The sequence below is a fragment of the Hylobates moloch genome, unplaced genomic scaffold (genome assembly GCF_009828535.3).
Source record: "Hylobates moloch isolate HMO894 unplaced genomic scaffold, HMol_V3 SCAFFOLD_10, whole genome shotgun sequence".
In the NCBI taxonomy this organism is placed as follows: domain Eukaryota; kingdom Metazoa; phylum Chordata; class Mammalia; order Primates; family Hylobatidae; genus Hylobates; species Hylobates moloch.
The window spans coordinates 62,076,738-62,304,920 of NW_026652285.1; the positions used below are offsets into that span (position 1 = coordinate 62,076,738).

Sequence of the window (228,183 nt, forward strand, 5' to 3'; positions counted from 1 at the left end):
ATGTGTGGTGTGTTTATGTGGTGTATGTGAGCATGAGTGTGTGATATGTGTGGTGTGTGTGATGTGTGTGGTACGTGTAGCGCATATGATGTGTGTACTGTGTATGTGGTGTGTGTCAGTGTACGATATGTGTGGCGTGTTCGAGTGTGGTGTGTGAGTGTGTGCTGTGTGTGATGTGTGTATGTGGTGAGTGTGGTGTGAGTGTGCGCTGTGTGTGATGTATGTATGTGGTGAGTGTGGCGTGTGTGTGTGTGGTGTCTGTTGTGTGTGATGTATGTATGTGGTGAGTGTGGCGTGTGTGCTGTGTGATGTGTGTATGTGGTGAGTGTGGCGTGTGTGTGACGTGTGAGTGTGATGTGTGTATGTGTGGTGTATGTGGTGAGTGTGATGTGACGTGTGTGTGGTGTATGTGGTGAGTGTGGCATGTGTGTGAGTGTGTGGTGTGTGTGCTGTGTATGGTGTATGTATGTGGTTGAGTGTGGCGTGTGTGGTGTGAGTGTGTGCTGTGTGTGATGTGTGTATGTAGTGAGTGTGGTGTGTGTGTGCTGTGTATGTGGTGAGTGTGTGGTGTGAGTGTGGCGTGTGTGTGATGTGAGTGTGGCGTGTGAGTGTGAGTGTGGCATGTGAGTGTGTGGGGTGAGTGTGGCGTGTGTGAGTGTGTGGTGTGAGTGCAGGAAAGTGGTTCTGGGCTTTCTTCCCTGGCTGCACCATGTTTTTAGTGCCCTCATGTATTTCAAAACATGCCCCCATCTATTTTAATTTTCCATCCTCCCCAAGATCATCACGCTGGCTGCCAACTCCCAGCCACAGCCCAGCGCCCCAAGCAGTGCTGCACCTGTCCCTCTCAGCCTGCTTGCAGATTCCTCTGGGACACGCAGCCCACAGTGTGCCTCAGAGACAAAGCCGACCACACTCTTCACTTCAGTCCCTCGCCCAGGTCAGTGTCTTAGCAGAAGGTGGAAAAGTCCTCTTCCACTAGGGTAAGTGAAGGAGAGTTTAATAAGGAGATCATGCAAAAAATATGACCTGGAAACCACAAGGGCTGGTGCAAAACCCTGGGGCTGGTCACACCTTGAGCCCTACAGTGAGAGGGGAGGGTCCTGCAGGGAAGCCACTCTGGCAAAAGCAGTGGCCACCAACAGAGTCCCTGCCTGCCTAAGGCAGCTTGACCCCTCACCTGCCTCCCACCCCCAGTTCCCCCAGGTGAGCCCACCACAGGGCAGCCATGGTGACAGAGAGAGACCATGCAGGCAAAGCCAGCTGTATTCCAAGTTGTAGTAAGTTTTGTCATTATGAACTCCATTCACCAAAAATGGCGGTGCACACACAGTCAGGTGGGCTCCTGGGAGGCCACCACCACTGAAAACAAACAAAAGTTGTGGGTTCTGGAGCTGGTAGAAGCCTTCCCTGTCAATCGATTCTGAAAAGCATCTGTGAGCAACGTGAAATGTTGTTGTCGTTCTGTGTATAATGGAGTAACTACCACAACTTTGTGTCCACGGTTTTGAGGATTGTGTGTGTGTGAGTGTTCAGTTTTTTGTTTTGTTTTGTTTGTGAGATGAAGTCTCTCTCTGTCGCCCAAGCTGGAGTGCAGTGGCTCAATCTCGGCTCCCTGCAACATCCGTCTCCCGGGTTCAAGCAATTCTCCTGCCTCAGCCTCCCGAGTAGCTGGGACCACAGGCACATGCCACCACTCCTGGCTAATTTTTGTATTTTTAGTACAGACAGGGTTTCACTGTGTTGGCCAGGCTGGTCTCGAACTCCTGACCTCGTGATTTGCCCGCCTCAGCCTCCCAAAGTGCTGGGATTACAGGCGTGAGCCACTGTGCCCGTCCCAGTTTTTAAAAATAATAATGCTCAGGACCCACTCAAACTAATTAGATCAGAATCTCTGGGGCTGAGACCTGGTATTGCCACAGTGTGAGCATGTGCGTGTGCATATGTGTATATGAGTGTGCATGTGTGAGCATATGGGTGAGTGATCGGGTGCATGTACACACTTGTGAGTATGCATGTGCAGGTGCATATGTGTGTACATGTGTATGTGTGTATGGAGGTGTATGTGCATATGTGTGTGTCTGCAAGTGTGTCTGTGTGCATAAGTGTTCCTTTTTAAATCTCAAAAGAAAAAATATGTAATTTCTAGACCTGGTCAGTGGCACCAAATTGCCATAACAGGCCATCTGGAGAAGAATGGGGGAAGGAGGAAGGGAGACCATGGCAGCCATGCACCAGGTGCTGAACACCTCTTTTCTGTTCCATCCTCATCTTGTACTGAGCAACAAAGACAAGAGCAGCTGGCTCCAGAGGAAGAGGCAACCGCCTGGCCACGTGGCCCATGCATGGCCGAAATTTTGCTGGCAAGTGCCTCCACCATCAAAGCTATCGCTATCCCCTGTGGAGGAGCCTCGGGAGGCACCCAGCAGGGCGTGAAGACATTTTTCAATTACCATTCAACAAGGTGTCCAATTAAGAATGTGGCGCAGCTCCAAGCCTCCACGTGGCTTCTGCCTCCAGAAACAATGCCACCTGCAGAGGTAACAGACTGGCTTTAAAAACTGAAATCCATTACTTTAACATAGTTTTAATTAGTTTTCTAAAGTAACATTATTCTTCATCTTTTTTAACTTACTGCATTTGAAAAGTGAAATCAAATTGCTTTTAAAACAAATATTCTTTTGTAAATCCTAAATCAGGATTCTTGTCTACAAATTAAGCTAGTCCAAGTTCACTCTAATAACTTGGGTTTGCCTGGTGTTTGCAGTTTTCAGAGCTCTCCCACGTGTTAATCCTGCAGGTACCAGAAGCCTTCACAGAGTGTATTGGCTGACCCATGCCTGCCAGATACCTTCTTAGTCCTTTTAATTCTCCCAACCATGCGGAGCCCTTTTAACTCTCCCACCCATGCTTAATTGTACTATCCTCTTACAATTAAGTAAAGGGAACGAGTGAATTTAGTGTCTTGGACTGAGTTCCCTCCTTGTACTAGGCTGGACTGGATTCCAGAACATCCGGGGATTCTGAGTGCTTCCCCTGCACCTCTCCCACCCATTTACTCTCCACAGTCAGCTGAATAACATCCCCCTAAAGATAAGCTGTCCGGCCGGGCGCGGTGGCTCATGCCTGTAATCCCAGCACTTTGGGAGGTGGAGGCTGGCAGATCACGAGGTCAGGAGATTGAGACCATCCTGGCTAACACGGTGAAACCCCATCTCTACTAAAAATACAAAAAATTGGCCGGGTGTGGTGGCGGGTGCCTATAGTCCCAGCTACTCGGGAGGCTGAGGCAGGAGAATGGCTTGAACCCAGGAGGCGGAGCTTGCAGTGAACCGAGATCGCGCCACTGCACTCCAGCCTGGGTAACAGAGCATGACTCCGTCTCAAAAAAAAAAAAAGGCAAGCTCTCCACACCTAATCCCCAGAAGCTGTAAATATGTTACCTTACATGGCAAATGTGATGAAGGGTGTAGACTCTGAGACACGGAGAGTTTCCTGGACTATCCAGGTAAGTTTAATCCAGCCTCATGAGTCCTAACAGAAGAGAAGGTTTCTGGCTGAGAGAGAGGAATTTGAGGATGGAAGAAGGAGCAGGGGATGTGAGATAAAAGATCTGCTGTTGCTGGCTTTGAGGATGGAGGAAGGGGCCATGAACCAAGGAATGAAGGTGGCCCTAGAAGCTGGAAAAGTCAAGAATTGAAGACACAAAAATCAAATCAAGAAAACCATTCCATTTACAATAACATCAAAAGAATAAAATACTTAAGAATGCATTTAACCAAAGAAGTGCAAGACTTATACACTGAAAGCTACAAAGCACCATGGACACAAATTAAAGACCTAAATGTAGGAAGACACCCTGTGTTCATGGATTGAAACACTTAATATTGTGAAGATGGCAAAACTTACAAATAGGTCTTCAGATTCAACATAATCCCTACTTAAATTCCAACTCCAAAAAAAGAGTTTATTCCAGAAATTGATAAGCTGATTCTAAAATTCATATGGAAATGCAAAGGACTCAGAATGCCAAAACAATCTTGAAAAAGAAGAACAAGTTGGAGGACTGACTCCTGATTTCAAAACTTACCACAAAGTTACAGTAATTAAGGCTCTATGATAATAGAATAAGAATAGAATAAGGTAATAAGACATATAGATCAATGAGATAATGAAATAGTATTGAGAATCCAGAAACAAACTCAAGTTGTTTTGGTCAATTGATTTTCACCCAGGGGTACCAAGACAATTCAATGACAGAAAGAGCAGTCTTCTCAAAAAATGGTGCTGAGACAACTGGATATCCACATGTAAAAGAATGAAGTTAGACTCCTCACACCATATACAAAAAATTAACTCAAAATGAAGTAAAGTGCTGAAGGCAGGACCTAAGACTATAAAACTTGAGGAAGAAAAAATAGGCATAAATCTTTGTGACATTGGATTGGGTAACAACAGTGTCTTAGATATGATCTCCAAAGTATGAGGAACCAGGGGGGGAAAAAAAGACAAATTGGCTGTCAACAAAATTAAAAACATTTGTGCTTCAAAGAACACTATCAAGAAAGTAAAAAAAAAACTCATAGAATGGAAGAAAATATTTCCAAATCATATAACCAGTAAAGATCTAGGATCCAGAATATATAAAGAAGTCTTAGCCAGGTGCAGTGGTTCACATCTGTAATCCCAGTGCTTTGTGAGGCCAAGATGGGAGGATTGCTTGCAGCCAGGAGCTTGAGACCAGCCTGGGTAACATAGTGAGACTTTGTCTCTAACAAAATTATTTTATTTTTATTTATTTATATATATATATTTATTTATTTATTTTTATCTTTATTTTTATTTTGAGACAGAGTCTTGCTCTGTCACCCAAGCTGGAGTGAGTGGCTTGACCATGGCTCACTGCAGCCTCAACCTCCCAGGCTCAGCTGATCCTCCCACCTCAGCCTTCTGAATAGCTGTGACTACAGGCACACACCATCATGCCTGGCTATTTTTTTCTATTTTTTGTAGAGACAGAGACTCACTACATTGCCAGGGCTGGTCTCGAACTCCTGGGCTCATGCGATTCTCTCACCTTGACCTCCCAAAGTGCTGAGATTATAGGCATGAGCCACCACACCCAGCCAAAATATAATTTTAAAAAATTAGCTGGTGGCATGCACCTGTAGTCCCAGCTATTTGGGAGGCTGAGGCGGGAGGATCACTTGAGCCCAGCAGCTCAAGGCTGTAGTCAGCTATGATCACGCCACTCTGCTCCAGCCTGGGTGACAGAGACATTGTCTCAAAAAAAAAAAAAAAAAAGACAAATAATTGGAAAGGGATTAGAATAGACATTTCTCCAAAGAAGATGTAATAATTAGTAAAACGCAAATCAAAACAAAAATGAGATACTATTTCATACCCACTAGGATAGCTATAACCAAAAAGTCAAATAATAAGAAGTGGTGACCAAGATATGGAGGAGCTGGAATCCTCATGTATTGCTGGTAAAAATGTAAAATGGTGCTGCTTCTTTGGGAAACTGTGTGAAAATTCCTCAAAACTTAAACATGGAGTCACCATATGACCTGGCAATTCCACTCCTTGTTATATATCCAAAAAAACTGAAAACACAGGTTCATCACAGAAACTTATCCACAATGTTTGCAATAGAATCATTTATAATAGCCAAAAAGGAGAATCAAACCAAATCTATTCATCAATTGATGAATACATAAAATATAGTATGTCCCCACAATGGAATAGTGTTCAGCCATAAAAAGAAAAGTACCGATGGATGAAACTTGAAAACATTATGCTAAGTGAAACAAGTCAGATACAAAAGACCCCCACATAGTTTATATTATTACATTTGTGTGAAATGTCCACAATAGGCAAATCCTTAGAGACAGAAAGTTGATTAGTCTCAAAATAAATACGTAAATAAATAAAGCTGTTACTTTTCAGTAAGTAGTTTTGGTGCAGTGTCAGTATAAATTGAAAATACAGAACTTACAAAATTGTGGGCTTGATACAATCTCATTTTGATTTAAAGTGTTTGTGTGTGTGCACATGTGTGGTGTGTGTTTGTGTGGTGTGGTGTATGTGTGCAGTGTGTGGTGTGTTGTGTATGTGGTGTGGGGGGTATGTGGTGTGTGTATGCAGTGTGTGTGTGGTGCGATGCAGGCTGTTGTGATGTGTGTGGTGTGTGTATGTGGTGTGTGTGTGCTGTGTGTTGTGTTGTGTGTGTGCTGCACGATACGTGTGTGGTGTGTGGCATGTATGGTGTGTGTGTGTGTCTTGTGGTGTGTGTGTATGTGCTGCATTGTATGTGCACGGTGTTTGTGTAGTGTGTGGTATGTGTATGCAGTGTGTGTGCAGATGGAGGATATGAAGGTATAAAGCAACATTCAAATACAGGTATTATTTATTTTATATTTTTGCTTACCTTTATTTTCTGTGTCGTATCATGAGATGTATTAAAAATTATTTTAAGGTTTTAAAATAAGGATGTAACTGACCCTGAGGACCATCCCTGTCTCCATTTCTCTTGATCTTACAAACCATTTCCTCCCTCAGCCCTTCCATCAAGGTCATCAGACTGGAAGACTTAAAACTTCCTACGCACTCAGAATCTCTCTTACAATCTGTACTAACACATTTTCTGTCCCGGATAATCTAAAGGAAGAACCAACCATGCACTCCTATCCTAGTAAGCAACATGGAGAATCATGAGGACTGGGCCTCCAGGGGTCCTGGCTATGCAAGAAAAAACCTGGTTCCTCATCAGCCACTATCCAGGGGCTCAGCCCCATGTCCTGCTTTTCAGGAGCCCAGCCTCAGAGCCATCATGGCCTCATCCACTCCTGGATCTTCAGCATCTACCTTGGCTGGAAGCCTACATGATCATCAGACCCAAAGCCACACCCTACCTGCTCTGCTAGGGTGGCGCTTCTGCATCCCTGCTCTTAGCCCTGACTAAGCCTTTCCAACCCCACCACCTTTGTCCCAACCCAGCAGCTTAATGCTGAGTATTGAAGAGTCTAACCCTCAGCATTAAGCTGAGCACTAAGACCCAGCAGGTTGTGCTTGGGTCTTCCAAGTGCCAGAAGGAAAGAGCAAGGAGGAGGAAACTCACACGCACTGACCTGTCACTATGCTCCTTGCATAAATTATCTCACTTTTTCTTCACAATTGCACAGCAAATATGTTATTGGTATCATCTCCATTTTAAAATAAGGAAAAGGAGATTCAGAGAGGGTAAATGGCTTGTCCAACACATTGATGAGTAAACCCCAGAACTGGGATTCCAAACCCTTGCTTCTTCTGCTACTGTTACCTCTAAGTGCCCCACTGGTTTTTGTTGTTGTTATGAAGTCCTATACCTATACAAGAGATGTAAGATTGAAGCAGAGATCTAACAGAAACTGTGCCAGCTGGAAGGAAGACCACATTGAATCAGTTCCATGGGTGAATCATGAGTGAGGGAATCAAACACCTGATGTGTGAGGGCTGACACTAGGGACAAGGCAAAGATAAATAGCAAGAATTGGGTTGAGGGAATCAGGAAAGACATCGACCAGAGCAGAAAGCTAAGAACATGATAATGCCAGTTTAGGCCTCAGAAAGGGGATGTATGTGTTCCTGAAAGCCAAAAAAATGACTAGGAGCTCAAACAATTGTATTGATTGTGTGCTGAGGATTAGAGGACAACAGAGAAAGGATGACCTAGAATGAGAGGAATCAGAGAGAAAAAGACAAAATTCCCTTTGCTTGGGCCACTTGCTCTTAGAAGCCAGCCATCATGACATATAGAAGCCCAAGCAGGAACGTGGAGGCCCACATGGAGAGGAACCAAAGCCCCAGACAAGCTACCAGCCAACAGCCAGCACCACAGAGCCCTCCAAATGCATGCATGCCAGTCATTCCTCCCAGGTGACATTGCATGAAATAGAGATGGCCAAGCTCTGCCCAATTCTATATTTTGGAGCAAAATAAATTGCATTGTTAAAGGCAAAAAACACCTCCCTGGAAATTTAAGAGACTGATTCTAACATTCATTTCACAGATGAGAAAACTAAGACTCCAAAAAAATTAAATACCTTTCCTAATGTTATATACAGTGGTGGAAGCAAATTTCCACACAGGTCTTAATATGGAGCTCATCATTTCAGCCCTCATGCTGGATCTATGATACTACATCATCTAATATGTTACCATTCCTACAAAATACTTCATGCTCATGAGAGCACCACCACTTCTGCAAAAAAAAGCAGAGCTCTCTGGGATTACCTATTAAGTTATCCTGAAGCTCCTTCAAGAACATCTCAGAAGAATGTGTACACACTACACACAAGCACCCCAAACACATGACCTGTTTTCAAGTCTCCAGACCCCTTTCTGCTCAAGTATTCTCAGGCAGGCATGCACTCCTACTCTTTCCTGCCCTCTGCAGCCCCACTAATCACGCGAAGACAACTGAAACGCATTCAGCGTCATGACTTTAGTCCAGCTAAAATTAATTTTTCTCAAAGTTGACTGTTTTGTAGCACCCATTTATTTTGCCTTACCTTTCTTAAAATTTCTTTTATCCTGCCTTATAAAAGTTGTTCTTCTCATTTGGAAATGGTGTTTATGTAACTTATAATTAAAAATAATCTGGATTAATTTATTTGTCAAATAAATGCTCTTTTTAAAAGAAATTCACAAGCCAGGCACAGTGTGGTGCACGTCTGTAGTCCCGGTGACTTGGGAGGCTGAAGTGGGAGGATCAATTAAGTCTAAGAATATGAGGCCAGCCTGGAAAACATAAGGAGACCCCCATCTCTATTTTTAAAAATAAAAAATAAAAGAAATACAAAATTATAATATGACAGTTTCTTGGCATATATAGAAGTGGCATATTTTATTAAACAATATATTAATTATTAATTATTTTTATTATTTATATTTATATATTCATATTATTAATATTTGCTATATTAAATAGTCATTTACTTATTGTAGTGGACATCTCTTGGATTGCCTTTCCAACCCTCTCTCTGAAGCTACCCTTTCTTTTTCTTCTCTATTCCCATAACTATTAGAACGAAAGCTCCCTGGGGGCAAGGACATTGCTTTGTTTACTGCTGTATCTCTATACTTCAAACACTGCAATTACCTGGAAGTGCTTCATAAATATTTGCTGAATCAATGATTTTAGCAAGGAGTCTTCAGCAGTCAAGTGGCCTCAACCCTCTGGATACTAAGTCAATAAGTGATGTATTAGGATAGCAACATTTGGAACTGGAATAAGAAAGAATGGTAGTCTCTATCCAATAGACTAAATAGATAATATATACCTTTAGGAGCTCTCTAGTATATCATGTGAACCTGAGATTCAGAGGAAGCTTATCTTCATGAAAGGCAAGAATTACAGGAAAAGAATAGTCTTTTCAACAAATGGGGTTGGAAATACTGGATATCCAAGTGCAAAAGAATGAAGTTGGACCTTTCCCCTACCTTCTACTCACTCAAAATCTATTGGAAACCTACATGTAAGAGTTAAAACTAAGAAACTCTTTGAAGAAGACATAGGAGGGAAGCTTTATGACATTGGATTTGGAAAGGCTTTCTTGGATAGGATACCATAAGCACAGACAACAAAAGAAAAAAAATGGAACTTCATAAAAATTAAAAACTTGTATGCATCAAAGGACAGGATCAACAAGAGTGAAAAGCCAACTACGACATGCAGAATGGGAAAAAGTATTTCAAAATCATATATCTGGTAATGGATTAATATCCAGACTACATAAAGAACTCCTACAACTCAACAACAACAACAAAAAGAACAAACAACACAATTAAACCATGGGCAAAGCAGGACTTTGAGACCAGCCTGGGTAACATAGGGAGACACTGTCTCTATACAAAATAAAAAGTAGCTGGGGCTTGTGATGCACACTTGTGATGCACACTTGTGGTCCCAGCTACTTGGGAGGCCAAGCGGGAAGACTACTTGAGCTTGGGAGGTCGAGGCTGCAGTGAGCCGTGATCGCCCCACTGCACTCTAGCCTGGGCGACAGACTGAGACCCTGTCTCTAAAAAACAAAAAATTAAACTAAACCAATAAAATAGGGAAATTATGACACACACTACCACATGAATGAATCTTGAAGACATTATGCCAAGTGAAATGAGCCAGCAAAAAATGACAAACGATTCCACATATATGAGATACCCTGGGTAGTCAAATTCACACCGACAGAAAGTAAAATGGTGGTTACCATGAGCTGGGGGAAGGGAGGAATGAGGAGTTGTTTAATGGATGAAGAGACTTAGTTTTGGAAGATGACAAAGTACTGGAGATGGATAGTGACAATGGTTGCAGGACAATGTGAATGCACCTAATGCCACTAAACTGTACACCGACAATGGTTAAAATGGTAAATTTCATGCTATGTAAATTGAAAAAAAAATCACAGGAAACAACCAAGAGAAGACAAAGTTCTGAAGCATTCAAGTCCTTAGTTCCAGCTGCATCCTTGTCCCAGGTTCCACAAAGCACTTGTTTCTCTAGTTCTGTTGCTTGCAACCAAAGTACTTCAGAGATCCCCAATGAGATCAGGACTTGAAGAATGTAGTTCTATCTCACCTTTGAAATGAGATGATTATTGATAGAATATAAATAAATATATAAACAGGAAAAAAGGATTGTCATTCTTGTAAATTCTTCTCTGGGTTAGTTAACGTGGTCTACCCCACTGCATATATAATAGTCCCTTTGTGCAAGTGAGTTGGCTGAATTAAGGGTGTGCAATAAGAGATTACAAGGTCCCCAAATTAACCTAGGACAGAAAAAAACGCTTGCCCTAGAAACTAGCTACCATAATTTTGTAGCAACTGAGAGATTGAGCCAGGAAAACATATTAGCACATCTGCAAGTTTGCACTACCTGAACCCTTCTCAGTAACCATGGTAACTACCGATATGTGGGTAAAAATGAAACAAAGGCATTAACTTTTAATGCCTGTATAGCTAGTTTAATCAGTCTTTGCCTGAACACTAGACATTTTTACCAAAAAGAAAAAGTAAAGACTAAACAATAGAATTTTAACAAGGACATTATGAATTACAACAAAAATCAGAACCTGTGAATAATTAAAACTAAAATGTTTCAACCTTGAAACTAACCAATAATGGGGACTCTGAAGTTTACAGAAACAAACCATTTTTTAAGAAGGACTGACTTATATAGAACATTAATGAGGATGAGTACACTATAAATGAAAACAAAACTGGAAGTTATGCATTAAATTAAAGCCATGTTTCAACCTTGAGATGGTTTAAATCTAACTAATACTGTGGACTCTGAAGTAATAAAAAAAAAAAAGAGAGATTTTATAAAAATAATCTCACTGCCCAATGCCCTCTACCTCAAAAAACAGTTGCTTCAAAATGCAACAGAATGTTCTAAGGTACTGGTAACATTTTAGCTCCTAAACTGAGTGTTAGGAGCATAAGTGTTGATTTTATTCTCCTTTTGATTTTACATGTACATTAAATACCATCTTTTGCATCTAAAATTTATTTCATAATAAAAAATTTATAAAAGATAGAATAGATAGAAGAAGCTCCCTTTCAAAACATAAGGTCTGGGCCTTAGGCCAACATAGAGTAGGGCAGAATAAAAGTTGCAGCTCATAGGAAAAGAAATTCCAGGAGACTGATTCTCAGAACCACCAGGAGGGCTTGTTAAAGACACATGCTGCCAGGCCCCACCCCAGAGTTTCTGATCAGCAGATCTGGGTGGTCCTGAGAATCTGCACGCCTAACAATTTCCCAGGCAATGCTGCTGCTCTGGGGACCACACCTCCCGCCTTGGAAATCTGTGCTCCGGGTCATTCATTCCGTGTTAAACCCACTCCACCACCTTCATTTGTTCTAGCCTTCTATTTTACTGGGTCAAACTAATTAGATGCCACAATGGACTGACTTTTACTATCAAAGACTATTTTTTTCCAGCTTTACTGAGGTATAATTGATTAGAAGTGTATATATTTCAGGTGTACAGTGTCATGCTTTTTGTTTGTTTGCTCGTTTTGAGACATGGTTGCCCAGGCTAGAGTTCAGTGGCACAATTACAGCTCACTGCAGCCTGGACCTCCCTAGCTCAAGCGATTCTCTAGCCTCAACTCCCCAAATAGTTGTGACTACAGGTGCGCACCACCATGTCTGGCTAATTTTTTTATTTTTTGTAGAGACAGGGTTTTGCCATGTTGCCCAGGCTGGTCTCAAACTCCTGAGCTCAAGTGATCCGCCTGCCTTAGCCTCCCAAAATGCTGGGATTACAGGCGTGAACCACGGTGCCCAGCTACAGTGTCCTGTTTTGATGTACGAATACCTTGTGAAGTGATTACCACAATCAAGCTAATTAACACATCCATCACCTCATAGGTTACCATTGTTTGAATGTGGTGAGAACACATAAGATCTACTTTTTAAAAAAATTATCATTATTGTGTTTAATAGTTTTGGGAGTAGAGGTGGTTTTTGGTTACACGAATGAGTTCTTTAGTGGCGAATTCTGAGATTTCAGTGTGCCCATCACCCAAGCAAGGTACACTGTACCAAATATGTAGCCCTTTATCCCTCCCTACCCTCCCAAACTCCCTCCCCCATGTCCCCAAAGTCCATTATATCACTCTGTATGTCTTTGCATCCTCATAGCTTAGCTCCCACTTATAAGTGAGAACATATGGTATTTGGTTTTCCATTCCTGAGTTACTTCCCATAGAATAGTGGCCTCTAGCTCCATCCAAGTCACTGCAAAAGACACAATTTCATTTCTTTTTATGTCTGAGTCGTATTATATGATGTATATATACCACATTTTCTTTATCCACTGGTTGGTTGATGGGCCCTAAGGTTGGTTCCATATCTTTGCAAATGCAAATTCTGCTGCTATAACCATGCATGCACATGTCTCTTTTTCATGTAATGACTTCTTTTCCTTTGGGTAGATACCCAGCAATGAGACTGCTGGATCGAATGGTAGATCTAGTTTTAGTTCTTTAAGGAATCTCCATACTGTTTTCCATAGTGGTTGTACTAATCTACATTACCACCAGCAGTGTAAGTGTTCCCTTTTTCCCACATCCATGCCAACGTTTATTTTTTTTTAATTTATTTATGGTTTTGTGTGTGTGTGTGGGGGGGGGGGGTTGGTTGTAGGTTTTTTTTTGTTGCTGTTGTTTTGTTTTGTTTTGTTTTTGACAGTCTTGCTCTGTTACCCAGGCTGCAGTACAGTGGTGCAATCTGAGCTCACTGCAGCTTCCACCTGGGTTCAGGCAATTCTCTTGCTTCAGCTTCCCAAGTGACTGGGATTACAGCAGTGTGCCACCATGCCCAGCTAATTTTTGTATTTTTAGTAGAGACAGAGTTTTGCCATGTTGGCTAGGCTGGTCTCGAACTCCTGACCTCAAGTGATCCACCAGCCTTGGCTTCTCAAAGTGCTAGGATTACAGACATGAGCCACCACACCCAGCCTGACTTTAATTATGGCATTCTCACAGGAGTAAGGTGGTATCTCACTGAGGTTTTAATATGCATTTCCCTGATGATTAGTGATGTTAAGCACCTTTTCATATGTTTGTTGGCTGTATGTATAGTAAGATCTACTTTCTAAGCAAATTTCAAATACTCAATTCAATATTATTAACTACAGTCACAATGCTGTACATTAGATTTCTAGAGCTTATTCATCCTACATAACCAAAACTTTTTATTTTATTTTATTTTATTATTATTATACTTTAAGTTCTAGGGTACATGTGCACAACGTGCAGGTTTGTTACATATGTATACATGTGCCATGTTGGTGTGCTGCACCCATTAACTCGTCATTTAGCATTAGGTATATCTCCTAATGCTATCCCTCCCCCCTCCCCCACCCAACAGTCCCTGGTGTGTGATGTTCCCCTTCCTGTGTCCATGTGTTCTCACTCATAGGTGGGAATTGAATAATGAGAACACATAACCAAAACTTTGTATCTTTTGACCAGTATCTCCCCATGCCCACCTCCAGCTTCTGGCGACCATCATTCTACTCTTTGCTTTTGTGAATTCAGCTTTTTAGAATTCCACATATAACAGATCATGTAGTCTTTGTCCTTCTGTGCCTGGCTTATTCCACTTAGCATCTTGTCCTCCAGGTTCATCTGTGTTGTCACAAATGGTAAGATTTCCTTCTTTTTTAAGGCTGAATTTACAATAGAATATTATACAATAGAATACTATTGTACAATAGAATACTGCTGCAATGAACATAGATAGGACAGATAGTTCAGATATCACTTTGAGATACTGATCTCATTTCCTTTTAATATATACCCAGAAGTGGTATGGCTGGGTCATATGGTAGTTCCATTTTTAATTATTTAAGGAACTGCCGTACTGTTTTCCATAATGGCTGTACTAATCTACATTCCCAACAATAGTGTACAAGGGTTTCCTTTTCTCTATATCCCCACCAACACTGGGTATCTTTTGTCTTTTTGATCATAACCATTTGACAAGTATGAGACAATATCTCTGTGGTTTTGCTTTGCATTTCTTTGGTGACTGGTGATGTTGAGTACCTTTGCAAATACCTGTTGGCCATTTGTATGTCTTCTTTGGAAAAATGTCTATTCTGGTCTTTTGCCATTTTTAAATTTATTGTTTTAAGGATAAGGTCTCAGTCTGTTGCCCAGGCTGGAGAGCAGTGGTGCAATCATAGCTCATTGCAGTCACAAACTCCTGAGCTCAAGTGATTCTCCTACCTTAGCCTGCAGAGTAACTAGGACTATCAGCACACACCACCATACCTGGTTATTTTATTTATTTATTTTTTGTAGAGACGAGGTCACATCATGTTGTCCAGGCTGGTCTTGAACTCCTGGCCTCAAGCAATCCTCCTGCCTCAGCCTCCAAAAGCCCTGGGATTATAGGTGTGAGCCACCCTACCCATCCTATTTTGTTTTTCTTTTTTTTTGCTATTGAATTGTTTGACTTCTTATATATTTGGATACTACCACTTATGAGATGTATGATTTGCAAATATTTTCTCCCACTCCGTAGGTGGTCTCTTCATTCTGTTTTGTTTGTTTGTTTGTATGTTTATTTTGCTGTGCAGAACCATTTAATGCAGCAATCCCTCTTGTCTATCATTCTATCTTTGCTTTTGTTGCCTATGTTTTTGGGGTCCTATCCCAGACCAATGTCAAGCTTTTTCCCTAAGTTTCCTTCTAGTACTTTTACATTATTAGGTTTTACATTTAAGTCTTTAATCGCATCTTGAGTTGATTTTTTTATATGATGTAGATAAGGGTCCAATTTCATTCTTCCGCTCATGGATATCTACTTTTCCCAACACCATTTATTGAAGAGACTACTTTTTTCCCATTACATGTGCTTAGCATTCTTATTGAAAATCAGTTGATCATAAATGTGTAGATTTATTTTGTGGCTCTCTATTTTGTTCCACTGGCCTATATTCTATTTTTACTCTAGCATCATACTGCTTTGATTACTGTAGATTTATAATATATTTTGAAATCAAGAAATGTGATGTCCCCAGCTTTGTTCTTTTTGTTCAAGATTGCTATGGCTATTCAAGGTCTTTTGTGGTTTCATATGAATTTTAGAATTGTTTTTTCTTTTTCTGTGAAAATTGCCATTAAAATACTGATAGCGATTACATCGAATCTGTATATCACTTTGGATATATACATTTTAACTATATTAATTCTTCCAATCCATGAACACAGAATATTTTTCCTTTTACTTGTGTCTTGTTCAGTTTCTTTTATTAAAGCTTTATGGTTTTCGGAGTACAGATCTTCAATCTCTTTGGTTAGATTTATTCCTAAGTATTTTATTCTTTCTGAAGTTCTGGTAAATGGAATTGTTTTTAAACTTCTTGTTTGGATAGTTCATTGTTACTGTATAAAAAGCAACTGATTTTTTATATGTTGATTTTGTATCCTGCAACTTTACTGTATTCTTTAGTCCTAACACTTTTTGGTGGTGTCTTTAAGATTTTCTACATATAAGGTCATGTCATCTGCAAACAGAAAATATTTTACTTTATTCTGATTTTGATGACTTTTTTTTTTTTTTTGCCTAATTGCTCTGGCTAGCACTTCTAGTACTATCTTGGATAAAAGTGGTGACAGTGGGCATCCTTATTTTGTTTCTGATCTTAGGGAAATAGCTGTTTTCAGTCTTTCACAATTGAATATGATGTTAGCCTACAGCTTGTCATATGAGGTCCTTATTTTGTTGAAGTACATTATTCTGTTCCTACTTTGTATCACAAAAATGTTGAATTTTGTCGAATGTACTTTCTACATCTATTGAGTTGATCATATAATTTTTATCCCTCATTTTGTTAATGTGGTGTACCATATTTCTTGATTTGAGTATGTTGAACCATGATTGCATGCAGAGATAAATTTCACTTGATCACGGTATATGATCCTTTTAATGTACTCTTGAATTCAGTTTTCTAGTACTTTACTGTGGATTTTTCCACCTATGTTCATCAGGGATGTTGGCCTGTAATTTTCTTTTCTTGTAATGCTCTTGTCTGGCTTTGGTAACCAGGATAATGCTGGCCTCATAAAAGGGGTTTGGAATGTTTCCTCCTCTTAAATTTTTTTGTAAGTTTGAGGACGATTGGCATTAATTATTTAAATGTTTGGTATAAATCACCAGTGAAGCCATATATTCTTGGGCTGTTCTTTGTGGAGAGTTTTTTCACTAATTCAATCTCCATACTCATTTTTGGCCTGTTCAGATCTTCTGTTTTTTCACGGCTCTTGGTAGGTTGTATGTTCCCAGGAATTTATCCACATCATCTAGACTATTCAAATTGTTGGCATATAATTGTTCATAGTAGTCTCTTATGATCTTTTACACTTCTGTGGCATTGGTTATAACGTCTCCTCTTTCATTTATAATTTTATTTACGTGTGTCTACTTTTTTTCTTGGATAGTCTAGCTACAGGTTTGTCCATTTTATTTATCTTTTCAAAAATTCAACTCAGTTTTGATTTTTTATTGTCTTTCTAGTTTTTATTTTACTTATTCATACACTAATCTTTATTATTTCCTTCCTCTGCTAACTTAAGGCTTAATTTATTCATATTTTTCTAGTTCCTTGAGGTGCAAAGTTAGGTTGTTTATTTGAGATTTTCTTTTTTCTTAATGTAGACATTTGTCATTATTAACTTCTCTCTTAAAACTGCTTTTGGTGCATCTCATAAGTTTTGGTATATTGTGGCACTATTTTCATTTGTCTCAAGAGATTTTTTATTTGCCTTTTGATTTTCATTTTGATCTGTTGGTTGTTCAGGAGTGTGTTGTTTAATTTCTTCATATTTGTGAATTTTCTGATTTTCTTTCTGTTATTTATTTCTAGTTTCATACCAGTGTGATTGAAAAAGATATACTTGATAAGGTTTCAATGTTCTTAAATCTGTTAACAAAAAGAATCTGTTGTTTTGTGGCTCAACATATTATCTATCTTAGAGAATGATCTGTGTGCACTTGAGAAGAATGTATATTTTGCTGCTGTTGGATGGAATATTTTGTATGTATCTGTTAGGCCCATTTGGTCTACAGTGTTATTCAAGATTCAAGTCCACTGTTTCTTTATTGATTTATTTTCCTTCCTCCCTCCCTCCCTCCCTCCCTCCCTTTCTTCCTTCCTTCTTTCTTCTTCTTTTTTTTTTTTTTTTTTTGATGGAGTTTCGCTCTGTCACCCAGGCTGGAGTGCAGTGGTGCAATCTTTCCTCACTGCAACCTCCACCCACCCCGGCTAAAGCAATTCTCCTGCCTCAGTCTCCCAAGTAGCTGGTATTAGAGGCACCCACCACCACATCTGGCTAATTTTTGTATTTTTAGTAGAGACAGGGTTTCATCATGTTGGCCAGGCTGGTCTCAAACTCCTGTCTTCAGGTGCCTCAGCCTCCCAAAGTGCTGGGATTACAGGTGTGAGCCACCACGCCTGGCTTTTTTTAAATTTTTTAAATACAGAGTCTCACTCTGTTGCCCAGGCTGGAGTGCTATGGTACAATCTCAGCTCACTGAAACTTCTGCCTCCTGGGTTCAAGTGATTCTCGTACCTCAGCCTCCTGAGTAGCTGGATTACAGGCATGCATCACCATGTCCAGCTAATTTTTTTTGTATTTTTAGTGGAGATGGGGTTTTGCTATGTTTTGGCCAGGTTGGTTTCGAATTCCTGGCCTCAAGTCATCTGCCCACCTCAGCCTCCCAAAGTGCTGGGATTGCAGGAATGAGCTACTGCACCTGGCCTGGTTTTCTTTTTGGATGATCTATCCATTGTTGAAAAGGTGAAAATAAAGTCCCCTACTATGACCATATTGCTGTATATTTCTCCCTTCCGTTCTGTTAATATTTGCTTTATATATTTAGGTACTCTGATGTTGGTTGCATATATATTTACAATTGTTGTACCTTCTGATGAATTGATCCCTTTATCATTGTATAATGACATTTTTTTGTGTCTTGCAGCAGTTTTTGACTTAAAGTTTAGATTTTCTGCTATAACTATAGCCACTCCTGCTCTCTTTTGGTTGCTATTTGCATGAAATATCTTTTTCCATCCTTTCAGTATGAGCTAATGTGTGTCCTTAAAGCCAGAGTGAGTTCCTTGGAGGCAGCATATTGTTGAATCTTGTTTTTATATCCACTCAATCACTGTATTTCAAACATTCTATTTTTTTATTACAAACTTTAATTCATTTACATTTAAAGTAAGTATTGATAGATAAGGACTTAATATCACCATTTTGTTAACTATTTTGTGGTATCTTTGTTCCTTCCTTTCTTGATGTCTCTTTTGTGATTTCATAATTTTTTTTGTTGTGGTATGCTGTAATTCCTTCCCTTTTATCTTTTGTGTATCTACCAGAGATGTTTTCTATGTGGTTACCATGAGGCTTACATAAGACATCTTATAGTTATAAGCTGATAACAATTTAACTTCAATACAAAAAAATCTATATTTTACTTCCTTTCATCCTCACATTTTATGTTATTGACATCCCAATTTATACCTCTTCATATTGCATATCTATAACGTTATTGTAGCTTAATTTTTTTTACTACTTTTGTCTTTTAACTTTTATGCTATAGTCAAAAGTGATTTATGCACCATCATTATAGTATTAAAGTATTCTGAATTTGACTATATACTTACCTTTACCAGTGATGTTTATACTTTCATATGTTTTCATGTTACTAATTAGCATCCTTTCATTTCAATTTAAAATTTTTCCTTTAGTATTTCCTGTAAGGAAGATATAATGCTGATGAACTCCCACAACTTTTGTTTAGGAAAGTCTTTATCTCTCCTTCATTTATGAAAGACAACTTTTCTAGATATAATATTCGTAGTTGGCAGTTTTTTCTTTCAACACTTGGAATATACCATCCCATTCTTTCCTAGCCTGCAAAATTTTTGCTGAGAAGTCTGCTAATAGGCTCATGAAGTTTCCCTTGTATGTGATGAGTCACTTTTCTCCTGCTGTTTTCAAAATTCTCTCTTTGTCTTTATCTTTTGATAATTTGATTATAATGTGACTCAGTATAATCTTCTTTGGGTTGATCTTACTTGAAGAGCTTTTAGCTTCATGAATCTGGATGTCCATTTAACTCCCCAAATTTGGGAAGTTTTCAGCCATTATTTTTTAAAATACATTTTATTCTCCTTTCTCTTTCTCTTTTACTTGTGGGAATCCCATAATGTATATATTAATTCACTTGATGGTGTCCAGTAAATTCTGTAGGCTTTCTTCACTATTTTTTGTCTTTTTTCTTCTTTGACTGAGTAATTTCAAATAGCCTGTCTTCAAGTTCGCAGATTCTTTCTTCTGTTTGATCGAGTCTGCTGTTGAAGCTCTCTATTGCATTCTTCATTTCATTCATTGCATTATTTAGCTCCAAATTTTCTATTTGGTTATTTTTAAAGATTTATGTCTCTTTGTTGAACTTCTAGGCTGGGCACGGTGGCTCAGGCATGTAATTCCAGCACTTGTGGAGGCCAAGGCAAGCAGATCGCTTGAGCCAGAAGTTTGAGACCAGCCTGGGCAACATGGCAAAACCCCATCCCTACAAAAAATACAAAAATTAGCCAGACATGGTGGTGCATACGTGTTGTCCCCGCTACTAGGGAGGCTGACGTGGGAGGATCACTTGAGCTTAGGAGGTCGAGGCTGCAGTGAGCCATGATTGTGCCACTCACTCCAGCCTGGGCAACAGAGGAAGACCCTATCTCAAAAAAAAAAAGAACTTTCGGCTTTGTTAATGTATTGTTTTCTTCATTTTGTAGTGTTCTCTTGTAGCCTGCTGAGCTTTTAAAAAACAATTACTTTGAAATTTTGTCAAGCAACTTGTAGATCTCTATTTCTTTGGGAATGGTTACTGGAAAATTATTGTGTTTCTTTTTTAGTGTTGTGTTTCCTTAACTTTTTGTGTTTCTTGAAGTCTTGTATTGTTACATTCATATTTGAAGAGGCAGGCATTTCCCCCAGTTTCCACTGAATGGCTTTGGGAAAGAAAAATCTTCACCAGTCAGCTCAGCTAGGGATTCAGGGAGTCTTTCAGACCTTTTCCATGGATCTGCCAACTCCAGTCCTCTTGCTTTCTCTTGGGGAAGGGAGAATAAGGGGAGTGTGAGGATTGTGTGTCTTCTCTCAATCTCACAAAGCCAGGCCATGTGCTGAGGGCTCTCGGTTTATTTTCCCAAGTACAGTGGTTTATTAGTCTGTTCTCATACTGCTATGAAGAAATCCCCAAGATTGAGTAATTTATAAATGAAAGAGGTTTAATTGACTCACAGTTCTGCATTGCTGGGGAGGCCTCAGGAAACCCACAACCATGGCAGAAGACACCTCTTAACAGGGCAGCGGGAGAGAGAATGAGTAACAGTAGGGGAAATGCCAAGTGCTTATAAAACCATTGCATCTCTTGGGCCTTACTCACTGTCATGAGAACAGCATGGGGGAAACTGCCCCCATGATCCAATTGCCTCTACCTAGTCCCTCCCATGGCAAGTGGGGATATGGGAACTACAAATAAAGATGAAATTTGGGTGGGGACACAGCCAAACCATATCATTCTGCCCCTGGCGCCTCTCAAATCTCATATCCTCACATTTCAAAACACAATCATGCCCTTCCAACTGTCCCCCAAAGTCTGAACTCATTCCAGTATTAACCCAAAAGTCCAAGTCCAAAGTCTCAACTGAGATGAAACAAGTCCCTTCTGCTTATGAGCCTGTAAAGTCAAAAGCAAGTTAGTTACTTCCTAGATACAACAGGGTACAGGCATTGAGTAAATACATTTATTCTAAATGAGAGAAACTGGCCAAAACAAAGGGCTAAAGGCCCCATGCAAGTCCAAAATCCAATAGGGCAGTCATTAAATCTTTAAGTTACAAAATGATCACCTTTGACTCCATATCTCACATCCAGGTCATGCTGAGGCAAGAGGTGAGCTCCCATGGCTTTGGGAAGCTCCACCCTTGTGGCTTTGCAGAGTACAGCCCCCCCTCCTGGCTGCTTTCACAGGCTGGTGTTGAGTGCCTGCAGCTTTTCTAGGTACATGGTGCAAGCTGTCAGTGGATCTACCATTCTGGGGTCTGGAGGATGGTGACCCTCTTCTCACACCTCCACTAGGCAGTGGGGACTCTGTGTGGGGCTCCAACCCCCACATTTCCCTTTTGCACTACCCTAGCAGAGGTTTTCCATGAGGGTTCCACCCCTACAGCACACTTCTGCTTGGACATCCAGGCATTTCCATATATCCTCTGAAATCTAGGTGGAGGTACCCAAACCTCAGTTCTTGACTTCTGTGCACCCACAGGCTCAACACCAAGTGGAAGCTGCCAAGGCTTGGTGCTTGCACCCTCTGAAGCAATGGCTCAAGCTGTACCTTGGCCCCTTTTAGCCATGGCTGGAGCTGAAGCAGCTGGGATGCAAAGCACCACGTCCTGAGGCTGCACAGAGCAGTGTGTACCTGGACCTGGCCCAGGAAAGCATTTTTCCCTCCTAGGCCTCAGAGCCTGTGATGGGAGGGGCTGCCATGAAGGTCTCAGACATGCCCTGGAGACATTTTCCCCATTGTCTTGGTGATATAACATTTGACTTCTTGTTACTTATGCAAATTTCTGCAGCTAGCTTGAATTTCTCCCCAGAAAATGGGTTTTTCTTTCCTATCACATTGTCAGGCTACAAACTTTCCAAACTTTTATGCTCTGCTTCCTCTTGAATGCTTTGCTGCTTAGAAATTTCTTCTGCCAGATACCCTAAATCATCTCTCTCAAGTTCAAATTTCCACAGATCTCCGGGGCAAGGGAAAAATGCTGCCACATTCTTTGCTAAAGCATAGCAAGAATCTCCCTTGCTCCAGTTCTCAAGAAGTTCTTCATCTCCATCTGAGACCACCTCACCTAAACTTCATTGTCCATATCACTACCAGCATTTTGGTCAAAACCATTCAACAAGTCTTTAGAAAGTTCTACACTTTCCCACATCTTCCTGTCTTCTTCTGAGTCCTCCAAACTGTTCCACCCTCTGCCTGTTACCCAGTTCCAAAGTTGCTTCCATATTTTCAGGTATCTTTATAGCAGCAACCCACTCTTGGTACCAATTTACTGTATTAATCTGTTCTCACACTGCTATGAAGAAATACTTACCTGAGACTGGGTAATTTATAAAGGAAAGAAGTTTGATTGACTTACAGTTCTGCATTGCTGGGGAGGCCTTAGGAAACCCACAATCATGAGAAAGGCACCTCTTCACAGGGTAGCAGGAGAGGAATGAGTGTCAGCAGGGGAAATGCCAGACACTTATAGAAACATCAGATCTCATGAGACTCACTCACTATCACAAGAAAAGCATGGTGGAAACTGCCCCCATGATCTGATTACCTCCACCTGGTCCCTCCCATGATACATGGAGATATGGGAACTAACTTGAAAATGAGATTTCGGTGGGGAAACAGTCAAACCACATCAAGTGGCCTGTGGTGTTCAAGGTTAAGTGCCTTCTCCTAATTCTGCAGAGTTGAGCTGGCTATCTATAGGTGTTCTTGAAGAGACTTGTACACTGGCTGTAGGAGTGCATGGGGAGCACCGGCTATGGAAGGTGTGCAGAGTTCTGGGGGCACATGTGAGCTAGTTGGGGGGATAGTCCACATTCTATAAGGTTTGTGTATGAGCTTCTTGATGAAATTTGCAAGGTGGTTGGTGGAAACTGTGGCCCTTTGCTAAGTCCCATGTTCCAGTTGCTATGAGCTCCCACCACTTTTCCCCGCTCCTAGCTACTCAAAGACTATTTAGCTGTGCCAATCCCTTCAATGTTTCGGGTGGAGTGAAAAGAAAGTGGACCTCCCACATGGCTGGGGAAGCCAGGTACTAGTACACTACACTTTCACTTTCATCTTTCCCCGCAGGAGAAATCACAGGCTAAGAGGGCCTCTCTTGTCACTGGGCTGTGCCTTTGGGGGAAGGTTGATGCAAATAAAGTGAAACTGTTTTTCTTACCCATTTTTCTATTGCTAGTCTCAGATTTTTTGCTCCTATGGGGTGCTGGAGCCTTTTTGCTGACTTCCAGGCTTCCAGAAAGCTATTGTTGTCAATGGGCAGTTGCCAAAATTGGTGTGTCTGTGGAAGGCTAAGAACTGAAAACTCCTATTCTCACTGATGTCACTCCTCAGTATGTTGGTTTGTGAGTAATAAAATTGATATCTGCTTTTCATTTTTGACCCAATATTTGTTTCTTAATTTTTAATTTTAATTTTTCTTTTAAGTTTCACATATACCCGGTTTACGGGGTCAAATCATTAGAAAATCAAATAATTAATAGATTTTCCTTCTTATCCAGCATACTGAAGACTTCATATTTATACCGAAAAACAAATTTTTTAATATACCAAAATAAACAGACATTCCATTCTCTGAAGTTCTTGTGTAGATTCAACTGCTTACTAAGCAAGTAACATAAAATATGAAATAAGTCTAGTCATAACAAGTTAAAACAATATTCTACCTTTAGAAATTTATTTAGAAATGTATATTAAGTGCACACGATTCAAGGATTTTAGTAGTATTAATACTTATTCCTAGGAAGGATATATAATATTCTTCTGAATATCTTTAAAAATGGGTGTCTTCTTACTTTTCTGTTTTTCCTGCCTCCTGTTAGCTATTTTTAAAAATATTTTATTTGTTAGTTTGAAAGTTACTAATGAGAAAAGCCAACACTCAGGATAATGCTTTTCTAGTTGTCTGTTCCTTCTCATGACTGTTCCCTGAGAAAATCCAATTATCTTCTTCTATCACCACCATTTCACTCCCCACATCCTACAACCAGTGGCATGATGGAGTTGGCCCAGGGAGACCTGTTTTCCCCCATGGTTAAATTATTATAAATCCTGTGAGCCTGTTACTAAACAGTTGGTAGCTTGAAATCTGACACTGGAAGAGTATTTACACCAAGGAAATTGGCCAGTGCTACTAGGGCTTCCTCCACTCCTCCCAGAGCCCATTGTTAAATATTCACTTAGAACACCACTGCGGACTGGGCGTGGTGGCTCAGCCTGCAATTCCAGCACTCTGGGAGGCCAAGGTGGGTGGACTGCTTGAATCCTGGGCAACACCGTGAAACCCTGTCTCTACAAAAAAAAAAAAAAAAAAAAAGGAAAAATTAGCCAGCAGTAGTGGCTGTGGTTCTAGCTACTCGGGAGGCTGAGGTGGGAGGATCGCTTGAGCCTGAGAGGCGGAGGTTGCAGTGAGCCCAGATCGCACCACTGCACTCCAGTGTGGGTGACAGTGAGATCCCATCTCAAAATAAAGTAAAATAAAATAAAATAAGGACACCACTGCCTACAAACGCTCAGCAAAAAAGCAAAGTCCATCTTGAGCTACTGTTTATAAATAATAGGAGTAGCAAGCCCTCTCGTGGCTATTATCAGAATTGCAGAGGATAAGGAGATAAAGTAAAAAGATCAAGATTTCATCCCAAATATGCTTTATATAAGACTTTAGAATGATAGTGTTGATTGTTGTAGTTTATTATCTCCTGCCTCTGTGCAAACTTTTCTCAAACCACCCAAAAAACACCACTTAGGTTTCCCTTTCTCATGAGTTGTAAATATCTCCTTAGTAAGAGTAGGCTTTTCTTTGTGTCCCTATACCAAAGACTGTATTATTCACTTTTAAGGACATGCATTTTCTGTAGGTTACTGTGGGCGTGTCACAGGAAAGGTTGTGTGACTTGAAACTGTCTGTGTATCTTAGCTATACAATTAAGCCATATGAGGAATGCAAACAAGTCACCACTGCATATTAAAACACAAACCACATCAGATCACCCTCCTGCTTAGCAGGCCTCAATGGTTTCCTGTTGTATCTAAAATAAAATCCAGATACTTCACCAAACCCCATGGATCCTCAGTGGCCTAGCTCCTGCCGTGTCTCCTGCTCTGCTTTTCCTTACTGTCCCCTTCCCGTTATACAAATGTTAGGGCAAAGGCCACTCCTCAGTTGGGTCTTTTCTGGACACCTGCTCTGAACCAACGCCCACCCACCCATCTGTTAATTGGTCACATCATCAGGCTTGGTTTTCTTCCCACCACTTATCTCCACCCAAAATCATCCTATTTGCTTACATGTTGAATCTGACCCACCCAGTGGAAGGGAAGCTGGAAGCTCAGTGTGGACAAGCCCTTGTCTGTCTTACACACAATGTTTTCCCCATAACAGGCTCCTGGTGTGAGTCACTGGGAAAGCTACAGATGCCCATAGGCAAAAGAATTGGGAGCCCTACACCCACCTACCCTCCAACCCCACCTCTTATTTGAGTGTAGAGTGAAAAACTGGCTCATTTTGCCTGGGACTGTCCCTGTTTTACCATTAAAAGCCCCCATCCTGGGAAACCTTTACCCTCAGACAAATCTAGAATGGCTGGTCACCTTATAGAGTTATAGATCTTATCTAGAATTGCTTTTTGGGATGATTTTGAAAAATAAATGACTTTTTTTTAAATATAAAAGCTTCCTCTGAATAACAAAATTGAATTTGCAGATTATCCTTTAGCATTCTATGAAAAATATTATTTATTTTAGCAGAGTTGACTTTTCTTGGCATATACATTTGTATTTGTCTTAGCACTTAAAATATATATGAAGTATATTGTAAAAAAAGAAAAAGGATCATATTGTATTTACAGGTAATGTTTTTAATTTTAAATGTCATTGAAGAAATAATATGGTACAAACATGGCACACATGACTCATTGCTTTTAGGGTTAGAGACTTCCCACTTGAAGTCACTTTGATTCCTAAAATAAGTTTATTCATGTGTTTCTTTTACATTACATCTTCCTGATTTTAAAAAAATTTGTTATGTTTTCTTTTCTTTTTCTTTTTTTTTTTATTTTAAGACAGAGTTTCACTCTGTTGCTCAGGCTGGAGTGCAGTGGCATGATCATAGCTCACTGCAGCCTCAACCTCCTGAGCTCAAGTGATTCTCCCGCCTCAGCCTCCCAAGTTGCTGGGACTACAGGTGCATGCTACCATGCCTGGCTAATTTTTTTTTTAATTAGAGACAAGATTTCACCATGTTGCTCAGGCTGGTTTTGACCTTCTGAGTTCAAACTATCCTCTCACCTCAACCTCCTGAAGTGCTGGGATTATAGGCATAAGCCACTGCGCCCCAGACCTTATTTTCAAAAGATATATTTTTCTTCATTTCTCCTTGAACTTGGAGGGAACACTGCCTCAAAAGAAGTAATTACATTAACAACATTGGCTAAACCTTCTAGGTCATCTAAATTAGGAAAAGATCAGTTGGCCTTCAAGTTACAGTTATTAGAATGACTCACTGAAGGGAACAAATATGTCAAAAGATAAAATTTAATTTTCAACCTAGTGAATTAAAATGCAACCACGTGTAATCTGAACTCACCCACATGATCAGTGTACAGAAGAGCTTTTGATCTGTATCATGTTGTTGAAAATTCGTTAGAGGCCACGCAAGCATTTCTACCTGTTGGGTGTATCATCCTGTTGGCAGGAAGACAGCTAGCACTGAGGCCAAGGGCTGTGGAGGACAACAAGTAGTGACCAAGAATGCATATCATCCTATCTGCTGTTTCCAGTCCTCATTCTTACTTTTGTCAGGATTTCCACCTGTCCTCAGAAATCAGGACGAACCAGCATCAGGGCAAAGAGTGCAGGGGCAGTATGCAAAGCTTTACTAGTTGACATGGACATTAATGTTGGAGAGGGAACCTGTGGATCTCCTCATTTCCCTTCTCGATCGCTGTTGACTATATTCCAAGACTAACAAAAAGTTTGCAGGACAAAATCTTGAGGACAAACCTTAAGTCTGTTAAAGTCACAGTCATGACATTTCTCAAAGTGTGATCCAGTGAACATCCACAACCCGAAATCACACGGGGTGCTTATTAAGAATGCGGGTTTTTGGGTTCTGTTAAATCAGAATCCCTCGGGGGTGGGCCCCAGGAACCTGCATTTGTAACAAATCCCTTGGGTGGTTCTGGCACATACTAGGGTTGAGCCTTCATGATCGTTTGCTATGGTGTGAATATGTCTGCCAAAATTCAGGAGTTGGAAAATTAATCCGAATGCAGCAGTGTTGACGGGTGAAGCCTAAATGGGAGGTGCTTAGGTCATGAGTGCTCTGCCCTCATGAACAGATTAATGTGGTTCTAAAAAGGACTTGTAGAAATGGGTTCTCTCTATTCTGCTCTTCTGCAATGTGAGGACAGTTTTTCCCCTTTTGCCCTTCTATCTTCTGCCATGTGAGAACGCAGCAAGGCTCTCATCAGATGCTGGTGCCTTGATCTTGGATGCCCCAGCCTCCAGAACTGTGATAAATTTCTGTTCTTTATAGATTTCCCAGTGTCAGGTATTTTGTTATAGCAGTATGAAACAGGTCAAGACTTTCTCAATCTTTAAAGCATAACTGATCAGGCACAGTGGCTCACGCCTGTAATCCCAGCAGTTTGGGAGGCCAAGGCAGGCGGATCACTTGACATCAGGAGTTTGAGACCAGACTGGCCAATATGGCAAAACCCTGTCTCTACTAAAAGTACAAAAATTAGCTGGGTGTTGTGGCAGGCATCTGTAATCTCAGCTACTTGGGAAGCTGAGGTGGGAGAATCACTTGAACCCAGGAGGCAGAGGTTGCAGTGAGCTGAGATTGCGCCGCTGCACTCCAGCCTGGACAAGAGTGAGACTCCATCACACACACACACACACACACACACACACACACACACACACACACAGCATAACTAACTCTCAGACTCCCTCTCCCCATCTAAAGACATCTTTCTAGGCAAATTTTCATCCTGGTAGCACCCATGGGGAACCCCCTTCTCAACCTCTTTTTCCATGGAAAAATATCCTTGAGCCCTGAGGATTTGAAATTCAGTGCACACAAAAGCGCCTTCCTCACCTCATCTCGTGAAGAAAAAACAACCTGTCTCCCAAGTAAGCATTTCGTATAAAATAGTACTCAAGTCAGTCCTCTCCAAAAACTTCACCTGGCCTCTTGCTTTCACATGGACATTAAGAGGCTAGGCCTCAAGTCTGCCTTTTCCTTGAGCCTGCTTTTCTCTGACACAGAAGGGGCCACTTGGCAGGTCTGGCAATCCCACGTTCCGAGCCTGGAGCTCTATAAGTGGGACTTGGAGCTGCCTGTGGCTCTGTTATTCCTTACTCCTTGGTGATACTCTTCACTTTGGTAATATTCTAGTAGGTAACGTTATAAAGTAAAACTTCATTGAATTCTCAGAAAGAGTAAACTATTAAAGCATAATGAAGTAAACCGACAGTAACTAATTTATCATGTGTAACTACTGCACAGAATAATGCTACATAAGTTGGAATATAACAGTGGAGTTTAAAACAAAAACGTATTTTGATTAAAAAGCACTAAGTACAAATAAAATTTAAAAGAGCAAATAAATTTACACATTTGAAATACATAATTTAAGTATTGTTTTTATAAATAGTTTCTACTTTACCATTTTACTGGTTGCCAGAATCATGTTTTAGACCAGCTAATTTTCAACTATCTCTGAAGACTACAGCTGGGACCTGAAAAGCATGAACAAGTTTAACTGGAAAACAGCCAACATTTCCTGGAATAGAAGATGACCCTAGGCTGAAATCAAAGGCTTCCCACCTGTGTCCACGACTCTCAGAAAAGTGATTTCCCATCGCCACTACCTGGGAAAAGGGCATTGCCTTCAAGAGCCACTCCAAGGAGGTTGCCGGTTCTAGAGAAGCTTGAGATACAAGCTCTAGCAATACTCTGCTCTGCTAGAAAATTCTAGTCTTGCAAATCTCAACAAATCAGCATGCTGGCAGAAATTTACAGTAAAAGGTATCTGGATAGTGAGAATAAATAACATAAAATTCTTTCACTATAATCCTCATAAGAGTCCCTCAAAACCATCCTCAGAGCACACTCACTCTTCTCATTTGGTTTTCTGTGACTATTTCAGATCCCAAGTAGCACCAGAAGGAAAAGTAAAGGTGGGGACAGAGATATCCACTTAAGTAATAGACAAATGAATTTGCCAAAGATCAGGCAAAGAAAAATCGTATCCATTAATACAATTAGGAGCTATTCAGTACCTTCTACAAACCAAGTATTGTGCAGGCCCTGGAGAGACAAAATGAACAGGACCTGATCTTGCCCTCATGATATACACAACCTTATATGTTAAGACTAACATATAAATGATTAACTTCAATACAATAGAAAAAAGTATCAATTATGGTTATTTGGTGCAGGTATTAACCTCGGCCTAACTGCAGAAAAGAAATTCATTGGAGCAGTAGTAGGTAACTCATGAAATTGTTGGTCAGTCCGAACAATCAGGCCAAGGGGAGAGAGCCACAGAAACCCAAAATTCTCAGGAATGAGAATTCTTATATTGTTGCCTAAGGTTGCTGTGATTCTATCTGCCTTCCATCTCTGGGTGTCTCTACTCAAGATTCACTTTCCTGCAAAAAAAAAAAAAAACCAAAGAGCTGTTTTTATTCTAATTTGCATTATCACCTCCTGTGGTCCAGGAACAAAGACCCCTGGACTGGCAGCCCAAGAATCTCATAGGGTGAAGACTGAAGTTGGGAAACCCCTTGCCTTGCCCACACACATCTAGAACCTTCTTTCCATACAAATATTCCCAAGGGATTTCTAACAAAATATGGTTGTGCATTGCTTGTGAGCCTTCAGATTGAGCACCCCCCTGCTCCCCAGTGGAGCACACACAACCCAACACAACATCTCACAAGTGCATCCCGAGGTGAGATGTGATGCCAAGTTGGGGGCTACAGATTGAATTACCTTGTTGGCAAACTGGGGACTCGGTGACGGCCAGGTGTGATTTATAAATAAATGTCCATGTTTTTGAGTCCAAGATAGCAGAAGAATCTTCTTATAGTTGGTCATTGCAATGGTTTGAATGTGTTCCCCGCAAGCCTATGTGTTGGAAACTTACTGCCATTGTAATAGTATTAAAAGGTGGCCCTTTTGTTGTAGTTGTTGTTTTGTTTTTGTTTTTTGTTTGAGACAGGGTCTTGGTCTGTTGCCCAGGCTGGAGTGCAGTGGCGCAATCTCAGCTCACTGCAAGCTCTGCCTCCCAGGTTCATGCCATTCTCCTGCCTCAGCCTCCCAAGTAGCTGGGACTACAGGCGCCTGCCATCACGCCCGGCTTTTTTTTTTTTTTTTTTTTGTATTTTTATTAGAGACGGGGTTTCATCATGTTAGCCAGGATGGTCTCAATCTCCTGACCTCGTGATCTGCCCACCTTGGCCTCCCAAAGTGCTGGGACTACAGGCGTGAGCCACTGCGCCCAGCCAAGAGGTGGCCCCGTTATGTGGTGATTGGGCCAAGAGGACTCTGCCCTTGTGAATGAGTTAATACCATTATTGTGGGAGTGGGTTCATTATACAAGGGCGAGTTTGGTCCCCACCCCTAACAATTCTTTGGCCAGGTGAAGAAAAGTGTTCCTCCCTCTGCAGGATGCAGTGTTCAAGGTGCCATCTTGTAACTGGAGACCAGGCCCCCATCAGACAGCCTCCAAAACTGTGAGAAATAAATGTCTATTTTTTATGGATTACCCAGTCTCAGGTATTGTATTCCAGCAGCACAAATGGACTAACCAGGCATCCAGCTTACCTGGAATCTTTCTGTGATACACACAAACCTATTTGATTTTTGTACTCTATTCTGGCACAGGGCTCCTAAAACCCTGGGAATTTCCCGAGTGAGGGGGAGTTTGTTGTCATAACAAGCCATCTTCCACTACACCTGAGTTTGTGTTACTGCAGTGACTTAGGGTGGTTCTAACTAGCCTCTGGTCACTAGAAAGATTAAAGAGGGTGGGAACTCTTAGCCTCACCCACTGGCCTCATACGGATGGAAGGGGCCTGGAAATGGGTTATAAAGCCTCCTGAATGGTAGGCAATGAGTTTCTGGGTCGGTGAACACACGGAGGTGCCGGGAGGGTGGTATGCCTAGAGAGGGCCTGGAAGTTCTGTGCCACCAACTACCCGACATACCTACTGTATGCATTGCTTTCATTTGGCTATCTCTGAGCTGTAGCCTTTATAATAAACCGGAAAATGTTAAGTAAAATGTCTACCTGAGTTTTCTGAGCAGTTTTAGCAAATTACCAAAACTGAGAAAAGGGTCATGGGAACCCCTAAATCTGTAGTCAGCCAGGCAGAAGTGTGGATGGTCTGAGCACCCCATTGTAGCTGGTAACTGAAGTGGGCAGGGGGGGGCAATCTTGTGAGACTGAGTCCTTTACCTGTGGGGCCTGCTGACAGCTGCAGGAATTAGTGACAGAATATAACTGAATTGTTGAACATCGAGTTGGTGTCAGAGAATTGCAGAATTGGTGTTGGAAAATACATCAATATTTTGGTGTCGGGGCAAAAAAACAACAACCTTACAATCTTCTACAGTAAGGGACTTCTGGTTAGCATTCAAGTTGGGCATAAATATTCTTGGGTTCTGGGCATATTCCAAATGATTTAGTCACATATCTCTGCCCAGGTCTTCTTGCCACAAACTTTGGTTCAATTTTGGCCCAATTACCAAGTTTGGCCTAATTTTGATCCTTCCAATTACCTGATCATTGACAGGACCAGGATAAAGATCTAAAACCAATAGTTTTCCCCTTGCCTTCTACCTTTCCCCCCTTTTCTTTCTATTTTGCTATTCACCTTCTCTATCCCATGACTTTAGGCTAGCCAATAATAAAAAGTGATTGTAGACCGAGGGCGGTGGCTCATGCCTGTAATCCTAGCACTATGGGAGGCTGAGGCAGGCGGATCACGAGGCCGGGTGTTCGAGACCAGCCTGGCCAACATAGTGAAATCCTGTGTCTACTAAAAATACAAAAGTTAGCCGTGTGTGGTGGCAGGTGCCTGTAATCCTAGCTACTCGGGAGGCTGAGGCAGGAGAATCGCTTAAACCTGGGAGGTGGAGGTTGCAGTGAGCTGAGATTCCACCATTGCACTCCAGCCCAGGCAACAGTTCGAGACTCCATCTCAAAAAAAAAAACAAAAAAAAACCAATTGTAATCTGAGTGATTCTTCACTAGGTATTTGATATCAAAATGGAATCTTGCCAGGCGCAGTGGCTCACGCCTATAATCCCAGCACTTTGGAAGGCCAAGGAGGGCAGCATCACCTGAGGTTGGGAGTTCAACATCAGCCTTACCAACATGGAAAAATCCCATCTCTACTAAAAATACAAAATTAGCTGGGCGTGGTGGCACATACCTGTAATCCCAGCTACTCGGGAGGCTGAGGCAGAATTGCTTGAACCTGAGAGGCAGAGGTTGCGGTGAGCCGAGATTGTGCCATTGCACTCCAGCCTGGGCAACAAGAGTGAAACTCCATCTCAAAAACTAAACAAAACAAAACAGGACAAAAAAACAGAATGGTAATCAGCATTTATCGTATGCCTGTTGTGTACTGCACTCTGTGAAGCGCTTGATACTCATCACTTCACTTAATTGCTACAACAACTCTGTAAAGACAGTTATCCCACATGAAGATGCTGAAGGTCCGCAAACTTCCAGAATATGTCAAGGGCCACCGAGCCAGTAAGTGCTCATAAGTCTGCACTTGGGTCCAGATCTGTGGACTTCAAAACCCATGCTCTTAACTCTGCCACAGCTGTCCTTGATTGATGAATGGGATTGCTTTCTGGAAGTTCATTTCTAAATTGTTAGTTTGGAACTCAAACTGAATGTTTCCCAGGTATTTTGTCATGAATCAGTTTTTCTACAACTCAGTAAACAGGGACCCTACTATTAGGATGAAAATAATTTCTCAAGGATGCCTATAAATGCATGCCCACATCCCTACAATAGATACAACTTGAAAAACACAGACTTAAAGTCTTAGTCTATAAAAATGTCTCATAAGTGCAAATATCACCTATTAAGACTAAGAGGCTAGCCAGGCGTGGTGGCTCACGCCTGTAATCCCAGCATTTTGGGAGGCCAAGGCCCTTTTGTTTTGGTAGGGTAGATCACTTTTGTTTGGGTAGAACACTTGAGATCAGGAGTTTGAGACCAGCCTGGCCAACATGGTGAAAACCCATTTCTACCAAAAATACAAAAAAATTAATTGGGCATGGTGGCATGCACCTGTAATCCCAGCTATTCAGGAGGCTGAGGCATGAGAATCACTTGAACCCAGGAGGTGGAGGCTGCACTGAGCCGAGATCCTGCCATTGCACTCCAGCCTGGGTGACACAGCAAGACTCTGTCTCAAAAAATAAATAAATAAATAAAATAAGACTAAGAGACTTTAGGGTTTGTAACAGACAAATCTATGTGTACATATGTATATATTATTTTTATTTCTTATTTCTATGTATATATTTTGGATTATCATCAACATGAGCACACAACACTGAAAGAATTCTTTGAGAGCTCTCAAATTCTCAAGAACATATTCATGGACTCCGGGTATCCAGGGATCCTAGCTTGAGAAACACTGCTAGACATGAGTCTTAATTTGCTAGCATTATCAGTTAGCATTACTCTCAGCTTCAAATAACAGACACAGAATTACAGAGACTTGGCCAAATGTGTTGAGTTTCCTCATGTGACAGAACACCCAGAAGTGGTCAGTCAAGACCAATGCATCAGCTCCAGCATGCTGTCAAGGCTGCTGTGTTTGACATGCAACTCTCAAAATTGCAAAATTGTTGTTCCACATCTAGACACTGCATCATGATCCAGGCAGAAAGACAGGCAAAGAAAGGCAAAAATGTCTATGCTCAAAAGACTTTTTCATTCTATTCCAGAAGGAAATTCCTCCTATGGAACATCTCATCAGGTCCCTCTTATCCCTCACTGACCAGAGCTCAGACACGTCTGTTTTTAACTGCAAAGCTGGGGAGTTGAGTGGTTTAGTTTCCAGCCTCCAAAGTAGATGAAAGCAAGGAAAACAGCAGCCTCACCCAGAGAACCCAGTGAGCCCAGGGGTTCTTGTCCACTTCTATGCCATGCACTCCTCTGGCAGTCTGGTGAAGCCTACGAACCCCTTCTCAGACCAGTATTTTAAATATGTAAAATAAAATGCATATTCAAAACAAAACCAATTGTATGAAAATGCACTTGTATGGCAGCTTGGGCTGCCATAACAAAATACTTTAGACTGGGTGGCTTAAACAACAGAAATTTATTTTCTCATGCTGCTGGAAGCCAGAAATCTAAGATCAAGATGCTGACAGAGTTCGTTCCTGGTGAGGCCTCTGGCTTGCAGAAGGCCACCTTCATGCTGTGTGTTCACATGGCCTTTCTTTAGTGCTTCCCAGTGCAGAGAAGGAAAAGGGGTGGGAAATGAGGAGATCCTTTTCTTAGAAAACCACTAATCCTATTGGATGAAGGTGTCTTATGACCTCATTTAACCCTAATAACCTTTAAAAGCCCTATCTCCAAACACAGTCACAATGGGGTTTAGAACACCAACATATGGATTTGGGAGGATATGATTCAGTCTATGGCAAAAATTATCAAAATATTTAAAAACCAAGGCTGGACACAGTGGCTCACGCCTATAATCCTAGCACTTTGGGAGGCTGAGGTGGGTGGACTGCCTGAGCTCAGGAGTTCGAGACCAGCCTGGGCAACATGGCAAAACCACATCTCTACTAAAAATACAAAAAAATTAGCCAGGCGTGGTGGTGCGCACCTGTAATCCCAGCTACTCGGGAGGATGAAGCAGGAAAATCGCTTGAACCCAGGAGGCAGAGGTTGCAGTGAGCCAAGATTGCACCACTGCTCTCCAGCCTGGGTGACAAACGAGACTCCATCTCAAAAGAAAAGAAAAAGGTTTTTTAAACCATATGTGTGACATAGTATTATATATTCTTCTTGAACAGATTAAATAACAAGAGCTATCAAAAAGTCTAGTAACTACTATAATTCTGAAGTAGCGATGAGTGAAAATTATATCACAGGATTTTTGCAAAAGCTGTAATAATATAACTAATACTACTGCATTTTGTCCCCAACATTCACAATTGAAGAAAATGCTAAACTTCAGTTACAGGAAATGTTTTTCCATCCAAAGTTATGGACTCCTTGGATTCTATCCATAAACTCCTTAAGGGATCCTTGGATCACAGGTTAAGGACCCTTGATTTTAGTCCATAAGAATAATGAATTAGAAAACAAATAGTACTCTCCAAGTTCTGTGGAGACAAGGCTATTGAATAAAGGGAAAGTGAAGACAGTTAAAGGCAATTTTTTTCTTAAACGAAGTTTGTTTTCAGCACTGTCCTTCGTCATTTTCTCAGCTGTCCAAAAGTTTAATACTTCTTCCAGGCATAACTTAGGGACCTCTTCCTGCCCACAACCTACTCTGCCTGTCCGATGCCTCCAAGTGTCCCACCATCAAAAATTACCACCTCCTCATTTCCACCGGCAAATCAGAACCTCTTCCCACAGGGCAATATATTTCAGCTGTGGACTATTAGGAAAATAATCTAATTAAATGAAATCATCCCAAGGGGTCAGCTCCTCAACCTAGAATGTTTGCATTCATCTAAAACTTCACTTTGTCACCCAAATAAATGCGATTATTAGGACTTTAAATGAAATGTTTCCCTTTTGAAGTTGGTTGCCTGAGGTTCCATCGCAGGCTGTCAGCGCCTCTGCATACAGCCCAGCAGGCTGTGTGCGGTCTACACTATCCACAGAGACTAGAATTTGAATGCTGTCCCAGGCACTGTGTCACACACCGGAGTCAAAGAGGTGTACTGAACATTCTTGTGGAGATTTTCAAACTTGAGAAGTGTGTACTTTTAAGTGAATATAAATCTCTCAGATCCCCAGGGTTAACTTCACATTTTTATGCTGGATATTTTTATTATGTTACTTACATACAGAAATAGAATTAATCAGGCATATGTCCCTTAATTAAAAACAATAAAATTTAATTAAAAAAACTAAACAAATTAAGTTAAATTACATAGGATGGATGATGTTTTACTGAAATCAATCATGACTGCATGAATATGATAAAGACCCTCAAAGAGAGAGGCTTGTTTTGAGGTCAAGATCACTTAAAAACCATGGGCGCTTTGATATGTTAAATCCTTTACTACTTCATTCTAACAATTCAAAACCTTCATATAGTGTATTAGTTTAACCTTTGGTTTTCATTTGACGTTTTTTGTTTTGTTTTATTTTTGTTTTTTGAGGCAGGGTCTCACTCTGTTGCCCAGGATAGGGGGCAGTGGCATGATCTCGGCTCACTGCAGCCCTGACTTCCCGGGTTCAAGTGATCCTCCCACCTCAGCCTCCTGAGTAGCTGGGACTGTAGGCATGAGCCACCACACTGGCTAATTTTTTTGTATTTTTAGGAGAGACAGGGTTTCACCATGTTGCTCAAGCTAGTCTCAAACTCCTGGGCTTGAGCCATCCGCCCACCTCAGCCTCTCACAGTATTGGGATTACAGGTTTGAGCCACCACACCAGGCTTATTTGACATGTTAAGTGTGACTCGTTCATTTCTTTGGCCCACAGCTAAAAGAGTACTAATGGGAACCAAAAAAAAAAAAATGCTTGTCTCTACAATTAAGATGTCATACAGATGATGCAGAATTAATTTGTTAATGGGCCTTATGTGAAAAAAAATTCTGGTTGCTTTTATTTATGTAAATGGTATTAAATTATAAATTTCAATCTATTTTTCACTTTTTTGCTTAAGACTTTCTAGGTCAAATCATTTTGCTATATAGAGAGACACATAGCTATAGGGTTACATAGCTATAGATCCACAAACCTTACAAATTTATGTGAATTACTTTCTGGAATATGGAACCACAAATAGTGGCGTTATGTACTAGGGAATATGCATATTTAATTTCACTAAGCATAGTCAGATTGCTTCCAGAAAGCATGTATCAGCTTGTCCTCTACCATGAGGGTTCCTGTACTCTGCCGTTCTCACCAACACTTGATAATATCTGACTTTCTAATTTTTGCCACTCTGATAGATATAAAGAAGTTCATAGTTGTCTTAATTTGTCTTTCTCTGATTACAAATTAGTTTTTTTTTTTTTTTTTTTGATGGAGTCTCACTCTGTCGCCCAGGCTGGAGTGCAGTGGCACAGTGTCAGCTCACTGCAACTTCCACCTCCCCTGTTCAAGTGATTCTCCTGCCTCAGCCTCCAGAGTAGCTGGGATTACAGGCACATGCCACCATGTCTGGCTAATTTTTGCACTTTTAGTAGAGATGGGGTTTCACCATGTTGGCCAGGCTGGTCTCAAACTCCTGACCTCAGGTGATCCACCCACCTTGGCCTCCCAAAGTACTGGAATTACAAGTGTGAGCCACCGTGCCTGGCCATAAATGACTTTTATATACTGTTAGCCTTTCAGATGTTTCCCTTCTATGAATTGCCTATTAAAGTTTTTGCCAAAATGCTGTTGAATTAGCTTTTGCCACAATTCTGCTGTATTTCTATTTTTTCTCTTGTTTGTAAAAGTTCTTGGTCAAATTTTGATATTAATTCTGTATTGACTTACGTTCCTTGTAAATATCTTTTAGCAGGCACCTGACCTCAGGTGTCCCTAATTAAACAAAAATGCTTACTTTTCTTGTAGTCAAATTTGATCAATTTTTTTGCCAAATGGTTACTGACATTCTGCCTTTTGTGACCCAAAGGTCACAAAGATATTCTCCAACTTTCATCTATTAGCCCTATAATTTTGTTCACATTTTCTACATGTATTGGAATAATTTTCTCAATTATATACTTTCTCCACTGGTATTTGGGACCATTCTTATCAAATATCCACTCCCCATATACACATGCATCTATTTCTACATTTCTTATTCTGTTGCATTGTTTTATATGTTTTTCCTAGATTTCAGAATCATTTCAAAATTGATTTAGCTATTTGTGGATTTGTGATTTAGCTGTTTCTTTATTCCTCTATATAAATTTTAGAATATGTTTTTCAATGTTCTCAAACAACTCTCTGGAATTTTCACTGGGATTGCAATGAATCTGTAAATGTAGGGAGTACTAACATCTTACAATATTACATTGGCAGTACCATAAATGAGTTATATTCCTACATTTATATAGAGCCTCTTTTGCTGTCTTCATAAAGATCTTGTGCATTCATTGCTAAGTTAAGTCTTAGATACTTTACGCTGGTGCTTGCAATTTTTTTCACATCATGGTATACAAAGAAAATGATCATATTTGTACATAGTAACAATGGGCATCTTTGTAATATTTCCAGTCTTAAAGGGGATGTGCCTAAAGTTTCTCCATTAATATGTTTGCTGTAGGGTTTTGTATGTAACTTCTATCAAATAAGAACATTTCCCTCTATTCTCAAAATTTTTGTTATAAATCAGGGTTCAGCTTCATCAGTTGCTTTTTCTGCATATATTAACATTATATTTCTTTTTTTTCTTCTATTAATGTGTGAATTACATTGATAGTTTGGCTCACTGTCATAAATTCATTGCCATTGAGTTTTTGAGAAAAACCCTACTTAATGATGATGCCATTTTTAATAAAATGTTGGGTTTAGTTAGTGAAATTCACATATGTGTTTTAAAATCATAATGACTCTGCTTTTTTTGTACTGTTTCCTCTCTCTGATTCTGGAGTAAAGGTTATGCTAGCCTCATTTTGTGAGTTGGACTTTTCCCCCTCTTCTTCTAGTATGTAGACCAGCTTGCTTAAAGATCTTTCTTACCTAGGTTTTCAAATTAGTATATAGTTCATGTATTTCCTTCGTGGTCTATTCTAATGCCCCTCCAATGCTTCAGAGGTTGGAAAACTCAAAGCATTTCATGGATTTCATTGTAACTGTGATTTTGGATGTAATTAGATATTCCTCAATCAGATATACTTCTATGAGACTTGAATTATGAACAAAGGTAAAAGGGGAATGTATCAGTTGTCTATTGTGCATAATAAACTGTCCCCAAAAATTAGCGACTTAAAACAATGATTTATTCTTCCTCAGGATTCCAAGGGGTGTTTGGGCAGTTCCTATCCTCATTTTTCTTGGTCTCATTAGGTGCTGCATTTAGTGCTATAGGTGATAGAGCAGGAGCACTGTCATCTGGGACAAACACCGCCACTTTAAGTGCCAGCTCCCTTTCTAGCCTCACGCATTTCAAGGAAATCACTTCTCTTCTAACTAAAGCAGACAGAAAGAGCAGAAAGTAAAACACAGATAAGACAGCTCGGGCACAGAGGGAGGTGAGGGGAAGTCTCTTGGGTAACTGCCAAACTTCACCATCATACAATGGGGACCAGTAAAACAGTGGGCCTTAATAAGCACATTCCTTTCCCTTCAGGTGCACTAAGATAGAAAAGCTGAAAGCAGACTCAAAGGATATGCCTGCAGCTGCAGAAAGATGTATGGGAACAGACACACAACTCTCCCTCCCAGATAAGCACAACAAAGAAACACAGAAGCAGTCCAAGCCTCTGATAAACTCTCCTACCCTGAATTCTTAAAAACTCTTAGTCTGTAAGAGAGTACGGCTTCTGACCTAACTTGGTCAGAAGTCTCTCCCAGGTTTGAAATAAACCTGTTGACTGTCAAGCCACCCTTCGTGTTTCTCTCCTCTTTCTTTAATTCTTACATTTGGTACTGAAACCCAGGACAGGTGTTGGAGGCAGAGGCTCTCTTGCAACCCAGGAAGCAGTGAGCAATGGCAGCTCATCCTGAGTTAACTCCTGGATCCTGAGGGTATCTGGCCACCTGCCCCTGTCTTTTCTCTCATTTTACTGTTCAAGCGATTTGCGTGAGGACAACTAACCTGAAGGGGACTGCTAGGCTAAGGCCAGGGCTCTCAAAACCCTTAGGTCTCAGGAATCCACCTCCAACCACCCACAACAGGTATTTCGCTCCCTAACCCTTGCTCCCTCTTCCTCTCTCTCTTTCTCTGTCTCTCTCTTCCTCATGTGGCTCCAGTCTGGGAAGCCCTTTGCCAATTCCAACTGGAACATCCAACATCAGACACGAATTCAGCCAACTGGGAAGATCTGCCTTCTCCTGGCTTCCTCCTGGTACCAGAGAAAGTCTGGCCTGCCATCCAGGTCCTTGGAGGGCCAACGGGACTAAGCTAGAGAAAATCTTGAGGACGCCCAGTTCCTTCTCAGCTTAACTGGCCTCTTTCAGAAAGAGGGTTCTGGGTCTCTGTCTTTTGTCTGGGGACACCTAGAAAAAAGACCACCCTTGGCTTCCTTTTACCAGCCCGTATGGGTGCCAAACAATCCCACATTCCTACATCCTCCCCACTGAACTGTCATCTTCGCAACCTCTCCAGACTTGGCTTACGTGGAACCCTAAAGCCAAAGTGTTTAATTTTCTACTGCAACACGGCTTGGCCCCAATACAGACTAGATAATAACAGCCGATGGCCCAAATACGGCACCTTTAACTTTCAAATTCTCAGGGACCTTAACAACTTTATCACCAGAAATGGCAAATGGCAAGAGGTTCTCCATATTCAGGCTTTCTTCTACTTTAAACCCCACCCCTCCTCCTTCTCCACCTTTTCAAAATCTACTCCAAGCAGTCAAACCTCCTCTGCCATTCTCCCTCTCCAGGAAGTGGCCAGGGTTAAAGGCATTGCTCACGTTCATGTTCCCCCTCCATGTCTGATTTGCGGCAGATCGAACAGCTTCTGGGATCTTTCTCTAAAAATCCCTCTTATTATCACAGGGAATTCCTGCACATAACCCAATCCTTTAATTTAACTTGGCATAATATTTGTATAATTCTAACCTCCACCCTCACCCTTAATAAAAAAGTGTTCAGCTTAATTAAAATGGATATCCAAGCTAAGAATATTCAAAAGACCTTTATGTTTTTCTCTTCATAAATCTTGTTTTCCTAAAAAAGGTTTTTAGTTTTTTTTTTTTCTCAGTCAAAATTACTTTTCTTCGCTCTGTCTTGCCACTCTTGGTGCATGCATAAAAGACCCTAGAATAACTTCTGGTGACCTGGGACTCCCTTGGAAAACAGAAAAGTCTCCACAAATTCCATTTTGGGAAAAATCTCTGTTGTCCTTATGGAGCCACTGGAATTAAAGGTGAATAAGTACCTCTCAAAATCTGTCTTTGTCTTCCAGCTATGCTTGTTTATTAGGCCCTGAAAATTGTTTTCCTACCCTTTTTCTTAAAGAGCCTCGTCCGGAGGCCAATAATCCAATTAGGAAATTAGCAAATGTAAATCTTATAACTACTGGATCTTCTGCTGGCTGTGTGGCTATATATGTGTTATGTATGCAATGTCTATTAAAAAGAGCTCTAATTAATTAACTGGCCTAAGAAAAATAAGCACTTAAATCAAATATTTTTAAGGAAAATGTTAAGCAAAGTAATACTGTGTATATTGCCATTTTACTTTATTCTTCTACTGAAGCAAAATTGTGGGCTTTTATTATGTGTGTGTGCTTTTACTAGATGTCCCAGTTAGCTTAGATATACCACTACTATTTATGGTTTAAGTTTTAATTCTTAGGTATGTTCTCCAGCTCTAACATTGTTTTCCAAAGACACACTAAACTGTATTGCACAGTTCAAAATTTAATTACTTAAGGGATCAATCTAGGCATTGTTCTTGGTCTTAAATTTAATAGCAAACACAGGACATGTATATTATCACTATATTAATGTTTATTTATGTGTTTATTTATTTAGAGACGGAGTCTCGCTCTGTCGCCAGGCTGGAGTGCAGTGGCACAATCTCGGCTCATTGCAACCTCTGCCTCCCAGGTTCAAGCGATTCTCCGGCTTCAGCCTCCCAGGTAGCCGAGACTACAGGCATGCGCCACCACACCCAGCTAATTTTTGTATTTTTAGTAGAGACAGGGTTTCACCATGTTGGCCAGGATGGTCTCGATCTCTTGACCTTGTGATCTGCCCACCTCAGCCTCCCAAAGTGCTGGGATTATAGGCGTGAGTCACTGCGCCCAGCCATTATATTAATTTTTAAAAGTTTTTCTTTGACATTTAAAATCATGACAACAGATATTCACATTTAATGTTTATGGAAACTTAACAATGTCTTTATTGATAATTTTATTATAAAATTTCATAAACTGTATTTTTCAAAATAAGTTTATATCAAATCCAGCTTCCCAGAAACACTAATAGTTAAGTATGTCAATGTATTAACTAAATCATTCACTTGTACCCATGGGGAAGATTTTAGTGTTACTGCCCTCCACAGTGAAAAAAAAGAAAAAAGAAAATGTTTCATTTTAAAAATTAGATTAGGAAATGTCACATAACTTGGCACTTTAGTAGTGTATACACTAGCATTAGTTTATACACTGCTTTTGCCACTGCGGAGTTCAAGTTGAAATGTCCCTCAGTCATACGGCTCTGGAATACACCTTCCATTCATAATTTCTGCTCAGATAATTGAATAGTTTGCCATCTAGGTTATTTTCATTTATACTACAAAACAAAAGCAAACTACTCCCGTTTAATTTTTTTTATACTTAGAATATTGCACATTTTCTATAAATGAGTCATTCAGATAAGTATCTATGTAGGTTCAGTGAGATCCAACCATGGATTCGAGTTATTATACTATATAACCCTATAAAATACATAGAAGTATTATTACTTTGCCTTTAAAACAAAATCCAAGAGTCTGTTTCGATTTATGAATTCAGCATTTAAGCAAAGAGATTTTAGTTCCCAAAGTCGGGGGGAAAAATGACAAAACAATGAGGGAAGAAGGAACCAGGCCTTGGTGCCACACATTTTTCTCTCTGGGTTGTAAGGTAGAGTCTCCTTCTTTACAGAATGCTTTATTATATTTTTTTGACCTGATTTTCTGTGTCAAAGCATAATTCTCATGCTGAAGCCCTAGCCTAAAAAAGCAAAAGGAAGTCGTCTTCATTGTACAAAACATATTCATCACTTTAACAAGATCATAAGGGAACAAAAGTTAGGATTTAAACTGAGCGATAATACTGTTTCAATGAGCATGTCCCTAAGATAAACCAGAACTGGCAGTTAATTTAGACATCTAGAAAATCTCATTTCCTACCAGTAAAAATATTCTGAGTGTCTAGTGCTCCTTAAGAAAATCTGGCAGCCGGGTGCGGTGGCTCATGCCTGTAATCCCAGCACTTTGGGAGGCAGAGGCGGGCGGATCATGGGTCAGCAGTTAGAGACCAGCCTGGCCAACCTGGTGAAACCCCACCTCTATTAAAGATACAAAAAATTAGCCGGGTGTGGTGGCAGGCACCTGTAATCCCAGCTACTTGGGAGGCTGAGGCAGCAGAATCGCTTGAACTCAGAAGGCGAAGGTTGCAGTGAGCTGAGATTGTGCCACTGCACTCCAGCCTGGGCGACAGGGCAAGACTCCATCTCAAAAAAAAAAAAAAAAAAGAAAATATGGCATACTGAATAAATGATGTTCATGTGGGAGCCAGAGGCTGGGTAAGCCTTGCCTTTAAACTACTTTAAAGGCAAGTAGTTTGTGACTACAAAAATAAAGTCAGCACTTTTGGAACTAAGAAGACTTCACTTGTCAGTGTCATAAAGAGTATTGCCCAATGGCCGGGCACAGTGGCTCACGCCTGTAATCCCAGCCTTTTGGGAGGCCTAGGCAGGTGGATCCCGAGGTCAGGAGTTCAAGACCAGCCTGGCCAAGATGGTGAAACCCTCGTCTCTACTAAAAATACCAAAATTAGCCAGGCATGGTGGTGGGCGCCTGTAATCCCAGCTACTCAGGAGGCTGAGGCAGGGAATTGCTTGAACCCAGGAGGCGGAGGTTGCAGTGAGCTGAGATCACCCACTGCACTCCAGCCTAGGTGACAGAGCAGGACTCCGTCTCAAAAGAAAAAAAAAAGTATTGCCCAGCTGAACTTTGCTCCCACCAGTTCAGGAGTTACTTATTTCTACCTAAGCACTCCCCTTCCGTTTTTACCCACGTATTTAGGATTGAAAAAAAATGCATTATATTTGATAGCTACTTCCCCCAAATTACAAAATGTGTCAGTGTTTTTAGTTTCAAGTGACAAAAAAAAAACAAAACAGGTTTTACATTAAAGTTAAAAATTGCTAAAAATTACCATTATAACATGTAATTAAAACTGCTAAACAGGGATTTGCATGCAAGGTGTATAAAAACAGTAAGAAGTATTTTTAGTTAAAAATTATAAGAAGGCATAAAAATGTACATTTTGCTTATGAATAAAAATACTCATAAAATTAAAAAAAATAAAGTGAACGGTTTAATTTTAAAAACATGGTAAAAATTAATCCTGCAAAGAAAACTCTGTGTGTAAACATATTAACTAAACTCAAAAGATAGGTACTATATGGTTTTTTCTGTAAAGTGAACACTAAAATAAAGGCACCACAAGATTTTCTTAAAATGCGAATCTACTATTTAGCAAAACTTGTCAAGGGTTATAACAGGTATGTAAAAATCTCACTTCATAATCAAATTGGTTAAAATAAAATAAAATTATCTATAAGGTTTCATTACAATTAGGGTTAACATTAATAGCAAACTAATGCAAGGGTAAAATTTAACTTTCTGTTTTAAACAGAAATTTCATGTAATACAAAAGGCTAAAAAATGGGTTTTGCTTTTCCAGATTGTTAACTCATCATTTTGGCAAAACAAAACAAAACAAACAAACAAAAAACAACTTACAGTAATCTAAAATTCTATTTCATAATATCAAGGTTTTAAATTTTAAACATATTTAACAGCCTTCCCCAAATCAAACTTTAATCTCAAGGTTGTCTTTCCCAACCCCTAGCTTTTGGGTGCTGCGCAGGACCCCTGAACCATCTGAAAAAGAGGTAAACAGGATTATTTGGCAACATGAGATTGCCAAAATAACATCTAATCGGTTATATTTTAGGGAATAATATTAACATAAGTTCCAAAACTGTATGGGGTGTCTAAGGTTCTCCTGTCCAAAAATGTACTATTAATCACAATTAAAATTGTTATGTTGGGTTACTGTAAACCACATAAATGACCAAATTTCATTGTCAATTGCATTTCTAACTGTATCCAAACTGGACATCTTGTTATTTATAGATAATTGGTATTTTGTTTTAATTCTCTTCAAAACGTGATTTATATTCAAGCTGTGGAACTTTAACAAGTGCTCTCAAATGCAGGTTATTCACAACAACAACAACAGCAAAACGTACAGGACTCATGAAAAGCAAAAATGTTTATAAATACCAAGCAAAACAAAGGTTAATAAAATGAACTAAACTAACAGGAAACAAAAACAAATTTTTATCTTTTGCTTAGAACACTGCTAATCTTTATCTTATTTTTCAGAGTCAAGAAAACTTGTTTTAAGCTACCTACAGCCTTTAACAACTAAGTATACTCCTGTAAATAGAATTTAAAGTGTGTTTGTTTCTCTCTGCCTAGTTCCTCTAGAATTTGAAAACTAGTTATAAGTATTCTTAAATTACAACAATATAGTTGTTTGCATCAGTGCATTTTCTTTTGTAACAGAACACAATTGGAAAACCTGGTTATTTTACCAAGGCTTTGACTGGAATGGTGCACTTTCCTTTAAGGAATCAAACTTGACTTATGAAGCCAAGAAAGCCCTTGGAAACTGGCCTCATATTTTGTGTACACAGTCCCTGTACAGGGTTTCTGATCTGTGGTTAAGTAAAGAATGTCACTTTCTGACAGGCCAGGAACGCCAAGTTATCTTAAAACCTCAAGAGGAGAGGAATTCACTCAACTCATAGGTATTTAATGGTACAAATCCATGACTGGGCTTGGCTTTAACAAGTCTTATCTCAAATCCCTTTTATAAAACAAAGTTCCATAAAAACCGATTTAAAAGGCCTATGTAGCAATTAATTATTCTTGATGCACTGTATACAAATAATAAAGCCAAGTATAATAAAGCAAACCAGTCCTACCATGATTTGCCTTTTAATAAAAATGGGAAACTGAAGAGTGAAAATTATGTTTAGAAAACTGTAGCACACTTGTTCTTAAATTCTAGTCTTGCCTAATGTTTTTCAATTTTTATTATTCTCTACAGTTTAAATTATATCCATTACAGAAATCAACTCTTGGATACATCACACTTAAGTCAAAGCCTAAAGAGCTGAGAAAGCAACCTCTAACAGCCCAGAAAAACGTCCTATCAATGTAAAAAAATGAAATCTTAAGCCGAAAATCATAAAAGGTAAGTAACTAAGTGAAAATTACTCATGTTACTCAGTCTCATCCTTACCTCACCAAATATTTCTTGTCGTTTCTACCGCTCCTTTTAAGCCAAATATTAAAATCTTTTTTAATGGAAATTATACTACTATGCCACCCTTGTGGGAATTGCTTTACTCACTCTACTATTTGCAGTAGGACTATATACTGTAGCACCCTCAGGGTGGAATATCCGACAAAGAATCTCAATTACTGTAGCATTTTGCTTAACTATTATCCTCATAGCAGGAATAACAGTTACTAATGAAAAATAACACATCTGCCTGTGATTAGGAAAGAAATGTTGCTTCTGTCTCAAACAATTGGGCCTAGTAAAAAACTCTGCTGAAAAGCCTAGGACTAATGTTTTTACCCTGCCTAATTAACCTTTTTCAAAACATTTTAACCGACAGAATCATGGCCATTTCACAGACAACCAACCAAAAACATCTACAGACCGTGTTGCTCCTGCAGTCAGTCCAAGACCAAAAAGCTTTCTGCCCACACCATCAGCAGGAAGTAGCCAAAAAGAACACGTCGCCCCTTGTCCTTTTATAACTATAGGGTCTGGAATGATAGAGCAGAAGCACCGTCATCGTGGATAAACACTGCCAACTCCCTTTCTAGCCTCATGCATTTCAAGGAAATCACTTCTCTTCTAACTACAAGCAGCCAGAAAGAGCAAGCAGTAAAACACAGATAAGACAGCTCAGGCACAGAGGGAGGTGGGGGGAAAGTCTCTTGGGTAACTGCCAAATTTCGCCCTCATACGATGGGCACCAGTAAAACAGTGGGACTTAATAAGCATATTCCTTTCCCTTCAGGTGCACTAAGATAGGGAAGGTAAAAGTAGACACCGGAGGGATATGCCTGCAGCTGCAGAAAGATGTATGGGAACAGAAACACAACTCTCCCTCCCAGATAAGCATAACAAAGAGACACAGCAGTCTAAGCCTCTGATAAATTCTTCCACCCTGAATCCTTACAAACTCTTAGTCTGTAAGAGAGTGCGGCTTCTGACTTGTTCAGAAAATCTCTCCCAGGTTTGAAATAAACCTGTTGACTGTCAAGCCACCCTTTGTGTTCAGAAATCTCTCCCAGGTTTGAACTAAACTTGTTCAGAAATCTCTCCCAGGTTTGAAATAAACCTGTTGACTGTAAAGCCACCCTTTGTGTTTCTCTCCTCTTTCTCTTAATTCTTACAGTAGGCACATGTTTAGCAGCTGGTGCTATTGATGACCAAGCAACTTAGTTCTCTTCTATGTGTCTTGCTGATGATCACATTCACAGGCAGCCTTTCAAGACAGGGAAGGTAGAAACTGACATGTCTTTTAAGGACTAACCTCAGAAGTGGTGTAACATCACTTCAGCCACACTCCACTGGCCAAAGCAAGTCATAAGACCAGACCAAGGGTGAAGAAATAGACTTCACCTATCTATGGAAAGAGTAGTCAAGTTGCTTTGCAAAGAAGCATGCATACTAGGATAGGAAGCATTTGTGACAATAATTTCAGTTGTACCCCAAGGAGGCATGCAGTACTTGAAGCATCTAATTTTGCTATTGCAGATGGTAACAGAAACAAAGCAACTATAGCCAATAGTTCTGGTAATGGATTCCTAATGTCTTTCAACTTTCTAAATTTATCAGCAGCTGCAAAGATAAGTGCCTTAGCATGCACTAACTTCCCTCTTAGCCTCTCTCTATTAGCCACATTAGTTTCTCAATTGGTAACAATAAACATTATTTACATCTATGCTTTTTTAGACAACAGTAAAACTTTGCTTTATTTCCAATATATTTTGCATTGTTGTAGTGAATTTACTTTTATTCTTTTATCCAATAGATTCTAAACAGTAACCCATTTTCTTCTTGGATACAGTAAGGCTTTTGAGATTGCCATTGTCATTCTATTCTTGCTGCTTTGTAAGTGATCTACAGTTTCTCCCTGGAAGCTTTTAGAATTTTCCTTTGTCTTTGATCTTCTTAAATTGCACTATAATCTTTCTGTGGTTATATATTTTTTATCTCTACTGTTCAGCACTCTATAAGCCCTTTCAATCTAAAGTATTTTATCTTTCTTTAAAACTAGGGAATTCACAGCCATTATTTGTACAAGTATTTCCTCCCTTCTGTTTATTTTTTCTCTCCCTTTGGGACTCTTCTTTAATGACAGTTGTCACCTCTACTTCTAGCCTCTATGTCTTTTTACTTCATAGTTACCATCTCTTTATTCCTTCCTAATGCTTTCTGGAGCTGGTACTCAACATAATCTTCTAGTTCAATAATTAGCTCTTCATTTGTATCCACTGTGCATTCAGTTTACTTATTAAATGTTTTATTTCAGCTATTTAGTTTTCAATAATATTTCCATGTGACTTTTCCTTAAGACTGCAGTTACTAAAATCTTTTCAGTTCTTTTATATTTACAACTTATATTCATAGTTGTAAAATAATTTTGAATTAACTATAAAACTAAAAGGCTTTAAAGCATTTGATGGAATACAGTATCTATTTATGATAAAAATTCAGCAAGCTAGGAATAAAAGAACTTCTAAAATGAGAAAGGGCATCTACAATTACAAAGCTGCAGCAAACATCACACTGGGATATTGTTTCTATTCTATTAGTCACATGTAGTTTATACGTACAGAGTCAGACGTCCAAAATAGGTCTGACTAGGCTAAAATTATGTCAGCAAGACTGAGTTCCTTCTGGAGACTCTAGGGAAGAAATCTATTTCTTTCTTTTTCCCAGCTTCAAAAAGCCACCTGCAGCACTTGCCTCGTGGTCACATTACTCTGACTTCTGTTTTCATCCCAGCTCCTTCACAGACCCTCCTGTCTCCCTCCTCTAAGGCCCCTTGTGATAACATTTGACCACTCTGATAATCCAGGATAATCTCCCTATCTTAAAATCCTTAATTTAATCACATTTGTAAAGTCTCTTTTGCTGTGAGAGGTAACATTCACAGATACCAAAGATTAGGACATGAATATTGCTGTGGTTTGAATGTGTCCCCCAAATTTCACGTGTTGGAAACTTAATCCCCAAATTTATATGTTTACGGTATTTGGAGGTGGGGCCTTTGGGAGGTAATTAAGATTAAAGTCATCAGGGTGGGGCTCCCATGACGGGACTGTGGCTTTATAAGAAGAGGAAGAGACACCTGAGCCGGCTGGCCCTTGCCCTCCCTCCATGGGATGCCCTCCACCATGTTATGATGCAGTAGAAGGCCTTCACCAGATGTGGCCCCTCTACCTTTGACTTCCTAGCCTCCAAAACGGTAAGAAATAAACTTCTTTTGTTTATAAATTACCCAGGCTGTGGTAGTCCTTTATACCAACATAAAATTGACTAAGACAGACATCTTTGGGGGCCATTTTTCTGTCTACCACATTCATCCTCCTACATTCACTTCCCACAACTTTCCTTTCCATGACTTTTACAATCTAAGCCAAACCTATTCAGCATTTTCTGTGTGTACCACACTTCCTCACACCTTTACAACTGCCAATCCTTCCTTTGGAAAGGTGCTTGGCCCTCCTGGTTTTCTACCTGTGGAACTCTAAGAGACAGAACAGAATAGTGGGTAAGAGGCCTAACTCTGGAGTCAGACTGCTTGGGCTCAAATATGAGTCTGCCATTTACTAGGGATTTTTGGTAAATTGTTTTGTTTTGTTTTAACCTAGATCTAAATGCCAGATTGTAACAAATACAAGAAATAGAAAAACCAGGGAAACTGCACCACAAGGAAACAATTACACAGATCCAGAATGTGGAACGTTCCACAGGCAAAAATGACCTGGTTTGATGAATAGATGTTAAAAAAGGTGGCAGGGGAGGGTGTCTATGTAGGTAGAGGTTGGGGGGTTGTTTAAAGAAGACTAAAAGAGACAATAACAAAATGTGGCTGGGTGTGGTGGCTCACGCCTATAATCCCAGCACTTTGGGAGGCTGAGGCAGCCGGATCATCTGAGGAAGTTCGAGACCAGCCTGACCAATATGGAGAAACCCCATCTCTACTAAAAATACAAAATTAGCCGGGTGTGGTGGAGGGCACCTGTAATCCCAGCTACTCGGGAGGCTGAGGCAGAATTGCTTGAACACAGGAGGCGGAGGTTGCAGTGAGCAGAGATCACGCCATTGCACTCCAGCCTGGGCAACAAGAGTGAAACTCCATCTCAAAAAAAAAAAAGAGACAATAGTAAAATGCAAGATATAGGCCCAAGTTTGAAAGCAGAGTTAAACTAACTATAAAAAGCTTTGGTGGGGCAGTGTGGGAAATGGGAGTCTAAAACAGCTATCAGAGAGTATTAAGGACCTCTAAGTGTAATAATGACGTGGTTATGTATTTTTAAAAAAATTTTTCTGAGATGAACACCATAAACACAGAGATACACTGAAAAGTTTTATTTAGGAGTGAACTGACATATCTGAGATCTCTTCAATAATATTCTAGAAAAAAAAATTAGAGGGGAACAGATGAAACATGATTGGCAAACGGTAACTGCTGAAGCTAAATGACTGGAACAAGCTGAGTATCCCTTACCCAAAACACTTGGGACCAGAAGTGTTTCAGGGTTTTTTGGAATTTGGAATATTGGCATTTTATTTACCCGTTCAGTATCTCTAATAGGAAAATCTGAAATCTGAAGTGCTCCAATGAGCATATCCTTTGAGCTTGTGTCAGTGTTGTTCAACGTTTTGGACTTTTGGAGCATTTCGGATTTTCAGATTAAGTATGCACAACCTGTAGTACGCGGGAGTTGATTCTATTATTCCATGTGTTTGAACTTTTCACAATGCGGATGGTCCTTGACTTACAATGGTTCAACTTACAATTTTTTTTGACTTGTCAGGATGTAATCCCATTATTGTAAATTAAGGAGCATCTGTACATTTATTTAAAAATATATCTCCTAGGAAGTTTTTTTTTCCCCCAGGTTCTGCCAGAAAGTAATTTCCTTGTCCATTTTCCTTAACAGTTTATTCACATTTTTGCCATCATAGTAATTATTATATCTAATTATTTACTCTTACGTTATTATACTGTGCCTAAAATTTACTTCTTATTGTGTGCTTATGTGCAAGGAACTCTGCTATGTGCTAGGCACTGCGTGGTGAACAAAACAGACATGGCCTCTACACTAGCTTCACAGAGTTTTTTTTGTTGTTGTTTTTTTTTTTTTTGAGACGGAGTCTTGCTCTGTCGCCCAGGCTGGAGTGCAGTGGCGCGGTCTTGGCTCACTAACAGAGAGTATTTAATAGTGCTGCTAGGGAGACAAACACCACCTAAGCAAACATGCAATTGCGACAGTGGGAGGGAAGCCCACTGGAGTTGGTGGCAAGGGCATAATGGGGAAATTGAAGAACTTTCTCTAGAGAAGTTGATTAAGGAAGGCCTTTCAGAAGATGAAATCCTTAATCTGAGACCTGAAGGATTCTATCATGTATGAACAAATGTTTGTGTCTGCTCCTAGCCACCAAATCTTGCGTGGAAATTCCAGGCCGGGTGCTGTGGCTCACGCCTGTAATTCTGTTACAGGAAAGGGGTCTGATCCACATCCCAAGAGAGAATTCTTGGATCTCGTGCAACAAAGAATTCAGGGTGAGTCCACTGTGCAAAATGAAAGTAAGTTTATTAAGAAAGTAAAGGAATAAAAGGATGGCTACTCCATAGACAGAACAGCCGACGGCTACTGGTTGCCCATTTTTATAGTTATTTTTTGCTTATATGCTAAACAAGGGGTGGATCATTCATGCCTCCCCTTTTTAGACTATGTAGGGTAACTTCCTGATGTTGCCATGGCATTTGTAAACTGTCATGGCACTGGTGGGAGTGTTAACAGCGAGGACCAAAAGGTCATTCTCTTCGCCATTTTGGTTTTGGTGGGTTTTGGCTGGCTCCTTTACTGCAACCTGTTTTATCAGCAAGGTCTTCATGACCTATATTCCGTGCTGACCTCCCATTTCATCCTGTGACTTAGAATGCCTTAACTGTCTGTGAATGCAGCCCAGTAGGTTTTAGCCTCATCTTACCCAGCTCCTGTTTAAGATGGAGTTGCTCTGGTTCACTTGCCTCTTACAATCCCAGCACTTTGGGAGGCCAAGGCGGGCAGATCACTTGAGGTCAGGAGCTGGAAACCAGCCTGGCCAAAATGATGAAAACCCCTTTCTACTAAAAATACAAAAACTAGCTGGGCCTATAATCCCAGCTGCTCTGGAGCCTGAGGCAGAATGGCTTGAACCTGGGAGGGGGAGGTCGCAGTGAGCCGAGATCACACCACTGCACTCCAGCCTGAGCAAGAGTGAGAATGTCTCCAAAAAAAAAAGGGGGGGAAATTCCAAACACCCTCTTCCCCCAAGTGATTGTATTAGGAAGTCAGGAGGTGGGGCCTTTGGGAGGTAATCAAGATTAGATGGTCATGAGGGTGGGGCCCTCAACATGTAAATTATACATGTCCTTAGCCGGCCTGTCTCACTTGTTCAGAAACCAGGAGAAGTCCGTGGTCTGCAGCATGGAAAAGGGCGCCTCTCACTTCCAGCCTCTAGTCTGGAGACTTTGTCTAAGGCACCCCATCTATATCACTTAGTCACAGCCACCCTGAACCCACTAGCCTGTACTGCGCTGGAGCATTTCGCATAAAATGAAATTAACATAAAAATGACACGTGCTCATTGTGGAAAATGTGAAAAAATACCAAAAAGATCACTTTTAATTCTGTCATCTAAAAATAACCACCACTTACATCTATATATTTCTTCCAGTAACTTTTTTTATATGAACATGTGTTTTTAAACCTGGGTCAATATTAAAAGACCAGAAGTTGTTAAACATCATTTTAAATCCCCTTATCCACGAATTAGCATTGTTATTCTTGGCCGCTGCAGAATATTATTTTATTCCCTCAAGCTTTCCATGGCTTGGGTCTGCCCTGGTTCTGAACATTAGGTTAGGCTACAGAAAGCATCCTGGGTCTCTGGCCCATTTATTTATTTCTTTGTGGAGACGGTCTGGCTCTGTTGCTCAGGCCTGTCTAGAACTCTTGGGCTCAAGCGACACTCCACCTCGGCCTCCCGAGTGGCTGGGACCACTGGCGCGCGCCGCCACCGCGCCGGCTCGGGGCCTCTCCATACGCGTGGCTCCGCAGGCTCCATTCTCCACACAGTCGCCTAAAGCGGCGCCAGTAACCCCCCGACGGGCCAGGCCGGAACCTCAGCAATTGCACGAGGCGGCGAAACGGCCAGCTGCGCAGGGCAGTCCGGGACACAGCCACGCCGCAGCCGCCCGGCGCCCCCCTCACCCAGCCGACCGCGCAGCCGCCCTCCCCCTCACACTGCAGAACATTTCTGCCTTTTACTGCTTTTCAAAGTGGACCCAGGCTCCTGGCTCGAGCCTGAGGGAATACAAGGCGTCACGAGGACTGCCATCACCGCGCAAGGTCGACAGCTTCCGCTCAAAGCCCTGTGGCCCACGCTTCCGGCCTCGACCGACTACGTCATCACCAAACCCCGTGCTACCTCACTCCGCCTTGAGGTCCTCCGCCCCAACGGTTCCGTGTCCTGGAGCTTTCCACGTTCCTGCGCACGCGGTCTGCGGCCATTAACGTCCCGACTTCGCCCTCCTCTTGCCACGCCCTTGCCCGTTAAGGGCTCTCCCGCCCACGTGCCGTACCTATCTTCCCTCGGGCAACCTCGCAACAGATCTCTGATTGGCTGACCCGGGAAGCGAACTTCGCGAGGCGGCAGCGACGATAGGCTGGCAGCCGGCCGACTTCCGCAGAAGGTGATTGGTCGGCGCTGCTGTCCAATCGGCGGCGGGCTGTCGGATTCAAATCGGGATCGTTGGGACTGTGGTCGTTAGTCTCTGGCGAGTCGTTGCCTTGTCCGGACGTGGGCTTTTTCTGCTGTGCCCGTTCTTCGCGCTCTCTCGTTTCGTATTCTGCAGCGCGCCAGCAGGATGGCCCACAAGCAGATCTACTACTCGGACAAGTACTTCGACGAATACTACGAGTACCGGTGGGCGCCTTTCTCAGACCCGGAGCCGGCTCCCTCAGCCAGGGCCCCCGCGGGCGGGGCGACGCAGACATAGCAGGGTTGGGGGGGTCGGGGCCTGGGGGGCGGAGCCCAGGGCCAGAGGGCGAGGGCCGGGGTTTGGGGTCGCGGCCACGTGGCGCCCCGCGCAGTCGGCCATGGTTGGGTGCCTGGCCGCGCCCGGCCGGTTGGGCCTTTGTTCGGTGTGCGCCGAAGGGTGAGGGAAGAGGGCCCACCGGGCCGCGTTTAGCGCGCTGGTATGAACCGGCGCAACTTGGCGGTCACGGGGTCCTCGGCGACGCGGAGTGACCATCCAGTCACTTTTCTCTCGGCCGTGGCGGAAGTAATTAGGCCGTTCAGTAACTGATTTCAGTTCCAAGTATTTGAACCAGTCCAGGAAAACCCACCTGGTGCCGTCCTTTTCCTTTAGCAACCGTGACACACCTTCTCTGTCGCTGACGGGGTGATGCAGCTTTTACTAGTTTGTGGTTTAGAATGGTCAAATGGTCATTTTCATCTGTTAACATGGAGGAACACTTTTTCTTGTTTTTGAAGTGAGTGGTATAAGAATAAGCTTTGCGGGCGACCCCCCGAAAAATCAGCTTGATGGGGATTCGGAAATGTTTACTGGGTATGGTGATTTGGGCCGTTATAGGTTGGCCGCAGTCATACAATTGAGGGCATTATTAAAGGAGTTTCATTTTAAGGCCGATTAAGAACTTGAGTGGACTTTGGGCATTGTTTTCTGCTAGTATACACTGGCCAAATTTTGGGCTTTGAGAAACTTTTGCGTTTGAGTCCTGAAGCAATGTACTAGAACATAGTGGCTGTAATCGATCAGTAAAATTAGACAAATTTTAAGTGACCGTCACCCCTTCCCCCAATTAAACTAGATTGGGGGAAAGCGGGTAGGTACATTTAAAATTTGTTGTCCTTGTTGTATGCAGGACACTTCATTTAGGGCGTGGCTTCACAGAACAGTCAACCCCTTTTTCTTACTAGGTAGTGACTACAACGCTGCGTTCTGGGATACTACCAAGATTTAGGAGAGATAAAGCCCATGCCATCGTTGGCCAAATTGTGACCTTGTTTTCTGTCTGTTGCCTTTGTAGGTTAGATTTCTCCGAATGCTATTTAAGGAAGAAAGAACAAAACAGTGGGTGGTTTCTCTTTTTCTCCCCCTCCCTAGTAGCATGGAAGTCTGTTTTCACCTGAGGACTACTGAAGATTTCTATGGGTAGTAATAATTGCATCCTTTTGTATTCCTAGCTAGAAAAATAACGTTTTTCTGGCTGTAGGTAAATTTCAAGTAGATTGTGTTAACCTTACAGTAATAACAAACTATACAGTTCTAATCGTGTAATAATGCTGGCAGTGTTCAATTATGCGTTGTTAATCAAGAGCCCTATTGAGGATATCCGATAATGAACACAGTGTAAACCGTAATAACCTTACTAAAACCTAGAAAATTATTCTGAAACACATCTGGTGCCAAGTGTTTAGGATAAGGATTTAAGGGTTGGTACAAGTTTCTTTTAGGGTATAATATTGAAAATAAATGAAGCTATTTCTCAGACTTCTTTCTGATGGCAGTAGGTCGATTTTTTAGTTTTAATATACTCAAATGATTTGTGTGTGGTAATGTATAGAAGAAAGTTTACATATCTGAAGTGATCTATTTTAATCCAATAAAAATTAGAGCTGGTATTAATTGGCCAAGCCACTAACGTTTATGAAACAGGATAGTAATTTCCACAGATAATTTTAAAGGGGAAACTAGTGATAATATACCGCTAAAGCATGAGTCTAGGGTGGTTTGTATTAATATGTAACGATGCAGCATGCAGTGTAAATTTCAAAGGCTAGTATTTAATTTTTCCCAGTGTGCAGTTATCTCTATCTTTCTTTGATTTTTTTTAATTACAAACTTAATTTCCTAGTCCTTTTACGTAAGGGTCTTAATGTTTCTAAGGGAATAACAGTGAGTGCCCCCACCCCCACATCATGGAAGTCTGTTTTCCCAAGAGAAAAACTGTTAATTTCTCTGGGCAGCTTTACAAGTTAGTAATACTTGCACTATTTTGCATTTCAAGTGAAATAAACGTTAGATTTTGGAAATAATTTTCCTTACATGTAGTTAGTTTGAAATCTCTGTGTGGCAAAATACAGGTAGAATCCTCATATGGTGTTGATGCTACTTAAAACATTTTTCCTTTATAAAGAAACCCTGATGGAGGAGAGCCTATATCCGTGTTTATGGAGAAGGGTGGTAACTTCTATCTAAATAACTCGTTGGTAGATTTATGTACTCTGTAAGTTTGATAGAAAAGGTACAAAAGCACTACATTTCTCTTTGAGAATAATCAACAACATAGAAGATAGAAATAAGATAACATTATTTGTAGAGCCTTAATAGTTAGATGTTAAAGCAGCATTTCAAGAATGTGGGTGATAACTGGTAAGAATTACAAAGAATCACCATATAGTTCACTGGAATTGATGAAAACTCTACAAATAATGGTAGTAAGCTATGACTTGGTGGCCTTAAGGCAATCTAGCAACATAATAGAATTTTTCTGAGGCTCACTTTGCCCTGCAGATAAATTGGTACTTAACCACAGATTAAAATTTAAGTTGATGACAGCTGGGTGCTTATAGTGGGTTAGGGGTTCAGTTCACTGTGTCTCAGAAAGTGACCAGATTGCACCTGATTCATCGCCAGCCAGCTGACTCACAGACAGGTATCTTATACTGGTTAAAAATTTGGGTTGGTGGTTATGGATGGTTCAGTATAAAACCGTTGGTACTACTGGAGATGGTAAACATCAAGCTGAGAATTGTGACTTTTATAAAGTCCTTTTTATGGTAATTGAGTAAAAATTCTTATTCAGTTTGGGGAAAGAGATTTGTTTGGCAAATCTTTGATAGAATGCTTTGGGATACTGTTAACAATGATACAGATTTGCTACAATTGTACATATTGATGGTTTAACTTTGAAGGTTATTCCATGCTTGCCTAAGAAACTGAACAATGTAAGTTTTGGATATAGGTCAGTAAATTAACTGGAAAACTGTGAGGTTGCACACAATGTGTATGTACAGTTAGTGGTTTTCTGTTTTTAATTTTGAACAAAGTACTTGAAGTATAAAGCAACTTCTGGAGCATACAAGGACTAGTAGCTACTACAAAGCTAGTGTTGAGTAAGAGGAAACCCAAATTAACTGTAACTTAGACTTTTTCGTTACATAAAAGTCTAATAATCTGGGGCAGGGATAACAGCTTTACAGTCAGGGACTAGGCTGGGTCTTTGCCTCTTGTTGCTTTACTGTTCTCAATTTACAGTTGCTTCTATGGTCCTAGATTCCTGCTCTGGCTCCCTGATTGTATTAATGTGCATTCAACAAGAAGGAGAAAAGAGTTCAGCATGTTCTTTCCTTTTGAGAACACTTTTCATAATAAGTTACACGTTTTCTTATATCTTGTTGGCTTATGATTTGGAGGCTGGTAACCATATGTTCAACTTACATTTTGGGTTTCTATTCCTGAAGATGATTAAGGCAACTGGTAAGCATTCTGTGGTAAGAGAAAAAGATTAATCCTTAGAAAAATGCCTTCTGCTTTTGGATTGTGTGCTCTTAGCACCCTAATTTGAACATAGGCCGTCATATCAGAATTAAAGGTAGTAGAGTGCAGTTCTCAATATTAAAGCAACAGAGTTCCTAAAGGTACATGTATAAAGCGACAGTTGTAGAAAAGGCACTGGACTAACACTTGGCTGTATCTTTTAACAGGCATGTTATGTTACCAAGAGAACTTTCCAAACAAGTACCTAAAACTCATCTGATGTCTGAAGAGGAGTGGAGGAGACTTGGCGTCCAACAGAGTCTAGGCTGGGTTCATTACATGATTCATGAGCCAGGTAAGCTATGCTGTATTATAGTAAAGCAGTAATTGTTGAAATATTGGTGGTTATGGTTGTCAAAATTTTAAAAATATCATTGACAGTAAATGATATCTCAGAGTAACTCTTCTTATAAGTTTTTTTTTTTTTAATGACTAATTTCTTGACTTTGGAGAGAGTTCCAATTTTATGGTAAATAAAATACTACAGGAGTGAAAGTAACACATTCTACTTGGAAAATAATGTAAAAAAAAAAAAAAGGTATTTTAAAATCTGTATCATTGTTAACAGTATCCCAAAGCATTTTATCATAAATATATCCCAAGACAAGTGTTCTTTTCTGTGTGTGGAAATTGATTTAATTTAAAGTGATTCTTCAGCCGTTTTAAAGGATATCTACCACATGAAGTTTAAATGAGGTAATAGCATATGAACTCAAATGTGCTTATGGGTACCTTATGCTATTTGGTATTAACCAAAAGTTTTTCAGGTATTAAATAGTAAACTCTACTAAAACTTTGTGGGTTTTCTAGACTAAAACAGTGTGGGTTAAATTCTATATTTGGACTATCAGTAAATCTAACAGCATTTATAATGCTTTGAACAAAATTTGAAGACATACTATAGAAGCTGAAGTAGGTGGAACTAAAACTATCTTCTACTCTGCTGTTAAAGAAAAACATTGCATCAAAAACTCTAAAAGGACTTATCACTTTCTTGGGATTGAGATATGTAATCCTATTAGAATTCAGTCCAGATAATACAAAAGCAACTGAAGAAGTTAAGTGTAGATTTCTGTGCCCCACCTATTGAAACAGAATCTATGGGGATGAGCGTTAGTATGAGATCCTGTAGGTGATTTGAAGGAGGTGTTTTTCCCTATAAAGAGGTAATCTTTTTACTTTTAGTCTATTCACTGTAGACAGTAACTTTGAAATAAAATTCATTTTAGATACCTCAAACCAGTTAATAGTGGCCTTAGTTTATTTTATTCTGGCTTAGTTGAGAATGCTTTTGAATTTCTGTTGAGTATATGAAAACCATAGTAAAATGATTCAAAACATTTTCTTTCCACAGAACCACATATTCTTCTCTTTAGACGACCTCTTCCAAAAGATCAACAAAAATGAAGTTTATCTGGGGATCGTCAAATCTTTTTCAAATTTAATGTATATGTGTATATAAGGTGGTATTCAGTGAATACTTGAGAAATGTACAAATCTTTCATCCATACCTGTGCATGAGCTCTATTCTTCACAGCAACAGAGCTCAGTTAAATGCAACTGCAAGTAGGTTACTGTAAGATGTTTAAGATAAAAGTTCTTCCAGTCAGTTTTTCTTTTAAGTGCCTGTTTGAGTTTACCTGTTACTTTTGTTCAATAAAGTTTGTATGTTGCATTTATCACTGTTTCAAGTTTTTGAGGTATATTTTCTTACAGTTAATTTGTGACTATTGAAATTGATTTCAGTGTTACAGTTTTAGCTCTGAGGAAGTTAACTTACCTTAAAGATCATGTTAAATGAGTTTAAAATAGCGTGGTATGATCTGGATACCATTTAATTCACTTAATGAAGAAATTAAGAACCAGGGATATGTTTAAACTAAAGCCAAAGTAGATTTTACCTCTTGGATTCCTGGAGAATTGTCTAGAACAGGAAAGCCCAAATTAATACTATCTGGGCTACTTCACTGGCCACTAGTGGTCTTGGGAGAAACCTCTTAACTTTTTTATCCTCTTCTACATTTCCAAAGTAGGGATAATGTTTCCTATAAAGTATCACCACATTTCTAAAAGTTCAAAAACACTGTAAAACACCTTTGCCTTTTTAGCTGCTAGGAAAGTGTTTTGGAGTTAATTATTCTAATTAATTGCTATGCTATAGAAACATCTTAAATGAGCAGCCAGCATACATCAGGTCCATTGGTTAAGAAAGGGTGTCTTTACACATGAGGGCAATAAATTTTGAAGGTTGTGATTAGCAGCATCCTAAAATCTACTGCCACTACCATAGGATGTGTCCAGGGTAACCAAGAGAAACATGACAAAATCAAGTAAACTTCATTACACTTCTGGGTAGACCCAATAGTGCTGAAAGGAAGACGACAGCTACCCCTAAACTTCCAGCATAAATTCTTGCCAGACCAGACCCTAAGGTTCACTTCTGCTAGAGGCTGTGTAGTCAACTGAGACACACCGGGACAGAAATCTGAAAAAACTGGAGCTGCACCTGCCTTACTTGCTTGAAATACTTCGTATCCAATGGTAGAGTTAACGTCTGCAAAGGACAGGAAACCTACAATTTGCCTCAACCTAACCCCCACTCCTCAAATGGCCTATTTTGCTGACATTTTCTGTTCCTTAAATCCACTTGCACTTTCCTCCAAGCCTTTGAGTGAGAGGAAAGTTCCTCCTCCATCTATTGAAATCCACTCTGCATTCTTCCCTGTACTTTTGGTCAACCTCCTATCCCTGCCGCACCTTACATGTTTCTCACAGTATTTAACGAATTTGCTCTGTGTAGAACTTTTTTTTTTTCTCGTGAAAATTATACTATTCCATCTCTTGAACATGTCTTGACACTTTTTTTAATTTTCGAAAGAAACCGAGCAATTTTTAAATTATTTTCTGTGGCTACTTCCAAACTTAAGGTTTCTGGAAATTTAGGATACCATTAAGAGTCTTGTAGGCTTTCCAGGTTTGTAGGACCTACAGGGTATGCAATTCCTGTAAGTCACCAATCTTGGAGACATTTTAGGGAAATGCAGTGGCGGGGGTGAGACTAATCTCGGCCTCTTCAGTTTCCTTATGAGTAAATCAATCTCCTCTCTCCTCTTCAGGTGACTGCTCAAAGGTCACCTCAGCGAGAGGCCTTTCCAGACTACCCGATCCTGTCCTAACGCTAGACTCGTGAGGCCCAGGGGACAAGAGTAAATCACGGCCTAACTCTTGTTTCTAGTCGCTACTGCCTTGGTGGAGACTATCTCGGATATCCCAGCACTAAAAGACAGATCTGAGACTCCCGTAAGCTACGGTGAGTCCCCAGCCCAGAGAACTCCTGGGGGTCCGCATTTCCCGCAAGCTCCCCACTGCCCTCCACGCGCTGCCCGCGCAGGTCCAGTGCCGCCGCCGCGTACTTCCGGCCGGAAGAAAGGGCGGGCTCTGTCGCTTTTCTTGACGCACTTCCTGGCGTCGCCTGCGAGGGCGGAACCGCTTTGTCTGTCCGGCCAGCCGACGGCCGGCTGCTGGCTTCCGTGACGCGGCCTCCTCCGCGCCTCGCGCCATGGCGTCGGAGGGGCCGCGGGAGCCCGAAAGCGAGGTAAGGGCCGCCCGGGCCGACGGGGGCGCTCTCGGCAGCCTCAGCCCGTCCGCCTGCCTCGTACTGGGGGCTTGGCCGGGCGGTGACGGGGTGGTCCAGCGGGCGTGGGTGGATGCTGGTGACGGCACGGGAGCGCCCTAACGGGTGGCCGCGATCTTCGCGCCCCGCCCCGGGTCCGCCTTGGGGTGGTGGTCAGCGGCCGCAGACCCCGCCCACAGTTAGCGCCGCGTCTGTGGTGCGATGTCACCCAGCGCAGTGACTGCGGCCCAGCCCCGCGCTCCGGGGCGGGGGGACTCTGGCTAGCTTCCCGCGCTCTTGGGAACGGATAGATTGTTTTAAAGGACCCTGCGTTTTTCTGAACGTCATTCTCCGCTCTACGTACTCAGCATTACCACTAGATGGAGCCCTGGCGATCGCGTGCATTATTTTTAGACCCATAAAATTCTCGGTGAAAGTAAATCTCATACTACGTAACTAAAAACTAAAAGAAATCTTACTGAATTCAGATTTCAAAGGCTCGTGGTGATAATACTTTCTAGCAAAGCAAGGTCTGATATTTCAATAAAGCAAGACGTAGTGGTTCATGAGTAAAATGCATATGCTTTTGTGCAACTTTTTCAAAAAAATGTAATGGAAATAAACGTCTGCAGTGTGTTTTGGGTGCAGTAGTTAAACATTCCACGTGTATATTTGACTGCAGTAGTTGTACTGTGTGCAGTTCTATTATTTCTAAGTGAATCTGTGGTAAAAACACCCTTATTCCAAGATCTTAACTATATAATCTGTGTTAAATTTTATTTCCACTTGAATTGGTTGTCCTTATTTTTCACTTTTAATGTTTGAACTACTGCCTTTTCTAACAAAAAAAGCATTGGAGAGAAATCGTTAGCAAGCAGGTTCTTGTCTTTACGAGGCAGAAGTTTTTAAACAACATCGGGAAAATTTCTGGGGCTATTAGGAACGCCTCTTGGGTCTTTTTGTTTGTTTATATTTGCTTGATCTCTGAATGTTTGTAGCCAAAACCTCGTATTTTTCCTCAGGGCGTCAAGTTATCAGCTGATGTCAAACCATTTGTCCCCAGATTTGCCGGGCTCAATGTGGCATGGTTAGAGTCCTCAGAAGCATGTGTCTTCCCCAGCTCTGCAGCCACATACTATCCGTTTGTTCAGGAGCCACCAGTGACCGAGTATGTATCTTTCTAAACGTCTTACCTAGGGGCTTACATTTTGGATTTAATGGTGATTAGACTTTCAAATACTCGGCGGTTGCTGCACTAAAGTTCTACAGATGAGAGAATGCTCTTCAACCAAGAAGAGTCTGAGCTAGTAGCACAACTTAACTGTATCCTGTGCCAAAAACAGAAGCTTTAACTCCCCTTTTTTTCCTTCATACTCATTGTTATTTTCGGTAAAGAAATGGTAGAGACTGCATTGCATTTGTTAGTAAGAAATGCAGTTTCAGGCCAGGCGCTGTGGCTCACGCCTGTAATCCCAGCACTTTGGGAGGCCGAGGCAGGTGGATCACCTGAGGTCAGGAGTTCAAGACCAACCTGACCAACATGGTGAAACCCCGTCTCCACAAAAATACAAAAATTAACCAGGTATGGTGGTGGACACCTTTAATCCCAGGTATTCGGGAGACTGGGGCAGGAGAATCCCTTGAACCCGGGAGGCAGAGGTTGCAGTGGGCCGAGATAGCACCACTACACTCAAGCCTGGTTGACAGAGTGAGACTCTGTCTCAAAAAAAAAAAAAAAAAAAATCCCGTTTCAAGGTTCATTTGTTCATATGGTTTAAAAATATATCATATATCTAATGGGAGATGAAATGTGGAGGGAAGGGCAGAGGAAGGACCAAATAAACATACTCCTGCTTTTTAAGGTTAACATTTTAAAATCTTGTTGAGGCAAGGGGAGGGGACTAGCAACCATAGCTGCCTCTGTGTGGATAATTTTTTTGGAAATTGTTGACTTTTGCTTTCCACCATTTTACTTTATATCTGTTATATGGAGATGAATTTTACACATTTCAGGTTTAAGTTCTTCTAAATTTGAGTTGAAAGAAGGTTTACATTTTTCCTTACATTTTCTTTTTCCTTCTTAAGATTCATTCTCTAGGTTTACAAAATGGCTTCCTCTTGTAGCTGAATTTAGATAAAAAAGTATTAATCTTTGACGTAATTGTGTAGATTTATTTGTAGATCTATTTTTAAGATTTGCATCAGGTGTAGTTCTAAGAATCCTTGTGGTTTTTTCTTCTTTGATATGATTCCAACTTGTTTCCTTTTATTTGTGCCTACATGGTGTAATTAAAAATAGTTTGTATTGTATATAAATTCTAGAATTATATTTGCAAGAATGAGAATTGTAATGAATAAGAAAATGATTGAGTTGTCTGTTGTATTTAGGAAATACTGAAAGTTGTATTTTTTTGACGAAAGTTGAAACACTACCTTTATGTGCTGGAATTTGGTCTTCAGTAGGAATACTCTATTTTTCCACTGTATTTCATCCATTATTTTGGCATGGGTCTCACTTGAGTGTTCCCTACCTTGAGTGTCTCACATAACAAAATACAAAAATATATCTCAGTGACAAGAACTCAAAGCCATCTGCTAGGTGGTATTTAGTTACTCAAAATAATTCACATGTCTAAAGCAACATTTTGGCAGTAACATGAGTGGAGACTAATCAGAGACTCAAGAATGGGCAGTGCTGAATTTAAAAATTAGTTTTCTTGGCCGGGCGTGGTGGCTCATGCCTGTAATCCCAGCACTTTGGGAGGCCAAGGCGGGTGGATCACGAGGTCAGGAGTTCAAGACCAGCCTGACCAACATGGTGAAACCCCATCTCTACTACAAAAATACAAAAATTAGCCGGGTGTGGTGGCAGGCGCCTGTAATCCCAGTTACTCGGGAGGCTGAGGTAGAGAATTGCTTGAACCCGGGAGGTGGAGGTTGCAGTGAGCCGAGGCTGCGCCAGTGCACTCCAGCCTGGGCAACAGAACAAGAATCTGTCTGGGAAAAAAAAAAACAACAACAAAAAAAACAAGTTTTCTTAGCTCTTCTTTCTTAGCTTTGGTTTATGACCAAGGAAAAGTATTCATGCCTGGCAAGAAAACAAGGATAAGGAAGGCATTAAGTTGAAGAGGAAGAGTTAGAAAGGAAAAGAGCCTTTAAAGTGGGGATGAAATAATGAGACTTCACATGGTTGAGAATTGATTGGGCGATTCTAATATAGATTAAAAATTGCATTGCTATAGTCAGATTACATGTAAATGGAGATCTGTTGCTGCTGTGACAAAAGGAATAGAAGTTTCTGAAACAACTATTTCCTCTTTCTTACTTGTTCAACTACATAGCATCTTAAGTCATCTTTGTCTGTCCCCTTCCCTCATCTGTCCTTAAAGAAGGTATAGTAACCTTTTACAGAATCTGTCCTCCTCCAGTACCTTTCACAGTGCACTCAAAGATGCTCATTTATTCATTTGGAATTAATTATGGAAAGTCTTCCATAGTTTTGAAGTGATGGAGATGAACATGAACATACCAGACTCTTCTATATTTATGTTATAGGACAAGACAAGGAAATCAGAAGTAGTCTGATAGATAACATTTGCCATGTTTGGAAAATACTGATTATTTACTGATGCAATGAACAAATTTGCCTATGCAAACAAAATAAGTTTCTTCCAAGTAATGTCCATTGTCATGTTACATCCTTTGTGAAAAGTCCTGTGCAACCTGTGTATGAGGGTGTGTGCCTTTTGTTTGGGTATTATTGTATACTTGCACTTCTTTCATGGTTTCTACAATCCATGAGGTGGCAGGCAAATGTAATGTTATTTTTGCACATGGGAAACTGAAGCTAGAAATGTCTGTTCATGCTAATTCAAATAGGTAGCACCAGAACCAGAATTAACGTGCTATTCTCCAAAATTGCTACTGCTGTTGACAAGAGGTGGTTGAGCATTTTCACCATCTGTCAATATACTGTGAAAATTTTAGTACCAATTGATGCTTTTGAGTTAAAGCAGATCAGCTATGAGAAGAACTAGTGGTATACAACATCGTACAGCTGAGCACGTGGCTTGGTGGGTGGAGGAGAAACTGCATCCCCTTTGGGTCGTTGCCTGACTGAAGGGACCATGTGCATGATATGTTTGCGAGATAGTAGAGAAATAAAGTGATAATTTTGGGGGGAAGCTGTCAGTAGATTGGAAGCCTGCATAGTACAGCTGAAAAGTTTTAGGTTTGCTGGGTAGGCAATAGGGAACTTTTGGTAGTGTCTTAAATGGGGTCATTGTAGTCACTCCTGAATTTTGGAAAGATTTTTAAAGAAGAGGGGCTTGAAGGCTTTGACCAGGTTCTAGGCACTGGAAATAGTAAGGAAACTACATGAGAGAATTGTTGAAATAAAAAAGAGCCCTATGATTGTCCGTACAGGTTTTGGTAGGAAAGATGTTACAAAAATATTCGGTTGAATACATGGAAATAATTGTAGGATCATCCATGAGAACAGAAGTTGTAAATGGGGCTGTTTTGGGGAATGGATGTTAAATTTGGGATTTATACGTGCGGAATCGGGAAAAAGTGAAATAGTAAGTGGAAATGACCTGAAAGTTGGAGATGGAGGCCTGGACTAGGGAAGGTGCTGGATTGTTTATATTTATGTCAAGTCCTAAGCAGAAAGATAAGAGGTTCTGACTCAGAATGTGTCAGATGGGTGAGATAAGGAGGGTGCAGAGGAGACTGCACCAGGGAAAGAGTCAGAGATAGAGCCTTGGAGGGCAGGTGAGAGCCAGGTGAGCAAAGTCATGTGATATGACTTGAAAAGGCCAGGGAGCTTTTCAAGTCATGTGATGGTCAAGCCAGACCCAACAGGTGCCTGGAGGAAGAGGCAAGAAGGAGGTCCTGGGAGACCTGGAAGCCGTTGGTGGGAAAGGGGCAAAGGGAAGTGGAGCCAGAAGTATCAGCTTTCATGGGAAAAAGGTTGAAACCTGTACCCTTGTATCAAATTGGCTAAAAAAGGAAAATTAGTGTTAAATTATGTTTTGGTTTAGTCTAGCAGCTTGGGATAAATTGAGGCAATAGCAACTTTCAAAGCTGTTGTCCATCTGTTAGTAAAGTGTGTAGTTTCCATCCACGGTGCTGTGCAGTGTCTGCTTTGTGCTCTGGCCCTGTTAGTCAGCAAAGCGCAGGATGTCATGGTGGGCTTGGAGCAGGGAAGGGCTGGAGAAAACCATTTGCAGGAGCCCTGATGGAGGCATTGCAGGCTGTTGGGTCTCCCCCGAGCAGAGAGAATGGTCTTTAGGGGCATTTTGGCCAGGGTTGCTGGGAGAGGCTTTCCTAAATACTTGGTAGCAGTTGAGTGAAAAGCTGCTGGAGCATCTTCAGGCTCTGTTGATGTTTCTTACGGACTTCCAGCTCATTAATAAAAAAAATAGAGTCAACATCTTTCTTTGCAGGGCGAGAAAGAAATACTCAGATTTTATTTGGCTTTTAATTAGGGATTATTTCAATGCTAGAGTGAATGGTCTCAAAAATACTAAATGTTCAGTTTGAATTAGTTACAGAAAAGCTTGAAAAAGTTTGAATTAATTACAGAAAAGCTTCTTGGTTTGCAGTATGAAATCTGCAACTAAAGTTTACACTTTTTACTTAGGCAGAAAATATATACTGAAGACATGGCCTTTGGAGCTTCAACTTTTCCACCTCAGTATTTATCTTCTGAGATAACTCTTCATCCATATGCCTATTCTCCTTATACCCTTGACTCCACACAGAATGTTTACTCAGTGCTTGGCTCCCAGTATCATTATAGCCAACCCAGTTGTTACCAAGGGTTTCAAACAGTGAAGCATCGAAATGAGAACATGTGCCCTCTCCCACAAGAAATGAAAGCTCTGTTTAAGGTGAGTAATGATGTTGTTTTGTTGTGTCCTTTAGTTGGTTGCTTTAATGTTTAAAATGTAAAGAAATGGTAAATTTGTACATTATATTTAAATATTGTGTATTTTTTTGTATTTAACCTTTTAAAAAATGATTGAATTGTGAATACTTAATATTTTGCTACTTTAAACCTTTTTTATAGTGGTGGTTTTATTTCATGTTGCTTTTTAATCTTTTCTGCAGAAAAAAACCTATGATGAGAAAAAAACGTATGATCAGCAAAAGTTTGACAGTGAAAGGGCTGATGGAACTATATCATCTGAGATAAAATCAGCTAGAGGTTCACATCATTTGTCCATTTATGCTGAGAATAGTTTGAAATCAGGTAAAAATAACCGACAATGTAGTATAATGCGAGCCTACTCCATGTGCCCCAGAAACATTCCTGCTGTGTATACAGCTGTTTCTATGGGCTTGTTCATTGTAACTACTCCAAGAAATGAGACCTGGGTCTGACACAGCTTAGGGCGTCAGACTTCCTGAGCAATTCTAGAGGTCTTTCTTCCCAGGAATGGGATTATTATTTGGTACCTGTTGCATTGTGGGATCTTAAGTGCCTATAATTTGTATTACTTGGTATATACATTTTTCTCTTTTCATTGACTTCACTCATAAACCGTCTGGTACAAGGGACGTTTATTAACTGTGGTAACTCTGGTCTTAAAATTAAATGAGGGGCTTCATGTAGCTACAGCCTACCTTATCCATTGCATTTCAGGAAAAAGATGGGAAAGAGGTTATGCGTTTTATGCTACCTGCTTCCCTCTAGTTTATTCCAGCAAACTGAAAGATGGAAAGTTTACTAGCACAGAAAATTCATTAGAGTCCCTTTAAATTTGCAATACTATAAAATGTCTAAAAAGAATAATTAAAATGCCCAGCTGCACAATCAGGTTAAGCTAGCTATTTCATCAGCCTTAGAATTACAGTCATGCCTCACTTACTGATGGGGACACATTCTGAGAAATGTGCCATTAGGTGATTTCGTCATTGCGGGAACACTTAGAGTGTACTTACACAGACCTAGATGGTATAGCCGACCACCTAGCTAGGCTATATGATATAGCCTATTGTTCCTGGGTTATAAACCTTTACACCATATTGTTGTACTGAATACTGTAGGCAGCTGTAACATAGTGGTAAGTATTTGTTCATCAAAGTATAGAAAAGGTACAGTAAAAATATAGTAAAAAGATACAAAATGTTTTACCCGTATAGGGCACTTACCATGAATGGAGCTGGCAGAACTGGAAGTTGCTCTGGGTGATTCGGTGAGTGAGTGGTGGGTGAATGTGAAGGCCTAGGGCGTTACTGTACACTGTTGTAGACTTTCTAAACATTGTACACTTAGGCTACATGAAATTTATTAAAGTATTTTTTTCAATAATTAACCTTAGCTTACTGTAACTTTTTTAGTTTATAAATTTTTAATTTTTTAACTTTCTGACTCTTGTAATAACACTTACTTTTTGTAATAAAACACAAACATGCAGAAAAACCAAAAATAACTTGGCTTGGACAAAAATATTTTCTTTCTTTACATCCTTATTCTATAAGCTTTTTTCTGTTAATTTTTTTTTTTAACTTTCTACACTTTTTAATTAAAAATGAAGACACAACCACACACATTAGCCTAGGCCTGTACAGGGTCAGAATCATCGGTATCACTGTCTTCCACCTCCACATATTGTCCCACTGGAAGGTCTTCAGGGACAGTAACACGCGTGGAGCTGTCATCTCCTGTGATAACAATGCCTTGTTCTGGAATCCCTCCTGAGGGACATGCCTGAAGCTGCTTTATACTTAAGTTTTTCTGTTGTTGTTTTGTGTTTTTTTTTTTTTTTTTTTGAGACAGAGTCTCACTGTGTTACACAGGCTGGAGTGCAATGGCACCATCGTGGCTCACTGCAACCTCTGCCTCCCAAGTTCAAGCAATTCTTGTGCCTCAGCCTCCCAAGGATTACAGCCTCCCAAGTAGCTAGGGGGCATGCGCCCCCACACCCAGCTAATTTTTGTATTTTCGATAGAGTTGGGGTTTTACCATATTGGCCAGGCTGGTCTGGAACTCATGGCTGCAAGTGATCTGCCTGCTTCAGCCTCCCGAAGTGCTGGGATTAAGGCGTGAGCCACCTTGCCCTGGCCAAATTTTTCTTTTGTAAGTAGAGGGAGTATGTACTCCAAAGATAAAAAGTATAATACATACATAAACTAGTGACATAGTTGTTTATTATTATCAAGTATTATGTACTGTACATCATCACATGTACTATACTTTTATATGCCTGTTAGCTCAGTAGGTTTGTTTACACCAGCATCACCACAAACGTGAGTAATTGCACCATGACATTACCAGTAGACAATAGGAATTTTTCAGCTTCATTACAATCTTATGGGGCTGTTGTATACATAATCCATTGTTGACCAGACCATCATTATGTGGCGCATGACTGTACATACTCCTAAAATGTACAGTGCATTTTGGTTTTTCTGCACGATGGCCCAACCAGAGTGATTGATACTTATGGTCATTTAAACTTTATACTTTTACAAAGGAAGGTGAACAACACCGGTAAGAGTTACGGTGTTTTGACAACAACCTGTTGCATCAATAGCAAATAGTCTTTGTACTCTGCAATTTTTACTTGAGTACTGGTCATCAAACAGTAACTAAATTTTTACTCTTTTAATTTTGTAATTACAGATGGTTACCATAAGCGAACAGACAGGAAATCCAGAATCATTGCAAAAAATGTATCTACCTCCAAACCTGAGTTTGAATTTACCACACTGGACTTTCCTGAACTGCAAGGTGCAGAGAACAGTATGTCAGAGATACAGAAGCAACCCAAGTGGGGACCTGTCCACTCTGCCTCTACCGACATTTCTCTTCTAAGAGAAGTAGTAAAACCAGCTGCAGTGTTATCAAAGGTGAGATGAGGGTTTCTCTCTACTTTTTCTTTTTCCTTGGTACACACTTTTTAAATTGTCTCACTTCAAACATTACACATTAAATCTTGCTGTGGGCTTTGATGTCCATGGAGCTGGGAAGGATGTATTGGGGGAAGCCTTTCGTTGTGCACTTAGATAACCTTCTTTGTTTGAACAGTTTATAATGAGGCTGTAACATCTAGTGCAGCTATTGTTTAATTTGTGTGTGTTTTTTTTTGAAATGGAGTCTCGCTCTGTCACCAGGCTGGAGTGCAGTGGCACGATCTCGGCTCACTGCAACCTCCGCCTCCTGGGTTCAAGCAATTCTCCTGCCTCAGCCTCTTGAGTAGCTGGGACTACAGGCGCACGCTGCCACGCAGGCTAATTTTTTTTTTGTATTTTAGTAGAGACGGGGTTTCACCATGTTGCCCAGGCTGGTCTTCAACTCCTGAGCTAAGGCAATCCGCCCACCTGGGCCTCCCAAAGTGCTAGGATTACAGGCGTGAGCCACCCACGCCACTGCGTCTGGCTGTAGCTATTGTTTTAAAAGAATCACCTAGTATACCTTTTTTTTTTGCGGGGAGGGAGTCTCACTCTGTTGCCCAGGCTGAAGTGCAGTGGCGTGATCTTGGCTTCTTGGCTCACTGCAATCCCTGCCTTCCGGGTTCAAGCAATTCTCCTGCCTCAGCCTCCTGAGTAGCTGGGACTACAGGTACATGCTACCACATCTGGCTAATTTTGTTGTATTTTTAGTAGTGATGGGGTTTCACCATATTGGTCTGGCTGGTCTCGAACTCCTGACCTCAGGTGATCCACCTGCCTCGGCCTCCGAAAGTGCTGGGATTACAGGCTTGAGCCACCGTGCCCAACCTAGTGTACTCCTTTTTATATGGCAGCTGAAAGGTATTGTGGTTGCTCAGAAGGAAAAGGTTCTAACAGAGTCTAGCTGCTTTGGCAGCCCATTTTCAACACACTAATTCTAACGTGCTGATAGCACTTTTTCCAATACAGAAAAAAAAAGACTTTTTTAAAAATTGAAATACATTAAGTCCTCACATAATGTTGTCAATAGGTTCTTGGAAACTGCAACTTTAAATGAAAGGCTGTATAGTAGGTCCTCCAGTAACGTTTTCTTCACCATCATTTCATTATGATGGTGATGAAAAAAAGGAATTGGTTTTGTTTTATGTTGTTTTGTTTAAAGTCACAGTTTCCAAGAACCTGTCCATGGTGCTAAGTGAGGACTTAACTGTAGTAATATTTAAAACTGCATAGTGTAACTTCTGAATTTTCCAGGCTTTTATCTACATCTTTGTCTTGTTAATGATGCAGCAAATTCAGGAAAACTTATTACAGCAGGTATTTCACTTTGTTCAACATTGATCTCAAATTTTTAGTCCACCAAGTTGAGGCATTTCTCTCAAATGGATTGATTTGAGACTTCGAGGAAGAAATAGTGTCTGGTTAGTAGTTCCTAAAATGGCTTCTGATGAATTTCCACTGAAGGAGCAGTGGAGTACATGCCAGTACGAAGGCAAGCAGAAAGAAGAAAGATAAAGAAAACAGGCCTCACCCATTCGCTTTACCTCTTGAATTGAGAAAGGATTTGTTTCCTGCCCTTGGACTTCTGTTAGGTGCCTGGACACTAAGGCCTGAAGGCTCAGTGACAGTTGTTGGTAATGTGCAGAAGATACGCCATTGTGTAGCAGTTTGCATGCAGGACCCTCCCACTGTTGTAGCATGGTGCTTTCCTGTCAAAGAGCTGGGAGAAGTCAGGCCAACTGATGGCTATCTAAAAAATCATAGTTCCATCTGGCCTGCTCCAGGGACTCCAGGCTGGGTTTGTGCGGTAGCTGAATAGCCATAGGGCTCCCGGTCTTCATCACGTACAGCTCTCATGAGTGCCCTACAGAAGTAGTCCAGGATGCTGTGTAAGCCTCAGGGTCGGCTCGTGGAGTGAGCAGGAGTGTGACTGGTGCTTTATATCAAGGTCACTTGTTACATGTGACTGTTAATGTGTTTGAACATATGAAGTAAGATAGAAGATATACCTACTGATTGCTCTATTAATAGAGTCACATACACTCTTGAAGTATGTGTGGGCTTTTTAAAAATTTATTTTCCTTCTAAAAGAAACTTTTTCCTGATGATATTAGTAATGTCTGTAAATGACAAAAAATATATATATTTGTCTGAAATTGTACAACCAAAAGAAAAGCATGCTTAACACATAATCTTTTAAAAATGGTCTATTGTGGGAATTTCCTTCACCTAGAGATTATAAATACGTACAGTCTTATGTTTGACTTGTTTAAAACTTTGTTGGTATTTTTTCCATGTCATTAAGTATTTTTTGAAAACAACTTGCATTGGGTCTCTCATACTGATAGGTATAATTTATTTAACCATTCTTGAACAGGTAAGCTATTTCTAATTTCTTATTGGCCTTGGTGAGCATAAAAGTTATGTTTACTAAAAGAGCAGGCTGTGTTTTAATATTATTTTTTATTCCTGGACTCGTTATGAATTGGCAAATGGGTAAATTTGTGAAGCATATGAATTTTAAAAATTATTTTAAGTCCATTATCTACTTAATGGATTCAACTTTGAATCTTTTAATTTACTTTTACCTCTGGTGTTAGTCACTTGGAGGAGCCTTTTAATATACTTGACCCCCCCATACACATAGCGTCATTATATGTCTTATGTTTAATAAGTGAGACAGCTTTCTGTCTTCGTAAAACAGGGCATACATTGCAGGCTTACATTTGTTGTCTTTGTAGACATTTTGATGGACTGTTGAACTTTGGTGTGTGGGCCTAGTGAATGATGGCTTTCACATTTACATGGGATCATTGCAGCTTTAAGAATTGTGTGGTGCATCTGTGCCAACTTGGAAAGTTTGTCAGTAGTATGTTAAAGTTTTTTTAAAAGTTGCCACAATATTATGTGTGGTGTGATTCCATTATGGGAATCCATATAAAAATATAATACACAAATGTTTATATCATAGGCAAAGAAGTAGAAGGATACTAATGAAGCTATAGATGTGGGTGGTGTTTTCCTCTAGGGAGTGAGATTTGGTTGAAGGAAGTAATTTAACTTTTCACTTTATGTACTTATATATTTTGGAATTTTAATTAGCATATATTTTGCAGATTTTAAGAATAGCAAAGGAAGCTATATTTTAAAATTAAGTGATTGCTTTGAATTTGAAATGGAAAGTAACTGCTTTGGCTTTTTTAAAAAAATAGATTTTATGTTCGAGAGCAGTTTTAGGTTCACAGCAAAGTTGAGAGGAAAGTACAGAGATTTCCCATATGCCCCTTGCCTGCACACACACACACACACACACACACACACACACACACACACAGCCTCCTTCATTATCAACATCTTGTGCCAGAGTAATGCATTTGTTACAATTGATGACCTGCATTGACATGTCATCATCACCCAAAGCCCATCGTTTGCATTAGGGTTCACTGTTGGTATTGTAATTTCTAAGAGTTTGGGGAAATGCATAATGATGTGTGTCTACCAGAGTAGTATGGTACAGAGTGGTTTCACTGCCCTAAAAATCTTCTGTGCTTCACCTGTTTATTCCTCCCTCCCCTCAACCCCTGCTAACTACTATCTTTTTATTGTCTCCACAGTTTTGTCTTTTCTAGAATGTCATATAGTTGGAATCATATAATATGTAGCCCTTTTAGATTGGCTTCTTTCCTTAGAAATGTGCATTTAAGTTTCTTCCATGTCTTTTCATGGCTTTGATAGTTCATTTCTTTCAAGGGTCCATAATAGTTCATCATCTGGATATACCACAGTTTACCTATTCACCTTCTTAAGGACATCTTGGCTGCTTCCAAGTTGTGGCAGTTATGAGTAAAGCTGCTATAAACATCCGTGTGCAGGTTTTTGTGTGTACACAAGTTTTCACCTCCTTTGGATAATTACCAAGGAGTGCAGTGGCTAGATCATATGGTAAGAGTATGGTTAGTTTTATAAGGAATTGCTAAACTATTAAATATCTCCCAAAGTGGCTGTATCATTTTTCATTCTCACCAGCAATGAATAAGGATTTCTGTTGTCAAAGTGTTCTGGATTTTGATATGTAGTGTTATCTCCTTGTTTTAGTTTGCATTTCTCTGATGACATCTAATGTGTTTGCTTTTTAGGGTGAAATAGTGGTGAAAAATAACCCAAATGAATCTGTAACTGCTAATGCCGCTACCAATTCTCCTTCATGTACAAGAGGTAAAAGTGGCTGCAAAAATATTAATTTTTAAAATGTCATATATATTCTAAGTTCATTTTTAACCCCAGTGCAGTTGAAATGATTTTTGTTGTAAAGCCTCAAGACAGCTAATGAGTTGTGGGTAACCTAACATCAATGTTAGTTTGGAAAGTTAAGTAAATGAGATCCCACATGCACATACAAAGAGTATAAAATAAGAGACAAGAATTCTAAGTGAAGTACACATCCCGTTCAGTGAGAAATTTTATGAACTCAGCAGTGACTACTTCCTTTAGTATTGCCTATTCTCAAAAGTTTTTGAGAACCTTAAAGATTGAGAACCTCAAAGAGCTCTTGTTTATTTGGGTGATACCTGTCAACATTTGCCCTATTCAAAGTTCAAACAAATTTGCTTAAAAATAACAATAATAAGCATATTGCATTTTAAGATAGCATATTTTTAGGAAAACCATTTTTCAAAATTAAAAAGCTGTGGTGTGGAGAGCAGCCTTGCTTTCCACTTGTGCAGCTCTGCCATCTGGCTCTGTAGATCTGCCATGGCATTCACCTGCCTCATGGTCCTGCCTCATACAGCATTTGGAAGACTCCCAGGTGTTCTCGTGAGAGAAGGAGAGTAAGGAAGGCAACTAATGCGTTTGTACTCCAGAACGGTTTTGACTCCATAGACACCTACAAGGGTCATGGGAGCCTCCTGCCACACTGTAAGGACTGCTCATCTGTCCTGTCCTGGCCAAGAAGTAATATATTCAGAGAGAGTTCCATGTACCCTGCTTTGAAATTTTTACAGTAGCTTGTCCTAACAGAGACATTTTTACAAAATGATTCCAAATTTATTCATAGGGTATTTTCTTTTGTGTTCTCATGTTTCATATGTATGTGGTTGAGTAATGATCTGTACTTCACAGGCTGCTCTGAGGATGTGTAGTTCTCTAGTGAGGGGAACAGTCTGTTTTACCCTTGGGGGTAGCCACAGGCTGCTGACAGGTGTTCACCTGCCTATGTCCTGATAGATGTCTTTTTGTTTTGTCTGTATATAGAGTTTCATGGGCACCTAAAGGAGTAGTGTTGCTGTACTTATGCCTCTGTTCTAAAAGAAATAAATTACCAGTTATTGTGATAGCTGAAGTCTAGTGATCTTTGACTTCTGATGTTAAAGGTACACTTCAAGGTTAGTAGGGCCAAAATTTGATCTTTAGTTCGTTAATTCTGTGTGCTTGCCACGTGGACATTTATTGTGGATTGTTGTTTTTTAACTAAAACTACTGTTTGTCTACCCACTTCCAACCCCCAGGTTAAAAAACCAGTTTCCAGGAAAATTAACCTTACAAGTTAAAAGGGAAAAAAATGCAGCATGCATGCCCCAAGAATAAAAACAAGTTTGGTGATTATTATAGTTTCCAAGAGGATGTTTTAAATGATAGCCTACATTTAATGATGCTCTGAGCAGTTACCTCATGTAATGCATGTTTGAGTAACTAAGGAATTTCTATTTTACCGTTGAGATTGTTCAACAATTTTGGTTATCTTTGAGCAGAGTTATCTTGGACACCAATGGGTTATGTTGTTCGACAGACGTTATCTACAGAACTGTCACCAGCCCCTAAAAATGTTACTTCTATGATAAACTTAAAGACCATTGCTTCATCAGCAGATTCTAAAAATGTTAGTATACCATCTTCTGAAGCTTTATCTTCGGATCCTTCCTACAACAAAGAAAAACACATTATTCATCCTACCCAAAAGGTACGTGTCACTAGAGACAGAAGGTAGGATGGTGGTTGCCAGGGGCTCAGTAGAGTGGGGAATGAGAAGTTATTTGTTAATGGGTAGAGAGTTTCAGTTTTGCAAGGGGAAATGAGTTTCTGAAGATGGATGGTGATGATTGTTGCACAACAGTGTGAGTGTACTTAATGCCACTGAAATATTCATTTAAAAATAGTTAAGATGGCCCGGGTGTGGTGGCTCATGCCTGTAATCCCAGCACTTTGGGAGGCTAAGGCAGGCAGATCAGGAGGTCAGGAGATGGAGACCATTCTGGCTAACACGGTGAAACCCCATCTCTACTTAAAAAATACAAAAAAAATTAGCTGGGCATGGTGGCAGGCGCCTGTAGTCCCAGCTACTCGGGAGGCTGAGACAGGAGAATGGCATGAACCCGGGAGGCGGAGCTTGCAGTGAGCCGAGATCGCACCAATGCACTGCAGCCTGGGCAACACAGTGAGACTCCGTCTGAAAAAAAAAAAAAAAGTTAAGATGGTGTGTTTTATGTTTTTTATATATATATATGGTACTATTGTAAAAAAAGATTAGGGAAAAGGAGATGTGCATCACATTTTGATTACGTTGATTTTCTGTGCCACTGGATAGTCTTTGTTTTTGAGATGGAGTGTCACTTTGTTGCCCAGGCTGGAGTGCAGTGGCATGATCTCAGCTCACTGCAAGCTCTGCCTCTCAGGCTCAAGCAATTCTCCTGCCGCTGCCTCCCGAATAGCTGGGATTACAGGTGCCTGCCACCATGCCTGGCTAATTTTTGTATTTTTAGTAGAGATGGGGCTTCACCATATTGGCTAGGCTAATCTCACTCCTGACCTCAGGTGATCCATCCACCTCGGCCTCCCAAAGTGCTGGGATTACTGGCGTGAGCCACCGTGCCTGGCCAGGATAGTCTTTTTTTAATCCTTCCAAATCCTAACTAATTGGGTTTCATTCTATACTGTAGTCACTAGTCTGAGTTTATTGTACTTGCACATTGAATAAAAAATAGGTTTTGAGTCATGAAATACAAGTGATAGCTTTTCTTTATGAGTGAGAATGTACATTTTAGACCTATCGACTTAAAATATCTGTGAGCCATTTTGAATTCTTTAAAGAAGAAATGTTGGCATAAGTTTATGCTCTGGTGTATAAAGTTTCTGCTTCTTTTTCCCCCAGTCTTTGTTGAATTTAAATGACTTTTACCAGTACAAGAGTACTAGTAGCAAAATAATTGAATTCCACATTTTGTGATCATGTGGTACATGTTACTGATTTTTGGTTAATGGAATTTATTTACTTGTTATAAGATAGCATTCAGAACAGATTTTTTTCCCTTAAGTAATTTTAAGTGCTTTTTTTTTTTTTTTTTTTCACTGCAGCTTTAATCTCCCTGGCTCAAGCAATCCTTCCACCTCAGCCTTTCTAGTAACTGAGACTACAGGCATGCACCACCACATCCAACTAGTATTTGTATTTTTTACAGAGACAGGGTTTTGCCATGTTTCCCAAGCTGGTCTTGAACTCCTGGGCTCAAGCAGTCCTCCTGCCTCAGCCTCCCTATGTGCTGAGATTACAGGCGTGAGCCACCACACCCAACTTTTAAATTACATTTTTATTGATTCCTAGAACTGTTTCTTCAAGAGCCTTTTTTTTATTGGTCTAGATATGGTTGTTGATTTTCATTGTGTATGGATATATTATGTTAGGTTGAAATGTGGCCTTGTTTAGCATAATGGTTTCCTGTGTTTCTGAGTATGAGGGTACTTTTTGACTTCCAAAAATGTAATTAGCCCATTCCACATAAATGGTAGCTATGTATTTACAGTGGTGACAATTACTGTGAAGGTAGATGTGTGCTTGTTCCTCATTGCTCTGTGCATGTATTTGAGAGAGAGCAGTATGTGTAAGGGAGAGACCCTTCCTTTTGTGCACACACTGAACTTGACTCTCAGTGAAGCCTCCTCCGTGTCTCTGGGGCTCCTCTGGGTGGCCAGGCGCAGGCTGGACAGCAGCCCACTGTCTAATTTATTTTATTTATTTATTTTTTTTTTTGAGATGGAGTCTTGCTCTGTCACCCAGGTTGGAGTGCAATGGCATGATCTCGGCTCACTGCAACCTCCGCCTCCTGGGTCCAAGCAATTCTCCTACCTTAGTCTCCCAAGTAGCTGGGATTACAGGTGCCCGCCACCATGCCTGGCTAATTTTTGTATTGTTTTAGTAGAGACGGGGTTTCACCATGTTGGTCAGGGTGGTCTCGAACTCCTGACCTCAGGTGATCCACCCGCCTCGGCCTCCCAAAGTGCTGGGATTACAGGCCTGTGCCACCGCACCTGGTGCCCCACTGTCTAATTCTTTGTTGTAGCTGCCAAGTCACTCTCAGAGCCGGTTTTCCTAATATGCAGTTAGCATTCTAAGAGTTAACAGATTGTGTTTTATTTTCCCAAGATCTTTTTAAAAAATTTTCTTAATTATAGGTCTAAGAAAAGCTTATTTTAGAAAACTTCTAAAAGATAAGAAGAAAATCAGCATCTCCTGTTATCTTCTAACCCAAGTAGCTTTGCATTTTACATAGCTGGAGTGATAGTGATCAGAATGGTTTTTTTTAGAAACTTTCTGTATTGTGAAATTTTATTACAGAAATGATAAGTGTAACACTTCAAGGATCTACTTATGGAAAAGGTCATCTCTCCCATACTTTTGAGGCCTACCTTCAGAGAAACCTTCATTAGCAATCTGGCATATGTCCTGCCTCAGGCTCATGAAAACATGAACAAAGAGAGAGGGGTTTCTCTGTTTTTTTGTTTTGTTTTGTTTTATCTTTTCTTAAAATGCGATCATTTTATAGACATTACCCTTAAACCTGTCTTTTACACTTAGAAAAATATCATGGACAGCTCCTGTGGGTCAGTAGATAAACATATGCCTTTTAATAGCTGCTGAGACTTTTACTTCTGAAGTGTAAATTCGCACTGGGTATAAAGCAGGGCCTAAAACAAAAAGTTCCCTGCCCTTTTAGAGCCTCCATTCTGATGGAGGGAGGCCAACAACACGCAGACAGACGTAGGACATGTCAGAGAGTGATCAGTGCTCTGAAGAGAAAACCATGGGAAGTCCAAGGGTAGAAAGCAACGGGTAGATGGAGATGAGGGGCAGCCCCAGCCTAGCCAAATTCTAGTGAAGGGGCTTCAGTGCAAAGGCCCTGTGGGCAAAGCACATCTGACCTGGATGAGGAGAGGCCCAGGGGGTTAGGGGCCTGTAGGAATGATGAGGTCACATTTAGCAGTCCTGGGATGGTCCCAGGTGTTTGTCTGAAGGTTCCATGGGTGATTCTGCTCTGCGGACAGGTTTGATGTTCAGATAAGGAACGACTGGGTCGTGCTGATGGAAATGGCCTGCCTGGAATTACAAGGAGAGCTTAGGCTGGGATCAGGAAGGTCATGAACACCATGATCTCCTCAAGCTGAAAACTAGGTTCTGTCCAAATCCACCAGTTTTCAAAAGGAATTGGGCATTACAACTATTTGAACAAAGTTTTTTTTCCTTCAGAACTATTCTAGTGAATGCTGGCTTTTTAAAAAACCGGGGATGAGGAACCTAACTCTGAATAAAATTGCCATGTGATTATAGGACTTGATATCTTAATTTTGTTGATACATAGTATTAAACATTCTATTGACCGCCCTAAAAACTGAGGATTTTTGCTTTGATTTTTTGTTCTAGTCTAAAGCATCACAAGGTAGTGACCTTGAACAAAATGAAGCCTCAAGAAAGAATAAGAAAAAGAAAGAAAAATCTACATCAAAATATGAAGTCCTGACAGTTCAAGAGCCTCCAAGGATTGAAGTACATTTATATTTATTATTCACATGGTGTGATATAATAAGTGGGTCTTTCTTAAAAGAAACGGGTTCATATTGGTTTTCTAAGTGAAAATCTCCAGGGCTTTTTAATGATCACTTTTGTAGTGCTAAAGAAAACAGCCACTCTTCTCACCTCTTCATTTTGGCTTCCCAGTTGTCTCAGAGCAGCCACTCAGTGAACATCTGAATGAATGAATTGTCTGGAGACAAAACTACTTGTATCAGGGTTGAATAGTTTGTGTGCCATGTTACTAATATTTCCCCTCAGTTATCTTCTTTACCTGTTTTTTTTTTTTTTTTCTTGCTTTAGAATGCTGGCTTTTGCAGGGCCTCCTTTTCTATCCAGAAGTCTTATTATAAAGTGCTTTATTATAGAGAGATGTAGAATACTATAGAACCATTGAGGGCCCAAGTCAGGAAGATTTCAGGAACTTCCAAAAGCATGCTTTAATTGTTCCATGATACTCCAAGTATGTCATGTACTCTAAGGAGCCAGCCTGGGTTCTAACTTAATTTCTTGTGTGCCTTGTTGTTTTCTTTACATTGCTGTACCAGACTCAGGTGGCCTGGCTGCTTGTGCAGGCCGAAGGCTCTCTCAGAGGTGCTAGGGTCAAGCCCAGGCATTCCCACAGACTTGGGGTGGGGGTTCCCAAGGCTCTTAGAACATCATTTGAGAATAGCTGGGTTACATGTTTGAAAACCTACCATGGCAGAGCATTATGGTTTAGGCAAGTGAATAATTTATATTTCTGCCCCATGTTTCCCATCTTTTTCCAAGGGACCTAAAATATTGACAAAATGACAGGCATTTTTAAGTGATTAAAAAATGGTTTTTTAGCAGGCCTGTTGCCTTTGGCTCCATTTATTAGCCTGGGTTCAGCAGAGATAACATGTAAATCTACTGAATCTAGATGGTTTCTCTAATGAAAAACATAATCCTTCGAGGAACAGTTACTTGAATACTCTCATGCCAAGGTGGTCCAGGGTCAGTTCTGTAGACCCCTCGGTGTACCAAGATTGTTGGTGGCACTCTCTTTTTTGGGTACAGGGGTATTAGAACTGTGGCCTTTAAATTTGCTCTAAGTTAAATAAAGCAGAAGCTCTTATGTGAGAGTTTCGTGGCTTTTTTTTTTAAATCACTTTTAAGAACTTTTGTGGGACTTTACTGAAGAATGAAAATATAAGCAAGGAAAAGGTTGCACTTGGCATGTTTGCATTAACAAAGAGCTAAAGGGGTGTGTGGTTTACTTAGGATGCCGAGGAATTTCCCAACCTGGCAGTTGCATCTGAAAGAAGAGACAGAATAGAGCCACCGAAATTTCAATCTAAGCAGCAGCCACAGGTAATTTTTAGATTGAAACCACAAATTGCTTTAGGCTTAACTTTTCTGGCTCAACTAAATGCTTGAGAAAAACTGCTTTCCAGACATTTCTGTATGGTGACAGGTGGTTTTGTTTTGATTCATTCCTTCATGAGAGAACTGCACCCAGCATGTTGAAACAGAATTGCTCTTAAATAATAAGATTTTATTATTTTATAATAAGACTTATTTTATGATTATTATTTTATAGTAAGATTATTGGTAACTGCAGTTGCTAAGTCGGAAAGGAGGGAGATCATACTGCCTTATGAAACTTTAAGGGGAAAAAGTTGACTCAGTTTATTTGGGAAACAGAAGAATTTTTTTGCAAGTCAGTAATGTCTGACAGAAGAAAAATAAGAGAGGCACCACAGTTTTACTCTATGCAGTCAAAACAGAAGCTAAAGTGGAGGTGATTCCCCTTCTCTACTCCACCACCTACCCCGTAGATTCAGGAGGGAGCTTGTGAGTCATAATTTAGACGGGGAACTTGCGTACTTGTAGACATTTATTTCCTAGGATATTCGTTGTCATTTTGCCTTTTAAAGGGACTATTGTTTTCGCATTCATGGAAAATAAAATTCTAAACCTTTGTGTGAGTTAACTTTCAATTCAGTGTTATAATTTACTCATCTTCCTTCCATGCAGCAGGCCTCCTTGCCTGTCCTTTGTTGCACTTGGTACTTTCCCCTGATGGGAGCCCTCAGCCAGTAGGGTTTTTGGTGTCCTGGAAGAGAACACTTGGCAGGAGAGTGGAGCAGAGGCACTAAAGCAAATGGGACACCACGCCTTAGGACATATCACTGGGCTTCCTTGTACAACTTTTTATATAGTCTCAAAACCCAGATCACAACAATTGCAAAAATAACACTTGTTTTGAGCATGTCAGACTTTGAGCCTGCATTTAATATTATTTGCTGAGTATGATTTGGGCTTATGTAGACTTTTGGTTGTATCACTATAATTTCATGGCATTTTGTTGGTTTATGGAGGCATTTGTAGAGAGAATGGGCTAATGAGGCGATAGTACTAACCAAGTAGCCTCACACACAGACTTTGTAGCCAAAGACTTTATACGAGTGCTAGTGTCTTGTCTGTAGATGTGTATTGTTGACTACTCACAATGGAGATATAGACAAAAGTGTAGGTGATTTAATATAAACCCAATGTTCTGAAAGAAGGAAGACATAAACAACCATGGTAATACTGGCAGATAATGTGGGATTGATTTTTTTTCCTTTCATTACTTGAATTTTTAAAAATTCTTTTTTATAGTCTCTAAATTTATTTCATTTTATCTTTACATCAGTTTTTTGTAAAATGAAAAGCACAGTTTGTATAGTTTTATAAGTAAACTTACGAATTTTGAACTTTCAGGATAATTTTAAAAATAATGTAAAGAAGAGCCAGCTTCCAGTGCAGTTGGATTTGGGGGGCATGCTGACAGCCCTGGAGAAGCAGCACTCTCAGCATGCAAAGCAGTCCTCCAAACCAGTGGTAGTCTCAGGTAAGAGAGTCTTTCCATCTCAGGCAAGTGGTTGGAAGTCTTTTTCAGCTAGATTATTGTGTTAACATTTTCTCTTGTTATCAAAAGTTATTTATAGATAAAACAGTGTGATGCTAGAATAAGCATAGATAAGGACCTGTGGAATAGAATTAAGAGTCCAGAAACAGATTCACGAATCTGTGACCAATTGATTTTTCAAAAGTATGCAAAGTCCATGAAAAGAACAAAGAACAGTCTCTTTAAAATGGTACAAGAACATCTGGATTTCCACATGCTAAAGAATAGTCATACCTCCTACCTCACACCATAGATCCAAATGAACTCAAAATGGATCAGTGAGCTAAATATAAGAGCTAAAACTATAAAACTCTTAAAACGGGTAAATCTTCATGATCTTTTATTAGACATTGGATTTTTAGATATGGCGCCAAAAAGATGAGCAACAAAAGAACAATAAGCTTTGGACTTCATTAAAATTAAAAATCTTTGCATACCGAAGGACATTATCAAGAAAGCGAAAACTTACAGAATGGGAGAAAATATTTGCAAATCATGTGTCTGATAGGGGATTAATATTCAAATATTTAGGAACTCCAGCTGAATAGCAAACAATCCAATTTAAAAATGGTCAAAGGACTGGAAAAGACATTTCTCCAAAAAAGGTACACAAGTGGTCAATAAGTGTGTGAAAAGATACTCAATATCGTTAGTCATCAGGGAAATAAATATTAATCAAAAGTACAGTGAAATACTACTTCTCACCTAGTGGGATGATTATAATCCAAAAACAGAAAATAACAGGTGTTGGTGAAGATGTGGAAAAATTGGAACCCCACATACTGCTGGTGGGAATGTAAAATGGTGCAGCCACTGTGGAAGACAACCTGGTGGCTTCTTATAATGCTCAATGCAGTTACTACATGACTCAGCAATTTCACTCCTCAGTATTTACCCAAAAGAAAACAGACCTAGACACTTTTACACTGGAGTTTCTTATGGCATCATTCACAATAACCAAAGGGTAGAAACAGCGCAAATGTTCATTACCACATGATGGTGTAAACAAATGTGGTATACCTACACAATGTAATATGCAACCTTAAAAAAGGAATGAATTCTTATACATGATACAACATGAAAGAAACCTGAAAACATTATACCATATAAAATTAGCTAGACACAGAAACACAACTACTGTGTGATTCCACTTAAAAGAAATATCTAGAATAGGCAAATTCATAAAAGCATAGATTAGAGGATACCTGGGGCTGAGGGGAAAAGGAATAGTGAGTTATTATTAATGGGGACAGAGTATTCATTGGAGCACTAAAAAGTCTTGAAAATGGATAGTAGTGATGGTTGCACAACATTGTGAATATAATTTATGCAACTGAATTGTGCACTTAAAAACAGTTAAAATGGTACATTTTATGTCATATATTACCACAATTAAAACATTTTTAAGTTATTAAAATTGGACGATTTTTAAAAATTGATCTTATTAAAAGATGAGCTTTCCACTTGATATGATGACATTGTGTAGCTGAAAATCTCCTTGTCTGTAGAAGTGTCCTGAGTTTCTGAATATCTTTACTGTCTGGGTGAGGAAGCTGCATTCCATGGAAATGGTTTACTGCCTGTGCATGGGGCACCACTGGGAACAGTGTCGAGTAGTGCTGATGTGGCTGCCTCTTTCCTCTGACACATCTTCTCTTAAGAGCCAAGACAGTTAAAACGCACAATATGTCATAAAAAGCAACATGAAAATTTTCCACCATAGGCTTTTAGATATGTTTCTTCCTTTTGAAGTAGTTTATTATTTCAAAAAACACTACTTTTTTTTTTTTAAATCTGTGGATCTTCCTTTTTTTTAAACTTTCATTTTAGGTTCAAGGGTACACATGCAGGTTTGTTATATAGGTAAACTTGTGTCATGGGGGTTTGTTGTACAGATTATTTTGTCACTCAGGTACTAAGCCTGGTAACCAATAGTTATTTTTTCTGATCTTCTCCCTCCCCCCACCCTCAAGTAGGCCCCAGTGTCTGTTGTTCCCTCCATGTGTCCATGTGTTCTCATCATTTAGCTCCCACTTATAAGTGAGAACACGTGGTATTTGGTTTTTTGTTCCTCCGTTAGTTTGCTAAGGATGGCCTCCAACTCCATCCATGTTCCTACAAAGGACATGATCTCATTCTCTTTTATGACTGCATAGTATTCCATGGTGTATACGTACCACATTTTCTTTATCCAGTGTACTGTTGCTGGGCATTTAGGTTGATTTCATGTCTCTGCTATTGTGAATAGTACTGCAGTGAACATTCACGTGCATGTTTCTTTATAGTAGAATGATTTATATTCCTTTGGGTATATACCCAGTAATGGGATTGCTGGGTCAAATGGTATTTCTGTTTTTAGGTCTGAGGAATCACCGCACTGCTTTCCACAGCAGTTGAACTAATTTACACTCCCAGCAACAGTGTATAAGCGTTTCTTTTTCTCCTTTTCTCCGCAACCTCGCCAGCTTCTGTTGTAGCCATTCTGACTGATGTGAGATGGTATCTCATTGTGGTTTTGATTTGCATTTCTCTAATGATTAAGTGATGTTGAGTTTTTTCTCGTATGCTTGTTGGCCACGTGTATGTCTCTTGAAAAGTGTCTGTTCATGTCCTTTGCCCACTTTTTAATGGGGTGGTTTTTTCTTGCAAATTTGGTTAAGATCCTTGTAGACGTTGGATATTAGACCTTTGTCAGATGGATAGATTGCAGAAATTTCTCCCATTCTGTAGGCTGTCTGTTCACTCTGATGATAGTTTGTTTTGCAATGCAGAAGCTCTTTAGTTTAATTAGATTCCATTTGTCAATTTTTGCTTTTGTTGCAGCTTTTGATGTCTTTGTCATGAAATCTTTGTCAGTTCCTGTGTCCAAAATGGTATTGCCTGGGTTGTCTTTCAGTGTTTTTATAGTTCTGGGTTTTACATTTAAGTCTTTAATCCATCTTGAGTTGATTTTTGTATGTGGTGTAAGGAAGGGGTCCAGTTTCAATTTTCTGCATATGGCTAGCCAGTTATCCCAGCACCATTTATTGAATAGGGAGTCCTTTCCCCATTGCTTGTTTTTGTCAACTTTGTCATTTGTTCCTCGCTTCCTCCTTTACTGCCTTTGGTGTTAAATGTTTTTAGAGTACACTTTTGATTTCTTTGTTGATTTTTTTTAACTTTAGTTTGAAAAACTACTTTCTTAGCAGTTGCTGTAGGGATTACAATATACATGTTAGTTTATATATTGAAGAAACTTTACTCCAATAGGTCTCCATTTTCTTCCTCCCCCTTTATGCTATTGTCATATGGTACATCTAAATAGATTATAAACCAGACACTACAGTGTTGGAACTACTACTTTATACAGCCATATCTTTTAAAGAAGAGAAGGAACAAGGAAAAAATATGTATTTACCAGTTTCATATTTATGATTTTAGGTGTTCTTTATTCCTCTGGATTCAGTTGCCATCTTGTATCACTTCTGGTAGTATTTCTTCTGGAGGACTTCCTTTAGTATTAGTGACACAAGCAATACTAGCAACAAATTCTCATGGTCTTTGTCTAGGAATGTCTTTATTTTGCATTCACTTTTTGGAGGTTAGTTTTGCTGGATGTAGAATTCTTGGTTGACCGCCCCATAGCTCATCCCTATAGCGAGTCTTCCTTTGGACACCATGTAAGTCCCCACTGGCCTGGCCCTGTCTGTTGCTTGACTATACAAAACGGCAGCCTCAGACTGGCCATGCTGCCTTGCCTTCCCCATTTGCTGAAATCACTACTTTAAATGACCACACTTTGAATTCAGCAAGCCCCTTATGGCAGTGACAGGGAAGCTGCTGTTTTCGTAGCCTTGGCACCTGTTGAATGAGCCAAAGCAGAGCGGGAAGAGACTCTGGGAAAAGCCTCAGACAGGAGTGTCCAGACCCATACTGTTCCCACCTGAAGGCTACTCATCTAAGGAGTAAGCACTCTTCGGTTTGTTGGAACCCTTTGGTCACTTTCCAGAGGGCTGATAGGACTGTGTTTGGCAGTTCTGTTGAACTTCGTGGTTGTTTTTGTGGGAGGGAATGGTTGATCTTCCTCTGTTGTAGGAAGGACCCTCCTCAGGCCCGGTGTCAGTGCTTTGTGAAGAGTTGCCTGGCATTGGGGTGTAGGAGGTGTAGAGCTAGAGGGCTTGTGGACGGTTTTGCAGGAGCCAGTTTTGCAGGAGGCCGGTTTTGCAGGTGAGATGCTGAACTTGGTGGTGTCATTGGGGGACCGGGTGAGTGAGCACCTATGAGCCATACAGGGTTTTCCAAGAAGAGCTGAGAAAATGGAGCCAGTCACATAGTCACATGTATGTTTCAAACCCCATGTGGAAACAAGGCTCCAAAGATGCAAGCAGCTGTGCTCACTAAGGCCAGAGCAGCCTGGGAGGCAGGTACAGTTGTCTTGGTTGACCTGTGCAGGTTACGTTCTGCGTTGAAGCAGTGAATCAGACAGTCAGACAGGCGAGACTTAGTGGGACTGCCTGATTGACAGAGCACCAGTTATTTTAAAAACGTCTTCCAAAATTAAAGGAGGGCAGGTAAAATACATTTGGAGAAATATTGATGATTGTTGAAGCTGGACAATGGACACAGGGTTTGTTTACCATTGTTTTTTCTTTGGCGTATGTTTGGAAATTTTCCAGATCAAAAAGGATAAAACTATATAGGAATTAACTGATTACTTGAAATAATTATTGAGATGGGAAATAGAACAGAAAAGGAGAATAAAATTGAACTGTTCAGTAGTAATCACAGTAATTTATTGACTATGTAGAGGGATTACCAACTGCCCATGATGGGATTTTGGAAAACATGTTTGGAAAACTCAAGAGAATTAACTAGAAATATTACTAGAATCTTATAGTGGCCTTATAAGGTAGCTAGATACAAGATACACATACGGAAACCAATAGGGCCAGCTTCCACAAAGTCAGTGTCAACTGGAAACGGTGGTGGAGAGGGACGTGTTCACAGTAGCAACAGTGAGTGCAGACCACCTAGAACTGTCCTGAGTCAGAAAATGAGATCCACGCTGTATTAGACTGCACTGAGAAACATGGGAGATCTGATTATATGGATAGGAAGGTAGGTGTTCCTAAATTACTTGATACTTTTTGGGAATCTCATCCAAAAGATACTAAGTTTCATTTGGAATTACTGCCAATGAAAAGAATGTGTAAGAGATTGTTTGACAAAGATGAGAAGGGTTGTGGGGACAAGCTGGGGGTGACTTGGCAAACTCCTTCAGATACCCTGAGGCAGCCCCTGGGCGAGCTGTGGTCCAAGAACTGGGTGGAGCATCTGGGAGGTGACTGTGAGGGCTTTGTCCCACTATGTTTCAGTTGGAGCAGTGCCAGTCCTTTCCAAAGAATGTACGTCAGGGGAGAGAGGCCGCCGTGTGAGTCAAATGAAGACCCCGCACAATCCCTTGGACTCCAGTGCCCCCCTGATGAAGAAAGGGAAGCAGAGGGAGATCCCCAAGGCCAAGAAGCCAACCTCACTGAAGAAGGTGTGTGGGGTGTTTCAGCCGAAGCGAGGCGCTAGAAAACTTAGTTTCACATTTCCATAGTTACTCTCCCAGCTCTTAGATTTTTAGATTTTACGACTTACATTACTTGAATATGTTGTAGTAAAACGTGTTATGATACTCTAACAAATGATCCCTCACCCTCCCAGCATGATACGTCAGGGACATGTGATGTGGGGAATGCTTTAGCCACCTGAAGAGAAAGGAACATCTTTTATTTTTTCAACTTTGCAGTGGATGGACAGAAAACCAGAAATGGGAGGAGTTGCATTTTTCTTCTTCTTATGATCCCCTTCATCCTACCGTAGCTGATCTGTCTGATGTTCAGAGTCATTGAATAATGCACACTTCCTTGCACACCTTCCAGGAGGACAGTCACAGGCTCCTCCAGTGAATTTTTTTTTTTTTTTTTTTTTTTTTTTTTGAGACGGAGTTTTGCTCTTGTTGCCCAGGCTGGAGTGCAGTAGAGTGATCTCGGCTCACTGCAACCTCCGCCTCCCGGGTTCAAGCAATTCTCCTGCCTCAGCCTCCCGAGTAGCTGGGATTACAGGTGTGCGCCATCATGCCTGGCTAATTTTTGTATTTTTAGTAGAGACGAGGTCTCACCATGTTGGCCAGGCTAGTCTCAGACTCCTGACCTCAGGTGATCCACCTGCCTCGGCCTCCCAAAGTGCTGGGATTACAGGCGTGAGCCATCACGCCCAGCCTCCCTCCAGTGAATTCTCACAGCAGCCTGTGGTGTAGGTGCTCAGGCAAGTGCTGAGCTGCAGAATTGTCTTTAGAGCTCAGGGCTCTCCTGTGTGGCTGCTCTGCATACCTCGGGAAGAACGTGCCACTCCAAAACCAGCGGGGAGGGTTGAGTGAGCTCCCTGGAGTCTGGGGAGCACTTGGCTGCTCTCAGGGCACTAATAAGCACATTGCCAAAAAGTTGAACTTGGGCAGTTTAATTTGCAGAAGAGCTTATCTTTTAAGTACAAGTATTTAGGCATTTTAATTGTTTATTTAATTTTTAAGATTATTTTGAAAGAACGGCAAGAGAGAAAGCAGCAGCGTCTTCAAGAAAATGCTGTGAGTCCAGCTTTTACCAGTGATGACACACAAGATGGAGAGAGTGGTGGTGACGACCAGGTTCCCGAGCAGGCAGAGCTGTCAGGTACCAACGTCTGTTTGTGCTTTAAGAATAATTTAAACGGGAGCAACTATGAAAAGGATGAGCTGTGCTGAGCAAACTTTCCAGGACTTGGCTGACTCCTCTTGCTTTTGTGGTGAAAGTGGGTCAGCATTGAGCTCCCAGCTTTACAGGGAAGGGAGGTCCCCACAGATGGGGGAGTGTTTCTAGTCCCTCTGGTTCTGGGGTCTGTGAGGGACAGAGGTGAGGATCCTCCCTTCCCACCAAGTTTGATCTGTGTGATGCTGGATGGTCCTCTAACTTGAAGTGGTCATGAGAATTAACACTGCTAGCTGCACAGCTGCTTACCAGCAAGTATTGGAGACATGGGGGCATGAACACAATTGTGTGTTTTTAAGGAAACTTCTTATTCAGTTATACATTCAGAAAAGTGCACAAATATCAGTGTACAGCTTGAAGACTTTTCACAGTGACCACCGCATTCAGATCAAGAAGCAAAACACAGCCCAGCAGTTGCCTGTGCCCTCTTGTCAGAGGCCTCCCCCAGGAGACCCTGCCCCATGGCAACCCCACCAAGGGCTGTGGCTGTGGCTCTAGTGCAGCTGTGTGTTATGTGCTGCTCTCTTTGTCCCCTTTCCTTCAGCCTTGTTGGCAACATGGAGATGCCATTTATTTTCATTACTGTGTAAAATTCAGTTGGACGAATGTACAGGGTTGCGGATGGGCATTCAGGCATTTTCCAGTTTGGGTAATTAGAAACAGGGTTGCTGCGGACAGTGTTGTATGTGTCTTAAAGGACACAAGCACTCGTTCCTGTGGGGCATTACCTGGGAGCAGAATTGCTTTAGTAGCTCCTGCCCAGTGGGTTTCTGACTGTTCTACCAGTTACAGCCCCAGGGAGGCTGAGAGTTGCAGGTGCTCTGCATCTCTACCAGCCCATGGGGCACTGTGTTTTTCAACCTTGCCATTCTTGTGGGTGCGGTATATGTTTTTTCATTCCTTCATTTGGTGATCTGTTACTGCAACTGCATTTTGATAGTCGGTAGAAGTAACTAGTTGGGGACAGTAAGCTATCACTGCATCAGATCTGGTGTGTTTAAACACACACCTCTTGAGTTTCTCATAGTTTAGATGTTGGAGTTCAGCTCTTTCTAAAGGATTATTTCAAAAAGAAATGGTCTCAAGCATTTGAGAAAAAACTTCGAACTAAAACCCTGTATTTTAAAACTCCCTGATAAGAGATTCTTCAGGTTAAATTTCAAAATCAAAAAATAAATTTGGCCACTGAACTGCACACTTAAAACTGGTTAAAATGGTAATATTATTGTATATTTTACCATAATAAAAATGAATGTATAAGTAAATTGAGGGGAGGCACACCTCCAGGCATGACTACCTCCACCAGTTTATCTGTTTTCCCCAGGCATCCTCGTCTGTTTTTTCTGCCTTCTGTAAACCTCTCTGCATATTGTCTGTGAATGTGGTGGTTGTGTGCAGGGTCTGGTTGCATCGGTGAGACTGCATTGGGCCAGCCCCTCAGTGTGTGCACTGGGCCCACAGATGTCTTATGATGACTTTTTCCTTCATGAAGGGCCAGAGGGGATGGACGAACCGATCTCCACTCCTTCGGTTGAGGGCAAGTCTGAAGAGCCACCAGGCACAGAACTCCAGAGGGACACCGAGGCCTCCCACCTTGCTCCCAGTCACGCCACCTTCCCTAAGATCCACAGCCGCAGATTCAGGGAGTGAGTGAGCCCCTGCCTGCCAGGGACTAGGGGAAGATGGAAGTGCTTCGGTTCAGTATGGCATTGATATCTCCCATAAATCCTTGTTGCTGGGCCACACTGTGCTTTAACAGGGTTACCTCATGGTTGAAAGAAGCTGGGTACCTGGTTACACGCATTCAGGGAGAGCCTAATCATTGTGTCTGATTCTGCTTCTACTGAGGTTCTTGTGGTATTAATGATGGAAGAGGGGCCCTCAGTCCAGGTTTGCAGTTGGGAATGGATAATGAAGTGACCGCGCATCATCTTTGGGCCCCTTTTCATGGTTTAATCTCTGTATAATTTCTTAGGTGGCAGGATTCCTTTAACCTTGTGTGCTCACTCTGCCTGCTCCCCTGCCCACTTTTCTTCCAGGATAGTCTCCTGGTATTTGTCTTTATGACAGGGAGATGCACGGGGTAGTGGCTGAGATGGGGACCTGTGGCAAACTATGGTCGGGCAGGGCCCAGAGAAATTTGTCCCTTGTAGTTGGGAATGGGGGAAGATGCCCCGGTATTTACCTTTCGTAAAATTAAATCATCAGGAATTCCACAGTTCTAGTTAGTAGTACTTGTTGAAACGTGACTTTTTGCCTGATGCAGTCTACCTCTCTTCTCCCTGGGGTGGGGTGGGAGCAGTGCTGCAGTGTCATAGCCAGTGGCACAATTCCTGATGTCTGATGTTTCTTTCAGTTACTGCAGCCAGATGCTTAGTAAAGAAGTGGATGCTTGTGTTACCGACCTACTCAAAGAACTGGTCCGTTTCCAAGACCGTATGTACCAGAAGGATCCAGTCAAGGCCAAGACTAAACGTCGACTTGTGTTGGGGTTGAGGGAAGTTCTCAAACACCTGAAGCTCAAAAAACTGAAATGTGTCATTATTTCTCCCAACTGTGAGAAGATACAGTCAAAAGGTAAAGGCACAGTGTGGTCCTGTGATATGTGGGCCCCTGCATGAGTGCCTAGTGTGCCCTCGTGGTTACCACACACCTGGGTGGCCCATGCCACAGGCCTTGACAACTCGTTTTCTTTGTGGTTTTTGTTTTTATTGAGTAACTGTTTCCCGACTGTTTCCCATTGACCATTACCAAGTGCCTTACCCTCTGTAGGGCAGGTGGGTCCTGTGATCCTGCACGCTGGGAGGCCAGCCAGCCCACACAGGCCTCTGGCATCAGGGAAAGACGTGCCTCTGTTGTGCAGGCCACCACCCTGGGGCTGGGATTGTCACTGGTCACTTGTACCACAGAGATGCTGTGCCTGGCAGCCAGGCAGTACCTACCTAGGGCTTTCATCTACTTGACATTTAGTTGTTCAGTCTGTGGTTGAATCATCTGTTTGCTTGTTACAGATGTGGCTTTGTCTAAATACTTTGCCATTTTACTTAAACTGGAATGTGTGTTTTTGTTTTGTTGGATGTGATATGCTGGGTCAGGTGACGGTGAACCCTCACCTGTGACATCTCATGTTTACCCTGTGCTTGTGCGCTCTTGGCTTCTGGACGACTTGCCTGTGTTGTGTCCTTGAATTGAGCAATAGGAGAACTGATAAGAGCAGAGTGGCACTTCTCATGGACACCTGTCCTTCATCTCCGTCTAGGCTAGGGAACACTCACAAGCCCCTCCCTGGCCTCATTCCTTTCTCCTGCAGTGTCAAATTCAACTTTACAGAGTCGCACTTTAAGATAATGCATCCACATCCTGGGGCTGAACCCTCAGAGATGATGTTTTCCAGTTACCATTTCATATCTAAAGCCTGGAAGTTTTGTGACATGTCCGAGGCCCCCAGCCAGCAGCTCGTCCCTGTCCTAACTCGGTACGGGTCCAGCATCACCGCTGACCAGAATATGACAGAAGGGATCTCAGTGACCCACTCATCTGATTGTGTGCCCAGAGGCCTTTCCAGGTCATTGGAGAGGACAGGCCACATGCTTCCCTGGCTTTTTTGTCAGTGTTGTACATGTCCACAGCTAAAGAGTCAAGTAGTCCTATAGGGTTTGTTAAGGAAAAGGCAGGCTTGGGCTCCCTCCCTTTCCTAGCAACTCCACCTGTCAGCTGTTAGCCACACTGTGGGATATTTCCTCCATATCTCCATATAAGAGGCTTGTGAGCTACTGCTTCACATGTTTTCAGTTTTAAGTATTTGTCATCTTCCCAATAGAGCAAAAGGGCTTTGCTATTACTTACCCTAATGTATAGTTTGGGTTATTGTTCTTGTTTTGTGGTGATTGCTTAATTGTCTATATACTTAGCATTAATGAAACCTCATGCCCTCAGCCAGCTGCCTCAGTCTCCTCTAAGATAGTTGGTTACACCAGGCATTCTGCAGTTTCATTTGCTGAAGAAACCTTCATTCCCAGCTCACTGCACCTCATGCATTTGCCACCCAGGGATACCCTTGGCTCCCACCCTACTCTCAATAAGGTGTTGTTTATGGACTCCTTGGGCTGCACTCTTGTTTTGTTGGAGTGCATCCTCCAGTGGTTTAGGAGAAAAGGATTCATGGGAGACATATTTTGAAGCTCTTGCTTGAAATCCAGAGTCTCTGATTCTTGATGCTTTGTGATCATTTTGCACCCCCTGCTCTCTGGGGGTTCACTGGAAGTGCCTTGATCCTGGGGTTACAGGATGTGGGACAGTTTGCATCCAGTGTCTTTGGCTCTGGGACGTGTTGAATTTTTGCCTTGAATCCTCTCCTCCAGTCCCTGCCAGCTCTTCTTGGAAGTATGTCAGGGTCGGGCCTCCTGGACTGGTGTCCTCACATTATTTGTTTCCTGCTTCTTTTTATCTCTTTCTTTTGGTTTCATTTTCTGTTAGAATTTCTCAACCATGTCTTGTAAACTTTCTGTATAATTTTTTACTTCCGGTATTATTTTTATTTTTTGGGGAGCTGTTTTTGTCCTCTGAAGATTCCTTTTTTTTTAAATCACATTGCTGCTGCCTCATGGTCACCTCTCGGAGAATCTTAATGATGCCGAGTTCCTCTCCCTGCAGTGCCTCTGTTTCCTCCAAGTAGTTTGCTCTGTTTGTTTTGGCCTCTAATGGTGGAGGTTTTCCACAGACGTCCTCTGTGTCCTGGTTGTCCGCGCCTAGTTAAGAGCCACTAAATAGCCGACTGGAAATCCGGGTGTGTGGCTGGTGTTCAAGGCTGTGAGCAGCATTGAGGGTGGTGATTCTCAAAACTGTAGCCAGCATCAGAATCACCCAGAGGGCTGGGGAAAACACAGATTCCAGAGTTTGTGCTTCAAGTAGGTCCAGTGGGCCCAAGAATTGGTACTTCCAGCAAGTTCCCAGGTGCTGTTGCTGCTTCTCCAAGGAGTGCACTGAGAACTTCTGCTGTAGGATGATGTGGTTGGGCTGCTTCCATGTTGGAAGTGCCCCTGGGTATCTCTGTCTCCCCCTAGGGCTAGTCACATCCCCAAGGAAGACTTCTCACTGCCTGCCTGGAGGGACAGGCGAACTTCACCCTGTGAGCTCATCCTCTCACCACCATTAGATGTGTGGTGCGTCATGTCCTGCAAACCTGTGCTGTGCCTCACCAGAGGGCTGCAGCTGAGGGGCTGGACACCAAGTTGCCTCTGCCAGTGTTCAACCAGCCGTCTTCACCTATGCCTCACCATGTGCTGCCTATTCCCGACCTTTGGGGGATTCTTGGGTCCAGGGCTGGCTGTTATAGGCTTTTCTCACTGTTGGCTTAGGTTGGCTAGCTCAGTTGTCCATTTGCATTTCAGCTTCTGAAACTTTTTGCTGTTGTCTCTTACATTCTTCTGTGGATTTGTGTCTTTAAAAAACAAAAAGGTGGAAATGTATGTCCTCAGCCTACAGTCACCCCACTTTCTTGGAAGACGTCATTCCCCTTCTCTGTCTCTGCCAGAGCATGGGGCTAGGTTTTTACTTGATCAGCATCGTAAGGATTTGTTGTGTACTTAAAATGCATTTGTGTAATCATTGGTTCCGACATGTTTATGCTTTGAGGCATAAGGGACTTGATTGTATATTTTATAAATATTTGCCAGATAAGATAGCCAATGGCTTGCAGTCATCTTAAAGATAAAAACTGATGTTATAGCCTTGAATTACGTTGAAGTACTGTATTTGCTCTGAGTGGCATTTTACCTAATAATTCTGAACTTAAACTTTGAAATGGAAATAATCTGAGCCTAGCATCTTGCTTATTTGACATAAGCTTTCTTGTGGAACTTCAGTAGTTGGCCCTTGCCACACGTGCTTTCATCTCACTAATAACAGGTTGGAGGTTGTTTGAGCAAAACAGTCTGGACTTTGCTGCTTGTATTGGGTGTTCCCAAGGCCACCACCAGGCTCAGTGATGTGCCAGGAGGACTCACACAACTCAGCATAGAGTGGTACTTTCAGCTGTGACTTACTACAGCGAAAAGGCACAAAGCAAAAGCAGCAAAGCAAAGAGGCACGTGGGGTTAAGTGTGGGGGAAACCAGGCTCCAGCTTCCAAAAGTCACTTTTAGTGACATCACATAGGAGACTCTTAATATCCCAGAGACGAGTTAAGAGCCTGTGGGAAGTGTTGTCTACCAGGGATGCTCATTAGAGACTCAGCACCTAGGGTTCTGTTGGGGGCCGGTCACACAGGCATCCTCTGCCTAGCACATACAACGTTCCAGACTCCAGAAGGAAAGCAGGTGTTCTGCAGAAACCACAGTGTTTGCACACAGTGAGTTACTCTTACCAGTTAAGATGGTGGGAACCCTCCCAAAATCCAAGTTCACAGACCCCAGCCAAGGGCCAACCTGGCAGGCAGCCTCGAGAGGACAGTAGCCAAGCCTCCTCTGTTAGGTTATTTCTGCACAGTGCTCAAATAACATTTCAGATTCACTCCTGGGAGCTGGGGTGGACACCAGGTAGAGACCCTCCAGTGAGAGACATGCATCTGATGTTAGGGAGGACTTCATATGTCTCCCCTGACAAACTGAATATAGATTTCACTGTAAGTATACCTAAGGAATATGGAACACTCCACCCCACCTCTGCATCATCTCCCCTTTTCCCAGCCCATCTGGAACTGGTCTTTTTCTTCAAAGTTTCTATCCCAGGAGGCTGCCTCCTCATCACTTTGCAAATGCTTTGGGTAGATCAGGGGCAGGGTGTGGGCAGAATAAGGGCTGTGGGCTTAGAAATTAATCTCCCATCCAACTAGATGCAGAATGAGTTCCCAGTTTCCACAGTATGGTAGGATGTGCATTGGAGAAGTTCTTCTCTTGAAATGAGAGGATCAATGTGTAAGTAGGTTCCAGGTGATACTATGCTAATTGTAAACAGTTGTTGTTTTTTACAGTTGCTCTGTAAGGACTGGGTGAGTATCCTGTAGGCCAGGTGCCTGGCCTACAATGCTGTGTGCATTGGTAACTCGAAAGCATATGTTGTGCCTTCCTCTAGAGACCACTGTGTTCCCTCCCAGGGTGGTGTGAGCATCCTCTCCAGGAGTTTTTATTAGCAGTTTTCTTATGAGGGAGGGTCAGCATCAGGAGCTTGGCATTTTCTGTGAATTGTTCATATTTGTTGCCCATTTGCTTTTGGGATGTTGACCTCTTTTAGATTGATTTGTAACTTTTTTATAAGTTAGCCCTTTGGGTAAGAGTTGCAAGTGTTTCTTCTGGTTTGTCAGTTTCTCTACCAAAAAAAAAATTGGCCATGCAGAGACTTTAGGTGTTGTATATATTGGTATTTCATTTTTTAATTGCATCTGGGTATTGTGTTATTTCTCAGCCTTCCCACTCCAGTGTTTTAAAAGGTTTGCTTTTAAAATTCTGTATATCTCCTGGTTCCTTCATTTGTATATGTTTAGGTAGGATTTATTGTGGTCTAAGATGGACAGGATGGGCCCACCCAGTCCTCTAGGATCTTTTCCCTAACTAAACTGAAATGCTGTTCCTCACATGCTGTTTCTATCAAACTCCGGTTTTTTCTGAAGTCCATTCTGTTAATCTGCATCACCTTGTTTACGCTATGGTACCTTTATAGTAAACTTTAATACCTGACCATGTTAGCCTGACATCTGTTTATATTTTTTCCATATTTTTTATTTCTCAATGAAATCCCATCTGTAGTAACTTACAGTATTTTTTTTTTTTTTTTTTTTTTTTTGAGACGGAGTCTTGCTCTGTCACCCAGGCTGGAGTGCAGTGGCGCAATCTCGGCTCACTGCAAGCTCTGCCTCCCGGGTTCACGCCATTCTCCTGCCTCAGCCTCTCCGAGTAGCTGGGACTACAGGCGCCCGCCACCACGCCCGGCTAATTTTTTTGTATTTTTAGTAGAGACGGGGTTTCACTGTGGTCTCGATCTCCTGACCTCGTGATCCGCCCGCCTCGGCCTCCCAAAGTGCTGGGATTACAAGCGTGAGCCACCGCGCCCGGCCTAACTTACAGTATTTTAAAGCAGGGCTCCGCAACCCCTGGGCTGCAGACCAGTATTATCTGGGGCCTCTTAGGAACTGGGCGGCGCAGCAGGAGGTGAGCATTACTGCCTGAGCTCTGCCTTCTGTCAGAACAGCAGCAGCATTGGATTCTCATAGGAGCGCAAACTCTATTGTAAACTGCGCATGCGAGGGATCTAGGTTGCGTGATCCTTATGAGAATCTAACTAATGCCTGATGATCTGAGGTGGAACAGTTTCATCCCAAAACCATCTTCCCCTGTCCATGGAAAATTGTCTTCCACGAAACCAGTCCCTGGTGCCAAAAAGGTTGGGGACTGCTGTTTTAAAGTGTTAGATTAATGTGGAGTTGACATTTCATCATTTTGGATCATTCTATACAGGAGCATAAGTGCCTTTTCATTTGTTCAGATTTTTTGTTGAGGGGATGGTTTAAAAGACAGGGTCTCACTCTGTTGCCCAGGCTGGACTGCAGTGGCATGATCATGGCTTATTGCAGCCTTGAACTCGTGGGCTCAAGTTACTGAGCTTGCCTCAGCTTCCTGAGTAGATTGACTACAGGCACATACCACGACACTGGGCAAATTTTCTTTTTTTTTTTCTTTTTTTTACAGATGGGATCTTACGATGTTGCCCAGGCTAATACTGTGTTCTTTAACAGCATGTTGAAGTTGCCTGTAAATCTTTTCATGTTTCTTGAAAAATTCATTCCTACCACCTATAGTCTTGTGCTGCTGTTGTAAATGGAGTCATCTCTTTGATATATGCCAACTGGCTGCTGTGTGCGTGTGTATAGAGACTTGTGCCACACCCCCTCATGTACTTCTCATGCTGTTAGGAGTACTTAGGTACTGTTGGGTTTTCCAGGTGCATCACCTGCACATGGTACTCATTTCACCTCCTTCCTCTCTCTGGTGCACCAGCCTTGGCTGGTCCCTGGCCCAGAAGCAGGGTCAGGGAGTAGAGGGTGGTGAGCCCTTGGGAGCCAGACCTGTGCCTTGACCAGGCGTACAATGTGGGATAAGGAACTTAACCTTTCTGTGCCTGTTGTTCTGCATCTGTCAGTGAGGACACAGCATCTGTCTGCCTTTTGGGATTTGGGGGAGGACACAGGAGCTAATAGGTGTGAAGCAGTTGATCAGTGGTCTGGCATGTGGTGAGTTTCAGTAATACTAATACTTAACTTTTCCTGTTAAGACAATACCAGCTGTGGGTTTTCTTTCCATTTTCCCCCATATTTTTGGAGAGTTGATTCTGCAACTTGCTTTCTCCTCGTATTTTCAGGGGCCTCTGCCTTGGGTATAAAATCATAGATGGGTGTGTTGCTAAGAAGAAGCTCTTTGCAACCAGTATTAACACCACACTCCATGTGACATGTCTTCCTGTCATTTTTCATTGCCCTTTGACCAGGTGGGCTGGATGACACTTTGCACACAATTATTGATTATGCCTGTGAGCAGAACATTCCCTTTGTGTTTGCTCTCAACCGCAAAGCTCTGGGGCGCAGTTTGAATAAGGCAGTTCCTGTCAGCGTGGTGGGGATCTTCAGCTACGATGGGGCCCAGGTGAGCGCACAGGGCACAGGCCTCTTCAGTCACTGCCCATGGGAGGAAGTGGGGGCAGGTGGTCAGTGTGGGCTCACCCACAGAGCAGCCCCAGAACCTCCAGTAGGCTGTCATTGAGGAGGAGCCACCACTTACGCAGAACCTTCTTACAAAAAGGTAGCCTTTGTCTCCTTGACAGCATGGGGGTGTCTGGTTCTGAACTGAGCTCTGTTCTGGGCTTGCTGCTGACATAGTGGCACCTCAGGCAGGCCCAAGAAATCGGCCTAGCCCACTCTTCCCTCTGGGGCAGCATCCCTGGTACCTACCCATAAGCATGAGGTCCACATTACCCCGTGTCACCCCTGCTTCTCTGTGGAGGTGGCCATTGCTGAGTTTGAGGGACCCGTGTCCTCTGTAGCTGGGGTATTACCTGTGTGCTCTCACTTGTGCCCAAGGATCAGTTCCACAAGATGGTTGAGCTGACAATGGCGGCCCGACAGGCGTACAAGACCATGCTGGAGAATGTGCAGCAGGAGCTGGTGGGAGAGCCCAGGCCTCAGGCACCTCCCAGCCCACCCACACAGGGCCCCAGCTGCCCTGCGGAAGATGGCCCCCCAGCCCTGACAGAAAAAGAAGAGCCACACTACAGTGAGTGCTTAAGGGAGAGTCGTGTCAGGTCGAGTGTCCTCTAAATTATTTATTGACTTTAATTAGAGTCCCTAGGAGAGCAGCTTGACAATGCTGCAAGACCAGCTGAGTAGCAGGGCCTGGTAAGTCCAGCCCATTGCCTAAGAGGTATTATCAGACTTTTGAAGTGGGTAGGGCTCGTCAGTGACTATCTCAGACTTCAAGTCAGATGTCTTTTGACAATGGGTGGCCTTAAGGATAGCTGTACCCAAGACAGGCTTGGAAGGCCAAGTAAAGGTTCAGTCCTCTCCTAGCCCACCTACACAAGGCCCCAGCTGCCCTATAGAAGATGGCCCCCCAGCTTCTGCTCAATAAGGGGCAGCCCGGCCTAGCAGGCTAAGAACAGTGAGTGAACGTCTGCCAGGGCACCTCTGAGCACCGTGAGCTGCTGGGCAGTGGCCACAGGCTCCCTCTCTCATGCTGCTGGTTTTCTTTCAGGAGTTTTCCTACTTGTTGATGCCTATTCCTCACTCGTGCTCTTTTCTCATTTTAGTTGAAATCTGGAAAAAACATCTGGAAGCATACAGTGGATGTACCCTGGAGCTAGAAGAATCCTTGGAGGCTTCAACCTCTCAAATGATGAATTTGAATTTATGAGAGTTCTTGCCTGTGTGTCTGTATTTTGGGTAAGGAGGGGAGGTCTGAAAAAGACTGGGGCTTTTTCCTCTCAGTTTTTCATGACAATGTAATTTGTGTAACTGTTGAATCTGGAAATTGGTCAGCATTAAAGGGCACATGAAGCAGTGTCTACAGGCGTTCAGTGCTGCGGAGCCTGTTAAAGGTCACTCAGATGTGCAGGTGTTAATCTTCTCTAAAAGCCAGGTGATACAGCTCTGGCTTTCTGAGCACACTGTGGATCTGGAAAATACTGGAAAATGTGATACTTAGAATACTTTGGCTGCTAAGGAAACTTCCTCTCCATTGCAGAATAGCTGAGCGAAGTGAGTGAGTTTGCAGAAAGCAGGTGAGCTCCTGCCTGCTGGAGGTGGCCATGGAGGGCCATTCCCACCTGGCAACAGCACCGTCCTGCAGGGAGCCACTTGGCAGAAGGGTGCAGGGCTGCTGGTGTCAGAGCAAGAGGGCTACAGGGGAAGGGCCCTTTCTCAGGGGATGTAGCTTTTTAAAGAGATTTGGGAACACTTGGAGGATCTGCTAAAGTGAGCCTCAGAAGGAAAATTGGTTTTCTAACCTGTGACTTTTTGAAATGAATTATTCCTTTCAGTCTTTATTTTTCAAAGAAACAATGTGTATTGAAGTACCTAGATTTGTTTGATAATCAACAAATCTTTCCTTTTTAAATGAACATATTCTGAATGTGGTTTCTGTCTTAGACCAGGAGGACAGTTTACTTTCGTATTTTCCCTGTAAGTGAGAGGGCTTATTTATTTTAAATAAAGAGTAATTATTAAATTTTGTTTCAGACTCTGGTGATTTTAGGCTTATCAGTGGTCTTTATCTTACTTGATGATTCCTATGTCTTAATTTATCTCCTTTGGACAGTCTGGGCCCTGAAATAAAAGGGGGCCGCGTAGTGGGGGTTCTGCTATTCCCAGGACTCTTAGGTCTGGAAGTAGTGATTGATTGTCAAAGCCTCCAACACTGCACAGACCTGCCGGAGCCAGATCCTGGCTCAGTCCCGACCTGCGCTTGCGTTTTCACCACAGCCAATGGCAGGAAAGAATTTTCACTGCTTTTTGCTTGTCAAGTAAGCAGGGTATTGTTTTGGCTTTGAAAGTGCTCTTGATTGAATTCAGTCATGCCAATATTGTACCTCTTGAGAAGCGGCCTGTGATGAGCAAATAAAATTGGAATAATGAGTCAGAAATGACATGCTATGGGCAGGGCTGGAAATGTGACCAGAGGTTGGTGTATGAAGGCACTGTCTGCCCTGTCATCTGTGGAGCTCACAGTGACCAGTGTGAGCCTTGCTGTTCTTTACACGTTCTGAGCTGTTTAGACATGGGAAGTAGATGTGGTCAGCCAGGCCATCAGTAGTCCCAAGCAGCAAGTCATCTCCACCCATTTATCTTTCAGGGCAGTCAGCAGGGCCAGCAGGAAAGGAGAGGTCTTTCCTGCTTCCTCCTCCCCTCATCAGTAAGTAGCAAGTCAGTTGTGGTAAGTTTGAAAATAGGAGATTATTTGAGAATAAAAGTTCCAAAATTAATTTGTGGGGAAAAAGACAAAATAGCCTATCAGCTGCACTCAGCAGCTAGAATTTTAAAATTTGATAAATCAAAAAATTAAAGATCTCTACTAGAGATGAATTCCTCTGCTCAAAGACCCTTTTTAGAGCTCTCCAGGTCTGTGATATTTGTTTTGCTAATCTTAAGATAAAAGCAGCTTAAACAGAGTAGGTAGGCTTTTCAACATTTCATGCAGCTGCTGAGAGCTTTCCTTTTCCTGAGATTTAACCAAACTCTCATCACGTGGTTGCCTGGTGATGCTATCATTTTCTTGGCAGTGAAGGACTCCAGCTGAGGCCACTGCTGCAGGTGACTTCGGCTCCCTCAATGTGCACATGGTGCCGCGTGAAGCACACAGCTCTGGGCCAGGGGCGCCAAGTACAGTCATTTAACTGAACAATGTACAACTCTATTTTTATTTTTTCCAGCAGAGCAAAGACTCAGAAATTCATCCTCATCCTCATAAATCCATTTCCCAGTAGAACACTCCACATTATTAAAACTTCAAGTATGTAATTATTTTGTTAAGCATGAAAGTGCTTGAAATCCAGACTTCAGGAGAAGAGACAGAAAACAGCACCAAGAATATAAGCCCAAAGCCCATAGCATTTCACTCAGCAGTTTGTAGTGGTTGAAGCCACATCCAAAGCAAGAACCATAGTGAGCTGATGGATATTTTACAGGAAAACTTCAGGTTATGAGTGTGTGATGGTTCTGTGAGCAAGACTGGCATCCTTGGCTGGATGGGCAAGCACACACCTCACAGGCAGCTGGGCCTCTCAACTCGGGGTGCGGAGGGGGAACGTGTGGAGACAACCAGGGTGTCTCCAGCATCATCTTCAGGACACCTCTGTCATGATGGATCCTGAAGGAATTAGCAGGCGATGTATGCTGATCCCACACAAAGGCCGGTAGAGAATTCGTCCAGCTCCAGAAAGGGGATGCAAAACAGGTCATTGTCACACTGCTGGGAAGACACTCAGTATTTGCTATGATCGCCAGAGGGGTGCAGCTTGACTTTTAACAGAGGCTTTGGTTTTATGATAGACATGAAAACTGTCATTCTACAGACAAGAAGAGACGTATGTATAAGATTAAAGGCTGAGCAGCTTTAGGACAAGTTCACACACACAGTGACACAGTCTTCAGAAATAGATACAGCTTTAATAATTAGAGACTTGAAAGCAAGTAGAACAAAACACTCATGAGACACATTCCATTGTCAAGAAATTTAATATGGCACCAGGAGATTTGCATAATTGACCTATTTATTTGGCTTTCTGCATCAAGCTTGGTGTCCTGTTGCAGAAGCTGAGCATTGACAGGGGACAGAGGCATAAACTGCAGCGCTTGATAAAATAGAGCCCAGTATTCTGAGGTTAATGAAGAAAACACAAAGACTTGACAGATGATGCATTCCCAGATCGCATCTCACAGTCATTCAAGGTTTAGGGCAAGGCATTTTCATGTGGAGTCTCACCTTTTCTTGTCCCAGTCATGCATCTTAGAGTTCCTTGGCTAAGTCTGTAGGTAGGAGAAGCAGCAGGCTTGATTTGCATCAATAAAAGCAGTGATCTGTGCTGGCCATGCTAACCCTGTTGGCTGTTAGGGGGTGGGGGCACTCTGTAAAGGGGAGTCACTGGGATGGTGTAGGATCAGCCTTCAGAGCCTGCTGCCTGACCCTAGAGGAGGAGCCTGCACACAGGCTGCTGTTTTAGTTCATGAGCAGCTGTCGAAGCCTGTTAGCCATCCTGGTTACCTGCTTGTGCCAGACAGAACTTACTGTCCCAGGTAAGCACCTAATCAATTTTTTAAGTCTTAGTTCCTGTCACAGGCCCACTTGGGTTCTGGGCTTCTCCACTGCCCCGCCTCTGCCCATCAGGTGGTGGCCCAATGGCTGTGTTCAGAGCAGGCTTGGGCAAGACAGCTCACAGTTGTGCGGGACCAGGCCTTCTCTGGGGGTGGCTGTGGTCAGTGGCAGCAGGGTCTGGTTGGGGTTGAGGTCGGTGTCAGGGACTCCTTCCTGGTGGCTACAGGGTGTCCTTGCTACAGCTTTCCTGAAAGAACAGTGTGGTCTTTGAATCCTTGGTGGAACGGATGGGCCTTTCCTGCTCCACAGCCCAGTCTGCCTCATAGCCCATCCCGGGCAGAGCACTCAAGGCCTCAGCCCCCTGTTATGGTTCCCCTCCTTGGGGTCTAAAGATCCAAATGCCAGGAGTGGTTCTCCCATACGTGACAGGAAGGCAGAGCAGCAGCACATTCACTCCACTCCCAGGTTGTGCTGAGAGGGAGGAGGGCTGGAGAGAGAGAGCCTATGTGTGCTGAAGTATAGAGGATCAGCTGTAAATGCCCAGCCTTTGGTGGCAACAGTTTGGGGGGTGCTGCTGGCAGCCACATAACCCACACACTTTAACACACATTTGAGTGCTGCAGACCCCACCCCAGGTGGTAGCACACCCAATGATGAATCCCTACCTTTGCCTTCTGTATTGGCTATTTGGGAGCGAGGGCTGGACAACTTTGTCTCCATGGGGAGACAGGGAGCCTCTAGGGAGCCTAGCCTGTCTAGGGAGCCTCTGCCCCGCTGCGTGCAACTTCCATGCCATAGCCCAGTTCCTGCCAGGGCTTAGCTCAGGAAGCCACTCCCCCTGACCCCTCCAGCAGGTGCTGCAGGTGAGGCATCCAGCCAGGAGCTACCTCGAGGATTCCCCACCTGTCCAGGTTTCCTGCCCTCCTCAAAGGAGTGACTGGCTGAGTGCTCTGTACAGAGCATGCGGTGGCCGTGGGGGCCCATCTAACCAGACATCCCCACCTATGAGTCCCTCCCAGTCTCGCCTCCTTCAGTCTCTTAAGGGCTGGGGCCAGATGCCCCTTGATCTCCTGCAGCCTCAGCAACAAGACGTGGGATTTCCCCCCCAGTGTTGCAGATTTCATAAAGGAAACTGCTCTGGGGCTAAGAGGGAACAAGTGGGGTCCATGCTGAATGGGGCCCTTGAAAGATCCACTGGATGTGGCAGGTGCCCTGCCCCTAGCTCCAGCCCTCCTTTCTTTGCCCGGCTGCTGCCACGTACCCACACCTTCCTCCAGCTCTGCATCATCCGGTCGTGCTCCCCAGCCACAGCCCTCCAGGCAGAGAGCTCTCTGGTCCACTTCTCCTGGTGGGTCACTTCTGGAAAACAAGCAGGGTCCCCAGGTCAAAGCTCTGTGGGCCTTTATGGCACCCTTGATGCCCACTGGCCACCTTTCTCAGTGGAAAGCCAATAAATCCCAAACCCAAAATGCCACCGTGCAAGCATACTTTCCAGCATGTTTTTTTCACTGCCATTGTAAATAGTGAAAAATCACCTCATAAAAGGGTTATAGTGGGCATGGGAATCACTCACCAGGTCTCATCACAGCAACCTGCACCTTCGAAGTCTTGTTCCCTGCTGAGGAGAGGACAGAGCAGCGATACTCAGCGCTTTCCCTGATGGCATCCTGCAGCCAGCTGAGTGCATGGGCCCTGCCATCAGGCAGTGCATGGGTCTGCACAGGGACACAGGTCTCCAGAGCTCGCCCATTCTTCTCCCAGACAAAACGAATGTCTGCAGGACCTGGGGGCACAGACCATTTCCACCTCTGAGTCCACATTTAGGACCCAAAGAAGCTGCCCCACGAGGGTGCAGGGGGGTTACCTCTGCTGTCCCAGCTGGACCTGAAGTGACTTGGGACAACTTCCAATTCAGTCCCTGGGACTCCCTGGAGGTGGCTTCCCCATGGCCAGCGGGATCCTTGGCTTGGCCCCTGTCCTGTGGACTTCCTGCTCTTTGACCTTAATTGCCATTTTTCAAAGCACACTTGTGTGGTCTGTGCCCCCTAGGACCCCCTTTCTTGCAGCGCTGTGCTGGTTTCCTGCAGAATGGTTCTGGGCCTTGGAACAGCATCCCACCCCACCATGGCCCTGCTGCCACACACATCCTGTGACCACATGGACAGAGACATCCCAAAGGCTCTGCCATCACCAGGGCCACAGCATGGAGAGGCCCAGAGCTCGGCCAGCTGTGTGCTGAGGGGGCTGGGCCAGAGTGGGGACCATGAGGGCCTGTCTCTCCAATTGAGACACTGGGACCTGGGGTGGGCTTGGAGGGGAGTAGATGCCACAGGCTGGAGAGCTCGGACCCTGGTGGGGGCCGGGCCCTACAGAATTACACTGGGACTGCCGAGTGCAGCACATCCAGGATGGTCTTCCAGCCTTGAACATGGACCCTGGGCCCGACATTGGCCACTTCTACCACAAACCTCTGTTGTTTTTCTCTGGGCTTTTGATCTTAATTACTTATTGAGAAAAATAGAGAGGCCAATTACTTCACACACTCTCAGACCATCTGTTGCAACCTGCCAGGGTGGAGCCTGGCTCGCCTCAGCTTGTCTGAGGGAGAGATCAGGAGGGTGGGTGAGGCAGGGACATTCCCTTGTGGCCCAGGCTGCCTTGCCTGGGGAGGCCAGCCTCATCCCAGGGCAAGAAGGCTGCGAGGCCAACCCTGAGAGCTACCCCTAGACTCTGTATTTGTTCCAGGTGGCTGGGGTGGGGCTGTGAAAACCAGAATGTTGGGGGTTGGGGGGCGCCCACAAGCAAGGTCTGGTCAGCAGGTCACCTCCCGGCCTTCCTTGCTCGTGAAGTCTGTTGGCCCTCCAGGGGCTGCTGGCCATGTTGGGACAGGCTCAACTCCCTGTCCCTTACTGAAGGAAAAACAAGCACATCCACTTTGATCTGCTTCACAGCTTCACACACTGTCTTCCACTCAAATGCAGAAAGGGCTGAGGGGGGCCACGCTCCCACTAAGCTCCAGCCCCAGAGTGTACAGACTGGGGCTGAGCTGGGATGGCGGGGAGGGCCAGGCCAGGCCCTGGAGGGCAGATGAGGTGGTGCAGGTGCTGCCTCTGTCTCTGAAGCTCCTGCTAGTGGTGGGGCTGGGGAGGCTGGCCAGCCTACGCTGCTGCTTCTGTCTCCCACAGGCACAGCCTGCATCAGGCCAGGCACCCCAGCAGCATGGACTGGGGTGACACCCTCCCACCTCCTGCCTAGCGACCTGTCTCCCTGACCAGCACCTGCCCTTCCTCGAGGCCCACCAAGGCCCCCAAGTGGGCCATGGGCCACCTAGACCAGTGCCAGCCATGGCCTCCGCTTGACCATGACACCTCATAAGAATTGGTCTTTAGAAGTTAGATTCGCCCTAGATGCCCATCAACCTCGGAATGACAAAGTGAAGTGTGGCTTCATGGAGAATGTTCAGTAGTGAAAAGGAAGGAGTTCAGAACACTGAGCAGGTAAAACAAATTCCAGAGCCAAAAGAGTCCAAAGTACCTGCATACACAAAAACTGGCCTTGTTCTCAGGTGTAGGGGCAGGGGTGCATCCAGATACAGGTATTAAATGGTGTAGGAGGACCCACACTCCCCTCCCTGGGCAGGACAGTGGCGGCCAGAGAGCTTTTCATTTCTGTGGCACATGTTGATTTTTGAAAAGAAGAGATTGCCAGTTTAATGAAGGTGACTTTAGTAATGCATTTTCCCTGCTTTACTGACTGTGGCATCTGCTCATCTTTGTCCAGTCTCTTGGTCAACAATTCCCCACTGTCCAGGATCATCAGAGAATGCTCCTCCCAAGGACTTGACCAAGCTCAGACCCTTTAGCTGGACAGTCCTAGGAATGAGTCCCGAGGCAATGATGGGCCCAGTAAAGCCCTGTTTCTATCAGTGAGGAGTTGGGAAATGTCCAAGAAGGGGGCCACAAGTCACTCATTCCAAGTGCCATTAAAGAATATTCAGCAACACAGAAAAATACTGTTAAGTGAAAGAATATCTAGGAGTGTGTGCATATATGTACACACCCATGTATACATGTGTGAACGTTGATACAGTCATGGCCTAAAAATGGCCGGGATGCTGGTGGTAACTACCTCTGGATGGTTAAATTTAGGATTGTCTAAATTTTTTCTTTATACTTCCCTGGAGTTTCCAAACTTAAACAAGCATTGCTTTTATAATAATAATTTTTTATAAAAGTGTTACTTTGATGGAAACATTCTGTAAACTCAAGGAAATTCAGAAGGTGCTCCAAAACTGTTTTGCCTGGCGGCCCATCTGGCCCTGGCCTGGTGGACAAGCCCTTGTGAACAGGTTTGGCTTTTGTGCAGAATTTCTTGTGCAGAATTAAAAAAAAAAAAAAAAAATCTTAACACTCTATAATTTGTTTCTTCCCACTCAAAATGTTTTGGACTCTAGCCACAGATAATTCCATATATCTATCTACAAATATAAGTACATATTACATAGATGTACAAACATATGTCTCTATGTACATCTAGGTGCCCATCAACTGGGGAATATATATACCCTTTCCCAGCTGATGGGCATCCAGGTAAAATCTCATTTTAAGAAACAGATCTTTTTTGAGCTGTTATGATCAAGTAACACTTTTCTTTGAACAGACAGTGAAGTGAGTTCTATAAAAGCCCAGTCTCCTCCCTCATGTGATCTGCACCAAGAACCATCCAGGGGACTGGAGTCACTGAGTCACAGGAGCCTCTGGAAGGTTCTCATGACCAAGCCCTTGAGACTAAGAATCTGGGTGGCCTAAGCTGGATTGGATTCATCACCCAACGCCCCATCATGGGACCACTGACTGCAAAACCCTCAAAGCTCTACACTCTTGGGGTGTGAGCAGAAACAGACACATGTGCTTACCACCGCTAACATGAGGCATCATTTAGCCTCATGTTAGCTATTTAAATATGTGCTTGATCATCATAAGACATTAAAGATGTTAGAAGTACTTACGTTCCATGTATTCCTTTTTAAACTATCCAACTCTTTCTGAATGCATGAGAGAGAGGGAAAGTGAGAGTTATCATCAGTGTGCAGGGCCACCCCCTCAGCACCACACCCTCAGCAGGACGGGGCAGCAGCTGCAAACCCAAGTCTGTCCCATGGAGGCCTGCTGGGGAGCTCCTGGAATCCTGGGCCCCCAGTGAGGAGCTGTCTTCCATCTCCCAGCAGGGCCTCCTGAAAACACCACTGGTTTCTTGCCTGGGCCAGTGTTCCAAGCCCCCTAACCATCCAACCCCGTTACCTCAAGAGAGTGGCCAGGCTGGAGTGCTACTCCCAGATCACCCCCTTGGCCTCTGTGGGGTGGGGACAAGAGGCTGGTCTGATGCTGTGGGGCTCAGCAGCCACCAACCTGGATGTGCCTTGGCTCTTCCCAGTGGCGAGCCAGGTGACACTGGTCGCACCCTCAAAGAAGGGAAGTTGTCGTGGCTTAGAAGGATCTAGGGTAGAGGTCCTGATGACAGATGCTTCCCCCTGGCCCTTCCTGTCACTGCAGCTAGCTTAAGTTGGAGGCAAATAAACTTTAACTGCTGTGGCAGATGCCGTAGGTAATGACCTTTCTCCTACAGCTAGGACTGTCGTGAGAAGACTGATCACCTTGGTATAAGCAAGGGCCAGGTTTATCCACCAGGGCTAGGTTTATTACATCTACTCAGGAGTCCGGGGAGGCTGCCGGCAGCCTGGGCTCCAGCACTCACCTCCCACCTGCTCACCCCCACCCCAAGCCTCTAACGGAGCCAGCTGGTGCCAGGACCACCATGGCTTCAGAGCTTTGTGGATGTGATCACAAAATGTGGAGCTGATTCTACTCTGCCACAAACCAGGTGCCCTCTGGGCAGTGGCCTCGCCCTGAGGAAGGCCTGGAGGGGTGGTGAGGCATCTACCCAGTGACTGAGTTGCTCTGGCTCATCCTGGAAAGTGCCCCCACTGCCATCTCCTGCAGCACTCCTCTGTGTCCTCCCCACATCCCCATGCATATGGCCCACTCTGACCTCAGGGCTGGCTGCCTCGGGGCCAGCCCATCTCCCAAACTCGCATCCAGGTGGCCTTCCTGCAACTAATGGGGCAGCCGGGCACATCTCCAGAGGGGCCATTCTCTGCACACAGTGCTGGCCGCTGGCCATCATGTCTTCCATGATGGGACTCCTGGCTTGTCCCTGCCCATACCTGCTGCCCGGGCCTCACCCGGACACCCGCTCCCAGCCTCTTTTCCCGAGGATCCTGCTGCTTCCCTGGCCCATCTCTGTGCTCTCTCCTTGGGGCAGGGTCTTTTCTAATCCTGGCCCTGGCCCCTCCTCCCTCCCAGACTCTGGGGACCCTTCTGGGGACAAGGACAGTGCAGCTGGGGGTATGCCCTGAGGCCCTGTTGGTCATCCTTTCTGTCCTCTGTTGAAGTCACAAAGTAGCCAGGGGCCCTGAGATGAGGAAGGAGAGAGTGAGACCCCTGCCACACAGGTAGCAATTCTGACAGCTCCCTTCTCTGAGTCCTCAATCTCCCTGACAGTCACCAGGCCGACGCAGCCTAACGTTTCACTCAGGTACACTCTGACCACTCAGGGCACTGGACCAGCCCCAGCGCTTCTGGAATGCACCTGTTCATGCCTGCCACTTACTGGCCAAGCTGCCTTATCAATGTGGGCAGGAATTTTGAACCTCTTCTCTGCAAAGGGACCGGAGCAAGTACCACTGAGGCATCTGTAGGCATTGCCTGGCTCCATGGGGGGCCTGTGGGAAGGCACCACTGAGGCACCAAGGGCATTTCCAGACCCCAGGTAACCAGACAGCTGTGTTGTAAAGGCACGTGGAATTATCACAGATAACAGAAGAGACATGGACAGCTTCTGGTGAAGCGGCCCCATCTAACATGCTAAGGACCTCAGAGCACAGGGAGTTGATAGCACCACCTTGTCCTCTCCAGCAAGGGTGGCCCAACACACAAGGTCAACTAATTCCCAAGATGGCTGTGGCCTTTCAAGAGAGTCTGAAACAAAGGGAAATGTCACAGAGCAGCTGGAACACACACGTGTGCCAACAGGCCACTGTGGCTGCTAGGAACGGGGGCCCTCTCCAGCCCCCGGGGCCCCTCAGAGAGGCCCAAGGGCACCTGCTGCTGCTGCCCTCTGATCCCAGTGGTTCCAAGGGCTCTGATTTCTAACACTGTAGTTAAAACATAAAAGGCCATCCCAAATCCAAATATCCAAATGCTGCCTAAAGTATGGGGGAACCATTATTAGCTTTGAAAATGACACAGGTCTAAACTTGACATGGAAGATAGTCCTGGCAGGGGTGAAGGCAGGGCCCTGACAAGGTGAAGACTGCACTTTGGTTAAAAAATTATATCAATCTATTTCTGTGTGTGCACACTAATGTACAAGTGCATGATTTGTATCTGCATGTAGACACAACCCATCCGCCATTCATCGCTATCAATCCTTACGTTTGTATGCCAGATGCGCTATGTGCTGGCACACAGGTGGTGGGGTTATTTTTTCACCCATCTGTATTCTGAGTGATCCATGAGGAACTTCGGTTCATCAGTTCAGATGGGCAGAGCTCGGCTGCATGCTAACTTTACTTCACCAGCTCCAGACCGCTCTCCTCTCCTTGCCAATACACATGCTCCTCCACTTGCCACGGGGTTGCATCCCAATAAACCCACTGAGTTGAAACGATCCTAAGTCAACAATGTGTGTGTGTGTATGGTTGTGTATGTGTGGACGTGATTGTGTGGTGTGGTGTGGGTAGCGTGCATGTGCCTGTGTGGTGTGTATGTGCTTTGGTGTGTGCAGTATGTGTGGTGGTGTGTGCGTGTCAACAGTGGTATGATTGGTGTTTGTGTGATGTGTGTTGTATGCTTTGCTGTGTGTGGTGCGTATGAGTGGTTGTGTTTGGTACAGTGTGTATGGGGGTGGTTGTGTTTTAGGTGTGTACAGTGTGTGTGTGTCGTGTGTGTTGGTATGTGTGCACATGTGCAGTGAGTGTTCATGTTCTGTGTGTATGGCGTTTGATGTGTGTGTGGTGTGCGTGATTTGGTGTATGTGATGTTTTGTGCTGTGCATTTATTGTGTGCATGCACATGGTATGTGTGTGTTTGGTGGACATGATTGTGTTTGTGATGTGGTGTGCGTGTTATGTCGTGTGGTGTGTGTGTTGTACATGTGTCATGTGTGGTGTATATTGTGGTGTATCTGATGTATGTGTGGCGTGTGGTGTGTGTGGTGTGTTTGTGGTGTGTGTGGGGTGGGGTGTATGTGTGGGGGTGGTATCTGGGGTGGGGTGTGGCATGTGTGTGGGTGTGGTGTCTGGGGTGTGTGGCGTGTGGTGTGTGTGGTGTGTTTGTGGTGTGTGTGGCTGGTGTGTGGTGTGTGTGGTATGTAGGTGTGTGTCTGGTTTGTGTGTGTGGTGTGTATGAAGGGGGTATGGTGTAGTGTGTGTGATGCTGGTGTGTGGTGTATGTGGCATGTGGTGTGAGGGAGTGTGGTGCTGGTGTGTGGTATGTCTGCTGTGTGGTCTGTGTAGTGTGTGTGGTATGTGTGTCTGGGATGTGTGTGGGGGGTACGGTGCATGGCATGTGTGCAGTATATGTCATGCTCGTGTGTGGTGTGTGGGGTGTGTGTTGGGGTTGTGTGTGTCTGGGGTGTGTCTGGGATATAGTGTCTGGGGTGTGGTGTGTCGGGGGTGTGTATGTCTGGGGTATGGTGTGTGTCATGTGTGGAGGGGGTGTGTGGGGTGTGGTGTGTGGAGGGGGTGTGGTGTGTGTTGGGGGTGTGTGTCTGGGGTGTGGTGTGTGTGTGGGGTGGGGTGTGTGTCTGAGGTGTGGTGTGTGTGGGGGGGTGGTGTGTATCTGGGGTGGGGTGTGGTGTGTGTCTGGGGTGTGGTGTGTGTTTGAGGTGTGTGTGTCCCTGCCCGTCCTTCACGGCTGGTACCAGGGTGACTGACTATAGTATATGTGCATTGCTAGTCACATGACAAAGCTTAGACAGCAGTCCATCCCAGGGCCAGCGCGGTGCAGGATGGCTGTGCAACAGCTGTGAACACTCTCAAGGCCACTGTCCCTCCCGTGCGGCCACAGTGCACACTGAGGCAGCTGCCAGCTCCCAACTGCTCCAGGCCCTGCCGATGCACTCAGTCCCCCAGGACTCAGGATCATAGGGCTAGCGGCTCCCAGGGCATGGCCCCAAGGAAGTGCAGTCCTGACCTGCCCACCCCTCTTGTCACTGAGCCCAGGGTACCATGCTTGGGGTGACACCCTGTGCTGTCTCACCTGGGCACTGCAAAGGCATGGTTCCCACCATGACACCCCAGGGGTGTCATAACCTCCCTTCTCAGGACCGTCCCATCCTGCCCCAGGGACAAGGCTGGCCTGTGCCAGGGCCATCAGTGGATCTTTCCATATCATCTTCCGCTGACAATTCCTAGTTATACTAGAGGAGGGAGCTTCCTAGAGGCGAGAACTGTGGTGGAGAAGGGACGAAACGTGTCTAGGTGGAGAGGGGCACTGGTGGCCAATCTCCCACCCCAGCTCCTGACATGGGCCCACAGGTGTGGCCCTGTCCCTCCCTTGGATGGGCAGCGAGGCCCCTGGGTGCAGGACAAGGGTGGGGCTCCACCCCACCACCGGGCCTCAAGCTCTCCCATCCCCAGGACACAGGCCTCTCCGCCCTACTCTGCCCACATGGCCACATCACCTCCACCACACCCCACATTGGGCCCTTGTGCCCTGGCAGCCTCTGCATACACCACGAGCTATGTTTTCCTTTGTGCGGACCCACCCCGATCCCCTTTCAGGGAGCGCTTTGGCCTCAGAGGGCCCTCACCTCTCCTGGATGGCCGGGTCCCTGGGGCCACTTTCTGAGCACTGGCCAAGTGTTGGGGCAGGTGGGGACATCTCCGGGGTGACACATGGGCCTCCAGCAGCTCTGGGGCAGACCCAGTCCCCAAGTGCGACCCTGACCAACTGACCTTCAGTCAGCCCTCTCTGGGGGGTGAGACGCTCCCCAAGACACAGGGTCACCCAGCAGAGCTACAGGCACCAGGACGCAGCATGGGGAACTGAAGATGCCACAAATGTCCTCTAAGTTTCATATTCTAAAGACACTTTGCTAGCCCTTTAATCAGACAGCCCCCAAACCACTGTGACAGCTACCACGAAAACAGCCATTATAGCAAAGAAAAACCTAGCCAAGTTCCAAAGTAGCCCTGCCCTGGGTGGCTGGGGGAGGACACAGGAGGAAGCGGTAGGCCTGTGCCCTGACTGCACTGTATTGCAATCTCCAGGCCCTGGGCCTCACCCAGAATGGCTCATTCCTGGCCCACAAGGCAGCAAATGGCACTCACTCTCCTCAGGAAAGTCTCTGGGACTTGCAAGCCACGCTGTGGCCTCTGCCGCAGGAAGCATCTACAGACCCCAACAGAACCCTGGAGCCTACTCAGGAAATTCACAACCATGAGTTCACGGCATGCCCATGATGCCCTGGCCTCGGCCCACCCTTGAAAAGGCTGAAGCCACTCCCTCCTAAGCTGGTCCTCCCTGGGGAGGTCTCACAGCCCTCGCAGGCTGTGGCCTCAGTGGAACAAGGGAACAGGAATGTCCCAGATGGGGCCAAATGCCTCTGGAGAGAAAGTAAAAGACCACATGAAAAGGTGGTGGCGGAGGGCTGGGGGCCTCAGTTCCCAATCTCTTCAGTCCATCCTGAGCACTGGCAAAGGACCGCGCTCCTCCCTCAGCTCCCCTACCCTCTACACACTGCTCCTGGCCACGCTGCTGCAAGCCCACGGCTACATTCCCCATATCCATCTATGACCGCCAGCTTTCTGTTAGGCCTGGCCATGGGAGTCATCGACAGGAGACAGGAAGTTGGAAGGAAGAAACATTTTTGTGGCTTCAAGTAGGACCTCCAGCAGTGAAGGCAGTGTGGCAGGCAGGGAGAGGCTACAGATCACACGGCCACAGCCTCGGTGGCACAGCAAGTGAGACTGAGTGTTTGACATTTCGCTCTTTCTGCCCATGGCTGGTAATGGAAACCTCACCTTCCCACTTTGTTCTCAGCCCTTTTATCACCTTTGTAACCAATTCCCTGTGTTAAATTCTCTGTGGTTGAAATACCTGGGGTGGTTTCTGTTGCTGTAACAGTGATGTCCCTTCTCCCTGGGCACCCATCTTTCATTACCTGCTGACCCCAGGGGCTTGTGTGTATGCCCGCCTAGCTACAGGAGGTACACCTGGAGCCTCACATTTAATAACAGCAGCCGGGCATGGTGGCTCATGCCTGTAATCCCAGCACTTTGGGAGGCCGAGGCGGGTGGATCCCCTGAGGTCAGTAGTTTGAGACCAGCCTGGCCAAGATGGTGAAACCCTGTCTCTACTAAAAATACAAAAATTAGCCGGGCATGGTGAGGCGTGCCTGTAATCCCAGCTACTAGGGGGGCTGAGGCAGGAGGATCGCTTGATCCTGGGAGGCGGAGCTTGCAGTGAGCCAAGATTGTGCCACTGCACTCCAGCCTGGGCAACAGAGCAAGACTCCGCCTCAAAAATAAATAAATAAACAAACAAACAAATAACATCTCCTGACCATACGGCCTACCTGCATCTGCCGGCAAAGGAGCCCTGGGTCCACGGCCAGTTCAGAGACCCACTGCCCGCTTCCCAGCCTCCCCACCAAGGAGGAGCTTCCTGGGTCTGCCTGAAGGACTTCAGTGCTGCGACAGGACACAGGCTCCATGGAGACATGAAGTCCTCCGGGATGCCTGCACTAAGGCAGGCAGCTGTGAGAGCGGCCACAGGTGGCTCAGCACAGGCTTGGTCCGTAGCACTCAGTGGAGGGCAGGAACCACACAAGCTGGCCCAGCAAAGCTCCATCTCCACAGTGCTCCACGCTCACCGGCAGCTTCTCCTGTCCAGTGCTGGCTGCCAAGGGACATTCTGGGCTCAGCAGACATGGGCTACCTGGGGCTCTCAGAGCTTGTTTAACAGGAGAGGGCAGCACCTTAAAACTCTCAGGTGCTACTGACAGTGTGTTTAACATGTTTAAAAAGAGAGCAATTGGGTTTGCTTTTCCTCTTCATTAACTTCATTCCTCCCCTCGGGCAGGCTCTAATAGCCTACTTCCTTTCTTTCTGTATCTACTGATCAGTCAGATGACAACACAGGGGCCACCAGGGCTACCACGCACTGCCTGAAGCACAGGGTACATCTTTGAAGTGTGGTTCTGGACATCTATTATCTTTCAAGAGCAGATATCCCATCCGAATATTTTCCATTCCAGGGCAAATTCCTCCAGGGTCCCAGAGGAGTACACTAGACTCTCAGTCTTTTCTGTTTTTATTTTATAATGATGATGATTATTTTTGAATCAGGGTCTTGCCCTGTGGCCCAGGCTGGAGTGCAGTGGCACCATCACACCTTACTGTAACCTCAAACTCCTGGGCTCAAACAATCCTCAAGGCACATGCCACCAAGCCTGGTTAGTTTTTTTCAAATTTTTTGGTAGAGATCAGGTCTCGCTATGTTGCTCAAGCTGGTGTGAAACTCCTGGCTTCAAGTGATCCTCCTGCCTTGGCCTCCCAAAGCAGGGGAATTATGCCCGCCAATCTTTTCTGCTTTTAAATACCACGAAGCAAGTCATTAAAACAACTCCCATTCTGGAAGCTCTTAATTTTTTAAAATTTCCAAATTTTAAACATATATCAACCTCCAAATTGTTAGCAAAAATAGAAGCACTCTGGCTCTGGAGGCTGAGGCAGGAGGATGGCTTAAGCCCAGGAGGCAGGGGCTGCAGTGAGCTATGATTGTGTCACTGCACTCCAGCCTTGGTGACAGAGGGAGACCCTGTCTCTTGAATTTTTTTTTTTTTCTTTTTTTTTTTTTTAAGGGAGAAGCAATCCTTACCATAGGTTGGGAAACTGGGGCCTTTGGGGTAAATCTGGCCCACCGTGGATTTTTACAAATAAAGTTTTATTGGCACACAGCCCTGCCCACTCATTGTGTATTGACTATGGCTTGTTTTACAATACAACAGCAGAGCTGAGTGGCTGTGACAGAGCCTGCGGTCCACAAGGCCTAAATATCTAGCCCTTTACAGAAAACACTGGTTGACCCCTGTATACTAGAAGTCGCTTCACACTGTCCACAATTTCCCTCGGGATGGACCCACAATGAAAGCGTGAAATGGCTCAACCCGAGGGATGCAGCCAGGACAGATAAAGAAGGTAAAGGAACACGTGGAAGGATGCGGAGGATGCCCCCGCCCGCCCCCCACCTGCGGGAGGAGACAGATGGACAGGGCACAGGGGACAGAGAGGGCCCAACTCACCTGTGGCCTGGCAGAAGAGATGGAAGGTCCCCAGGGCGTGCACGTGCTGTGCCTGGTCACTCAGGAAGGGCGGCAGCAAGGAGACCCTCGAGCTGCTGTCGGGCCCCGCACCCGAGGCCGGCCAGGGGGTCCAGGGAGAGGAAGGCCTCCTGTCCCCCGCATGGCCCAGACAGGACAGGGAAGAGGAGCCAGGAGGAGGGAGGGGCTTAGGAGACGAGGCTGTGAGACAGAGAGGACAGAAAAGAGAGGGCACTGAGGAAGAAGTCGCCAGGAGCACGTCACAGGCCAGAGAGAGCAAAACACAGCAGGAAACTGACAGAAAAGAGTGAGCCCAGCTGTCCCGCCTGGGCCATGCAGGGGCGGGGGGCTGCACAGCCTCCGCTAAGGAACGTCTTCCCCAAATCAAGGATAGAAGCTTCTCATTTATTTGGGTACTTTCCAAATGTATACAATTCAAAGTAGAAAAATAAAAACAAGGTAAATCTTATAAAACACAAATGTTTACACCAAAATGGTCAAATCCTATCATGCTGGAAGATGAGACTGTCCACACACGCACACAAACATCCAGAGTTTATTGCTCTTCACCATGGAAAAAGAGTCTCTTCCCGATGGGTATTTACAAAGCAGAGAGATGGAGTGTGAAATTAACCAGTGTTGAAATCGTACCACCCATTCGCATCTTCAGGACAGTGGCAGGAACAGCGCTGTGCGCTTGAGGGTGCTGTGGTCACAGCTCGCGGCCCTGGCCACCGAGGCCCAGTTCCCTTCCAGTGGTGGGCAGCTCAGTGAGGCTGGATGGAAAGTCTGGGCAGGCAATGCGTATGAAATTGAAGCAAGAAGAGAAGGGAGATGTTCAGAGAACCAAAGGCGCCCTTGTGAAGGTTCCATCTGTCTCACAGGAGGTTCTGACCGACAGCTGTGGGCTCCAGATTGTACCGCGCTCCCATCTCAGCTCTGGGCCAGCCTGGCTCCACTCAGCTCATCCAGGCCACCTTCCCTTGCTCAAAACCCACCTCACGGACATGGGAAGGTCCTCCTCTTCGAGAGAGTAAAAGTTAAAAAAAAGAAAAAGTAAAACGAAGTACAGAAAGAAAATCTCTCCAAAAACAATGCTTCCCTCAAGGAATAAAGTTAAAAAAAAAGAAAAAGAAAAAGGTGAGTGGGCTCCGGGCAGTGTTTATGTCTACATTTCTAAAAGCAGAAAGAATGCATTTAGCAAAAGGAAGTTTATCCCTGAGAATCTTAAGCAACGTAAGCCATATTTTATGCCAAATATATAACAAAATCTGGAAGATATACATCTTCTTCTAAATATTAAAACATCTGCTTCTGTAATTAAAAAAAAAAAAAGACCCATGACATAAACACAATCAAAGCAAAATCCTAAAAAAATAATTAAGTGGAAGAAAAGGTTCGTGCCAATCTGGACAACAGGCGATAAGTTACCAATCTGATAAACTAAAACGTCATTTCCAATCTGGAATTAAATAATTTTTTAGTGGCTGCTACGGGGAGGGGAAGCCGAAGGGATGCTCTTCTCAGCCAACAGAGGTCCAGCCACCTTTCCCCCACTACAGAAAGGGCTCAGGAACTCTGCGCCGCCCGTGGGCCTTCTTCAAGTACTCCGACTGAGTTCGGAACACAAGACCGGGATGCAATGCTTGTCATTTTTCCGAAAGGACAAAGAGAAACCAAGTCACAGGCTCAACCCAAGAGAAAATAGACAAGAGGACTGAGGTTGTCTGCACGATGCGGGCTAACCTACACAGCACTGCACGAGACTCGGATACTGAACAGGAGAAACACAAAACTCTCCACGCCTGGACACGTCGCAGCCGAGGCGCCGGCGGGGACACACAGCCAGCCTCAGTCTCCATCTGCGTCTGAGTCAGCGAACTTCAGCTCACACTTGACGTCGAAGGGCTTGTCCCTGGCGGAAAGGTCGTCGATCCTTTGTGAGTCCTCCCTATCCGTGGGGACTTTGCTGGTGATGGTGTCTTGCTCGGTCTCATAGCCGGTGTCCAGGGCTGGCTTGGGGTGCTCCCCATTCTGCTGGGAGAAGCTCCCTGGCTCCACTAACGTCTCCTTCAGGCTCTGCTCACGGTCACAAAAATCTGACTTGGGCTTCTTCTTCCCAATCAGCAGGGCTGAGCGGAATTTCAAGCACTGTCTGGGCAGGTATCCCTTATAGCAGTTGTAGAAAAAGAGGCAGAGGAAGAGAACAAAGAAGAAGAGGAAGAGGGACATGAGGAGGCGGTTGTCGCTGGACTTAAGATACATGGTTTTCTCCGAGTGGAGCTGGGGGACCGTGTTGATGACGATCTTTGGTTCGCAGGATGTGCCAGTGGGCGCAGGCTTGGGAGGAAGGGTGATGGCCCCGGAGGAGGTGGCCTGCACGGCTGGGGTCGGGGGAGAAGACCCTTGGGTGGATGCCACCAACACTTTGGTGGCAATCCTACTACCTTCTGTCTGAACAACTGACAAGGTGGGGGCCACCACGGGCTTTGGAACCACCTTCACTTCCAGGACGTGCTTGGCAACCACTTGGAAGACCGTCTTGTTCTTAACCCTCTCCTCTGACAGGCACTGGTACACCCCACTGTCTCCTTCTGACAAGTTGAAGATGAGCAAGTTTTTTCTGCCCATAAGACCGTACTTGGGGCTCTCGGCCTTCAACACGCCATTCTGGAACTTCCAAAAGACCCGGGCCAGGTTGGATTTTTGGGAGCATTTCAGTTCGGCTGTGCCACCGTGCTTGAAAAAATGCTGCCGGTAACTTCCTTTACTTTTATCTGGAACATCAAAATAAACGTGCACAGCGTCAACAATCCCCATTTGCTATTTAACAACTTCTTTAAAATACCCACAAGATGACGCAAGAGTTTCACCCACTGGAGCAACACGGAATCTTCCAGAACAACTAAGGAGATAAAGACATGCGTGACCAAAAAGCAAAGATGAGCCCTGGATGACAGCCCATGGGGACAAAGAAATTGGAGGCAGCTCTGAGCAGCAGAAATCCCATTTCTCACCCGTGTCCCAGAAGAAAACGCGTCAGGCTGGGGAAGCTGAGCAGAGGCCAGTTCTGTGCCTAGTGTCAGCTCTTTGAATCAGACACGAGACGCTTCTGCTAATGACTACAAGGAAGGCTGGCCTTGCAGTGCATCTCAGCACTCTCCTCCTGCCTAAACTTTTCTTTTTTTTCTTTTCTTTTTCTTTCTCTTTTTTTTTTGAAACAGGGTCTGGCTCTGGTGCCCAGGCTAGAGTGCAGTGGTGCAATCACAGCTCACTGCAGCTTCAACGCCCCCAGCTCAAGGGATCTTCCCACCTCAGTCTCCAGAGTAGCTGGGACTACAGGTGTCCACCTCCAGGCCTGGCTAATTTTTGTATTTTTTGTAGAGACAGGGTCTCACCACGTTGCCCAGGGTGGTCTTGAACTCCTGAGCTCAAGTGGTCCTCCTGCCTCAGGCTCCCAAAATGCTGGGATTACAGGCGTTGAGCCACTGTGCTCGGCCAGCTTTTGTTTTCTTTTTAGAGTCTGGGTCTCACTTTGTCACCCCAGGCTGGAGTGCAGTGGCATGATAAGCTCACTGCAGCCTTGAACCCCTGGGCGCAAGCAATCCTCCTGCCTCAGCCTCCCTAGTAGCTGGGACTACAAGCGTGTACCACCATGCCCAGCTGCCTAAACTTTTCTTAGTCTGATGACAGCTGTCTTGTCAGGGTCAGGAGGACACAGAACTGAGGGTCAAGTCTGCCTTTAGCACCCTGGAAGGTGGCTGCTGGGGAAGGGGCATCCTGGCCTGATGCCACCCCTCCCTCTGGGTGTGGCGCTATTTCAGACATCCACAGGCGGGTGAATCCCAAGTGGGAGCCCCAGGGGAAACACCACCCCAGCCCTTCCACTGCCTGAGGATTAATCACTCATGGGCTCCTTTCTCCCCATTTATAACAGGCTTAGGTTTTGTTTAATAAGCCCCAAGCTAAGCAGAAAGAAAACAGGATGGTTTTGGAAGGAGACTGCTTCCCAGTAAACAGATACACTCTAAGTGGCTTCAAATACTCTTTTGGCAAGAAAAAAAGACAGAGAAGACCACGAGTCTGCTGCAGGACACTTCACCTCTGTTCCAAGTGGAGAAAGAAAAACAAAACACACACAAATGCCACAGAACCGAAGCACCGTGAAATGGTTACAAGACCTCGCCACTCCCAAAGGAAATGGCATGTCGAGGAGTCACTCACCCGGGCACACAGAAGCATCACCGCTCATCTCCTGAATCAAACCCCTGCAAAACAACCGGCACGTGTTACTCACCCACACACACACGGGGAACATCCCCGGGCAGTGCATCCCGCCCCATACCTGCTGGGGCTCTCAGTCTGGTGCAGAGCCACGCAGGTCGCTGTGGGCGGGCTCCAGGCACAGTAGGGGTCCCGTGCCAGCACACAGTCCTCGCAGGTGCCGTGCTTCCCACAGAAGGCCAGCGGGGCCTGGACCACGCCCGAGTTAGAGCCAGCATAGACGAACCTCTTGCCCTGCATGTGTGAGACAAAGGAGAACTAGCATCAGGCAAGCAGGCATCCAGGAGCATGGCCTCTGCTTCTGCACCAGTGTGTGGGAAGCAGCCAGAGTGTACCTTCAGGGGACGTTGCAGTAAGGAGAAGAGGTACTCAGAACCAGAGGCAAACAAGGCAGGTCTGTGACCTTCCGGCAGAATCCACATGCTATGTCAGGGCTCACTGGGCCTTAGGTCCAAATCCCTCTCTCCCCTGTCTGGTCACCCACTGCCCGGGTCCTGCCCTCCAACAGAGCGCTTCTCTGCATGTGTTTCTCTCAGCCAGTGGGGAGGCTGTTCAGTCCCCACCTCCAGATCTCCTCCCTGCAGACGGGGATGCATAAGCCTGGCACTCCCAGTCATCTTCCCGGCCTCGCTACAAGTGAGAAGGGGCTGCAGCCAGAGGCTGAAGCACACCACCTCGAAGCCCAACCTTGTCCCCTGAGCCAGAATGTGGGCACCTGTGGGCAGGGAGCCTCTCGTGAGGGTATGGATCCAGCAGGGGCCTAACGTAACGGGGATGCCAAACGGACGACATGCAAAGGATGAGCAGATCGCGATACATAACATAAAAAAAGGAACAATGCCTTTTGCTTTTCACATGTCTATATATAAAAGGGAAGAGCTCACAGACGGGAAATCAACCTCCGAGCTCCAGAGCAGCCACACCCACAGCAGAAGGTAGGTGAGACTCTCCCACCTTCTGGGACACTTGGTTCCCAGTGACACCAGCTTCAGGTCCATCCTATCAGCCCACCTGGCATCAGCAGTGCCCAGCACACAGGCATCCAGGGCTGCTGACTGCTTTTGAACGGAACTCAGCTGGAAGGAGGGTGCCCCACACTGCACCCACCTGAAGCTCGGGGGCGTGCAGCAGACCTGGAGGTGGCCGGTGGAGCGCGCTCTGCCCAGGGCATCTGCCTCAACAGCCTGGGAACACCTTTTGGTTAACAATACAAGATTCCCAAATTTACACACGACTTAGTGGTTTACAATCAGATGAAACATGACCTTCATCCTCAGAGGATACACTCGGAATCAACTTCAGAGTGTGGCTGGAAGATCACAGGCCCTGATGCCAATACAGGAAGCCCCAGGCCACACACCCAGCTGTGCGGACACAGACCCACGAGAGAAAGGGAAAGCCCCCAAGGAAGGAAACTGTGACAATACACAGCAGAGGGAACATGGCCTGCCGCTGCCCTCACAGCAGCAGCAGCAGCAGCAGAGACCTGGGCAGATGAGGCCACGTGTGAGCCACGTTTGTGGGAAGGATTGAGGATGACATCCTGGATCACAGTTCGGGCATCGCGCGGCTTGTGGAGGTGGCGGAAACATTCTCTGGCAGCAAAGCCAAGCTAGGTAACTTCCAAGGGACAGCTGGTCCTGCTGGGTCCCGCGGGGGGCACCTGCGAGGTGGCGTGAACACCATGCAGTACAGAGCAGGGTGCCCTGGGTGGCCAAGTGGGGCCTGCCTGACTCCTCACCCCAAAGAGAGGCTTGAGGGTAGCTGTGGAGGGTGAGGTGGGCTGTGGGGGGCAAGGCCCGTCCCAACGGGATCCAGACCACCTCCTGCACCCTGCAGGAGACTCAGCCCCAGCTTCTGCTTCTCCCGGATGGGGCTGGGCTGGAGCCCAAATGAAACTGAGCTGTAAAAACTAAACGACGCCACACGGAGACCAAGGGATGACTGTGGAAGGGAAGAGGGGACAGGGAAGGAGGAACTGGCCATCAGGACAGCCAGCTGTAACTGCTGCAGGCAGGACCCACTGGTGGATGTGGATGTCAGTGGGCGGGAGAACAGGGCATTTCTGTAGCCTCCAAGTCTGTCCCTGCAAATAAGCATGAATGACTGTGGGGGTTTCCCACATGACTCCCCTGGGAGGTGGGGCTCACTCTCCCCCACCCTCAGTGTGGACTACATGCCCCGACACACTCGGCATGGAAAAAGACGGCGGTGACTTGGACAGAATGACTAAGGTCATCACGCTGGTGTGTCATACAGATGCCACATTCCCAGAAAGCTCCCTCTTTGGTGCTCCCCCTAAAACCACGACCCCAAGATAATCACAAGAATACACCAGACACACCACAAAACACCAGACCACTCCTCTCCAGGAGTGCTGAGGTCAGGGAGGCAGGAACAGAGCAGCAGCCAAGGAGATGCAGTGTCCAGTGCAACCCGAGGTGCTGAGCCAGGAATGTGGTGGGTGGGAGGTAAGAGGTCCACGGTCTGGGGTTCAGGTAACGCACTGCACCATGACAGCACCTTGGCTCAGATAAATGCACACTGGCTATGTGAGACATCGGACATGCACAGCTAGGTGGGGGCGCTCAAGATCCTTCTGTGCAATCATCAAAACTCTTCTATAAATTTAAAATTATTTCAAGACAAAATTTTTAAAGGAAAAGAAAAAAAACCTGACCAGGCACCTGGCAGCATGAGTGAGGCCCGCTGAGAGCAAGCCTGTCCTGTGCACTCCTGCCCCTCAACGCCCCCTGTCTCCCCCTTCCCTGGACCTGAGGATTGTCCCCTTGCAGGCAGCTCTCATGCTCCCATCTCTGTCTCTGCTGCTGTGTGTGCGCGTCGGACCCTGAGGGCAGGTTGGAGTGACAGTGGACGTGATCAGAGGCAATTGAGCTGTCCAAGTGCCTTCCTTGCCCTCTGCTACGCTAGCTGTAGCTCAGCATCCCAAGGAGTCCTGGTGAAAATACAGACAAAGCCTACTCGGTGGGCTCGGAGAGGGCCGAGCAAACTGCATCTGCTGTGTGCGCCCAAGGAATGGAAAGCAAGGACTTGAGGTATCTGTACACCCACGTTCACAGCACCACTGTTCACAGGAGCCAGAAGGTGGGAGCAACCATGTCCATCAAGGGATGAACGCATACACAAAATGCGGTATTCACATACGACAGAGGAGTATGTAGCCTTGGAAAACCCTGACCCCTGCTACAGCAGGGAGGAACCTTGAGGACATTACGTTAAATGAAATAAGCCAGTTACAAAAGGATAAATACCATGTGATTCCACTTATATGAGGTACCCAGACAGAAACAGAAAGCAGAATGGCGGCTGCCCAGGGCTGGAGGAGGGGAGAATGAAGAGTTTGGATTTCACAGGTAAAAAGCTTCTGTTTGGGAAGATGAAAAGCGCCCTGCAGACAGACAGTGGTAATGGCTGCAAAACAACGTGAATGTTCTTAATGCCACTGACATGCACAATGAAAAATGGTTAAGACGGCAAATTTCATCTGATGTGTATTTACCAAAATAAAAAGCAAAACGCCATGCTTGTCATCAGGGGAGAGGAGGTGAGGGTGGAGGAACAACGCACCTCCCCAGCTGTAGGACAGGGGGAGGGCGTGGTACTGGCCGTTTCTCCATTTGCTGATCACCCTGAGAGAGCCTGATGGGGTCAGGGGGCACAGTCTTTTTACCACTGAACAGCCACTTCCTGCTGCCATGGCCATGGAGCTGGGCCTTCCACCCCCATCTGGAGCCTACTGGGGCCCAAGGAGAAGGCACAGGACCCCATGGCAGGCAGGATGCATTTCCACCTGTCCAGGCAACTAAGCCACGTCCCCACGAATGGAGGCTCCTACAGAGACAGGTGGGTCGGGTGGTCCAGTAGGACCAGCAAGCGCTTCCCCAAACCCACTGGCTCCTCCTCCTGGGTGCGAGGCTCCCTGTGTGGCCAGCTGCCCTGGTGTGGCCATGTGACCGAGTTCTGGGAGATGGCAGGTGGGCACTGACCCATAACCCTCTCTATGCAGCCCTCCTCTTCCTACCCCCTTCTGCCTTTGAGGATCAGTGCCCATGTGCCCTGGAAGCCTCCGCCAGCCTGGATCCCTAAGTGACCCTTGGAACAGAGTGTCATTCTCACGAATGTCCACACCAGCAGCCCAATCTTTATTCTAATGAGAAGTCCACATTTTAGAGATGTTATAGGTGCCTGCCCAGTCTGGCTGAGGCCACTGAACAGCATGATGGCCCCAGAAGAGCTTCTAGGTCCCCTTCTTTCAACAGTGAGGCTGGGGTGAGGCCCCAGGGGGCCAGTGGCTAAAGCATCGACCCTTCAAATCTCCAGGGCTCCCTGTGTGTCCTGGAGACCGAGAGGCTGGTGAACAGATGCCAGTACCCGGTGGCTTATAACTTGCTCAGGCTATTTCATTCTCTTTTCCTTTCAGATCTGAGGGAGAACTCTCCATTAGCAGAGAGGAGGTGACCACGTAAAAGGACCCAGGCTCCCAAGCTTTGTGGATACAGGGGAGGGAAGAGGACAGAAGACCTGGAGGAGTGTTTGCAAATATGCACCTGCCAAGGGTAGGTATCTTACCCGGCCAGACAGGGGCCCCCTTCCTCTGCCTGTTGCTCCCAGCTGAGGGAGGAGAGGACTGACTGGGCCTGGACCCCACAAGGTGGATGGAGGTCCTGTTAGGAGCTAGGGCCAGGGAGGCAGCCCCCTAAAGGCCAGCGTGGATGCCCACCCACCCCTGCCAAGGGCTGCCTGGGAGTTTTGCAGGCCGAACCAGAGAGTCTCAGCCACAGGTGGAGATAGCTTTACAGATGAGACGAACCACTTCTCTTGTGGATTTTCCATGGTGACGAGTCAGCTGTATCACTATCATATCCCACAGATGCAGTCTGCACACCCCCCCGCCAAGCTCAGGGCATAAAAAGGTGTCTTCATGGAGCAGTGCCCACCTCTCCACAGCCTGTAAACCTGCACCAACAACTCAATGACATTCCAGCAACTTCGAAGGGGAAGTCCCGTCTCCCCAGGTCTGCCTTCCCCAATTCAGATCCTACAGCTCACGGAATGGCTCTGTGTCAAAGTCTGAAGGTTGGCTCACCCAGGGCAGACAGACAGAGGGGCCTGCCCAGGAGCCCGACTCCAGCTTGCCAACTCTCCTGTCACCTAGAATCAAAGCCACCGAGCGGGGAAGCCCCCGGTCCAGCTGCCTGCGTCACTTTACCTTCTTTGAAGACAACAGCAGGGTCTGGACTGGCTCAAAGTCCTGGAAGAGCTGGGTCTCCTCGATGATGTGAACAGCATGCTCGAGGCTGATGGCTTTGTGCAGAGCTCCCCGGTCTGCAGGGCCAAAGGTACAGGTCAGTGACACTAACCCAGACACAGAAACCAAGGACAGTGACCACAGCGGCAAACTTCACACTTTTCACTCTCAAGTCATTCCCTCCACAAGATACTTAGAAAACAATGATGATTTCTCATTAGAAACAAAAGAAGGAAAAGCCTTTGGCAAAATAAACAACTGGAAACCCAAGTGTTACGGGTTATTCCAGTTTTTTTCCAAGGAAAATAAACTGTTCCATTGTTGACCCCAAGAATCCTCATAACAGTCGACATTACATTTGAGGCTGAGTGCCACATGAGGGGGCTCCCACGCTCCACCAGCCCTCGGGGTGTCACTGGTAAGGGCTCTAGGCAGGCGGTGAGGACAGGGGGCATGTGAGGTCGGCTGGGAGGCTCCAAGGGCAGGCCACAATGCGCTGCCAGCCACTGTGGCTCCTGGCCCCTGTCCTTGTTCCAGAAGTGCTTATTACAGAGTCCACATGCCAGGGCACATCTAAAACCTGGCTCCTCGGCCAGGAAGCAGGGACGTGGTCTTCTGCCAGCAGTTAGGAAATGCCAGGCTGACGCCTCCTCCCAGGTGGCTCACACCTGCCCCCCGCATGGGCATCGCCCAAGCTCCTCAGCGGCTAGTACTCCTCTGCACCAGCCCAGCCCAGCCACAGGCCAGGACTTGCATTTTTATTTTTAACAAGTACCCCCAGTAACCTGGTGGTCCCAGATCTGAAAGCCACCTGGTGTGGTGACTTCTCAGAAATCTTTTTACGTTCCCCCAAACCTCCCGGGTCACCTCGAGGGAGGCAATGGAACTACTCACAAATGAGTAATTGGATTTCCCAGTTTTCCTACACAGATGTGCTGTCACTGTCAAGCCTGCCAAGCCCTTGGAACCCACCTGTGCTGACAAACATGACGTCATAGACAGTCCCATCCAGGGCCTGGGTCCGGTCCACCACGATCTGGGTGTAGTTCACATCTTTCTTGATTAACCTGGGCCTGTTGTCTATTGGGGTTACCGAGTCATCCATCAAAGGGTGGTCTTTAACGAACTGCAGCGTCTTGTCTGGCAAATTCAAGGAGCTGGTGTAGTTGGCGGCCCGTGCCTCGTTGTCGATGCACTGCAGGGAGAAAATCCCCGCTGTTAACGTGCTCGTGCTCCCACCACCCAACAGGTGCTTCCACACAAGCAGTCAACGCAGGGGGGCGCTGCAAAACCTGGAAACCACACAATGCATGCCTTGAAATGAGGGTAGCAGTGAATAACTTTACTATGCAGAAAGGTGGCCTCTCCCCAGCCACCAGAGGACACAGTTATAAAACACATCTGCAAGACAGAATTGCATTCACGATACATACTCAGGGAAGGAATTTGTATCTATTTGTAAGTGAAAAACACTTATTGAGCTTTCGAAATTGAAAAACAGAACATTGATTTGCAGCTTTCTCATGAAAAGAATACTAAACATGGCTAAAACCAGGACAATTTAAAACAGCATAAGAGCCTGAGGGATTTTTTCCCATTCTAGCTCCCTGATGTGTGTAAACCAAAATCTGTGACCACGAGTGAACACATTTTACTAAGCTATGCACAGAAGGAGCCATGATGGTGTCAGGGACAGCTGCCCTTGGGAGGGAACTGGTGCTGCAGTGAGCTCTGAGGGCCAGGACACCCCATGTAGGTCACGGCCCCACAGAGGGCTGTGCACATGCCTGTCACACCCATTTCACCATGTGAGGGAGGGAATCGGCCTGGAAATTCCCAATTTCTACATAAAGTTCACTATATTTAGGAGGAAAAAATGTGACTCCTGTTGACTAGTGGACAGTGCAGAGGCCTCTGCCAAGAAATGATGTGTTTCTCTGTAAGAAACTGAAAATGAAACAGACCTAATTGTTATGCAATGTTAATTGTGCAAAACAGCTGCCCCAGCCTTCTTGTTTGTGCAATAGTGTAGCAATGGCTGTTACGTAACATGCAAAAGGGAAGAAGGATGAGCTGTGCTCATCAGCCATCCCTGTCCCAATGCAGAGAGCCTTGGCGTGGCCAGGTACCCAGACCATGAACAGGCCCCAGTGCCTGTACTGGATTTCATGCCCTGGGCCTTGAAGGGAAAGCACGGCCCACCCCCAATGTCCCAGCTCACCGCTCCAGGCCGCGGCTTGGGTACCGGGCCATTATAGCGCACCCACTTGGTGTGGGACTGCTCCACTGTGGCGCTCTGCATGTACTTCCCATGGGAGAAGACCTCCTCGGCTGTGGACAGGTTGTAGGCGCACACTGCCGACAGCCCCACGTTGTTCCTGGGGAGGGGAAAGAGGTGACAGGACCACCTGGCGGCATCGAGGGAGCAAGGAGGGGGACTCCACCCAGGGCACTTACAGCTGTGGGGTGAAGACTGCGTAGAACACAGGCACCTTCAGGCCTGGGGACCTGAGCACGAAGACATCCCGCAGCACATTGAAGACCAAGCCGCTGTCTGGCCGGGAGCAGATGAGTCGGGCTTTCAGGAAGGAGGTCCATTTCTTCTGCAAGGTCCTCAGGCCGCCCTGGTCCCCCTAAAACCCCAACAACAAGACATGGTGGGCCGAGAGCGGATCCCCTGTGAGCAGGCACTAAGGTCAGAGGTGCACCCCTCCATGGCGCAGCACAGCGCAGCTGTGCCTGACTGAAACAAAGCTCGGGCAACAGGGGACAGAGGCCGCAATTATGTGTGTGGCCCGCAGCACCGCGTCCAGGTTCCAGCTTGGATCCCAGAACGCTCCCGGGTTAACACACAAAACAAAACAGACAAAAGCCCTCTCACTGAAAGCTCATTTAATCGTCCATGCCTGCCTGTGACCAGCATTCAGTCCTGCAACCGCAGAGGTGCTGCCGTGTTCACACACTCCCAACTGCCAAGGCCCCTGGCATTGTGTGACTTTCCTGACACAGGACCCATCAATGAACATGCTCTGAGTGGGGCAAGTGGCGACAGCCTCCTTCCAGGGGACAGCCACCAGTCCAGCAGCCTGTCTTGGGCAAATGTGTGAACCTTCCTCCCTTTGAGGGAATAGATCCTTCACTTCCTTTCTAGCCAAAGTATCTGCTAAAGTGCTTTGAACCTACTAAGTTCTTTATAAACGCTTTTCAGGGATCCGATGACCAAGACACAATTATAAACTACGCATGACTGTGTGTGGTCTGGAGAGAAATACTGAAACCACAAAACCTGAGTGCAGAGGAATATGAAATAGAAGCAGCCTTACTTATTTTGGACACAGGGAATATGTTCCCCCTTCATCTCTGCTGTGTGATTACAGGAGCCCAAATTCTCTTTTTGATAAAAGGACTTCATTTTCCTCCTTGATGTTTTAGCAAAGAATTTCTAGCACATTTTTCATCACGGGTCTCATTTGGCTTTCAGGTCACGGGCAGCAGGTGAAGGGTTCATGTGTGCCAGGGTGGTAGGCAGGAGCTGTGGGGGCTAAGCTCAAACCACCCCAGTCCAGGAGTTCAAACAAGTATGGGGAAAAAAAAGGGAACAGAGGGGACAACAGCAGTGTGCCTACGACTTGCAGAGACTTGTGGGGGATGGGGGTGGCTGTTCTGTGCATCACTGGATCCGCTCACTGATCCTGCTGCAAACCCTCCGTGCTGGGTAATAAGTCAAGGTCAAGGCAAGTCTGATCCTTGGCTTTCCGACGGCAGGGGAGGGCTCGAGTCCCCTGGCCAGTGCTGCTCTGACGGCATTCTGAGCACTGTGCACGCCTGCCAGGAGCCCTGGCCCTGCAGCACCCTCCCCATCTCAAGGGGCACTGGCTTGTCCCCCACACTCATACTGTTGATAGGATGGTTTCCTGGTCTGCAAGACAGGAGCACGGCAGCCACGGCTCGGGGGTAGCTGGAGGATCTGGTCAGTGAGCCCTGGCTACAGAAGGCCTGGGCAGGTAGCAAAGCACCAGGTGGATACTCAGGTGTGCGCATCACCCAACCTTCTTCCTTATGCAAGGGGCTGTTAAGGGAATGGTGTCAAAGGCACCCACTTTCGTGCGCCATAGGCATGAAAGGAACCCTGTTTCTCTGATGTCCTTGATGGTCATGACTACAGGAGAAAGGGCCATGCAGGAACTGTCTACCAATTTCCACTAGAGATGAATGGCTACCTGCTCCGAGATGAGCGCCTGGCCAGGGACATGGTGGCTGTGTCTCATGTGGTTTCCCCCAGCTCCCCTGAGGCCTGACAATCCACCTCCTGGAAACTGCCACTGAGCAACCTTGAGATTTCCTGTAATCAAGCCCATAGGCCGTTCTCTTGTGCTGAGCACTGTGCCTACAGTGTGTCATTTTAAAGGCACCACTCCCCCCACTTTTTATGTACTTAAAGATTTGTGTTTTGACAAACTTCTATATTGGTTCTCTCTTCTTAATCTTAAGCTGTCGGTTAATGTTTCACTCTTAGGTAGATTAAGACCCAAAGGTGAAATTCCAACAGACTCTGGTGAATACATTCCACAAAGCCTTGCTTTTTATAAGCTAAAGAGGTTTGAAGAGGGTGCATTAAAAGAAAGAACCTCCTGAGAACAGGAGGCTAATGGGTCACACATGGGGGCCAGCACTCCCTCAGTCCCCACAACCCCCAGAAATAAGATCCATTGAGAGCCACATCTGAGGCCCAGGGGAATAAAGTGCTAGGGAAAGTGACATTTGAGACGAAGGTCAGGAGCCACCCATCATCCAGGCACACTATTGCCATGGCAGGGGCCAAGTGAAGCCAGAGTGCCTGGCACTCACCTTGCACACTCTTGCTATCCGTGGGATCAGCACCCTAAACACAAACTCGTACTCCACAGACACCTCTGTGAAGAAGAAGTAGACCCTGTCATCCTCGCCGTCAGGGCTGTCTCGGCTTTTTCGGATCACGTCGGCAAACACGAAACTAGGCTCTGCAGAGAGAGGACAGTGATTATCCCAGAACATAGAGCTGGGGGACTGCCTGTACCCACGAGGTCACGAGGCCGGCTGGCACTGCCTTGGGGGCCTGAGGGCTTCCCTGCAAGGATGTCTGGAGTGTGCACATGCCACAATCCAAGCAGAAACTCCAGGGTCCGGGGATGATGACAGCCCTGAGCCCAGATGGTGCCCTACCCCCACCTCCTCGGCCTCAGAGAGGTGCGCCCGACGGTGGTTCTGCAGCGCATCCCACCCAGGTCCACCCCAAGAACTGACGCTGGGCCTCCCGACTTGAAGGTAGGGAGCCAGATCGTACCAGCATCAGAGACCTATGTAAGGCATGCATTTGCTGGTTTAAACAACACATGCTTCAAATAAACTCTAACCACCAGATCCTGCCCCACCCCGAGGAATGGCCGAGTGTCCCTGAATCTTGGGTCTGGGGATCTGCCCTAAGGTCAAGAGGTTCAAAACTCAGGGCTTTACTGGCTGGCACCCACAAGAAAAGCCCCCATGAACAGCCACCAGCTTCTTCCTGCACATTGAAGATGGACATCGGACATGTGCTGCTGGCAGCAACAAGGCACCCAGAGCCCATCCAACCGAGCGCTAGAGGCTGGGCCTGGAGGCAGGTCCCACACCAGTGTTGGTGCCACACTTTAATATCATTCTGGAAATTACACCATGTCCCCATCTGATTAATCTTAGTTTACCATTTACTATCAGATTCTCAATTTTATGAGAGTCTCCCAAATCCATTTTTGGGGGGTTAGTGGGGAGCTGTCTTAAGACAGTACTCTGTTACCAGTGAAAACACCCAACAAGGTGCCCTGGGACTCTGGCCATTGCTGGACAGTTTGGGAAGTGTCCCCCACAAACAGGGGCTAACACAAGCTTGGGGGCCCCCAGGGCTCAGAGACAGCAAAAGGAGAGATCAACGGGTGTGCGCTCACGAGGAGACGTGAACCTCCCACTAAGGTGCACTGCTCTTCCTTACCGTTCAGCCAAGGGATTGCGTATTCCGTCCTCAGAGGACTGTGGGAAGAATTTCGGGAGATGATGGGTTCACTTCCCAAAAAATTATACGACGTCCCCGAATAAAGTTCTCCATCTGCAGGGGCCCAGAAGAAAAGAGGAAAAGGGAACCAACCTCTCAGGCTACGGCACCAACACTGCGACAAACATTCAACACAGTGTTTTCCTTTATAACCAATTAAGTCCCTGCCTGGGGAAAGGAAAAGACAGTCTCCTCAGCTTTTGGGGTGTCCTGTGTCTTCTAGTTCTTTCTTTTTCGAGATGAGGTTTTTTTGTTTTGTTTTGTTTTGAGACAGAGTCTCACTCTGTCACCCAGGCTGGAGTACAGTGGTGTGATCTCGGCTCACTGCCACCTCCACCTCCCAGTTCAAGCGATTCTCCTGCCTCAGCCTCCCAAGCAGCTTGGACTACAGGTGCGTGCCACCACGTCTGGCTAATTTTTAGATTTTTTGGTAGAGATGGGGTTTCACCCTGTTGGCCAGCTGGTCTCGAACTCCTGACCTCAAGTGATGCAGGCATGAGCCACTGCGCCTGGCTTGAGATGAGTTCTTGCTGTTTCCCAGGCTGGTCTCAAATTCCTGTCCTCCCGCCTGAGCCTCCTGAGTAGCTAGGACCACAGGCGTGCTCTCGCTTTGCTGGGGATAATTTAATGCTCCATGTTCAGCTGCATTTTAAGAGTCATGGGGCAATAAGTAAACAAGAGCAAGGAATTCCCGTATCCAGGAAAATGCTGGCAGATGCAACAGTGGGTGCACACCAGGCTATGACCACTTGCTCAGGGGTGTGAGACCACTGCAGACAGTATGTGGCTCAGTCAAAACCTTACTCTCAAACAGGAGCATCTGCTCAGCACGCGGGGATTATCCAAATGACATGAGCCAGCAATGGAAGCAATGGATACAAAGTGACGTTTACCATGGCGGCTATTATCCTTGCAAACAATGAATTCAAAAGTTAAAGGGTCTATGCAGTCACATGTGCCTTTTGTAAGGATAGCTCCTATTTAAACAAAGCCAAGGAAGACAGCACTTCAGAGAAGATCCAAATATCCTGTTTGGTAATTAACATGCCACTGTAATCTTCAGGGTGAAGGAACTGGAGGGGCAGGACTCACCAACCATGACGGATGTGTAGCTGTGTGCTGGGTCAAAGGGACATCTTCCTTTGCCATCTTCATTTTTCCTCAGAAACTTAAAGGATGTTAAGTTCTACAATTGAATAAAAAGAGAGCACATCATCAGATGGCTGAATTTCTGTAGTAACAATGTGTCTTTGCACCACTTCATTTTACAAATTTGCTCTTCTCGGAAGACCAACAGGGCCGAGCAGATGGGTGTGGAGCTACGGGAGTCCCGCCCATCAGGGCCAGGGCTTATGTTGCTCAGCACAGGCCTAGACATCAGCACCTTGGTGCCCTTGCTCCGATGCCCTGGCCAAGCTTCTCAAGATCTCAGACCCTCAATTTACTCATCTGCAAAATGGAAATGGCAACGCTGATGGCTCTAGGGCTGGAAAGCCACCAGGACAAACCCAATACAGGACATGCTCAGTATGTGATCGGAAGCCCATAAGCAGAATTTTAACATCAATAAGACAGCATTCTAAGCAGCTAGGTGACCCAATAAATAGGAAACAGAAAAACATAAACAGGCAGAATCCCTACGTCACTCCACCCACCAAAACACATTCCAGATGGATCAACAATTTGAATACTAAAAACAGAACCGCACTGTACTAAAACAAAGCAGGGGCTGGCATTTCCATCTGGGGGTCATCTCATTACCTGGCCAGAGTGCCCACAGCCACATGAGGAAAAAAATACACAGATCCAACCACAGAGAGAACTGGAAAGTTCCACTCAGGGAAATAACACGGCAAGGTTAAATACGTGACAAACTGGGGGAAATGCCTACGGAATGGCAGATGAAGTGTCTCCATCCCTGAACATGTGAGAAGTGTGGACAAACGAGTGAGAAAGGGCATCCAGGAGAAAAACAGGCAAAACCCAGCAAGTGACAGAAGAAACCCATCTGGACAGCACAGACGAGAGAGGGGCTGAGCCTGCCAGGAACCAGAGAGCACACAGAATACGTGTGGGGATGCCGCTTGGCAGCCAACAGCCTGGGCATGCTGAAGAAGACGGGCAGGGCCCACGGCGGGGTGAGGGCACCCAGCACCTCTGCCGCAGGAGGCTGGCTGGAAACACGCTCTCAGAAGCAGAGTAGGAAGGCTCAGACCACGTGGAAGGCCACAGCTGACACCCCTGAAAGGCCGGTTAAAGCAGCACACGGCTCTTCACCTGTTAGGTTAGGGAATATGAACCCCACTGGATGTGACCATTTATCATACCTTGAAAGGAGGTTTGGGGGCTGTTGGGGAAATCTGAACGGTGACTGGAGACTGGATGATGCTGGGGAATGATCGAACGTTTTCTTAGATAATGATAAAACTGAAGTTACATAGGAAAATGTTACTATTCTTAGGAGATGCCTGTGAAGGCATTTGGGAGTCATGGGTCATAGTTCAGCAAGCACACATATGTACACAGACACATATGTGGACAGAGACATGCACAGGCACACAGACACGTGAACACACACTCTCAATTGTGCAATCTAGGTTGCCAGGATATACAAGTGATACATCTTTTCTGCAGCTGCGAAAACTTTTATTAAAAATATCAGGAAAAATTGACGGGGTATGGTGGCTCATGCCTGTAATCCCAGCACTTTGGGAGGCTGAGGCGGGTGGATCACCTCAGGTCAGGAGTTCAAGACCAGCCTGACCAACATGGAGAAACCCCATCTCTACTAAAAATACAAAATTAGCCAGGCGTGTTGGCGCATGCCTGTAATCCAGTTACTTGGGAGGCTGAGGCAGGAGAATCGCTTGAACCCAGGAGACGGAGGTTGCAGTGAGCTGAGATTGTGTCATTGTACTCCAGCCTGGGCAACAAGAGTGAAACTCCGTCTCAAAAAAAAAAAAAAAAAAAAGGAAAAATTATAGGTCTAAATTTAAACCAAATACAGTATCTAACCTCAACAGCTAACCTATCTACAGAATGTTAAGTTTAAATGACAGAACTTTAAGCTCCTGATTGAGTTTAGCCAGAAAAATCCTTTGTTGTGCAAAATGTTTCTGGTCCAACTGTACTTTCTGCACAAAAGTAAATACAAATGACTGTCTTTGAGGACTGAGGGTCTTACTATCCCCAAAGCACCCCCACCCCCTATCAGCTTTCGTTGCCAGCATCTATGGTACAGGCAGCTGGGTAGACCCCTACTATGAATCTCACCCCAGACGTCTGTGTGCAAATACCAGGCTTCCTCATCAAGTCTCTAATGAGGCCATACGTTGTCTTGTCATTTATCTCTGACTCAAGATTGGAAAATATTTTAATTCCAATTAATTTAGGGTTCTAGCACATGACGCTTTTCACTGTGGCATATTTTACATTTATCAGGACTCATTAAAATCCAGGGACACACTGTAGAAAATGTGCTTCATTTTCCATGTTCCCATGGACTTATTTAAAATGCTACTTCTCCCTCTCTTTCTGATGATCATCACATTGCTCACCAGATTATCGGGATAGAAAGGACCCTCACACAGGGGGAGGTGCCAGACACCAGGCTGGGCAATCAAGGATGTGACCCGGTGAGGGACAGAGGCCGGACTTGCTTCTCAAGGAGCTCAGCACACTTGACCTGCTGCCCCTGAGTGGACGGACCCAGGAGTGGTTCAGTGAGAAAGCTGCACACCACAGCCGACCCGAAGGGTGGGTCCCACAGCCAGAGCACAGATGCACCAACCAGGAACACACAAGTCAGGAGCAAGTCCTGACTTTCCCACCTGACCCAGATGCCCAGAGCTGCCAGGCTGTCTGTCCTTTCCAGCACGCGCCCCCACCCCATGGCATGTTCAGGCTATCTGTCCTTCCCAGCACGCCCCCAATGCCATGTTCAGGCTGTCTGTACTTTACAGCACGCCCCTCCATGGCATGCTCTGCACTAGCACCAAGGGCTCCCAGCACCTTGAGCTGCACCCCAGGCCTCACCCTTGGCCATGGACACCGAAACTTAGAGGAGCCAAGTGGGCTGTGTGCCCCTGACAGCAGCCGTGCAAGACTTTCAGAGGAGCCACAAGCTGCCCCCGTTTTCTGCAGCTGGATCTGAGAAAATCCTATTTTTTAGGGTGGAGACAGCTTTACATCTGCTTTGAGCCCCCTTCTACTTTAACTGCTGACCAGGCTGGCGTGAGCACAGGGAGGTGCCCATCAGCCTTACCAGGTGGTCACAGGCCGGCTGGAATGCGTTAGTCCCACACACGTAAAGGGAAGTGGCGCTGAGTGGCTGCAGCACCCGGATGTAGTTGAGGCACTCTGTCTGCAAGGAAGAGAAATGCACCATTAGCAACCGTCCAGCCCAGAGGCCCTCCACTATTCAAACTGCTCACGCCGTTCATCTCAGGGGCACAGTCCCACATTCACCAACACCAGCTCACACGTGGCCCCAGGCCAACGAGGCAGGTGTGCATTCTCAGCCTTGTCTTGTCATCTAGACCCTCTGCAACTCCTCTTCACACACTGGCCTGTTCTCGTACAGTGGGAGGTTCACTGAGACCCCAACCCCACCCTTAGGCAAACCTAAAGCTGAAACTGGCCTGAGTAACTGTGTCTCTGCAGTGTCCACATGCTATTCAGGTGCCAAACAGGATTTTGTTTCAGTCCCTAATTGATACTCAGCAAAGATGTGGTGACTAAAAAAAAACTCAATGAATGCTTACCTCAAATCTTACTGGGACACCCACTGTTGAAAGCAATATATTTTACTCTTGCTAAGTATGTGGACCACTTGTTCTGTTGCCAGGCCTGGAGAAGTGTCCACCCTACAGAATTTCCTCTTTGTTTCTGGAGACCCCACCCTGCCTCCCACTTGCACAGAACTAGGAACAGCTATACTAGGTCTACCCAACCCAGGGTCCCAGTCCAGCCCCCATGGGAGAGGCTGCACTAGGAGAGCCTAGAGCCCGGCTTGGCATCAGAAAGGTCCAAGCAGGAAAACAAAGATACCATTTCAGAACCCACTATTTCAGGCTAAAAGTACTTGCATTACATGTGCTATAGTCTGAAATCATCCCACATTAGGAGAGTTCTCTTTTTGCTTGACTGTTTTTAGACTGGTTGGAAGTAATTCACTATTCACCCCAACCCACCTGCACACCCCCGGAAACGGGAGCTACACTGCACCGCCTGCTTTTCCTCTCATTTCCTAATCTAACTTTGGATTTAGAGACAAAGACTTCAGTGCAAGAGTTTAGCATTTTGCTAAGAAAGTTTAGCATAGACTTCCTTAGGTTTTCTTTCTTTTTTTGCCGTTAACTCAGCTTGTCTTGACCACCATTGAGGAAGAATGCCCAGTGCCAGGTACGGACATGATGGCTCAGAGGGTGGTGAGGGTAACCTAGAGCTGCAGACGGGAATGAGTACTCGGCCCAGGGCTCCCTGAATGAGCACCACATTGAGGGGCCTGAGGGACCAAAGGGACGGACGTGTGCCAAGAATCCAAAAGTCCCAGTGATAGAGAAAGGAGCCAGAGAAAGTCTAGGCAGACAGGGGCAGGTCCCTGACAAAACCCCACATGTGAGCCAAAAAGCCTAAAACCCACGGCCCAGAGCGAGAACTTCTATCCGTTTGCCCGCTGTCTCCCGATTGGTTCTTTCTGAACAACATCTTTTTACAATCAGATGTTGCCTTTTCTGAAACTACCTACAGCCCACCCTGCCCCTCATCCTGTGCCTATAAAGAGCCCAGACTTAGCTGATAGAGAAGAGAAGGTGCTGGACTAGAGAGAGGTGACTTGACTTCAGAGGGATGGCTGGACTTTGGAGAAATGGCTTAAATGGCTTAACTTTGGAGAAGAGCCGGCCAGAGCTGGCCAGACTTCAGGGAAGATTATTTGCTCATCTCGTTCCCTCTCAAGCTCCCATCTCCGCTGAGAGCCACTTCCATCGCTAAACAAAATTCTCTGACTCCACCATCCTTTAAGTGTCCATGCAACCTCATTCTTCTTGCATGCCGGACAAGAGCTCAGGACCCCAAGTGTGTGTACCCAAAAAAGGCTGTCATACTGGCCCTTTGCCCTCACTGGCAGAAGACAGCTGTCCCATGCAATGAGAAAAGGGGCCCACTGAGCTTATAACACACCGCTGTCCATGGAGAGCAGAGATAAGAGAGCACTGTAACACACCCTCTGGGGCTGCAGGGGTCACAGGCACCCCAACCTGGGCACCACCACAGGGCCCACACAAAGCCTGCTCCTGCTGGCACCCAAAACAGCTGGCCAGATCCCACACTCGCTCACTCATGTGCTCCCTCCTGCAAGAGGTTGAGCACAGCAGGCCAAATAAATGGGGCATCTCTGTCGCAAGTCCAATGAATGGGTTGAGAAAAACTGCATGACTAGCAACTCTCCAAGCCTAAGGCCTCTGGGTGCAAGGAAGCAGAACAAACCCTGAATTTCTGCACCATTCACCAGTGGGCTTCAGAAGTCGTGTTCTGTAGTCAAAGTTTCAGGCCATCTGAACACATTCAATTCATATGAACTTTAGAAAAGTATTTCTCAAAGGCCAACTATGTTTGGCACCTGCTTTGAGAAACCCAATCCCGATATTCAGGAACAGAGGGATGAGCTCCAAGACGCATCACAACAAAACCAAGCCCAGCAGAATGAACAGAGCCTGGAGAAAAGGCTGGCCTGCACCACAGGAATGCTGGCATTCAGTAGATTAAAACAACCAAGAAATACCTGAATGGGATTCTTTGTAGCTTGCAAAAGAAATTTACCTGTTTTGATTTCCCCTTTTCTGCACATTTTGCTTTTTTGTCTTCTGAGACCTTCCAATACACCTGTTGGGATGGAGTCCGTATCAGTGCATATTCTTTCAAAGAGATACTAGTATAAAAATGCACAATTTTAAAAGCACATGATAGAGTTTAGAGCTTAGAGGTTTCTCCTGAGATGATCAATTCTCAGACTGCAAGGGAGGTTCAGAGAGCAGGGGAGCAGCCTGGGGCCTTCATGAACATCCTCACTGTGATCCTTACCCTGAAACCAGTGGAGTCTGGAAGACCAGCTCCAAAATTTCCATCACTCACCATAAAATAGCAGCAAAAATCAAACTAGTGAAAGTGGAGAAAATTAAATTATTTGTCAAAAACCTAAACCATAAGTATTTTCAAACATCAAAGTGGGCTTTTTTCTATCCATTCAAAGTGACTCTACAGGCCGGGCACAGTGGCTCACACCTGTGAGCCCAGCACTTTGGGAGGCTGAGGCAGGCGGATCACCTGAGGTCAGGAGTTCCAGACCAGCCTGGCCAACATGGTGAAACTCCGTCTTTACTAAAAATACAAAAATTATCTGGGAGTGGTGGCGGGCGCCTGTAATCCCAGCTACTCGGGAGGCTGAGGCAGGAGAATCTCTTGAACCCGGGAAGCGAAGGTTGCAGTGAGCTGAGATCGCACCACTGCACTCTAGCCTCGTGTGCCTGGGCAACAGAGTGAGACTCCATCTCAAAAAAAAAAAAAAGTGACTCTACAGTCCAGTTAAAAAAAAAAAAAAGCCTCAATATTCACTGTATCAGTAGAAAGGGAGATTTATGATTCCTTAAACTTGCATGTCGGCAGCAGGAGGAAGTGATGAACTAACACCACCAGCTCAGCTCAGGCACCATCTTAGTAAGATCCACGTTCCTACCACCTCTTCTTTCAAACCAGGGACAATTCGTGATCAGAAACTGCCAGGGGGTGGGGGCCTTAGCCCCTTGCCCTCCAAAGCCCCCACAGGATAGAAAGTAACATAAGACAAAAGGGAAAGAACAGAGGCTTCTATATCTATCCCTGCCTCACCTTCCCCAAAATGCCCCCTCTCTCTGTGATGTTCCATAACTGATGCAAAAGAAACCAGTAACAATACATTTTTCTCCACCAAAAGGCTTGTAGCGGGTGTCAGGACTCAGAGGTTAGGAAGCACACAGGGCTTCTAGGAGGGAGAGTGTGAGGAGAGGAACCCCACTTTAGGTTTCTAACTAACTCAGTGGATTCCTGCACAGCACCCAGGCTGCAGATACAGTACTAAGGGAGTGTCGTTTCATAGAAATGGAAGTCCTGATAGGGGCACACAAAAGCGGAACAGAGTCTCATTTAAAATAGCAACTTCCTTCAGCATTTAAAGTACAGCTGATTTAATCAACTCGCATGAAATGCATAAGGACAAGGGAACGTATACTTCAACAGACTCTTGATCACGTTTGCAGGGATTTTCACTGATGCTTGGCGGGGGTCTCTTTATTTTTTTCTTTTAAGTATAAGAGGTCCCCAAGCCTCTCCCCAACCCCGACGGACCACCATGTTGTCATTAACAGAGCAATATCTGGCTCTCACTGAACACCTGTGGGGCCAGCACAAACACACTGTCCACAATTCCCCCAAGACCGAGTGTGAGCCTGTGTGGTCAGGAAGGCGCTCAGAGGAAGAGAATTTAACAGACACGCGACGAGTAAGAGTTGAGCGAGGTGAGACCACCACATCCTTCTGCTCAGAGTGCCTCACAGTGCTGAATACTTTGTTTTTGTTTTTTTGAGACGGTCTCGCTCTGTTGCCCAGGCTGGACTGCAGTGGCATGATCTCAGCTCACTGCTGCCTCGACCTCCTGGGCTCAAGTGATCCTCCCACTTCAGACTCCCAAGCACCTCAGACTCCCAAGCACCGCAGACTCCCAAGACCTGAGCCGCCACACCTGGCTATTTTTTGCAGTTTTTGTAGAGACAGGGTTTCGCCATGTTGCCCAGGCTGGTCTCGAACTCTTGAGCTCAAGTAATCATCTGCCTACCTCGACCTCCCACAGTGTTAGGATTACATGTGTGAGCCACAGCACCCAGCCAAATACTTGTTTTCAGAGCATAATGCTCAGAGCTCATTTATGTGTCAAACAGAAATTGAGAAATAAGCTAGACCCTAGAGATGAAAACAAAAAGAGATCTGGGCAGAAAATGTCCAGCGTGAACCTAGAACAGATTCCAGAGAGCAAGAAAACTACCCCACACCGCGAGGTCTCAGGAGCCAACCCAAACAGGCTGCTGTTGACCGTGGATGCGACAATTTGAGCATGCGGTAGGGGTTTCACTGTGATGGGTCAAAGAAGAGCAAATATCTTTAAATCTATGACTTCACTGTGACACTAAAAATCAATCAAAAAACTCACTCTTGCCCTTCAGAGGGGAAACTGACTCATTAACTCATTATTCTGAAAACTGGTAAATAAAGGGCAAAGATTCCAAGCATCGATTCTGCATTTCCCCAAGGAACTAGGGCCAAAATAGCTGGTGATGGGCACTTCCCCTTTTATATGATTTCCAGCTAACAAGTGGAGAAGGAGAGGTAGAATCAGAACATTGCATTTTGCAATCTTTGATGAGAAGAAGATGGTGAAAGGCCACCGAGACTCAGGAGGAGGAACACCTGCCTCCATGGAGAAGCCCGCCTCTCACGGCCCCAAGTGGGGTGAGCCTGGACCTGACACCCAGCTGGGGATGTGAAGACAGAGCTGCATGCTAAAGACACCATGAGTGGAGCTGGGTGTGGTGGCACATACTTATAGTCCCAGCTACTCAGGAGGCTGAGGCAAGAGGATCACTTGAGCCCAGGAGTTTGAGGCTGCAGTGAGCTATGATCAAATTTTAAATTCGGTCTGATTTTTAAAAATGTTTAAAGACACTGAGGACTCAGGAGCAATGTGAAGGGTGGGACATGGGATGGGCTGTGCAGAGTAGCTTTCTCAGGAAGGAAACCGAGGCTGGCTCCTAGAAGCGGAGACTGAATGGACTGGGTGACCAGCTGCAATGGATTGGGACAGCGTGGTTGCAACCTGATTCAAACTAAATGTTCGAACCAACTAATCAAGCATCATCCACGAGAGAGTCGGTGAAATATCAACACTGGCTGAGTGTATGAAGACGTAAATTTTGGAGAAGCTATTTTTGGTTATTTGCACGACAAGGGGCGCTTTCCAATAAGAGATACCCAGATGAAGAATGTGGTGTCGGGATCTGCCTCAATGCCCCAGGAGGTGGAGGGCACTGTGGGCAGGACTGAACAGCTGGCCTTGCATAAGCTGCAGTGGGCACAGGGCTCATGGCATAGCTGTCTCTGCTCATAGGTATGTTCGAGACTTTTTTCCTAATAAAAAGTTCAAAAACAAAAAAAGCAAAGAGGGTGGTCCCTGGGTGAACTGCTGGTGGACACCCAAAGATGGGGCTGCATGGTCACAGCTACAGGATGGAGGCTCCAGATAAGTCAGCCCCCAGCCCCACAGTGGGGCCAGGAGAGGCTGCTCACTCAAGCTGGGCTGTGTGGACATGCAGGGGAGCCCAGGACGTACCTCATGCTGCTTCTCGGAGATGTTGAGTGCGTTCACAGCGAAGACCGCCTCCCGGGCACCTATGTACAAGGTGTCCTTGTCCTCGCTCAGCAGCAAGGCTGAGTAGTTGTAGATGTCCGGCTCATGAAACTGCACCAGGCGCACCTCTGTGGGATGCAAGGGCAGGGTCAGGGTGGGAGGAAGAAGAGAGCGATGGAAGCATTTTTAAACCTGGACACATCCTAGGTCTCTGTCTCAGTGACAATGAGCACGTCTGGGTGCAGTCATGTCTCGAGGGCCATGTATTGCTGCAACAGGCACTGTTGCAGTGGAGGCGGCCTCAGTCAACGCCAGACCCACAGTGTAGCCATCAGGTGTGTGCACGGGAACCACTTACGGCCCTAGAGCTCGAGCCTGGAGCTAGTGTGCTCACTTTGAGGCTGTAAGTCGGATGTCCCTTCCTGCTCCCTCAGATCCCAGAGTCCCAAACCCTGCTCTGCCAGTTGCTGCCTGTGATGGCTCCCACCCTCTGCCCACCCAACTCTGGTCTACATGCCTTGTCATCCACAGATTAGGTGTACAGGAATACAATGATTTAGGATTTTCTTATTCAGGAAAAGAATGTTTTACTTCAAAATCTTTACGAAATTTATTTTGGAGAATATATCCATCAACCCACGAAATTCTCAGTGATCACCACCACAAACTTAGAGAAACAAGTGACATCTCTTTGCTTATTAGGTTACTGTATCAATAGCTACTTAGGAAAATGAAGATTTGAGCAATAGCTGCTTAAGAATAATATAAATGTATCAGCATTATTTTTTTTAGGACCTGTTTCTTCAACTGTCCTGACAACGATTTGAGCATTTTGACCTTGGCTTTTTAATATTACCAAGAGTCTGCTTTATTTAAGAGTCAGGTGGGCCAGGTGTGGTGATGGGTGCCTGTAACCCCAGTACTTTGGGAGGCCAAGGTGGGACGACTGCTTGCGTCCAGGAGATCGAGGCTGCAGTAAGCTATGATTGTCCCACTGCACTCTAGCCTGGGCAACAGAGCCAGACCCTGACTTCGAGAAAAAACAAAGAGAGTCAGGTGTTCATGCTTTCTGTTCTAATTTTCCCATGTGGAAGAGAGATGCACACAGGCAGCAGGTCCTCTCTCAGCACAACAATGGCCTATATTGCTGACAGCTCTCAGCCACCTGCAAGCAACACCTTGCTCAGGACCCAGGGTGTAAGCTGTCAATCCACTGAGTCAGAAACCCAGGTCCCCAGACACATCCTCCAAGAGAAGAAATAACTGAAACAAAAACTAAACAGCAGGAAAGGAAAGTAGCTGGCATGAGGCTCAGCTGCACGTAGGACCAGCATCCTCATGATGCCTCACTGTTCTTCTCAGGCGCCTGGGGCAGATGCTCAGCGGGGCGGGTGCTTTGGCAGCACACCGCAAACATTACCAGGTACGAGGGAGGGAAGCTTCCTGTCAGGGGTCCCCAAATTCAGAAATCAAATCAGGAGGTCTGCCCGAGCCTTGCTGAGTATCTACAGTTGTCACAGCCTCTCCCTTAAATCAGCTGCGTAGGCCTGTCTGCTCAGACAAAAGTTCTCAGAGCAGAGAATCCAACAGATCACATGCCAGCATCCTCAGCCACCTGCCTGAGCATCCCAGGAAGTGGGGTCCCCGTCCCGTCCCCAGCCACCCGCCTCAGGATCCCAGGAAGTAGAGTCCCTGTCCTGTCCCCAGCCACCTGCCTCAGGATCCCAGGAAGTGGGGTCCCTGTCCCGTCCTCAGCCACCCACCTCAGCATCCCAGGAAGTGGGGTCCCTGTCCTGTCCTGAACCACCCACCTCAGCATCCCAGGAAGTGGAGTCCCCAACCCGTCCCCAGCCACCTGCCTCAGCATCCCAGGAAGTGGGGTCCCCATCCCATCCTCAGCCACCCGCCTCAGCATCCCAGGAAGTGGGGTCCCCATCCCGTCCTCAGCCACTTACCTCAGCATCTCAGGAAGTGGAGTCCCTGTCCCGTCCCCAGCCACCTGCCTCAGCATCCCAGGAAGTGGGGTCCCTGTCCCATCCCCAGCCACCCACCTCAGCATCCCAGGAAGTGGGGTCCCCATCCCGTCCTCAGCCACTTACCTCAGCATCTCAGGAAGTGGGGTCCCTGTCCCATCCCCAGCCACCCACCTCAGCATCCCAGGAAGTGGGGTCCCCATCCCGTCCTCAGCCACTTACCTCAGCATCTCAGGAAGTGGAGTCCCTGTCCCGTCCCCAGCCACCTGCCTCAGCATCCCAGGAAGTGGGGTCCCTGTCCCGTCCCCAGCCACCCACCTCAGCATCCCAGGCAGTGAGGTCCCCATCCCAGGCCATCAGCACCCCTGCAGGCTTCGTCACTCACCTCTGTGCTCCCAGGTGATCCGGGGTATGGGTGCAAACGCCATCGCTGTCCCAAACATCACTGCAAGGGCCATAAGCAGCCCCCTAATGGGGGTGCACATCCTCATCAGGTAAAGGTGACCCCAGGGGCTTCAGCAGCAAAGGCTCACGGCAGCAGGTGGCAGGGCAAGTGTGCTATTGCAGATGCGGCTCAGTGTCCCAGGACCAGGGCCAGCAGCACAGCCTGGAGCTGGTGAACAGCGCGGTCCCTGAGAATCCACATTTCCCAGTTCTCCAGGTGAGGAGGGGTCGCTCTCACCACCGCAGTGTCAAAGCCCACTTGATACTTCTTCGGGGCCTCAGAAGAAATGCTGGAAGGACATGAGAAAGAAGAGGCAGGACCCGTGGTGAGTGATGACCTGCTTCTCACCGCTCTGTAGCCCCTCTGCTTGCCCTGGGTCCTCACCCGGGTCCATCTGCTGAGGAACACGGAAGGCAGCGGGGGACAAAGAGAGTCTTAGAAGTGGACAGCCCACATGGACACAGGAAAGCGAAGCTAGGGTCTTCAGGAGTCAGTGCTTCCCGCTCCTCCAGCTCCCAGCCCAGAATGCAGGACAGACACATGGCGGGGACCTGGTGTGGGGCACCCGGCAGACACACATGGCCGGCTGGCTGCCCAGCTTCCTTCCTGTGTGGCTGCTGTGTCCAGCTGGTAATGAGATGAAAATGAAGGAAGAGAACTCGGGTTTCAGTTTCCCTTAGAGACTCTGCCTTTGTAACGCTCAGCGAGGAAACGGCCAGAAAAACCAGAGGCTGCAGAGAGAGCTAAGATGTACATGTGAGTGCACACGCATGCACACACACAACATATGCGCACTCACATACACAGATGTACACCTGAACAAACACACGCACGTGAGGCCTCACCACGCAGGAGTGTCTGACCTCCTGCCCCAAATGGGACCCTGCTAGCTCTTCCAGTCGCACTTAAAGAAGTCTGTGCACCACAGAAACGGTGGTAACTCACTCTGATTTGCCTAGTAAGAAGTAGCCCTTAGTAAAAGAACAGGCTTAATGCTGCTTAGTGAAATTGTGGGGCTGGTGGTGGGAGAGGTGTGCATAGGCCTCCTGGCCCCATCTCTCATGTCCCCAACATTCTCTGATGACTGCATGACTACTGTCCTGGTGTACCTTTGCTGGGCCCCACAGCCTAACCCACCACAGGACTGGCCCAAGGGGGTCTAGCCCCTTGATCTGGGGCCAGCTGCACCCCTGGGTTCACTCTATGAGAATGTCCTGAGCTGGGCACCCAGTGATTGGGCATTTTCACATTACACTTCTGTAAACAGTTCACTCAAAACAGCAACCTGGGATCCCTGAGTCCCTTGCTCCCCCTTCTATCCAGGAGTCCTGTGAGGGTCACGGAACAACCACACCCCTGAGCTCCAGACTCCAGAACCCCACTCTTCCCCACCACCTCCACATGCTGCCTTCCACACCCAGCCAGACACAGCCGAAAAGGAACCTCATTCTGCTTCCAGCCAATTCCTACAGTCCGTGTCCCCACCTAAAAAAAAGCACCAGCAGTCAGGGGCCGACCCCATCTACCTCTACCCCCACCCCTACCCCTAATCCATAGATGGTGCTGCTGCTCAGCCCCAAACACATCTGGGGCTTGTCTCCTCCTGTCCATCTCCACCACCATCACTCATCTGAGCAATGCTCACCTCTCATCCTGGCCTCTTACTCCCTTACCTCGCTTCCACTCTTGCTTCCGTGGTAGAGATCACTGGCTTCCTGCCCCGGCATCCATGTTCCTGCACTCTCGCTAACAGAATCCCGAGGTTACTTGGGTTGGCAGTGTGCCCAGCTCACTATCTCTCCCAGCTTCTCTGGTGATAGTTCTAGCCAAAAAAACTATATGTGGAATTTATTAGATGGCAATTCCAGGAAAGCTCTTTAAAGGAGGCTGATTCAGCTAGCAATTCCCTCGGTCCTTCTTCCTGCTGCTGCCTGGAACTAGAATGTGATGGCTGGAGCTCTGGCAGCCATGCTGTGAACATGAAGATAAAAGTCTCATTCTAAGAATGGCCAAGTGAAACCCACAAGAGCCTGTGAGACCCTGATAACATAATGGAGACTTTGCACTTGCTTTCTGCTGTCTATTTATTAGCAAGTCTATGCAGCCTTGCTAATAAAATTGTTAAAATCTTTACATTACTTGCTTGCAGATTCCAAACTGACACAACCTCCCTCCAATCCACTGCCACAAAGTAGCAGTGGCCAAAGTCATGCTCTTATCATAAATCAGATCATATCCTTTCCCCATGTGAAATGTTTCAACACCTTCTCATCACTCAGAATAAGGCCCCATATTTTCATCATGGCCAGCAAGGTCATGGACAATCCTACTCCACCTCCATCCAACTGCTCCTCATCCATACTCCCTCCACTGCACTGTCCTGGCTACACCTGAACACACAGGGCTCGGCCCCTCCGCAAGGCTGTGTAATGGCTGTCTCTCCTGCCTGTCAACACCATTTAGAACATTTCCAGATGTGTCTGTTCTGAAGCTGCCGGTCTAAATCCCACTGCACAGTCTCATTCATCTGAGAGGCTTTTCCTCTGTATAACTGATCGGTAATTAGGAGTGGCCTCCAAAAGCTGCTCCACTTTGAGCTCCCAAACCAGTAATGGTTTCTATATAGGCTCCCAATGAAGAAGACTCAATAAATGATAGGTTCAGATCTTCTGAATTCCAGGCATATTTGCAGTTCCTTGCCATAATGGTGTCACTTTCTGTTTGCAAAACAGAAGTAGACCTACTTGGCCTACAAAGTTGTGAGAATTATCTGCTAAATCACATTAATATATAACTAATCAATTAGCATCTGATAATAATAACGTTTATTGCTCTGACAAATACGAATGGAGCTCCTGCTAGGCCTGGAACAAACCAGTCCTGGCCCCACAGAACCCACACCCTGGAGTGGGGCTGCGTGGAAGCAACCAGCCCAGGGCCTGGCACACAGAGACATCCCATGCCCCTCCAGGGTCCTGCTGCCCTTGCTCTTCGCAGTCCTCATTGCATGCGATGACAGACATGGGAAAGGATGGTAACAGTGGTGACAAGCTGTCCACAGTCCCTCAAGAGAAAAGCTCTCATTAAAAACCATCTACCCCTCCTTTTGAAGCAATGATCCCCTGGCATTTTAAGGATGCGTCCTTTCTCCCGTTCCATGTGACAAACGTCACACAGCCAGTGAGAGCCAGAAGTGACAATGTGGCCAGGCTGCCCCATCCCTTAAAGCAGAAGAGGACTGCATACTTGCATCATGAGAGACTTCACGCTGGCTCCCGTGCCACCAGAGGAGGAGGAGGAAGTAGGCCTGTGGCAGGCAGGGCCTTGGAGAGGGTTCTTATCATGCATGCAGCAAGGACACCAGTGGCCTGGTCCATGTGCTGCAGTCCCAGCCCAGTGAAACCCAATGAACTGACAGTGGCTCCTCCAAGCCACACCCAGCCCCAGGTCCCAGCCAATGCAAAGCTGTTCACAGCAAGGATAAAGCAGAAACAATCCCCCTCGAGGCATGTTCCCCCAGCTGGGCAAAGGTCCATACACACAAAAGAAACAGCAATGAGCTGCCATGGGATGGGAGAAGGCGCTCTGAAGATGGATGCGGAGCCTGCAGAGGTAAGGCGTGACAACCACACAGGAAGCCAGCAGTGGGGACAGCCCAGGGGCAGGCGAGTGGGTATACAAACCGCTACATCCAGACGGGGGAACGTTACTCAGCATTAAAAATAAATGAGCCATTAGGCCATGAAAAGACACGGAGGAACTTTAAAAGCTTATCATTAAAGAGAAAGAAGCCAACCTGCAGAAGTATATACTGCGTGATCCCAACTATAGGACATTCTGGGAAAGGCAAAACCATGAAGACAGTAAAAAGATCAGTGGTTCCCAGGGGTTGGGGAGACAGAGGGTTTTTAGGGCAGGGAAACTACGCTGGCAGGGATACTACCATGGAGGACACAGGTCTGTATGCATTTGTCCAAGCCTACAGAACGTACAACACCAACTGGCAACCCTAATGTCCAGGTACAGATGTTGGGTGATAAGGTACCTATGTGGGTTCACTGACTGTAGCAAAGGCACCACTCTGGGGGGGATTCTGAAAGTGAGGGGGCTGTGCATGTGTGGGGAAGGAGTGTATGGGAAATCTCTCTACCACCTTCTCAATTTTTCTATGAACCTAAAACTGATCTAAAAAAAAAGTCTATTAAAATCAGTAACAACAAAGAACAGGCCTAGGAGTTCCTTGCCAGTCACAAAAGAAGCCTCTGTGAGGGTTCGTGGCCTGAACACGTTAAGGAGGTGAGTGTCCACACCAGAGGGCTAGGAGCAGAGACGCAAGGCCCACAGGGCCCAGTTCATTTCAGGTCAAATACCAAAGATGCTGCGTCACTGTTGGAGAGATATGGTTTGCATGGGATCTAATTCCTATCTAGGTCCCCCGACTGCAGTCAGTCCTCTGTGTATCCCAATAGCATGCTGGGGTCAGGCCAGGCTAAGAGTCCAGAGCCAGGAGATGGGAGAACACAGAGATTTATCTCAACTGTCTCTGGAAACCCAATGAAATGACTCTAAAAGGATATGAACTTTAAGGATAAAAATGGAGAAGGGAGGTGACTTTGGAATCTATTAGTAGGTGAGCAGTAACCAGTGGTGTGCTGGCAAGCTGTAACAACTGGCTCTCCACGGGGTGGGCAGTGGGGGTGGGTGGTGGGGGTAAGGTGGGGGGTGCCCAGCTTGCAGCACACGCTGATTTCTGTGGTGTAAATGCTGCTTTCGAGCTCCCAGAATGATGCCGCTGAACTGGGGAGAGGTGCACAGCAGCACCCAGCACACGGCACTGCCACCTCAGATACAAGAGGCGAGTAACTGCAACCACACAGATAACAGTAGAAGGCACATGATACTAGAAAGGAATAAGTTCTGAGTATTTTACCTTTTTAAATATAATTTGTTTCATTTTAAGTCCATATATTTAATTTTTAACAGTGGCTGTGTTTACCACCAACCCCGTCACACACCACCAGAGCTGACTGATTGGAATTTCAGACCAGAGTTGAGCCAGGGCCTGGAAGAAGTCACAAAGAAATACAACCTGGAAAATGGAAGCAACCTTAAAAGTAAAATGTAGTGAAAGAAATGAAAGGCTGGAAAGTAAACCAAAGAGGTTTCCTAGAAGTTACACATGCAGCAGAGATGAAAAAAGGGGGAATAGACGACTGGAAGATCCATTCAGTAGTCCCACACGGAACTGGCAGGAGCTCCGGAAAAAAAAATGAGGAATTATTAAAGCAGTAATAAAAAGAAAATAACTAGAACAGAAGGACTTGGGCTTTCGGAATAACAGTGCCCAGGAGCACAGTGAATGAAAGGAACCCGCCCACACCAGACACATCATCCTGAAATGAGGGTTACATGAGGCTTCCAGAAAGAAACTGGCCACAAAGAAATTACCTCTGAGTGCCCCACTGGAGGCAGCGAAGCAACACCTTTGAATCCCAGGGAAGATGACTTCATACCTAGAATTCCCCGTCTAGTCAAATTATCAATCAGTATGAGTGCAGTACAGAACATTGCTTCAAACCTACAAGTTCTCAAATGTTTTACCTCCCTCAGCTTCTTTCTCAGAAAGCTACTACAGGATTTGCGCCACCAAAACAAGGGAGCTGCTTCCCAGGTCTTCTTTCTTAGGAAGCGAGTGGAGGAGAGGCAGAGAGAGCGGGGAGCTGGGGAGCAGGCAGAGGCTCCAATGGGGAGGGGCAGGAGAAGGCACAGTGGATTACTGATTGCATCTGTGGCTTTGTTCTCAGAAATGCATTTTAAGGCTCTGGCAAAGAGTCTGAAGATGAATTAGAACAGATACACAGATTAGAAAATGAAGTTATTAACCCTAGGGGAAGCAAGAGTGACCCATGAATGGAAATGTAACCAGAGTGTAGTTATCACTGCCCATTTGCACAGCCCCTCGTGACAAAAATTACAACTAACTCCACTGGGGGTCTGGGGGAAGAAAGAGAGGGAAGGGGAGGGGACAAGAGTAGGAGAACACAATCCTGTCTTCCATCATAATACAACATCTAAGATGGAAAGGAAAAGTCAGGAAATGTAGGTGTATCTAGTTTGAAGGAAAATACCAAAATGGCTAAAATAGTTGAAACTCACTATCTCAGGGCAGCAGGGAAGGGACAAAGAGACAAGGCAAGCAAGTGCTGCTTCCTCTCTGAAGTTAAATAAGAACTATTTTACTTTAAAATTACCTGCATTAATTACTTTCATAAAATGAATTAACCTTAAAAAGACATCCATGTTCTGGTTCCTCACAGCCTGGGGAAAGAGCCCAGTGGATCCAGAAGCAGAAGACACAACCCCCTGAAGGGAGGCTCCCAAGGACAGCAAGAGTGAGCTGCCTCTGTGCAGAGCCTGGGTCCCTAGGGCAGCCACATTTGGGGGCTCAAACATGCTGTAAAAATAGGATTGTGCACCGCAACGCCGAAGCGCTGGGCAGTGGCACAGGATTTAATGCAGAATGCCGGCTCCTAATGTGGTCAGCCTCTTCCACTCCACTCCTGCCCCCTCCCTCCGATGCACCCCACCCCTCCCAGGCTGCCTCGCAGACTTGGCACTTGCTACTCCCTCTTCCAGACTGTTCTTCCCCCAGGAGCTGCTGGTGGCTGGCTCCAGCCCACAGTCACTCTTTGCCTCCCCTGACCTCCACACTCCATCCCCCTCTGCAGTATTGTTTTCATAGCACTTGGCCTAAGGACCTGAAAATGCCTCCATGACTTAGTTGAGGCAGAATAGGAGAAACACAAACATCCCAGTGAGAAGATTCGGGCCAGACCTGGAGAGGACAAAGGTAAGGCGCCAAGAGTGGAAAGTTCCACAAAACAAAATCTCCAGTGAAAAGAGATTGAAAACAAATCTTGTAATAGTATCCACAACCAAACCCAGGGATGGCAAAGCCATCCCCGAACGAATGTGGCTGAGAGAAGGTATTTCCAGGAGTGTCAGCAGGTGCCCAGGTGGAAGCCAGCAGGTTCTCCTGGGTGGCTTTAAATGGTTACGAAGGACCGTCAGGACTGGTGCTGTTTATGCGGTTACTCAAACTGGTTACGTTGAAAAGAAACCTTTTTCTTAATTGCTTTTACCTTGGACCAATCCAGATACTGCCATGTAGAGCTCAGCAGGGCACGGGCACACCCACCTGGCTTCCAGGCCCTGCCCTGAGAACAATGATTGACCACCAGGCTTCCTGGTACGGATTTATATCCAGGTCTGCAGTGTACTGACCTCATCAGCAGACACCAGATTCTCGATGGCATAAATCAGGCCCTGCTGCTCTTCTCAAATGGCCTTTAAAACAGTCCACATGAGTAGCCAAAGGTCAGGACAGAAGGCCCATGCCACACACTGCTCCTCCCAGGGAGGGGGAGGGGCTGCACATTTTCTTTGTGACATTGGAGGGTTTTTTTTTTCCTTTTTCAACAAGAATGCATTGTTTCATATAATTTTAAAGTTGCTTTAAACAAAGCACACACTACACTCACACAGCTCTGCCGGCCCCGCGAGTTCTTTCAGAATAGTGGCTCCATAATCATTGATGGGCGTTACATTAAGGACCTCACTCTAAATAGCTAAATTAAAACAAAAGGAGAAAAAGCCCATTTTGCTGGCTTTCTTCGCCATTTCTGAGAAGCAAAGGTATCCCGCTGGGAGCTGAGCTGTATGCACGTGCATTTTGCCCTGACAGTGTGAAATTGCTGCCCTTTGCATTCAGAAAGAATGACTTGACACAGGAGCCCATTAGAAAGACAGGGTTATGAAATGTCACTCCCATTACTTACACGTAATTGGGGCTGTTCATGAGGGTGCACGAGCCCACTTTAAATGTCAGCAGAATGGAACTCTGAGGGGGCTCTGAGCCCCACACTCTTCTGCCTGTCAGTACTTGTCAGAAGGCAGCTCTCCCACCCCCAGGGGTCTTCAAATCAAGGCAGGAGGTCACAGCAGAGAAAATGGGAGTACCCAGCAACCACTGTGCATATATGTCTGGGTGTATGTATATATATATATGGACACATGTACATCTGTGTGTATGCATCTGTGTATGTGCATGCATGTGCATCTGTATTTCTGTATCTGTGCACGTGAACCCGCATAGATATGTGCACCTATCCATGTTTGTACATTTGTATACCTCTGTACTGGTGTGTTGTGTACATGTGTATGTCTGCATGTCTGCACATGCATGTGTATGTCTGTGTGCATACATATGTACACCTGTGTATGTGTATGTGCATCTGCTTGGATCTCTGCATGTGTATACGTATGTGTATGCATGGGCATCTGTGTATGTGTGTGTATAATGTATGTGTGTACCTGTGCATGTTTGTCTGTGTATATATATCCATACATAGGTATCTGTGTATGCATATGCATGTGTGCACAGCTATATGCGCACATACGTGCATACATCTGTGTATGTGTATGCAGACATGTATGTGTGCATCTGTGTGTGCATGTGTGTATATGTGCATCTGTGCATGTGTCACTCTGTTGCAGAACATACATTCTGATCTAGTGTTGCATCTTAGATGTGAATAGTGACTGCTGGCAAGTGTCCTGTAAGGCAGGAACCACGGACCAAAATGCCACCTGGGGACTGTCCAGCCACCCGTGTCTCGGCTCCTTCCTGGGATCAGCTGTCTGGCAGCTAGGGGAGATTACAGAGGGGACACCAGTCACTACCACATGGAAGGTGTCAGTGCTTCTGCCAGCAACAGGATGCAACACTGGCATTAAAATGCCCTGGCTAGCATCCCAGGGAAACTGAAAGGGGATCTCTTGTGACAGCTGTGGACTGGCCAATCTAACATAGGCAGTTATTACCTGGACCCTTGACCTCATGCAAACCACTGCATGGGGGAGCGTGTTCTGGCTTATTTCTTATCTCAGGGGTTTGCCCAGATGGGGCAGGTGAAGCTTAGTGTCTCTCCAGGCCCTGCAACCAGGACAGTGGAGGTCACGCACTCACCACATCTTCCCTCCCAGCTGGAAGCAGGCAGCCAGGTGCTGGGAAACAGAAGACACCGCAGCCCTCACCAACCATGCCCTGCCAGTGCCTGGCCACCTAGTATCCCCACCCTGGGATGTCCTCTGCCCCCAGAAACCCCTCTCCCACCTCTGGTTAGGGTGCTGATGTCACTGCCTTGCAAAGTGAGGATAAAATGGCCTTATCCCATCAGGAATCAGGAATGGGTTTCAGGAGCTGTCTAGGTCACAAGCATAATAAACAGCTTATTGTTCCAACTTCAGTTTTCCTAGAATTTAAAATGGATCCCTGGAGACCAGCACTCCAGCTCTGCAGGGACATGCCTAGCCCTGGACCTGTGTTGGGCTGGACTCACCCAGCAGGGCAGCTGCCAGGACCAGTCTTCTTCACCCTCAAGCCACATCCCTGCAGGGGCAAGTGAGCCACAGCCAGGATATCTCAGACATGCTCTAACCCTCACCCACTTCCCAAACCCCTGGGTGCAGCAGGTACAGAATGGGAAGCCCAGGGAGAGAGACGGAGGGCGGTGGGAGTGAGGGACACATGCATCCATCTATCAGCATTGTCAGCAGGGCAAACACTATGAGGATGCATGCAGAGTGGTGGCAGGAGCAGGGCCCTTCAGAGGAAGAGTGGGGACCCCTCTAAGCAGCAGCCAGCATGGCAGAGATGCAGACTGTCATGCCATTTGTGTGACATCACTCTACTCTTCAGACTTGGATACAGACAATACTGTCTTTTCTGGAGGGTGTGTGGTGTGTGCATGCATCCTTGGGCCCAAGCAAGTTAGTGCTAGCAAAAATAATCATCTTCCACTGGCCTAATGTTGACCTGCTGCCACCTCCAGGGGGGCCAATGGTCTCCCTACTGGACACTGGCTCCCAGGAACAGTGTGCGGTTGTTCTGGGAAGTGGCTGGCCAGCCCCTCAGGGAGGACTGTGTTAACCCTGCGGCCCTAAAGGGATGCCTGGTGTCGTGTCTTTCAAAGGTGATACTATGGTCTGAATGTCTGGATTACCCCCAAATTCAGATGTTGAAACCCTAACCACCAATGTGATGGTTTCTGGAGAGGGAGCCTTTGGGAGGTGACTGGGTCAGGAGGGCAGAATCTTCATGACTGGAAGTAGTGCCCCTATAAAAGGAGTCCCAGAGAGCTCCCTCACCCCTCAACCACGTGAGAAGACGCTGTCTATGAACCAGGAGGAGGGCCTTCACCAGACACCAAATCTGCCAGCGCCTTGATCTTGGACTTCCCAGCCTCCAGAATGGATAACTAAATGTCTGTTTTTATATCACCCAGTCTGTGACATTTTGTTTGAGCAGCCTGAGCTGACTGAGACAGTGACAATTCAGGAGCTGCTGGCACCCAGCAGAGCTCAGCACCAGATAGAACCCAGCCGGCAGAGATGCTTCCAGAAAGCCAAAGGTCACCATTTACACTGGTAGAGCATTTGATATGACACTAAAACTGGTGCTTCGGTCCCCCAGAGCTTGACCTGCAGGGAGGGCAAAATTACATAAAAGACATTACATAGAAAAGTTTTGCTTTAAGTGGACTTTATTTGTACTCTTAATTTTCCACCTCATAAAACTGTCCTACCTTGAAAAATAATTCCAAGGGTGCTTAACTCCACAAACCAAATGTAAATTAAAATAAAATACCCATTATTGTCCACAAAGCAGGCTGAAATTTAAAAGTCTGCTGCTAGTCAGTGCTGGGAAGGTGTGGGGTAAAGGAATTCTGGGTGCAATTCTGAACTATCCAGATGTCTACACACTCTGATCCCCTGGCAACTTTTGGGCAGCAAACTATGTGTGCAGGCGTGCAAAGCGATGTGTGGGAAGACCACCCTGACGTGCCGTGACAGTAAAATGTGCAAGCAAAGGGGATGCTCCTCAATGAGGGGCTGCTTAACAGTCAGGCAAGGAAGACAACACCATTACAAAGGCCAAAGCTGGTCTACACGAACTGTCTGTGAGCACATCACACCAAAGACAGGTGCAGAGCAACAACACACGAGGCGCAACCCACCTCTGTCAACAGAGGATGCGTCAGTCTACACACAATACACACACACACAGCCACGGACACACATGGCCATGCACAAACACCAGGCACAGACTCACAAGAACATACACTCCCACACACAGAGACACACAGATACCAGACACACATGCACACACATGAACGTGGACAGCCAACTGTTAACAGTGGTCGCTTATAAGGAGGAGGAGGAGGAGAACAGCCAGGAACTCAAGTTTTCTAAAAAATGAATCACATTTTTATATTGCTTCTGTAAAAAAATTTAATTCATGAAGAGACTATGTTTCATCCATGCTACACTCAAGTCAGTAGGACCAAAAATTGAAACCCACCACATTAGTGTGTGTAGCTGTGTTTAATGCAATTTTTCACATGCTAATCCATTTCTTGGCTTAGGTGACTATTTCTTGCCATACCTTTGACCCTTTTTTTATTTACATAAAAAAATGAGAAGTGGCTTCCTTTCCCCATATATACTTCATGCTTTTTGTGACAGCAAAGTAAAAAATAACACAAGGAGCCAGTCCTCCTGGGCTCTCACAATGGAATTCTCTTGCTGCTTAATACAGCACAGAGTGGATAAAATTGTCCCTGCTTTCAATTACCTTATAGCTAAAGATTCCAAAATATTTTTTTATGAAGAGACCGACAAAAAGCAAAACTCAAAGACAAATGACTTAAGGGAGGAAAAAGAAACTAGCAAAAAACACTTGTAAGACAAGTGCCAATTCCTAATAAATAAAGTGATTTAACAAATGTAAGAAAACAGAGCTCCCACCCCAATGAACCAGATAATATATCTAGCCAATAAGCACAGAAAGTGCTGTTTCCCTGGCAGTGATGCCGTGCTAATTAAAGCCGCCCTATCTAATTGGCAAGATGTGCTCTCACCACGGTCCCATGCATAGGAACCATGAAAGTCTACACTGGCAGCAGGACTCTTTAAAAGCCAGTAGAATAAAAAACCTTGTGGGGGCCCATTCATGACACTTGAGTAATATGAAAATGATGAAGGAAAGATGGGGTTTTACTTTTGTTTTTACAAATTAAGCTAGTTATTTCTCTCTCCTCTGAAACTGAAAATGCATGGCTTGGAATGGACCAAAATTAAGATTAAACACAAAATGGCCCAAATCTGAGAAGGGTGACCTGGAGAGCCCTCTTATTACACCACACCTTACCAGCCAACTCCCTGCACCCTCCAAAAGAAGAAAGTAAGCTTTCTGGTGCAGGGATCAGGGGCCATCAGCCGCGGAGCTGCCACAAGCCCAAGACCCAGTGGGCGGAGAGGCCGAGAGAGCAGGGAAGAATAGGGGGAGCCGGGACAAGCAGTGGCAGAGCAAGAACAGAGACAGACCATCACTGTGGGTGCCCAGCACCCACCTCCCCATGCCGGGCCCAAGGGATGGCAGCCAAGTCTGAAGCTTTGCCCCATGGGATATCAGAGACCAAGGGACCAAGCAACCAACCACCTGCCAGATCCAACTGAGGCCTCTACACATTATCAACTCTGCTCAACTGAAATTACAGATCATGAATAAAGTGGTTTTACCTGTATCTTATGCCTCTTGAAACTTTCCAGTCATTTCTAGAAAGAAGTCTTCAGAAATCTTTGCTGTGAAAATAATGGGAAACAAGGCTATTTAAGCCCTTAAATTGTCCATCCACTTAAACTCAGCAACACTCCTAGAAAGGCACTGAAAACAAATTATTGTGAGCTTAAACGTTCTAGACTTCCTTAGATGCAGGATCAGCTTGGCTTGTATGTGCTGGGGAAGACAGCGCTGGAGCAGACAGGAGGGAGGGGCTGTGCAACCGCCCACCCACGAACAGAGGGGAAGGGCAGCCCAGCCCGTCACCCGGTGCTAGAGATGAGCCCCAGGACCTGACCAGGTGCACTTTCTTGCAAAATAAGCCATTCCAGTTAGCAGAGTCCGTGAACCAAATAAGTACTGTCTAATTGTCTATTAGCTCTAGATATGTACCTTTAAAATTCATCTTCATGAGGCAAAGAAGGAAAAGTCAGAAACACATATAGCATAATAGAACACATATAGCACAAATAACTAAAGAGCTGTTCATCTTCTTTTATTTTTGGATGGCTGGTTTTCAGCCCAACAGAACAATGTCCACCGTGGCGTGGCAAGGTTCCATAGCATGGCTGTCACTCCTTTGCAGTGTGGGAGATCAACCTCAAGACAGGGATCGTGGGGCACAGTAGCAGCACCAACAATTAGATCAAGAGAATCAGAGTCGCAAAACCAGAGCCACGTGCAGGACTGCAGACGCTCAGGAGCCGACGCTGATCCCTCCATGATTCTATTAATACAGGAGCCACATAATTGTTAAACCTCGGAATCAGACTCCAGCATATTCTGTGGTGAGGAGGGTTTCTTTTTTGTTTGCCTTTTGCTTTCAGAGCTTATATGATCACGGCTCTTTTTTTGAAGCCAGCTGGGAAGGAGGCGGCTCTCCCTGGAAACGCAGGTGTAAAGCCCCCGTCCCTCCCACCCAGGCCCCTCACTGGATGGCTCCCTCCTCTACAGATGCCCCGCACACCCCTCCCCAGGGAGCAGAACCTTAGACACAGCCATCCAGGCACACAACATCCGGTCCCCCTGCCCTTCGGGGCCGACACATCCTCTGAACCCTGAGCAGGCATCCGAGGTTAGCAAATGAACCATGAGGGCAGTGATCAGAAACGATCACGATTCATCAGGTCCCACCGTAGCGGAGCTTCCAGAGACTGATACTGGGGTCTTCCCTCCAGCAGTGGATGGCTCTTACGGCCAATTTTATAAGCAAAAGTAGGTTCACATGAGCAGCTACGAGAATCCTGGAAAAGGCCACCTCCACCCAGGACCTGACACTGACATTTCCTGTTGAAACTCCTGGGGCAGGGCTGGGCATTTGAGCACAACTGCTGGACAAGCAAAGAGGGAAAGTCCACGCTGCTGTGGGCACCTGCAAAGTGCCACATCACTTGTTTCCATGAGGCTTTCCTGTCACACGGGAGGGAAAGGGGACAGTAGCCGCCTGGAGACTGTGCCAAAAAACAGTTGAAGGCAACAAAGGCAGGGATTCATACATAAATAAGAGGTTTAGGTAAATAATGTGAATATCAAGGATTTTAAAACTGAAAAACTGGCCAGGCGCTGTGGCTTAGGCCTGTAATCCCAACACTCTGGGAGGCCGAGGCAGGTGGATCACTTGAGGTCAGGAGTTCAAGACCGGCTTGACCAACATGGCAAAACCCCATCTCTATTTAAAAAAAAAAATACAAAAGTTAGTCGGGTGTGGCGGTGCACACCTGTAAACCCAGCTACTTGGGAGGCTGAGGCAGGAGAATCGCTTGAACTCAGGAGGTGGAGGTTGGAGTGAGCCGAGATCATGCCATTGCACTCTGGACTGGGTGACAGAAAAGGACTGTCTCAAAAAAACAAAACAAAACAAAAAAAACCCTGAAAAACTTCTGTTTTCTAGAAATGAAATAAGCCTTTGTCACTTTAATAAAGACCCACAACTGCTCATCCTGTGGTTTAAGACATGTATCATATTCACGGTAATTTTGTGGCATCTAACAACAAATGTCAGCAGGTCTGGGGTCTCATCTCAATCGCCTCCAACAACTCCACCTGAACACCCGCATCCTCGTGTCTTGCCTCCCAGCTGGGGGTTCATATCTAGCCTCCAAAAACAGCTGCCAGCCCCAAGGTTCCTGAGTGGGAACACACTTCCTTTCTTAGTGAATTGCCCAGGCCCCAACCCCACGTTGCCTTCACCCTACACATACAGGGTTTGTTTCTTCTTCCTCAGCGTGCAACCCCACAGTTATGAGTTACCCAGCTTAAAAATACAAAGCCACACTTCTCATGTAATTACTCACCGTGCTGTTTTAACTCATACCTCCCAACTCCTGACAGCACAGGTAAAAAGAATCCAATGGCCTGTTCACCAAAAAGCAATGAAATTAATTAGAAGAGAGGGAAGCATTTCCCTCTCATGGCCTTCACATCCTCTCCTGGTGCACCCCCTATAGTGCAGGAGAGTGTGGGGCTCCAGCAAAGCCCAGGCCTTGTGAACAGGTATTTAGTGGTCACTGATGGCAGAAGGACAGAGCCATGGGCAATGCCTTTGTCTGGCCTCCATCCTGCAGACATGACCTCGCCTTCTGGGCGTCCTCCCTAAGCAGGGACCTGGTGTTCTTCAGCACACAGAGAAGACAAGTGGGATGAAGCAAGAGCAAGGGGCTCTGCAATCGGAAGAACCTGGGTTCCAGTCCTGGCTTCTCCAAGCTGTGTGTTCCTGGGGGAAGTTACTGAGCCTCTCTGGGCCTCTGTTTCCTCATCCAAAAAGTGGGCATACTAATAGTGCCTGTCTCATTTGGTTGTTATGAGGATCCATGACTAATCATACTTAATGCTTCCTAGTGCTTTCCTAGGTGCCCGATGCTGTTTAAGCACTGGGAGGCATTAACTATCATTCTTAGCACCTGTGAAATGAAGCCATCCCTGCCTAGCTAAGAAGACTCAGAGAGATATAGCAAGCAGGGTGCGGCTGTTAGCACATCTAACACCCCCTACTGCCAGGGACTGTGGGCTCCATCAGCCTCCTCCTGCACACACGGGGGATCGGGGCTTCCCCAGGGTCACATAGACTCCTGGGAGCAGGGCTTAGGAACACTGTGACAGGCAGCGCTGCTGTGGCTGTGGATGGGGAGGGGGCCATGAGCCCCTTCTGCTCAATCTTCTCATCCTGGCCCAGAAGCAAGTAAGGAAGTTCCAGGGACAGAGAGCAATGGGGGACCTTCCACTGAAATTGGCACTCCAGCACACAGCTCGATGGGGTAGGCATGCATATTACAACACAATACCATTACACTCTGCTGAGCAGGGCACCCATGAGAAAGGCTGTCTACAAAGTACACAGAGAGGGCCTGGAGGACAGGTTCCCGTGCCCTACTGGGCAACATCTGCCAAGAAGCTACATCCAGAACCTCTGACCCAGCAGTTCTCTACCAATAATTCAGTGTGGATATACCCCCATGTGTGCAAGATGACTGGAACGAGGCTATTCAATAGGTAAACTCCAAAGACACCAAGAAGTCCACCAGTGTGTGTGTGTCTATGTACATGGGTACACACAGATATAGCATAGAACGTTTTCTATACAAATTATAGCACATTCCAGAGGATGGAATACTATGCAACTGTTAAAAAGAATAAAGCTGCAATTGTATGAAAGGGCATTGTTCAGTAAAAAGTAAGGTTCCCAAAAATGTGTGTATTATGTTTCCACCTGTGCAGGCACATGGTGTGTGACCGTGTGCATGTGTGTGTGTGTGTGTGTGAATGGGTGTGCACACAGGCTCATCAGAAGGATGATTCAAGAGATCACAATTTAATCAAGAACTTGCTAGCAGCAATGCCTATAGAGAGAATTTGATCTGCAAAAGGAGTATGCTTCATTTTTCACGATTTGGATTGTTTAGAACTATTCAAATTCTTTCCTTAATCATCTGGTTTTCTAACTAAAATATTTCAAATCTGATATCAAAAGTAAAATACAGTAATTGTAGAAAATTTGAAAAATTCAAGAAAGGCAAGAGAACACATTCCTGACAATCTCTAAAAAGGTAATACAGGTTATAATGCTGGTTAAAGTAAGATCCCAGCTCAGGTGTCTTCTGTACTAACTTTACTAAGAGGAAGATTTCATCAAAATGGAAATTTTTAAGAACAGCAGACAGACATGACATACGTTTCTGGTCTTTCTGGCATTTGTTGAATTCCTCATTCTAAGAAACTCTGACTCATTCACTCAACAGTCACTACTGGAGGGCGTGGGGTGAAGGTGTAAGTCAGATAAAGACCGTAGACTCCCAGCCCCTGGTTTCTGGCTTGGTGAGGGCAGGCCACAGCAACTGCACAGGACGGCGGGGGGGCCCTGCTGGCTCTGTAACACGGGAAGTGGGACAGGCAGGCTGGCAGCCATGCAAGAGGAGACCTGAAGTCCAAGAGAGAGGCTGGAGCCTACCAGCTGGTGGAGAGAGAGGGCCCGTATGGGTCATGTCTCGGTCCTGTGTGTCCCTGCCCCGAGCACCATGTGTGCATATCCCCATGCCGTTTATTACATGGTGCCCTCAGCAGCCTGTCACGGCTGTGCAATATTCCATAATTAAATATCATAATGTGGGACATTCAGATCCTTTCCAACTTTCCACTTAACAGTTCATTTTTCTTTAACCACCAGCAGCACCTGGCCAAGAATCTTTTCTGTCTGGAACGTTCACAGTGATGTTACAGAGGTCTAGGCACCACACAGAGGGCACTGGGAGACGGGCTCAGGGGAGATTCCATGGTTCCATCATGTCTGTCTGCTGTTCTTGAAAATCTCCATTCTGATGAAATCTCTTAATAAAGTTAGTACAGAAGACACAGGTGCTGGGATCTTACTTTAATAGTTGTTAAACCATTTTAGAGACTGTCAGCAACGTGTCAGCAATGTGTTCTTCTCTTGCCTTTCTTAAACAGAGGCTCAGGGCTTCTACTGATCAGGCTGAGAGGTTGCTTCCTTTTACTGGGAAATAATCACACATAATTTCCATGATTTATTTTCATTTGACTCTCTTCTAAAACTTTCAGTTAGTTGAGCTGAAGTCATTTTTGCAAAGTAATGCGATCTTTGCTATAAAATACAAGTCACCTAGCTCAAGCTTTTTTTTTTTTTTTTTTTTTAATTGAGATGGAGTTTCACTCTTGTTGCCCAGGCTGGAGTGCAACGGTGTGATCTTGGCTCACTGCAACCTCCACCTTCCAGGTTCAAGTGATTCTCCTGCCTCAGCCTCCCAAGTAGTTGGGATTACAGGCATATGCCACCATGCCTGGCTAATTTTGTATTTTTAGAACACACAGGGTTTCTCCATGTTGGTCAGGCTGGTCTCAAACTCCCAACCTCAGGTGATCCATCCGCCTCGGCCTCTCAAAGTGCTGGGATTACAGGCATGAACCACTGTGCCCGGCCAGCTCAAACATTTTTTATGCTTCTTTCAAGTCTATTAGAAACCTTAATTGTTTCTTAATTTCTCCCTCAACTACGGAGGAAGCATATTGTGATAGTTGCAGTGCCGGCTGTGAGGCCAGCCTGCCTGGTTCAGATTCCCATGCGGCCACAACCCAGCTGTGTGACCTAGAACAGGCCTCTGCCCCTTCCTATCCCTCAGCTACTTCCTCAGCACCTCCCCTCCCTCTGCTACTCCCTCAGTACTTCACCTCCCCCAGCTACTCCCTCAGCACCTCCCCTCCCTCAGCTACTCCCTCAGCGCCTCCACTCCCTCAGCTACTCCCTCAGCACCTCCACTCCCTCAGCACCTCCCCTCCCTCAGCTACTCCCTCAGCACCTCCCTTCCCTCCACTACTCCCTCAGCACCTCCCTTCCCTCTGCTACTCCCTCAGCACCTCCACTCCCTCAGTACCTTCACCCCCTCAGCTACTTCCTCAGCACCTTCCCTCCCTCCCTACTCCCTCAGTACCTCTCCTCCCTCACTACTCCCTCAGCACCTCTCCTTTCTCAGCTACTCCCTCATTACTTCACCTTCTCCAGCTACTCCCTCAGCAACTCCCCTTCCTCCACTACTCCCTCAGCACCTCCTCCTCCCCCCAGCTACTTCCCTGGGAGAGGATAAGACACAGCCCTACCACCAGAGATGAGACTGCACAAATGAGGACTTTAAGGCATGGACGTTAAACACAATGTTACAAACAACAAACAAAATGGCACTATCCCCACAATGGTGGCCCATACCAAGGTGGGGAAAGGTCCAATCAGAATCCCACAGAAATGAGCAGTGCAGGGGCAAACAGGTTTTCCTAGACCAACATCAGTCTCCATTAAACCATGATGGTTTACTCTGTGATTTATTCCTAAATTGAAGTTTCTTTCTAAAGCCCACAACCACCACATTAGCTTTTACTACTAACCTCAGCTCAATGAGTCTGAAATGATTTAAATCCAAGATGCTTCCGTCCCCTGACTCCAAATTCCGTCAAGCTCTTTTTTTTTTTTTCAGAACCCTGCACCCTTAATTCCTTTCTCTGACCAGGACCCTTCTCGAACCCTACTAATTGCCTTCCTCACTGTGTCCTGCCCGGAAAGTGTTTCCTTTCTCTGACCAGGACCCTTCTCGAACCCTACTAATTGCCTTCCTCACTGTGTCCTGCCCAGCTTTGGCCCCCCAGGCACCTGTTCTTGTCCTCCCTCCACCTCTGCCCAATGTCCCCCACTTCCCTCACACCCATGGTTCATACCACCATCCCTCCTGTGAGGCCTCCACCTGGCTCCCGCTACCTGTAAGGGAATGACACCACATTCTAAGAGCTCCACCTTCTTAAGGCCCCTGTGCCCTCGGCCCTCGGTCCCCCTACACACCAGCTGTCATGCTTATTTCTTACAAGGCAGCTCGCATCATACTATTCTCTTGCTCCAAAGCCTCCTGTTTCTCTCCAGGGCTTGCAGAGGTAGGTCCCAGCCCCCAATCTAGTGTCCCCAAAGGAAGCCCTACAACTTGCAAGGTGTACATTTTCCCCCTTTTCTGTGGAACATTGAGAATACACCACCTATCTAGACCAAGCCCCCCAGATATTCTGATTTAGCAGCTCCCTAGTGAGGCCAGGGTCTGTCCGGTTTTACAGCAGCCCATGTAACCGGCAGCCAGGACTGAGAACTGGCCTGCATCTACCAGATTTCCTGCCTTTCCCAGTGTTACCCAGGCCTTGCCACCTTCCCCCAGGTATGTCCTCAGTCCATCCCTGACACCCGCCCACTGAAATCCTGGCTGTCCACTGTGGCTCAGCTCGAAGGCCAGGGCAACCTCGGACCTGCCCTCTGGGAACAGATGCCTCCCCTCAGCTGGTCTTCACTCACGGGGTCTCCCGGGCGAAAATGTAAGCAGGAAGAATAACTAACACCCGCCATAAGGCAAGGGTGAGGAAGTGACTGTTCTAATGGGTTCTGCAAGGGTCAGGCTGTCAGTCACCTGGAAGCAGCACATGGCCCTGACACCTGGGAAGGGGCTGCTCACATCTCCCATGTTCACAGCTCCCTGGCAGGCTCCTCACTAACCCTCATATCTGACATCTGACTGAATCCCAGTGTTCAAGAGGCCTGGGCAAGGACAGCCTACAAGCCTGCTGCTTTGACATCGGGGGCAGGAGTCCTGAAAGCCTGACCCTGTGGCCCCACTGGCTGCACATCCACCCCCTCCCCCAGTATGCCCCACTGGAGACAGGTTTTACAGCACTGCTGGGAAGAGGAAAAACAGGCTCAGAAAAATGCAACAACCATCTAGAGCCACTGGGAGAAGTGAGATGCCCTCCCGGGTCCTGCAGTGACCCCAGGACCATGACTGGCACAGTGCTCTCCAGCTGTGCTGAGGTTCCACCTGCCCTGAGCCAACAGCTTCCTCCTCCAGCGACACCAGGACAGAGACAGGCCCTTCAGAAACAATGGCTCCTTCTCTTTGCCATCTGCCAGCGGTGAAGGCATCACAGAATCTGCCGGAACCATCCAGAACCCTGAACTGGTTCAGGACTATAGGCAGCCTGGGGAGGTGCCCTGCACTCAGAGGCATCCCTAGTCCCCACCAAGTGTCCGCAGGGGGAGCGCATGCAGTTTCTCCAGGGGACTGGACCTCCTCCAGGCCAGGATCCTCCTCCCCTGCTGCCCCCAGACTCAGCCCAGCTGCAAAGGCGCCAGGGGCCTGCCCCCTCTGCCACGGTGCAGGCACGGCATGAGGGGATAGGCCCAGGAGCCTCCGGACAGGCCCCAGTCCAAGTGGGAACTTCTTTTTTAAGTCTCAAAACCACAAAATGCCACTTTCCTTGCTTTCATCTTTAGTGATTCTTTAAATATATACACTACAATTACAAAGTTAGACCAGCATGACGACAGCTCGTAACCAGAATAGAGTCAACAGGGAACCTAGTCAACAGGAGGCTCTCCCTCACTATCCGGGCCTCCTCCCCAGGACATGGCTTTTGCCAGCCTTAGCTCCAGCGTGGCAAACCCACCAGAGAACCACAAGCTCCAGCCAGAGCTCTGCGAAGGCCCCAGCTTTGCCTCACTCCAGGTGGGAAACAAAAGGACATTCGCCATTTCATCATCTGGGGCTCTCAGTTCCCGTCTCAGGACTGACATTAAATGCTATCTTACCATCGTGTGCAGACACCAGGTGCACGCAGCCTCGACCTGATCCACCAGGCCCCAAAGCCCTTCAGAGGCTACAAGAACCTCCCTCGACCTCAGTATCAGAGGAAGCAACTTCAACTAAGCTCGTAATTATTTTAAGACTCTGCTACTTCTTAACCATATTCAAACCAAACCAACTCACTTCCCATCAACAGTGGACCAAGTGGTCACTGTGGGCAGGTGACCAGCAACACAGAAGTGCTAAAAATAGACAATGTGACAACCACAACACCTGGCTATGATGGTAAGGAGCAAACACTGCAAACCACACCTGTGCCCTAAGTCTGTCCCCAACAAGTTCCCCCTTTGCCACTAAGACAATTACTGCCCATGTGGATGGCCAGAATTTCAATCAATTTCTATTTCCAAATCACCAAATGACCCTCTAGCTGAATGTCACAAGCCCAGTATTGCATCAGAGGTTGATACACTCTACTCTAATGAATTCTAGTCAATCCCCACATTCAACTCACTAAATCCGGCCTCCCTTGCAGTGCAAGGGAAATGATATTTCTTCTCCTCTCTTCCAGATGCTTCCAGCTCAAGTGAGGCAGTTCCTCAACTCCCTTCCTGGGGAGTCAGAAGAGGGGGGCAGCCTAAAATGATGCAGTCACTCAGGTCCATCCAACCCCAAATTGCCGTAGATGCTGGAAGAGGGTCAAGTGCATATGGACTAAGGAAGCAGTGTGACCCCGGTGAGATGCCTGTATCAGAAAACCACAGTCCCTGCCTCCCTGAGACAGCTGGGACCTGGGGAGTGACCTCTGCTGTCCTCTCAGCGTGAAAGGAGCCCAGGTAGGAATTCCTCCCTGAAGTAGTCAAGCAAACCCCCAATTTCAGGATTCACCCTGCAGCCCCCAAATGGGAACAGACCTCACTCACGTTTCACTGCACTGCTAACAGGAATCTGGTCCTATTACCCTGGAACCCCCTCTCCACCCTCGGTCAGCAGCACCTGCAAGTGGCATTTAGTGGGGCTGACTTCAAAGCGCCCAAGCCTAAGGGTCTACGGCCCCGCAAAGCCCCATCCCGGTGTCTGTCCTTCCAGCAAGCAGCCAGCTCCACAGCATGTGGGGGTTCTCATTTTCCGAGCAGTGTGTCACCTTCCAGATGATTCAGAATGTGTGAGACGTGGCAGGTCACACATGGGGAGGAGCTGGTGAGTCATCGTCACTCACTACCCCCCACACAGTCACCTTCCAGGTCTGAGAGCTCCAGGAGGCGGGGGCTACCTGGCCATTGCTCTGTCTCTTGTAGGGCCCAGGAAGGAGGTGTGTTTCCCCCAGGGATGCACTCACCACTAGGGTGACGACCTGTGGAGGGCCCGCCTGGCCCTGAGGGGTGGGCTCTGCCCTGTAGGCATGGGTGGCTTAGGGCTGACATGAGAGGCTGGCTCCAACACCCAGGCCCTTCTCACCTGCATGTGTCACTGAGGGCCTGCTGCTGTCCATCTGACCACAGCTGACCTGTCATGGAGGGATACGGCCCCCACACTGAACAATTTCCTAGGCAGGCTCTTCCCAACCATCTCAGTGGTCACAAGTTGAGGACCACCACTGGCCACCAGCTCCAGCCAGCCCCCGCCACGGCCCATGCAGCTTCCTTCTGGGCCTCACATTCGATGCTGCCAAGCACTGCCCAAACACAGTCCTTGGCCCTGCAGGGGAACCTGAACCGGAGGGACGAGGGCAAGACCCGTATGACCTGCCAAGAGCCCAGTGCCACGCCCCAGCCACCAGAGAGGGTGCCAGGCGGGCAGCAGAGGGGAGGCACACATCCTCCACTGCAGCCAGCGTGGATCTCAGGACTACAGATAGCCAGTCGCAGGAACTCAGAACCACGAGGAACCGGCCCCTTCATCACAGGTAGGAGAACGAGGCACAGGCACAGAGCCAGCTCAAGGTCACACAGCGCAGGCCAGCTCCCAGCCATTCTGCACACGGCCTGGCCCACCGTCTCCAAGACAGCGCTTTCTCCTGTACCAGGGCAATGGCCCCCGGCCCCACCTACAGGACCATGGTGCACACGGCCAACCCACCTCCAGGGGCAGGGTGACAGACTCCCCCCAGAAGAGCAAAAAACCAGATCCCAGTATGGGCTGGCCACAGGGAAATATGCAAGAAAGCAGCCACTAGGACCCCATCTCCACCTTGTCAGCAGCCAGCACAAGGCTTCTCTAGGGCTCTGCCCCCTGGGTCCCTCAGGGCCCCTGGACCCTGCCAACCACACCACTGCAGGCTCCGCATGACTGCTCCAGAGGTCCAGAAGACAGAGAGGATGGACACAGGTCCCTGGGGGGGGTCTCCCCTTCCATGTTCACTCCTGGCCTTGGGTCACAGGCCCACTAAGCGGTTCGTCCAAGAGTGCGAAGAGTCAAGCACAGCCCCGAGCTCCTTCCCCAAATGCAGGTTACCTATGGGGCAGCCTGAGCATGGGCACTGGACAGAAGTGGCATGTGGCCTGGCTCTCCTATCCTCCCTGCCCAGTCAGCCCTCCCAGACCCACCACCAGGAGTTGTACCAGGCCGGCAGCCACCTCGGCTGACTCTGGATGCCAAGAAGCCTCTAATCCTAGCTTCACCCAAAGTAGACGACGTCTAGGGGAGCATCGACATCCCCATCAGGGTGAGTGCCTTCTTGGGGCCAGGAGAGGGGGCTGTGAAGACAGTAACTCAGGTCACCCAGCGACACTGTCACCATCCCTCTTTTGCAGCTAAGAAAGCAAGGCTTGGAAACTTCCAGAAGTCATATCAGTGTTGAGGGGTAGGGGGGCAGTGTCTGACACTACAGGCATGGAAAGCAAAGTTCCCCGCCCTGCATCAGAGACAAACCAAGTTCCTGAGCACACCTGGGCTGAGCTGTGCTCATTCAAACTGGTTTCTCAACAGAATCTCAAGTGCACCTCAGGCTTGGAGCCTGGTGAGCACTTCATGAAGAGCAGGTTCCTGGGTCCCAGCCGGGTGACAGTGGCCGAGGGACGTACTCGACCTCCAGAAGCCTGGGAAGCATGCTGTTCCAGAGAAGTGCACACTGCTAACAGCCCATTCCAGAGCGCACGGTGCAACAATTTTTTGCTAGCTTTAAAAAGAAGCACAAGAAAGAAATTAAGCGGTTTGCAAACTGAAGTCTACATGGTGGATGAGGAGTGGCCAGTTACCTGCTCAGAAGAATGCAGCTGTGGGTTTCTGTTTGGGGTCAAGCTGTGCCAAACAGTAGCACTCTGAAAACGTACATAACAAGAAAACCTCATTAAAAACTCTGTAACCCTAAAACATGTATCAAAGCCTCCAAAGCTGCTGCTTAACCCTGACGGGCAGCTCTGTGGGTGGGAGCGGTCACCAGCCCGGCTGAGGAGGACAGGCCTTGGGCTGGGATGGTAAGTCATGCCCAAAGCATCTGCAAATGACAGAAAGTTCTGGAAATATTTCACACAGGGAAGGGAATTACTGGATGGTCAGAATATACACCACAAAATTTCGGAACTAGGAGGAAGTTTTCAGCAATACTCTCCCACTTGGGGCCAGAAACTCCAGGCATCCGTCCCTGCCCCCCAGCAGCCGAAGAGCAAACCCTCCAGACAGCCCCTCAACCACACACCCACTGTGTCGAGGGGCCTGGACCCCACTTACTGGGTGAGTTAGATGCCCTCCAAGCTTCAGTGGGAGACAACTGACTGTGACTGCCTCTCTAGGGGTGGCTACTGTCCAGCTGCAAAACCCACCCAGGGCAGGAGCCCGCACAGGGGCAGCAGGCAGGCTGGGAGGACGAACAGCCAACATCTTCCCAGGCAGGGAACAGGACCAGCCACAGTCACTGGGGAAGGGGAAACTGGCCTCTGATGTCTACAGAGTCTAACAGGTGTATTTCCAGGGCCTCAGCAACTCCGCAAGCTCAGAGAGATGCCCTGCCCAGGGATGTTTATCTCCATGGTACCTTATCAGTAAAAATCTGTCATCCAAATATGCACCATCAGATGGGTCGAGCGCAGTGGCCCAAGCCTGTAATCCCAGCACTTTGGGAGGCCGAGGCGGGCAGATCACCTGAGGTCAGGAGTTCAAGATCAGGATGGCCTACATGGCAAAACCCCATCTCTACTAAAAATACAAAAATTAGCTGGGTGTGGTGGCTCATGCCTGTAATCCCAGCTACTCAAAAGGCTGAGGCAGGAGAATCGCTTGAACCCGGGAGGCAGAGGCTGCAGTGAGCCAAGATCACGTCACTGCGCTCCAGCCTGGGCGACAGAGCGAGACTCCATCTCGGGGGAAAAAATACCAAAAAACAAATAGGCATCCATCAGAAACAGGTTAAATTAATATTATAGCATGCTATGCCGGCAGTACAATCCACGCAAGTCGATGTTTATTGACAAGTACAGATAAACATTCTATTAAATGCAAAGAGGAGAAGATAAAACAGCACTTAAGTGCAAGCTTACTCATGTAAAAAACCCAGTCATAAAAGGTCACACCCAGGGAATGGCCTGGCTGGCACGTTCCAAGCTCACTCCCAGGCTGACTCCTAACCCCGGCGGCTCCTGCTCCCGCTCCTGCGGGTAAGCCAACCAGGGCACACCCAGGGCTGGCTAGAACACCACCCGCAAATGCAGGTAGAGCAACCTCCAGGAGGAGGGACACCAAAATGCCAGAACTAATTCTGGGAGGTGGAATTTTAGGGGCATTTTAAATGTCTTCTTTGAGCTTTCCTGTATCTTCGAAATTTTTTTACTGGAGGCATTTTACAGTACTGTTCTCCCAAACAAGAGCAGTTTCCCTAGATTCTCTTTTGTTTTTTGGAGACAGGGTCTCACCCTGTCACTAAGGCTGCAATGCAAGGGTGCAATCATAGCTCACTGCAGCCTTGAGCTCCTGGGCTCAAGTGATCCTCCCACCTCAGCCTCCTGAGTGGCTAGGACTACAGGTGTAAGCCATCATGCCTAGCTATTTTTTTATTTTTTTTTTTGTAGAGATGGGGTCTTACTATGTTGCCCAGGCTGGCCTTGAATTCCTAGGCTCAAGTGATCCTCCCACCTTGGCCTCCCAAAGCCCTGTGATTACAGGTGTGAGCCACTGTACCCAGAAAGATTCTCTCTTTTGATGGTTTCACCTCAGCAAAAAAGAAGGTGGCCCTAAAGCCCCCAGAGCACATTCCCGCCTCCTCAAGGACACGCTCCCAGCCCCTCCCTTGGCCAGACTAGGATCCGTACAGTCAAGGCCCCAATACGAGCTCTGGTTCATCTACGCTGTCCTCGTCTCTCTGTGTCCATACCTCAGTGCACCTTCCCTTCTATGCTGCTCTGCCATGACAAGCCCTGACCTGTCCGTTACCCCAGGAGAGGTATATTTACATGGCACAGGAGCCTGGTGGCCCAGCTGCACCCTCTGGGCCCACCCTTACCAGCTGTGCAGCCCTGGAATGGCCACTCAGCCCTCCGCCCCTTGGCTTCCATCCATAAGACAGAGTTGGCCACAAAAGGTACTTGGATTACTTATAACACTGCTTGGCACAATAAATGTTAACCACTAATATAAGTAGTATTACGTAAGTGTACTACCACGGAATGGATTGGGTCATTTTTACTAGATAGTGGAACTGTAACCCTGACTAAGCCTGGAGATCTGGGGACAGGACCCTGGGGAGTTGGGAGCTGAGATCTGAAAATTCAGGATGATCAGGGCGGCCACAGTTAGGTCCTAAAACTGCCTGAGGCTAGTGTGAGGGGCGCCCTCCAGCATTCTGTTGTAAGGGCAGCAATAAGACCACTGGCTACACGGCTCTTCCTCCGCTGAGTGCCCTGCCTCTAACTCTGGTCACCAGTGCAGCGGGGCACACCCTGTGAGGATTTGCAGGCCCTCAATGATAAAAATAGATTTGGTGCTGCAGACAAATGATACTTAATACCCATGTGAAAATGAGGTTAAAAAGCAAAAACAACCTCCCAACTGCCTCACACCAATCAGGGTGGCCACTACCAAAAAAACAAACAAACAAACAAAAAACAACAAAAGAAAAATGGAATACAACTAGTGTTGGTGAGGATGTGGAGAAACTGGAACTCTTGCACTTTGCTGTGGGAATGCAATATAGTGTAGCCACTGTGGGAATCATGACGGTCCCTTAAAACATTAGAATAACCATGTGTTCCTGAGATTCCACTCTGGATATGTACACAAAGAAGTCTCAAAGAGACGTGTACACTCGTGTTCGCGACAGCACTATTCACAAGGGCCAGAAATCTCTTCTGCAGCCAGTCATGTCCTCAAAGTGACCCCACCTTTGTAAGGACAACCTGAACGGACCTCTGTTACCATAGTGCGAACACAGGAGCGTCGTCTGGTGTGCACAATGGTTGGGAACATGGCAGAGCTGGCTCTAGGACTTGCCAAGTGCTGCTGGTGCATCCTGGGCACAGGGCGAAAGCCAGCTCTTCACAGGGACTTCTCACCTCACTGTCTACAGCAGGCTGGAGCACAGATGTGTGCATGCCCCTGCTATAGGGGCATGGATGTAGCAGTGACCCCCTGAGGCTGCCACAAGTCCCCATGAGTGCAACTGCAGAGACAGCAGCTGGCAGCAGATGGGCTGAGGGTGGGGCCACCAGGGGACTTGCCCACTTCCAGGGGGACGAGGCGGCCAGTGGGCCACTGCAGCATGGTCAGCACTGACAGAGTCCTTGATAGTGGGGAGGGGTCTCCAATCAGCAGAGAGGGGCTCCCATGACCTCTGTCCAACCAGCAGCCACTGCAGACTGTAAACACAGCTGGTGCCACATGCTATGGCCTTCTGAGCCCACGGTGTGTGTCCTGGATAGGGACTGTGCACAGGCACAGTAGGTCAGATGCATCCAACTCTTGGCATTTTGCTTAACTCCCTCTGGGAGGGGCCTCCTGCCCCTGCATGTGGCCAAGCACAGGCTTCTGATAGAAGCAATCAGGGTCTGCCCAAGTACAAGGTGGACACCACCCAGGGCAGAAGCCCAGAGGGTCACAGCGTCCGGGGGCAACAGGGAGACACAAAGCCCTCTGCTGTCCCACTACACACAAGAGCATGGCCCTAGGTGCAGATTGTCCCAGGGCTGAGACAGTATCTCTCAAAGCCTCTGGATGCTGGTACCAGCGTACCCCAGCAGCTCCACACTAAGTGTGGGTCACACTGGGCACCTCCAGACAGAGTGCCACCACTCCCCTCTGGACTGGGTGACATGGATGCTATGATGAGCTGCAGAAGCCCCCATGCAGACGTGGGCAGGAATCTGTGCATGACTCACACACAGAACTTGGCATGCACGGACTGCCCCTCTCTGGGGACAGATGCCGTGACACATGGAGCACACCAGGAATGCCGAGTGACATGGACCACGCATACCACATTGTCTCCAGCTGTTCATGTTTTAAGACCAGCCAGACCTCGGCCCTGGAGCAGCAGTAACGTGCAACAAGGTCTACCCAGTCACCCGCCACCAGCCAGGTGGGGCCCATCCACCTGTCTCCACGATGCATGCTGCCCCCATCCAGCACGCGGGTAGGTAGAGGAGGGAGGGGTCTTAGTCTAGGAGCCAGCCAGGCCCCTAGAAACCTCTAGAAGGGAAGACGTCAGCACAATGGCGTTGGGCGCCTTCTCAATCTCCACTGAGACCTTTTGTCAAAACGGTATGCAGGCCCCCAAATCTATTGCTTCTTTGGGTTTTCACTTTCTCTCATGAAGCTTCATGCATGTAAAAATCTTAGTCTGTCTTTTCTCCTGTTAACGTCTTTCGTCAGTTTAATTTGCAGGCCCTAGAAATAGCACCTAAGAGAGTACAGTGAAAGTTTTTCTTCCCTCCACCACCAGCATAGCACCTTCTCTCCTCTCTGCCCTCCTGCCTCTCTCTCATAAGAAATTTTGTGATTACATTTAGGGATCACCCTGGAAAATCCAGGAGAATTTCCCTATCTCAAGGTTCTTAAGTGAATCCTATCTGCAAAATCTCTTTACCACGTAAGGAAATGTTCACAGGTTCCAGGGATGAGGGATGCCCCAAGGTACTGCAGCATCATTCATCCTCCTGCAGACCCCTGGCATGTGCAGCCATGAACCTTTGAGTGAAGTCTCCAGGGCCCTGTCAGGGAATGTAAAGGGGAGGCAGGGCAGCTGGGCCAGGCCCTGTCTAAAGGGGCCACTGCACCTCCCAGCCTTCTGCAACATGGCCTAGTGTGGGCAATAGTTCTTGATTTTTTTCTCCTGAAAGAAAAAAACCTGAATTTTTAGGTGAAGCCTTCAAATGCTGCAAGGTAATTAATCCATATATTTTTAATACTGGGAAGTCCCAACCAAACACATCTGAGGGCTGAGTTGCTGGTCTAAGAGCTCAGTCTACCTGGGCATGGGGGAAGGGGCCAGCCAAGGCAGTGAGTACACAGGGGCTGCACATCCCCCAGGGCATGTGGAGGACAGAAATCCCCACTAAGAGAGTCATGATAAAGGTAGTCATAAGGTAATATTAATTTTAAGAATGCTGGTTGAGTAAACATGCAAATGACCATTAACAGGACCTGGAAAATAACCAGAAAAGCAGTACATTCCATGGGAATCTTGACTTGATGAGTCATTCAGATGCAAATTTTACCCCAATTCTGGAAGGATTACAAGCATCCCCATTCACAGCCCCCATTCCTATGTAAATTCTAGTCCGAGGACTGGCCCTCCAGTTCCCAGCCTTCTGGCTGCTTTGCCCTGTTTCTTTCCTTGAGGCTCCTAAGCAAGAGCTGTGGAGTTTCTGGTTTATTTCTGGCCCCTCCTCCTTTCCCCAACTCGCAGAGATGGCAGACTCCCAGGGCTCTCTGACTTTCACACACCTGGACCACACTAGACACAGTGCCGGGCATGTACTTTGATTTACAGAACCCAGGGACAACAAGGCCACCCAGGTCTCTGTGTCAGCAAAGATCCTGAACAGCAGCCACACCCACGGCTTTATGCAGAGCAAGTCCTACAGGCTCCACCTACGCCCCACCCGGCTCTGCCCAGCCTGCTGCCCGTTCCTGGACAACCAGGTCTGGGTGCACCCCTCCCCTCCCAGGGCCACGCCTACAGGTTGCATGTCTGGCCTTTCCTTACAGAGGCTGTGCAAAACAGAGAAACTTAGAGACAAATGAAATTTAAATAAAGGAAGGGCATGAACACTGCCCAGTGTCCATATCTGCTGTGCCGCATCCCAATGCATGCTGAATCGGCTGCCCAGTAAGAGAAAGCAGGGATAGCCCCAGGCCAAGGAAGCGCCCCCACCGCCCCCCGCGCCCAAATCACAGCCTCAGCCCTGGCTGCTCTCTGGCCAGCTACAGAATGACAGACATCTCAGACAACATCCTGCACTTCTGTTGTCTTCAAAGCACAGAAGTGCAAAGCTCTGGGGTGAAGCCTGTAAGGTCCAATCAGGTGTGTTTTTCCTCTGGTTGTCCAGAAGGGCAGCTGGTCACTTGGTCCCCTCACATTAGAAGGAAGGCCACTTACTTAGCTCATTCTCACTCAACCCCAGTGAGGGGTGAGAAATGGGAACACAAGACCATTTACCAAATGACAAAGAAAACCCAAGCCCCTGCCCCTGCCCAGCTGGCCTCACCTTTCCGGGGGCCATGCTCCTGACCCCACGCTGGTCAGTGTGTCCCCAGCCGCCAGGGAGGATGGATACTCAGGACACCATCTGGCCCCGCCGCCCCATCCTCACGCAGGGCCTCTGCTCGCCTGGGACGTCTGTCCTGACTGCAGGGGTTTCAAGGGCTCTGTTATTAGTCGGGGCTCAGGCCAGGACTGCTCCAGCCACAACAAGGCACCCTTCAGCGCAGGGACAAGGTCCCATGGTGAGCCTTCTCCGCAGGTTGTGGAACAAGCCTGTCCCATTCTCTTCCTTTTAAACAGCGGGGCTGTTCAGCGATGTGGGCCCGATTGTTTTCCTGTGTGGGCTAATTCAGGGGCTCATGGGGCAGGGCCCAGTCCCAGGGCAGAGGAAGGAGGAGAAAGGCTGCCTTAGAGGAGGGTGTAGGGGGTTGTGGCCCAGCACCCAAGCCATGCAACCAGTGTCCACCCATGGAGCGGCAGGGCGCCTGGCAAGGGCAAGCTCCTGGGTGCCTGAGGACCCTGCAGGCCTGGCCACTACAGCAGTCATCTGGGGGCTCCATGGCAGGATGGGTGAGCTGCCTAGGACCACGGGACAATGGGGCTAGAGGTGAAGGCCCAAGGAAGCAGATGTAGCCCTGGGCAAGTCACTCCGGCCCTCTGAGCTCTCATGTCCAGCCTCGGACTCAGGAATCACGAAGGCAGCTCAGTCAAGAGGTAGCAATGAGGGCAAACTTGGGATGTGAGCATGCACAGAGCTGCTGGACAGTGTTGCAGCGAGATGGCCTGCTCCCAGCTGGGCAGACGACCCTAAACTGGTAAGCACATGGCCTCTTCTGTTAGGGGCTGCAGGGCCCTGGCTGCTCTGCGGGCCATCATGCCCACCCCTATGAGTGGCCTGATACTAGTGGGCATTGCACAGTGCAGTGAAGAGTGGCTCGTGCAGCTCTGGCAGTTTTTATTTTTCTGCAGGCCAGGTTTTCCTCCCACAGCGGCAGGTACCTGCCCTCAGCCTGTAAGGAAGCGCAATGCAGTGAGTATTGCCCAATCTTGGTCGCCCACACTTAGTCTTGAATAAGCAAACAACCACAAGACAAGCAGCAGGGCAGGTGTGAGGCTCCCCCTGAGTCTCTGACACTGCATGTGTGGCCTCCAGATCCCAGCCTCTGCACCCACTCCTACCCAGCACCAACCCTAGCAGGCAGCAGTGACAGGCACTCCCACTGCTGCAGTGCGCCCTAAGAGGGGAAGGTGCAGGCCTGGCGCATGGCTAGGATAAGTGACACAGGCACCTGCCCATGTGTGCCAGCAGCAAGGGGCACAGGTTCCCGGTGCTGCCTCTGGTCAAGGGGTCCCAGGGAGGGAGGTCTGGCTGATGTGTCCAGGTGCTAAAGGAAGGTAGCAACGTGACTTGAGCAGGCACAGGTGACAGCCACACAAATTAGGTCTCTGAGCCTCGAAGATGAACAAGACAGGGACACTGTATGAAAGATGTGGTGCTCTGCCCTGGCCCGCAGCTCGGGACACAGCCAGGACAGGAACATGCTTGAACCCAGATGCCAAGTCTAAAATTCCTTAAATTGAGCAACTCAGTCCCAAGGATGAGCCATCCAACCTGCTAACACGCACAGTGCCATCCGGCACCAGGCTCCGCGCCCTTCTCGCTGGGAGATTTCTAATAACCTATAGGAGCAGGGATAGAGGGGCAGGGCCATCTCAGCAAGATGCAGAGAGGAACCAGAGGACACTTTACCCAGTAGGGCACCCAGATGCTGTGGAGGAAGCAGCCTCCCCGGGAGCTGAGTGTGGAAGAGGGAAGAGGGAAGCAACAAAGGCACACTGTAGAGAATACTCAGGCCAAGCGCCCTCCTTCTCTCCTGGGAGCCTTTTGTGACCATGAACGCAAGTTTTAAGTTTGGAGATGAGAAACTGGAGACCAAGGAAGGGTGAAGAATGAAGGGCTGGGGGCCTCAGCTGGTGCTGGACTTGTGCTCATGTGGACGCCACACTCAGGCTGGCCTGGAGAGAGCTTTCAGGGTGGAGCACCTCCCACAGCAGCTCGTGATGACTGCATCACAGAATGGAACAAGAAGGTGAGCAAGACGACATTCACTGCGGGGGCCTGGTGACTGCAACTCCTGTTCACGACAGAGCTGGGGTCATGCAATTAGATAAAATATTAATCCAGTACATCACGGGCTGAAAGCTATGTCAGTCAAACCCACATTATGAAGTACTTTATTCTGTCGTTCCTGAGACAAACAACATTTCTAGTGTTAGGGATATTTGAGGCAATAAATCGAAGTATTCTTTATATTCTTTGACTAGAATCAAATACAATGTATGGTTTTTCTTTTCTTTTTTTTGGAGACGGAGTCTTGCTCTGTCGCCCAGGCTGGAATGCAGTGGCGCAATCTCGGCTCACTGCAAGCTCTGCCTCCCGGGTTCAGGCCATTCTCCTGCCTCAGTCTCCCAAGTAGCTGGGACTACAGGCGCCCACTACCACGCCCGGCTAATTTTTTGTATTTTTAGTAGAGACGGGGTTTCCACCGTGTTAGCCAGGATAGTCTCAATCTCCTGACCTCGTGATCCACCCGCCTCGGCCTCCCAAAGTGCTGGTATTATAGGTGTGAGCCACTGCGCCCGGCCTTCTTTTTTTTGTAAGACAGAGTCTCGGTCTGTCGCCCAGGCTGGAATGCAATGGCTTGATCTCCGCTCACTGCAACCTCTGCCTCCCGGATTCCAGCGATCCTCCTGCCTCCGCCTCCTGAGTAGCTGGGATTACAAGCACCCACCACTACGCCCGGCTAATTTTTGTATTTTTATTAGAGACACGGTTTCACCATGTTGGCCAGGCTGGTCTCAAACTCCTAACCTCGTGATCCACCCACCTCGGCTTCCCAAAGTGCTGGGATTACAGGCATGAGCCACCGCACCCGGCACAATGTATGTATTTTAAGAACTTCTATAAACTCTACAGTATGTTTCACAATTTTCGGACATGTTTATAGATTCAGAATATATGAGTTACCTGGCTTAATGAATAGGGTTTCTTAGAATCCTCTAAGATCTAGTGGCTGAGTGGAGACCACTCTGGCCTGTAAACTGTCCAGGAAAGTAATGAGCCCTGAAGGTAATTGTCTTAAAGCAATGGTAATATTAAGAGAAACACTCGAATTGGAAAGAAGCATTTCTTCTGTGATTAAAGATTTCACAAAAAATTAAGGTTTTCAATCATGCAAAGAAGCTAATGGTTTCAAACACCTGCATTCACCACCCACACAAACAATGTGGTGCAGCATTTATTCCATTTCCATCTAAAAGGTGTTAGCTCAGCCAGCGGCTGACTGGTCTAAAGATCATCGCAGCTGGCCAGACCCCAGAGTGCACTGACAGGTCAATCTGATTTACAAAAAAAGCAAGAGCAAGTGTCTATTTTTAAAAGCTTATTTACAGGTCATTTTCTCTTTACAAAAAAAGTCAGTGATGCCCCTACTGCACAAGTTTTAGCTGAATGGAAATCGGCCGACCCACCATCAAGCTCACCACATCTTAGTGTCAATTTAAGCATTCACTCACTTTAGCCCACGAATATGCCATATAGTCATCCTACATTGGCACGCTGCCCCTCAATCACCCTCACCACAGCCGAAAAATGGACACACCTGCTGGGTCAGGAGCAGTGTCCAGGACACAAGGAGACCTGCCTGCTCTTAGTCCCACCAAGAGCAGTCCACAGAGAATGGAGCCACGATAAGTGGCCTGCTGTCCTCCCTGTGAGCCTGACTCTCACCCTGGGAGCCACCCGGGCTGCGGCATCTCCATCCACACCCACCCAGGACAAGCCCTGGAGTGGTGCTGGCTCCTCTGCCCCGCAGACCCAGTTGAGGCTCCCTCCCCACCTCTGCCAGGAAGCAGTGACCACACCGCCTTCCCTCTCATTTCTCTCCAGCCCTTGCGCCTTCTCCCACTCACACTTTCACCCACCCCCATGGTATAGCTGCATGAGTATCTCGAAACTCCAAATCTGATCTTGACATGCCTCTGCCAAAAAGCCTTCAACAGCTCTCTGCTGCTTTTTGCTTAAAATCCCAACCCTTTACCCCCACAATGCTGTCTGATCCACCTCCCACCCACACCCATCACCCTGGCCCCTGAGCCCTACCCTCCGCTTGCCCTCCACACTCAGCCCCCAGAGAGGCTGCGCCCTCCACAGCAGCAGGGCCCTTCTGGGTAAAGTGTCCCCTGGTCTCCTGGAAAAAAGGGAGGCCACTTCCTCCTCTGAGCTCCCTGGCACCTCGTGCAAGACTTATTCATGTTCCTCTGCAAATATTTCCTAACTACCTGCTACGTGCCAGGCACTGTGCTAAGTGCGAGCAGAGCAAAGTGGGGCTGGCTCCACCCTATGGAACCCATCCAGTGGGCAAGACATCAATGTCCCACGGCGTGTGCTTGCATGTGTATGATGACACACTGTGACAAGTCCCGAGTAGGAACACACAGGGTGTTAAGAGAACTACAGGAGACAGGCTGGCCTGTTGAGGAAGCTGAGTTGGACCTGAAGGGTGAGGTGTCAGAAATGCACAAGTACACTTTAACTGGACTACTGCAGCAAATTTCCACCCAAGAGGGCAAAGCAGCATGCAACTTGACTGATGAGAGCTCCTGAAAGTCCTTTGACCTGCTCACCCAGGGAGTCCTTCTAAGAACAAGAAGCCACTCCCCTGGGCAAGCCGCTCCCTCAGCAAACCACCATCAGGCTGGCTTCACGCCCTCTGCTGCGTCCACTCATCTTAAAGTCTTATTACACATTGTAAACATGTCCCAATCCAAATCAGACCAGCCACCCACATTGAAAGATCTGCCTTAAACCAAACTCCCAGACTTTACAAATACCAACCCTTGGCCTCCGCTTCCACACACGCACAGGACTCGGCCAGGCGGCACTGTTCCTCCCAGCAGCGGGCAATTTCCACGGCTTCACGTGGTGGACGGGCCATCAGGGAGGATTCTTCAGGAATTTGGCACCAACAACATTAGCTTCCCAGGGAGACAAAACAGCAGGCAAGACAAAGCCCAGTGTGTCTGGGATCAGAGGGAAAGGGAATGTGGCCAAGGTGATGATGGCAGAGGCAACCCTGAGCTCTGGCTGGAGATGTCTGTACCGGCCAGACCCCCGTTCCCACATGATGGGCCACCCCCACATCACTGTGTCAGGATCAGAATGCCCCAGACCACGGGAAGGAAGCGAGGGCAGCCTGGAGGCAGCAGGTAGGGAGGGGACCAATTCCCCACCACCCCATGGCTCCTCCTCAGGGCTCCTGGGACCTGCCTGGAGGCTGTGGCTGCTTTGTTCCTGAGTGTCCTCAGTACCCTCTTTGGCATTTCAGCCCCTAATATCTGTCTAACCACTCTGCGTCCAGCTTTCCTGCCTGGGCCCTAACCCCTCTCCCACACTCCCATCCCACCCCACACTGTTAAACTTCAGCTTCTGATCTAAGTGAAAGGGAAGCCCAGCAACTCCAGGCCCCACCGTGTGGACAGAGGGCTAGAGGCTGGCAAGAGGGGTTCACGGCCATGTCCACCTTTGACAGTCCCTCACCAGGCACCCAACCCATGGCTGTGTTGAAACATTTCTCTTCCTAATCAGACTGTAAAGCTGTTATTTAACGTGCCTGAAATCTTGCACAGTTTGTGGATGTGTAGACCAGCAATGGCCAGGCTGGTGAGCTCAGCATGTTCCTGATCACCCCTCCCCATCATCAGCACTCGGTGAGCTGGGGCTGTTTCCTTCCCTTTTCCCCTGGCCCAGGCCACATCTTCGGGCCAGAGACATGGTTTGCTGCGCCGTATGGCCCGGGTCAAGGTCACTGGCCAAAGCACTAGGAGGGGCTCAGTGGGTCGGCCCTGGGAACCACAGCGGACCCAAGGGTGGTAGGGGCTGCTGGAGCCCCCCACTCCAGCCCCACTGGCCCGCCTGTCAGAAGAGGAGGGAGCTACCTGCTCTTTCCAAGCTTGCCAGGCTCCAAGAGTCCTCTGTTAAACATGGTGGCTTTGCAGGAAGAATACGGACCTCATTAGTTAAAATGTAGTAGAATAGAAAAAATTATAAGAAAACCATGCAGCAGCACCATCTCAAAAGAGCGAGATGGTCAGCAGCAAGGAGGGGAGGAGGGGTGGGCGCCATCTGAAACCATACATAAAAATAAACCATCTGCCTGGCCAGGGTCCTCTTCCTCTACTTGCTAGAAACACAGAGTTCAAGGTAAAAATGGAAAAGACAATGAGTTTCACTTCCACAGGCCCCAACAGCTGGCAAAGAATCAGACCTACTCACCCTGAGCTGTCAGGACACATGCATGGGGAGGGGAGGGTTCCTGGGGTTCATAACTGCATCTGTCCCAGAGAAGGATCAGCACCAGACAGTGTCTGGTATGGCTGCAGCCCTCTCCATCCTTCTCACCATTTCCCAGCGAGGAAACACCAGACCCGGGCAGATGTGAGTCAATGCTGGGGACCCTGGTTCACGCATGTGCCAGTGTCATCTGCAAACCTGGGCCCTGGGCCTGGGCTGGGACAAGCCTGTCATCACACAGCCTGTAAGACTTTCAGGGCCTTCACTGGGGCTAGAGCAACCTCGGATGCCCACCGGGACCGTGCTCAGCAGGAGGGCCCCCTGCACCCCTACAGCATGCCTGCACAGCCTCTGCCTGACCTGGGACTGAAGCTGCCCAGGAGGAAGGTGGCTCTTCTCCCCAGGAGGTGACTCACAGTCCAGAGCCCAGCCCCATCAGGTCCCCTAGGGACTTCTCCACAGCTTCAAGAGTGAGACTTCCCTGTCAGTGGCATGATTATGGCCACCCACACTACCCCCCTGGATGGAGGCCAGGTCTCAAGGTGCTCTGGAGAATAACAGATGCCAGTGCTCAACTGGACACACACTCCAGCCACAAGCCATGTGTGGGCTGAACCAGGAGCTTAAACAGGGCCACCGGGATGCCTATGGGCCCAGTCTCCAGCCACCTTCCCACGAGACCTGGCTGCCCTGTCCACCTTCTCACTGACCTCGAAGCGGGTGTACCACGGTCCTGTTGTCCCTGCACAGTGGAGCCTTCAGCTGTCTGACAGAAAATGAGCTCTCCCAGTAAAGCGCAGCGTGGACTCCACCCGCCCATAATAGCCACCCGGGAAGCAGGTCCGGCCAGCAGCCGCCGCCAGAGGAGGATCTGCCTGGGGTAGGCGGGTGGCAGACGGCCCTGGCCCTGCAGCGCCTCAGCCGCACCCCACCCCACGCCTGCCTCCAAGCTGGTGGCCAGGACCTGGCTGCCTCCTGTCCTGGCTGTGAGTCCTCTATGGGCTGGCACCTGAAACTCTCTACCCTCCCTCCACAGCATGGGTGGGGCTGGGGTCACCAGTGGGTAACTGCAGGCCCTGACCTCCTGCGCTCCCTGCATGGGTGTGGCCTGCCCTGCTAGAGCAGTGCCACAGAAGATGGAGCACAGAGAGCGTTTGGAGGCCGTGAGGTGCCAGCTGCCAGAGGTGCCTGGGCATGGGCATCCTCAGGGGCCCAGGGTCAGGCAGCCCTGAGCCAGGCACAGGCACCTAAGCTGCAGTGACACGATCACCCCACTGCATGCCCATGCATCCTCCCACCACGGGCAGAGTCAGGGCACTCATGCCCAAAGGAAATCCAAGCAGTGGGTGGGTCCCTGACATGAAGGGTTCTCTTTTCACTGCTCACCCCATAATAAACCTGCTTTACATTTATTGTCCTGGACACCTTGCCTTTTAGAAATTATACCTACCTACCATAGACATAATTCTGCGTCCACCTGGTGGTCTGTTTTCCTGCTTCACCTTGGCCTCCCTCCCCACCTCCACGGCCTCCTCCCTGGCTGCCCTTCTAGCACAGCTACAGTGTACCCGCCCTTATCATGCTCTGCCCAGGAATCATAAGGAGAAACACAGGCAAACACATACAGGCACACACAGGAGCACTCCTGCCATCACGGCTCACAAAGCACGTTGTCACAAACGGAGCACACGAGGGGACTCCTCTCAGCTATCAGCACTTGCTCTGCAGCAGCCATGGAGCACACGAGGGGACTCCTCTCAGCTATCAGTGCTTGCTCTGCAGCAGCCGCTACTGATGGGATGTGGGCACGTGAAGAGACAAGCAGGCCAGCAAGTGGGATGGAGGATCCCCAGATGGAACCCAGTTTACATGAGACCCTAACAGACCACAGAGCTGTCGTTCAATTCATTGGTCAAAGGACGGATTATTGACTAATTAGTGCTGGCACACTGGAAGGAAACAAAATTGCCCTCCCCCACCCCAAGCATATTATTTCATGTTAAAAGCATTCTAGACACGTTCAAGAGTTTAATTCAAACACACAAAACAAGAAAACTCCTGCCAGAAAATCCTCAGACAACCCATGTAATCTTCTTAACAAATGCTGGTACCCACGAGCCCTAAGGGAAAAGAGAGACATATTCGACCATAAAATGAGTTAATCTGGACAGCAAATGATACATTAATAAAAGAAACTGGCAAAGAAGGAATTAGGAATAAATGTTTTCCAAGCAGAAAAAAGAAGATCATATCTATAACAAATCCAGGGCTCCTACAGATTGGCAAAAGAGGCCTGAACGTCCCGATAGAACAGGGTCACAACACACAACAGGCGATTCACAGAAGATCCAAACGGCCACAGAACATCCAACAAGGACACTCACCAGGATCTGGGGGGACACCATCAAGGCCACAAAGCTGTCACTCTGCCCCTGAAGACTGACAAGTCAGTCTATAGTGTTTCATGCCACCACCGAAAGAAGGTGCTGGAACAGGGAGCTCCCTGTGCTCACAGGGAAAGGATGAACTGTTGGATCTTTTCAGAAACGGATCTTGCAAGATCTATTACAAGGAAGAGATACACGCTCTTTGGACCGTGAGTGCTGCTCCCTGAAACCTATGCAGTGAATGACAGCTCCAGAGCATGGCCAGGATATTCACGGAAGCACTGTTCACACTGCCTGTATGGTTTTCAGGCGGCAGCTCTCACCAGTGACCATAAACTGGGTGGCTTACAACAACAGAAGTGTATTCCCTCACAGTTCTGCAGGCCAGAATTCTGAGATCAGTTTCACTGACCAAAATCAGGGTGTCAGCAGGGCCATGCTTGCTCTGGAGGCCCCAGGGGAGACTCCCTTCCTGGCCTCTTCCAGTTTCTGGTGGCAGCAGCGTTCCTTGCTTTGTGGTTCCTTGGTTAGTCAGGGTTCTCCAGAGAAGCAGAACCAACAGGATGTGCACAGGGAGAGAGAGAGAGATTTATTATGTGCTCGGCTCACGTGATCATGGATCTGTCATCCGCAAGCTGGAGACCCTGTGAAGCTTCCGTTCACAGGCAGTCAGGGAGCTGAAGTCCCCTCTGACTTGGGAAGCCGGGTCTTTTTGTTCTATTAAGGCCTTCGACAGATTGGGTGAGGCTGACTCACTCTGGGGAGGGCCACCTCCTACCCCACCTTCTACTTCGCATGCTGTACCCAGGCCTCAGGCGTGTTCCCTACCCATGCTCCCAGCTTCTGTGTCCACCTTAGAGGTCTCTGCAGGCTCAGCTGGGGGTGCCATGCAGGACAAGCACTGCACCCCCAGCAGGAGATGAGACGAGACCCTCATGTCCCGGACCCCCTCCCTTCCAGCCCTGCCATGTGTTCTATCCCTGCGGGTCTGTCCATCCTACTTCCCGGGCAACAGCTATCCTTAGTCTACCGATTCTCATGTCAACCTCACCCAGGAACACCCACACAGACACCCAGAATAGCACCTGACCACTTATCTGGGCACCCCAAGGCCCAGCCCAATTGGCAGATAAAATCCACCCCACACCCACCACTACTCCAGCCTCTGTGCCCTCTGTGCCCAAGCTCCTTCTGCTGCCTCTGAGAAGAACACTTGTGAGTGCATTTGGGGCCCACCAGATAGTCCAGAATCATCTTCCCACCTCAAGATCCTCAACTTAGTCCCAGCTGCAGACTCTAACTCTATATAAAGTCACCCTCTCAGGCTCCAAGGGTTAGAACCTGGTATTTTCGGGGGCCATCATTTGGCCTACCACAAGGGGCAAAACCAAAGAACAAAAAAACCCTGAGACTGACTGAGTGGCTCTGAACAGGGCCTGCTCCAAGGCCATGACCCCACCCAGCCCAACACGGGCTAAAGAAAACAAGACACACCATCCTGTCTCCATGATGAGCACCACGGGGCCTCTCTCGGGCCACCAAGGAGGGCAGAGAGGGGAGGCTGCCTCCCAGGACTTCTCCAGGGCTTCGAGGCTCCCTGCACAAAGGAGCAGCCACTTCCCCTCGGCAGGGGTGTGGGCCATCCTGGACCCTGGCGGCCACACCTTCTAAAACAAGACAGCAGCAGGAGGAGACTGAGGCGTGAGAGGGGGGTTATGTGCCAGGCATGCTGGCGGGGAAGGAAAGCGCCTCCCCTCGGGACGCGCCTTCCACTCCCCACGCCACGCTGCACCCAGGCCTCAGGCGGGCTCCCTGCCCACACTGCATCCAGCTCAGAGGACTCGAAGTCTCAGCTGGCGTGCCCCTGTGGGATAGGTGCTGCCCCCAAAGACTACAGGAAATAAGAGGAGACCCTCAATTCCCCAGATGCCTTCCCTTCCGAACCCTGCCATGTGTCCTATCCTTGTGGGTCTGTCCATCTCACCTTCCAGGCCCAGACCATCTCTCCCACCGCAGCCCAGCAGCCAGTCCGAACCCCGACCCTCCCTCGCACACTGCCTGTCTGTCCTTCCAATCTCGACGGAGGCCCCCGAAGGCTGGTCTCTCCTTGTGACCCTTGCAGGCCAGCATGGCGCAGGAGCAGGTTCCGACATGTTTCTACCTGACAGCGAAGGAGCAAGGGCATTCAGAGGGGGCCTGCCCTGGGAGACCTCCATGCCCCAGCTCCAGTCAGGACTAACCCTCCGGCTAGTCCTCAGATGTTTCCTCAACTCCAGGCTTAGGTACCCCACAGCCTCCTCCCCACTAATAAGCACCTCAAGCTTCCCGTGTCCCCAAGCCACGCTCCTCACCTCCCCAAAGCTGAGACGCCTCCGAGACAGCCCAGGTGGAAGCCCACGTGGAACCTCCATCTTTTCAATGGCTCAGGCCAAAATCCAGGGCATTCTGTGCTCCCCGACCCCCACCATGACCCACCCCAGATCCAAGCTGGCAGCAAGTCCTCTGGGTCCACCTCCAAATAAGCACCGAAGGGAGCCACTCCTCATCGACACTGCTACATTGTGCCCGCACCAGCACCGCTCTCCCAGACCACCTCACGGCCTCCTAACCGGGTGCCCGGCACCCCCACCATGGCCCATTTTCCCCAGAAGCCAGGGGTCTTCCCCAACCCCCTCAAGCTCCCCAACCCACCACCTCCTCTCCTGCCCCTGCCCTTCCTGACTCTGCCTCGGCCTACTGCCCCCCACCCCCACTTCAGTGCTCCCTGGACACCCAAGACTCACTCCCATCTGTCTCGGGGCCTTTGCTCCTTTGTTCCCCCATGCATACGGTGCTCCTCCCCAGGCATAGGCATGGTACCAGCCTTGCCTCCATCAATCAGCCCAGCTCCCTTTATAGAACCCGTCTCATCTTCTCTGCTGTATTTATTTATTTGTATTTTTTTATGTATTTATTTGCATAGGGTCTTGCTCTGTCACCCAGGCTGGGGTGCAGTGGTGTGATCATAGCTCACTGCAGCCTTGAATTCCTGGGCTTAAGTCATGCTCCCACGTCAGCCTTCTGAGTAACTGGGACTACAGGTGCATTTCACCACGCCTGGCTGATTTTCTATATTTTTATAGAAATGAAGGTCTCACTATGTTGCCCAGGCTTGTCTCAAACTCCTGGCCTCAAGTGATCCTCCCATCTCTGCCTATCAAAGTGCTGGGATTACAAGAGTAAGCCATTGCCCCTGGCACCTTTTTCCACTTTATTTCTCCCCCTTGTAACTCCAATCACACCTGACCTATTGATCTCCTTTGGGGTCTGTCTGCCCCAATGGTAAATACTATTTCCTCTGCTGATGGCCCATTGCCCAGGCATATGGGACCCAGGGCAGGATCTCAGTGAACTGTGCATGACAGGCCATGGAGGACCCACCCTCTCCTGGGCGATGTGGGATAGAGACAGGGAGGCAAGGTATGCCTACCCAGACCAGCCGGACCACCCGAGCACCAGGAACAGGCTGCTGTGGGGGCCACAGCCCGCCTACACTCTGAGGAGCAGCGATCCACACCACGGCAGCAGAGAAGGCGTAAAACCGCGAGGCCTCTGCACATAGAGGAGAATGTGTCAGATGCACCCAGAAAGCTATTCAATGAAAGGGCTTGTTTCACGGGCTCCACTGGAGGGCATGACAGCATCACCCACATGTTCACTCTCTGCAAAGAAAAATGGGCCATTTTGAGGGATATAAATAGCCCGGCCAGATGTGGAAGTGCCTGAGGGGCTTTACCCAGGACTCCAGCGTGTGTCCTGTAGCTGCATAGATAGCAGCCCCTCAGTGGGACCCCAGGGGCTGCCAAAGCAAGTGAAGGTCAGGGCCTGAAAGGGTTACGTTGGGACCCTCCTCCCACAGGAAGGCAGGATGGGGCTCATCACAAACCATCACTGACCCGCAGGCTGAGCACACCCATTGATGCATTCAGGGTACAGCTGGGACACGAAAATCAGTGGCAAATACACTGTGTAAGTCTTACGCACAGAAAACAAGGGAGACACAAGCCCGAATAGCGCGGGGCCTTTTGGAGAGGGGTATGCTCACTGAAAGCACAGGCCCGGGAGCCTGGCAGACGTACAATCTCAGTGGTGAAACCTGGCTATTTGCTAAGGCCCAGCAGGCTATTTTGTAATTGTCTGCATATATGCAAAATAATAGCACTTAAAGCTGGCTAAAAACACTCTCAAAGCCTGATATGGTTGGTACAAGTCACTAGCTCCCAACTATAGGGGCAGGGCCTGAGCAGGAGAGGAAGTCAAATCCAAGGGCACCAAAGAGCAGTTTAGATCCTACACCTGCCAGGCGAGCCACAGGTATAATTTCAGATGTTCCTAGAAGTCACGCTAAAAGACTAAGTTCGCGGCTTTCGCTCATCCTCTCCTCGAGGATCAAGGCAGCTCTGACCACAGACTGTGGCTGGGAAGGGAGGCAGAGCGGCGGCTCCGGGGAAACGAGGCTGCAGTGGTGGTGGTAGGAAGATGTCAGGCAAAGACGAGCAGCAGGAGCAAACTATCGCCGAGGACCTGGTCGTGACCAAGTATAAGATGGGGCGCGACATTGCCAACGGGATACTTCAGTCCTTGGTGGACGCATCTAGCTCAGGTGTGTCAGTACTGAGCCTGTGTGAGAAAGGTGATGCCATGATTATGCAAGAAACAGGGAAAATCTTCAAGAAAGAAAAAGAGATGAAGAAAGGTATTGCTTTTCCCACCAGCATTTCGGTAAATAACTGTGTATGTCACTTCTCCCCTTTGAAGAGAGACCAGGATTACATTCTCAAGGAAGGTGACTTGGTAAAAATTGACCTTGGGGTCCATGTGGATGGCTTCATCACTAATGTAGCTCATACTTTTGTGGCTGACGTAGCTCAGGGGACCCAGGTAACAGGAAGGAAAGCAGATGTTATTAAGGCAGCTCACCTTTGTGCTGAAGCTGCCCTACGCCTGGTCACACCTGGAAATCAGAACACACAGGTGACAGAAGCCTGGGACAAAGTTGCCCACTCATTTAACTGCACGCCAATAGAAGGTATGCCTGTCACACCAGCTGAAGCAGCATGTCATCGATGGAGAAAAAACCATTACCCTGAATCCCACAGACCAGCAGAAGAAGGACCATGAAAAAGCTGAATTTGAGGTACATGAAGTATATGCTGTGGATGTTCTCGTCAGCTCAGGAGAGGGCAAGGCCAAGGATGCAGGAGAGAGAACCACTATTTACAAACGAGACCCCTCCAAACAGTATGGACTGAAAATGAAAACTTGGCGTGCCTTCCTCAGTGAGATGAAAAGGCGTTTTGATGCCATGCCGTTTACTTTAAGAGCATGAGAAGATGAGAAGAAGGCTCGGATGGGTGTGGTGGAGTGTGCCAAACATGAACTGCTGCAACCATTTAATGTTCTCTATGAGAAGGAGGGTGAATTTGTTGCCCCGTTTAAATTTACAGTTCTGCTCATGCCCAGTGGCCCCATGTGGATAACCAGTGGTCCCTTCCAGCCTGACCTCTATAAATCTGAGATGGAGGTCCAGGATGCAGAGGTAAAGACCCTCCTCCAGAGTTCTGCAAGTTGAAAAACCCAGAAAAAGAAAAAAAAAAGAAGGCCTCCAAGACTGCAGAGAATGCCACCAATGGGGAAACATTAGAAGAAAATGAAGCTGGGGACCAAGGTGGGTCCCATCTCCCCAGCTTGCTGCTCCTGCCTCATCCCCTTCCCACCACACCCCAGACTCTGTGAAGTGCAGTTCTTCTCCACCTAGGACTGCCAGCAGAGTGGGGATGTCCCTGCCCCCACCCCAGTTTTGCAACCCTTCCAACAACAACCAGCTCCATCTGACTCTGGTCTTGGGAGGCGAGGCTTCCCAACCACAGAAGACTTTAAATGAACAAAAGAAATTAAATAATAAAATCAGGAGTCAAAATTCATCGTCTTCAAGCCCCTCTTTCTAGCCTTTTCTTTTACTCTCTGCTTGGGTCAAGGCATGTAACCCTACAATAGAACAGAGCTAAATTAGCCACCACCGCTGAAACTCAGCCGAATTTTTTTATACCATTCTGATGTTAGCATTTTTCATCTGTTTGGGGCTTTTTCCTCTTTTTTCCATTCTCCTCAAGTATTTTATCTGGCTTCAAAATTAGGAGGATTATTTTTCAGATTGTTTTTTATTCCATGTGGCCGACTCCTCATCTGATTCAGGCTGTCAGTCAGGCCCCTCCCATTTTAGGAGCTGGAGCCTTCACTTATGAAGCGATTCCCATCTATGAAAAGGATCCTCATTTGTCGATCTTTTTTCTTCCATTTTCACAAAGCTATAAAGAAATAATCCATCTCAACCTCACCCTTTTCTCTGGAGTCAATGCAGTCTTCCCTCGCTCCATCTTACACAAGCCTGAGCTGGAAGCTCGACTGGTTTTGTTCCCTGTTTGAAATATTGTGATCTCCCTCCCTTGAAAGAAAAACCAAGAACCAGAGGAGTAGACTGACTGAAGATAAAACTCCTGGCTTTCTGAAGCTATGGACTTGGATTGGATTGCTGGGGCTTTGTAGAGAAAGGTGACAAATTTCAGTACCTCTGGCATGCTGTTCCAGGAAACTAGGGCTCCCACTAACTTATGAGGTTTTTAAACACATTGAAAATGACATGACATTAAAATAAATTTGGATTTGCTCATTAAAAAAATAGACTAAGTTTGCTTTAGTAATATATTTTATCTAACCCAATACACATCCAAAATACAATCCTTCTGCATGTCATGCACGCAGGTCATGAACAAGGTAGTGCATCTTGCCTTCTGTGTGCTAACTCTTTGTAACTGCTCGAGGCACCTCGGCTCTGATCAGCACACTTCTGGTGCTCCGTATCAGGTGTGGTGTCCAGCTAGGGTACTAAGCAGGGACCCTATGAGGCATAAGGAGGCAGTACCACCCACACAGCCCTATGAGGGAGGTGCTATGCATCTGAGTGTGTCGAGGATGTGAAAGCTTCTGGTTACTATAAATGAACCCTTGGCCGCCGGCCCCTCCTGTGTGCAAGAGGCAGCTGATGGTACTAGTACCCTTTATGTCCTGTCCTGGTTTTTTGTTTGTTTGTTTGTTTGTTTTTGAGATGGAGTCTCACTCTGTCACCCAGGCTGGAGTGCAGTGGCATAGTCTCAGCTCACTGCAAGCTCTGCCTCCCAGGTTCACGCCATTCTCCTGCCTCAGCCTACCGAGTAGCTGGGACTACAGGCGCCCACCACAACGCCCGGCTAATTTTTTGTATTTTTAGTAGAGACGAGGTTTCACTGTGTTAGCCAGGATGGTCTCAATCTCCTGACCTTGTGATCCACCAGCCTCAGCCTCCCAAAGTGCTAGAATTACAGGTGTGAGCCACCACACCCAGCCTTTTCACTCTGTCGCCCGGGCTGGAGTGCAATGGTGCGAACTCAGCTCACTGCAACCTCTGCCTCCTGGCTTCAAGCGATTCTCCTATCTCAGCCTCCGGAGTGGCTGGGATTACAGGCATGAGCCACCACGCCCGGTTAATTTTCGTATTTTGAGTAGAGACGGGGGTTTCGCCAATTTGGCCAGATTGGTCTTGAACTCCCGACCTCAGATGATCCACACACCTCGGCCTCCCAAAGTGCTGGGATTACAGGCGTGAGCCACCACACTGGGTGTCCCGTCCTGTTAAAGCAGCTTTGGGATGCACGGCTTGACCATGCTTCCTCTGAAGTGACCTGCTGCACTGTCTCTAGACTGCATGGCTTATCTCCAAAGCCAGGCTTCGGAGAGGAAAGCTCACATTGTTCATCATTAGTCAGAGTGATGCCACAGGACCCTGAGTGCCCATCAGGGATGGGATCTTGGGCGTTTTCCAGGTAACAGCCTCACAGGGCTGCAGCAGAGGACCTGGGACACCCTCCTGGGCCTCCTGAAACATGCAGAAGTAATTACCTCCCCTTTCAGTGTCATTTAATTAAATCTACAGTCTTCCTGCTCTCAGCTCTGTGAGACATGGAACTGTACCTGCTAAAAATAAAGCCCAGCTCCCATGAACAGGTCTCCATCCCAGTGCAGGTGAAGCAGCCCTGCCTCCAAGCAGTGGGGTACACTCAGACCCTAGGGAGGCTGGACAGCACCCACACAGTGCACTTTATGAAGACTACAGGGTTGTTTTAAATTAAGAAGGAAGAGCTTAAATGCAGGCGGTATCAAAACAACAACCAAACTCAAAGGAATTCACTTTCTGCACCCAACTCCCCATAAGCACATGCAAGTGTAAGAGTATGCGCCTAAGAAATCACACGCAAGACATAGCATTGTATCCTGTGGCTCTCTGGCTGCCCCAGACAGATGTCCAAGCCAACCTGTGCTCCCTCCTCTGAGGACGCAGAGCCCTTTGCTGCCTGTCTTATCCCACGCTTCTGGGGGAAGCTGCTGGAAGGCGATGGCCCCCAGGCCGTGTTCCCAGCCATGTCTAACAGGCCTGTAGTAGAGACCCCAGCACCCCAGACCAACCTAAGCCAGGCCTCCCGGAACCATCTGGTCCTGGCCCTCGGTGGGTGGACACACAGCCCTGACAGTCAGGTTCCTGTGGAGATTGTCCTGTCTCCAGGACCCAGCATCACAGGGCCTGGCCCACAGTGACACCGGGAACCACAATGCCTGCTTTGTCACCCAAAGGCTGGCAAAGCTGCTTATATGGGCCACTTCATGCTGGGAAAAGTCCCTTAAAAGTTATTTTTGCTTCTACTTCAACCCAAGTTCTACAATATATGTCTTTTGTTTTGTTTTGTTTTGTTTTGTTTTTTTTCTGAGACAGAGTCTTGCTCTGTTGCCCAGGCTGGAGTGCAATGGTGTGATCTCAGCTCACTGCAAGCTCCGCCTCCCGGGTTCATGCCATTCTCCTGCCTCAGCCTCCTGAGTAGCTGGGACTACAGGCGCCCGCCACCACGCCCGGCTAATTTTTTGTATTTTTAGTAGAGACGGGGTTTCACCATGTTAGCCAGGATGGTCTCGATAGAATATATGACTTAGGCAGGGCGCGGTGGCTCATGCCTGTAATCCTAGCACTTTGGGAGGCTGAGGCAGGTGGATCACGAGGTCAGGAGATTAAGACCATCCCAGCTAACGCAGTGAAACCCTGTCTCTACTAAAAATACAAAACATTAGCCAGGCGTGTTGGCGGGCGCCTGTAGTCCCAGCTACTCGGGAGGCTGAGGCAGGAGAACGGCATGAACCTGGGAGGCAGAGCTTGCAGTGAGCCGAGATCGCACCACTGCACCCCAGCCTGGGCGACAGAGCAAGACTCCATCTCACAAAAAAAAAAAGAATATATGACTTAATCTTCAGTATGTCCTTTGCAAATGGTCTTGTGTATGCAGACTATCTATGATGTGAAGGCTGCATCCAGGAAGATCCCAGCCTGGGCAAGACCAGGAGGGCCGAGGCACCCCTGAGGCAGTAGGAGTCACAACCCAGCTTTCTAAAGGGGATGCAAGGACCTACATATCCTGCTTCTTACAGCTAAAGTCACATCTTGAAACGCCTTCTAACACAGACACACCTGCATCAACCTCTAATCCATGTCTCCAGGAGTGGCCACAGAAGGTGGTGTGGACATGGCTGAGGCTGCCCTAGCTTGGTGTGGCTGACAGGGTCAGTCCGCCCAGATTTTCACCCCCTCCTCTATTTCCACACCAGATCTAGCAGGAGTGGGCCTTGCGGGACTTAGACCGGTGGGGCCTCCACCAAATCGAACAGAGCAGCTTCTCCTGACGACCTCTTCTGGTTCCATCCAAGCACGTAAACAAGCCGGAAACGAGAGACCTGCACAGGTGGCTGCTGAGCCGAAGACGGTCCCTCCCGGGGCTACCGAGGGCACCTCCCGCACCCAGTGAGAGTGTCAAACCGCAGTCAGTGTCCCATGGTGATGGCAGGGTGTGAGGGCAGCATTCTGCCCAGGGTGAGTCCCCCGGAGCCTACAATCCTGCACAGCACAAGGACATGTCCTGTGCCAGCCCAGGCCACCCTCGGGGTGGCAGAGAGGCGCAGCCACGCCATGGCGCTCCCAGCCCCGAGCTGACCCAGTGGGGCCCTGGCACAGGACTCCACCCAGGCGTGTCCCTAGCACGGATGAGGAAGCCCCGCCCCTCGAGGAAGCTGCCCGGGGTGGCTCTGCCTCTTCACTTTTACAGAGAAGGAAACTGAACCCATGAAGTGACGGGCCAGCCCGTGGCCCAGCAGCCCTGCAGGGCGGGCAGCCCGATCCCAACAGTTGGGAGGGGGTGGGGACAGGGCCAGAGAAAATGAGTGGCCTGGGTCATAGCCTACAACATCACTTCATCACGCTGTGCCTCCGTGGCCTCATCCATGACAGGGAGGGCCCAGTGCCCTCTAGGGCTGCCATGACATGCGGACTCGCACCCACATGCCGTCTGTGGCAGGGCCTGTGTGGCCTGGTGCTCTGGAATCTCAGACAACAAGCAGCCCCTTCTTCCACTCTGCACACTTGAAGGACAGGGGTGGGAGCAAGGGTGCGGCAGCCCGGGGGGCTGTCCCCTCTCCACCTCACCCCAGCCCAAGCCACTGCCTTCCCCAGACCTCCCTGAACATGGGGCACAGGGGGTGTGAGTTAGTAGACAGAAAAGAAGCAACTGCCCATATCGGCTCCTGAAGACCCCTAGGGTCGGGTGAAAGACCACCTTCAACAACCCAACATGAACTCCTAGGCGCACCAGTCCTCAGGGGACAGTCCAGGCACGGGCACCTCCTCAACCGGGGCCCTTCCCTTCCTGCCAGGGAAGCTGGTGCTGAGGCTGGGTACTGGGCTCACCACCAAATGAGCCACACCCAGCACTGCCTTGCTCATTGCCTCCCCTGCCCCACCCACTCTGACTTCCTCTACAGCCACATCCCCTAAACGGACCCTTTCCACTCCAGGCAGAACCACCTGAGCTTTCAGAGACAGGCCTTCCTCCCTCACTCTCCAGACACCTGCCTGGCAGGTCACACAGTGAACGGGCATTGCTGCTCACAGATGGATGGAACACAGGGACAAGACCTTCTGAAGAGCCAGTTCCAAAAGGAACCATGGCACTCAGGCAGACGCCATCACTTACCAAACCATCGGTGTCGTCAAACATTTCAGCACATGGTTTTCTTTCTACTATCTGGTGTTAGCAGAGTCTGAAACAGAGTTAGAAAAGGGCGCATTTTAGCAGGATAAACTACCAGATTCCCTTACAATATACGTACACACAATTCCATACCCCAACCCTGTGCCAAAAATCTCCCCCAGGGACTGCAAGAGCATCTAGGACTGCAAGAGTTCTAGAGAACCATCAGTCACAAGATACAGCTTACCTGGCCAGGTGAGACCAGAGGAGGCATCAGAGCTAATGGACAAGAATTAGCAAGAACTGGGAGGGAGGCATCATCTGCACCTTCCTTCGCCCTACCCATCTCTCTCCTCCCCTCTGCTCCCAGCCAGGCACCAACTTAGCAGAGAGCCTCTCCTTGGCGCAGTACACAATCGCTGAGCGTGAGCTCTAGTGCAGGAGGCAGCCAGGGTGGGCCAAGGCCTTACCCAGAAACCCTGTGACCCACAATGAAGGTGTAGTCAAGAAGGACACTGTAGCACAAAGCTCCAAAACAGTCCCTAATTTAAAATCACATATGAAGACAATGTCAGTGCTAGCACTCAATATTCCAACACTTTTTAAGTTTTAAAATTAATTACATACTTAAAAAACAAAATCAGGAGAAGAAAAGGGGAGGAGAAGGAGGGCAAGGAAGAGAGAGAGAAGAAAAGAAGAATCCAAACAGGAACGAGAATTTGGGAGGGTTTTTCTCTTTGAGACAGTCTTGCTCTGTCTCCAGGCTGGAGGGCAGTGGCGTGATCTCAGCTCACTGCAACCTCCATCTTCCAGGTTCAAGCAATTCTCCTGTCTCAGCCTCCTGAGTAGCTGAGCTTACACGCACATGCCACCACACCCGGCTGATTTTTGTATTTTTTTTAGTAGAGATGGGGTTTCACCAGGTTAGCCACGCTGGTCTTGAACTCCTGACCTAAAGTGATCTGCCCGCCTCGGCCCTCAGTGCTGGGATTACAGGCGTGAGCCACCACGTCCAGCTGGGAGGGATTTTTAAAAATAATGTTAGAAGTAGGGGAAGGCTTACTAATGCTCCTGCATAAAGGACAAACATGAATCAACACTGAGAAAATTCAAAGGGCTCCTTCCTTCCTCACTGGCCTCCTGGAGCAGGGAGTGAGCATCGCAAAGTCCCCTCCCACAAGGCACAGAGCCGCAAATGGCAAGTGAAGGGACAAGCTGTTCGATATCATTAACGATGAAAGAAACAAACTGAAGCAGGATGGTCGCTTTCATCTTTCTGATGAGCAGTAACCTACAAAGCTGAGCAACCAGAGCCTGTGATGGGGCGGGGAAACCAGCGCCTGACAGTGGGGGAGCAGACCCAGTGCACCTGACTGTGACACTTGGGATGCTCTTGAATCACATTCCACTCGGACACAAAGCTACACCACGAGGGTGCCTCCTGCATCGTAGCAAAGCCATGGAAACCTTCAAAGTCCATCAGTGGCTGACCAGCATCAAACAAATGGTCTATCCAAACACTGAAGCATATGCACCCATCACAAAGAACAAGGAGGTCGGCCGGGCACAGTGGCTCACGCCTGTAATCCCAGCACTTTGGGAGGCCGACATGGGAGGATCGCTTGGGCCCAGAAGTTCAAGACCAGCCTGGACAACACAGTGAGATCCCATCTCTACAAAACATTAAGTTAGCCAGGCATGGTGACACATGCCTGTAATCCCGGCTACTCGAGAAGCTGAGGTGGGAGGATTGCTTAAGCCCAGGTTGTCAAGCAGTGAGCTATGACTGTGCCACTGCACTCCAGTCTGTGCATCAGAGTGAGGCCCTGTCTCAAAAAAGCAACTAAACAAAAAACGGGCCAGGCGCGGTGGCTCATGCCTGTAATCCCAGCCGTTTGGGAGGCCGAGGCGGGTGGATCACAAGGTCAGGAGATCGAGACCATCCTGGCTAACAATGGTGAAACCCCATCTCTACTAAAAATACAAAAAATTAGCCGGGCATGGTGGTACACGCCTGTAGTCCCAGCTACTTAGGAGGCTGAGACAGGAGAATCGCTAGAACCCACGAGCCGGAGGTTGCAGTGAGCCAAGATCATGCCACTGCACTCCAGCCTGGTCGACAGAACGAGACTGGGTCTCAAACAAACAAACAAACAACAAACAACAAAAAACAAACCCTGAGGAGGTCATCTTGTGTGGAAAGGGAACTGCCTAAGACAGAATAAAAAGGCAGGCTGTGGAGGGGCAGCCAGGGCAAGCCCGCCACTCCACGGTGGCCTTACGTATGCGTTTGAGTCGCTGCACAGGAAACATGGGCCTTTGGAAGGACAGTCCAGAGAGCAGTAACAGGTTTTTCATGCTGTGGAGTGGCCTGGGGATCCGAAGGCAACTTGGTCCCTGCATTTCTGAGCTTCTGTATTAGTGCTGTTTTTACCCTGCACACTGCAACAGATACGTACCACAGTTGCCCACATAGCACCACCCCTTTTCTTTTGTGGAAACTACAAATTCCACATGGTGCATACATCCTAAGGAAGGCCAACCCATGGCTGGTCACACAGTTCCCTTCCTGGGCCCACCTAAAAGACTGCCTGCCACACACATGCCACACACATGCCACAAACATGCATCACATGCATGCATATGTGCACACACCCATCCAAGCACACACCCACCCACACTTACATGCACACACATATACACCTATGCACACAGGTACACCACACCCACATACCCATGTAAGCACACACATATATTCACATACAAAATCACACACAAACCTACAGAGACACACATACATACACATGCACACATATACATCCAAACACGCACATCCATACACACTCATGCACACACACATGCATATACATATATGCACATACATACATGCCACATTCACATACACACCTATACACCTAAACACACACTCATATACACACATGGATACATATGCCCACATGGATACACATACACAGAAACACATGCACAAACATATATACCTACACGCACACTCATATACAGATATACTGCACACACCCACATATACTCATATACACACCTACCTACACACGTGCTTACACACACATGCACACTCAAACACACACTGTGCATGGTCCTTACCCTCTTCCCAAGGGAGCTGCAGCCCAGCATTCCCACCCACTCACATGCTGGGGTAAGAATCACCTCCCTCCTTAGCAGCTCAGAGGCAGGTTCTGAGCCATCGCAGCCTCCTGGAGACCCCATGTGCCTGTGGTCAGTGGTTCTCATACTGTGGCCTGCAGCAGAGCCCCTGGCAAGGATCTGAATGCCAGATCTCTGGGCCCCAGTTGGAGCCCCAGTCCGTAGTGCTCTGGGGGGTGCCCAAGAACATGCATTTCTAATGGGCCCTCAGGTGATACTGCTGTAGTTCCAGTGAACAGCCTCTGGTCCCTGGGGCAGCTTAAGGGAGTCAGGGTTTGGATGTGGCTCATTCATTCTGTCAGTGAATGCTTTTTGCTCCTTTTGTGTGCCAGCCTGCATCAAAAGTCCCTGGCTCTCCTGAGGACGCAAAGAAACAACTGGAGAAAGTCATTTCAGGGAGTGAGACGCTGATAAGGCAGGAGCACGTCAATGTGAGAAACAGCCTACAAGGGTGTTGGAGGGGAGTCTTATTAACACTCCTGAGGGTCTTATCTCCCTGGAGAGATGAGAATCCCCCTGCAGACCCAGAGCCTCTTCCCTGCAGCTGTCCCTGCTCAGCCCTGGGTCCCAAAGGGGGCTCACCCTCGTCCTCCCTGCAAGCCTTGGGGGCTGCCTCTGTGTGTGGCAGGCACCTTCCTTCCTGTCTCCACCTGGCTCAAATGCCACCTACCTAGAAGCAGGGACCAAGGTCCTCAGCTGGTCAGAAAGGCCCACACACCACAAGACCTAGGCTAAGATTTGAGGGCCCATGTGGCTAACACGAGGGAGCCCAGGCCAGCATCCAGTTACTAAATAACACACCCTATTCTGTGTAAAACTCTGGGTGACAACTGCAACAATGCCAAGTGCTCCTAGAAAACAGCAGACGGTAAGAAATCCCCTGCCCTCTGTGTTCCAGAAACAACCGCTACAAAAAAAGCCCCTTCCCCACAGGACTGAGCTAAGGCTCACGATGCTCCCACCCACCCAGGATAAGGCCAGACACAGAAACCCACCAACGCCTGCTCTGCACCTCTCCATGGCCAGTGGCACGATGCATCCCCCGCCCGCTCCCGATCACTCACAACAAAATGCTAGTCCTAACCAAACCTCGCTTCACTTCTGTCCTTCTCCAGGCCCCTTGGGCCCCACAGAGCCAGCGCAGCCCCTCCTGAGAAACAGCTGGCCTTGGGTAAGGCATCTTCTGACCCCGCCACCCTCATCCCATATCCCACCTCTGGTTCTTCTAAGCCTCATCTACACCACCCTACAAAGAAAAGCCCTTTGGCCTAACCTTTGAGACACGTGTGATCTCATGGTCAGCGTGTGGCCAGGCCCTGGCCCCTACTGTGACAGTCCATTCCCTCCTTTGCATACTCCTAAGAAAGCCTCTTCTTACTAAGTCTGGATTTGTTTTTTATTTGACAACTGCTTACTGATTACAAACAACTTGAAACTCCAAAACGTGTCACACACTCATGCAATGGATGCACAGGTGACAGCTTTGATTTCTGCCTCCTAGAAGACCGGTACTCACATGTTCAACCGAGGTTCTGCCGGTTCAGACCCACAGCTCATGAGATGGCTCAGGAATATACCCCAGCCTCACATGCACAGCTGGTCCTGGAGGACGCAGAGCAAGGAAAAAGGGGAGAAGCAACACTGAAGGTGAACCACACCCCTCACAGACACGGACATCCTACACGCCCGGGAGAACCCATGCCCTCCAGTGTGGAACTCAGCACACTAGGCATTTTGTACAAGCTGCCCTCCTCCTGCAGACAGGCAGGGCTTAGCAGGGCCAGCTGAAAATGACAACCAGCCTCATATGTGGCCACCCCACATGCTGAGGGGGAGGAAGGAGCAGGCGACCTGCTGTCCCACACCCGCTGCAGCAGAGAGGGCTCCCAGGGCAGACGACCCCACCACCTAATCCTACAGTCACGCTCGGGGGCTCTGCTGGGCCCCTCAGCACACTCATGAAGCCCCAAGGTCTCTTTTCTAAGATTACTGCAAACTGCAACTGAACACACGAAAGAAAATGTGCATCTCACTGGAGGTCAGAAAAATGCAGATTAAAGCAAGACGCCACTCTCTCCCTACAAAACGACCAGATAAAATAATTACAAGGCTTAAGGTGGTGTGGAAGTGTGAGCCCCTCCCTGCTGTCAATGACTTTTCTAGCAAGCAGCATGCCAGGGATATCAGGAACCTTACAAGGGTACCTCTTAGCTATGGGCAACAAGCAGAAATTGGGACCGGTAATCCCAACAAAATGTTTCACCCCATATACTCTTGACTCTGTGAAACTGAAAAGCCCCCCCCACAGAGAGGAGCACGTCAATAGATAAAGCAGCAGTCTGGCTCCAAATTGTATGTTTGCGTCTTTCACATGGATGGCTGTGAGCAAATGGCTTCAGTTCTGAGTCCTGACCACTGAGGAGGCAATGGTGACTCATTGCCCTCCCAGGACAGGTGTGGGCACCACAGGAAGGCTGCCAGAACAAACCTCCAAACATTTTTCTCCTATACTAGAAGAGTAGCATATGAATAGAAATCACGGTGTCCTGGACACCATAAACCCCCAGAGTCCTGGGAAGCCTGAATCCTAGGGCCTATGTGTATTTCTTTTTTCTTTTCTTTTCTTTTTTTTTTTTTTTGAGACAGAGTCTCGCTCTCCCTCCCAGGCTGGAGTGCAGTGGCGTGATCTCGGCTCACTGGAACCTCCCGGGTTCAAGCGATTCTCCTGCCTCAGCCCCTGAGTAGCTGGGATTACAGGTGTGCGCCAGTATGCCCAGCTAATTTTTGTATTTTTAGTAGAGACGGGGTTTCACCATGTTGGTCAGGCTGGTCTCCAACTCCTGACCTCATGATCTGCCCGCCTCGGCCTCCCAAAGTGCTGGGATTACAGGCATGAGCAACCGTGCCTGGCCTGATACATATTTCTTGAACAACAAATGGGTAATTTTAAGAAGGCTAGGATGAGTTTTACCAACCTGCTTTTTCTAGTGATTCATTAAACGTGGTTTGGGTTAAGAAGAGAAATTCTCAGACTTTGCTAAATCCCTAACTGAAGCATATGAGGCTAAAATCACTCTGCCCAGGGTGGTCTGCACACCCAGAAAGAAATGCCAGAAATCACTTGGCGTGAGTGCGTTGCAAATTCTTGAAACTTGATTTCTCACAGGTATAGATCATCTGGCTAACTCAATCCAAAATTTAAATATGGTGCTATTACAATTCACAGTAACTAAGATTATTATCTGTACATTAACGTACGGCACAAAAGCCTATAAGGCTAGCTTCTGCAGAGAAGCAGGCTCCAAGGGAAGTGGCCACCAATGCTCTTCCTTTATAACAACATTGATGTGAGCAGCAGCAGGCAACGGGCTGATAAAATGTGGAAATGTTTTTTCCCTGTGGCATACCCACATAAGGAGAGCTGTGTTTTCTTTACAAAATAGGTGGGGTTGTTTTTAGCAAAATGATGGAATGTTTTCAGTTTGAAGGAGTAAAAATTCCCCAATACCAGTCTACGGCAAACAACTCAAAACAACAACAAGCCAACAACACCTCCTATTTAAAGCTGTCCCAGCCAGATGCAGTGGCTCATGCCTGTAATCCCAGTACTTTGGGAGGCCAAGGCAGGAGGATCACTTGAAGCCAGGAGTTCAAGGCCAGCCAAGGCAACAAAGTGAGAGCCAGTCTCTACAAATAAAAAATAATTAGCTGGCTGTGGTGACATGCACCTGTAGTCCCAGCTACTTGGGAGGGTGAGGCAGGAGGATCACATGAGCTGGGAGTTTGAGGCTGCAGAGAGCTGTGATCATGTCACTGCACTCCAGCTGTGAAAAAGAACAAGACTGTGCTGGAAAGAAAGGAGGGGAGGGGAGGGTAGGAGAGAAGAAAGCGAGAGAAAGAGAGAAAGGGAGGGAGGGAAGGAAAGAAGGAAGGAAGGAAGGAAAAGGAAAGGAAGGGGGGAGGGAGGGAGGCAGGAGAGAGAGAGAGTGAGAGAGAAAGAGAGGCATGTAAGAGAACACAGAAAAGGGAAACAGAACAAAAGGGTCTGTACTCTGAACACTAGAATGTTCCTTTCTACTCCTTAAGCCAAACCTAGAAGGCTTCTGGCACTCTCTTCTCTGCATCCCAGTACCCACTTCCAGGTTTCCAATGTGTTGAGTTCAGATTGGGGAATACCAGATGGGGAAAAATGGTAGACTCATGCCCAGTTGAGGAATACTTGCAATTCTAATCTTCCTCCCCAAACCACCTGCTACTACTATATTCTTTTCAGAATCTTTGAATAGCTGCTCCCTGCATTCGCAGTGGGAAAGCCACAGTGGAACATGGTTAACCCATCTTATCAACCAAGCCCATTCATTTCTGAGCTAAAAATCTACTTGAGGCTCACACCAGCCATCTTTTGCATGATCCATCTGGTCCTCTTCGTAGACAGGGGTCCATTCCCAGGTGCTAAATCTGTTCAGCAGGGCTACTTGGGGGCTTTTCATGATCAAGTCCCAGCCTCGCTCTTTCTCATCCAGGTCATGACCAGCCCTTTTTTGCTGCTGCTTTTTCATTTTTGCAGCAGAGGTGGGGAGGTACAAAACTAATTAGCGTCAACCAGTCTCCAAAGTGTATTCACAACACAAGGTCTCTATGTTGTGTTTAAAGAACCAAATGGTGGGCCGGGCATGGTGGCTCACGCCTGTAATCCCAGCACTTTGGGAGGCCAAGGCGGGCAGATCACGAGGTCAGGAGTTCAAGATCAGCCTGGCCAACATGGTGAAACCCCATCTCTACTAAAAATACAAAAATTAGCAGGGTGTGGCAGTGGGCACCTGTAAATCCAGCTACTTGGGAGGCTGAGGCAGGAGGCTTGCTTGAACCCAGGAGGTGGAGGTTGCGGTGAGCCAAGATTGCGCCACTGCACTCCAGCCTGGGTGACAGAGCAAGACTCCATCTCAAAAAAAAAAAAAAAAGAGAAAAAAAGAACCAAATGGTGCCAACTAGAGCCAAAGGCTTAACTTCAACCCTTGCAGTCATGGGGGCACTTTCTCCACTTTCCACCTTAGACACGTGCTTTTGGGGTTCTATGTGCTTTTCTTAAATTTCAGAATCAGAACACCAGTCAAAGATGGAGAGTGTGACTCACCTTCCCCCACCCACAAGAAAACTGCTACAAAACCGCACTGTAAGCCTGTTTCCTCCTCTCTTCTCTCAGATGCACTACGCTCTCAGGGACCAAGGATAGTTTGTTTTAATCATGTTGAAGATGTAAAATAAAAATATTTAATTATAAATTGAATTATTTCACCAAGATGCTACCTGTGAGAAAAAAGAAAAAAGGAATGGCTGGAAATCCTGCCTTCGGACCTGGGTTTCGGATGATTATAAACAGCTGGGGTGAGGCTGAGGCCCTCAGGGGCAAGGCAGCCACAGCTGGGGGTGGGGGGGACAACACATTACAAGTCCAGCAGCAGGGCGCGGCCAGGCTGCCTCTGGCCACCTCCCCAATGCCCAGGATCTGGACAGGAAAAGACAGGAGTTCATCAATAAGGAGAGACCCCTCAGATGTGGGGCGCAACACCCCAGCTAGGAAGGGCAGCAACAGGTCCTCTCCCTGCAAGATCATGGGAACAAAGGAGAGGACAGGGATACTGAGGATAGGGTTCAAAACACACTGGTCTCCCCCGAGTGAAGCACCCCCAGAGGAATCTGACAGCAACTCAGGCAGTCACGGAGGTCAACCATCAGAGCGGTAAGCGCTAGACAAAAACCACATCCTCATACTTTGGGTCCATTAGGAAATGGGCGGGGTTGCAGGGGTCCTCAGACTCCTGGAGAGGGCTGGATAAGCCTGAGTTACCACGGGGTGTGGGGGGAGGGTACAGAGAGCACCCCCAGGACCAGGGTCCTGCTCTCTGCTCAGCCCATGGTGACATCTCGAATGCAAGCATATGCTGGCTCTAAATTATATTAGCTTGCTTGCTTTATTTGGATGCATCTCTGTTTTTGACACCATGTCCTCTCTATAGCTGTAAACATCTCGAATGCTTTACAAAGCACTGAGCACACAATAATTAACCAATACTCACTGACCAACCTGTCAGGGACAAAGAGGGCCAGCCCAGGAAGGGGGCACATCTCCACATACCACCCAAGAACCTCTCATGCTGGCTCAGACCCACAGACAAGACTGGGAAGATCCACCCACGGAATGTTCCTCCTTGCCCTCCATGACCAGATTCTCACTTTAAAAAGAGCCCTTAGGCCGGGCGCGGTGGCTCACACTTGTAATCCCAGCACTTTGGGAGGCCGAGGCAGGCGGATCACGAGGTCAGGAGATACAGACCACGGTGAAACCTCGTCTCTACTGAAAAATACAAAAAATTAGCCGGGCGTGGTGGCGGGCGCCTGTAGTCCCAGCTACTCGGAGAGGCTGAGGCAGGAGAATGGCGTGAACCCGGAAGGCGGAGCTTGCAGCGAGCCGAGATCGCGCCACTGCACTCCAGCCTGGGCGACAGAGCAAGACTCCGTCTCAAAAAAAAAAAAAAAAGAGCCCTTAGTCTGGTGCATCCTGCGGAGAACAGACAAGAGGAGTCTCAGTCCCCAGGAAACCAGCACCATCCATCTGGTGAGACTGCTGACCACTCAGCCCAGGGGTGATGGCTGCTAACGGGTCATTTTAAAAAAATGACCATGCGTTAAAAACATTATTAAATCACCACTCACAAGAGAACCAAGGAGATGTCACAATCCCTTCAGAGGAGAAGTCAAAGAATCACAAAAAGACATGGAGTTGGCTGGGGGAATGGGGATGGATTGGGCCATGATGGATTGATAATTAGGGGGCTTCCTTTTGGGGTGCTGGAAATGTCTTGGAGCTAGAGGTTGCACAACATTGCAAATGTACAAAGTGCCATGGAACTATTCACTTTAATACGATTAACTTTATGTTATGTGAATTTCACCTCAAGAAAAAAGTAATACAGAGTAAAAGAATATTGACATGGATTTCCAGCGGACACAATACCAGCTTTTTCCATGGGGGGTCAATTGTCTCTCCAGGAGCCTGAACCCATTTGCACATCTAGGGACAAGGATTACTTGCATTGCCTTCAGATATCTATGACTTACAGAGCTGTACAAAGACAGGTGAGCCCTGGGTGGCCCCAGTGCTCCATTCAAAGGCTGCTTATGCCTAAGTCCAATGTGGAATGAGGAGAAGATGGAGTCCACAGGTTTAGGAGGAAACCAGCTTTAGCTGATGGCAAAGGTGATGCTGCGGAATAAGGTGTGTCTGGAGATGGTGTCAGGAGTGACTCCTGCATTTCTTGGAGGCAGGGGGGAAGGTGGGCTCACTGGAGCACTGGGGCTTGAGGAGATGGTCCACCATGTGACAGAGTGAGAAGCTGAGGTGTCCAAGGCACCATGGAGGGGCAGGGCCACACAGGGTGCACACTGGGCAGTTTGCAGCCCTGGGCTGGCTAGGGGCTTCTGTAGCACAGTGCCGCAGCTACTGGGGCACACACCAAGGGACCAGGCACACGAAATGCTCAATGACACACACAAATACAATTTCCGCTGACTTGTACAAAAAATAGGGTGATCACTCCACTCTGAGTTTCCATGCAGTGATGCAGACTCATTTTCAGAAACGCCTTTTCTTTCTGCCAATCTGGAATTCTTTCCGGGCTCCTCGAACACCTCTAAGAATCCACAACCTTAGACAGAGGGCTGCCTGGGGCCTTTCCCTTCCGGCTTTCCCCAGGCACCCACACCTACAACACCTGGGACACGCTAACACTCACAGGCCAGGTGAACACGAGCTTGACTGCTCTCCATATGTACCGAGGGCTGCCATGACCTCTGTGAGTGACCTTTCCGTCCAGACCATACGCGGTGCATCATCGAGGGAGCACGCAGCCCCCGTGTGCACAAGGTCATGCTCCAGAAGCATCACTCACCCGCATGTGCACACTCTCAAGGCACAGCCAATTCCACTTTTCCACTGCAATTAGTACACAGTAATTATTACCCAAACCCAGCACGTGGAAACATGGTCTGCAGCCTACATGGACTGTGTTTCCGGTGAGTTCTGTCCTTGTGTGTAGCAGGGAGGCGGCTACCAGGTCAGAAGCATTCACCTCGGAGCGCACATGACGATGACCAATACGAGCCTGATGTCATTATCGGAGCCTCCTTCAAGGATGCTGCTCCCTCCCCACAGTGGTCTTGTTACTCTATAACTAGAAGTTTCTGAGCCACCAGCTCCAGAAGGCAAGGCCCAAAAAGGGCCCTGTTACTCTTTTATAAGCAACCAGAGCAGAAACGAAAATGTCACCAACCTCCCAAAAAGAAACTGAATTATTCATCTGCAGCATTCACAGCCCCATGTGTGAAGTTAATGCGGGTTGTCCCCCTTGTTGTTCAGGCTGAAAAGTTTCCATGACTAGATGTGGGCACTCCTGTCCCAGCTTGTGTATCATGCCTGCCTCCTTCCTGGTGGCCACACAAGGACATGGGTACACGGCCCTTGCCCTGGTATGAGCACGTGCCCACCCTTCTCCGCATGTCCTCACGTCCCCAGCTTCCTGGCTCCTCACACCGCAGAACCTGGATGACCTTGTGAAAACACACATATCTGTTGCTCCCTCCAAGGTCCCTATACCACAGCATCCTTTGAGCTTACAGCCATCCGGTTCCTACAATTCAGCCCCAAAGGAAACTAGGGCCATCAGTTACATAAGGACATACATGGTGGAGGAGTTGATTTCATTCTCTTCCTTTGAGTTACCTGAACTTTTTACAGTAAATGTGTTATTTGTTTAATACGGGGGGCGGGGGAGGGGGAACCACACCTGGGAGCGCATGATTTTTTTTTTTTTTTTGAGACAGGATCTCACTGTGTTGCCCAGGCTGGAGTGCAGTGGCACGATCTCAGCTTACTGCAACCTCTGCCTCCCAGGTTCAAGAGATTCTCTTGCCTCAGCCTCCTGAGTAGCTGGGATTACAGGTGCGCACCATCATGCCCAGCTAATTTTTGTATTTTTAGTAGAGACAGGATTTCACCATGTTGGTCAGGCTGGTCTCGAACTCCTGACCTTGTGATCCGCCCGCCTCGGCCTCCCAAAGTGCTCGGATTACAAGCGTGAGCCACTGCACCTGGCCTCATGATTCTTATAAATTGCTGCAAGGATATGCCCACAGCAGAAGCAGGGAGAGCTGGCAGTGGCACATCCCACAGCCTCAGGCTTGGAGAGCAGCCCTCCCAGCCCCAAGGGCTCTCCCAGGACTGGAGGTGCTTAGCCAGCCATTTATGCCTACATTACACATCCCTGCAGCAGAAAGAGAGCCAGCCTGTCCAAAGAGAATCATTTGCGAGAAGACACCGAGAGACTAGGGTAGTCATGGTGTCAGGCCTGCTCATCCAAACGACTTTGATCACTGAGAAAACTCAGTGCCGTAGGATGGCTCCAGGGGTTGCACAGAACCCCACTCCACTCCACCTGCAACAGGTGTTTCCAAACCCTCTGCATTTGCAGAAACCTATTTTCTTTTTATTGCTCATAAATCACTCTATTTTAAACCCCAGCATGACATAGATTTTTTAATTAAGTGAAGCAAAATTAATCTCACTTGAAGAATCACTATAAAACTGTGACCGTTTCCCTCACATAGGAAGATGCTACAATATCAGGGTCAGGAACTGAATTCCCCAAAGTCCATCAATGAAAAAATGTCTACTTTATGACCTAAGATGAAAGCTGACAACAGAGCGTTCAGAAGGCCACACCGTCAACCATCTTCAGTCCCTGACCCGCCAAATGAAAAGTGACGGCAAAGGAATCTCTGCTTAAACATCACGCTAAAACATACCACTCCATTTGGCCTTATTTTTCTTGGGTTTTTCAAACAGGCTAATTTGTGGCCTTTATTGGAAATAAACAAAAACATAAATAAATCAGTACCTATTAACACGCCACTCAGAATAATCACCTCAAACACCCTGGAAAAGTGGTGAAAATCTCATCCCCACTCTAAGTAGTGGCTGTGGGTTTCTTCTCACTCTGGTATAAGGCTGCCCAGATTCTCCTGGCGTGTAATGCTTGTGTAATACTCGGGGGCAGCAATCTGAAACTTCTAGAGACACTGAAGTCCTGCAGGTCACTGGGGTAACTCCTATTAACTTACCACTCAGGCACCAAAGGCTACCCCAGGGCTTAAGAGCCTTAATGTCCCTCCCAAGGCACCTCATTTGGTGCTCCCCAACGGGTACGATGTAACCAAAGGGAATCCAGCCCCATAAGAATCTGGTAATACCTAGGACTACAGACTACAGTCCTGATTAGACTGGTTCCACACAGAGGCTGCATTTAAAACACTAGCTCTGAGGTCCTCATATGTTAATACATTCCCAATTCCCAATATCAGGGAAGAAGGAAATGTTATCATTACAGACCCCACAGACATTAAAAAGGAACACTGCAAACAACTCCGTGCACAAAGAGTCAACAACTTAGAGGAAATGATCAAATTTCTCAATAACAACCAACCACCAAAATTCACACAAGATCAAATAGATACCTGAGCAATACTGTGAACAGGAAAGAAATAGAATACGTAGTTAAATACCTTCTGAAAAAGACATCTGAAAAGGCTCAGAGATAGTTTTACTGTCAAATTCTACCAAACATGTAAGGAACCTAACAACAATTACATACACTCTCTTCCAGAAAATAGAGGAGGAAAAAACATTTCCCAACTTAAATGAGGCCAGCACTACCCTGATAGCAAATCCAGAAAAAGACAGGGCCGGGCGTGGTGGCTCACGCTTGTAATGCCAGCACTTTGGGAGGCCGAGGCAGGCGGATCACAAGGTCAGGAGATCGAGACCACGGTGAAACCCCGTCTCTACTAAAAATATAAAAAATTAGCCGGGCGTGGTGGTGGGCGCCTGTAGTCCCAGCTACTCGGAGAGGCTGAGGCAGGAGAATGGCGTGAACCCGGGAGGCGGAGCTTGCAGTGAGCCGAGATTGCGCCACTGCACTCCAGCCTGGGCGACAGAGCGAGACTCCGTCTCAAAAAAAAAAAAAGACAGTATAAGAAGACTATAGGACAATACCCTTCATGAACACAGATGCAAAAATCCTCAACCAAATATTAGCAAACTGAATCCAGTAATATGTAAAAATAATGCACCACAGCCCAAGGGAGTTGATTCCAAAACACAAGATTGACTCAGTGTTCAAAAATCAATAAATGCAAGCCACCTACTCACAGAAGAAAAAGCACACAGGCATATCAATTTATATAGAAAATGCATTTAAAAAATTCAACATCCATTCATGATAAAAGCTTTCAGCAAACTAAACCTAGAAGGGAACTCTCTCAGCCTGACAAAGGGCATCTATGGAAAACTCACAGCTAACATCATACTTCATGGTGACAGAGAGATGCCTTCACCGAAAGTCGGAAGCAAGGCAAGGATGTGCTCTCACTACTTCTCAACATTGCACCAGAAGTCTTGGCTAAAGAAACAGGGCAAGAAAAAGAAAGGAAAGGCACACAAATTGAAAAGAATGAAATAAAATGGGCTATTCACAGACAGAATGACTGCCTATGTAGAAAATTCCAAGGATTTCTTTTTGTACAAAAAAGCTCTTAGAACTAATAAGTGAGGTTAAGCAAAGTCAGAGAGTCCAAGATCAACAACATAAAAGTGATCATATTTCTACGGATTCTATCAACATTTGGGAAATTGATAAAGTAAACTGCATCAAAATTAAAATGTTTGGCGCTGTGAAAGATGCTGTTAAAAGAACTAAAAGGCAAGCTAAAGATTGAGAGAAAATATTTGCAAATCACATATCTGACAAATAACTTGTATTTAGAATATATAAAGAAGTCTCAAAACTCAGTATCAAGAAAATAAACAACTCAATTAAAATATGAGCAACACTTCAACAGATACTTCACCAAAGAGGATACACAGATGGCAAATTAGCACATGAAAAGATGTTTTACATCATTAGCCACTAGGAAATGCAATTAAAACCACAATGAGCACATTATATACACATTAGAATGGCTTAAGAAAAAAACTTAACAATACCAGGTGCTGGTAAGGGTACACAGTGACGTGGCTAGTGAGACTGCAATATGGTACTGCCACACTAGAAAAGATTTGGGCAGTTTCTTATAAGGATAAACACACACGGACCACATGACCCAGCAATCCCACTTCTGGACATTTATCAAAAGGAAATGAAACTGCATGTTCATAGAAAAGCTCATACACAAATGTTTACAGCAGCTCTGTTCAAACAATGGACTTATTGAGGGACAAAAAAAAACCAAACTATTGATACCTGCAACAGCTGGAATGAGCCTCAACAGCACTGTGGTGGGTGAAAGAAGCCAATCTCAAAAGGCTATGTACTGCGTGGTTCCATTATATGACATTCTTGAAAAGGTATACTATAGGAACAAAGAGTAGCTCAGCAGTTATAAGTGATTGGGAGGGGGGTGAATATAAAGGGATGGTACAGGGAGTTTTCTTGGAGGATAGAATTTCTCTGTATTCTAATTGTGCTGGTGGTTACACCATCTGCACATGTCTTAAAACTCACAGAAATGCACACTGAGATAATCATTCTTACTATGTATTAATTTTAAAAGGAAAAGGAAAAAAAAAAAAATGACTGCACCAATTTGATTGAAATGTCTTTTAAAATACCTTTATTTTTAGCCAGACACAAAAGGACAAACACTGCGTGATTCCACTTACAGGAGGTCCCTAGAGTAGTCAGTCACAGCAACAGAAAGGGGAATCAGGGCTAGGGAGTTATTATTTAATGGGTACAGAGTTTCCATTTGGGATGATGAAAAACCTCGGGAGATGGAGGGTGGTGATGGCTGCCCAACAATATGGATGTACTTAATGCCACTAAACTATACTCTTAAACATGGTTAAAATGATCAATTTTATGTTTATTTTATCACAATTTTAAAAACTCATGTTCTTCTACAAGAATAGATTTAGAAAGTTGCATTTGTATAAAAATAAAACAATAAAAGAAGTTCAAAGAGCAAAAAGCTAAAGTCTTTCCCCACCACACTCTCCAGATAACATCACTGTCAACAGCTTGCTGTGCTTCAAGTCAGATGTTCACAATCTTTATCATACACACTGGCTCAGATGCATGCCAGCTCAGGTGCACGCCGGCTCAGCTGAATACAGGCTGAGGTGCATGCCAGCTCAGGTGCACACCAACTCAGGTGCATATAGGCTGAGGTGCACGCCAGATAGGGTGCACGCTGGCTCAGGTGCATACAGGCTGAGGTGCATGCCAGCTCGGGTGCACGCCAGCTCGGCTGCATACAGGCTGAGGTGCATGCCAGCTCGGGTGCACGCCAGCTCGGCTGCATACAGGCTGAGGTGCATGCCAGCTCAGCTGCATACAGGCTGAGGTGCATGCCAGCTCAGGTGCACACCAACTCAGGTGCATATAGGCTGAGGTGCACACCAGCTAGGGTGCATGCTGGCTCAGGTGCATACAGGCTGAGGTGCATGCCAGCTCAGGTGCACGCCAGCTCGGCTGCATACAGGCTGAGGTGCATGCTAGCTCAGCGGCATACAGGCTGAGGTGCATGCCAGCTCAGGTGCACACCAACTCAGGTGCATATAGGCTGAGGTGCACGCCAGCTAGGGTGCATGCTGGCTCAGGTGCATAGAGGCTGAGGTGCATGCCAGCTCAGCTGCATACAGGCTGAGGTGCACGCCAGCTCAGGTGCATGGCCGCTTAGGTGCACACAGGAATAGGGGCTTCTAATTCTGTGATTAAATGTGAAACCGAGGTCCTGGGTCAATTTGTACAATCCTTTTGACTTTAAAAGAGTCATGCTCTTTGCTTCCCACAAGAGGCAACTGAAAAGTAAGTGAAACACATCCCAAGGGTGAAGTCACTGGTAGGGGGTAAAGAACACAAGATGGCAGCCACCAAGGGCTGGGGAGTAAAAGTCCTTCGCAATTTCTGACTGTTGTAAGAACTCGATGAAGGCCAGAAAGGAGGAGGAGATGGCAAAGTTAGCTGGGATTGAGAAGATGATGGAGACAAGACACTTACAAGATGGACAGGAATGATCACTGGGCGTCCAAGAACAATTTATGAAAGCCAAATAGACAGCCTTAAAATAGAATGTGGACCTAAACACCGAGAAGCACCCCCTTTTGTAAGATTTATGACAAAAATTAATTTGAGTGGAGTCAACAGTCCTAATGGCATGGTGGACCCAAGAGCCGAATCACCAATAGCAAAACGGCAGAATTCATATAGCATTCAAAGATGTCCTGCAAGAGCTTTGGGCCTAATGATGTCGGTGCTTAATGATGTCCATGGAATATATGAAACTTCCTCAGCTGCGTGAAGGCCAATGTTACAACAGTTAATCAAAAGGAAAAACCCCAGGCCCTTCCCCTTTCCCCCCATTCAACTTAAGTAGTCTTTATTTCCCACAGTAGTAAATTTTCTAGATACATCTTGTACACCTCAAAGTACTGGAGAGGGCCGGGCATGGTGGCTCACATCTGTAATCCCAGCATTTTGAGAGGCTGAGGTGAGAGGAGTGCTTGAGCCCAGGGGTTTGAGACCAGCCTGGGCAACACAGTGAGACCCCATCTCTATAAAAAATTTTAAAAAATTAGCCAGGCATGGTGGCACACGCCTGTGGTCCCAGCTACTCAGGAGGCTGAGGTGGGAGGATCGCTTGAGCCCAGGAGGTTGAAGTTGCAGTAAGCCGACACTGCACTCTGGCCTGGGCAACAGAGCAAGACCGTGTCTCAACAAATAAAGTATTGGAAAGGAAGCACTCATTCAACTTATCTTAAGATACTGTAAGATATCTGCCACTTTTCCTAAGATATTATAAATGATACTACATTTTGAAATATATAAGTTGTGCTATAACAACAACAACAAAACATCCTAGGCCTGAGCAAGCAGTGCTCCATTCGGAGCTGACCTGAACCTTAAAAAGATGCAAAGGCCGGGCACAGTGGCTCACGCCTGTAATCCCAGCACTTTAGGAGGCCAAGGCAGGAGGATTGCTTGAGCCACAGAGTTTGAGACCATCCTAAGCAACACAGCAAGACCTCATCTAGATGTCTAGATGAGGTTTTAGTAGACTAAAAATTTAAAAACTAGCCAGCCATGGTGGTGCACACCTGTGGTCCCAGCTACTCAGGAGGCTGACATGGGAGGACTGAAGTTCAAGGTTGCAGGGAGTCAGTCTGGGTGACAGAATGAGACCCTGTCTCAAAAACAAACGGCCAGGCACGGTGCCTCACGCCTGTAATCCCAGTACTCTGGGAGGCCAAGGCAGGTGGATCATCTGAGGTCAGGAGTTGGAGACCAGCCTGAAGGGGTGGCCTGCCCCTCCACACCTGTGGGTGCTTCTCGTTAGGTGGGACAAAGACTTGAGAAAAGGAATAAGACACAGAGACAAAGTGTAGAGAAAGAAAAGCGGGGCCCAGGGGACCGGTGCTGTGCTTACAGAGGACCCACACCGGCACCGGCCTCTGAGTTCCCTTGGTATTTATTGATAATTATCTTTACCATCACCGGTGCTGTGCTTTGAAATGTATATGCGAACATCTCCATAAACCTTTTAGCAGTATTGCTCCATCCATCGCCCAGGGACAGGCAGGAGATGAATGTTTTTCTTTTTCTCTAGATTTAAGAGAATGGTGATGACCTTTAACCATAAGCAGCCTTTAGGCACTTGTTTAACAAAGCACATTCTGCACCGTCCAAAATCTTTTTAACCTTAAGTCACCACAGCACATGTCTCTTGCAAGGACAAGGTTGGGGGTAGGGTCACAGATTAACAGCATCTCAAATACAGAACTAAATGGAGTCTCTTATGTCTACTTCCTTCTATATAGACACAGTAACAGGCTGATCTCTCTTTCTTTTTCCCCACACCAGCCTGTCCAACATGGTGAAACCCCGTCTCTACTAAAAATACGAAAATTAGCCGGGCATGGTGGCACATGACTGTAATCCCAGCTACTTGGGAGGCTGAGGCAGGAGAATCGCTTGAACCTTGGAAGCAGAGGTTGCAGTGAGCCGAGATTGCGCCACTGCACTCCAGCCTGGACAATGCACTCCATCTCAAAAAACAAAACAAAACAGGCCGGGCGCGGTGGCTCACGCTTGTAATCCCAGCACTTTGGGAGGCCGAGGCGGGCGGATCATGAGGTCAGGAGATCGAGACCACGGTGAAACCCCGTCTCTACTAAAAATACAAAAAATTAGCCGGGCGTGGTGGCGGGCGCCTGTAGTCCCAGCTACTTGGAGAGGCTGAGGCAGGAGAATGGCGTGAACCCGGGAGGCGGAGCTTGCAGTGAGCCGAGATTGCGCCACTGCACTCCAGCCCGGGCGACAGAGCGAGACTCCGTCTCAAAAAAAAAAAAAAAACAAAACAAAACAAAACAAAACAAAACAAACAAACAAACAAAAAAAACAAAAAGAAGAAAGAAGCGAAGGCAGACAGAGGGCTAGAGAGACTCCAGGCTGATCAATCAGTGACAGAAATTTGAGTCCCCTTTCTCAGGTCCTCCCAGGCATCCCCCAGAGAAGTAGGGCAGAGAGGAGGGTACCATGCCCACAGCAGCACTCTGGGTCCCCCAAGGGCTGCCTTCACGGTCCCCATCCCAGCCCAAAGGAGTTCCAGCCACTCTGCTGATGCATGGCACCAAGTTCCGGGCTCAAGTCCTCCCACCTTCCCCTTTGGTTGCCAAGAAACCTCCCTCCAAAGATGTCCAAATCCAAACTGCTGCTTCTAGACACCTGGCACCAATAAACCCCGAAGATAAACACAGCCTGACTCATTTACCCAGCCCTGTGCATCGCAAGCATTTTAGCCATAATTAACCTTCGCTTAAACCCTGTGTTTGTGCTTGAGTTTAGAAATCACCGGCATTTGAATCCAAATAAGAACATCACAAAGATTACAGTGGACAAATAAAATATAAACAGATCCAAATGCCTCCATGTTCTTAATTACTAGCTATGTTCCTTTGTATACACAGATGAAAGCAGCAACTAAATAGCCTGTGTAAACTGCGTTTACATGAGTTTCTCTCTCTATGACTAGAAGCACTAAAACTCACCTGCAGAACTCAACTGAGCTTCAGAACCCGTGGGTGATTTTTGTTTTTTCAGTGTGTACACTTCATTATCGTTTTCAAGCCCACCCTGGAAGAGGACAAGGGCTAAAACAAGAAATATTAAGCTACTCTCCCCCAAGCTACAGACATGTAGCTTGACAGACACATGTCAGCTTCTGCCTGACACACATATGTCCCTCAGAGAAGAGAAAAAAGCCAGACGGATTCTTCCCACACCACCACATTCCGCCTGGCCAAGGCTTTCTGTAGAGAAAGGCCAAGCTCGGTTCAAGACCGGAGACTCTGCTCTCAAGTCTGTGACTGTCAGCTCCTGCAATAGGGGTCCCTGCTGCGGAGGCCCCTGGTGTCCCACCCTGAAAAGTTCCAGAAAGCACTTCTGAGAGCAGCGGCTCGGCTTTAGAACCTGAGGAGGGTGCCTGGGGCTACAGGGAGGGTTTCACAGCTGCCCTGCCTGCACCATGTGGTCACCAGACCCCTCTTCCTCCCCAGCTCCGGGCCCACCCCGGAGGAGGCTCTCCTAGGGAAAAGGGTGGAGGTGCAGGATGAGAAAGAACCTGCAGAACCTGTAGCCGGAGGACAGACCAGCCACAACCTGGAGGCCATCCTGGGCTGCCAGGAATGAGCTAGCTTTGTGAGAACCAGTGTCACAGAGGCTGGGCAGGAAGCCCCAAGGGCCTGAAAGCAGGTGGGACTGAGACCCATGTCTCCACCCACCTGGGAGCCAGAAGGGGCCTGCTGGGTCCCCAGATCCTGGTGGTGTCGCCTCTCTGAGCCTCAGCCAGTGAGAAGCAGGGAAGGGGACACACGCTGACCACCAGTCCCAGGAAAAACACCCACTCCTGCCAGCCCAACCACACCAGGACCAGTCCGTGGGTCACAGCCTTGGCATGGGCTCAGCTCCCCACTCCCACCACATGGCCAGTGACCTGAGTCCCTCCTACGTCTGTGACCAGCTCCACTCCCTCACCTGTTCACCCATTAATCATTCATTCACTCCAACATTGCACCTGATGGAAAAGGAAGAGAAGAGCCACCTTTACCAGTCCTGGAGCTGGCACCCCTCTGCGTTCCCCTACTGATCCATCAGGCAGCTCCCATCCAGTCCAGACCAAGCCTGCTCTGGACCACCAGGCTGTGTTTCTCCTGCCTCACTGTGACTGTTTACGGCAGAATTCACAGGATGGCACACAGGTCTGATAAGAGCACGCCAGGCACACTGGAGGCCAATGTCAGCAGGCTCACAGAGAGTGCGAAACAATGATATGACCATGGCTTGCACAAATACTTTTTTTCCCAGAAAAAGAAAATATCATGGAGGCAGAGCTCCCAGGCTTTCTGCTAATAAATGCCTCTAGCATGTCCAAGCCATGTCACATTTTGAAGGAAAATGAAGCAGTTTTTGGAAGGAGGACAACAGGAATGGTCCCCAGAGGCACCTAAGGTATTACTGATGCTTAAATATGGGGCCAGTGGTGACCGGAATGAAGCAATCGTCCTAAGAAGCAGAAGGTCGGCTGAGGTGTGAGTGCAGCTTGCACAAAGCCCCGGACCTCGCTCCTGGTGTCATTAGAACGTGAGAAGTGCCAACCTTCGGCCACCTCATGCTGGCCTGATGATCTCTGGGCAAGAATAACAAGACCTGCCTGCTCTGGGGCAGGCTTCTGGGAGCAGGGCAACACCTTCATACAATACACCTTGAGCAAGCTCAAACACCTTACCTAGGGCCCGCACTGGTTTATAAAACACAGCATGCCACAGGGCCCGTGCACTGGGGAGCATTGACCAGTGTGATGGCTGATGTCACGTGTCAACTTGGCTGGGCCACAGTACCCAGATATCTGGCCAATCATTATTCTTGATACTTCTGTGGAGGTATTACTTTTTTTAATGAGATCAACATTTAAAGCAGAGGCTTTGAGTAAAGCAAATGACCTTCTGTAATGAGGGTGGGCCTCATCCAATCAGCTGAAGGCATGAATAGCACAGGCTGACCTCCCCCAAGGAGAAGAGCAGAAAGTTCTGCCTCCAGACAGCCTTCCATTGAGCTGCAATTCTTCTCTGGGTCTCCAACCTGCTGTATATTTTAGACTCGTGGCATCTCCACAATCAGGTGAGCTAATTCCTTGTAATGTCTACACATGCATACACACGCACACACCCATTAGTTTCATTTCTCTGGAGGACCCTGACCAACACAATCAATCAGGGACATGGCAAAGGTATCACACCAGGCTCTAGAGATGCCCCCAATCCCCACTTCAGAGCAGAACCTGACTGCGGAAGGAAGCCCCCATGACCACATGGCACCAACAAAAAGTCATGCCTGTGAAGGATCTAGGCACATACACAGTATCTGGCTGACTTGTCCAGGGATAGGAGAGCCGACATATCTGACCCCAGAGAAACACACCACACCACTGTACTACCATGTCAAATTCTCCCCAGGCCATTTCACTTTAGACAAGCTGGAGGCATGGAGGAGAGTGGGGTGAGTTTTATCTTTTGGCTAAAAATAAAACTAAGACTTCCATAAAATAAGTTCAGTAAGCATCCTAATGAGAAGAGACTCCTAAATCCAAGAAACTCTCCCAGAATGCAGACTTCCAGCATGCTGTGCACTACTATTCTGGAACCTATGAGCACACATGTGCAGGCAGGCACTCACACACACATGCATACATGCACAAGGTACATGTACGTACACACACACACAAATGCCCACACACATTCACATACACACATGTATGCACCCCCCACACACACACACGGCCTACTACAAACACTGCCAATTTCTTTTTCTGGGCTCCACCATTCACAGGGGCCATCACATGTCCTGCTAATCAATGCCTTGACAAGAGTAATGTACACCAAGGAATACAGTCAAGGGTGTGGCAGACGGGAGAGACTTCCACTGAAGGCCCCAGTGACACACGGCACACACAAGGGCACACATGGCTTCATAGCACACTGCAGAACATACATATCTATGACACAGCGGTGAGTGAATAAAGCAAGGTGCATACTTCTGCGTGGCATGACCGCGGCTTTGGGGAAACACCCCCTATATATCTGTGTGTGTACTTATGCATGCACGCATGTGTGTACATCTGAAAATCGCAGAGAAAAAAACTCAGAAAGGCAGGTTGTTAATGGCGTTTACCCAGCACAATGAAAGCTTTCACTCTTTGCTTTCTGTCTTCGTTTTCTAAGCAATAAAAATGCCATTAAAATAATGGAAAAGTTAGTCAGCACATCTTACTTCCTGTTCATATAAAATATCCAACAAGTATTCTTGTAGAAACACTCCTTAAAAGCAAAGGCCCCACAGACAGAGAGAAAAACTCGCATAAAAAAGATAGAAGGCACCTTTCCTGTTTCCCCTCTGAGTCAACATGAAGTTATTTTACAAAGCAGAGAGTTTCCACTGTACTCTTATTTCTACAGCTTCCCACAGCGGCAAAAGGCAGCCGTGGTTTCCATTTTCCTGCTGATAAAGCCCTCCTGAAATATATCCTGGAGAAGGTGAAAGCCTGCCAGCCCCGTCTCCGCCCACCAGGGCCACCAGCCCAGCCAGCACAGTATTTCAATTGCCTTCTTGTGTGCTGTAACAGGTTGAAAAGATGCGATCTTGTTTGCAAAAGGGGTCTTTCTAGATGTAATTAAGAATCTCGGGATGAGATCTCCCTGGGTTATCCGAGTGGGCCCTAAATCCATGGACAAGTGTCCTTATAGATACACTCAGAGGGAAAGACAGACACAGACGCCATGTGATGTTGGAGCAGAAACTGGAGCAATGTGTCACAAGCCAAGGGACACTGGGGCCACACCAGAGGGAAGAGGCAGGACGGAGGTCCCCCTAGAGCCTCAGGGGAGCATGGCCCTGCTGACACCTTGATTTTTACTTCTGACCCCCAGAACTGGGAGAATAAATTTCTGTTGTTGGAAACCACCCAGTGTATGGTACTTTTTATGGCAGCTACAAGACATTCATCCCTGTGTCCCCTGTGCACCTATGAAAAGGGATTGTTTCCTTCATGGTTCATTTACAGAGAAAGCAAGAAAGCCCCCAACACACAGACTATGAAAATGTGTGGGATGAGATGAAATGAATCATCCTCACTGCACCCTTGTTAGAGGTCTTCCTCTTGTTCACACTCCACTCTCTCACCCAAAACCTGAGTCCTAGGCCCCCTCATCCCCCATCCCACCCCAAGGCCCTTCCTTCCCCCTCCTTGGGACGCCACCGCTTTTGTTCCTGTCACTGCTGCCGTGTTGCATGTTACCCTGAACTCAGCAGCCTGCAACATGTTACTACACTCCCAATTCTGTAGGTGAGGAGCCTCAGCGGGCCCCAGCCTCAGTCAGCTCATCTCTGCTCCAATGTCCAAGGACACCAAAGCTGACACACCTAATAACCAAGGGCTACAGTCCTTGGAAGGCCTGTCCCCTCACTTATCAGGGCCCTGAGTGGAGGGGACTGAATACCAGGGCTGCCCACTGGAGCTCCCATGGCTGCCCGTGGAGCTTGGGCTTCCTCACAGCATGGCTGCCAAAGGGCCAACTCCTTCCTTGGCATCACAGGGCTCCCAGAGCCAGCATCCTGGTGAACAATGGGGGTCACTCAGCCTCACACCCACCACATTCCACCAATCAAGGCAGTTAGGAGGTAACCCAGATCCACAGCAAGGGGACAGACACCCTGCATCTCAGTGACAGCAATGGAGAGATTTGCCACCATGTTTTAAAAACAACTACAGCTTTTCGCCCAGCTCAGCCACCAGCTGTTTCCGATTTGCTCTGAGTTCTAACTCAGTGTTTGTGACTTCAACACCTCAGCCACATCATCGTTGGACAGCCTCACCCTCAATATCCCCTCAAAGCCCCTGTATCCCCTATCAGTACATCCACACATCCTTCTCCTGCTAAAAGTAACACGTCTTGTCCATTCTCCTCCAACCCCCAACCTCTCACTGCCATCCCAGAACCTGGGACACACTAGGCAGGCACTGCATGCTCTCCGAGGGGTAGATGGCAGCAGATTGAGTGGACCCTGTGCAGCCAGAGACAGAAACTGTGAAGCTGAGAAACACCATGTTAGGAATGACAGGGACGTGCCCACCTGGCCTGGGTGAGCAGGTGGCGGTGGGGCAGGATGCACATAGGGTGCAGCTGGAGAGACCCCCGAGGGTCCAGCGAGGGAGGCGGGGCCCATCAGCAAGCAGCAGGAGCTGGTTCAGGGGCCCCTTCTCAGAGGAGAAGGTTCACAGCAGGGCTGGAAACAGGGTGCTACGTGGGAGGTCTGAGACAAAATTAAACCACAGGTGCCACCACGGAGACAAGACCTGCCCCAGGAAGTGGAGCCCTAAGAACTGGAGGGCCCCTGGTTGTTCTGAAAGGAGAATAAAAGGCTAAAACACAGCCTGTGTGCAAGGACGTTCAAAATCTCATTCCTAACAGCCTCAAACTGGAAGCCGAGTGGGCAGCACACACCCGTGGCGGATATAAATGTGCCTAAATTGTGACAGACACATACACCAGAATATGAGGTGACAAGGCAAGAGAAGAAGACCCTGGGTGAGCTCAAGCCAAATGTCACAGACGGACGCTGAGTGACACGCACGAGGATGTGCTGCAGAATCCAAGGCACACAGAGTCAAGCCAGCCAAGATTAACCTGTGCTGTGATCAGCTGGGGAGTGGCGAGCAGCGGGGCCCAAGGCCCTGTGCTCTGCTCCTCTTCCTGGGCATCGCAGGACTGGCTCCATTTGTGAAGATTCAAGGGCCGCACACTGAGGCTAGGTGTGCTTCACAGTAAATTCTGCAAATATCTCACTGCAGAAGGAAGGAGGAGATGGAAAGATGAAAACAGCAAACCCAGCGAGAGGGCTTCGCCACTGCTGCTTCCTGTCGATGACCTTCCCTTGACTCCAAGAGGGGAAAGGAGGCAGGGAGAGGGGTCACCGCCCAGACGTGGGCCATGGGGCCTACCCAGCTGCTCCAAGAAGAAGGCAGCAAAGCCAGCTGTGGACCAACCAGCTCACAGCGGTCAGAGCACTTGCAATGTCCACCGTCCACTGGCTGGCTGTATCCTGCTGCCCTCCTGGGACACATCCACAGAGAATGTGCACCAGCAAGGCCAGCAAGCAGGCCACACCTGGATCACTCTGACGACCATGAGGCCAGAGTCTCAGACCATGGAATCTGCTCTTCACGTCGGCTCTGATCAGACAGGCACTTGGAAGAGTCATAACACAAAGAACAGCACGCAAACACCAAACACTCGTTAGGGTTTACACAGGCATCAGCAACAGCTCCGATCCTCAGGGAAGCCTCCCAGCCATTCTTAGCCCCAGCAGCAGAAGGCCCCTCAAAGCTCAGGATAACTGCACTGTAGCAGATGTCTCCTGTGCAGCAGGAGGCACGCTCTGCCTCCTCCAGCAGCAAGGAGAGGGCCCCCAGCCCAGCAGTTTGGGGAGGGTGACACCAGCAGGAACGGACTCCCGGCCTGACACAATTCATGAATAAGGCTGTGCTTGGCAAAGTGTTTTTCTGTCTGTAGCAACTACAACGTAAGTGCTTGAAAAGGCTTCAGAGTAGTCCTGACACAAAATGTCTCAGTGGAAGTCCCTAGATGACACCATCACTTATTTAGAGAATGCCACTGTGGCCTGAGCATGGTCTCCTCGCTGAGAAAAGAGAAAGGGGAGAGAGCGTGTCTGCATTCTCAGGGCTCCTTCATTTCCACCGCCAGACGTCTGTGCTAAGCCATCTATCCCTTCTGCAGCTCTAAATGTGCTAATTATTAAATGACACTCTCTTCCAGTTGAAATAAAACCTGTGCCCACTGGCTGGAGTTACAGAGTGGTTACTTGGAAATAAATGGAGTCTGTATCTCCCCAAAGGCTTGTTTCCGGGTCCTGCGGCGACTGGTGTCTATTTTAAAAATCGCCTTCTCACCACCTCTCTGGTTTTGCCAAGCTGGCAAAAACCAAGCCCTGCTCCAACCATGCTCTTGCGGAAGGAACTGGAACATGAGGATGGCAGGTCCCTGCACGGAGAGACCTCAGCCCCACAGAACATGCAGGACACAGCTGCTGCTTACAGGCGAGACCAAGGGAGCTGGGCGGCTTCGCAGGATTCCGTATTTGAAACCCAAGCCACTGCCCTCAGCACTCAAAGACAAGCCAGATATCCAATTCCGCCTGCTCAAGAGCTTTGCTTTGACCCAGTTTTCCTTCCCTGTTGTTCTCAGGCTTGCAGTCCAACACCAGCCGCTGGGGTAGGCACTGTGCTGAAGACTCTAAGGCATGCCCAGCCCCAGAAATGAGGGGATTAGCCTCACTGAGAGGAAAATCAAGCGGTAGAGGAGTACATGGTCAAAGTCAGCCAACGTGAGAAATAGTGTACACACATTGACTTCATGCTAAAATTTTTACATTTCCATGCAGTTACACATAGGGCCAGATGTCACATGGGGGTCAGTAGTTCTCAATCTGGGGGTTGCAAACACAGTTTTTCAACAAATACAATTAAATAAAAATACAGGGGGTGTCATAGATAGTTAAGGGTGGCTGTTGTGAGCAAAACTTAGTGGCATGTGTGCTGTGTGTGTGTGTGCGTGTGTGCGTGTGCTGCCTCACAATATAAAATGCATGTGGGTCACTGTCAGCGTCTGAAGCCAGCCAGGCATGAGACACCCACCCACACAGCCAGGCTTCCTGATGGTCAAGAAGCTTTTGTATTGTAATAAAAAATGTTTTAGCAATATGGTCCATGCACTGAAACCTCTCTGAGGGTTGGTTTCAAACATGACACTGAATTCCACATGCGTCTCAGTTCAAACATGGGCAAGAAGGGATATTACAGGAGTCATCTCATTTAATAATCCTATAGTCCCCCAACAACCACTGAGGGACAACCCCACTAAGGAAGGGGGCGGGCCCCACTGAGGCTGCGCACAAGGTGACAGGCACAGAAGGGCTTCCAGGCTCCCCCAGGAACTGGAGCCTTAAAGAGGACACTGCAGCCACCCCGCCCTGCAGGCCCACCTGCAGCTGGGCTTCGTCTGGGAGAGGCAAGCGAGGGGCCGGCCGGCTTCACTGCCTGCGTGCCCTTTAGGAGCAGAACAAGCTGCAAAACACCCAACTGCTTTGGGAACAAGGCACGCATGACCAGTCTAGGAAAAGTGTGCAAAGCTCTCAAGACTCCGATGCATATGGGGTGTGTGTGTGCTGTGTGTGCTGTGGCACGTGCAGCATATGACTGTGTGGTGTTATGTGTGGGGTTTGATGTGTGGTGTGTGTGGTGTGTATGTGTACAGTATATGTTGTGTTTTGTGTGTGTGTGTGGCATGGTATGTGTATGTACCACGTGGTGGGCGTGTGTAGTGTTTGTGGTGTGTATGGACTGGCTGTGTAGGGTGGGGAGGTACGTGTATGGTGTGTGTATACATGGTGGGGTATGTGTGTAGTATGGGGTGTTCGTGGTGTGATGTGTGGTGTATGTATGCAGTATATATGTAGTGTGTGTGTGGTGTGGTGTATGTATGTAGTGTGGTGGGTGTGTGTGTGGTATGTGATGTGTATGGATGTGTTGTGTGTTATGTGTGTGTGGTGTGGCAGGAATGTGTGAAGTGTGTGGTATGGGGAATGTGTGGTGTGGTGCGTGGTGTGTGGATGTATTGTGTGGTGTGTGTGTAATGTGTGTATACTGGGTGTTTGTGGTGTGGGGGGTATGTGTGTAGTGTGTGGTACGGGGTGTGTGGTGTGATGTGTATGTGTGTGTTGTTTGGTGTGTGTGTACTGGGTGTGTGGTGGAGGGATATGTGTGTAGTATGTTGTGTGTGTGTGTGTGTGTGTGTGTGTGTGTGTTCTAGAGCTACGTTTTTCAACCTTTTCCTTTGTATTTCTCCTTTGTGATTTCCATAACAAGTATTGTTGCAGAAAATCAGAGAAATGCAGACAAGCACCAAGGAGAAAACAGAAGGCACGTCATCAACTAAACATTCGACTCGCATTTTGGACATGGTCTAGTGCTTTCTAGGCAATTGTAAGTCCTTGCCGTGCATGTTGGTTCAAGAACTGTTCTTAACACATGATGTATTATGCTGACTTCTCATCTCATTAGGCATATTTTACACTAGATTTTTAAAGAGTGACCAGTGTTACTATGGCACCTCCTGCCTAACTATTTCACTGTCAGTAGCTGCCCAGGTTATATCTGGATTTTCTATTTATAAACACTGAGAAACACCCTTTTCAGTAAATGCTTCTTAACATTCATGATTCTATAAATAAACTAAATGTCTAGCTCATTCAGACTCCAATGGCCAAAGGGTACATGCGCCTTTAAAATCTTTAAAACATTAACCGGGCCGGGCACGGTGGCTCACGCCTGTAATCCCAGCACTTTGGGAGGCCAAGACAGGAGGATCACCTGAGGTCGGGAGTTCAAGACCAGCCTGACCAACATGGAGAAACCCCATCTCTACTAAAAATACAAAATTAGCCAGGCATGGTGGCGCATGCCTGTAATCCCAGCTACTCAGGAGGCTGAGGCAGGAGAATCGCTTGAACCTGGGAGGCAGAGGTTGCAGTGAGCCGAGATCGCACCATTGCACTCCAGCCTGGGCAACAAGAGCAAAACTCCATCTCAAAAAAAAAAAAAAAAAAAAAAAACACTAACCAACTGCCACCTCCTAGTGCATGCATTAGATGCTGGACCTCAGTACAGAACATCAAATCACAACTCCTGGCTTCACCACTTCTTGGCTGAGCAGCTTCAAGAATAACATTCTTATTCTCTCTGTTCTCACCTATAAACAAGAGGGAAGAACTGACCCAGTCTTACAGGACTGTGGTCAGAATTCCATGAGACGGATAGAAAGCGTTTGGCATATCATTTATAACAAGGTCACCATGAACATCATCTAGCATTCTTGTCCCATAATTTCTTTCCCTTGTCTCCAATCTTTGTCTTTCCAATTCATCACTCTGAAATGCCAGAGTTACCCCCTGAGACATCGATCTGATTGCTTTATTTACTGCTCAAATACCTGCACAATTATGCTGAGTGAAAAAAGCCAGACTCAAAGGCTACAATCTGTATAATTCCTTCTATATGAAATTCTGGAAAAGCCTAGAGGGATGGAAAACAGGTCAGTGGTTGCTAGGTCTGGGGAAAGGAAACTGACTACAAGGGGCACAAGACGGAATTTTTGGAGTTACGAAAATTTTCCACACCTTGATTTGGTGATGGTTATATTTACCAAAACCACATGCATTAACCAAAACTCACAGAATGGTACATTTAACAGGAAAGATTTCACTCTATATAAAATTATAACTCAATAAATCACACAAATA

General features: G+C 46.8%; 3 protein-coding genes and 2 pseudogenes across 15 annotated transcripts; 4 read left to right on the forward strand and 1 right to left on the reverse strand.

The window, feature by feature from the left end:
* Positions 1 to 54,662: 54,662 nt before the first annotated feature.
* On the forward strand, positions 54,663 to 60,159 carry CKS2 (CDC28 protein kinase regulatory subunit 2). The gene is made up of 3 exons (XM_032164478.2): positions 54,663 to 54,840; positions 58,648 to 58,775; positions 59,835 to 60,159. Exons 1-3 carry the CDS (start codon positions 54,782 to 54,784, stop codon positions 59,885 to 59,887), a joined length of 240 nt encoding a protein of 79 aa, XP_032020369.1. The 5' UTR covers positions 54,663 to 54,781; the 3' UTR covers positions 59,888 to 60,159.
* A 1,803-nt stretch (positions 60,160 to 61,962) lies between these two features.
* Positions 61,963 to 102,244, forward strand: SECISBP2 (SECIS binding protein 2). 6 transcript variants are annotated; one of them, XM_032164489.2, is made up of 17 exons: positions 61,963 to 62,075; positions 63,116 to 63,261; positions 67,738 to 67,987; positions 68,208 to 68,349; positions 70,726 to 70,952; positions 75,131 to 75,209; positions 76,745 to 76,953; positions 80,686 to 80,808; positions 82,078 to 82,167; positions 83,563 to 83,692; positions 89,104 to 89,270; positions 90,303 to 90,441; positions 92,009 to 92,162; positions 92,873 to 93,093; positions 99,993 to 100,147; positions 100,582 to 100,774; positions 101,307 to 102,244. In XM_032164489.2, the coding sequence occupies exons 1-17, from the start codon at positions 62,040 to 62,042 to the stop codon at positions 101,408 to 101,410; spliced, it is 2,565 nt and encodes an 854-aa protein (XP_032020380.1). In that variant the 5' UTR covers positions 61,963 to 62,039; the 3' UTR covers positions 101,411 to 102,244. The 6 variants fall into 6 exon arrangements, with proteins under 6 accessions (XP_032020380.1, XP_032020382.1, XP_032020383.1 ...); XM_032164491.2 differs by having other exon boundaries at positions 76,859 to 76,953; XM_032164492.2 differs by having other exon boundaries at positions 76,862 to 76,953.
* A 1,966-nt stretch (positions 102,245 to 104,210) lies between these two features.
* On the reverse strand, positions 104,211 to 197,556 carry SEMA4D (semaphorin 4D). Of its 8 annotated transcripts, none has more exons than XM_032164487.2 (19): positions 197,468 to 197,556; positions 159,305 to 159,367; positions 146,603 to 146,951; positions 144,227 to 144,372; positions 140,632 to 140,694; positions 138,074 to 138,172; positions 134,902 to 134,995; positions 133,750 to 133,863; positions 132,594 to 132,745; positions 130,203 to 130,378; positions 129,967 to 130,123; positions 128,718 to 128,940; positions 127,707 to 127,822; positions 122,538 to 122,710; positions 122,417 to 122,460; positions 118,175 to 118,393; positions 106,380 to 106,589; positions 106,074 to 106,165; positions 104,211 to 105,053 (listed from the first exon to the last, which is right to left on the reverse strand). In XM_032164487.2, exons 3-19 carry the CDS (start codon positions 146,706 to 146,708, stop codon positions 105,027 to 105,029), a joined length of 2,211 nt encoding a protein of 736 aa, XP_032020378.1. In that variant the 5' UTR covers positions 146,709 to 146,951; positions 159,305 to 159,367; positions 197,468 to 197,556; the 3' UTR covers positions 104,211 to 105,026. The 8 variants fall into 8 exon arrangements, with proteins under 8 accessions (XP_032020378.1, XP_032020377.1, XP_032020379.1 ...); XM_032164488.2 differs by lacking the exon at positions 104,211 to 105,053 and adding an exon at positions 109,815 to 109,846 and having other exon boundaries at positions 106,073 to 106,165; XM_032164486.2 differs by lacking the exon at positions 159,305 to 159,367 and having other exon boundaries at positions 106,068 to 106,165.
* On the forward strand, positions 190,779 to 192,118 carry LOC116475227 (proliferation-associated protein 2G4-like; annotated as a pseudogene).
* A 17,062-nt stretch (positions 197,557 to 214,618) lies between the features above and the next one.
* Positions 214,619 to 215,122, forward strand: LOC116474213 (ubiquitin-conjugating enzyme E2 variant 1-like; annotated as a pseudogene).
* Positions 215,123 to 228,183: the final 13,061 nt, after the last annotated feature.

Coding starts and splice junctions, on each gene's coding strand:
- CKS2 (XM_032164478.2), top strand. CDS start 54,782: ATGGCCCACAAGCAGATCTACTACTCGGACAAGTACTTCGACGAATAC. Junction 54,841..58,647: donor GACGAATACTACGAGTACCG/GTGGGCGCCTTT, acceptor ATCTTTTAACAG/GCATGTTATGTTACCAAGAG. Junction 58,776..59,834: donor TTACATGATTCATGAGCCAG/GTAAGCTATGCT, acceptor TTCTTTCCACAG/AACCACATATTCTTCTCTTT.
- SECISBP2 (XM_032164489.2), top strand. CDS start 62,040: ATGGCGTCGGAGGGGCCGCGGGAGCCCGAAAGCGAG. Junction 76,954..80,685: donor TTATTCATCCTACCCAAAAG/GTACGTGTCACT, acceptor TTTTTGTTCTAG/TCTAAAGCATCACAAGGTAG. Junction 82,168..83,562: donor AATCTAAGCAGCAGCCACAG/GTAATTTTTAGA, acceptor TTGAACTTTCAG/GATAATTTTAAAAATAATGT.
- SEMA4D (XM_032164484.2), bottom strand. CDS start 146,708: ATGAGGATGTGCACCCCCATTAGGGGGCTGCTTATGGCCCTTGCAGTG. Junction 138,173..140,631: donor AAAAGGGGAAATCAAAACAG/GTAAATTTCTTT, acceptor TCTTCCTTGCAG/ACAGAGTGCCTCAACTACAT. Junction 120,970..122,416: donor TGATGCTTCTGTGTGCCCGG/GTGAGTGACTCC, acceptor TTGATGTTCCAG/ATAAAAGTAAAGGAAGTTAC.